This window comes from Macrobrachium rosenbergii, chromosome 28, assembly GCF_040412425.1.
Source record: "Macrobrachium rosenbergii isolate ZJJX-2024 chromosome 28, ASM4041242v1, whole genome shotgun sequence".
Taxonomy (NCBI): domain Eukaryota; kingdom Metazoa; phylum Arthropoda; class Malacostraca; order Decapoda; family Palaemonidae; genus Macrobrachium; species Macrobrachium rosenbergii.
In genome coordinates, this window is record NC_089768.1 from 32,100,348 (window position 1) to 32,388,705 (window position 288,358).

At 38.2% G+C, this 288,358-nt stretch overlaps 8 protein-coding genes across 20 annotated transcripts in view; 4 read left to right on the forward strand and 4 right to left on the reverse strand.

Annotated features, from left to right (window-relative positions):
• Nucleotides 1-885, forward strand: part of LOC136854213 (probable G-protein coupled receptor No18) — a 130,990-nt gene extending 130,105 nt beyond the window's left edge. For both annotated transcript variants that reach the window (XM_067130536.1, XM_067130537.1), the window contains one exon: nucleotides 1-885. This exon is cut by the window's left edge and continues 752 nt beyond it. In XM_067130536.1, coding sequence (XP_066986637.1) covers nucleotides 1-634 — 634 coding nt within the window. In that variant the 3' untranslated portion in view covers nucleotides 635-885.
• A 44,230-nt stretch (nucleotides 886-45,115) lies between these two features.
• LOC136854214 (GTP-binding protein 10 homolog) lies at nucleotides 45,116-65,666 on the forward strand. 3 transcript variants are annotated; one of them, XM_067130539.1, is made up of 8 exons: nucleotides 45,116-45,208; nucleotides 47,593-47,740; nucleotides 51,835-51,999; nucleotides 55,971-56,062; nucleotides 57,459-57,585; nucleotides 60,087-60,325; nucleotides 62,062-62,185; nucleotides 64,688-65,666. In XM_067130539.1, exons 2-8 carry the CDS (start codon nucleotides 47,611-47,613, stop codon nucleotides 64,918-64,920), a joined length of 1,110 nt encoding a protein of 369 aa, XP_066986640.1. In that variant the 5' UTR covers nucleotides 45,116-45,208; nucleotides 47,593-47,610; the 3' UTR covers nucleotides 64,921-65,666. The 3 variants fall into 3 exon arrangements, with proteins under 3 accessions (XP_066986640.1, XP_066986641.1, XP_066986642.1); XM_067130540.1 differs by lacking the exon at nucleotides 51,835-51,999; XM_067130541.1 differs by lacking the exons at nucleotides 55,971-56,062; nucleotides 57,459-57,585.
• Nucleotides 64,415-82,279, reverse strand: LOC136854215 (jmjC domain-containing protein 8-like). Its single transcript, XM_067130542.1, has 8 exons — nucleotides 82,118-82,279; nucleotides 81,298-81,390; nucleotides 80,088-80,136; nucleotides 74,206-74,371; nucleotides 73,847-73,966; nucleotides 73,662-73,716; nucleotides 69,991-70,138; nucleotides 64,415-66,926 (listed from the first exon to the last, which is right to left on the reverse strand). Exons 1-8 carry the CDS (start codon nucleotides 82,207-82,209, stop codon nucleotides 66,843-66,845), a joined length of 807 nt encoding a protein of 268 aa, XP_066986643.1. The 5' UTR covers nucleotides 82,210-82,279; the 3' UTR covers nucleotides 64,415-66,842.
• Nucleotides 82,280-86,547: 4,268 nt separating this feature from the next.
• Nucleotides 86,548-189,392, reverse strand: skd (mediator complex subunit skuld). 2 transcript variants are annotated; one of them, XM_067130543.1, is made up of 22 exons: nucleotides 189,164-189,384; nucleotides 146,379-146,865; nucleotides 119,728-119,818; nucleotides 119,347-119,433; nucleotides 118,042-118,187; nucleotides 117,366-117,548; nucleotides 116,479-116,902; nucleotides 114,379-114,612; nucleotides 111,353-111,564; nucleotides 110,668-110,816; nucleotides 110,032-110,327; nucleotides 109,610-109,739; nucleotides 108,656-108,940; nucleotides 105,676-107,475; nucleotides 103,109-103,273; nucleotides 101,470-101,691; nucleotides 100,254-100,469; nucleotides 95,033-95,227; nucleotides 94,614-94,864; nucleotides 90,964-91,384; nucleotides 90,224-90,789; nucleotides 86,548-89,652 (listed from the first exon to the last, which is right to left on the reverse strand). In XM_067130543.1, exons 1-22 carry the CDS (start codon nucleotides 189,230-189,232, stop codon nucleotides 89,520-89,522), a joined length of 6,762 nt encoding a protein of 2,253 aa, XP_066986644.1. In that variant the 5' UTR covers nucleotides 189,233-189,384; the 3' UTR covers nucleotides 86,548-89,519. The 2 variants fall into 2 exon arrangements, with proteins under 2 accessions (XP_066986644.1, XP_066986645.1); XM_067130544.1 differs by lacking the exon at nucleotides 114,379-114,612 and having other exon boundaries at nucleotides 189,164-189,392.
• Nucleotides 189,393-189,585: 193 nt separating this feature from the next.
• mRpL50 (mitochondrial ribosomal protein L50) lies at nucleotides 189,586-199,205 on the forward strand. Of its 2 annotated transcripts, none has more exons than XM_067130545.1 (5): nucleotides 189,586-189,744; nucleotides 191,364-191,467; nucleotides 191,911-192,104; nucleotides 192,446-192,565; nucleotides 198,785-199,205. In XM_067130545.1, the coding sequence occupies exons 1-5, from the start codon at nucleotides 189,655-189,657 to the stop codon at nucleotides 198,907-198,909; spliced, it is 633 nt and encodes a 210-aa protein (XP_066986646.1). In that variant the 5' UTR covers nucleotides 189,586-189,654; the 3' UTR covers nucleotides 198,910-199,205. The 2 variants fall into 2 exon arrangements, with proteins under 2 accessions (XP_066986646.1, XP_066986647.1); XM_067130546.1 differs by having other exon boundaries at nucleotides 189,604-189,754.
• A 5,778-nt stretch (nucleotides 199,206-204,983) lies between these two features.
• Archease (protein archease) lies at nucleotides 204,984-230,551 on the reverse strand. Of its 6 annotated transcripts, none has more exons than XM_067130547.1 (2): nucleotides 209,252-209,548; nucleotides 204,984-207,265 (listed from the first exon to the last, which is right to left on the reverse strand). In XM_067130547.1, exons 1-2 carry the CDS (start codon nucleotides 209,291-209,293, stop codon nucleotides 206,807-206,809), a joined length of 501 nt encoding a protein of 166 aa, XP_066986648.1. In that variant the 5' UTR covers nucleotides 209,294-209,548; the 3' UTR covers nucleotides 204,984-206,806. The 6 variants fall into 6 exon arrangements, with proteins under 6 accessions (XP_066986648.1, XP_066986654.1, XP_066986649.1 ...); XM_067130553.1 differs by lacking the exon at nucleotides 209,252-209,548 and adding an exon at nucleotides 230,527-230,551 and having other exon boundaries at nucleotides 206,668-207,265; XM_067130548.1 differs by having other exon boundaries at nucleotides 206,668-207,265; nucleotides 209,446-209,551.
• A 4,920-nt stretch (nucleotides 230,552-235,471) lies between these two features.
• Nucleotides 235,472-247,239, forward strand: LOC136853849 (SAP domain-containing ribonucleoprotein-like). The gene is given in 9 exon segments (XM_067129756.1): nucleotides 235,472-235,617; nucleotides 241,079-241,166; nucleotides 242,231-242,385; nucleotides 242,595-242,739; nucleotides 242,742-242,785; nucleotides 244,371-244,505; nucleotides 244,638-244,709; nucleotides 245,577-245,644; nucleotides 245,994-247,239. Coding segments are annotated over 9 exon segments (837 nt in total). The 5' UTR covers nucleotides 235,472-235,584; the 3' UTR covers nucleotides 246,091-247,239.
• The window catches only part of ENGase (Endo-beta-N-acetylglucosaminidase), a 91,129-nt gene continuing 49,815 nt past the window's right edge, over nucleotides 247,045-288,358 (reverse strand). Inside the window, exons 2-16 of one of the 3 annotated variants that reach the window (XM_067129753.1) lie at nucleotides 288,018-288,067; nucleotides 273,330-273,524; nucleotides 272,788-272,978; nucleotides 271,199-271,566; nucleotides 268,751-268,963; nucleotides 267,263-267,411; nucleotides 263,128-263,291; nucleotides 261,595-261,734; nucleotides 258,849-259,014; nucleotides 258,259-258,465; nucleotides 255,111-255,173; nucleotides 254,569-254,660; nucleotides 253,837-253,974; nucleotides 252,225-252,356; nucleotides 247,045-249,601 (exon numbers count right to left, since the gene is read on the reverse strand). In XM_067129753.1, coding sequence (XP_066985854.1) covers nucleotides 249,487-249,601; nucleotides 252,225-252,356; nucleotides 253,837-253,974; nucleotides 254,569-254,660; nucleotides 255,111-255,173; nucleotides 258,259-258,465; nucleotides 258,849-259,014; nucleotides 261,595-261,734; nucleotides 263,128-263,291; nucleotides 267,263-267,411; nucleotides 268,751-268,953 — 1,569 coding nt within the window. In that variant the 5' untranslated portion in view covers nucleotides 268,954-268,963; nucleotides 271,199-271,566; nucleotides 272,788-272,978; nucleotides 273,330-273,524; nucleotides 288,018-288,067 and the 3' untranslated portion in view covers nucleotides 247,045-249,486. Of the gene's footprint in view, nucleotides 249,602-252,224; nucleotides 252,357-253,836; nucleotides 253,975-254,568; nucleotides 254,661-255,110; nucleotides 255,174-258,258; nucleotides 258,466-258,848; nucleotides 259,015-261,594; nucleotides 261,735-263,127; nucleotides 263,292-267,262; nucleotides 267,412-268,750; nucleotides 268,964-271,198; nucleotides 271,567-272,787; nucleotides 272,979-273,324; nucleotides 273,525-277,148; nucleotides 277,309-288,017; nucleotides 288,068-288,358 lie in introns of those variants that run through there. The other 2 variants (XM_067129755.1, XM_067129754.1) reach the window with 2 other exon arrangements.

Sequence of the window (288,358 nt, forward strand, 5' to 3'; positions counted from 1 at the left end):
CGTCTTCGACTTGCATGGCGCCCAGGTCCCTCAGCTCCCGAGAGATGCCGGTCGAGGTCGAGGTCCCCAGCCGCCCCCTCGCCCTGCGGCTGCGATAAAACCAGCCAGGAACATTCACACTATCATCCGCGCCCATCGGCGGATGCGAGTGCGGGGTCCCCCGAACGCCGCCTCCATATTCACCTCGTACAGGGGTCATTCTGTTGAAACTCGCAGAAGGCTGGCGCGCCTTCTCATGATCTTGGGAATAGTGTTCGCCAGCTGCTGGTTGCCTTACATCTTTGCGTTAATGGTGTGGGCGTGGTGGGAGTGCCCGGCTACCCAGCACGCCATGCAGGTGACTCTGGTTCTCGGGCACGCCCACTCGGCTATCAACCCAGTGGTGTACTGGTTGATGAACCGCGCCTTCCTTACTTCCCTCCATCGCCTCGTGTCTACTCAGCTGCGCTTTCCCGAAGGATTTTCCTGCGGTGGATGCACACGCCCAGATTGCCTCACGCGCCCTCCCGCACCCCCATGGGCTGGGAACTCCTCCACCAACGAGGACAACCTCGGAGCCTTCCACCCGAAATACCTCAATCCGCATGCCCTCCGACCTCAGGCTTCGCGCTGCACCTCCCACTACTTCCACTGACGGTGCAGTGGCCGGGCTTCGCCTGCCGTAGGTGTCAGTTCCCTCGACGTCGAGCACCTGGAAGTTGTCCCGTTCACTCTGTTATCGGACGAGCTTTCAATCATCTGCAATCATTGTACCCATCGACTACTGCTTTCTGTTAGGAAGGTTTCATGAGTAGTTGCAATATCACCCTTTGGTAAGGTTTCCTTAAGCAAAACAGTTCTAAATTGCAGGAACCATTAGGCGTTAAGGAATATCAAGGTAGATGTAAAGGAAAATATATATATATATATATATATATATATATATATATATATATATATATATATATATATATATATATATATATATATATATATATATACACATATATATATATATATATATATATATATATATATATATATATATATATATATATATATACGTGTGAGCATGATCATATCGGAAGCTCAAAGTGGGCAAAATCAGTGTGACAGCGTTTATCAATATAGTTTATCAGATGACATTGAATATCACGATTAGTAATATAGTATATATATACATATATATATATATATATATATATATGTGTGTATACATATATATACATATACATATATGCTGTATTTTTAAGTCATGTAATACATAAAACTACACTTATAAAACTTACCTTTAAATTTATTTCTTGCACGTACTTTGTAATATGAAGCTTATAGAATATGCTGTAGTGAAAATCCTAACAAAAATGTATATTTTTGAAGAGAACTAACGTAATAGAAATTTGTTATTATATCTGATTGTTTATCAAATCAAGGGTTTATCTATGTATAAAAATCTATGAAAATGCAAATGGTCTGAAATCTGAAATATGTTCTAGGAGTAACTTCTAATAATGATTCGAGGTTTAGGCTTGAATTTTTTCGTGATTTTTCTTTCAAAGAATCAGTGTTTTCTTGGAAAAATGTTACTTTTGTTAAACAGACGTAAAAAAAAAAGCCTATTTTAATATGTACTAAAATGGGAACGTTTCATTTCAGTTCTGGGATTCACATTTGTAATCATTCTTTTCTGTTCCCTTGAGGTTTTGTTATGGCTCTGGTTAAAATATTTATACGCATCTCTATTAACGATATACTATTGTTAAGCAACTGAGAACCTGAGGGCTACATCATTAAGTTAAGGAATTCAAGAGTCAGGCAAGGGAATCTTGTAGTTGATTTGTATATAAAGGATGTCCTTGCAGTATGAACTTTACTTTTCAAATATCATCGTCATCACCATCAAGTGTTGAATACTGTCACCATCTCTGTCACCGTCATTGTCGACAGACATTATCACTGTCAACACTTTCATGAACATTATCAGTATCATTGTCAACAGGTACTAATTACATGCCTTTTCCCTTTAGAGTACAGTTACGCAGCGTTGACGAAAGGAGGACTTTCACAGGTACAATTTGCTGATCCAGCGACTGGACTCCAGCGAACCATTTAGGTGCTGGCGATGAAACAATTACTTGTAGGCCTCATCGCCCGGCCGGTGCGGCCGAAATGCCCTTTTTCCATGACTTGTAGTTTCGATAGCTTTCTCTCTTTGCTTATTCAACCCCTCGACACTTTTATCTCTCACGTCGTCTAGCCCAAAGCTCTCTTGTACCTGCAGTTATTAATTAGTATCTTAAAGCTTTTGAGCCGCTGGTTATGTTAAGCTTCTGCGTCGGTAATGGTATTCCAGGGTATATGTATATACTGTTTATATATATATATATATATATATATATATATATATATATATATATATATATATATATATATATATATATATATATATATACATATACATATATATACACACATTTACTATCATTATCCCTCCGTACGACTTTTGGCACGACTTGCCCTTTTTCACAAGGTAGCATTATTTCGAGAAATTTGGAAAACATCATCTTTAATGCTGTATCATCGTCAAAGACTTTCCTATTAAAAAGGGGGCGTTTCGATGTCACGTCGACCGGCTTTTTTTTTTTTTTTTTTTTTTTTTTTTTTTTTTTTTTTAGCAGTGAAAGGGAGAATGGCGACATCATTTTCACTTTCTTTGTTTTCTCTTTTTTATTATTTTTGTGGCCGCAGTCAAGCTCGTGTTCCCGTCGGTCAGTTCGAAAAGAATAGAGAAATCGGATATGTTCGCCCGACATTTCAAAGCGAAAGGAAATGCCACCTTCTCTGAGAACGTTTTTTTTTTTTCGCTCTCTCAGAAAGACGTTAACTCTGAAAAGCGTTTCACCTCTCTGAAAAATTTTTTGCCTCTGAAAAATTTTTTCGTTCTCTGGAAAATTTTTTCCTTCTCTGGAAAATATTTTTCTTCTCTGGAAAATGTTTTCCCTCTGAACATTTTTTTCCCTCTGAAAAATTTTTTCCTTGTCTGAAAAATTTTTCCCTCTGAATTTTTCCTGCTATGAAAAATTTTTCCCCCTCTGAAAATTTTTTCCCTCCAAAAAATTTTTCCCTCTGAAAATTTTTTTTCCTCTGAAGAATTTTCCCTCTGAATAATGTTTTCCCCTCTGAAAATCATTTTCCTTTCCAAAAAATTTTTTCCTTTGAAAAAGTTTTCCATCTGTAAAAATTTCCTCCAAAAAGACTTTTTCCCTCTGAAAACATTTTCCCCTGATAAAGTTTCCATTCCCCGAAAAAACGTTCTCCTCTCAGAAAAACATTTTACGTCTTAAAAACGTTTTTCCCCTGAAAAAAATTTCCCCCTCAGAAAAACGTTCCACCTCTAAAAAAAAAAGTTTTCCCTCTCAGAAAAACGTTTCACCTCTGAAAAAAAGTTTTCCCTCTCAGAAAAACGTTTCACCTCTGGGAAAAAGTTTTCCCTCTCAGAAAAACGTTTCACCTCTGAAAAAAAGTTTTCCTCAGAAAAACGTTTCACCTCTGGGAAAAAGTTTTCCCTCAGAAAAACGTTTCACCTCTGAAAAAAAGTTTTCCCTCAGAAAAACGTTTCACCTCTGAAAAAAAAGTTTTCTCTCTCAGAAAAACGTTTCACCTCTGAAAAAAAGTTTTCCCTCTCAGAAAAACGTTTCACCTCTGAAAAAAGTTTCCCCCTCAGAAAAACGTTTCACGTTTCCAGGGGAAGATGAACTTGAATAATCTTTAGCCTCGACGGAAGACGGGTATTGAATCTTTTTTTACCAGCGTTCGAACGGAAGATCTTTCCTCTGTTCTCTAGTCGCTTTGCAATTGTAATTAGGTGGCATTTCCTGGCCTAGAGGGAACCTGTTGTACTTTCTTTGTCGTGTATTCTTCAAGAATACGACTTCAGGACGCGTAGGTAAATATTCCTTTTCCTCTCCGGGTATTCGTAGATGAATAGATACGAGCGCGTAGAGAAAAAAAGATTCACACAAACTTAAATGATTGTATATGTAAATATAAGTACAAAAGCGTACATCCATACGTGCATTGAACTCATATATATTTGCATATGTACAGAAGTGTGTAAGATGTTCGCATCCATACTACAGGCATATAAATACTTGCATGCGTATATAACTTTGTAGGTATTCACATTCACTTTGCAAATAGTTGAGCATGAGTATTTGCAAATGAAAGTAGGTATTCCCATCCGTACCAAAAATACACACATATATATTATATTCTTATTTTTATGTATTCACACACATACGTTCATTCATACATATATGCACACGGGGTATGTATGTTTGTAGTGCATTATCATTTACATACGTTATATTTTAAAGGAACGTGTTCGAGGTTCACCATTCATATATTCACGCATACTGTACACACTCCGCATGCATGTGCATTCACGCGTGTTTTAAATGAATGCTTTTTGAGCTCACATACATACATGCATACTCGGGTCGTATATGTGCATTCACACACATGTTTTAAACGAATGTTTTTAAACGGATTATACATGCATTCATGCATATGTTTTAAATAAATACTTTTGAGGCTCGTCATACATACATATATACATGTTTTAAAAGAATACTTATGAGGTTCATCATACATCCATACATGCACAGGTCAAACATGTGCATTAACATATATGTTTCAAATGAATACTTTTGAGGCTCATCACACATACATACATACTTACATACATACATTCACACATAACATACGGCTCATACATGTGCTTTCACACTCGTATTCTTTCAAGTTATGCTATTCTCAAGTCCCATTAAGTCCTCCAGAGTAGGATTCGCGCCTCACCGAGTGAGGAAAACCCCGAGCTTTCCAGCTCCTCGGTCACCTCATTCCCTCAGATCATCCATTAGAGTTTGGGAACTTTCGAAACAGTTCTCTTCGTAATCCCTACCCTCCTCTCCCCATCCCCATCCTCCTTCCTTCAACCCCCACAAACTCCACCTCCCAAAACTTCCGTCATGAGAAATCATTATTCCCTCTAGGACAAATGTCATTGATTGATTGGCTGTGTGCAACTCACGCGAACGAAAACTTAGGACACTTGAAGGCCGAAATCTCCGCGAGTCGCATCTTTTTCTGCAAATGGTCATTTTTTTATTTTGTCATGGATAGCTCATACATTGTATTATTTTTACCTCGACTTGGACATCAGTCTTCTCTCTCTCTCTCTCTCTCTCTCTCTCTCTCTCTCTCTCTCTCTCTCTCTCTCTCTCTCTCTCTCTTTGCAAAAGTTTATAGAGCAATGACTTGCAAATACAACAGCTATGAGGCGGAACGCCATAGAATTCAGGAAAATGTTAAGGTAACCAACAAACGATAGAAGACCATTTATTGGATTAAAAGAAATAATCCAATAATAAAAAAGATAAAGGCAAATATAAGAGTAAAAAGATCGCAATCAAGAACAAATATCAACTAGACAACATCCTTCTGTATTTTGTCACGTGATATAACAGGACTAACTTCAGCGTAACGTAAGTCCTCGTTTGATAACCACAAACTGACTAATTTTTTTTTAATGATATAAAACATTATTGGTCGTATATTTGTACAAGCAACATATCTAATTAACTACTGATGCTACTAGTAATAGTACTACTAGTAATACTGTTTATGAACCTCAATATACCTGTTCATTTGAAAACCCGATTAATGGAATTGCTTACATGGTCGTTGAGATGGTAAGAATTGATAGACTTTTTCCCCCAATCAAAACATACTCCACAGATTTCCCTCTGTCTCGACGAGGCTACCTCATAAATTAACATATTCTCCAGTGCTAAAATTTCCGTGCGACAGAGATGAGACAGGACAGAAACACCCCTTTTTTTTTGGGGGGGAGCTGGGGTGGGTACTTCAGCGGATAAGTACTGAAGCTCAGTAGTAACTTTTAGACTCGGAAAATTGAATTGGAAGGGAGCCGGTAAGATACATTTCCTCTAATCCTTTCTCTCTCTCTCTCTCTCTCTCTCTCTCTCTCTCTCTCTCTCTCTCTCTCTCTCTCTCTCTCTACTCAGTTGTATGTCTGTCATGTTTGTGTCTCTCCATCCGTCTATTTGTTCTCTTTATTAATCTAGGAACCTACATTATATCTTATCTCTCTCTCTCTCTCTCTCTCTCTCTCTCTCTCTCTCTCTCTCTCTCTCTCTCTCTCTCTCTCTCTCTCTCTCTCTCTCTCCCCAGATTAAAATAAAAGAAAATACTAAAAATTATTTTAACGCGTGTAACTAATGGAAGAAATAAGTAAAAAACGGATTTTTATCGAGGATTTGATAATAGGCCTAATTTCATCTTGTTTTCACTGTGAATATGGGATCATTCTCCGAGTCTCTCTGCAAGATTAGAAAAAGCCCGAGAGAGTTTTACCTCCAAGACGAATCTCCACTTAGATTCCTTTTTGTGAGATGACGACAGGATTACACGGTAGGCTGTTTTGTCAATAGGCCTAGGAACCGAATGGGTAGAACAAAGAAAGGGAAAATAAAATGGAAGTCCGTTCCTCTCGCAGCACCGAAATCCGAGTTATCTTGACGTCAGGAGAAGCGTAATTCTGTGGGAGCGAGGTTCCCTGATTCTGCTCGAGAGGAGAGGCTGATTCCCGATGGAATAACGGGAAATGCTGACGGCGTCAGCTGCATTAAGTAGGAATTAGAGCCAAGCAGGATTAGTATGGAAAGTAGGGCTGATTGAAGACTATGGAGGAAGTCAAAAAACAACCAGATCAAAGAGGCAACTTGACCATTTTCTAATCGGTTTCGCTCGCGGACAAAATACGCCTTGATGAAGAGTTCACACGCCGGTTAGAGTAGGTCAGTCGGTAAACACGAGAGGTCTGATTCAGATAATTAGGGTCAATATACTTTTATGGAGGGGTGGAGCCCGCTTGTCTGAAAGATGGGAAAAAGATTGATTTCTGTAACGTGCGTCGTGACAGATTGGTTACCGAAAGATTGATTTCTGAATGAACGTTTGAGTGGCAGATTGGTTACCGATGTTGAAGAGGGATTGAGAGAGAGAGGGCATCTTCGGGACAAATTTTAATGCGTATAGAAAAGAATGAATTGAATTGTGAAGAAGAATAACTCTTAAACAAGTTGATTTTCTGTCATTGAAGAGACTGTACGTGTGTGTGTGTGTGTGTGTGTGTATGTATACAATACTGAGGAGATAATGCCAGAAACTGTGTCCCTTATGATAGGTGAAAACATTTGATCTATAACCAGTTCATTAACGACAGACTGACTTAGAAAGCACATTCAACTATTCACTATTGCTGTTTAATCTATGTAGAGCTTTTAACAGTTTTAAGCTTCTGGAAATGGGTTACACTGAGGCCTGAAAGCCAGGAAAGGCAAGGTCAAATCTACTCGTTAATATATCTTGGTAAAATAAAAAAAAAAATTCTGCGATGGGTTGCGTCTCAAAAAAAAACTTATTTTTGTCGTGGAATAGAAGGATGTTTTTTTAGATGATGTGGTCAGAGGCATCTTTTAAACTCGAATGGCCCCGAGATCTTTCAAATCTCGAATTCCTATTAAAACTTCCTTTTTTTTTCGCAAAGGAATTCGTAAAGTTTTCGTACAGAAACTAGGCATTTTGGTTTATTTACGAATGAGCTTGACATTCCAGTTAGATCGTGAATGAAACAGGAACTTTATTTTGTTTTTCTAGTGGATTTGAGACTTTCGTTAACCTTACATAATACTCTGATAGTCATACATTCAAATGTCCAGGAAAGATTTCGTGATTCATACCTGTGAAATATTATGCACAGTCTGAACATTGCATCAAATGTTTCATTCAGTTGCATTTCAAATCGTTCGCATAAATTAACGACCTAATTTCATTTTATTGACACATTTTAGTGCAACAAATTAAAAAAATTTTTCAAAAATCTCAATTTCAAGTGAAAAGTATATGAATTTTGACATACATTTAAAGGCTGTTTTTTGTCTTCATCTTTTCAATCTCACCCAGGTATAAGTGTATAAGTTTCCAGTGTCCGGTTAAATGTTGTTTGACAGTGAAATTATAATTTTGCTCTTTTAAAGGCAGATATTTATTAGCTTTCACTTTAATTTTACCTATTGGCAATAGTAAGCATTCTAGCCGACGTTTTATATTATTATTATTATTATTATTATTATTATTATTATATTTATATATATATATATATATAATATATATATATATATATATATATATGTATATATATATATATATATATATATATATATATGTATGTATGTATGTATGTATATATGCTATATATATAGTATATATATATATATATTTACATATAACATACATACAAACGCATATATATATATATATATATATATATATATATATATATTTATATATAACATATATATAAATTATATACACACAGTGTATATATATGTATATATTTATATATATATATATAAACATGCACACAAATGTACGCACACACACATATATATGTATATATATATATATACATATTATATATATACACATATACATGAAACTGAATTATTATCACTTTTCACCCATCAAGGTTCCAGAAGGCGGGACCCGACCGCCATTACCATATGATTCCATCAACCATTTTTGTGTCCAGAAAACGTCACATTATCGGCCACCATTGTCTAAACTCCCTTTGTTTCCCTCGACACTTTTGTCTCTTTAATTGCTCCGAATGTTTATGGAGGTGCGTCGAGTCCTGGTTCTGTTGGTATCGTTTTCATAATCAATCAGATCCGTTTGTTACAATGGACATGCTTATTCTGGATTGATGTATGTTTGCCTACACACATACATTCAAGCATATATGCTGTATATATGTATGTATATATGTATATATATATATATATATATATATATATATATATATATATATATATATATATTATATATAAATATTTTCATTTAAATATATACAAATTTAAATACAAAAATATATTTTGTATAATTATGTATATGTACATTTGTATATGTATATATGTAATATACTGTGTATACATATATATATGTATATTTTATATATACATGACCAGTAAAACCAACATTACTTCAATAAACCATGAATCATTCGTTGAACATTTTTAGATTTTTGTTAAAATAAGTCTTTCCAATACTTACGTCGTTTTTTGAAGCTCAGTTTGAGGTTATCTTTGTTCAACTTAGTTGTTAACTGTCAGTGGTAATAACGCAAAATAAACTTTAATTTAATGAGGTGTTTAATAATGCCAAAGATAAAGTGTCGTATACCTACTTACACATACATACGCATATATATATATATATATATATATATATATATATATATATATATATATATATATATATATATATATATATATATATATATATATATATATTTCATTCGTATTACAAAATGTTCATAACACACACATGCATTCATATACACATACGCTCACATCAGCTCAGCCTTCGAAACCTGCAGCCACCGCCCTGTGGATAAGCATAGAGCCAAACATAAACAACGCAACAACACTCGCGACGTCGTTTCACCAACTCTTAGAATCCTTACGAAGTACATGTTACGGTCAGCGGGGAGACAGACTTTAACATGTACTCTTTCCTCCAAGTAGAGTAATCTTTTCATTCTCCTTAGGTAGCGTAAGTAGTAACCTGCTTCTTTTTGAGTAGCGCCGAGTTTCTTCGCAAACGTAGTGTAGTGTGACATCTAGTAGCTCCTTTGGCTGCTAATTCTGGTGCCATTTACTTAAAGCTGCATCGTTTCTGGGCATCGCCTCCTACAGGAATTCGTATTTGGTTTGCAGGCGGAGGCCTCAAGCTCTCTGCCTCCAAAAAAGCAAATGCTTTATTTTTTTTTTTTTTTTTTATTTTTTTATTTTTTTTTTGTAAGCCTTAGGCATTTGCGGTTATAGAGTACTCATAGCCATGTATCCATTTAGTATATAAATAACGTAAAAACCGATATTATCCAGAGTACACACGTAATTTAGCCTGTTCATTCATTTTCTTATAAATGCAAATATCGTTAGTGTAATTATGTAAATGACTTGGACCAAATGTCGAGAGAAATTGCAGGTTTGTATTATATATTTATTGTTAAGAGATGATTACGTGGTATACTACTAAATATAGGTCACTTATAGAATTACAAAAATATGCATAAATATATATAAATATATATATGATATATAATTTTTGTACAAGATCCCATAAATAAAGTTCTAGTCACGTTCAAATTATGTTTGATTTCCCTGTTTGTTCAGAATTATATACAATATATATATATATATATATATATATATATATATATATATATATATATATATATATATATATATATATATATATATATATATATATATAAGGTGAATAGATGGATAGCCTTGATAGAAGCTAAACATGATAATGAAGGTAAGTAACTTTCATATCTAGGTTATTATTATTATTATTATATTGTTATTATTATTATTACTGAAGTTGACCCATATATTAATTCAGTTGTCCAGATCAATATATTATGAAAATTATTTTGTAATATTAATAGTGGCGTAATGACCTTGTAATTACTTTTCAATTACATTAAAATCATCAATGTTTTTATTGTAAACATTCTCGAATTTCCACATTACGAAAAGTTAACACAGTAAGAATTACTAAGGACTAAAAGGGACGTTAAAAAAAAAACTCATTTACCCAAAAAAACTCATTGTGGTATAGCAAGATTTTTGGAGTTCACAGTCCTCTTTTTTATTTAATGTTATTTTTAAGAGTGGAATAAGTTTTAAGTAGATTAAAAACACTAGTAATAGGGTTCTATATATATATATATATATATATATATATATATATATATATATATATATATATATATATATATATATATATATGCATATATATATATATATTTATATATATATATATATATATATATATATATATGTATATATATATATATATATATAATTATATATATATAATTTTATATAAGTATATATATATATTATATATATACTATATATATGTATATGTAATATAATTATATATAAATATATGAATTATTATTCGAACCACAAAAATGTGACTCAGATTTAAAAACCATCTCTTCAGGAGGTATGGTCTTTTACCCCAATAATCCGGTAATCTGACTCTTCAATGAATGCGTAATGGTTAGCCGGCCAAAAATCTTATTTCTTCTCCCAAAAATGGCAAAGACAAATCTCCACCCGCACCCCTTCCTCTCTCTCTCTCTCTCTCTCTCTCTCTCTCTCTCTCTCTCTCTCTCTCTCTCTCTCTCTCTCTCTCTCTCTCTCTTAAAATGGAAAGAGAAGGGAAAAAATGAAATGAACTGAATGATTTTCTCTCTCTCTCTCTCTCTCTCTCTCTCTCTCTCTCTCTCTCTCTCTCTCTCTCTCTCTCTCTCATATTAGAAAAATGGAATGAGATGAGAAAAAAATAAAATGAAGTAGTAATTGGCCGTGTTCTCTCTCTCTCTCTCTCTCTCTCTCTCTCTCTCTCTCTCTCTCTCTCTCTCTCTCTCTCTCTCTCTCTCTCTCTCTCACACACACACACACACACACATACGAGGTGAAATGAACCAAATAGTTTATTGTAATATGAAGAGTATATCATTAATGGCTCTCTATACATGTAAGATTTTTATCCAAGATAACATGCGGTATTCCAAGTCAAAGAAATGACCTATTTATCGTTACTGGTGTACCTGTTCTGTCAAGAATGACGGCAATGTTCATGTGATTTTGAAGGTGCGATGTACTTTACTCTATGTCGAGTAGTGCTTTGCATTGGTCCGTTTGATATTTTATGATTGGCAAACGTAAAATTCATTACCCGGGGACTATCTGTATCGCACACACGATCTTTTAAACAAATATTATTAACGTTCAAAAGGAACAAACTTCAAACGTAACATTTCTGAGATATAATGCCTGCCTGAAATAGTATTGTTTACCTGAGGTTGTGGCATAAGCACTTGAGATGAGCAAATTAACAAAAGAATCTGCATTTTGCTCCTAAAATGGGATTTGAAGTCTTCACGGGAATCAGATGCAAATATTCCTACCTATGACAAAGCGACTTCATGAGCGTTACATCTTCTAAACAACAAATTTAATACACATAAAAGTTAGATAAAAATAATTGGACGCAAAGCAACACAAACTCATAATGTATATGAAATGAACAAAACACTAACAAAAATTAAACATTTGAGAATAGAATGTGTATACATGCGAATGTAGGAAAACATGAAACATAAAGGCTAGCAGCAACGAACCTTTTATTTGCAAATTTCCCCCCAAACACATCAAAAAGCCTCGTTTCCAAAAAGATCCGAATTCATTGAATTAAAGCAGATTTAAAAAAAAAAAAAAAAAAAAAAATTCATCAGAGGCCGGATGCTGAATGGTCCTCAAACAATACGGGGGCATTGAAATAGAATTTTTGCTATATGATATTTGCATCGACAATTAACTCATATTTTTAATTACGGCCGCAAAAATTATTTGTCAGATTCAGGTCTTTTAGAGATAAATCTTCACAGGGATGAAAAATATTAATACATTTTTATATGGGAACTTGTCTCGTCTACCTGGTATATTTTCGTTCTGTTATGCCTCCTACACGCTGATCATTAGCCTTAATTAGGATAATTATTTCATCTAGATAGGTTTTGAAAATCATAACTTAGGAATGGGAATTGATTTTATACAGTGCACACACACACACACATATATATATATATATATATATATATATATATATATATATATATATATATATATATATATATATATATATATATATATATATATATGTGTGTGTGTGTGTGTATTTGTTTATATATTTATTTATTACACACACACATATGTGTATATATATATATATATATGTGTATATATATATATATATATATATATATATATATATATATATATATATATGTGTGTGTGTGTGTACATATGTATATCTACACATATATATTCTTCAAGTACCAATGAACACGTGGCTTCCAAAATCCACTGGAAAAAACTCAAATATCCCCATTGCTTTTTCGGTCTTCAGGAATGATAAATAAAACCGCTATAATGCTGCAAGGCGGGTTTAAGAGTCCTGGTCCACTCCCCAACCGTCCCGAGAGACTTACGAGAAAAGGAGGACGAATGTAAGGAGGTCCCCTGCAGGAGACTTCTGTCCGTTTGACAACCGCCATGCTAGATTCTGCCGAACTTCTGGACAGAGAGAAACCGGATGATGGAGGGGGTTGTCCGGGAAAGACCAGTGTCTTTTCAATTGCCACTGGAGAGAGCGTAGGTGAGACCTTCCGTTCAGAACAAGTTTCCTCAGGGAAGTGAGGTGACTCAACGCCGCTTGCCAAAGTCCAGCCGGGTGTTCGTTCTTCTCTTTGAAGCGTCTCGCTGCTTCCTTGAGGATGTCTGATCAATCTGTGAGGCGCATGGAAGACCTGAACTTCCTTGATGTCCAGAGTCATGCCCTGATCTTTGATCGTCTCTTTGGGCGCCAAATCGGATTTCCGCCAGTTGATGACGATTCCAAGACTCTGGCGGAGGGACAGAAGACGTTCTTTGTCCCGAGGTGACGCTGCCTCCTCGGAGGCCAGGATCAGCCAGTCGTCCGGGTAACCCTGAAGGCGGATTCCTTTGGAATGAGCCCAACTTGAGACTACAGCAAAGACCCTGGTGAACACTGGAAGACCTTACCTTGACTATCCATAGCCTTCTTCAAGCCTAATTGGGCTCACAATGGAATTACATTATATAGCAGAGTTCAGCCAAAAATTTTCTGGAAAACAAGAATCGAAAATTAATTTTACAGATTTCAAGATTTGCTAAAACTGCACTGCTCTGGAAAAAGATTCCCAAAGTTCTCAGGTCAATGCCTCTTTCATGAGTTCCCAGGCTTCAGAGAGCGCTCCAGTGGTCTCCACTGGAGACCAATCCCTGAGAAGTATAGGATAGCTGGAGACTCTCCAACCATCCTATACGTCTCAGGGATTCTGGGGCCAGATTACTCTACAGATGTAAATTCGGAAGAGGCGTGGAAGCCGTCCGAGTCCAGATGTGTGCAGACTTTTGGATCTCTCTCTCTGAAGCCTGGGTATTCATGGGTAGGCTTGAGAAATTTCTAAAACACTTTTCAGAAAGTTTTAGAAATTTCTAAAGTTTGTCGTAAATCTTCAAATTTTAACAATTTCATTTTCGATTCTTTTTTTATATTTTTTTTAGCTGAACTCTTCTATATATTAGTATCTAATTCCCCTGTGAATCTAGATTAGCCTTGAAGAAGACCATGCATGGTTGAAAGAGCTCCCGACCTAGGAATGCATAAATGTGGCAGCGTTGTAGCGGTTCTGTTCTTCCCTCCAGAAGAAAAACCACTGGAGATATTTGATATTTTAACAGAGGATTGTGGAAACCTGAAGACAGTGAAGAAAAGACTATGCTAGAAAATATATATACATTCAAAAATGAACACACGAATTTTCCTTCAATATCAAATTTACTATACCGTGATGATGACTAGCACCCAAATGGAATTATATATGATAGTTAGTTAGTTAGTTATTTTATTGACAAAAGTATACAATAATTAGTACAAATTTGTCCACAACTAATACAAAATGAAACAGTAATCTCTGTTCTTGCAAGTACATGGCCTAACTTACTTTGCTTTGCTTTTCACGGCTGGTACATGGAAGATATGGTTGATGGCTGCGTGCATTAAGTCACTCTCTCCCAAGTAGAACCCTAAAAACATTGGTTCGAATCCTGGTCAAGGTGTGTACACTTTTATATTTCCATTTGAGTGTAGTTTACTCCCAAGGGTATAAAGAATTTGATATTGACAGGGTATACGTAGGCTTAACATTTGTAAGAATAAAGATTTTATTTCTGAACCGTATGTGCGCAGATTTCCTGGGGGTAATATCAATATTAATTTCCCATACCTGCATTGTCATCTGTAAAATGAAATATCCTTAGAACGCTTCCAGCGGTCTTAGGAAAGTGACATTTGACATTAAAGAGTATGGGTTCCCAAAGTGAATCATAGTATCAGTCTATATTCCGAGAAGCGAAGTTTGCACTCTTAGAGCAAAAGTTTAAAAGGTTGTCAATCACATGACCATATTCTTTCTGTTGGAACTTTACGATATCCTGCGCTGTCATACTCAGAGATTTTCTTTTGTGTGAATAGGAAAATGCAAAGAAAAGACGAAAAGAAACTTTTTATATTCAGGGTACGAAAGTTCAAATAAAAATGGTTAACATAAGCAATTCTTATCAGGAAGTTACGCAACGAAATACAGAAGAGACTGTCTTGCACAGCAAACGTTTGACCTTGCAAGGTATGTTTAGAACAAAGCCAAGGAAACACAGAATTGGAGTTAAGGGTGGAAGTTAGATTTTCCTCTCATTTAAATATGAACTTCCTGTAAGTAAGGTATATATGCATATATATACATATGTGTGTGTATGTGTAGATATAGATATATGTATACATATATATAATATGTATATATAATGTATTTATATAGATAGACAGAGAAAGATACATCGGTTATTATACATTTCTGTAAATTCTTTGAGGGTAACTTTGTTACCCAAAGAACGAAGAAACGAGTCGCTGAAGACATTCAATTTTCCTATTACGAAATTTCGCCGACCTTGGAAGATCACATCATTTCACGGACGTCACGATTTGCATAATTCGCCCTGCTCAATCCGCACGAATCTCTCTGCTCATAAAGCAGCACTTGGAAACGTGTACATCATTTTATTAGACGGGGAAGAACATGATTTTTCTCGGGGGGGGGACAAATTCTGCAGTGAAGTTCATTTAAACACAGCGATGAGTATGTGCATTTACAATATTAATATTTGAAACGTGACATAACCATTATATTAAATTTGCTTGTCGTTGCTACCTGATGGAATCTTTTTTTTTTTTTATCGAGCATAAGTGATAAGAGAAAGAGATAGAGAAAATGGTGGCGATAGAGAAATATAGATCCGACGTTGTCTTGATCTAATTACACGGAAAAGGACTCGTAAGTTTAACTGATGTGATTCAGTTACGCTAACAACAATAGAGTAGAGAGAGAAAAGTAAGAGCTTCGGACGGTCAGTCCCTGAAACCATAAGTATGTTATTTGTTCTCGTGTGAACAGAATTTGTCCTTTCATAAGAGCATTTAAGCATAAAAATAGTCTCTTCAGGCGTGAGTGTTTGTGCATTGTTTGTGAACCGCCCAGAGATCAATATAGGAAACAAACAAATACACCCGACCCAGTCTCTTTTCCCCTTACTCGCTACGGCGGCTTCCGCGCCTCGCTGTGACTCGTTCGTGCTTGCATTTCGTCAAGCTATGTTTTCTTTTTATCTTTCCAGGGTCAACTTAAAAGGAAAGATTTTTTTCCCCAGCTTTGATGGTTCATGGTGCTTTCACTCAAAACTAAACACCATTTGCATGAGGTGAACTTTCACTTCTATCTTTCATGCAAGTACAAAAAAATTACAAATACTAAAATCCCACATTTTTTTATATATGTTAATATATGTGTATAATGAATACTATTTATATATATATATATATATCATATATATATATATATATATATATATATATATATATATATATATATATATATATATATATATATATATATATATATATATATATATATATATATATATATACTGATATATATTTATATATATAATGTATTTAGATATATGTGTATGTATGTATATATGCATATATATATATATATATATATATATATATATATATATATATGTGTGTGTGTGTGTGTGTGTGTGTGCATATGGGAGAGGGAAGCTGTGTAAATTTCTGGCTTCAGGAATTGGAGGAACTGCTGGAACGAAGGGGACTAGCCAACAAAGAAACGTGACGTGAGACTAAATGCAAGGAGGAGGTGAGTGGCACAATGTCTGTGGAGGTGGACGACGAAGTAAGTATTTGTTTCCTATATATAAACGAATATATATTGTCGAAGGTTTATAGCACAGTTTGTTCATCCCTGATTCAGAATTTGAGTACCTAAAGGATAAAGATGGCAGTGGCTTTCCCTTGTTTTTCGAGTAGAACCACCCTTTATGAAGAAGGCTCTCAGATAGATAAATAGATAAATATGTCTTCCCTAATTCCTCAATCCTTCCTCTTCTTTCTCCCTCCTCTCCGTTCACCACCACAGTAGTTGGAATGATCCGACGTCTTTCCCCGAAAATGAATGAAAATGGGCTCGACCCCCGTAATGCCTCTCCCATTAGAGCCGTCGGGGGAGAGCTTGGAAGAGCCCGCTACTGAGGGCATCGCCTTACACGGGAGGTGGGTGGCGTTTGGGGCGGGGTGGGGGAGTAGGTGGAGGCCCTCCCCCAAAACCTTCCCTTGCTGGAGGGGAGCTTTTATCGCTGACCTAACCATACCTTGTTAGGCACTTTGATCTTTTGCTATTTTCTTCTTCGTTTTTCGTTACTCTTTCCTCCTCGGAAGGCGTATAGGGCGTGACCCGCGGATCAAATAACGCTAAATCAGGTTCTACAGAATTGGTTGAAAGATTGCGTCAGACTCTGGAAATCTGGTTGAAGGATAAGATGGTTGTCTTCAAAGAACTTGCTAAAAAAAAGTTTGTAGACTACTTATAGGTAACATTTCCTTTCATCCTTTTTATTGTATAGCCTCTACTTACTCCTTGTAATATCAAACACCTTAAATAATACAAAATTAGATACCTCTCGTTTTCCTCTACGGCAGTTGCTTTGGCAAGAACAGACAAATGCTGAATTAAGGAAAGTTAATTTATCGGAAAAATTCAAGGACAACACACCTTAATCAATACCTGCCTTCTCTCATGATGGTGATAGGAAGAATATCTCGTATATATTACATAAAGTTTCCTTGGAGCATAAAAGCAGTGAGTAATTATCTTGAGAATAAAAGAGAACTTGGAACTCTAAGAATAGTTTATCTATACTTCTTTAATTTTGTCAGTCTCCTTAGTAACAGAACATTCTTAAATTCAAGTATATCCTGAATACCTACATTTTTTCGGTGAACAGTAAAGCATATCTCAGAGACTGATGTCAGGGGAAATGAACTGATACAAAAGGAAAAAGGACGGTGTAAAGAGAAAAGATAATGCAGTACAGAAAAAAGAGAAGAAAAAGGAAATGACAAGAAAAAAGAATAAATAAGGTAATGGAAAATGCGCCTGTGTGATGTTCAGGAAATTACGTCGACGATCTAGAGGCAATCCAGGGACCAAATTTTGTCCTTTCATTTTTATTCGCCCGTCTGTTGATTAGCATATTTTATCTCTTGAAGAAACCTGTTCATCTAAGTTAAACGTTAGTTTAACCAGACCACTGAGCTGATTAACAGCTCTCCTAGGGCTGGCCTGAAGGATTAGACTTATTTTACGTGGCTAAGAACCAATTGGTTACCTAGCAACGGGACCGACAGCTTATTGTGGAATCCGAACTACATTATAGCGAGAAATGAATTTCTATCACCAGAAATAAATTCCTCTAATTCTTCATTGGGCGGCCGGAGGAGATTCGAACGCGGGCTCAGCAGTGTGCTAGCCGAGAACTATATCAACCCGTCCAACGAGGAACTACCTGTTCATCTGTCTTTTTATTTATGTCACTGTATGTTTTCTGGTATTTCAATTCTCTATTTATCTGTCAGATTTTTTTTGTGGGGATATTTCTACTCCATCTCTCCCTTAAATAAGCAACTCCCTCAACTCTCTCTCTCTCTCTCTCTCTCTCTCTCTCTCTCTCTCTCTCTCTCTCTCTCTCTCTCTGCAGTAGCAAACTTATCTATTCAAAGGTAACAAAAAAATAAAAGACTTGATTCCAGGGCGCATGAGAGTGGCCATGTGACACCGCCTGATGCCCATTATTCTAACTTCGGGAGGAAAACTTCTAATGGTGAGAGGCTCAGATAAAATCCCTCGCAAGAAAAGAAAAAATAAAACAGGCAAACGGTATTTTTGGCTCTTGTTACTACCCGTTATAATAAAGGTGGTGTCATCCTGACGCGTATCACATGTTGTATGCTTGTGCGTGTATGTATGTATATATGTATGTAGTATATGTATATTATATATATATATAGATAGATGGATATATATATATATATATATATATATATATATATATATATATATATATATATATATATATATATTGATGTCGCAGTCAAGTGGTTAGGACACTGGCCTCTCCAACGAGTTGCCCCGGACTCAATTTCCAAGAGATGGTAGGATAGATTAGGCCATTGCGTTAAACCCCACTGTACCTCAGTTGAATTAAAGAGTTGATTACATGCTTGGTACTTGCCTAACTTTAGTGGATTGCAGACAGTATGGTGCAGGACTTCTAGGGGAAAGATGAATATATATATATATATATATATATATATATATATATATATATATATATATATATATATATATACATATATATATTATAAAAAACTTACTGTACGATGACAATGACAACGCAATGACGAAGTATTTTGTTTTTCCAAATCTGACGATCTAGACAATTTAACAAGAGCTCCGTGATGGTCTCGAAACTTTGCTCCATCAAAGTTCCCAAAGTTAAAGTAGTTGTTGATCGTTTGCTGATGCGTGACTGATGAGACATGTAATTTCTTTAGACTTTATTTTGCAGCGCATGTTCCATGTATCTTGTCTATGAAAACAAGTTTCGTATTCTGCGCAAAAATTCTGGATTCGTCTTTAGCAAATTACTGGCAGTCAGTCTATTTGCTCGCCATCTAATGATGTGTATATTTTGACTTTATTTACTAACCTCCAGGCGCGTGTTTTGACTTTAATCTCAAAACTTAAATGAAACCATCATTTAAAGTTGCATGATTTACCCCCATTTACCGTTCATTGGTCACGTTTATTTCACTGGTGTTTTCTGCTGCTTGGTAGAATCCAGAGGGCCAAGCCAGGCCTCTCACTGCCTTTCACGCTTGACCTGTACTGGTTTAAACCATGCTTAGGCTAGACCAACAAACAAGCCATCAAGCCATTTGTTTTTTACTAACTGACACGCTTCCAATTACGTCCTCATACTAGGAGGAAACAGGAGCCGTTGCAAAGGCAGACCCCTCTTACTACTACTAATACTACTACACCTCTACCGTCCACACCGACGATTACGAACCCTTTTGTGAGTGTTGTCATTACTTGGATGGCTGACCGCCAGTGAAATCCTATTACCAACGAAGTACAAGCTTCCGGGACCAACTGCGGTACAGATATATAGTGCAAACGACCTGATCGCAAAAGTCAGTGGTTAATTATCTGGCATCATAACTACCGAAGTCGCTGACGATGACCGGTGAAGTGAAAGAATGAGCAGCGTACTACATAGGATACCTATGACGTAAGTTAGGCTATACTTGCATAGTTACCTCACACTCCTTTATTTTTGCGTTTCTCTCAAAACAAAGGGATAATTTATGTTTCCCTCTGTTTAAAGGGCAAAATTTACTGTTGTCTGCAGATATTGAAGGCAGCTGTCATCTTCCAAACAACTCATTTTAGTTATCGGGTGAATTTCTACTTTGCTTTACTCAGGATATTCTCACTCCCCTTTGCCACTTTTGTTCTCATATCTAGAATTCTCACTAATTCTTGCTTCGATTATTCCACCTTCTTTCCCATGCCAGTCATCAACCGCTTTCACAACATACCAAGTATGTTGTCATTCTGCATACTCAGAGAGAGGCCAGTTGTGAGTTAGGCTGGCGTAGGTGGGACGACACAGGTACCGTATATAAGCGTAATTTTATAATGTCTTGCAATTGCACTCAATTGTTGTAACATTTCCTTCCTCCTTCAATGTTGTATCAAAATTTTGAAACCCCCTCTGCATTTCAGTGTCGTCAGATCACTTTTCCTTTAACAGAGATTTGTTATTTTCCCCTTACACATGATATGGAATAACCCTCTTTTGCCGAAGGGCATTCCCTAAGTCAATCTTTTTTAGTTCTCTGTACAAGAAAACTACTGAGATGGCTATTTGTCTGTCCGTCCGCACTTTTTCCGCCCGCCTTCAGATCTTAAAAAAACTACTGAGACTAGAGGGCTGCAAATTGGTATGTTGATCATCCACCCTCCAATCATCAAACATACCAAACTGCAGCCCTCTAGCCTCAGTAGTTTTGATTTCATTTAAGGTTAAAGTTAGCCTGGATCGTGCGTCTGGCACCGCTATAGGACAGGCCACCAACGGGCCGTGGCTGAGAGTTTCATGGGCCGATGCTCATACAGCATCATACGTTGTACAGAAAACTCAGTTGCGCAGCAGAAACTTCGGCGCGGTTTTTACTTTTTTTTTTTTTTAATTCCCCACAAATTCCCATTGGCATTCAATCCTTCCACATGAAGCCTAACAGCTACTCAATATTGTTCTCTCTGCGACCTATTTTGTATTCCAATCATTCAATACGGGCTCGCCTTCCCCCTAACCAAAACCAGCTGGGATAATATTATTACTCCAGAAGAAGAGATTCCTTTTACCCAAAGAATATTTTCCCTTCCTTTTGCACTGCTTATACTTTTTACCCTCGAACACTTGTAACTGCCAAATGCAATTTCTCTCGTCACAAAGACTAAAATATCGTTAGCTTCGTCTTATTTCGTTCTGTATTTTATCGCCATGTGAGACACTGCTCTCATCTCACTCAGGTAGATACACAAACATACATAAAAACACATACAAACGCACACACATACACACATTTCTAAATATATTTATATATGTGTATATATATATATATGTATGTATGTATGTATGTATGTATATATATAAGCATGTGTATATATATGTATGTATATATATATATATACATATATATATATACACATCTCGGCGTAAATAAATAGTGTGACAGACACCGGCATGATGTTTTGAAAAAGGTCTACCATCTATAAAATACCCACTTCTGTAAATTCCATTTTTCAAATAGTTATATATTTTAGGTTTCGTTGCTGTCAACAGGCTTGAAAAGAACGAAACAAGTGGAAGAACTGTTTCTGAAAAAGTGTGTGTGTGTGAGAGAGAGAGAGAGAGAGAGAGAGAGAGAGAGAGAGAGAGAGAGAGAGAGAATCTTTCAAGGTCTGGAGAAGCCAACCGGGCACATTGTTGCTACGAGACAGAAATGGCAAGTAAAGAAGAAGAATAATATATATATATATATATATATATATATATATATATATATATATATATATATATATATATATATATATATATAAACAATGTAATAACTACGAAATATTAATCTCGCAGTACAAATACTAATCACAAATTAAATTTAATGTTTTCCACGTTGATGACGCCTTTTGTGGTAATAAACTTCAGATAAACTTGAACTGCTGAAGAGTTATATAAGAATTTTTTTTCTTTTCGATTTAAAACTAGAAACAACATATGACATCACAGTATATCATTTACATATATGTAAATGCATGTGTATTTGTGTTTACAAGTATAGTTCTTATACATTATGTACAGATTGCTTCAGTATCTGAATACGTTTCTATGTAAGCCCACACAAGAAATTAGACTGTCACATTTATAAGCATCAAAAAGACTTGTGTCCAAAACATTATTGTTTATGACAATATTCTTCACGACATATTTTGTAAGTGTATAAACATCTTTTGTCCGCCTGTCCGGGAACATTTCTACACAAAAGTTCCTCAGAAGACCTTTTCCACGCTCCAGCGAACACCCATACGAGACCGAGGTTCGCTCTCCGCGAACCATTCCGAAACAGTTCCTAAAACATCCCTGAAATATCTCTCTGAATTTTCTGTCTCGCAGCATCTCCCGAGATCTCTTACTGAACCATCGCTTTCACTCTCTCTCTCTCTCTCTCTCTCTCTCTCTCTCTCTCTCTCTCTCTCTCTCTCTCTCTCTCTCTCTCTCTCTCTCTCTTTCTGCGAGATTCAGTTCCCCCGCGATATCTGTATTTATCACAGAGGTCTCTCGAGGTACGCTCCTGAATCTCACTTGGGTTCGTTTTTTAACTCAGAGGTCTCTCGCTTGTTCGGATGATTCGTTTCGTTCTGGCCTTCTGAACTACTTTTCCGTGCATATTAATTTGGGAATTTCAAGCCTGGAAATATTTTATAACGTAAACGAAGGCACATTTTGTTATTTTTGCTGTTTTATCTTTTTTATTTTTTTTTTATCTTTTACGCCTCGTTTTACATATTAAACTGTGAGAATTGAATGGTAGTTTTCTTCTATCAGAAACGTTAAATTTATAAGATATGCCGATGTTCCAGTCAGTGAAGGATATGGGGCGAAATAAGAGTTTTAAACATGTATGCATGTCTATATATATATATATATATATATATATATATATATATATATATATATATATATATATATATATATATATATATATATATATATATGGTCAGATCGGCAACATGACCTTTTTCTGATACTCTGGATGCGAGTTCGAAAAACTACCAGCCATCAGACTTACTTCAATATCTTGCATTGGGATCTAAGGCTTTGTGGTGTAATGAATTCGAGAGGTAAAAAGGGCACTGTTATTATAGTTACATAGGTATCTAGTAAAAAGAGACCAGCAGATTTTATAAATAAATATATATATATATATATATACACATATATATATAATATATTGTATGTATATATACTGGTGTGAGTGTGTGTACATGCGCGTGTACACTTATAAACCAGGACTCTGACGCAATGCATTTCAGCCAGAATAACGAGTTTAAAGGAAATGCCTGCAGCATGAAAGCTGATATTTGAAATCAATGAAGCACTTTACGGAATACGCAATGAGGTGAAAGGTGAGCACCGGATCTAGCCTAAGCAGGAAACGAAAAGGCAGCCACTGAACAGCAGTGGAACGCGCATGATCTGAATTGCCTAGTAAGTTCTGTTGAGGGTACGGGCGTCGAAAGCAGCTAATTATGAATGAGGGAGTGAGATGCTTTTAGACTCATCGATCAAATCAAAAGCAAAAAAACTAGGAATGGTTTCCCTTCGCTCTCTAAAGTTATGAAACCTTCGGAAACCTTGGATAACAAATGAATTTTGAGTCGTAGCAGTTACAAAGCTAAAATGCTACAGATATTTCGTATGTCCCTCTCAGCAACACCAAAAAGAGAAAACAGCTCTCATGGGGTTAACCGGATGACTAAATATTTTTTCTTTACTCATTTTCACTGCTCAGCATTTTCAATCTCTTTGCTGCCTTGAACTGAATCGAACTCTGGCGAGCACAGCCATGCAATTCAAAGCACCAACAACTTCCCGCCTTGCTTTACAGAGCTTGGTGCCTTTGAAAACAGTTTCCCAATTGCAAAACATTCGACACATGGGGTTGTGGTACTGCTGTGATGGACTAGACGCAATGTTCGCCCTGTATGTAAATATTTATTTGTTTGTTAAGTTACATTTTTTTGTTTGGTGTTCTCTCTCTTCTCTCTCTCTCTCTCTCTCTCTCTCTCTCTCTCTCTCTCTCTTCTCTCTCTTATGTAAATGTTTATTTGTTTGTTAAGTTACATTTTTTTTTTGTTTTGTTTGGTGCTCTCTCTCTCTCTCTCTCTCTCTCTCTCTCTCTCTTCACTTGCGGCGGGAATCCTGCTCCGCGAAATTCGCTTTGCAAGTCAGTGAACTTTGAATATTGCTCCATATGAATGCTGTTCGATTCATTCTGTATATTTCGAATATTTTTCCCTTAAAGAATGATTACTGAAATCTGGTGATTGCCAGCCATCAGGTTATTTTTCCCCTTGCCTCTGAGCCAGCCAATAACTGCTCGCTGGAAAGCTTTCTCTTTTTCGTTCCCGCTTATGTCCATACCTACCACAGGCATTCCCCTGTTCGTTTGTTTAAGGATTCGATGATTTGCAAACCTCTATTAAAACTTTTTCTTTGTTGTATCTTGATATGCATTGTCGTTAAGACGTCAAAACTAACTCTCTTGGGCAGAGGAGCGAATGATGTCACCTACATATAGCATAATGACCGTACAGCACTATCTCTCTCTTTTGTTATGAGGACAAAAACCAACATTCAGTCACACGACGCGAAAGACTGAAATCCAGAGTCATGACAAAAGCAGTATGATGTGCTAGTGTGTACACACTGGAAAAAAAATAATCATTGTAATGTATTTCTTTCCCTTTGTTCTATTGTTTGTCTGGCGGTCCTCCTGGTACAGTTCTCTGCGCAAGAGTGCGCAAGATGTATTCCCGTTTTCCTTCCTGAATCAGCTTTATCTTGAATAGCGTCTCTCTCTCTCTCTCTCTCTCTCTCTCGTGGTTTCCGTTACGCCTTTCCAGTATTTGTTCTCGTTGTGGTATTATTTGAGCAATACGTTTCTTCTCCATTTTCCTCTTGGGCAGATTATACGTGCCTCAACAAAATGGTAGTAGTTTATAGTGACGAAAAATGTTCGGTGTAATATGATAATATAATCTAAAAGGTTTCGGAGGCTGGTTGACAGGGTCATTATGCTATATGTAGGTGATATCATTCGCTCCTCTGCCCTGGAGACTTAGTTTTGACGTGTTAAAGAAGTTTTAACAGAGGTTTATAAATCATCGAATCCACAAATAAACGAACAGGGGAATGCCATGTGGCAGGCGTGGATATGAGCGGGAACGAAAAAGAGAAAGCTTTCCAGCGAGCAGTTATTGGCTGGGTCGGAGGCAAGGGGAAAAATAACCTGCTGGCTGGCAATCACCAGATTACAGTAATTATTCTGTAAAGGATATATATATATATATATATATATATATATATATATATATATATATATATATATATATATATATATATATATATATATATATATATATATATATATATATCTTCAAGATGGCGCTCGCTACGCTGCGCTGGGCAGGAGGGTAGTTTTTGAAGCAGTCTTCCGCTCCTGAAGCATTCCTGGAGAGACGCCCATTGGATTATAACGTCTTCTAAAATTCTTAAAGACTCCAGGATCCTGTGAAGCCGTCTTCAGCTCCAGTCGGATCCGTTTCCCCCGAAGAAATCCTCGAAGCCTTTCGTCTCCAGAAAGGACCAAATCATCATTAATAATAACCTGTATCAGATTCCTAACGCAGGGTAAGGAAAAATGAAAAATAAAAAAAAAACATTAAAGTATCAAAATAAATCATCAGCTCAGGGTATAAAACGCGAACAAAATCCCATTTCTTCATAAAAAAAAAAAAGGCATCAGAGCTTGGAGATCGTCTTGAAGCCTTCGGAAGCCCCCAAAGGCCTCCTGAATTCATTTCCAAGAACGTGGGCTTATTCGTCTTCAAGAACGTAGGCTTCCCCCAAAGAAATCTTCGAAGCCTTTCATCTCCATAAAACTCTGCTCTTTAGTATTGGCTTGGCCGAGAAATCCAAAGGTTACAGAGCCTGTAGATTGTCTTGAAACCTTCGGAAGCCCAATAGCCTCCGGAATTCCCTGGTTCCCTACTGTCACCCAGGGGAGGACAAGATCCACTTGGAGGTTGTTGTTATTATTATTATTATTATTATTATTATTATTATTATTATTATTATTATCATTATTATTATTGTTATTGTTGCTGTTGTTTTTTTGTTGTACTAAACAATGTGCATTCATATATACTGTGTATATATATATATATATATATATATATATATATATATATATATATATATATATATGTGTGTGTGTGTGTGTGTATGTGTGTGTGTGCGTTCGCACGTCAGTTAATAGTACTTCCATCATTCATGCACTCAAAGCCAAGATCATTTTTTACCATTTTCAATGTGAAAATTAAGATGTTCCCATAAAAAAAACACGACCTCTGCTCACGTAAAAGTGACCATACTTTTTATAGCTTTCATAGACACTGTTGAAAAGGCTATATAATTTCACAAGACAGAACTTAAGCAGGACCTTTCCTACCTGTAATTCTTGGCACACTAAGTTTAAATTGCATCCCGATGGCAAGTGACATTGCTTATGCTTTCAAATAGCGTTTATCGAGTCATTTCAACCATTCTTCAATGAATTATAAACTGTTTTGAAAAGGACATGTTCAGTTTGACTTGAATACACCATCAACTATGTTTTTCCAAAATTTCTCAAATTAGATGCTTTCGAAAGCATAATTTATTTTATCATTCCAACGCCTTCTTATCATCATCTCGTGTATTCTTAAAGTTAAGGTTACACAAAATATATCACAATGTTCTGAAATATTCCTGTCACGAAAAACAAAAGCAATTATTTCCCTGACGCAAAACTTGCAATAAATGAAAAGGAACGCAAGACTATGAGATATTATTAATTTCCATAATATTATGAAGGATTACATCACCAAAAGCGAAGCTACTCAGCTAATCTGATTCACTGATAATTAATGTTTGGCTCATGATGTTATTTTGTTAATAATGAGTTGTTGCCTGCAGGCATACAGAAAACATCCATCACCCTTTTTCCGAAAAAATATTTGTACGTCATTAAAGACTATATTTTCTGGCAGAGACTTTATTAATAATAATAATAATAATAATAATAATAATAATAATTATTATTATTATTATTATTATTATTATTATTATTATTATTATTGTTATTATTATTATTATTGTTTCATCGCTGAGGCTACCTCTGCCTCTTTTACTTATGGTGTGAAAATACAACATTAATGTTACAAATATATTATTAATTTTTTTAGGAAACTGACTCGAAATACCACTACGAGGTTGAAAAGTAAATTGTGAAAAGACAGTCAACTTTATTATTATACAACATTATATCATTAGCAGATTTTGTCGATTTTGAAGTATTTAATACAAAAACTGATGCCAAAGATATGTATGCCAATATACACAAAATAGAGAGAGAGAGAGAGAGAGAACACTCACATACCCCACACGAACCATCGCACCAATACATTCCGAAAACCAGCCCGACTTCCATTCCGGATCCTAAACTAGCTTACGGCTTATCATGAATTCTTTTCTCTCGAGCTCAGGAAGAATTACTTTGAGTGTGAGCAGTTCAGTTTTATGGCGGAGACCCCTATTTCTCATTACCGTGATGGCGGGGCCATTTCTTTTTCTTATTCTTCCATTCCTTTCATTCCCAAATTTCTCCCGCGCGTTTTATTCCTTCCCGTTTATTGCATTCGTTCGCGAGGTGATTCGTCTTCCCCCCGATTGTTTGCAATTCTCGCTCATTAGGGAAAATTAGATTCGTCAGTGGTTATTGCCGTTGTAATTAAGTGCTTACGCGGATGTAATTATTCTCCTTCCGTTATCATTAATAATGATAATTAATTCCTGTTGTAATTAAGTACTTAGTAATCTGTTATGATTTTCCTTCTGTTATCACTGATAGTATTATTATTATTATTATTATTATTATTATTATTATTATTATTATTATTATTATTATTATTGAGAAACAAATCCACAGTTATGTAAATGTACATATATTTTATTATTATTATTATTATTATTATTATTATTATTATTATTATTATTATTATTATTATTATTATTGCAGTTGCTAGTACTGAAGGGAATCGGTTGTCTAACTTATCACTAACAATTATCATTAATTAGTAGTAATAGCAGTAGCAATAACGATAACAGTGGTAGTGTTAGTAGTAGTAGAAGTAGTAGCCGTAGTAATCCCTCACCCTCTCGATCACCTGAGAGTGAAAATTCGACCGAGCAGGTTCGGCGGAAGCGTCAACCGGTAATAATCGGCATCTCTTTGCGACCGAGAGTTGCCCTGACTGCCGGGAACACGTCTGAGAGCCCTTCTGTCAAAATTCGTTTGCATAATGTAAACGATTTTGACGGGTTGCTAATGGTTGGGTGGAGTTGGGGGCGGGTGCTGGAGTCGTCGTGAGAGTCCCATCAGTGTATGGGAACAATAATACTTATCTTCTTCTTCTTTATTAAGTCGGTGTTACGGGAGGGCGTCTTCACTACTATTTTGTTGTCAACTGTTTGCGTCAGCTAGGTCATGTAACGTCTATGACACCAGTGTGAAGAAGAATGAAATGGAAAGTGATGGTTAATGTTGCAAATTTCGTCGGCATGACATTAGAAGTTGACAGGGAATAGGTTCAAATGATACTGATCAAATCGTAAAATCTGACGGAAAACAAATTCGTGCTAAGATAACTTAATAACAGAAAATTGCAGAATCGCTTTCACATGCACAAATATTGGTGGCACGTGTAATTCATGGTAATTCATCTTGCATACACATCTTGGAACATCAGCTGTCATAGGTTATTCTTCATGAATGTGATAAAAAGATAAATCACGTAAAATGAGTATGCCTGTATTTTCATACATAACAACTACTATTCCGCCGATTTTCTGAAACTCCAACTTTCAAAATAGAGCGTTAACCAAAATTGCATTTGTCACTTGAATTAACGAAGCAGATTAAACTTACGTTGAGATGAAGTCAATGAACTTTGCGACACATCTTACCCATTTACGCCGTGGTTCAACGACATTCGTAACTGTTCATCCGAGTATTATGATCTAAGCTGATCAACAATCACTACTTTCATTCGTTCCCTTGCAATTTGCTCTTACAATCTGGACCGAGATTTCAAAACCTCGTCCATTAGTCTCCTGATTCGAAAAATGGTGGGATTAAAATGCGCCTCGTAAATGATATTGTATTCCTGAGTTCGCCTAGACTCATATCAGTAGCGTAAGCCGATTCAAAAAGCGTTTGGTTTTTATGATTTTCTCCCAATTCCCTTAATGGAAGACATCGGAAAAAAAAAAACTTTTGCAATATGACTGCTCTAGTGTAAAAAAGGTAAAACTTCAAAACTAATTTTGATTGTGTATGACGGTATAGTAACGCAATATATAAAAAATGACGTTTACGTTCTCATCCAGTAACTCCAATAAAATTGTTTTTGCCACACGTGCTTGTGGTAAACTATTTACAATCTTATCCAGTGGCTCTAAAAACAAACAAAATAAGGTTTTCTGTGACACTTACAAGCAGCAAATCAAACTGTTTTACTTGCTGTACCATTACCCAGTGTCCCATTTGTGCCATTCTCAATAATTCCGTTTAATACTCTACATATCAATGTCACCATATTGTTATATGTGTCCAATTTTCCAAATTTGCGGCCGTCCAATAAAATCAAAGACAATTCCGCACTCAGGGTCACCATCGGAACGCGTTGTTTGGCTTTGATTCATCTCCTCTCGCACACTGCAAGAACCACAGGTAAAGAGAAGGGATAATTACCTGTCAGGTGTTCAGTCGGGACTGACTAGGACTCGTCAGGTACAGGAGAGTATTGGATTACGGTGTCCATCATTTCTGAGAGCACAAGATCAGGATCTCGAGCGTGATATGGAAATCAATAAATCCGAAAGTGGGAAGTGTCTGCGTTTATCAGAAGAGGGAGGGTGCGGGGAGGGGAGAGAGAGAGAGAGAGAGAGAGGGAACAGGGACAGGGAGAGATCCAATCACATCCATTCGTTGACAAGGAAACATGAAGTGAAGATTGTCATGTCTTGGCTCGTAGTAACCGAATAATCACAAAGAAATACTTGCATTTACGAAAATTATCATTGTAGCCAAACACTCATTACTTCTTTTAAGAAACTGAAAATTTAAACCTCAAAGAAACATCCAAAATTAACGAAAAATCAAACCAACCCGAGTTATGCAAAGGGAAACAGACCAACGGAATTAGCAAACACTCAAACAGCGTACATGACTCGTGACGTCGAATTCCACCGTCTCGGAAAACAACAATAATTTCTGGCGTATTTTAAACAGGAAGGCGAAATGGGCTTTCCGCGTCTGAGTTCGGGAAGAGAGTAAAACATTACGATGTCCTAATATTATCGGAAATCAAACTTTAGTATCGTAAATCAAAGTTTATGACGTCCTCTTGACATTAGTAATTTCCACCATAAACCGGAGATCGAATCTTTCCACCATAAACCGGAGATTGAATCTTTCCCTTGACGGATTAAAACCCCCACGAGATTTCTTTTGGAGAAAGCATCATTATTATTAATATTATTATTATTATTATTATTATTATTATTATTATTATCATTATTATTATTATTGTTGTTGTTGTACTAAACACTATGCATTCATGTGGAACAAGACGAAAAAGGACAGATTTGCCAAGAAAACGTCTGCACGACAGAATGCCTAAATAATAATAATAATAATAATAATAATAATAATAATAATAATAATAATAATGATAATAATAATAATAATAATAATAAAGTACAAGTCTTAAAAAGGTGGGAACAATCTACACTCATATAACTTCACACACACACACACTTATATATATACACACACACACACACACATATATATATATATATATATATATATATATATATATATATATATATATATATATATATATATATATATATATATATATATATTTCTGCAAAGGCTCACGCTTTAAAGACAAATATATTTGTGCAGTTACATAGCAGTGGATTGGCTTGTCGGTACCAATAAAAATAATAATAATAACAATAATAATAATAATAATAATAAATATAATAATAATAATAATAATAATACTGCAGTAAGTGAACAAAGCAATAAGATTAAATCTCTTAGATTTATCCTTTGTGTTTGTTCGTCGTTTGTTCTCCCTTCCCATTCATTATCAGCTGTTTTTTTTTTTTTCGCTGTAAACATTTGTCTTCGGTCGTCCATCTTCCTATTCCCCCTTATCTATCATTCCCCAGTTTTCTATTCATCATTTCTCTCAGTTGATTATCCTCTTTCTCCCTTCCCATTTATGAAAATTCTCTTAATAGTCCCGTTGCGCATTTGTCACGTAATAAATCGTATCTGTAATTCCTGTTGAGTATTTTACACACATACATAAATACATATATACATTTGCATATATATATATATATATATATATATATATATATATATATATATATATATATATATATATATATATATATGTGTGTGTGTGTGTGTGTGTGTGTGTGTGTGTGTGTGTACATATATATACAAATGTATATATGTATTTATACAAATATATGTATATATATGTATACAGTTATATATATATATATATATATATATATATATACATATACATGTATATTTATATATATATGTGTGTGTGTGTGCGCGCGTTTGTTAGCCCTCATTCTTTCGGATCACTTACAGATTTTGTTTTACCTACAGCGGCTTTCTCTCAGAAACATATTTTATTCATTTATAATTGAAAAACTCAGATAAAGTCATTTTTGCGTAAATGAAAAATCTGTTCCCACAGCCATTTGCCGAGAGCTCTAGGCTGTTTGTTTTGCGAATATTTGGTTACTTTCATTTTTTTATTTGTCTTAGTATAATCTGTTCCTAAAAATGGACTTTTGATACCATTCAGCCATTTTGCTAAAGAAGAAAACATTGTTCGTGTTTCCAAATAATTTACGATATAAAAGATACCGAAACGTTTTAAAAGATTCCAATAAACGTTAACTACTTCTCCGCCTTTTAAAGTATTTTCAAACATTTTTGAGAAGGAAATTAAATTGGAGGATCAAAGGTCGCAAGGCTTTTGATAGCCTTTTTATTAACAAATACATTCTCTCTCTCTCTCTCTCTCTCTCTCTCTCTCTCTCTCTCTCTCTCTCTCTCTCTCTCTCTCTCCCTTTGATGTGTACACGTACGTACAGTACGTGCGTAGGCGATAATCGGGTTCCTCATTTCAGGTCGACAGAGAAATTATTTGCGATATAGTTGCCTAAAATGATTTACAAAATGCGTCAGATTACCCCTTGGTAGTTCACTTAGGTTGAATGTGATATATCTTATGGAAAAAATATGAATCTAAGTTCCGATTAAAATCTCACTTTGCGATTGTCTCTTGTTTTAGTGTTTACTATAAACAAAAGAAAAACAGACCGAGAACAGACCTTAAAGTGAAGGGGCCTTCATGAAGGCGGGAGATGTCGAGAGGTTGTACGGAACACCTGATATAATCTTCCCATAAACTTCCTTCCCCGTTCCTTCCCCTCCCCCTCCCCTACTGATAAAATGCATTACAATCCCTTCTCCTATATAAAATATATATATATATATATATATATATATATATATATATATATATATATATATATATATATATATATATATATATATGAAAATAGGCTTCAGGTTACTCCCCTTCTGCAGATGTAACCTACAACAGATGCGAGTTCTGCAGCAGACGTAACCAGGGAGAAGAAGCGTAAACTCCTTCTTCTTCTTCTTCTTCTTCTTCTTCTTCTTCTTCTTCTTCTTCTTCTTCTTCTTCTTCTTCTTCTTCTTTCTTTCCAAGAGAGTAAGTCAGTGGAGCGCAACTCAATGAGAAAATGACGTCAAGCAAGCCTGCAAATGATATCTGTGCAACAGACGGAATTTCACAAAGCGTGAACGGTCTCTTGCGCAGGATCGATTTTCTGCCGACTAGATTCGGGAGGAATTGTCGCGTGCGCAACGAAAGGAAGGCGACAATTTCTCCTCGCTAAAAGGTTCGGGAATTAAACTTAAGTCTTCGAAGGAAGAGGCGACAAAAGGTCAGTAAGAGTCCTAAAGGAGAAGGTTCCTGTGAAAGCGATCAGTTTTGTAGAAAGAAGATTTTAGAAAGTGCCTTTGTGACGTGTTAGAATATAGGCCTAGCAGATATGATTTTTTTGTAGAATAGAAAAATCTCAAGTTCTTAAGATACCCTTTATATCAAAACAATTATTATTATTTGTACGTTTGGCCTACGCTCGGTAGAATTTCGATTGTTCTCTTCGCCGACACACAGCAAGACCAACTCCTGAAGAAAATCACCATCTTTCAGCTCAACAAAGCTATCAACAACCCTGAACCAACATTACCCTGAATCTCGCGGGTGTTCACTGAATACTATTACTCAAAACGAGCAATCGTTCCAGTGATAACAGCCTAATTGACTTGCAAAACAGTTTTGCGCAGAATAATATTATCATAAGCGAACGGCAATCATCATTATTCTCTATAAACATTTTAAGATTTTTCTGAGGACTTGAATAAAACACAAGCGATGGATGTTGAATTTTCGAGGGAAGGTCGTCACAGACCTTATTTGATAAAGGTACGTGTTTTTGGATGCTAAACTAGATAGTTGAAACCGAAGACAAAGTTTTTCAACAAACTTATAAACTCAAACTGACAAAGGAGGGCCACCGAAATGAAGACGGTAATGACGTCATCCCAAGAGGCGCCTACGGCGCTGGTCACCCTTTTGATGTAAATCTTAAAAGGATTTCAGTGCATATATTAAAAATGGTTCCGTGATATTCGAGATGAAGCTCAGTTTAATAAGCATTTTAGGATGATGTAAATAAAAAAAAATGTTGGTTCACTGTACGTAAAATCAAAAGATAATTACGGAAAGAAAGGCACCTACGCAGATTAATTAATTAATTAATTAACGATCTTATGACGATTTTTGAACACCGCGACAGCCTGATACATCTCTATATCAATTAACCTCAGAAGAAACAAAATAGGAAGAAAACGTTAGGAGGGAAACGTGAGAAGTTTACTGAAGACCGCAGCAAAGCTCTTTCGAAAACGAGACAGCGCTTCATAAAGAAAACGTCGACCTCCAACTTTATTCCTCGTCTTCTTCTTCTCTGAGTTTTTGTCTAGAAACCTGGGCTTCCCTTTTCCCCTCGACCAAACGACAGAATCTCATTCCGTCGCCCCCGTTGTCACTGACTTTTTTCCTCGGAATGAATGAGATGCGAACTGATGACAGACTTATTCATTTCGTTTTATGAAAGCACGAGAGAGAGAGAGAGAGAGAGAGAGAGAGAGAGAGAGAGGCATTTGGTTAGGACTGTTTCTCGTCATTTTCTTAATTGTAAAAGATGATCACAACTTTATAAGGATGTTGATCATAAAAAACACAGAATGAGATTATAAACAAATTTCCCGCACTCTCTCTCTCTCTCTCTCTCTCTCTCTCTCTCTCTCTCTCTCTCTCTCTGGTGTCCTCTCGAGTTTTTGAAGAAACTTCACAAATATCCTTTTGGGTTCGGAGAAAGCAATGATCTTTTGCAAATTCACCTCATAGATCTTTGTAAGTTATTGGATTTTCTGAACAATAATGACTAAACTTCAATTCTGTTATAACGATAATCGATGGTAATGTCCTTTCACCATTGAAAATATATAAGACGGCGGAAGATATGCAAAAAGTGACTAATTAGGGAAGTTTCATTGCTCCTAATGAGTCCTTCAAGAGATTGTCAAATCCTGAGTGATAATAAAAAAAAAAATACTGCTACAGCACATAAGTGGCACATGGCAGGTGGAAAAGCTTATTTTAGTGTTCTGCAAAAGAAAACTATTGTGACGGCTTTGTCTGTCCGTCCGCACTTTTTCTGTCCGCCCTCAGATCTTAAAAACTACTGAGGCTAGAGTGCTGCAAATTGGTCTGTTGATCATCCACCCTCCAATCATCAAACTTACCAAATTGCAGTCCTCTAGCCTCAATAGTTTTTATTCTATTTAAGGTTAAAGTTAGCCATAATCATGCGTCTGGCAACGCTATAGGCCATGCCACCACCGGGCCGTGGTAAAAGTTTCATGGGCCGCGGCTTATACAGCATTATACCGAGACCACCGAAAGATAGATCTATTTTCGGTGGCTTTGATTATACGATGTACAAAAAACTCGATTGCGCCGAAGATACTTCGGCGCATTTTTTACTTGTTTTTATTATAATTCCTTTTACTAATTTTAAGAAGGTGGTCCTCTAAACTGACGCTCTACTATTCTGTCCCTCAGTGGTTCAATAAGATTCTTTTTTATTTTCGTTACACTAAAATAATTAAGTGAAATTTATACTATGTCGTCATGGCCGGCATTCTGCTGATGAAGTCTCTCTCTCTCTCTCTCTCTCTCTCTCTCTCTCTCTCTCTCTCTCTCTCTCTCTCTCTCGTGGAAATTCATCCTTTTTTTCAGCATTACTGTCAGAATAGCGTCGACTCCTCCTCTGTCGAGTCCGTGCCCTAAATTTCGGGACCTTCAAGAACGAGGCTGACTCGAGGGTGATAAGGACGCGTCTCCCCAAGGTTGAAAAGGAGCTCATTGTGACCTCGAGGCTTACTCCTTAAGAGGCCAATAGGTAGGATAGACTCGAGATGGGAAGGGGCCTATTGCCTCTCGGATGTAGAGGGTTACTCAAAAGGAAGTAGGGCGCGAGATCTCAAGAAGCACTGTAGAACGAAAAGAACGTGGAAGTCTCAAGAGGCCCACAAGGGTGAGGATGTCTTGAGGCGGGGAAAGGAACTTAGCTCCTCAGTTCGACTGAGTGGGAAAGTCTTATGGCTCTGAAGCTTATTCAGTGCAGGAAAGTTGAGGAAGGGGTTTTTTTTGAGCTGGAGGTACCTGCAAAGTCACTTAACCACTAGGCTGACCTAAGTCAAAAGACTAATTAGCCTTAAGAATTACTCAGCGAGTGTTCGAAGAGGTAATCGACGTGAGGGTAAGATGGCCAAGTGACGTGGTCCCATGAGATCTGTATGGGAGAAATTTACTCCCTCGACGGGGAAGGGAAATCTCGTCTCTTGGAGGAATCTGTTTGTCTTTAGTGTTGTTCCTCTTCTCCCATTCTGTTTTCATCACTCATCGTTCTTTCTCTTGTTTTAAAGTCAGTAAGGTTTCTTCAGATACTCCCGTTCGTCTTCTGTTTGTTCTCTCTCTCTCTCTCTCTCTCTCTCTCTCTCTCTCTCTCTCTCTCTCTCTCTCTCTCTCTCCTACAGCTACTTTTTTCAAAAGGTTTCTTCGTTATCACTTCCCCTTCTTAATCCGTCCCTCTTCCTCCATTTATTATCCCCGCCAAATCCCTCCTTTAGTTGCTTTTCTCCATAATTCTTTGCTCTTGTAGATTGTTTTACTTCAACGTTCCATGTCAAAATTCCCTTCCCTTCCCTCCCCTGACATTCATCTCTTCAGATTCCTTTCGTCCACGAATGAGTATATTATTTGAAAGGTTCTTCGGTTGATTTGTTGTGGTTTTCGTTACTTAACGATCGTGGGAAACAGCAGTCTGCATCATGGCATGTTTTCTGCTCCTTTATCTCTCCTGAACAAAGAAAAACTTAAAGGATATTTGAATGCCAAAGTTTTCCCATGGACTCGACGCCCGAGCAGTAGTCCTCCTCCCCTCCTACCCCTCCTCCTCCTCCTCCTCCAAGACTTAACCCTCGGTGATAGTGCGAAAAGGCAAGGAGAGCGAAAAGACTTCTTCATTTTTCCTTCCCTCCTCCTCCTCCTCCTCCTCCTCCTCCTCCTCCTCCTCCTCCCTCCGTCAGAGTCTTTATCTCGCGACCGCTTTCCATTTCTTTTGGCCTCGTTCATCTCTTTCATGTTTGGCTGCCACTCTTAAGATGTCGTCCTTTGCCGTTCGTAAGGTTTTTATGACTTTTACGGCAATATAACTCCATCCGTTGCCAGCCACCTCCCCCCCTCCCCATCCCAACCCCCTCCTCTCTCTCTCTCTCTCTCTCTCTCTCTCTCTCTCTCTCTCTCTCTCTCTCTCTCTCTCTCTCTCTCGTGTGTTTGTGTTCGTGCGTGTATGTGTTATGTTGTTTTCAGAACAGTTGCATGCAGTTTTAAACGCATTACGATCAGAACAGCATAAAAGGGCTGGCAAATTGCTGATGATAACACAATGTTTTATCGGGGCGTATATAGGTCATATTGATAAAATCAAGGATTCATTATTGCCTCGGCATTCAGGGTCGAAAGCGGGCATGCGCAGTCCCCGAACAGTTTCGGGAACGAATGCTACTATTCCCCGCCAAGAGCTGCTGCAAACTTTCGTCGCGGATTATACCATTGTGTGATCATGGTACATTCCACGTCGTAAAACTCATTTAACTTCAGAATGAAAGCTACATATGAAACTAGAGCGGGTTATTGCATGGAATGATAATTCTGTTGAAAATTGTCAAATAAATGTTTCAGCTGGAAGGAAGTTTTCAGACAAAACTACAAATGTAAAGCAGAAAATATTCCTTTAATGAGATGTCACAGACAGACTGAAACAACATTATCTAGATAACATTGTAATGTAATTACAGTTTCATTGTACAAAACTTTGCAATAACATTTGAATCAAATTCTCGTTGCAAAGTTGCCCGAGCATAATGGGATTTAAAAGAACGACTGAGCAGTACAATAAACATTTGCATAGTCGATAAGCGACGTGCCTTTAGGAGAGAGAGAGAGAGAGAGAGAGAGAGAGAGAGAGAGAGGAGGTTGATTTTCCCTTGTCAGTAAGTAGATGTCATGGAACTTGCACTCAGAAGGCGATAAAAATAAAAAAACTTGCATAAAGGAGAGATAAAATTAATGATACGAGAAACAAACAATGGCCACTGGAAGTAAAGTTGGGTAAATGAGGACGCGTAATGATAACATAAACAACAAATTCACTATCATTAAATTTTAAAAAATCCTTTTAATTCCAATAAAGGGTTTTCAGTCGGTAGAAAGTCAAAATATCTATTTTTTGATTGATCCAAAGACTTTAATTACTGGTGCATAAAGCCAGTAACACTGAGAGTTCTTAATGGGAGTTGCTGGAACGATCTAAAGACCTCCACCGGCAAGAGTGACGAAAACCTTTCCCTCCCTTATCCACTTGCGCAGCAATTAAATGGATGTAAAGACCTGACGTTTGCGTCTAGGTTCATGAGTGCAAGCATGCGATTGGAATGGTTTGATTTTGGCACTTTTGTCGCGGTGTTTTCGCGGGTATGAAAGAGCAGAAGGGTACTGGGGAGAGGAGAAGTTGTTGGAGAAAGCGAGGTCTAAAACTGTAAGACTTAGGACCGACGAAATTACGATTATGATGGAATAAAATGAACAAAATGCCTCAAATAGTTGTCCCATGGTTTTACTGAAGGCTGATAGTACTCGAGTCCCAATGTGACGAAAAATAAATAGATAAATAAATAACTAAACAGAAATCCTACTACCCGGTACCTGAGAGTCTTAGAGTTGAGTGGTTCAGAATTGAATCAGGTATACCTCGTACGCCTCATCAACATCACATCTACATTCCTGACATGTACTGCATCAGTAATTCCTACTTTACTTGTACTCGTTCTTTAATGCTTTCCAATCTCCTTCTCCTCTTCCATGACCAGACCACCTCGACATTCACAGATCCATCTCTTCTTGTCAGCTATTTCCTTATCTCATTTATAATTATTAGTTATTATTAATCGTTACTCGTGTTTTTCTCGATTTTTTCCCGTCATGGATTAGATAATGACAAGGAGTTGCATTAGCCCTTTATTAATAACAATGGATCAGAGACTGTAAACCTCCGCCAAGGCTAAACAATCAAAAATACCCACCCCTGAAGAAAAGGTCCCTTCTCCCCCCTCCCCCACAACAAGATACATTCCCATCTTTCCCAAAATCTAGTCACTGGTTACCTGTCCAGAGGCCCACCTTTGATCTAATTTTCGTTAAATTCCACGCATAACGTCCTGAGTAATCATTGACAAACAGACGCGCCAACAAATAATCCGAACCAGTGTTAACATGATTGATATCGATGACGATGGTGGATAAAAATTGCGCGGCAGGAGAAAATTTCAGTGATGATGGCGAGAACGGAAACAAAATTCAAAGGGCATTAATCTTGTCCGGGACGGTGCATGAATAAAAAAAACTAATTTAGAATTGCAGTTTCGTGGCTTCAGCTCTTATTTTAGCCGGCAGATATTCTGCTAATTAAAGGTCTAACCAATACCCCACACATTTTTCTTTTTTATGTGACTGCTGCTGTTTTGTACAGAAAATGGAATATTAAACTCAGGTCCCAGAGCAAGAGAGAGTTGAAGAGGGAATAGAACAGGTGGTCTGTCTCGCTAGCTGATGAGGTTCCGTGCTTTTTATTCATTCATTTACTTATTTATTTTTCTATCTATTTATTTATTTGTTTATTGTGTTTGTCATATAGGATACTGGACAGACCTGCAAATAATTGACATGCATCTTGCCTTAAATATCTATAGCTTACGAAAAACATGCATAAATACACATAGATATTCATTATATTTATGGATGTTTTTCAAAATTCACCCTCTTTCCATAGTAATGGGTGGTTCCCGAGGAAAGACAAGGCAACAGTCACTGCCAAATTCATGATTTAACTAACAGCTGAATCATATGAAAACCTCCATGAATGGGTTACACCAGAAGGCTCATCAGTAGGCAGTCAAGCTCCTTACGCATACTGCATCATGCACCTCACTCTCACGTGCAATCTCTCACTCCCTGGATATTGATGCCATATATATATATATATATATATATATATATATATATATATATATATATATATATATATATATATATATATATATATATATATATATATACATCGATACGGACATTCCTGAATTGGAATGGTCGTAATAAGCTCTGTGCATATAAAATAATGCAAGTTTTATAAGAAATTCAAGTAGGACCACACAGGTCGACGACAACAGGAGACGCTCTTAACCATTAGCGATTCCCTACGGCGCCAATAAAGCTTGGTTCTCTCCACCTCTCACCTCTCTCCAACTCTAACGACCCCTCCATTGTATTCCTCACTGGCAAAACTTTTGTGTGCTGCTGTACGCTCCCTTTTCCAGGCACAAAGCGAAAAACATGGACGTTGGGCATCACCAGACGAACAACAGGATTCGCCCAGGACTGACCCAAGCCAGCCAGCTGGAGACAAAGCGGGAACCGCGGGCATATAAGGAGGTCAGACCAGAGGCCCGACCCAGTTCGTGACACACCAGCTACACAGACAGACTTCTTGTCGGTTGGCACTCCGCCAACCCCCTCCCACCCCCTTCCCATATACAGTCACTTTTGTTGTGTTGAACGGTTCCGATCCCGCCATAAGATCCCTTATTCGAAGACAAGCCTGGCTTAATCCCAAGACGTCTCGTCCAAGGACTGAGGTAAAGTGTGGATTTGGAAGTTGTTCAGCACACATTCTTTTACTGTATTTCAATTGCTCTCTATTATTCATTCCCTTGCAACTTCCTTCGGAGCAAAAGCGAAGTGGTGTAATCTTTTCTTGTGTAACGTAAAACATAAGTGTTTTCTCCAGTTTGCATACCAGTTTTGATTTGAATGATCCTCCCTCTCAGCCTTCAGCATTCTCAGAGTGAACGTTTTTATTTGCTGTAGCGATCAAAGCAATAGCGCGGTTCTGTATTGCAGAATAGGTGGTCATGTTGCTGCGGACTTGCCAGCTCCCACAGTGCCTCTTCTCCTCAGCTACCAACTTTGAGAAGAGTCCTTCAAGATTTGAAATCTGGAGATTAATTTATTTTACGTACGCTGCAAGATCCTGATTACTTTTAATTTAATCTGAGAGGTTTTCTCAGAGGATATCTGATTTGCTAGTGGCGCCATTTGGCTGTGTTGTCTAACGTAACTGCTGTGCCACGGGGCTGGTGATTTAAGCCTGTCTATGTTTCTTCGGATTTGCGTAATTGTAAGTTATTAAGTGAAACATTGATTTTGCCTTAAGATATATATATATATATATATATATATATATATATATATATATATATATATATATATATATGTGTGTGTGTGTGTGTGTGTGTGTGTGTGTGTATACATATATATATATATATATATATATATATATATATATATATATATATATATGTGTGTGTGTGTGTGTATATGTATACATATATATATGCATATGTATACAAAGAGAGACAAACTGTCAGATACGAATGCTTTCTAAGCAACGCTGAAGACATCCCACAAAAACCCCAGTTCAACGAGATTAAGTTCGAAGCAAAAGAAGGAACTCTCTTTTCTTTCTTCTCCTCTTTCCTACCCCATGATCATCTTGATCTGGAGGACTCCTCCTTGAGAGACGTAGGACCCCAAGGGATTAGAGCAAAGTTTCGTGGAGACACGTGGAAGACCTTCCACTTCCTCTTTTCGAACTTTCCCAGATTCAACCCCAGTGACATAGAATTGGAATTGCGTTGCAATAATCAGATATTAGTTGAAGAAGAAGGTTAAGTAATTTCTTATGAATGTTATACGTTCAAAATATGTAAAATTCGTCCCAGAAAAATGAAATAAGCAAAGAACCAGTTTCTTCAGCAATTACATGAATAGGAGGCCTTAAAGGCATTTTCTGTTTATAGATTCTTACTTCTTTTCAAAGGATAATGCGAAATTTGGCAATTAGCAGTTGTGAGCATGTCATTAAATGTCTGCATTCAAATCAGTTTTGCAGAAAAAGGCAATTAGTGAAATAAACTACCAGAAAAAGTTACGTGCTTAAAAATTTCGAGCTAAAGGACCGCGTCATCTCGTCCAGTGAATTGTGGAAAAGAAAACTCTGCGGTATTGGGAACCACAATTTCATCTTGCGTTCTCGTTGAAGCTCAAGCAACAGTTTTAAAACCTTAGTAATGGTAATCACACTCAAGATGGAATTATGCCTCATAATTGTGCTACGTCCATGAGATACAAGCTAAAATTCAATGGAATTTTGTGTTACCCACTACCTCTTGTAGCCTCCTTAGCATATCGAAACGCGGAAGAACAGGGGCACAGAAACAAGTGCCCGAAATATATGGTTTCAACGTTTAAATAGTGTTTTATGGGCCTTCTTATTTTCAAATTATTGTAAGTTGAAGTGCCAGCAACAAATGGTACGTTTCAAGATTGATATGGGTGGAATATTAATAAAACTTAACTTAGTTTCCCATTTTTCTCTTTTACTCTTAGCAAAAGTTTATGAGGGTCTGCACAATCATCTGTGCTTCACCTTGGGTAAGTAACTACTCTGCACATAATTAATAACGACAGGGACGATAAACTGTTACCTAGTGAAAGTTTATTGTTGTGTAAGCATGACCATTTACGTATGCATGTATTTTATGTCCGTATTTATGTATGTACCCGTGAAACAAAATCTGTTTAATCCTCCATCGTTAAAAAAACTCAAGCCAGAAATTATATCAGAATTGACTTATCTTATTCAAATACTTCGATTTGAGAGAGTTTTGGGGAAGACGGAAGGGGAAGGACAGACGATCCAAACCGCTCGGGTTGGAGTGAAGTACCACACAGACGCATCACCATCACGGGGTAACGTCAGACACTTTCCTTGGGAAGTTATGATTGCCTCGCCTCAAAAAGAGTGACACGCGAGACATATTTCATGCGTGAGGGAAACTTCAGAATTTCTCCCCGTGTCATTCAGAGTCGACAGACTGGCTGCGAGTAAGCAAGGAAATGTATATTATTAAAGATTATGTCAAGGGTAACTGACGTCGGGGGAGAATTCTCTTCGCGAAATGTGCAAACTTGGAGGTGAAAGAAAGGGTGGAAGTGAGAATTCCTTTGGAAATTAAATTTACAGGACGGATTCGCTGTCGCCTTCAAATAGAAATTCAGTAGCATCCGTTTTATTACAGTGTCCAAGATTAACTTAAAACGCCATTCTTACCCAGGAAAAGTCCAAACATAGTTCCATAGAGGTTACCAATTTAACAGAAAGCAGACGGTCCGTAACTGTTGATTGCTGTTAATTAGTTCTTGCCTCTCTTCTAGTCTAGATGGACCTGGAACGAGATTAAATCAAACCGGTTCGCCAGCTGAATAGGACCCCAGTCCAGAGGAAAGATTTGATTCGATTTGATTTCATGACGTTTAAGATGTCAGCCCAAGCACTGAGGCGCTTCAGCCATTCAGCTCCCAACGGGAGTTAGAGTGGTTGGACAGCAAGATAAAGAGAACTAGAAAATAAGAGCGATGGAGTACAAGGATCTAAAGGTGGAACTGGAAGAAAACCCCACGACTGCACTTTGAGACTGGACAGCAAGACTGAAGAAAAGAAGCAAGAATGGAGGTACAATACAAGGATGAAAAAAGAGGCTGCAGCTAGCGACCGAAGGGAAGCTGCAAAAACCTTTCAGTAGTGCCTACAGTGTACCACTTGAAGTACTCTGACGATATTACCCCACTACGAGGTCCAAAGGGAAGAGAAATAGAAACAAAGAAACCAGAATTCAGCGAAAGAGATAAAAGTGGAGCAGGACCATTTCGTATTTCTTATCTCTTTAGGTGGGTGGGTCCTTGTTCTCTCACAAGGCAGATTTTTCCTGGTACTCACATTACTTTGTTGTTGGTTCGTTTCTAGCATGGGCAACTTAAACATGTTGCGTTGCTATGCTTTTTCCACTTTACGAAACAATTATTGGATCATTTGTCTTTGTCAGGTTGCTATGAAGTCTTGCTAGGTCAAGTTAGGAAGGTAAGGTCTATTTAGGTGAGGACTTTTCATTCTAGGAAAGGTTAGCTTTGTTTTCTTCTTTGGAGTATTGAAAATTAGTGTTTATTTATAAGAATAAAGAAATGAGTGTAAGTCACCGTGGCACATACTCCCCTATAACATCTGTGAGAGAGAGAGAGAGAGAATTTAGTTTGATACACAAAGAAAATGGATAATCTATATATGAAGGTAAAGATCGAGAGATTAAAATACACGAAAATGAGGATAGCTTCATCAGAGATGTCTGTGCTACTGGATACACAAAAATTGTTAAATATTTGAAAAGTTGTACCACTAATTGATAGTCTGAAATTTCGAAGCATTTCGTGAATGGGAGACATTTTTGTCGCCCAGTTACAATGTTAAAAGATGCACTGCTAACTCTTATTGAACAACTTTGGCAGAATCAGAAGTGCGTAGTTTACAATGGTTTTCTCTGTATTAAAATATGTTAATTTATGAAAAGGAGCTGAAAATGTAGCATAAACAAATACTTGTAGAGGTGATGCTTGAAGGGTGGATCACAATAAGCTCAGTAAGGCGTAGAGGTGCCGTTGTATAAAGACCTTATGTCATTCAACTACTACTACATGGCGACGACCAGATGAATCTCGCACGCCGACGTCTTTTATTACTTAAACATATATCAGCTTACGTTTCAGGTTAGTTATTGCAGTATATGAATCAAGAATTTATTTAATAACCTAAATCATTAGCCTGTAGTGTAAACCGACGCTTGTATTATTCAAGGCAGGCTGTGACTTCCCCAGACTGAATGTCCAGGTTGAGGGTAGGGTCAGGCGTAGTTTAACCGTATCCGAACGTTGTTCTTCCACTATATATTAGACAAATAGCCATTTTTCATTTGTTATTGGAAATGTCATCAGACGAAGAGGACATCGTGTGAAAACCAATTGATTTTCAGAAACTGGCCCAGGCTACTAGCCAATGCCTTTGTGACGGAAACGTCATGGCCTACTAGGTTAGGTTAGTATGGTTCCTTTTATAACAGATTTCCTTAGGCAATCCCTTCTTGAACATGTGGCTCCCTAACGTCTCTCGTATCCATGGAACCGTTCCATACAGTCCGTGCGGAGCTAATACTTGGAAATACCGGAAGAAACTTGGGTCGTTCTACAGAAGAGCTCCGCACGATGGTCTGTTCACTAAAAAGTTTGGTATTCTAACTGAGAGCTCCACACGGACTGGCCTTTTACCTTGGAGATCGGTTTTGGTAAAGCTACAGGGTAACTGTACGGACTGCCATGTTGTTGTTTTGGAATGGTTCTGTTTAGGTGCAAGTCATTAGGGAGCCATACGGTTGTTAAGGGATTGACTAAGGAAACCTATTATAAAATGAATTACAGTATACTAACCTAACCTACCCTAACTTAACCCCGGTGGAGGAAACCACTTTTTACCAAACCCTCCCCTATAATACTGTGCATGCGCGATAGCATTCCAGGATGGCCAGCATACAAAAACATGTCAGTTCTGATGTTAATTACAGGTTAATCAGTCGACCACCAAAAAAACAGTAAATTGTTAATAAGGAACCAAAATACTACAGGAAAAGTCAATTTCCAAGGTAATATTCGATGCGGAGCAACCCCATAGTCCTGCCTCAACTTTTCCTAGACTTTTAGTGTTGCTGACGAAGGAGATGTTGTTGTTTATTGTCAGCCAATTATTATTAACCTCATATCTACCCAACATGGTTGGGCACCCTTTGGGAACGTGGGGTTTTGGAAACGAAAGAAATACTGGACCGCCATGTTGTTGTTATGGAATGGTTCCTTGTATGTGCGGGTCATCAGGGAGCCATATGTTTAAGAAGGGATTGGCTAAAGAAACATGTTTTAAAAGGAACTATACTAACCTAACATACCCTAACCTAACCTAGCAGGACGTGTTACTAAGTCGGGGGTGGAGACCCCCCAACCCCCCCATGAAGGAAACCACTTTTTACCAAATCCTCCCCTATAATACTGCACATGCACGATAGCATTCCAGGATGGCCGGCACACAACTTTTGAGGTTAATTACAGTTGACCGACAAAAAATAACGGTAAATTTTTAATAAACAGCCAAAATGCTGTAGGAAAAATCAGTTTCCAAAGCAATATACCCAGTGCTTGCTTAGTTCTGAATGCTAGCCTTTAGAAAAGGACGTAGCCTAATGCAGTACAGGTGAGAGAGCCTAATATGAAAAATTTATCGTGTTTTGCTCATGTTTTTACGTTCATTCCTGAGGGACTGATACTAAGCACGGGGCCTGGAGGAGCATTTCTGTAGAGTTAGTTATATTTATTGCAGTTAGCTAGACAGAAAAAAAATGTATACAAAAGTTGTAAGAAGGTACGTCAGGTTATATCATATTCCTGGAATGCCTACTACGGAAATGCAGGAGTACCTTCCAGCAGCAGCTCCCTTATCAGGTAAGGAAACAACAGGCATTTTTTAATGCTAGCAATCCTTTCTATTCTCAAATTCATTACCATTATTAATGTTTTGGGATAGATTTGTTCATGCATCCCACCTCCTGTTAATGTGGGAATAAGCAATGTAATTACTTGGTAAGTTACTTATATAAAAATGACATTTTTATTGTAAAATAAAATTTTATATATACTTAGCAAGTAATTACACGATTGGAGTCCTCTCTCCTCCCCACACATGAACATTATGGCACAAACAAATTGAATACTTTTACTAGTTGTTCCTCTCTTACCCTGAAAGTGGGTGGGGTTAGTCACCTAGCTAAACAAAATAGCGCAACTCGTGAATTTCAAAATTTTTAGCTGCCGGTTAATAGAAACTATAGCAATGTAATTACTTGGTAAGCATATATAAAACTTTATTTTATCATAAAAATGTCATGTTTCATAAAACATGAAAATTATCTGAAATATTCCATCTTAAAGTGTATAGTGAGTTTTTCTCAAAGGAAATTAAATTGCTAAACTTAGTTTTTCTAATGTATTAAATTACAGTACTGAATCACTTCAGTACAATAAACTATAATTTTTTTCTTGTTCTTTTTCAGAGTTGGTTTTCTGCCAAAATGAGGAAGCTTGGAAAATTCATAGATTCCTTACGCCTTCATGTTAAAGGAGGAAGTGGTGGCATGGGGTATCCAAAGTTTGGTGGTGTAGGTGGAAAAGGAGGAGATGTTTATGTGGAAGCAGTTGCAGGTATAAATCATTTTCTCTAACTTAATGTTGGTATATTTTATTTGATAAGGATTTATGGAAACATTTTAAATTCTTAGTACTTTTGTCTGTTTCCCTATTTTTATGTTGAAACTTGTGTGATATGTGTGTACTTGTAAAAGCAAAACTCATTTGTTCCTACATGACATACAAACCATCGGTCCTCTACATTAGGAATTACTTACAGCAAAGCTGGACACGACCATTAAACTCTTGAACAAGGTGGTTAGGCAGTAACTACCGTCAGGTGGGTGGGAGTACCCGACTGTCCGGATGTAAATATTCCAGTTTGTTTTCGGCCGTCATGCATTGCAGATGTGTTTTCGGGTCTCTTTGCTTGACTGTCATTAAGCTCTTTATTTATCCAGTGGGATCTTTCTGTATTTTGTGTATATATTATGTGTTTGATATTTATTGATATACAAACCCACGATTTGTGATAGCCTTGCATAGGCCGTTGTTCCCCTGCATCTGGGTCTTAGATTTGACAGCCAAGGACGTATTTAGAGGGGCGTAACCTAATGGTAATGCTTCTCTTCCAGTAGCCCTTTATTTAGATATTGAAGGCGTTCCCCTGTACATTCAGATATTATATTGGGACGTAATAACTCTGTTCCCCTTCATTGATCGGGACGTAACAAGTTTGCTTCGCTTCTTGGACTCACGCCCTCCGTGTACAAGGGCATGACTACTTCCTTTCTACTTGCGCTGAGTGTTGCTTTGCTGCCTGCACTATGGAGAGCTGTGGGGGGAGAGGTTGCGGGCATCGTCGGTAAGTTTCGCTTCCTTGGCGCCCCTGGTGGCCTCCCCTCCCTCCTTCTCTCTCTCTCTCTCTCTCTCTGTAGGTTCTTCTCCTATCTCTCCTTCACCCTCTTTGCTTGCTCATCGGGTGAAGACCACTTATCTTTGATTTCGTCTTCTGCTGCCTCTTCCCTTCCTCCCCCGAGGTTCGAGGGAGTACCGGAAAGCTGGAAAGACCTCCGTCAGCTGAAGGAGAGGAAGGCTGCTTCCTCCCCTATGAAGTCCTTTGGGTGTCTAAGGACTGCTTCCTTCCGTGGAGGCAGTGGGTCTCTCGTTGTCTCTTCCCAACCTTCTAGTTCGTGAACCGATTCGCATACCCCTGGGTTTTGTGTTTTGGGAGCCGCAGGCGCACAGACCTCAGTTTGCACTTCCATTCCCAGCCCTAGAGGTTCCGCCTCGTAGGACAGGTGCTGCTTCAGGCACATGTTCGCGAGCCGCTCCGAGTGTTCGAGATTCTGTGGAATATCGAGTATTCGATCTGGTCTGGAGAGTACTCTCCCCGGCCAGTTCAGGAGCAGCGCAAGGGAAAGGACAGGTTTCTCAGTTTTTCCTGCCAGCACTACTAGTGTTCCCCAAATGCTTACCAGTGCTCGGTCGGGTTCCCAGCCTGGTGTCTTGGTCCTGTCAGTTCGAACCCCAGAAGAAGCAGGGAAGAGGTTCCCTTCGGGAGTCCTGCGGGACTTCTAAGGGACTGACTCTCTTCTGGGAGACAATTTCTCTCATTGGTTCTAAGGGCGGGATCCAATTCGCATTCTCCTCTGGGGTCTCGCGTTCCAGGGGCCACAAGAGCGCAGCCTCGAGAGACCTCACCCTCGTTGCCAGTCTTAGAAGTCTCCGTCTAAGACTGGTTCTGTGAAGGGGATCAATACCTCGACTCCTTCTCGGATGTCCTAAGTGGACTCCAAATCCATTGGCATCTGTTGTTAGGTTCGAGTCCTTCTTGTTCCCCTACTCCTTGGACTTTGTATCGATGATCCAGATCAGTCGTTACTGTACCCTATTAGGGAGCTACGGTACTTTCTGAAAAGGCTCGACATTCCTAACCCGGATATCATCGACATTTTCGCTAGTACTATCTCTCCCGAGGAAGAAGTGTCTAAGGACATATCTTTCTCCTGGCCTCGTGAAGTGATTGAAGGCAGTATTCAGCAGCTGGTGACGATGATACCGGTACTTTCCACCTAAGAGCCCATGAGATCAGTGGCTTGGTCCATCCCACCCATTCCGGAAGTTTGTATCAGTCTGGAAGCAAGATGTGGTCTCATAGACCACACTCTTGTCTTCTACCTTCAGTCTTACCCACAGGCCCTTGGAACATTTTTTTCCTTGGTCCTGTGGTGGCTGCTCAACATGTTGTGTTTTCTTACCCGGCTCCTTCAATAGGACAGGTAGCATCTCGCCTAAGGTGTTGGTTCTGGAAGTGAGAAGGATCCCGAGAGTGACTGGCCTCTCCTCCTCCTCATTCCTCGTCCTTCTGCTTCTCCTCCTTCGGGATTAGAATAGGAATCGAACCAATACTTGCTGGATCTGGCATCTGATCTAGTAGGACTACACATTGAGCACCCATTCTATTTTTCTTCTAAAATCATAGAAGCAATTCCGCTCCTTCCTCTTGCAAGGGGAGGAAGGAGACTCTGGCAATAAGGAATACACTATCACCAGTTTTCCTTACTGCCTCCGACTCTTAGACTCTTCCCAGCCTATTTCGTATGAGTTACATTTTCTCACTCATGCGAAAAGGTTCAGTATCTAACATTTGATCTTGCAATTCCTACACTCTGATCAATATGTCAGAGCCACGGTACTCCTCCTCACTCTTTCGACCAGGAGGAGTACCCTAGGTGTGCAGAACTCCAGTCAGTTCAAGAGACTCACTTAGATTCCTCCCTCCAACCAGTGAGTCTTCCTCATGTCGGAACAAATCACAATTTTTAAAAGTAAATTGTATTTTTCCTAACTACTGTATACAAACCTGAGGTCCTTTACATTACATTTTTATGCCTGCCTCATGCCACCCCTCAATCTGAACCTGGGCCGAAAGGCAAACTGGAATGTTTACATCTGGGCAGGCGGGTATTCCCGCCTACCTGACAGTAGTTACTGCCTAACCACCTTGTTCAAGAGTTTAACGGCCGTGTCCAGCTTCGCCATAAGAAATTCCTAATTTAAAGGACCCCAGGTTTGTATAGTTAGGAAAAATACAATTAACTTTTAAAAATTGTGACTTTCTCAGGCCATAATGGTCAGTGTACATGGTAACTAATTAAATACAATAGTGAGACCTTTCCCCACCAGGGTGAATCGTGAACCTCATCCGACAGCATTCATTCACTTACTGCTTTTTTTGTTGTGTGTGTGTGTGTGTGTGTGTCATAAGGCTGTGTCAGTGTTTTCATATCATATTCTATTTCTATTGCTCCCCAGTTGGTACGAGACTCAAGCAACACATTTTCATTACTAATTTTATTGTGTTGTCGTGGGCACCAGAAGAGTTGGTAGAGCCTGACCTGCTTGGATGAGAACTATGAGATGGGAGGCTGAAGACGAATGGAGATTTGTAGTGAAAGAGCAAAAGTGGTAGATTTTGCAGAGACACTTTGCATCACATAATATTAAAGGTTACTGTGATTATGAATGGTATTGAGAATAACTTGATTGAATGAGTTGACTCCATAACCATGATATGATGGTCATTGTTAACAGTAAACTCAGATGTTGGTCAACTATGAAAATTAGCTAGATATTCCTGGTTAAAGATGAAGTCTAATTGAGTTACAGATACTAAATGTAAACTTTTTTCAAGGTCTGCTATAAGATTAATATGGCTAAAGAGCGTAGGAGCAATCATCTTTATTCTAAATAGATTCTTGACAGATAAAAGAAATAAGTAATTGTGTGGAACAACACAAGTCTTAAATAACTGCATTGACTACATAGCCATTAATCTTTTTGTGATACTGTACTATACTGGGAATGCTATTCTCAGAGCCCATCTGAGGATTTCATCCACAAATGGAGCCCAAAACCAAAGTGTGATCCAGGTGTAGTGAAAGGCTTCTCCCTGGTGAAGAGCTCTCCCAAGTGTTGATCGTGGTTTCACTGGGATGAGAATTTAAGTGACAGTTTCTTGATTTATTGCCCATGGAGCATTAAATCATATGTGGTTTATATTTAATGATTATAAAATCAATTTTAATTTAATGTTTTCAGCATGCATAATTTAATGATGATATAGGAAAGACGGAAAATTCATGAAATAAAATTTTGACCAACAGAGCAAACATTGTCAAAAACTTTACGAGCAGAGCCAGAGAAGCGTTGGCAAGGTGGTGTCGGTGGTAACAGTCGAAAAGTACGGATTCTTGGAGAAGCTGGTGAAGATAAAATTATCCCGGTTCCCTTAGGCACAGCAGTCAGGCTGGACAAATTCAGTACGCTGGGTATGTTGTCAGTTTATATTGAATTGAATTTTGTGTAAATAATTAGTGCAATACAGTGAAGAGGAGCCTTTTCAGACATTTTTCCATTGATAGTGCTTAGCCTTTTTAGTCTATAGAAGTTATGAGAAGTATTATTTTTATTGAAGTATCTTACCCAGTAATTACAATGCTGTAGTTTTCTACTCAACAGCAGCTTGAATTTTCGAAATTTGTGGCAATACTCTACTTCTTCAGTCTGAGCCAGTGGCTAGGATGCACCCACTCTTCGGGAAGGAGAGGAACAACCCTTGAAAGATGGTTCAATTTGTTTTCTGCCATCCTAGAGCTCACACAATTGTAGGAAGGCAGCTTGGTTTTTTTGGAATTTCATCTTGTTAGCTTCCCTTTTTGGTGAAGTATTCTTACTAATTGCCTCCAGCACTAGTTTTTGTTGTTTATCAACTGATTTTGACTTTTGATAACTGGTTTTTTCTTCTGTCTGATTTGATTACTGTTTGTAATTTTTGTGTCGACTGGCTTTTTTCTCTAAGTGAGATTTGCCGATCAGCTTTTGAATACAGTAGTTCGGTAGTTGCTTATGAAGATCACTGTTAGGCTAGGTGTCCTCCGGGAATGTTTTCTCAGTGAGTATTAACTTTTTGTCTAGTTTTTTATGTCAGACTCCAGCTCATCCAGTTTTCGGTACTGCAGCAAGGGCTGCAATACCAGGTTAACAAAAGCTTCATATGATGCTCATACCATTTGTTCTTCTTGCAGAGGTCAGGTCTGTTCGATCAATTTAACTTGTAACAAGTGTGTAGGTTGGGATGAGAAGACGTGGAAAAACTTAGCTTCTCATCTTTCTAAGCTAGAAAGAGGAAAGCAGCCGCTGTCACCTCTCCTATTTCTAATGTGTCTTTTACTCCGAGCCCTCCCGCTCCTCCCTCATCTGGCTCCCTTGCTCCCAAACCAGATCGCTTCGCCATTCTTGAGAGCAAGTTTGACCAGAAGTTTGGTTTGATGGTAAGTACAGTGGGACAACTCAGTGAATCGGTGCGCTTCTTGATGAATAGCTTTAGTGATAAAAGTGCCAGTGAAGTGATTGTGGAAGAGGTGGCTACCCGTCCTACCGACTCTCCTAGGCAAAGGTCACTGCCAGACTCCCCTAAACCTGGGAGGAGGTATACTGTAGCACCCAAGCATCATTTAGCTCCTAAACTTCTGTTATCCCACGAGCGTCCAGTAACGCCCATCGGCTGGGTGCCCAGTTCCTACTGTCCACTTGACACCAACTTCAACTACGCATGTGGCACCGATTCTTTCTCATCAAGTTTCTTCTGTGACACAAGAGGAGTTAGACCCTTCTCTTGAACCAATTCAGCACCAGCTGAATAGTATTTTAGTCCTTTTGAAGAAACCTTCCATCAAAGACTTCCACGAACCCTTCGACTTTGCAGATATCATCGGAAGAAGAGGAGACAGTTCAAGATTCTTCTCCGTCGGCACATGTTGCCCTCCTGAAGTTTTTCCTTGTGGCATTCCCGGATTACTTCTCATTCGAGGCTCCTACGGCGCCACAGTCAACCTTTTTAATGAATAACCCGTCTGAATTTTCCCGACACCTGAGGGTTGTTTTATCTTCGTCCGCCAGGAAGGTTCTGGAAGATGTGGACCTTTGGCTTTCGTAAAAGAGGATTCAGGGGAAATCCTCTTTCTGCATTCCCCCTTCGCACCTATCTAAGAGACATTACCAGTCTTATTCTGCTGGAGAAGCTCCCTCTCTGGCAATGGCTGCCTCCTCTCAGGGGGACTTCTCTTCGCTGATAGATTCCGCATGAAGGTCCACTTTCGCTGCTGCTAAAGTGATGTTTTCCATGACAGAAGTTGATCATTTATTGAAGAATTTTCCTTGACTGGTCAGTTGGAGCATTAGCCAAGAAGATTCAGGATTTTTCTCCACTCTCTGAAGATTGTTCATCAGATTGGCTCAGCATGATCTGCAACGGACAGAGCTGTTAGAGATGCTTCCCAGGAATTGGTCTCCTTTTTCGTTATGGGAATTTTAAAGAAAAGAGAGCTCTGGTGTTCTTTCACCTCCAAGAGTGTTACTGCCTCTCAGAGGTCAGCCCTTTTCTCCCCCCTTGATTGCCATCACCATTTCCCACAAGCAGTGGTAAAGGAAGTTTCTCTTGAACTACAGAAGAAATCTACCCATGACCTTTTGGCCCAGTCCACTAAGTGCCCTAAGGATTGGTCCACTTTTTCTTCTAGATCGTCCTCACCCCTTCAGAGACAGCCCTGTCGAGGAGGAAGACAACGCTCTCTGTCTAGACCTCGGGCTGGAGTCTGTTTCTCCTCCCGAGCCATTAAGAAATCATCTTCTAAACCTGCATCGAAGAAGTGAAGATGCAGTCCTCCATGCACCCGTGGGTGCCAGGCTCCAAATGTTTTGGGAGAGTTGGAGTGCCAAAGGCGCAGAACCGTTGATTATAAAAGTACTGAGGGAAGGGTACTCAATTCCTTTCAAGAAAAAGTCACCCCTAGTCAACATGCCGATTGTCTTGACTGCGTACTCCACAGGTTCAAAGAAGTTTTTAGCCCTGTCGGAGGAGGTCTCAGCTCTAATAAAAAAAGAGGTGATAGAAGTAGTAGAGGACATCACATCGAGGGGGTTGTACAATCGGCTGTTTCTGGTCCCCAAATCAACGGAAGGATGGAGACCAGTCCTCAATGTGAGTGCCCTGAATGTTTTCATCAAGAAAACAAGATTCAAGATGGAAACAGACCAGTCATTTCTTGCATCCATCCTTCGGGGGAATTGGATGATCTCTCTTGGTATGCAAGACGCGTATTTTCACATCCCGGTTCATATGGCGTCAAGAAACTTTTTGAGGTTTTTGTACCAGAACAAGGTGTTTCAATTCAGAGCACTGTGTTTCAGCCTGTCGACAGCACCACAGGTCTTTACATGAGTTCTTGCTCCCCTGGCAAAGTGGTTGCACTTAATAGGCATCAACATCCTTTTATACCTGGACGATTGGCTGATTCATTCACCCACGGGGCTACAATGTATGGAGGACCATCAGAAAACCCTACTTTTAACCCAAGACTTAGGACTGCTAATAAATCTTCAGAAATCTCAACTGACCCCATCTCAGAAGATTCTCTATTTGGGGATTCAGATAGACTCTCAGATTTTTTGGGCTTTTCCGTCCCTCAAAAGGATAGAGTCGTGCCTGAAAGCAGTGAATCATTTCCTTGCTCTAAAGAATTGCTCAGGCAACGAGTGGACGAGTCTACTGGGCACGTTGTCTTCAATAGAGCAATTATTCAGGCTAGGAAGACTAAACTTACGACCTCTAAAATTCTTCCTGAAGAGAAATTGGGACAGGAAGACTCAGCCAGACTCATTTGTCTTTCTGATCTCAGCAGAGATCAGAGAAGACCTACGGTGGTGGCAGTACACGGGCACATATGCCGAAGGGGTCTCTGCTTCCTCTGAACCCATTCATTAAACTACTATAGAAGTGGGAAGGTGATTATGTGGAATTAGATATAAAATAATATAATATGATTTGTAGTCAGTACTATACAAACAGTTGCTGAACAAATGTTTCCCAGATCTTGTCTAGTCAGTCTGAGTTCTAAAGTCCAAATTACCATATTGATAGTAATTAATTAGTGTCAGTTACACTTTTCTTTCTTCATTGTGGTTTTTCTTTTCACTTGAAATCATCTTTTGTATTTATGTTACAGTACTTCATTCCTTACTTCAAGATGATGGTATTTTGTATTTTATTTGTGTACAAAAGGGTTGATTCATTCAAGGAGAAAAAATTGATTTGGTAAGATTTGTATTTTATGAAATAAAAATGGTCTTGAAGAAGTTAGATACTGCTTTCTGAGGAATTAGTTACAGTGTTACTGTTTTATAGGGTTGTTTCTAAAATACAGTACAGTATATGGTAAAATAATCATAGAATTTCTTTAAGGTGAAGTCAACAAAATTGGGGATAAAATTCTAGTGGCCAAAGGAGGAGCTGGGGGTTCACCATTGAATCAGTTTAATGGTCAGCATGGACAGGTTTGTACCCTAGTTATTTACTGTACACATTTTTATTTAAATATAGCATAAGTATAATCGTTCATGCATGCTGCCTTGGGACCCATCAGTAGGTACTAACTACCATATTTTAGGTGCACTCGATGTAAAATGGCAAGGTACCAGGGAATGATAGGTGAGCACTCCATATATGATTGAATGGTTTAGATGAAAAAATTATTTTTGATTAAGCAATTGCAATTTGGGATAGAGGCTGAGAATCCCAGATTGTTTGCTAATGCTCAATGACCCAGGAGAGCACTTTGAGACTGTATGAGTAAGAAGCCATTACTCGTATATTTTTGTGGGTTGCTTTTAAGTAGCTAAGCACCAGAGTAACAGAAGAGGTCACTGCTAAGGAGGACCTACTCTTGAGAGCCTAGGATTGGGAGTTCACTTGATAATGCATCAACAAAGGATTCAAGCCTCCAGAATCGCAGTAGCTTTCCAGCTGACATAGGTATTCCATAAGGTTTTTACAGTAATTTTAATGGACAAGACTGGCTAAGGAATGAGTGACTTTACATGAAAATCAGGGCCCGCCTGACTTACATGCACTGAGGAGGAACTAGGTTATGGCCTTCATTAATGCAGGTACAGAGTTGTCATTCAACCTTTACCACTTTCTGCCTTTAGATACTACATCTTCAACTCTCAAGAGATGTAGATTTCTGGGATCTGGGCAGGTATCCCAGCTAAATAGTTAATTGAGCAGTTCACTTACATTATCAGACAAAACATCTACTGTACTTTGGGTGTTCAACTACGCAGTACTCCATGGTAATATTTGGACTTTTGGTTTCTGACTTTCTATATCCCATATGTTCTGGTAGATCCATCTGGCTTCTGTAAAAGTTGGAACTGAACTGTTTAGCTCCCCTCCCCACCTAAATTGCAGTTCAGGTTCAATATCATTGCTGAGTTTGCTATGAATAAGTTTTTATAAGGCATTTTTCTTATAAACCTATAATCATATATGGAAGTGCCTGCCTCCCTTCCCTTAGTTCTTGCTTTACTAGATCTAATCTGCATTAGAATAAGCTTTGTACCAACTGATGATTCAAAAGTTTGAATGCACTGACAGTTACTCAGCTCTCCTACTTTTTTCATCTTGAAGACTTCAGAATGGACATGTCTGAGAACTGCAGTTTGGGGTCAATTGATGGGATTGTCTGGAAGTATGTTTTGTTATAAAGAATTAATTTTTACTTATTGAATGTTAATTTTCGTAAGTCAAGATGGAATAGTTATGTCAGTGATTGGAAGGTGTGGTACCAGAAAACTAAATAACTGATATAGGCATATGCTATATTTTTCTCTCATACTTTTGGGTAGACTACCTAATAATAATAATGATAATAATTTCCTTGTCTAACAGGCTCTCAATCTCACATTGGAACTGAAACTTATAGCTGACATAGGCCTAGTAGGATTCCCAAATGCTGGAAAGTCAACATTGTTGAAAGCCATATCCAGAGCCAAACCAAAAATTGCCAGCTACCCTTGTAAGTATTACATTTGAAACTTTGTAATTGGAGTAAAAATCATACCAGTATTTAAGGCAAATGTTTTGATGCACAGGGCAATCTAACCTAGTAGTACATTCCATCTGAGAAGGATAATGATAAACATTAAAACTGCTTGGCTTTATGTATTTCTGTAACCTAATGATTGAGGATTTTCTTATCTATGCAGTAAGCAGATCTACCAATGGTACTTTATATTAGGAATTACTTTCAGTGAAGCTGGAAACTGCCATTGAACTTTCGAACAAGGTGGTTGGGCAGTTAACTACTGCCTGGGAGGCAGGAGTCCCGCCTTCCCAGATGCAAACATTCCAATTTGCTTTCAGCCGTCATTGGGTGTAGATGCATTTTCTTTGCTCTCTGCCCAGACTTCCATTGAGCTGCCTTTTCCTAGTGGGATCCTTTTCTTATTGTTATGTACTTTCATGATGAAAGCCCTTGATAAACTCTGTAATCCCGCCTTCCCCAGCGTGTGTGTCTTGGGGTTGGCGGTAAGAAGTGTAATAGCATTCACTCTAGCATTGACTTGGACCCACACACCCTTTGCTCTTCTTGCAAGGGGCGTATATTCACATACTTCACCTTGTACTGAGTGTTGTTCCTGGTCTGCCAAGCAAAGGGTGAAGTTTGAGGGGAGGAGACAGTACCGAAGGAAGCCTGCCAAGGCGTCATCCGAGGGTTACACGCCCCCTCTGACTCACTTGGTGGCTGACCCATCGGGATCATTTCTCCCTCCCAGCAAGCTTCCCCTTCTTGCTGCCTCTCCTTCGGGTGAGGACTCCCTTTCGTCTTCATTCACTTTGTCTGGTGTTGAAGGCTGCAGGGGAGCGGATGATCAGGGCATCCTCTCGGGGACCTCTCCTCGCTCCAGGGGGGATCTTTTCCCCCAGAGCGAGTGGAGTCTCCCTTTATTGACCCAACTTTGTCTTCAGATATGGTAGTAGAGATTTCTCTCGGGGGGCAGGCTCCGGACCTCGCTTCTACCTGGCTCTACCTAGGTCTGCCTGGCGTTCCGTCTCTGGAGGGTCTGCTGTTTCACCTGTCTGGTCCCTCCAGCATGGTGACTTCAGCCGTGCCCTATCTCACGGTTCTTGTTCCTGCTGTTGCCGACTTCCGCTCGTTCCCCACTCCGGTCCTGGCTCCTGTCTTACCTGGCTCTTGGTCCGGCCTGGCTCCTGCACCTGCCCCGCCCGTGTTGCACTGACTGCCCCGGTTGCCTCTGGCTCTCTTGTTGACGTCTCTGCTGCCTGGGTTGCTCTTGCTACCCTTGTCCCCCCTGGCTGCTCCTGCATCTTCTGCTGCTCCCTCCTGGATGGGGAACCTGACTGCCATCCTGAAGAAGATAACGAAGAAGAAGTCAAAGAAGAAGTCTCATAAGGTGTCGTCTTCATTGTCGTCATTCTGCTACCTCTTCCCCTTCTTCTAAGGCTCACTCCTTCCTCTAGCAAGGGGAGGAAGGAGACCATGACAATGTCATCCTAGCCTACTTTGCTTGAACTGATGTTTTCCTCATTCATGCAAAGGGACCCAGAAATTCTGACAGTTGGTCTCACATTTCTTACAACCCGATCATTTTGTCAGAGGCAGTTTTCCCTTGCCCAGTCCATTGACCAGGAAGGGAACACAAGGTGTAGCGAACTCCAGTCAGTTCATAGAGGCTCAGTCAGATTCCTCCCTCCAACCAGTTAGTCTTCCTAATGTAAAGGACTGACGGTTCGTATATTGTGTCAGAAAAAAATCACATTTTTTTAAAGTAAATTGTATTTTTACTAACTGTACAAACCTGAGGTCCTTTACATTACATTTTCATGCCCACCTCATGCCACCCCTCAATCTGACACCTGGACCAAAAGGCAAATTGGAATGTTTACATCCAGGCAGGCAGGACTCCCGCTTTGCAGACAGTAGTTAGCTGCCTGACCACCTTGTTGGAAAGTTCAACGGCCATTTCCAGTTTTGCTGAAATTAATTCCTGATGTAAAGGACATCAGGTTTGCATAGTTAGGAAAAATACAATTTACTTTAAAAAATTGTGATGTTTCAGTTCATTATTGACAGAGGTAAAGGGTTAGCCTGAAGGGGACGTACTTCAACTCTCTTGTTCAACCACAGAATTTACCCAAAATACTTGCTTTCTGAATAGGAGGGTCATATAAAATATGTATTACATTATATAGAGCAGGCATCAAATGCTCTTGATTTTCCAAACAATCCTTCACAGAACAAAGTCCTTGCATAAGATAAAAACCATTATTGAATTGTAATTTTTTATGTCTTGAAGTGTGGTTAAGTCATCTGTTAAACTAATGTTAGTCAAGTCTGAAACATTAACATTGTTAAAAAAAAATTTAACTTTTTTTCCCTGTTCCTTTTAATTTTTCCTCTCTTAGTAAAGTAAATTTCACCAAGTTTTTAGCATAACTTTTATTGTTTACTTCTCGCTTACTTCCTTTTAAACAAAAAGGTTTTTGTCTTTCTAGTTACAACAGTACAGCCGAATATTGGGATTGTCGAGTATCCTGACAAAAGACAAATAAGCATGGCTGATCTTCCTGGCTTAGTTGAAGGTTCTTGGGCTAACATGGGAATGGGCCACAAATTTTTAAGGCATGTTGAAAGGACAAACCTCCTGCTGTACATCGTAGACATCAATGGTTTTAAAATGGGACCTCAATATCCTCATCGAACAGCAATAGAAAATGTAATTCTTTTGAATAAGGTAAGGAAAGAATTGATTACATCATTCTTGTAACCAGAGATATAATGTAACTACCTATTGTCACTTAAGAATGAATGCAGTAGTTTTGACAGCCTTAAACATCCTCAGGCTACAGTCTTCTAACCAACTGGTCGTTAAGACATCATTTATGAGACAAGTATGTCAAAAACTAATTTTTTTGCAACAGTTTATTTAATCCATGAGGTGTTGTGTCGCTAATATTGACGATTTATATGTTGCACAAGGATGATGTCAATATTAGTAGTAATGCTTTATTTTTAAATACCTTGGTCAATTTAGTCCCGCCCTGTAGCTTTGCTTGAGTGACGTTAAAAGTTTCACCAACCATTCAGCTCTCGGTTGAAAGAATAAGATGCTAGATTTCTCTTGATTTTAGTTATATAAATAGGAGAATTGTAAGCCTTCCTTCAGCAAAGGTAGGTAGGGCTTTTGTTTCCTTTAGTTCATGAGCATTAAGTACTACTGTGGTAAAAGTTTTAAATTTTTTTGCTTTTTTGAGATAATGGCGTCTCATATGATGATTCATTTCCATCAAATAGTGATTTTTAAATTGATAGTGATAATGACAGTATTGCAGATACAAGTGATAGTGCCAACAACAGTGTTGCAAATGTAAGTGACAGTGATAAAGTGCAGCTAGAAAACCTGTTTTGGAATGAAATTTAGCTTTTGCAAAGACACATAGGGCCAATCATTTCTAATAAAAAGTCACATCCTATAGAGTATACGTTGTTATTTTTGAATTTTGATATTATTGACAAATTAGACAGTAGCATATATATATATGATGGTTAAAATAGTCATACACAACCATTCAACCTATGAGTAACTATTGTATATTTTTTATAGTTTTTCATGGGTATGTCTAATAGATCAGGTCTCATTTTGAATTTTCTAAAAATGAAAAAAAGTTAAGCAGTCCAAAAATAGTTTTGAAAAAATGGTTTTCTTTAAAAAAAAAAATTTTATACTGTATATTCAGTTTTAAAACTATGGTAAAAATAAGCAAGAAAATAATGGTCCATAATTCAAATTGCAAATGCATAATATTGCCTTCACCCTTACGTTACCATCAGTAATTAGACTTTGTATTCAAATGGATAGTAGTGGCCTAAGTGAATCTTTGCACTTGAAATCCCGTACTGATTCAGCAATTAAAAAGCTCTCATATATCTCGGTTGATACTTACTGTATGCATTGGGAGGATTTTGGCACCTGTTGACAGAATTATTGACTCATAGTATAAGGAAGATAAGTGTTCCCACCAGTGGTCCTGAGGGCATGCTCTTCTGTTATTGGAGACAAAAAACTGTTGTGGAGTATTCAAGGTTGTGGGTTTCATATGATCGATGGGGTTGTAACAAAACAACCAAAACATTGCATGATAGCTGATGTTTAAAGGTACTATTCTTTCTTATGGCATAGATACCTGAAGTGATATTAGAACTGAAAAAGTCATTTCAGAGTCACTTTTCTTATTATGTATATCTCTTTTATATTAAAATAGAATGTGGTACATTGAAATGCCAGGATTGTTATGGTTAGTGCCTGCTGGTGGGCAGTGAAAACCATTTCTTCTGAAGCTGAAGGGTTAACAAATCAAAAGAATAATTTCTGTATTCAAGACTTTTTTTTTACTCGAAGAAAAATTTTACCAGCAAAACTACTTTTCAGATTTCTTCTGTGATCAGTGATGTATAAATTTTTCTTTACAGGAGTTGGAATTATACTCAGAAAATTTATTAGATAAACCTTGTGTATTACTGGTAAACAAGATGGATGATGATAAAACAGAAGAAAAATTGAAACGCTTTCTTCAAGAATACTCTGACTTAGCAGGTATGTGCAACAGTTAATGCTAACTTTATTTCTGATGTTTTAAATTTTAATGGCTTTATATAAAATTATTAAGTTTTAAGAGATAAATCTTTCCTTTCAACATTAAAGAAACAATGTACAGTATTGTGTATCTTAAACAAGGAAATATAATCAAATACTCATAGGTTTGCCTATGATTGCTCAACCTCTTCCCCTTTTACATATTTTGCAACTGTGAGAAAATGTGCAAATTTTGATTTGTTAATTGAAGGTTTTGGTATGAAAATATAAAATAAGTAGATTTCTTGGAAAAGTCTTTATTTTGGGAAATAATAAATAGAATAATTACTTCTAATTACATATTTGAGTCAGCTTAGGATGTTGAAAAATACCAAATTCAAAGTAATTTGTATTTATCCTAGGATACGAATCTACACTTTCATAGATGGAGTACTCAGTGCCATGATGTGCTGCAGCTGTGTGCTAACAAAAGCCCATCATGCATATTAACCTTTGACCGAGATATGGTAGCCTGTCCATTTTGGGAATCGGCCCATTATTGGTCCCGCTTATCTCCATGATGGGGAGAGATCAGAAATACGAGGGGCAGTAGAAGAGGGTAAAGCTTAGCCTATCTTGAGTGGCAGGTGGACACACCATCAGCATTATAAACCTGAATCATTTGGGTGTCTTTAAATGACAAACTTGTTATTGAGTTTTTCACCCATTCTGCCCTTTTTGAAATAATTTATAAACCTGGAATACAGTAAATAATTTGAATGAGTATATTTGAAGAGCGTTGTAAACCGAGCCCATCGTAACCCAGGGACTGCCTGTACTTGGTAAGCAACATATATGAAAATAGTCAGTCAGACACATTCCAGGGTGAGGGATGTATGTCAGACAAGTTCCACCACTGGAGTCTATACCCATCCATGGGTACAGGAGTTCCACTTCTTTGGCAGTGTGAAGTGATTGAGCTTGCCTACTTTCCCTTATCAGTTTCTTCTGCCAGATTGATTTTCATACCAATAACATATATACAAGAAGAAATTTTATGTCCGTGGAATTTTGAACAGTGGTTTTTAGCTACGCTAAACCACTTTGATTTCCAGTAACTTTCAGTAAAGCTGGAAAGTCCAGCCATTAAACTTTTGCAAGCCGGTTATGGTAAGTTACGTATGGTAGGGGCGGAGGTACCGCCCACCCAACCGGTATGGATTCAATCTTCAGTTTACCTTTTGGCTAAGGTAAAAAAATGAGGGGTGGTAAGAGGTGGGTCTTTAATGTAAAGACCTCAGGTTTGTATGTTAGGAAAAATACAAATTAATTAAAAATTTGTCATTTGTGCCTACACAGATACAAACCGTTAGTCTTTACATATGGAGACTTACTATTGGAGGGAGGATTCCAAGCAATTCTCTTAACTGACTGGTAGTTCAGCTCACCTGGTATGCTCTTCCTGGTCATGAAAGAGCAAAGGAAGTTATACCATAACTCTGATGTTTAACTTGTGGGATGTTCAACTGCCAGATTTCTGGGCACTTTGAACCAAAGGAAAGTATGAAAACCCTTGATTCAAAAGGTGTGGATGAACCCACAGTGTTGAAGACTGTGTAGCTAAAAATGACCAACTGGTTTGCCCATTGTCAGTCCTCTCTCCTTGCTAGAGAGAAGGTAGGAAATGCATCTATTAATCCAAACAAAAATGGATTTTTGTTTGGATATTAAGTCATGCAGATCACCTGCATGCACGCCAGTCCATCTTGTGACAGCTTGTTCACTCTTTCTCTGTCCACTGGAAGAGGATGGAAAACAAGACGAAGGTCCGATGCTTTGACAAAAGGGTGTTGCCGAAAAACCTGGTTTTATCGGCTCTGAATCCCTTAGTAGCAGATTATTTTTTTATTCCTCCAACACTCCAGGCTGAACCTCTATCAGGTAGTATAAGCACTGCATCTCCACCTTCTGGTTCTCAAGTTCTCTTCCTTTTAAAGGAACATCCCTAGGTTGCAATTCATCTCATGATGAAATAATTGTAATGATCAAGCAGTCTTTTTACTATAAAATAGCAAGCATTTTTCAGTCTTTACCCTCTTCTCTTCCCCATACTCCTTCAGTCCCTCATTTGGGAATGAATGTAGATGCAGAGTAAAGGAGGAGGTCTAGCCAGAGGAAGTGGATGCGTTCTTTTAGTATTTAATCAGGCACAACTAGGATGAATTCTACATAAAGAAAACTAAAACTACATTTCCAGTCCTTTGTTTTACTATAATTTTAATTAATTTTACATTTTGAATTCTTGAACTGCATTTTCAGTCTTCAATTTACCTCATTTTATTTTTATATCCCTATCTTCAAGGTGATACAACATTACAAAAATTTATAAAAATTAGAAGGCATAATTGTTAAGACAAGTGTTGTTAGCTTGATTTATGCCAAATTATGTACTGATTACACTCATGTTAAGCATAATATTAATGACATAACTCAACAAAATCTTTTTTTCTCTTTAATTTTCAGATCTGTGTCATGAGCTCCCAGAGGAGATGCAACCTCAAAGACTAGTCAAGTTTGATGAGGTAATACCCTGTTCTGCAAAATTTAACAGAGACTCAGTGGAGTACATCAAAAAGCGTTTGAGAAAGTGGTTGGACATCTATGAAGATGAAATAAATTGTCACTTAACCACAACTTCAGCCATAAAAGCAGAAGTAGATAATAAACTTAGGGAGAAGAGTAAAAAATTTGTGTAATAAGTAAGAGGAGTTGTGGTCATTTTTAGTTTAATTTGGCCATATGCTGGCACATACGTCCTGGTGTGGATCTCTTGACTTTATCCACCAACCATGAGGGGTTGTTGCTCTTGGGATGTCAGGTGTTTATTTCTGTTGAAGAAGCTGTTAATAGATTGCTGATAGTAAACAGTGAGCTATATTTTCAGTTTTTAAGTTACAAGAATTTTTTTGTGATAAAAGTCATAGGTGGAATGAAAATTGGAATGTTTTCTTATGAGGTTAAGTCTACAAGAATTTTTTTGATGAAAGTCTCGGTGGAATCCAAATTTTTTTAAGTATGGGTTAAGTCAGTGACGAGTCTCCGGCCCACTTAAGTACAGTCAACTAAAACCTTGGAAAATACTCTCCACCAATGGAACATGTCAGAAGTTGGGGAAACATGAAGCATAGTAAAAGTAATAATTATGATTGTATGAGTACATATATATTCATTTGTATAATTGATTTAATATAATTTATAAATGACTTTTGAACAAAAAATCATGTAAATTCAGTGCAGAAGGAATTTAAACCGACAAAAAGTGATCCTGAATCCAAGCAATAAAGTCAAACAGTGATTAAAATTGAGACTATTGTATATATCTTAACTGTCATTGTATATATTGTATAGCTATAAACAAATAATGTACCTGTTTACAATTCCCAAGTTTTTAGCATAATTTAATGATGTACCTTAAGATGTATAATGAATTTTACAAAAACTATCTTCCTTGTTACCTTTTTTTACTAAAGCTGTTACAAAGTTAAATAATGTACATAAAGCAAATATTTTTAATATTTTTCAAATTGCTGCTGTGCTAGCAGGAAGAATACTCTAGAATTATGGATAATTTGCAATGTATAAAGCTGACACAACTATTGGGTTTGTGTGGCATGGTGCAGGTGAGTTCATTGAAGGCTTTACATCACTTCTTAGTGACACATTCAAGTCCAATTTTAGAAACAGATGCTAATTGATAGTTTAATTACAAGCCCACTATTTTAACCGATCTGAGAAGTTTAATTTCTAAATTCTCACAAAATACTGTGTAAAAGATGAAGAGATAAGAAGAAACTAACCCAAATTAGGTTTCTTTTGATGCAGATACTCAATATTATATCCAATTTTATTCAGCCTAAAAAGAAGGTAGGAAACCAAAGGGAATTTGAAGTCTGAAGAGGCTAGGAAAGTCCTTGTAAAGATCAAGAAATATAAACCCCTAATAAAATCAGGAATAAAAAATGATTACCCAAAGTAGCTGGAGAACCAGCAGGGGAAAAGCTGACAAATTTATGAAAGCCTGAAATGGGATAGGACTTCAGTGCAGGGGGAAAACAGTATTATAACAATAATTTACCAAAGGAATAAAATAAAAAAGCATTACAATACAAAAGGTACAGAGATTTAGCGTCCAGAGACAACATAAACAGGGATGAATTAGACAAGTGATTGCAGTTATTCAGTTGTGGATTTAGAAAAGGCAAAACAGAGGGTTTAGAAAATCAAGAAAATAGGCACAAGTGAAGACCTGAATGACAAGGAACTGCAGGCAGAAAGTGCACAAGACAGAACAGTGGAAAGAACTTGTGTGTGTCAGCCCACAGAGGGGAAATCTGACTTGAAAATGTTCAGAGATGATGACTTTTAGAAAAATGTTCTTTGATGTTATGATGGAGAATATTATTATATGTATTTAACCAGACCACAGAGCCAATTTAAGGGCTGGCCAATGATAGAGAATAAGTACTCTGTAAAAATATATACAATATATACCGTACATTATTAAAAATAATTACCTCTACCACAATGAAAACTCATGGCATCACATTAAATTAGTTCCAAACCACCCAATCACTTGCACACCAAAATATGTACTTTTATCGCATATTTTCTAAGAGTACTATGGGCTTAAAAATGTTGAGATGAAGACACTACTATCAATGTTCAAGGTTGCATGCCACCACTTGTCAGGAAAATAGATGACCTGAAAAAACAAAATTTATATTGAAGAACACCTTAAATGTAAAAAACTTGTGATCAATTTAGAATACTGAATTTACAGTACAGTACTAGTAATAGGCTGTGAATTTCAAATAATTTACAACTTTTAATATATGCACAAGAATTTTTTTTTATATCCAACTAGTTTTTCATACAAATCCATTATACATACAGCCAACAATCACTGTCAATAAACACTGCAAACTTTATTGTAATGATAGAAGTTGAACCTACTGCACAAGTGCCAGCTTGGAACCCTCAGTCATCATAACTCACCACCATAACAAGACACACAAGATTGAAGGGAACAATGTACACAAGTGATGGGCTCGCATGACACAAAATTTTATATTTCCAAATTTTCTTTTACCTATTAAGCTGCTGACTGCCCTGTAGTGATGAGTGAGTAAAAAACCAAAAAGTCAAGAGAGGCCTTGGTGACAAAAGTCTAGAACCAAGTCCCACCTTTCTTGGCATTCAATATTGGTATCAAGGACTTTGATAAATTTCTTACATTTTCAATAAAATCTGGTTTGGACCTGGAGGGATGTACAGTTTCCACCAACTCTAAATAAACAACTCTTCACAATTCCGACTTCGACTCCATTAGGATATACTGTTTCATCAGAATGATTTCCCGGTTTACAACGCACACTGTAGGTTACGTACTTGTTCTTTGCAGCAGCTTCCCTTCAGCCCTAAAATGGCACAATAATAAAATTTTGTCTTTTTCACCTGTGTCTCAATCAAAACAAAACAGGACAAGTTTTCAATTTACAAAAGACTTTTGTTGGATTTCCTGATTTGTCCAGATTTTTGTCTCATATTTTACATTGAACTTTGAGAAAGAAATGTACCCCATCTTCAAACAGACTGTCATAAACAACTCTTCACACACACACACACACACACATATACACACACACACACACACACACACACACACACAAAGTTCTTTGCAGCAGCTTCCCTTCAGCTCTCTCTCTGCTCTCTTATAAAATGTTGCATTTGTAGGCAGTTTTTTGAAGAATAGTTATGTGAGATTAGCAAAATGATAATTTTTATGATAAAATTAATTACTTGGATACTTACCAACCGTTAAAATCAGCTTTATCTTCGAGCTGTTTGGTGCAATCGACATTTTTAAAAAATCAAAATATGCTTGGCTAACTCGTTAGGACTGTCTTTGTATTCATCTGTTCCCATCAGATGGTGCTGGAATGTTTACATTCTGTCATATTTCTTCATGACCACTAAGATGTGGGGAGGCTGGGTGGGTTTCAACTTTAACAGTAGGTAAATACCCAAATAGTTAATTTTATCATGAAAATTATCATTATTTGGAATGAATCTTGCCTACTGTTAAGTTAGCTAACTACCACATTGAATGAGGTTGGTGGGTTAGTGCAGCTAGAGAAACAGAGTTCAGCCAAGCGAACTAAATGCTTTTTAATGGAGAGAAAAATCTTCTTGACATTCCTGCCTGATGTGTGATCCTTACTGGCAAGTACTGTCGCAGTCATTGGAACCATAACAGGGTGTAAGGTCCTCGTAGCGAGACTTGTCAGAGGATCCTTACAGGGGAAAAACAACTATCTCATATAGTACTGGTGACTCCTATGCCTTAGTCGAAAGCCCAAAACCAACAGTCCAAAACTAAAGCTAATTACTGTACTATCTTCATACATGAAGGTGCACTCCTATACACCCATGTGTACCTTCATGCTCCCAAGATTCAATACAAGGCTTCCTAACAGCTAATGATAAGATGGAAAGCCAAGATTATAACTCCCTTGAGCTACAAGACAACCTTCTATAGAAGAAGGTTTTAAAGGAAATGAAGATATGTTTATGGTATGGAAGCAATGATGATTATCTCCAAAAATGTAAAATATTCAGGAAAAATACTCAACTCTGTGTACATAGACTTTGGACATCTTGGACACAGGAGTGTTTGGCCTTCTAACACCACAGAAAAATTCTTAACTCCTCCCTTACAAGTTTATATCTGTCCAGATAAACCCTCAAGAGTTCTAACTGGACATAAGACAGCCAATATTCCATTGCCACCTTATCAGGTAAGAAGCTTGTAGCTATGTAATTACTTGGTAAGTCCCTTATATAAAAGAGATGAATACAAAGACAGTCCCAGCAAATTAGCAAAACATATTTTGATTTTTTTAAATGCCGATTGCACCAAACGGCACGAAGATAAAGCTAACTTTAACAGTAGGTAAGATTCATTCCAAATAATATTTCATACTACTGTATAATGATTCAGCATCCACTCCCCAAGTTTTTTATTTCTGCCTGACTGTATAAAAAAAAGTGCCCGAAATCTTTGTAAATGGAATTTTCCACTGGTGGAATTCACTGAGAGAAATCTTCATGGATGAGATTTTTAATTTTCTATAGGAAGAACTTCCTACAAGTGGAATTTATATAGTGGTATCTTCATGGGTGGAATTTACTGAATGGGAAATTCATCTTCTGTACATCTTTAAAACAAGTTTTCTATGATTCTGCTGATTCATGACAAAATAAATTATGAATTAGTTTAAGGACAAAGTCATTCCTAGACTCCATTTTTATGTAACCAAACATGTGTTTCCTGCATCATGACCTTCCTTTTAATTACTAAAGTAAAGAGTACCTCATTGTATTTAAAACTTTGATATTTTGGATGAAACTATTATGATTATAGAGTACTCAAACTTCTGAAAAGAACAAAATAATTAGAGCAGAATGTAAGTAAATCAAAACTTTGCCAATGAAATTTCAAACTGACAGAAATCAAGCAGTAAAACACTAAATAATAATACAAAAGTTTGAAATGTGTCAATCTCTCTAATCCCAGCAAAACTGTGCACCATTACTTATCACTCTTAAGTATTTCACATATATCACTACATCATTTCGACTTTTCAAACAGCTGATAAAATCCATTATTAAACTTGAGCACCTTATACAGTATACAATAACTTTGAACACCTACACATACCCAAAATTCACATAGTTATTTCATAAAACATTCAGATGATCCCTACCTCACCAGGTGACAGGGTACATTCAAAAAGGTTAATGTCCTCTTTTCTATTGGGATATTCCTCAATAAACCACTGCAGAGTTGTACGATTAGGATGAAAATTGGGGTTTACGTGTGGAGGATACATGAACCATCTTTTTCGACCCCATCTGAAATATTAAAATGAGGGAAAGAGTGAGTAAATCAATATAAACAAATTTACATAATACCTGAATTAAGCACATTTCCATATTACTTTCATGACGTGGTTAGAGACCACAAATCAATAAAAAAAATTAAAGTTCAATCATGAGTTGATCTAAAGATGATCCCTGTTGCGAAAGGGTGGGATTACAAAATGTTTAATTTCTGAGAGTTTATATGAGGTTGAACACTAATGAAAACCAACAGTGCACTGTCTTCCTACCAAACAGAAATCCATCCACCTAGTGTGTCATTTGACTAAGACTCTAGAAAAATGTGGCTTTGATTCTTCAAAGCACAATAATTATCCAGGCATATGAATGCAGAATTTCAAAGGTAATCAAGACGGAATGAACTATCCAATGGTTGCAGAAGACTATCTGTACTCTTGAAACACATGAAGTACCATATGAGCTGGATCATTTAGAAAAAACTGTTGAGGTTAAAAGGGATCTTAAAAGAAAGTATTCAAAAAGAAATTGTCTAGTATTGTTATTGTTCAATGTATTTGAGGCTTGTCTTCTCAAACAGGTAACTATTTTTGGCACTTTTTGAAGCGGATTTAAGGTGGCCACAAGCAAATATGAGGCTTCTTATAACAATCAGCACAAAAGAAGGAAACACTGATTATACTGATGTGGGTGATTGACAAATGGAAGCCAACTGTAGATACTGAGATGGCCATTTCATTTTATACTGAAGATATATGGAAAGCTAAAGAATCTGGAGTCAAGAACTGGGTTGATAAAGTATTTGAGGAAATCAATGGTGAAGGATAAGAACTTATTCCTGTACACTAGGTAATTACTGGATATTCAAGGATGAGTAGATCTTCAAATTAATTTTATTTCTCATGATGTGTATTTAAGGCCACCACTTGAATGTTTCAATGGTGTTCATTCAAAAGAAGTAATAAAAGATGATGGGAAATTCAGAAAGAGATCAGTTATTAGAAAAACAGATAAATTAACAAATTAATAAATAAATAAAAATGTAAGCAAAACATTAAATACAAGTTGAACTGTGCTTGAACTTCAGAAGTTCCAATTGCATGACATCCTGAGGGAGGCTGGTCCACAGTCCAACGGTTTGAGGAATAAAGGACCTCTGGAACTGAGAAGTCTGACAACGAGACACATTTACTGCATATTGGTGCTGCTGCTGAGCGAATCTGGTTGCTCTCGGCAGGAAAAGGGAATCAGGGATCAATTGTGAATATGAAAGATTTCTGTTAAAATACATTTATTAAAAGTGACAAACAAGAGACCATCCATCTAAGATCCAAGTCATAACTGCTAATATTGGGAAACAGAAACCTACCAGCATGAACCACTCTGTCCAAAAGAGATAAATCTCTGGCAGAAGCAGACATCCACACTGGAAAAGAACATTATTCTGGTAAAGGAAGGTCAAATGACCTAAAACAGGTTGCACTGATTTTATCACTGTTAAAAATATATATGAGGCCTTACAAACAATACCTAACTTTCATGCGGCATTTGCTGAAACTTTCATCAGATGTCTCACAAAAGTAAGATGTGAGTCAAAAGTTACACCCAGGACAGTTAAAGCTTCAGACTCATTCAGCAAAGTCCCATCCACCTGAAGGGAAGGATGGGGTGGAAAATCTGTTCACTGTCAGTCCCTCTCTCCCCTTGCTAGAGAGAGGGTAGGACTTGCATCCATTAATCCAAAAGCGCTAGATTATAGACAGGACACACAGTCATCTAGAACACCTGCGTGCATGCTTGTCCAGCACGTGCCAGTTTGCTAACTGTCCCTTAGAAGGGTACAAAAGAGAAGGTAGGAGGCCAGTCCCACACACACCCGCTCTTTTGCAGCTGTACTTAGGTGAGATGCCACCTGTCTTCAAGAGCTGGGTGATCTACATGACTGTTGAGCTGCCACCACAGAAACTAAGGAAAAAGAGTCGGAGGATCTATGGCCAATGTCCCAAAGGTAAAAATGAGACAAATGTGGTCTGTTGTGACCACATTCCCGTCCTTAGTACCTGTCTGACAGGTTCTTCCTGAATGTTAGGGGCAGACCAATGCCCCTGACCCTATGAAATCTCACCCAGATCGTATTGTTGTCCACTATGTCAGCTGTGGAGTAAGTCCGTTTGATCATACATAAAGTCAAAAGAAACTGAGCTCCTACACACCACTTCTTGGCCGAGCCAGAACCAAAAACAAGTTGTCAGCACTTAGTTTGGAGGTGAAATCCTAAGTGGTAATGCAAAAGACCTTTGGGCCCTTGGTAGCCTTTACGATCCTTAGAAACAGATGTTCATACACTGTTGGTCACCTGAAGAATCAGGCAGAGCGACAGGAAATTGTAAGCCCAAGACTTGAATCACGTATGTCAAAGTCATCTCCTACACGCCAACAGCATCTGGAGTTCCTAGGACCTGATACTGTGCAAACACATTTTATCTGAATGCTTCATACAAAAAGGCTACAGTGGGTGATGTTTAGGAGCTGAACAAAACAACTAGTAGAGTAACAAGAGACAATATATGATTGTTGATTGTTCAGTCAAGATGCATTAACTGTTTTTCTGGAGATTTGTTTGCTATTTTTCCTAGAGGAGGCTCTCAGAGAGAACGATTGTATTAATAAGAGATCAGAATGGCTTGACAAGGCCAACATATATTATCAGCAATCAAGCAAATTATACCCAATGCCAAATCAGCATTGTCAGCATAAACATTGGTGATGATTAAAAGAGGTGAAACCTGATCTTAATTAGCCAGTATTACCAGGAAATAGTTCAGCCTGCACATTTAATTGAAAACTAATTGAGCCAGGGAAAAAAAATAACCTGGCTGATGACTAGCAACTAAGAGAAGACATATCAATTTCACAGGATATACCAGATAGATAAGAAACTCACAAAGTCAGTTGGATCTGCACATCTGAACAATCAGTAAGCTACTTAACACAGAGATGCATCAAAAAAGGCATCTCTAAAACAAACAACAAATTTATGAAAATTGTATACTGGGTAATTGGCAATTTTTGGTATATTTAGAGAGTATGCAAAAAACTGATTGAAGATGGTTTTACATAATCTTACATAGATTGCAGTTTAGGTAACTGTACTTATAAAACTAAAATAAATGAGAAGTGCCGAAGTTATATCATAATGTGAATGGATGAATGTGTTGTAGGGGTAAAGCCATGTGTTGATGGAATGAAATATGTGCAGAGCTTGTGACAAGTGTGCTTCCTTTGATAGTTGTGGATGCAGCAGTTGGCAGTACACTAAGATTGGTAGCTTGATGTGGCCCTCTTTACAGAAGCAGCAGAACCTCTTATTCTTCCTCCTCCAAGTTTGAGGTGTCAGGGAGTCTGCTCACACACACATAAAGTGATGGGTTCATATACAATTCAAATTTTTATAACTGAATTGCTATAATGCAAATGTTAGATACAACTCAGCTTGCTATTCTCTGTGTCAAAGAAATTCTAACTAGCATCAACTTACAGTGTCTCTGCAAACCCTGGACCGTGAAAATGAAAAGGAACTCCTGTACCAGGTCCTGGAAAATTCAAGATCTGTTAGTAAGAGTGCGAATAATGTATTACTGAACAGTATTACTAAGGAAGTTGTATACTGCAACAATATATCAAAGATTTAACAATTTTTTAAAAACAATTATGCATGACAACCTGCTAAGCCAAAACTAAGAGCAGCAGTGTGATGTAGTAGTCTAAATGGTGGCTGCTTATAATTCTCTAGAAGATTCTCCCACTCTTCATGATTATTGTCACCAAAAAAGTAAAATGTTTCTGGAAGAAAATGAAGATATTGAAATAAAAGTGTTTTTGAATGGAAGAAAATGAATATAATGTATTGAAATAAAAATACTTTTGAATGAATAAGATAATTCCAATATTTCAAGTAATTTATTTGTAATTAGAGTAACTTTTTATGAACAATAATGTTCAGTTCCTTTTAATTACATTACAGCATTTATGTGAAAAGCTAAAAGCTTAAAAACAAAAAATTGTTAGAACAATGTTTGTACCATTGCCTAATGTAGACAGTTTTTGTGGATGCACATAATCTGAGCAATAGTCTTCAAAAGATATGTCTCTTTTAGCATAACTGTAACTATTAGCAGAACTAAGTCGCACAGTTGTATGTCCATATCCATCCAAAAGAGCTCTGCGTTTAGTTAAGGAACGAAAGACCTGAAATAAAAAGCTTTAGCAGTCAAAGAAACAATTACATTTACCAATGAGCATACTAAAATCATAACAGAAAATTTATACAAAGATTCGTAAATCATTCCAGCACAAACATATCAATCATGTAGTTCTCATTCACAGTTTGAATGTCCCTAAACACAAACATTCTTAAGCCTTGTATACAGAGGTAGCAGAACAGCTAAAAGCAACCATCCAGAAATGCAAGCCTTCAGTCCATTGATGGGTAGTTACTATCAAACTCATCTTTCATTGTCTTGAAACTCAATATTAACAACACAACTACAATAAGCTTCCAAGTTTTTGCATTAATTCCTTACTTCACCTTTTTTTAAAAAGTAAAATATATCAATTTAAAAAAATATTTTTAAAACCTACATTACTGCTCTACCTTTATTTTAGTACAGGCAGTTCCCTGTTTACAGCAGGGGTTTTGTCCCTGGCAGCGCGCCGTAAGCCAAAAACTGCATTTCAGTACTAAGTGGCATTCAAACACAACATGGAACTGACTTCTATCCTGAGGGAAGGGAGGTGGAGATGCTAGCCACCTTCTTCTAGTTTTACCTCTAGGACATAGCTTATAGACACTGAAATCTTTCATTGGGGGGCCACAGTGGCTTTGGGACAGATTGTAAAGGGTAAAGCACTGAGAACAATCCTTCCTCAACCTTCATTCTGTTTCTTCTGGCAACTTCAAGTTGTTGCCTTGACCTCATACAGTGGTATCAAATCAGTGGATACTATGGTTTAGAGACTTATCTCCAACTTATTACAATACTGTAGCGCACCGAGACAACGGACCTTGGTATACTGTACTTCCGGATATATCGGTGCAAAATAGAAATGTCAATTTGAGGGTTTTCGTCTCCAGATCAAGCGCCAAACTGTTTTTTTAAATCAGGCAGCAAAAGGAATGCTGGGAGTTTGAGTGAAGGAGAAAGTGCATCACCCACACATGAATACATATTTATTCTTATAGTACACTGTAATTTCACTTTACAATACTGTACAGTATACTGTCCTTAATGAGAGACATCGCCGCTCTCATATCACATTTTTTCTAGCTCGCAGAGCAGTCATTTGGTCTATACTAATTTTTGTGCTTTTTTGTGTTTTTTTTACACTGATATTGATTTTTGTATAAAGATATTAAGGTAATAAATAATATAGAATAAGAAAAGATGAAAGAATTTATTTTGCATTTTTATATCCTAAAGATTGTAAGCATGAAACATAAAAGGGAAAAAAATTATTCTTTCGGATGCCATTCCCTGAAACATAAAGCCAGCTGATTAAGGAATGGTTTCATTTCATTTTCATTGGTTTCATACCATTTTAGTCCACTTGATATTGTAGAGCAAACTTACTATATATTCACCTAGAAACTGGATGGAAAATCTGTTCGTTACTGCTACAATGTGCTCTATGACTTTGTCATCAAAAAACTTCTAAAAAAAAAACTCCACAGGGTTTCCCTTCTCCTGAACACTAAATTTTCACAGCTTTGGATGAACGAAAAGTAAAGGGAACTCCAAGGGGTTTCTCTTATCCTGAACAAAATGTTCATGGAATCTGCAGCAGAGAGAGAGAGAGAGAGAGAGAGAGAGAGAGAGAGAGAGAGAGAGAGAGAGAGAGAGAGAGAGAGAGAGAGAGAGAGAGAGAGACTCCTCTTCAGCCAGGTGCTAACCCTTTTTTTTTATGATGACTGTTAACCTTAATCCCTGCACCTAAGTCGGACACACAAAAAGAGCAGGGATTGAACTGAAATCTTACTAATTCACTATATTTTCTTAAATGAATTGGTACTTTTCTGTGTTTACATTAATATTAATATTTGAAAATTAGTAAATCATTTATCATACAAAACAAACAAACATAGATATTACATATGCATAAAAACTCCATCTCAGTAAGAGAGAGAGAGAGAGAGAGAGAGAGAGAATTATTTTTTTATTATTTAATCTTATTAAACTTAATACAGTATTAATATTTGAAAATTAGTACTATAAATCATTATCTTATCATAAAATATATATAGGCAGTCCCCAGTTATCGGTGAGGATTCCGTTCAGACGGCGTGACGAGGATTCCGTTTGGACGGCGTGACGATAAGTGAAAATTGCCAATAACTGAAAGTTGCCAATTTTCGGTTATCAGCGTATCTGTTAGGTATGTATCAGCGTCAATACGCGATTATTGGCGCTGATAACCAGAAATAGGTGCATATTGACACCGCCAATTTTCATCACTAGACAAGCGGCGAAAAACCAGATCGCCAATAAACGGGGACTGCCTGCACGTACACGCAGTACAATATTTAGTCATGAAAATATGAACATACAGAATATTGCTCTATGAAAAAATCTGCAAATGAGCAATTTTCCCACAAATAATTTATAGATAGGTTCCACAGAAAATTCTGCGAATCGCTGAGTCCGCGAATTGTGATAACACGAATCCGAGGGGTTTGCTGTACCCTCATATAAGCAAATTAATCTTATTGTTAATTAGATACTTGAAAGGGAAACTGAGAAGCAATCTGCAAAAAAAAAATCAAATAAACAATAACAGTCATAAATTTGCAGTGACTACAAGGACTCACAGTTGTCCAAACAATTAGAAACAACATACAAAACAATAACTGTTATAAGTAGGATTCCCGAAGTTTGCCGAGGTTTTAACAAAGCAAGCCATAAATTTGTCAAAAAGGTCTTAAAAAAGCAGAAAAAGGAGACAGTATAAGGTTAAAGGCATTCTCAATAGGAATGAAACAGGTCACAGTATTTAATGAAATAAAGTCTAATGAGTCTGAGGCCAAGTTAAGACGTACATAAGAAACATTATTACTGACAAAATTTTTTTACAGTGATGATAAACAATACTGATTAAAATACCAAAGATGTTATACCATGGTTGATTGCAGACAACACTAAAACAAGCAAGAGTTGCATGTTGTTAAAAGTCTGAAAAATGTACACAAGAGACAAGGAAACTCCACAACAAGCATTAAACAAAACATACTGTATGCAGAGAAAAATACAAGGAAGTAACAAAATAAAAAATAAACAAAATATCAAGAAGCCATGCTCAAAAAAAATGCAAACGTTTAGAAAATTAGTTAAAAATTAGTTATCATGGGCGATTCATCACTGAATGCACAGACTTACTAGGTCATGTAAAGATATGTGTACCTTTACTCACAGTGTGTGTCAGTCTTTTGAAGCATAACATCCTCTACTGCTTTATAAAACAGATACAAGACAAAGTAGAACAATGCAATCTTGTGTGGTTTCCACATAACTGCAAAACATAACAAAACTGGAAGCATATAAAGAAGGTACATTAAACAGCTAAAATAAAACTGTAAGGAAACAGGATAATATGGTAGACTACTTGTATAGAATCTAAAAGCAATGAGAATGAGTAATAAAGAAACAGAAAGATGTATAAGTACATGGCATTAGCTAAAAGGAAGAAAAGAGAACATAATAAACATGACATTTTTATAATAAAATAAAGTTTTACATATACTTACCAAGTAATTACATAGCTATAGTTTCTATTAACCGGCAGCTACAATTTTTGAAATTTGCGGTAGCGCTACTTTGTTTTGGTTAGGCAACTAACCCCGCCCACTTTCAGGGTAAGAGAGGAACTAGTCCAGCAAAAAGAGCTCAATATGTTTATGCCTTCCTAACCATGCAAGGGGGAGGGGAGGGCTCTGATCATGTAATTACTTGTTAAGTATATATAAAACTTTATTATAAAAATGTCATTTTTATATAAGCAACTTCCCAAGTAATTACATAGCTGAATCTCACATTGAAGGAGGTCAGATGCATGACTATCTATTGAAACACATTAAAAATTGTAATGAAATGAGAATAGAAAAACTGCTAACATTGGTCAAATGTTTGATAGTTCCTTACCTGGCAAGAGAGCTGCTACAGGAGAGTATTGCCTCTGGTTGGCGTCCGCCTCAATCAGTAGCGGCGTGGCACTATAGCCAGGAAGCGCCTGCTATTTAGTGGGATTATTTACTGTGAAGGATTTTTCCGTTAGCAGATAAAGAATTAAAAAGTTGCCCCTGCCCTGGACTCAGTACAGTACACACAAAAACATCCAGAGTAATCAATGTAGTCGCCTAAACCATGAATTAAAAACCACTACCTAACAGAAAAAACAAACTGGAGGGCACTCCACGTACACGGTACCCCCAGGCTCCCCTACAACTCAATGCCCTTTATTTCAAGGAGAAAAAAAAATAGCCTCCCTCCCCCATCACCATGCCAGCAACCAAAAACGGACCCAAGTTACAGCCTCATATAGTTTCGACTTTGCTCAGTGCAAGAAAAACATTGAAAAATAATTGAGGAAAGCGGCAAATTATGTTTAAAAGTAATCAAGTACTGTAGGAGAAAGATGCTTTGCCCTGCTCCCTAAAAACCATCTCCTTGAAGGACTTCTAAAAAGGAAAATCTTAGGAGTCTTGTCTATCTGGTTGGTTTCTAAAAACATCAAACAAACTGGGGCTGCTGGGGGAAAAAATGAGGGAAAATTCCTAATAAGTACCAGAATATGCCAAAGGAGAAGCAGGTTCTTAGTCGATCTCTTCTTCTGAGGGCACCAGAGCTAACTGCCACTTAATAGGAGCCAGAGTAGGCTCATCAGGGTCCACATGCAACTCAACTGCCCCTGAGCAGACAAAAGAGGCGATTAGGAGCTTTCAGATGTTTTGAAAAAAAAAACTATGGGTATACGTTGAAGGGATAAAGACAGAAGTGGATGCTGATGGACAGGGGCAAATTCAAAAAGATGGCTTGGGACTACTAAGAGACTGCTTGTACTGACAGGTGTGGAAACTAATTTTCAAAAGGAAGAGTTATGACAAAATGGATATCTGCTACAATACCCCACCGGCCTGAGAACCAGAACAAAGCAATTTGCACTTTTTCAGATAACACTTTTCCATAATCACTTTATGCCAAATCTGCATGAAAATAACAACTGGAATATTAAAAAAGGGAGCTGCTGCAAAATGGGAGCCAATGGTTTACACACTAGAGATCCGTTTACCAGCTCTAGCTGCTTTCCTCAAATTTTGTCTAAATGAGTATGACTCCCAGGTTGTTTTTCCATGTTCCCATAGATAGTGGGCCTTTGGGCTGAATCACCTAGATAAAAGAGAACAGACAAAGCAATTGTACTTTGCAATACTGCTAAATTTTTACACCAGAAAACAAACTGTTGTTGTTTTCCACTGTCACCTAGATAAAAGCAGACGCAGCACTACTGCTAAATTTGAAACAGTTGCCACATGAGTTAGAAACGTTATCTATGTAATTACTTGGTAAGTTACTTATATGAAAAATCTGTTTCACCTTTATTCTCCATGTCATGAGAGAAAACCAGCACATCTTATTTACAGCATGTGCAAAGTACCTGTACTGTGGTGAAAGTCCTTTACTACATGACTGACCTGCACTCATACATCTAAAACAATAACTACTCCCTCTTTGATTATCTATACAGAAAGGGCAATTACAATGTATTACAATAAATTATAACCCATTCACTGGGTTTTGGGAAAGTGTGATAAAAAACCATCCAGTCCACAAACATTGCAGTTTGAAAGAACCATCTGTACTGGACAAAAACTGTTTTTAAAAACTTTTCCAGCAAGGCAAATATCATACAGTACCTTATTGTCTGTAGCACCTCGGATTACCACAGGCTGTGAGTAGGCGTACCTAATAATAAAAAAATAAAAGACATTTTTATAATAAAAGTTTTATATACTTACCCAGTAGTTACATAGCTATAGTTTCCTCTTGCATGGCTGCTTGAATTAAAAAATTCACAGGTAATGCTTCACAGTTTAGTGCAGGTGACTGATCCCACCCACTAACGGGAATACCAAGAACTACTTAGCAAACAACCTTTACTATCTTCCCAATCCTGACACTCTGGACAAGTAAGCTCTCTGCAGTAAACCCCCGGTATTCGCAGGGGATGCGTACCACACCTCCAGCGAATAGCTATAATCTGCGAATACTTAAAACCCCTCTAAAAACACTTAGAACTGCCTATTTTGATAGTTCAAAAAAAAACACAAAAAAAACCTAAAAATGCTTATACCAGAGTATTTTAATAGTTTTATTAAAAAAAAGTGCATTTAGGCATTAAAATATGAAAATACAGTAATTAGTGAATATTTCTCAATGAAAAATATCGCAAATGGGCAAATTTTCCATGAATAAAGTGTATATATGTTCAGTAGAAAAATCCGCGAATCATGAGAACACAAATATGGGGGGTTTACTGTACTACATTCCTGGCCCCTACACTTGCTACACTTAGTGTGTGAATTATAAGCCACTTTGACAAGACTAATTTTACACCCCTCAATGCAATAACAAATGTTTGAAGAGCTGGAGTCTGACATATTTGTCTATCCTAGAAATAAAGTCAACTAACGATATTACTAAGATAGGAAAAGCCACTATAAAAAAATGAGAGAGAATACTTCACCAAAAATACAGGACAAAAAATCCACAAACATGAAGCAGCGACTGCACAAGACTACCGATGTTAACTGGGAGCCAGCAGAAAACGAATTGAAGCGCTATGCTGAGTTGTACCTATCAGTCCTGAAAGTGAGCGGGACACTGTCACCTCCACTAGTGATGGCAGCGGCCCTGCGAATATTTGATTTTCTTTAGACTGCCATGTAGAAAGCTAGTAGCTATGTAATTACTTGGTAAGTCACTTGTATAAAAATATACAGTACAGAGAAGTCTGAACAACTCCAAACAACTAAAATATTGAGATTATCCAAATAAGTACTTGTTTGTAATGTAGTGCTGTATTGTATGAAAAACTTATGCCCATAAATAAAGAAATACTCTTACCGTTTCAGAAACTGTTCTTGTGTTAAATTTCCATCTTCTATCATAATGTTGCACAGACCAGGTTGTGCTATCCTATCCTCTGGCTTTGTTACCCTGTTCAGTAAAATATAAAAGGTAATTCAAAATTAAAATTAGTTAAAGGAATGTTTAATGGTAAAGTGTACATTATTTTTGAAAAGAATGTAATTATTACATTTACCTAAGTCAAACAATAATGAGCCAAAGTGGAGAAACTATATAGGCTATATTAATTTTAAGGTTAGGCTAAGTTTAAGGGAAGAACAAATAACCTAGCTTAAGTATGTTGACAAGCTCATGTTATTTATAATTTTGGCACCATAGGTCAGGTTAGGTTGGTGTTCTAGGTGAGACAAAGTACCTGGTCAGGTAGGGCCTAGCACTTACCGTTTAGATAGGCTAACACTAAGGTAAATTTAGTTAGATAACATTAAGGTAAGTTAATTTAGGATGCATCACTATATTTCACACTGATTTATAGTGTTCTAGGTCTGGCCTGCCAAGCCCACATTGCCCCACCCATGGTCATGGAGGGTAAGGGGCCCTTCGGATTCGGTCAGCTAAGATGCATCCTGAAGGCTAGGTAATTTCCTAGTTTTTGTAGTCCCCAATCCAAAATCCCGGTTTCCAATGGGGGTCCACTAGGTTTTTGGGGCAACTCACGGGTCGTTTTGTTTCCAACCATTCCACCAATGGGAATTTGCCAACGCGTAACCAACAAGCACCGGGTTACGGGAACATGCACATCTCTCATTAAGCCGGAAGTACCATCAAAACAATGAAAAAGTTGACTCGTCCTTACCATCCACCATCTCCTTCCGGTGTGGGATCATCCTCCACAGCGACAACCGTGACAATGAAGACATTCACAACTAAACTTCGAAACGGGATCATTTGAAATGACAGGTGAGTCGGCGAGTGAGGTGAACTTCTGAAGCTCAGAATCAAACGTCAGAGTAGTAGTAGCGCGCCATGCCCCTTAAAACGGCTCCCCTCCATTTTCGATTTTGCCTTTGTGCGCGTTCAAGTATAATTTCCGTAATTTCTTTCCTGTTTTCAGTTTTTTCTCTGCACAAATCTGTGAATGGGAAGTTGTCAACTATTAGTTCCTCTTTATCTTCCTGATATGGCTGCCGTTCATCCCATTTTTAGTTAAATTTGTTCTTTTTGGCATTTTCCTAATAGTCATAAATTGTCTACAGTAGCAATAAAACTGTAAGTTCCAAAACATGTGTACTTTTTCTCATTTCACAAAAGAATTTGGCAATTTTTTTTAGAATAAACCTCGATAACTTGAAAAATATATGGAATATATGGACAATTTAGTATTCAACTTTATTTTATTAATGGAAGAAATGTGGTTGCATATATATATATATATATATATATATATATATATATATATATATATATATATATATATATATATATATATATATATATATATATATATATATATATATATATATATGTGTGTGTGTGTGTGTGTGTGTGTATGTAAGATTTCATACCATTCATTGGTACAATTTAAATAGGTTCTTTGATTTAGTTTTCTAATATCTAAAGCCTGTAATTCCTGATTTCTTTTGTAACTGTAAATATGAATATTTATTTTTTTATAAATGCCTTGACTACCATAACATTACTGTACATATTATAAAGGCACATTATTTATCCTGATACCTAAATGCTGGATTAGAACCTTTAGAGGCCCTACCTAAGCAATGAAAAGATTACGGCAACCCTTCCCCGCCCTTATATGTAATTCTAAATAAAAAATATTAAACCGTAAAATAAGGGTTTCTTTCAGAATGAAACAAAACGTACAAAAAGATTTACTTACGATAAAACATAGTATTATCAATCCAGTAATATACTAATATTAATGGTAATATTTTACTGCTATCAATAATCTTGTAATGAGTATTATTTTTCATCTATTGTGAACCCTGATTCAGCTGCAACATATACTCTCTGACCATCGTACATCTGGCACTGGAATAAAACTCTGTGGGGCGGGGCCTCTTCCCTTGAGACCCTAAGCACTTGCTTATTTAGCTTAATCATTAATTCAAAGCCCTGATACCTACAATACAGTAGTGATAAGATATATGATTTGTAAAAGTTTGGTCTAAGGATCTGGTACTGGCAACAGCTTTATATAGCTTATATATATATATATATATATATATATATATATATATATATATATATATATATATATATATATATATATATATATATATATATATATATATATATTAACTTATCTGTTTTTGCACTGTTTTTTCCCTTCTAAGTAATATATAGTATAGTATATATATACATATATATATATATATATATATATATATATATATATATATATATATATATATATATATATAAAATGCTGCCAGTACCAGATCCTTACACCAAACGTTTATACATCATATCTTTTAATGATTAAGCTAAGTAAGCAAGTGCTTAGGGCCGTGAGCCAAGCGATGTAAAGTTGGAATGCCGTAAACCAGGACCAGCGCAACCTGCAGACTGCCTGTATACATGTATATACAGTATACATACCGTATATAGGCAGTCCCCGGGTTGCGCCGGTCTTGGTTTACTGCATCCCGACTTTACAGCGCTTGGCTCATGGCGCCGTAAGTGGTTTTACAGCACTGTAAGCACCATTTATTACCAGTATATATATATAATTTATATATATTACAGATAATATACATAATTATGAATGGCCCAATGACCACCAACAACCATCGCCCCACTTTTACCTAAGCAAATGCTTGTATTACCCATTTATAGAAAAGTAAACTGGTAGCAATAGGACAGGAACAATCCAAGGACTTACCAATGTGAGCTAAACACTGTACCATTCAGTTTCCTGCACTGGGCCTTTATCTGTACTTCGGAGGTTAAGGAATAAATGTGGCAGTTACACAGAATGAGCCCCCAGGACTAACTGGTTCTTTGGACGTGCCTTTAAAAAAATGGAAAACCAATAAATCACAACAGTGCATGTGGAGAGAGAGAGAGAGAGAGAGAGAGGTAAGTGGACCTGAGGGTGTTAGAGTGAGTGGACAGCATGATATAGAGATCCAGAAAATAAGCAAGGGGAGTTCTGAGGACCTAAAGGTGAAACTGGGTGAAAACCCCACAGCTGCATTAAAAAAGTAAGAGGGGTTAGACAGCAAGAAGGAAGAAGAGATGAGGGAAAGGATGTAGGGTAAAAAGTTAAAATTTCTTGCAGCTGTGGGCCGAAGGGAAGCTGCTAGCACCTTTTAGTAATACCTAGAGTGCATCATGTAACTCAAAGGTCTGGCTAAACTATCCAATAATCATGATTCAAAAAAAGTCTTTTACACTGCATGACCATAGACCATCCTTCAAAACTTCAGAAAGGGAGTCAAGTATGAAACTGGAGTACATCCACAACTTACTGATACTGTATATTGAAGAGACTATGCTTTAGCTCGATATGCTCATTACTGCTTAGCATTTGACTTCAGATGAACTAAGAACATGGTTCAAAAATTAGCAGCAAGTGCAGCGACGTGCCTCGCATAAACTAGGGCCTGAAAATATTTTTCAAGTGCCAACCCTTGGTAAGAATTGATGCAACATTGGGCTACCTCCATTCGTGACTTCTTTTCTTTGTCCCAATGATAATAATTATGATTCAGACCACGGCAGAAAGAAATCCTGCTCTGCAACCTTCCACAATTTCTTCTGCAAGAGTGTTTTCTATTAAATTTTAGTACAAACGCCTCATGAAATTGCGAATGTCAACTTCCTTTCAGTGTTTCTGCATCCAGTCTCTAGTGGTTCATGGTCACTCCATTCATTACCATTAGTCTCTTATTTCTGTGAAACAGCAGAATGACTTTCCTGTCAGCAAAACTGATGTTGATGTTTGCAAGTTTTTGCAAACATTTTTGGTTATATTTTCATATCTTCCATTTCAATTTTCACAAAAGAAATCTTGCAAAAGGCTCGTCAAGTCCTTGTTACCAGCTAGTTCGGCAAAAATATAATCGATTTACACACATTATCATCCAATAAATAACATCAGCCCATTAACTATCCCCCCTCACAATTGTATCCAGTAAACTAACACACATGCAGAACACCCCGGACTCAGAAAGGTATTTTGTTGACCTTTTCTCATCAACATCCTTCGGTCTCTTCCTACCTATCAGGATCAGTGTCTTTTTTTTCCAGTTTTCACTCCTAAATTAATTGCTCCTCCTTAGAAACCCTCAATCTAGAAATGCATCTCAGTGTGCTATAGCTAATACTCTGCTCGATTTCCTCCTTCCCTTTATTTAATGTCAAAACCATCTGGATTTTTGAGACCTTGGTCTTTTATCAGTTCAGTAAACACCACAATTTTCTCAAAGCTCACTCTCATATCTTGCCAACACACACTACCCATAAATGTTTAGCATTCCGTATTTACCCTTCAAACTTTTTTTTTTAGTAATATCTATACATATATGTTCTCTGCTGCAAAGCAGCAATGACATTTGTTCAGACCCCAGGGAATTTTTTAATTTCCTGGTTAAACTTCTTGGTAAAGTACTACAGTAGTAGTCTAGCAATCTCTTTCCACTGTATCCAAGATTATGTTACTCTTTCTACCTTCTCTATATACTTGATTCACAGTCCAATTCTTCCACCTGGTGCTTTTCTTCCCTCTTCTTCCCAGCTTGCTCTTATCAACTTTGGATATTGTAATCATGAACTTTTCTGGTGAGACTATGTTACATTTCATACATTGCACAGAGTCGTATGCCCACCCTCTCTACTGTACTTTCTCATTTGCTTCATAACTTTTTAATTTTAAAATGTCTTGCAGACAAGGTTGCATGAAAAATTTTACTTCTGGCTTACTCCAATGGTTGCAAATAACTGCTCTAATACCTGTACCACACTAATACTACAGCTCTATGGCAACACAGTGTTAGAAAAGAAATTAAACGAGGCAAAATCTACCCAACCGAAGACTGACATTTAGATGGTCAAGTCTGACAATAAAGCTACTCAAGAATGAACAGAAAAGCAGCAAGTTACATCTATGATTATGTGTTTATAAAGTAAAAGAATTGTTACTAGTGTGTCTATGTTGCAGCTGATAAAAGGCTTGGAATTACAGAGCCCATCATGAAATTCAACAAACTAAACTATAAAATTGGTTTCAGAATGCACTGGTAACATGGGTTAATAACACTTTGGTTTACACATAAAATTTTATTTTATACCAATAATTAATAATGACAGTGGGGTAAGCTGGAGCTCACTCCCCCATCAATCACCCACACAGGCATTCGCTTGCACACCAATCCTTACGCTACCAACCACACACGCACACACACACACACTGCAGTAGCAGCAATCACACAAAGAGCCAGTAGGCTAATGGAGCTACCCAAAACATAAGAACGAAGAATCAATTGGGAAAATGCACAAGACAAAAATTATCACGTACAATTTAATTACAGTCCTTAAGGAACAGGCAATATTGTTTTGCCCTCATGTATAACATGGGACATGATATGGCAGGTTCTAATGAAGAGTAAATAATTCAGTCTATAAATAGTGTCATGTCATTAAACATTGAAATATGTTCATACCTCACATATGGTCCCAGGCTTATGAGAAGCAAAAACTGGGCAGTTAAGTATAAAAAATAATTTGAGACCACTAACATTTCTCATCACAAAATTTACAAATTATCAAAAATTTTTGATAAAAGTGTGCACTTAACATTGTGGAAATAAATAACAAAACCTAATATGGGACAACAGTTGAGCAAGGAGAGAAGGGAGCTGCCAATAGACCCACGGCAGATCAAGACCTGTAAACTGTCTACTCTACACAAAAGCTAATCTGTTAATTCTTTGTGATTGCATCTATCTTTTATTGCATTGTCAATTCATAAATAGAAAGGAGGATATATTTAAAATACCAATTTAAACAACATCATCTGCAATATTAAGATATACTAATCCTCACCATCCAAGGGTTCATTTCATTTGTAACTTCGATACAAAATCAAATACATCTACAAATACTGCATAGTTCAGTTGTTTACATAAATAAAATTCATGTATTACTATAAAATGTAAAATTCTATTAAAAATTTTCCCTTAAAAGTTTAACAAAATTAAATTGCCACACATTCCACTTGGTAGACAAGTAAGCAGGTCAGAATTAACAAGTCGCACATAAATATTGCTCCACACACACCCTGGCTGGCGTAAGGCTGTCCCAACCTTAGATGATGAATGCATAAAAGTGCATTATTTGTCTTCACATACTCGTGCGTCCCCTCAGCCATATCATGACAGCTACAGGCAAAATAAATCTCTTCTAATATCTTTGGCTGCAAAGTACTGGTGCAAATGAAAATTCATATCACGTTGTTTCTTCCTCTTTTAAGGCATTAGACCAATATGATATCTGCAATTTCAACCGGGTAACCCATGCACCATTACTCAAGTGCAGTTGTAAAGTACTAAGGTAGGAAGAGATCACTTGAAGCCTATAAACCATTTTCATTTAGGGCTTGGGACGAGTGAAGCCAATACTAGCCATGGAAGGTTACTGTCATCTTCCACTTGCTTACCATTTTTAAAATACACTCCTTGTACAAATGTTTCCTTTGTAAAATACTTTTCTTTAAACTATCTAACCTTAAAGACTACATGGTTTTTATATTTTTATAGTTAGTCTCAAAATAAACAATAGAATTTACTGACAAATATTTTACATCACAACCCCTCCATTTGCATCAAGATAAAAAGAGGTGGCTGCATCGGGGGAGGAATACTTAACTTGTATAAACAGTTGGGAGGTGTAAAACTTGTGTCTCCTGTACACATAACCGTTCTGTACATGAGAGCAGCAGTGGGGAAGGGAGGGGGAGAGGTTCTAGGGAGGGCAGGGATGGTGGAAGGCCACGCATGCCACTGGCATGCTAATGCCTCGTCACTCAGCTCAGACTCGCACACCTGCCACAACATTATTTTTATTTACAATTTGGCTACAGGTGTAGGAGGCATCTTGTACACATGCTTGTACAATTATATTTACTGTACATAACTGATAGCCTCAGGGCAATAGCATATCAGGGCAAATGTAACTTAACCAACCTAGCTTGTACAATACCACTGCTTATTTACATTATTTGAAGTGATCAGCACCATTCTGTGCTGAAAAAGTGTTAATAATAAAAAGGCATACAGTATATATATATCTATATGTATATATATATCCAATTATGAAGTACATTTAAATCTGTAACTCGTTTTATCACAGACAATCCTGCTTGGATACTAGTCACTAACAATACACTGGTTTACTATGCCCACCCAACAATACCAGTGTTCCATTCACTAAGCATTATTTTCACAGTCCTTTACTCCATTACTTCATTTGCTCTGGTTGGTAACTCACACTCCAGATGATAACAAAATATGAGCACTGTAATAAAAAATAAAATAAAATAAAATAAAAAAAAAAAAGGACAACATTCCCAATGTTGTGCAACTTTCCACCCCAAAAAATTTTGTCCACTATCATAAGGCAGGACACTTTTGATTGAAATGTGGTGGACCTTTTTTTTTTTTAAACAACCCATGTACGTTTATCTTTGAGATAATGTACGCTGTGTGAGGTAAAACCTTCCTTTGAGCATTACACATTATGCTTTGCTATCAAAGCCTGCCAACAAGCTCATTTTGAGCCCATTCAAGCAACTTCTCGTTCAAAAAGTATCTACCAACTCATTCTTTTATTATTTTTTGTTTTTTTTTAACATTTTTTTTGTATTTTTTTTAAATCTTTACAAGTTTTTTATCCAAGTCACTCGGCAATACCATGGAATTTCATTCTAGTTGTCCACCCAGGCACTAACTTATTTGCTACATAATGTTGTCGCTTGAATATGTTTTGGCTATTTACAGTTTTTCACTTGTCTTTTTTTAAAAGAAAAAAAAAAATTATTCATATAAAACACTAAGAAAAATCAAATTTAAAAAATAAAAAGAGAGAGATTCTCTTGATTTTGGTCAAACAACTTTTGCATAATCAGTACTACTGTATAAAAATTCCTATCAAATGTACAACTTTCTTTTTTTACAGCCATTATGTTGCAGCAGAGCAAGTACATCAGAGAATTTTTACAGTACAGCAAGGGTGTGTGTTCACACAAGGGCTGCCATTACATTGTACAAGTGTGACAAAACTTGCATGTGCAGTGGTAGGCACGATCTTCTGTCTTGTTTTGCAGGATCCAATACCAGCCATGACAAGCCATTGTACCCCTCAAGGACGTATCTGGGATAAGAACAGAGAGAAATATATATCAATGTATATATTACCTACGGCAATTTTTCTACACTAATTCTGACAAAACTTGAATTATTTTGAAATTTTTTAAAATACTCACTTATCTTTTACATGTAAAAAAATTTTCATTAATCTTTCAAGAAAGTTCTGCAGTTTCAATTCCTGTATACACATTATATGCTTGGTATCATAAACATTCAACTAGATATAAATTCAGCTTTCCTTCCAGTCCCACAATTAGGTGTATACAAGCAACTGCAATCATCACACCATTGGAAATTTATCCCCCCTAAAACCCTTTAACGGGTGGAATTACCTTTTTCATTAACATGCTGCATGATCCATGTTAATGCAAATTATGCTAGCTTGAAATAATTGCCACTCCAATTTCATATATCTAACAGTATCAGTGCATGCTTTTGTGCATTCTGCCTGCACACACAGAAAGACTAATCTACTTTAAAATGTCTGTGTTAATGGAATTCAGATCAACTTTTCAAAACACCCCAATGTTGCCATGATTATTTAAAAATTTATGAATAATATTTAAAATCCTTACCTTAGAACATCAGTAGTAAATGACGAATCCAGTGGGTGGACTTTGTTGTGTGTATGAAGAATTTCTTCTGGCTGAGTGACTCCAGGAGAATGAAGATGCAGAGCTGACTTTAGAAATACCGGGCAAGACGATTCCAAATGGGGACAAGATGACCAAAACCACCTCGGAAGCCTTCCTGTTGATGCTGTGGACACATAATATCCCAGCGCAAGAGGCTGCTGTAACACAGAACCACCAGAATCTTCCTGGGGATCAACAAGAACTACACCATTACTGCGTGCTTGTCCAGAGAACTGAGAAGGACTTGTTCGACCTGTCCCACTATTTGTTGGGCTTCCAGGCTGAGAGAGAGAATCTCGTTGTCCATTACCATCTTCTAATTGATCATCTTGATTTGGTCCATCTATACCTAGTATATCATTAATATTAAGGCCCATACCAATACTGATCTCCCCAATACCCCCATCAATATCATCATCTAAACCTTCATCACCCAACAACAGATCTCCACAGTGAGGAAAGCCTTGTTCATCATCTTGTTCATCTTGGAATCTCTGTTGGGCACACTGTAAATGATAAAAATATGATCATTAGGATAATTATCTTCAATCTCATAGTGTATTGTGAATACATGGAGAATCTGTGAATGCAACTTAAAGTAGTAACTGACAGTTCTAACAAGCAACAATATAAAAATGAATTTATAAAAAAAGAAGAAATATACAAGTCTATATACAAACCTGAGCTGTAGCAGAAGTTGGGAAGACCAAAATATGAGTACAGGTTAGATCTTGAGGGGTAGATAGGGAACAATTTTGGCTATTCTGCCCAAACCTTTCATCTGGAGTGAACATATCTGGCATCATACGGAACGATGAATCTGGTTCCATGGATACCAAACAGGCTGACAGGATGCATGGAGCATCCTCAGGGAAAAGGTATGCACACTGCTTACACATTTCCTTCAAGTTTTTAGAAGCCTGAATTAACGACTTTTTGGACAACAATGACGACCAGCCTTTCAGCTCTCCATGACCCATTCTGCCCAGTCTACCCACAACTAACCGCCATGGGTGAACACCTATAGACATTACACTAAGTATCCAGTCCATTAATTTTTTCAGTGCATACCGACGAGCAGAAGCCTTCTTTCTTCTAGTTCTGTAAAAAATTAACAAATATCACTCATCAACTATTTAACTCATGAATCATGACTCTTCAATTTGCACAACCATTGACTTATCTTTTCCAAAAGTTTGTGTGATTTCCAAATCCTGACTTAAAAAAAAATATATCTTTGCAAAGAACACTGACAGGGGAATACGTGTTCCCCATGGTCAAATCATATTTTCCAATTAGCTATGTTTTTACATGTAAAGAACTCTCCTTATGCAGCAACATATACTAAAGCATTCTGGAAATCATAATAAACTACATTTTGTTAAAAGCCACTGAACAATGAGAAGAGAAAATTGAAAACCTAACTCTGACTCTTCAAGAATTCTATCTGTTCTTGTCACTTGATACTTGGTCCTGAGACATGAGACTTTCACATTACATATTCTCCAAAATATGTACAAAATAACCAACTAACATGGTACAGTTACATACAGAATAAGTTTATAATATCTAAGGGGAAATGCAGTAGTCACACAAAACTGAAAAACAGTAAGAAACAAAATTTCTAAAATACATGAAATCACTGAACATTTTATTACTTGAATAGGCAAAGTATTTCTAGAATGATGAAAATGCAATTACATACCAAAAATTAGAATGAAAAAATGTAACCAATACGAATAATGCTAGTGACAGTGCAAAGAAGGTGCTGTCATATTAACAGTAGCATATCATTTACTTAAACAAGGATGGTACAAGTAAGGAAAATATAACAGCAGGGACAACTACAAACTGTTACTTCTGGCCATCATAGGCCTTGGTCCAACTGTTTTAACTAAACTGTAGTGTATACGAGACACGAACTCATTGAGGCCTTAGGTACAACCTGGTCTCAAGGTCAGTATGTGTTTGTGACATTTTTGCAGTTCACCTTCACAACCTGTTTGTACCATACCTGTATCTTATGCTTTTGTATAATAAAAGGCACTTTCGTTTTAGTAATTTTGTTTTCTTTTGTTCTTCTGCAGTCAATTTATATATTTTGTAATAAAGTTGAAAGGAAACTTAAATAAGATTTCCAGATTAATAAAAGCATACTGATCCATGAGGGGAATATTGGGTCAATCCTAAAACATATAGAGTAAGTGTGAAAAGCAAAGGAAACCTAGTAGGCAACTTAGAAATTTCATCAATCCTAGATGAGGAAATTAAAAAGTTAAAACGGAGCAACTACTGAAGAGTAAAAATTATCTTGACAATGACAATAAAATAGTAAAAGGGGACTTGCTATCTCTTTTCTTCTTATTAATGACCAAATAACTAACTTACAAGAATCTGTGCACACTACACCACAGGAATAATAGAATTATTATACAAGCAAAAACTATTAACCTATGCCTATGAACAACTTCAACACAAGGGGACACCTTTGTAACATTTCACTTGTACCACTGTTTCAAAGAAAATATTGAAACAGCTTTCATCGAACACTGGAGGGGTAACAAAACTTGAAATTACAAAAGGACTAAGCATACCAATTCCAGCTGATTTAATGACATTAAAAAGCTAACAATGACAACTTTCTAATATGAATACTTACAATTATATACAGAACTATAAAGCAAAAACTTAATACTATATAACAATATAGCAATGATAATTAAATCATTTTTAGCTTTATAGCAATAATAATTCCATTTTTAGCTATACAGCAATAATAATTCAATCATTTTTAGCCAAGTTTAAAAATCACACGTCTGGACAGGATTTCCTGAGGTACCTGAAGAAAGCCACAGCAAATGTTTACAATAAGGAAACAGTATTCTAAGTACCTTCATCATGTATTTTACACTGTGCCCCGATACAAGTACTTGGCACTCTGGTGTTTCCTTTCAAATATTCATTGTAAATGTTGGACTAATTTTGACTGACCAGAATCATTACCCAATTGCCCCGTCCTTGCCAACTACAATATAGCTGTACAGGTGAAAGTAGTGCCACTTCAATAAAAAATTTAGTTCTCAATAGGACTTCCAAAGGCAAAAGACAGTGAACAATTTCATCTTTAAAAAACTTCAGCATTAACACTGATAATGCTCCTTCACCACACAAAGTGAGTGAAGAGAGCATCTCTCAAAGGATCAAAAAAGCAAGATCTTTTGTTAAGGAAAGTTGTATTTGGTGAGAATTAGATTGTATGTCCGTAGTAACATGGCTATATGAAATGAACATGCTTAGTCCAATCAAATATTATGATGCAAAAGGAAGGAATATTGAGGAAACAATTATCAACCAATATGGTTAAAGACATTAGAATTCTAAAAGAGGGCTTCTTTGACTTCACTATGAAATTACAAAAGACATTAGAATTCTAAAAGAGGGCTTCTTTAACTTCACTATGAAATTACAAAAGACATTAGAATTCTAAAAGGGGTTTCTTTGATTTCACTATGAAACTACAAAAGACATTACAATTCTAAAAGGGCTTCTTTGATTTAACTAAGAAACTACATGGTTTCATGCTTGATTTTGATATGCATATAGCATTGTGACATTAATGAGTGGCTGCACACTGTCATTCAATACTGTATGAAAATCTTTCCCCATGTGGCCCCTCTAGGTTCTCTAAAAAAAAAAAGTAAATAAAATTTAAAAAATTTCAAATCACTATTCCTATTATACAAATAGTGTTACATAAATAAAATTATATGGTACAAGGTCCTTGTTAAATAAAAAATAACCAGAAACTTGTGAAAATCACTGGTTTGCAATATATAATTTTCAAGATTTCAGTTGTCCTTAACCCTCCAACAAATGGAAAAAAAAATCTACAATTCGCCACTCCCTCAACTCCAGGCATACTGTGTGGATTTTTATTGAAGTTGGTTAAGCATATAAAAGAACATGTAAAAGTGAAGTATGTACAAGTGAAGTTTTTATTTTCAGCTAACAGCCGAAATGTCACAATAATTTGACGAAGTATGAGGTTAGAACAGCTTCCTGCATTCTTGCTTTCAAGAGGCTGGGGGTATCATTAGTGATTTTTGATGGTCCACTATGCATTTGCCATGACACAAGATTCATTACATGGTCACTACAAAGCTACAATATATTGGGATGAAATAGTCCACATATTAGGATTGTTTCAATGCTATACACAGCTATGGAAAATATTTTACAACACTATTTTCTACCATAATATACAAAATGAAAAATCTTCTACTTACCAGCACCCTTCTCAGTTAAACTCAACATAATGAAATTTCCTTACCTATTGGGAATTTCAATACTGATGGTAACAGTTTCCAAGATTTCCCCTAATTCATCAGTAGCAGCAGCTAACAACCATCTCTGATCTTCAGACAAGCAGTAAGTACAATTAAGAATTGTTGACTTTTCTCGAGGCTCACCCAATGCTTCCTGTGCCTCTTTACAAGTACCACGGCTCTCTTTGATAGGAGCCAAGATGTAAGCAGGAGAGAAGATATGGTAAGGTGCTAAACGTTTCTCTTCCGATGCAGACTGTAAAAAATTGTAATGAAGATTTAGTTGGAGGTCTTACACATCACCTTTTCATTACATAATGAAGGCATTCAATCTTGATATTTGGCAGCTTTATTATGGCAAATTAATATAAGGATCAATTTAAGCACATTTGAATATACTTATCAACAGGTACTTTCCACTTACATCTTTGGGCTTCAAAAATTCATCATACACAGATGCTGGTCCAAAACCCGTTAAGGATTTAACAACAGGATTGTGTGTGAGCAATCTTCTACACTGCATGAATACAGAGAATGCCAAAGACTTCAACTGGTCAATATGCCGTGAACGGTCGTGAGAGTCACTAGCAAGTTCTAAAATACTTTCTAAAGATAAAATCTGGAAAACATAAATGAGAAAATTTATAATAAATACCACAAAAAAATTTAAAAAACTAATCAGTTTCTGTACATTTAAAAAAAAATGATACAACATTTCTATAATTAACAGTCAGCCATACACATGAAAAACAGAAAATGAAAGAATATTTGCACTTAACAAACATGTCCTTGTAATTCTCAAACCAATAATAGAAGATCTGTTCCACAGCTGTACTGTGTACAACCATGTCCAGCACTTCTCTTTATGAAATCTATGTACTTTCACAACTAAAATATAGATTACATATAGATCCGGAGTGATTTGTAATGTGAATCTATGATTTTAGATTTACCTGAATGGTAAAAAATGAATTATTTTGCACACATTCACAAAGTTTTCTAGTTACTTAGTGGTGCCTATCTGGTTTCCCCTAACCTTAAAAATGACATTTTTATTTAATAAAATAAAGCTTTATCCTTATCAAATAATTACATAGCTAACGTTTCTAGTATTGGCTGCTAAAAATTTGAAACTTGCGGTAGCGATTCTTGTGTTTTTGGTGTAGGTGTCTAGCCTCGCCCACTTTCAGGGAAGAAGAGGAACAACTGAGCAACATGTCCATGTAAGGGGAGGAGGGTGGGCTCCCATTCTGTAATTACTTAGTAAGTTTGTATAAAATTTGGAGGTGGGATACATGGACTTCTCTATCCCCAACCCATTGAATACAGTAATGAATTTAAAGCAGAAAATTTGCTAGCATTGAGACAATGCTTGTTGTTTCCTTACCTGGTGAGAGAGCTGCTGCAGGAAGATACTGCCTGGTTGATGCTCATCTCACTCAGTAGAGGGGAGGGGTATGGCCTTGGGTCACCTACTACATCAGTGGGAGACATACAGCTAAGAACACCACCAAGCGCTAGTAAGTAACAGAAAATTGTCCCTGCCCAGGGCGCAGTACTAACACAAGACAACCAGATAACAATGCTGTTACCTACACCAAAATATTAAAAACACCATTCCCAAACCATTAAAAAACTGGAGGGTATCCCAGTACGTAAGTACCCTCAGACTCCCTTGGAACTCAACATCAAAGTTTAAGGCGAAGAGAAAGAATGGAAGTAGGCTTCCTACTTTCCCTCCCCCATCACCGTGCCAGCCACTGATAAAGGACCCAAAGTACTGCATTCATTAAAAACTACTTCCAAATCCCTTAAATAGTGACATGCAAATACTGATCTACATCTCCAAAAAGTTGTTTGGAGAACATCTGAAAGACACATATTATGTTTAAAAACTAAGGACATAGCCAAGCACTGCCCTTATTTCATGTGCCTTAACCTTCAGAGAAGGTAAAAGCTCTTCTCCCACATGAGAGTTAGGCATCCTTAATGAGTTCTCTTAACCCTTAAGGGATGGGTTAATTATATATCATGCAACCCCAAGACTAGGCAAACTTTAAGGTTGGCCAATTTAAGAAAAAACATATCATTGGAAAGTGGAAAATATGCAAATGCACATGGTGTAAGAAAAAAATTCTAAAAAATTTTCCCTACCTTCCAAGGGAAGGGTCCCTGTGTGGGACCTCTTTCACAAAACACCCATAAATTTTACCAAATTATGCATGGTTTTTCTAATAATTTATTTTATTTTATCTTGTAAAATTATAATTACAGCTCACACAATATCATAACAGATATTAAATAAAATCAATAATAAGTTCTGAGCATATTTGTTGTAAAATATTTATGTAAATTTACTGAGATCAGGAAATGCAGTAACTTTTTTGGATTTATACATGTTTTTTCTAATATTTCTTTGCAAAATTACAATTATAACTAACATCACATCATAAAAGATAAGAACTAAAACCAATAGCAATCCCTGGGTATATTTATGAGAAGATAAATAAAAAGACGTCATGGGAAAGAAAGGAGCAAGACATTCCCCCTTCAAGGCAAAACAACACTAAATTCCATGAGCTGCACTGAGCTGAATTCTTTAATTGCCACAATTCATTTATGGGCCATTGAAGTATTGGAAACTCTTTCCTGCTCGATACAGCCAAATCATATGGCGTGTTATAAATATCAATACTCCTCAGAGGGGATCTGCCCACCACCCAAAACCTGTTTTAGATCTTCTATTGAGGGGATCCATCCATTATGGGTTAAGAAAAAAGATATCACATTTTTTGTAAGAGGACGTGAAGGATCCTTAACTGAAGTCCACAAATTACTTGAGGGGCCTCTTAACTTCTCTGTTCTCTTCAGGTAATACTTTAATGCCTTTACAGGACAAAGAACTCTTTCTTCCTCCTCAGGTCCTAGAATCTCATTCTTTGCAAGAAATCCTAACATATAAGAGTAAATCATGTCTCCTCCAGAGAAACTTATCCTTTTATCAATTGCATGTAGCTCAGTAGCCTCTTCTGATCTTGAGACCACTTCCCAGACACTTTCCTGTCCTCCAGGAGAGTGACTCAGCCCACATCCAAGGCATCTGCAAAGAAACTTAGGTCTGGGTTCTCTGGGGAAAGTGACTTTCCTTGTAATAACCTGTTTTTGGATCTCCACCAAAATAGGTGTTCCTTGATGCTCTGTGTCATTGGAAGCATGAAAGAGTCTCTATGTCTCTTTCTGTCCCAACTGGCTTTGAGGAAAATGCCTTGAACAAGTTTTTATGCAAGCGGTCTAGTTTGGCTGCGGAGAACATAATCTTGGAAGCAGAAAATGCTGATCTATGGGAAGAGTCAATGTGACAGGAGAAGTCTCCCTGGGAGGAGGCAGGAACCCCCGGAGAAGGAGCTTCTCTGGTAGCATAACACTGATACCTCCTATTCAGTATTCTTGTAGGAGGATAACTGCAGCACGCTTGCCCTTTCTCCCCTCTTGTCTGAGACCCAGATCTCAACCTCGCTTAGAGCCTTCTTAGCAGAAGTGGGGAGAACCATCTTTGGCAACTTAGCTGGCTCATTAGAGCGGCCACTCATCTGGAAAGTTGATTTGGGCACAGGAGGAGCAGCTGGAACAAAGGCCAGAAAACTGTGCAGAAGAAACTGCAACAGTGCACCATGAGCCAAATGAGTGGAATCATCATCTGGTTCCACATCTAATCCTTCTTCCGTCGATGAGACCGGAGACAACGACGACAACTTGGAAAATAAGAAAAACACTTTTTCTTGTTTTTCATACCTTGAAGATGACTGAACAAAATTCAATGAAACTTTCACAGCATGCAGTATAACTATGTCTTTGGTCTCACATAAGGAAAACTATTTTTGAAAGCAACTTTTTTATGTATGTTATGAAAAATGAAGTTTTATTTTCAACTGTAAATTTATAAACTTAGAGGTTGAATTTTTTATTTCCTTAAGCAAGTATTTTCAGTATTAGTTGTTTAACAAATGGTAAAAATGTAAGGCAAATCACTTCAGTCATAAGGTAGCAATGCTCACCTACTTTATAATGGGGCCTTATGGCAGCAGCACGCCCCTTAACCAAAATGAAACCGTACTCCTAGCACCTACTTCCTTTGCTATCCAATATACAGAAACAGTCAAAAACTGAAAGAGGGAACATCTAAACTCTGCAGTTCCAGTATCTGTAAAGGAGCAGTCTTATCCTTTCATTGCTAAGTAGTTTTTTTTTTTTTTTTTTTTTGTCACAGGAAAAGAAAGTTAAATGATCTCTGGGATAGCTAAGCCACCCAGATTAAGAACATTCACTGCACTAATCACTCAACTGACTCTACTCAGACTGGTATACTCTTTTGTTCAAAGAACTGGTTGGCCCTCCAGCCACAGATTTCCTATGGCTGTGGCTAGCAGCAAGTCAAACAGTCAAGTTGCTGAGTCCACTCAAATCTGCAATTAATAGTTAATCATTCAGATGCTAAGGATTAAGAGTATCAAAATTCAGTCCAACAATTCCAAAAGAATGGAATAGATCATCATCAATTCTCTGCCTCAAGTCTTTGGCTAGATGAACATGATATGAGCAAAAGTACATTCACTTACTGCAGATGCAGTAGAGGATCGTGTCTTGGGAGGCTTGAAGGCCCTAGGAAAAAATTAATCAGAATGGACAACAGTCTTGTGTCTAGGGACAAAGGAACACAAGATCTTGGCACAAATCTTGCAAGTTGAAGATGGAACATATCTAGAAGAAGCAGAGAGACATAAGTCTGGCAGATGACCTTCCTTATAAATGATAATCTTCTCATATAAGGAGGTTGGTAGAATCTCTACACAGTGTCAAGGAGGGGGGGGGGGTTGAGGAACAGCATACATGGAGGAGTTCAATTTACAATTCTCTTTGAGCAGCTGGACCCATGGTCACAATCACAGTAACTGAGTGCCTGATAAGCAGTCTCTAATCAGAGGGGTCAGAATGGTACCTACTATGACAATCACAGTCCTTGTTTGGCAATTACTTGAAAATACTTTTCCTATGCTGTGCATTCACAGCTTAGGGAATGCACCTTTGCTTGGCCCACCACTGCAGTAGGACCCTGAGTGAAGCCAATCTTTGGCAACTGGTGATGAGAAACATAACATCCTCCCACAAAAGGAGATCCCAGGCTCATCCACATAAGATATAAAAAAAGACAAAGCATCTGGTGGCTCAGCAACAGCATGCAAAATGATCATGTTGAGGGCATCACTGACAAAACAACAACAACAGGCGACAGCAGATACTTGATTAGCCTTCTTTCCTTTCCAGACCAGTGGAAAGTGAGATGGACAAGGGAGTGGGCATTTTATCCTTGCAAGATTTTCAAGCTAGAATGTTTCACAAAGCGTTAAGGCAATTTTAAAATCAATGGGTTTACATGAGCAATAACTACATTCAAGGGATATGTGAAGAATCAAGTTTTTTCATCTTGTATTATTCAGTCTTTCTGAACACTTGAAAGTAACAAGCTCAAGAAATGCTTTGTATTTTGTGTGAACACTTTCAAGTTCCTTTACAAATATTCAACCAAATGTTTCAGAGTTTACATAAGATGAGAAATGTCAGCATAATAAAAAAAAAAAAAAACTTACTTGAAGGTAGACATTCTGCTGCATACTCTCTGAGAGTCCTTCCAGCATGTGTTCATAGCAACGTAGTAACCCAAGGGTTACAAGCCGATGCATATCAGGATGCTCTTGGCCTACACTAAATGGATCCACCAAGTAAATGAGCAGAGCTGGTGGTGGAGAATCATCGTCTTCAACTTCATTAAGGCTTGCACCAGCACCCATAGGAGCACCACTTTGCTGTAATGCAAAAAGAATATGAAAACCATCTTTCTCCAGCAAGAAACACAATTTAAAGTAAATCTGACTTTTCCACTATAAAAAAAAATCAACAACTCTGCAAAGTTGTGTCAAATGAAGGGAAACTTCTTTTAGGTATACAATAAATCTTCAAATTGGTTTACATATGACCAACCCAATAACCACCACTTTTAATGCATTTCAAACATAGTGGCAACAATCAACTTCTCAGTTTTAGTCTACCCAGCGTATTTCAAACATAGTGGCTCACAATCAACTGCTGACACACCACAGTTTTTGTCTGCCCATGCAAGAAAAAACAGAGAGAAACTGGTCAACTCTAGAGAGAGAGAGAGAGAGTGAGTTTTTTACATGACATTTCTGCAGTCATGCAAGAAAAAACCAGAGAAATGAAAGAACAACTCTACTAATTAAAAGACAAACAAGGCCTAATAATTTACTTAATGCAAAAACCAAGCAGTCCAAAATTATCAACAGACACTTAAAGGAAGAAGAGTTACTTGGTGATAGTCAATATTTAAATTTCATTTATGATCACATATCTTCATTTATGATATCATTGCTCAAAGAAGTTAGTGCTAAACTCAGTTGTTTACAAGAGAAACAAAACCATGAAATACTAAAGAGGATTATAACAGGTCAAGGTCTTAGGAAGGAAAGGGTATCCATAACCAACGAATAACTAAGAAATGGAGATACAGTAGTCAACGCTGTACAGCAACTGGGGGGACCCCTTTTGACCAAGTACACTAGGGAGACTATAACTTCAGTAACAAACTGACTTATTTAAAAGATGAAATATTCTCAGGCATTAAAACTTTTCATATTAAGACATTACAGTGTTATCATAACATGCTAACAGCCTAAGAAGGGACTGCTGATACTATACTTTGAAAAAAATCTACTGAAACATGGAAGGCTTAAAGAGTTGCAGTCATTTATTTTGATAAGAACAGGCTTATAGTTAACAAATACTTACAGAATTACTGGGACCTGTTGACGAAGTTGTACAAGTCTCAGGTTCTGAACCATTGTGTGTTGGTGTTGTAGAAGGGTTTGTAGAGGTCATATTTTCTGACGATGGAGGTGGCATGGGGGAGGGAGCTTGTCTTTCAGTGCCTCTATTAGTTGCATGTGCTTCAAACAAACTCTTGTCCATACTTAAAGTTGCTAAATGAGGAGCTAACCAATGTCTACAAACCTGGGAGATGAAAATCGAGAAATTAACATCTTTTCAGGCTAGTATCCTCATTACGCCATGTCAAAACTTAACAGATGGAACTAGATATCCATTACAACTAGTAACCATGTTGCCTGCAAGGGAGGTCTCTTGTGAACCTGTCATCTTTTTAATTTTGTATGTTCACATATGGCACCTCCATGACCTAGACTTCTATAGTTGCCCGAAGCTACACAATCAGTGTTTGTCGACTATATTCTTTTTCTTTTCATGTGATTTTCTTCACACACACACACACACATCCCTACATTTAATTGCTAGCTATCAGTCAAAGCCTGTTTCTTTCCCATCATACCAAAACACACTCATGGATCCTACATTCCTCAAACATTATGCATCATCCAAATCCAAGGAGGTGGAAGTTCTACTGTGTGAGGGTTGGTTACATTTAGACAATCTTTTAATGGTTCAAATGGCTCTAAAAAGATATAATGGTGAATATTTTTTTACATGCCCTTCCAATCAAATAATTTTCAAATATTCAACTCATTTGCTAGTATTTTTTAGCACTCCGAACAGTCACAAGATCATGGGCAAGGTTAAGACTGGCCCACCATTTAAATTTAACGATTTGCTTGGAGGGTTGAAAGTTCTAGTATTTATTCCAAGCCCTTAATTATGATTTGAAGATGGATTTTATAAAAGGCTTACTGTATTTTGTTGCAATTTTCATATTTCTGACTTCCATACTCTATAACAGGTGCCTTACATAATATTCAGGGTCATGTCAAATGGGAAGCAGTTTTATTCCTGGCTTTTATATATGCAATATGAGCTTTGCAATTCAGATATTTATCAAACAGTGCATACAAATGAAAATTGTTAACAGATATGAGCAGCTACGAGAATGTGTTTGCTAAAAACCAAAATAATACCAGGACATACACGGGAGGAGGTGGCTGGTATCCTCTGCTTACTCTGGATACAGTCACTTGAACTACTTGTCAGAATATTTTTTAAAAACATTTTTTTATGTAAGGATGAGCACTCATAAAAATGCTTTAAACCAACTACCTGGTCTAGGCCAAGGTTTACATGCATTCATGGCTCACCAACTTCACAAACACACTTCTGTATCTCATATGTGATTTGTGAAGTGTTCTTCAATAAGTAAATATCTCTTAATTTCCTTTTTCTATTGCTGTTTACACTTCCCAGCACTTTTCTAAATTAGTTTTTATGTAGCAAGGTCTGTTCTCAAACATTACATAACACAAGTCTATCTAGACATTTCAGAGTTAGTGTGTGCATGGTTGCACATTTTCCAACATACATTCATAACTGACATACAATACGTATCGACTACAATAGGTTCCCTAACAAGACAATGCCTAAACAAATTTCTAATTTTTACACAGAAAACTATTACAACTCTTACTTGGGCATAAACTTTGAGCTTTGTGGACATGTGAGTATCTCCAAGGAGAGAGAACCAATCCTCCAGGGGCTCATTGGCAACCTTCGAAGCTGCTGTCTTGCTTATCCGCATAATACCATTTCTTAACACTCTCTGAATAGGAGCATGTCGGCCCAGTTTACACAACTGTGGGGAAATAAACAAAGCCTTATCAATATATTTAGACATGAAAGGATAGTCTCCATTAAACAATTTTTTTTGGTACATTTAAAATGCAACTTTAGGAAAAAGTGTAGCAAATTTTAGCAACTAAGTAAAGCAATGGAATATCATTAAAGCCTAAGAGAGCAGACACTTAAGACCCAACTACTTTGGGATGTACTATGAAACAATGAATGACTCAGTCTGGCTGGTTTAAACAGTATGTAAAAATATTTGCAGAACTAAAGGGGGGTGCTGACACCATAAGGCCCCATTATAAAGTAAGTGCCTGTTGCTACCTTATGACTGAAGGGATTTGCTTAAAAATTTTACCACTTATTATACATCTAAAATACTAGATAAACAAAAGTGGAGAAATAAAGAAATTTGACCTCTAAGTTCATAAATTTTGCAGTTGAAAAAGCATAATGTCATTTTTCATAAATATGCAAAAAAAATAAAAAATTTTTCCAGAAAAGAAACAAAATAATTTTGGGTCTTTCATGAATCCTGAGACAATCAGGACATCTTGAGTGAGTTATCCCTACATCACTACATCCTGTTTTCTCTACATCACTACAGCCTGTTTTCTCTGATGTGTCACATAGAGAGAGTGGGTTATTTCAGTGCATGACTAGCATTTTTGTACAAGTGTTTTCTGCCATTTTTTTTTTTTTTTTTTTTTACAAGTTGTCATTCACAGTGCCAAACAAGCGATGACCAAAACTGTCAATAAAAAAATAAGACATTTTTTTTAACAATACTGCTTCAGGATATGTTTATTTACACATAATAAAACAGTCCAAACCTGTTAAGAACTCGTATTCAATAATTTCTCGAAATTTGGCAGTTGGCACGGCCCTTAAGCTTTCCTATCCTTCAAACCTGTTTAATAAGACTTCATTCTGCTGAACTTTTTACATACTATACTCATTTTTCTACTAATTTCTCAATCAATCACTATGATGTACTTATCAAATTACTGCTACTTTACACAGCATTGTAACCTTTTGCAATATTAATAAAGTTATAAAAAGACACCTTATAAAGAGATAAATTTATGAAAAACTTATGAAATACTGTATTTTTCAAATTTACCCTAGCTAAAATTGAACTACAAAACCAGCATCTTGTGTAAACATGGTATAATTTCAAAATATGAATATATACTAATTAAAACTTATCAACACATTAATAATTTAAAACTTCCAAAGGTGGAAAAAATTATGCCACCTTTGATTTAATCACTATAGTTGGTTTTCAGTGGAAAAGGAACCTTGACTAAATATTTAAAAGAAAAAATTAAAATAATCTAGTTTAAAATTACAAATGGGTTAAATTTACAATGCACACAAAATAGTAACCACATTTGCCAACATATGACACAAACATGTTTATTTCATCTATTTTTTTTTGGGGGGGAGGGGGGTTGTTCTGTAAAGTATGAAAACAGTTCATTCACTATATCAGTAAAACTTGTACACTATTTTGACATGTTAGGGGTTTGCACCTCGCAAATTTTCCATTTTCAGAATAATACTAAATGTCTTTGCCTTACTCTCAACTGACTCTCTCACTCTCTCTTCCCCCCCTTACACTCTAATAATTCTAATACTGTATATAATTTCATACCTCAAAAATATCTTACCTTACAGCAACACGATTGTTATTTGGCAAGATTTAAAAGTCAAAACATACTGTCCATAACATATTAGGCTACTTGAACTTTCAGCGGATTGAAATCATCAAGCTATGGTTACAACAACTATGTCAACCAAGTGGTGTCATTTCTATAATTTTCTAAAGTGGTGATTCAGTTTGTGATTTGGCTGGTAATTTTGCAAGGGATTAATCAAGCGTATAAATGTGTTATCATACTTTTCATGTCAGGTTACTAGATTTTCTGGCTTGTTGGTTTAATCATGTCATAAATATCTTGATCTGAATACATTATGCAATGTTAGCATTAGTACTGAACTCACTCACTATCTCTGGGGCATATGTTGGCTTGATAATATTGTAGTTGCTAACAATTTCTGTGCCAATCAATGGTTTCTAATATGTTACGTACCAATCACTAAACAAAATTAATCTGAGAACCAGAGTTATAGGGAAGGTCTTTGGAGTTTACCTACACCGCATCTACAAAACAAGTTGCTCACAGCCTGCAAGCTAGCCCTAAAACTAGCCTTCACCATACGTGACACAAGTACTTTTAAGACAACTACCTTGGATGTCAAAAACATCTAAATTTCAGACACATAGCATACAACTATCTGACAAAATGAAAAGTTGAAATTCTAACCAATCTATATGATGATCAATGTAACATAAGAGTACAACAGAAAAAATAAATACTGGTGATAAGCATAATACTTTTTGCTTACCTCATATATGGATGACAATTCTTTGAAGAATGTGCGAACATGGGTTAGAATGAACTCATTATCTGGAGCTACAACAACATAAGCCACATTCCGCTGCTGAGAATAAGGTTCTAGTAGTAGTTTTTCCCAGTGTCTGATTGACTGGGGTGCTATGGTCAGCCAGTCCCTATCATGACCCGTTAACAACATGGGAATAGGAAGAGGCTCTGCCATGTCCTCTGTGCCACGGACAGCCATTCGATGGAACTGTCTCCAGGTGAGAGGACCATCCACACTAAACACAGGCTCCCAATTAACTCTCCTTCCCTTCTTTTGTATTGCCTCCTGCAAATGAGGTTGAAGAGCCTTCATACACCGGACTATGTCTTTAGAACACGTTGGACCATCAAACTGGTAATAGCACCACTTGTGCATATATTGCTGTCTCATTGTAGGAGCAGCACTTTCACTATCACTAATGCTTGTCCCCCTTGACTGTTCCACAGCAATACATGCAATTTCATTTCCATCCTTATAATCTACCAAATTTAAGTGAATATCTCGTCTGGTATTTTGGTACAGTGTTGTTGATCTATAAATAACACTACTAGGAGTACTTAACGTTACTAAGCACTGACTTTGCAATAACTGAAACATCGATTGAGGTACATCTAGAATACTGGTTTCACGTTCAGGATTGTCTGTATTTTTACTATCCATCAGCAAGAGTAGGGAGTGTTTCTTCCTTTCTGTTGCTAGAGCCTCATGGAGGCCAGTAAGATCCACTTCATCTTCATAAAATAGTCCAGCCTGAAAGGCCAGCCTTCTATTTACCACTGCAGAAAAACCACAATTACACTTGATACTTTCCTCTTCTACACTTAAATGTGTAGGTGGTAGATAGAGGGTACCATCATTGCCACGGATGTTGCCTACATTTTTCGCACTATTATTACACACACACATCGTGCACGAGTCAAAATTGTGGTCTCTAAATAAGTTAACACTAGAATCTTGTAATGCAATATTAACAATGAGGGAATTTGCTTCAGGTACTTGAGTGAGCCCTAAACTAGGAGGCTCCACTGACGGCAGTGTCTTACTGAGGTATGATGACTGATTAGATGCCGGTGAGGTTAAGTCATAGTTCATTGGTGGACCAGCTGAGGCTGGGCCCCCAACACTACCAGGACCACGCTGAGACCCTGGCCCACCTTCAGACACAGGTCCTCCTATACTTGAGGCCATGGGTGATATTGGGGACATCCCAACCCTCTGACTATGACCTGCTGTGGTTGGGCCCATATGAATATTGCCCATATGGTTCATGGCTGGAACAGATGCATGAGTCTTGTCAGCAACAGAGTACTGCCAAGATGGCTTGTATGCCCAGTCTGATGGAAGAGTAACTATAGTTTTACACTCTTGGCTTGGAAGGTTCGTAAGTGGAGCATATTTTGATGATCCAACAAACATACACACCGAAGGAGGACGATACACTGCTAGAGTTTCTTTAGGCTCTTCTTTTATCATTATACCTGCTGGTTCAACTGTATGCAAAGGGCGTAAATCTTCTATTCGCTCCTGCTTAATACTGATTATCTGAGGCGCACTTTCCTCTAGGGCAGTATCATGATCAGGATTGTGTTCATGTGAGGGAGGTGTTGGAAACATTTTACTTAATTCTACCAATCCATTATTTGCACTGGACTTGTTATTACCACCACTACAGTTCTTATTATTACTCATTACACTTGCAGTATCTTCTGGGCCACCAATAGGCTTATTTGAACCTGGCGGCGTGTGATCAGGGAATGTAGGCTGAAATAAATGAGAATATATTAACAAAATGACTTAAAAATGTAAAAGAGAACTAACAAGGGTGTATGTTCTATTTCCAAATATATCTTTTTTAATCAAAACAGCTTTGTTTAATGAGATAATAAAAAGAAGAAAAGTCAACCATATAGATATGTTGGGATTGACCTAATTTTAAACAGAGAATAAACAATCCTTTACACAAAACTTGAGGTCCCAATAAAACAAAGAAAAATTTCAACAATAAAAATTTTAAGGGGATGAATCATTTTTGGTTTATCAAAAGCTGTGAAATGACCACTTTCAAAGTAGTATGTAAATTTACAAGCCAAGAATCAAGGCTTTAATGAACTGCATCAAATATCAATGTTCTTACTTAAGAGTTAAATAATCCTTGTTCAGAGCCAACTTTTATGCGAAATAATATGCAATTACTGCTATCTTACTGTAACTTCCATAAATATTTAAGGATAAGCCATATACTTTTACCAAGGAATATTTGCTAATGAATTTAGTTGTTTTAAGACTATAACAAAATCTTTCCAAGATATCATCATCAATGAGCAGTTTAACAAGATCATTCTCTCACATTCTAGACTATCATAGGTTTTTTTAAAGGATTTGTTCTCTTGAGGATCTGAAAATCAGAGCATGGAAGGACAATATCAAAAGGAATAAATTGAAGGTAAAATGGAAGGAATGCAGCAGACCACCTTCAGTAACATCATTGTTTCACTGCACAAGGCTAACTGTTGACAGTATCCCCAACATAATTCAAATTCCATAACATTTTAACATTTCCTCAACAATTTAAATTTGAGGGCTTAAAATCCATGCCATTCCACAGGTAAATTACAAAACCTAACCTAGTGCAAAGTGTTTTAACACTGGAAATGCATATGGATAAAACCTACAACACTTCTAAGGATTGTTTTGGCAAGCTTCTTATGCATATATGACCAAAGGAAACTGATTTTGACCCTGACTGACTCTGAGTGCCACGAACTTTTTTTTTTTTTTTAAACAACTTGGCCTTTTTATTACAGTACACACACAAATCTTAAATTAAACAAAGATTTCAAGAAATGGTTGTTCACAATACAGCATTCAATTGAAAAACTAAAGGCACCTGATCATGCAAGAAAATGAAAGGTCAAAACAGATAAATGACAAATATGCCTACGTCATCAGGGGAATCAGAGTCAAAGATGTTGTCTGGTACTCCATCAAATGGCTGAACACCATCACTAGTGTACATATAACCAGTCTTCTTTGGTTGCGAAAGGGAATGAGGATCATGAGAGGATCGCACACTTCCAGGAGTCTTGGCTTCCTCTTTTTCTATGCCTTCCTTCCGTTTGTAAGTCTCCAGGGTTGCCCCAGACACATCGTCTTCAAAGTCGTAAGGATCAGCTTGTCTCTTTATGCCACCTACACGCTTAGGAGGTAAGCCATTCATTTCAGGAATCTGTAAGAAATTAGGATATTAAGAAACTTTAAAAAATCCAGACGGCAACTAAGCTAGTTGCATGTGGAATTAGCTTGCAAGACAATGTTTACATAGGGGGCTTCATTTTTTAGGGGTGTATTCTGTATTCCTGGATTTTTTGTGGTCCGGCCCCGTGGTTCCCCGATTTAAAAGGTTGGACTATACTCAGAATTTACCAATTTTAATTCTTATGATACTGTGTGAGCTGTAATAATAATTTTACAAAATAAAATAAACAAAATTAATAGAAAAAACATTCATAACTTGGTAAAATTAGCATATTTTTATGAATATCTTTTTGGAAACAAGGCCTCGCACAGGGTTGGAAATATTCACTTTCAACTTCTCCTGGAAGATACAAAATTTTTTAGACCTCTTTTTCTTAAGCTATGTGCATATGCATATCTTCCTCTTTCCATTTATGTATTTTTTTTTTTTAATTGGCCATTCTTAAAGTTAGCCTGGTCTAGGGGTGTGCTTAATATATATTTAAGCCCAAACTGTGAAGATTACGAAATCTTTTGAAAAAGACAAGGAAATATACAACACATATCATTAATCAAAACAAAAATTTTCAATTCAGCATTAAAACTTACAAGTTTCTACATTTAACTAGTCTACCAAATGAATTTTCCATAAATAACTTGCCTCATGACTGACTTCAGTCCTGTGAAGCTCCTTCATGTGCTCTTGAATGTGGGCAGGTCGATATGGAGGCCATAGTGGCTCCTCTTTCTTTGGTTCTGCTGGCTTGAACTTCTTAACTGGGTGGTGTAACCTACAAAAAAAAAAAAAATAATAAATAAATAAATAAATAATTTTATATTTTTCAGCAAACTGATTACCATCGTTTCTATGAATTTCTGATGTTTTATGCCATCTTCTAGTATACTGTACAGAAACTTCTCAGCATATTGTCAAGAAACAAATTTAAGTCTCCATTAGCAAGTTTATCTTCAAACAAGTAGCAAAAATAAAACTACACAGTAAAAAAATCATAAAATACAATGGGTTTCTTTACACAGAGCACCAGCTTTTTTTTTACACGTATCCAATTCCCATGTACTAACCATGCATTTAATTTTGTATAGTCATACAGGACGGAACTGGTGTTCTCAAACTCCAAGAAAGAGTGGTAATCTTCACTGGGCAGAGATGGTCTCTTCAAACCTCTCGTAAGAATCCCACTGCTTTCGTCATTGCTACCAGAGCCACCGCCCCCACTGCCGCCGCTGCCCACCCCACCACCACCACCGCCGCCACTGCTGCTGCTGCTGCTGCCGCTGCCATTTCCTCCAAGACTACAACTGTTTTCACTTGACTCGGCATCATTGCCTCTTTCCCCACCAGGAAATGGAGACATGCCCTTGAAATACAGATATCATAGGTGAGTGAGAATAACAATGAGGGTCACTAGAACGGATATTTTACAAGAAAGAATGGTCAGTACAGGAATGCAGACAACTGACCTCATTACTGTCCACTTTTGATAACTGGCTTGTAATACTTTTCATTCAACTGAAAACTATTACGTACAGGCTAAATGACATACTTGTAAATTAAAAAAATATATATATATTTCTTCCAAGGCATCTATTTACAAAAGTTGAAAGTCCACAAATAAAAAATGTAAAATTTTCCCTAAATTTAAAAGTCCAAAAATAAAAAAAAGTAAAAATTTTTCAAAGGAAAAAGCACTAACTTACCTGGTTTATAGAAGACTCAGATTTGGGACCCATTAGATCAGATATGTTAGGTTTTACATCCATAGAATCTAATGCAGCTGGAGTTGAAGGGTCACCAATTGACGTATTGGAAGGTGGTGGATGGGGGCTTAGTGTTGGCATGGTAGGATCTGGAAAAATGATTCCACTTTAAATTTTTAACAATAATGCAGCAGAAAAAATACAAGGCATTAACAGGCTGAATAAAAAATATTCAAGAGCAAGCTAACAAAAGCTCTTAAATCTAATCAAACTCAACAGTAACCTTTATTAAATTCCTCCAATGAACATTCCTTACATTTAAAACCACGGCCAATAACCTCCCTAACATAGCTCATATGTATATAGCAACTTTAAACTAATCAGAATTCTTATCTACATTATCATGGATTTTATTAGGCTAACTTTTATGCGTGATACATTATATACTCTTTCAAGTCTTAGAAGTTTTAACTTGGATAAGCACAAAGTACAGTTTGCTTTAGGATAAGAGTTCTACAGAACTGCTGTTACCTTTGTAATATCTTGAATAGTCAAGTGTAGCTATACTATAGGGTCTTTGTTAACTTTGCAGAAGGCCAGACCACCCCAAGAAATCTTTAAGTTAAAGAGGTACACTTGAATTGTCCTATGATAACGGGATAAGAAAATCAGTGTTTTCATTTACCATGATGAGGCACAGAAGAGGGCTGTGAATGAGGGGTAGGAAGAGGAGACGGTGTGACCGAGGCAGGAGATTCAACAGAAGGGGGTGGGCCATCTGTCACTCCTGTGCATCTTAAACTTGGTACACTACCTGGAGTGGCCACTCCACCACTTTTGTAACCAGCAAAGCCACCTGTTCCACTACCACCACCAGGTGTTCCCACACCACCTAGCCTGCAAAAGAAAAACAAATATTTTAATTTAAAAACAAGTGTGCATACATGCACTCAAGCACCGAAAGACAATCATGTTATCTCATTTATGACCCATGGTCAAATACTTTTCATATTAAATGCAGTTCAGTGTTGAAAAGACATGAGGATGCAAGACTAATTTATTACATGGCTACCTCTACTTTAACAAAAATGGTTGCAAGCTACAAAATGCTTAAATGAAGATGACAAAACTGATGAACACTATGCAGCAAACTGCAAAAGAAGCTAAAGAAGCAACCAACGACAGAATAACAATAACAACAGTCATACTTTGTATCCATCTATGTGTAACAGTCATGCAGTAATTGCATCTGAATAAGTAAAATACATAATTATAAAAATAAACTGACCATTACAGATCTGAAACATGATACATGCAAAATGAACCAAGATCTGACCATAAGAATCTTCCAAGGCCTCAAACTAAATTCTATTATTAATGAACATAGGAAATCGACTGAAGATAAAAAAATGATTGAATAACCCACTGTAAGACTGCTCTGGGAAACTTTCCATCCATACGTTAAGGAAGAGTTAAAAACTCTTAAGGGAACTTTAAAGTTTTCTTTTCATGCTAATTACTTCTAGGTTACTTTTTTAAAGTTTATGCCCAATTACTTCTAAAAATTAATGAAGAACCAAATTTATCAGTTTTAATCTTCCGAGGGGTGTTTTAAATAAATAACCCCATAGATTTGGTTTCCAAAATTTCCTACGTAAAGACAAGTATAACACCTATTAGAAATATTGTACTGTATACACCTATTAGAAATATTGTACTGTATACACCTATTAGAAATATTGTACTGTATATGATGAAATATTCTTGAAAATGCCTAACAAAGTTATAAAAATAATCAAATTGTTAAGTGAAGATCAGTAACATTCTTCCATTCATAATCAACAGCTGAGTACAGAAGTAATGATGAAGAGGAATGATGTGATGGTCACAAGAAGGGGAAAATGGTAACAAAAATGTCCCGAGAATCCTTAAGAATTCGGTAAAATATGTGACATACTGAGTGCTAATATCTTTCTTTGGTTTATAAATTAAATATGTAAAAAGTTAAAATATTTATAAAAAGGAGTATGATGTTTTTCATAAACAGATTTACTTAACATGTGTCTGTCTACAAAGCATCTTTGAAATTAGAGTATGATGCTAATTCAAACTTTAAAAACAATATGGGGGGGGATCCCCAAAGTGCTCCCTTAGTAAAACTAAAGTCGAGTGGAAATCAATTAAAATGTTTATCTTTCCAGCAAATACAAAAGTAATGTATGGTTCATGACAAAACCAGAAAGAGAAATGCACAGCTGCAACAATGTATATTAATTCTATGCTAATTCCAATGTTCAAAATATTCAAATCCACCATAAATATCTTGATATTCAAATACTGAAAGTAGCAGAATTGGCAAATTTAAAGGTTATCTTTAAATATCAACACACAACAGACTACACAAAAGGATTTTTTAGCATCTTTAAGTTTCCCTCTAATCAAATAAGCAAGAAACTTCAATAAATGTATTTGCTCCAGCACATACAAATTTAAAGTCAGTCTGTAGCCAATGCAAAATGTTGCCCATTTTGCAAATGTCTGAAGTTCTGCAAGTGCAGAGGCATGTTCAAAATCCACATAGTATTTTATTACAATCTCCTGGTATAACAAGATAACCCACTATTCGTTTTAAACATTGATTCCCACTTACTATCAGAGAACAATCAAACACATGGGTCAACCTTCTTACATTCAGAAAGGCAAAATGTCTTACACTATGGAAAAAATACTTTTTAAATATACGCCAGTTTAGTTTACACGTATGTACCATGTCAATTCCTCCACATGAATATCACAAATAAATAAAGTAATGCCTCCAAGCAGTCTTCTTATACCCAGTGAAATTACTTGTCTACCAAACGGACCAACTGTCTAAAATAAGGCTTCTTTTCAAATAAAAGCATTTAGATAACAACACTAGGATGTAAGGCTACATTATGCTATAAATTAAGTATGGTACATAACTGCCTCCACTTAATAATTTTCCCATTCCATATGTTCAGTTAACTAGCAATTTTGAATAGACTGTAATATGAGAGAGAGAGAGAGAGAGAGAGAGAGAGAGAGAGAGAGAGAGAGAGAGAGAGAGAGAGAGAGAGAGAGAGAGAGAGAGAGAGAGAGAGAGAGAGTTTTCCCATTCCATATGTTTAGTTAACTGGCAATTTTGAATAGACTAATATATGATTTTTTCCCATTCCATATGTTTAGTTAACTGGCAATTTTGAATAGACTAATATATATGAGAGAGAGAGAGAGAGAGAGAGAGAGAGAGAGAGAGAGAGAGAGAGAGAGAGAGAGAGAGAGAGAGAGAGAGAGAGAGAGAGAGAGATTATTCTCAACCAATGGACAATGAAGAGAACTATAGTTTCTTTACCAATGAATACATTTTCTGTACTGTGTATTTATATTTACGGAGGGAAACTAAAAATACCACTGAAACTACACCATAAAACAAAAAAATTTTTTGACAAATGAGGGTATATCTTGTGCACTACCTTGCCAATTATAGATACAATACACTGATTGAAGGTCTATAATAACCATCTGTCTTCTGCCATTATGCAACCTTTTAGCACGTTATCTCCATACTTTCCAAAGGGAATGAATTATCAATAAAAAACTTGTCTGTTGGCAAATCTTTGTGAACAATGTGTTAAGGTATGTATGCTATGTGTGTTAAGTCATGTTTGTGGGCAGAATTATCAGTGGTACCTGGCAGAGGCCTGGATTAGTTCCGAATCGTCGATGGCTGCCACACCACAGTGCTCCAAGACTGCCTCATCAGGGTCACTGGTGGGCAGAGGGGCTGGGGGGGACCGCTTGTGGAAGGGTGTACATCCAGTCCCGGAGCTGGCCCCCCGCTGTCGCCCGCCTCCCCCACCACTTCTCTCTCCCCGGCACTTACTGCTGCTACACCCTTTACTACTGACCCGACCCCTTCTGCACCTGCAAGGGTCAGTTTTACATACACTCAAAACTGACACTAACCAAGGAATTCCTTGGCTAAAACAAACTGCTCTTCCAAATGAATATGTGAAAAGTGTGTATGCTTGTGTCAATGTCAATGGAAGTTCAGTTCCTCAAATGCTTTTGGCTGAGGTCTACAAAATGCATGTCAAATTTCACTTTCTGTATTCTGTTTTTGCATGTGTAATAAAAGATGGCAGTATAATTTTACTAAAGCAAGTTTTCCGAGCATTGCAGTGGATAGTCTTAAACTGTTCCTTCTAAGAGGAGATAAAAGCTTTCGAAGTTGATTTTTTAAAAGCATCTTTGTGAATTTCCGAGTAAAAGAAAATAAAATCATTCATGTCTATATTCCTCAAACACAGAGTAAATGTGAAGAGACTTGTCAGTAGTGCTTTTGAGTCCAGTAATTCCTTTAAAAGGGTTACAAATCTTTATTAAAAAGCAGGCACACATTAATCTTTCCCAGATGCTTACATTTTAACTGCTGAATTGTATATTAAAAAGCTTTACAAAATAAAAACTAAAACAGTTTAACAGAATATTCTCTATTACAATTCTCAGGTCCAAGAACAAACAAAACCACAAAACCATATTTAAGGATGAATTTTCCAGGGTATTAAAAAAATTAAGTAAAAACTGAACTTGCAACTATCCAGAAAAAAAAAAAAAAAGTGTCAAAAGTCATCAGTGTGTCTTACGAAAGACACCTTTCTACTGAAAAATAATCTAATCTGCTCACAAAATTGTAAAGAAATATGCCATCATATATTCCCTGACAGAAACAACTCAAAACTTCATTTGAACACTTCATAACATTCTCAACAAATACCTAAAATTCCTGAATACTGTTGGAACTAAATTACAGAAAAGAAAAATTAGTGACATGAATTGTGTCAAACCTACACTACGAAACTGTTACCGAATTACTTGTTCCAACCATATTGTCCTTTAAATTGAAATATTTGGCTAAACTTTACTATAACTGCCAGATGCTTTTAAATAATTTTACAGAGGAGCAAATTAAAAATGTACAATTTTTCCGGATATCCAACGAACTACTGTATGGAAATTGGGAAAAAATAAGATTAATTTTATTCCTACTTCAAAAAAATTGATCTTACACTAACAAAGTTCAATTAAAAAATGTGTTCACAAAGTATTAGAACTTCAGAGGTAAAGAAAGGTACAACGTCTGGACGGTGAAGGCACTCTTTGTCGGGAGGGGGAATAGTAAAGAACATGAAAACAGAAAGTGAAAGACTGGGACTGAGCCGTCTTGCTTCCTTCACAAAAGGCAGAGCCTTTATTTTGTTTGTATCATCTTAAATGTAACTGTTCCTTGGTATGTAGGCTTCGTTTTGTGTGTTCTCGATAGTGGCATTGCTGTGACTTGATTTCTTAAATGAAAACTTGACTAATAGTAAAATTACAACATAAGCAAAAACATCAAGAATGGTATAACAAAACATGTTTTTACTATATGTGCATGCATCATGCAAGTACAGTACCAGTATAAAAGAAAAAAAAAAAAAAAAAAGTCATCAATAGTGATAATAATTATAACACCTATGACCAGACTCTGAAACTAGTTCATGCAAGAATAAGTAAACTACATAACAAACCTTTCAATCTTTAAATATGGCTAAATATTTTATTAAAACATTCAAAAGGAAGTACGACAATAATTACTGTCCAATGATTTACCATACTAAGTATGAAAAACAGTGTGTATCACACAAGTGCTAGTGCTGAGAAACGGGCAAATTTGAAAATTACATTCATAACAATGCACTGAGGCTAATATATATTTTCTAAAACATTACAAATATTAAACAAACATACTTGGAACAGGAGCAGCTAATTTTAGTCGCTGGATCTGAGAAGTCCCATTGTCCTGCTATTTCTGCTGGAGTTGCTGTTGCATCTGGTGTAAGTCCATCTTGCTGACCTGGGCACTGGACAATATCCTGCCACACGCGTTCACACATTCCACGAGACCAGCCTAGTCCCCGCCCGCCAGAACTCAAATATCCAGGGTCTAGTAAATTATGGGTAGAGGCAGTGAAGGGCGAATTATTGGTGGGAACTGGAGTTCCATCAACCTCCCCAACACTTTCATTGGTCAAACCTCCTTTTAAACCCCCAGGGGAAGTAGGGCTAGGCTGATTTACTACTAGGGCCCCTGCATTGCCTCGACTGGTCAGTAAATAGTCATCCATATCAGTGACCAGAACATAGCTTGTGGGATACCGCATTTTGTGACCACCTGCAAAGAAGGACGCACAAATTCAGTCCCCAAAAATTCATGTTTTTACATAAAATAAGGTTTTACACAAGAGCATCAATTGCAACCAGCCTCAATCTTTGTGAAATGGGAGCAGCACACGACTTGAAGAACTGAAAGAAGGAAAGTTCCACCAGGTATGCACAGCTCACAGTACACTGTCAGCCAGCTACCAAGTTTCACTCTTCAGTGTGGCTCCCATAAAGTTCATTCCAAGTTAGTGTACCATTTAATTTTCTTTTTCTTTTGCCTTTCACGCCTCTTGCTTTCAGTTGGCATATTTTTAATTATGTATCCTAACTATGTTGCCTCTTTTGGGGCTTGAGGAACTGTTCATGAAACAAGTATTATCTTCTGTAATTCTTGGTTAGTCTGTCCATACAGGTAAAACCAAAATTTCAAGCAACATGACTATATGCACAACATATAAAAAAAAAAAACTCACCTACAATAACCTCAACTGCAGCAGGAAGTGCAGACTCGCCTGATGGAGAGTCTGTGAGAAGGGCTTTGGTTTCAACAGGAAAGAACATTTTCCACTCATCTAAGAGTTTCTGGGTAGACGGTTCAGAGACGCGGTAGCTCACACCAGTTAAAGTGCCACTTAACCCATATGGACCTAATATCACTGTAGAAAGAAAGAACACGGCCACATCACTTGTGAGAAACTAACGTTCCATTAAACCTACACAGAAATGCAGAACCATCAGAAAAAATAACTTTCTGCATACACCCAAGTATACAACAGCCTTTGCAGCTACACTCTGTACTAATTAAGTGTAAAAAGGCTATACATCCATAATTATATAGTACTATACATACAGCTGTAATAAACTCTAATCATCATTACCCATTACTTCTAAACAGTGTACCTACCATCCAAAATAGCTAAATTTACCATACAAATAAAAGTTACAATACAACCCAAAAGGATAATGATGACACTTTGGGTTATGATGGTTTGATAAGAAATTTGCTAAAACAACATTTCTATATCATCTATATCATATATTTCAAGAAAACTGTCTTAATCTCTATTTTTCTACAAATTACAAAATACTGAATTTAAAAAGGAAAGACAACAACCTATGTTCAAACATCAACATTTCACCAGTTCATACCTGGTATGCCATGGTTTGTTTGTTGGGCAAGTAATAGGTGCTTTCGAGAGAGCTTTCGTACTGCAGGATGCTGACGAACATCAACACTGGCACAAACTCGGCTTTCCCCATGCACGAAAAATGACAGGCTGAACGACAAGTGGGTACTGAAAAAAAAAAAGTGAAGTGATACTTATTCTTGGGTCACACTCCCAACACAAAATGCGCACTAAAATATTAATACTAACAACATAAATCATCCTTTCTACTGTGTGGTCTTAAGTTCCTAGGTTATGATCTATCTCATTTCTGACACAACAATTATTTTAAATAATATCCAAGTGTTGTCATACTAACCAACGTTCTGATAAGCACGTTCTCTTCAGTGTACAGAATCAAAACATCCCTACTACCTTGGAACAATATGCAAGTTTTCTTAAAACATGTATGGATAATTTACATCACAAGTCCCATTTAGAGAGTACTGGTATTATACAAGTACATACCAATATTCTAATAAAATAAAGCCATGCAAACCCTTTTATGTTATAATTTTTTTCATCTAGTTACCTATTCAATACATCATACTAAACTGAACAGTGGCTCTTATAACTAAATCACAGGCATATTTATAAATCTCCAACTTGACCCTTGTGCAACTGATAAAATGCCATATATTTTTCCTAAATTTTTACCAACTGCTGTACTCTCATTAACTTTTAATCTAGTTTGCTAACTGCTAATAGTCAACTGTACTGTACAAATAGGACCTCTCTATTCCCTCCTGTTCTTCATGTCCAGGTACAATTCTTAAGTCTTTCAAAATACACATTCGGGATGCTTAAAAAATACTTATTTAATTTTAAGTAAGCCTGCTCCTGCAACTTATTGATAGAACTACAATTAACTTTTCTACATATTTCACACACACTAAAACTTGCAAAACTGATGCCGTATAGATTCTATGCAGACGAATCCAGTAATTCCATTCAGCTGCATATACTGTATTGTACTCAGAAAATTCAAATAACCTAAAATCTTCCATTTCATCCAAGATACTGTGATGAAGATTTTCATTTCTCTCAACAGTTTTCACTGAAATCAAGTTCCTTTTTTTTTTCCATGTACCATTGACATTTAACCGATTTCATTCCTGGCAATACTTGGTCATTCCTGTTTGAATAATAAATCCATGCATTAAACAACTAGAGAAATTTCATCAATGCATAAAAAATCCTAAATGCCCTTAGTGGTAGAGCAACTTGGTGCAGAAGTTCATTTTAAAAGGTAGTGTGAGAGAACAGGGTATCTCCAACTTAGTCTTACCTCCCACTGCCTGGAACACCTTCAGGACCTTCATATGGTTGCACAAACCATCGGCCGAGCCTTACAAAATCTCTAGTAAGGAGACATCTGAAAAGCAGAGCAAGGTAAATGTTAACCTACAGAGAAATAGGGACAGCTAGCACAAGATATAACCACTCAATAGTTGAAGACAATCCACTACACGAAAAAGTACCAAGAAAGATAAAAAAATTTTTAATGATGTTCCATAAGAATAATTATTTAAAACAAGACAACAAGATAAGTGGGCAATTTTCCCTTTCGTCCTTCCTCATTCTACACATTCTACGTTTGCTTCTTCAGGTCTTCTGATGTGATCCTAGCAATCATGAACATACATTGAACAAACAAATTCCTTTTTACCTTTCAATGAGATTATGCAGAGCCTTGAAGAGAAGGGTTCGACATTCGTAAGACAACCCAGTTTCCCAGTCCCAGGAACCTCTGATTTCCTCTGAAAAAAAAAAAAAGGGGAAAATGAAAGGATCATTTTAAATCAAAAGTCATCCTACAATATAAGCACAACACTTTCACATCATTCACATTTTTAACCACAAAAACTTGAGTCCCAAACCACTAACAATATGGTAACTGAGGAAGTAAATTTTCACAAGACAAATTTTGTCTCATCTGTAGTTTGAGAAAGCCCAACAACCTTTATTATGGTGCCTTGTGTTGAAACTAATGGTATTCCACCCCAGCTGCATTGCTTTCTGCGTATTACTCTTATGTATAGCTTCCCTGTTCCTATTTCAGTTCTCATAAAAGAACAAACCCTTTGGGAAATGCGAGTAAATCTTGGACTGTGACTCTTCGACTATTTCATTAATTTACCATAAAAAAGCACCTTTCTATTTGCATCTTTCATTCTGATACCCACTTGCTCATTCAATTTTTCTTTTCCCTTTTTCTTCCTAATTTACTGTCCTAATTCACCCTTTTCTGCCACTAAATACACAACCATTATCATTTCCAATTCAGTACACCCTGCCACTCCACTTTGTGTGTGCCTTACCTACCAGGATTTTCCTTAAAAATCAACTACTGTTTATTTTAGGCTATTCTGGACAAAAACCCTACATATAAAAAATCACCAAAACTAACTTCTTGTGTTTGTTCAACTCCAAAACATGGCGAGAAACCAAAATCCTCTTATCCTAAGCCATTTGGTGACAATGATTTACAATTAGCACAGCAGAGAATGGTACTTTTTTTTTTTTTTTATTAAAATCTCATGTGTACCAGAAATGACTGCCTTTAGCCCCATGAGGTGTCCCATACGCCGGTCAGACAGCAATTCCAAAGGGTCCTAAAGCCTCAATGAGGAGCTCCTCTGCCTTAAAGCTTTGTTATCACAAGCCATTAACAAATTCAAAGGCATAATGAATCACGGTAGTCAAGTTGACAAACCTGCGCACTTTTCAAAACAAATTTGTTTCCCCTAACAAGGGGAGGCTCCAGAAAAAAAACAACACATCAGTCACTGCCACATTCAAAATTTAACTGCAGAATGGCAAATGAACCCTTGGTGGCAACAATTTCCACAACAAAATGGTTAAGAAATCACCAAAGGGTCTTCACTCACACGTAAATCCCTAGGTCATTCACCCCTATGTCTTGCAAGCAATCCTATCTGTCTATAATATATATGTGTTATTAAACACATGGTAGTGATTGGTGCTGAACTTTTGTTGTCATTTTCCTGTGGTATTCACTTATATGTATACTGAAATCACATCTACTGTGATTTTTTAATATATGTATAAATGTGGGTATATATATATATATATATATATATATATATATATATATATATATATATATATATATATAATTTTTTTCTCTCTCACACCATTGGACTGAGGACGTCATGCAACCAGAACTTCAGAAGTTAAAGCAAAGATGCGATGCATTGCTGCCCTAATACAATTCTCCTTGTATTTTAATAATTGGCTTACATTTTTAATTATTCCTTTATTAATCTGTTTATCTGTTTTCCTAATAACTGGTCTTCTCTTTCTGTATGGCCCATTACTTTCTGTTACTTCTTTTGAATGAACACCATATTCTTTGGAAGCTTGAATTTCAAGTCAACGGCCCCTTTGGGATTGTTCCATATGAATAGCATTCATCTTCTGACTAAAACAAAAGATATGTATGTATACTGTATATATGTATGTATGTATACTGTATATATACACATATATGTTACACAAGTACCCCACAAATAAAGGAGTTATCCCTTTTGGTGGAAAACTTCATTAATTCACCGAATACATTAGTATACCTCCCCATCTCAATGACACCACAATTTTAGTAATACTGCATTTACATAAGTACAATATCTTTGGAAAATTTATTTCATAGGTAACAGTGCCCTTTTATTTTGCAGATTACATAATATATACATATATATATATATACTCTATATATACATACATACACATACACACAATAATAACATAGACAGATAGATATGGATATAAACAAAGGAAGATGAGTATGTAACCGGCGAATACCAACGAAGACATAGCCTAAGATGCCACTGCCTGGTATATTCTGATACGCAAAACACATGACGTGCAGCGACTGACACTTGTTAAGTTCATCCATTCTGTTCCTTACCCCCCAAAACCAATATCCGCTGACGGATCCAATAAACATTTTTAAACGCTTCTCATCTGGCAGCTCATTTTTGCAGCTGCGCCAAGCACCGCTGCCTTCCGGACAATACCGACGGTAACCTTCGGATGCACGCGTCCCCGCCCCTTCGTAAATATTAACGTATATGAAAGTGCCCAGCAAATATAAAAAGCGGCCAGAACGATCGTATAAGACAAGGGTGAGTTAGGTCTTCAAAATGGATGAGTAAGCGAAGAATGCGCGTAAGTGAGCAGTCATGGAGTACGACAATACCTCGACAACAATGCCTCCGCCGCCCTCCCTCCCTCCCTCTGCCCCAAGACCTGCTTGCCTTCCTACGTACAAAATGCTGCAGTTATCGTTGTCAAATCGATAAGATCATTATGGGGGTATTTGGTGAAGTGTTACTACATTTTATCATCTTGCTCCTTTCCTTCCCCGTTTTTCCCCGCTGTAGCGTTTGTGCAGCTCTTCAACAATGGGTCTTTTGCCAATAGGCATCTTAACGGGGTCGAGATGTGGGGATGCCGAACGGGCTCCGTAATTTAATCTCGGCTACAACGACTACCTTCATGACCGACCAAAACTCCCGAACAGAGTTCCCGCGATAAAGATGTCTCCCTTGCTTGCAATCGACCCTCTGCATCCCTTCGTCTGTGACTCTTCCCTGCAAAACCTTCTCCTTCATCTCACGGGTGCTCCACTCATTATAACGGGGTTGGGGGTGATTGCGGCGTGGCCACCGCTCAGCCCCGTTATAACGGCTACCGACAACGGCGATCCCGTTATTAAACCTGCCTCGTCCACTGGCATTACACAGTGCCTTCTGTCAATCGCCCACCGCCATCTTCAATTTCCCCTCAAACACTCTCGGCTCGTTTTAAAATGTTTAATTAGTCAACTACACGAGGCTCATTGTCTATTGATCTTGCGTTCCCACCATACCTTGGGCTCCTCCCACCCCTACCCAGTCCCCCAGAGCTCTCCCACTCTCTCTCCCACAGCTGCACTGAAGCTCCTCACTCTCTCACCAACTACCTTCCAACCTACTAACACCTCCCTTCTACCACCAGCCAGGCCAATAGGGAGGTAGAGAAGGGGCGAGGAGGAGGAGGAGGATTCTCCCGTGCCTCTAGCGAGCAAGAGAAGTGGCAAGTTTCCCCTGCCATCATCTCATGCACTTCGCCTCTCCCTCTCACTTTCGAAAGATCCATTTGCCCAAAAAAGCATCCAATCCAATTGCACTGTGTGATACACTACCCACCAAATAATGGCCCTCAACCCGATATACGTTTAAGCTCTGCCTATCCTCTGCCGGGCATGACGAGAGGAACAAGGACGGTAGGTTTGGTTACCTGCTACTACCGGTCTATAGGACTTCTTCTATAACCTACTGACCAACTAGTTCCTACCCATCGATCGTCGCCCCACACGCTTACGTAGTCTAGCCGAAACGTCATTTTATAACTAACTTCCATCACATGTGAGGACGGATGGTTGAAAGGGAGGGAGAGGGTTAGTGCTCGGCCTATGGCACAAATACACTGCGACAAGCAATTCAATCAATAAAATTAGAGGGTGAATGTTAACAGAAGGATTAGACTGTGGAAACGCTACACATTAAACCCCCTTTCAATAAGGATCAATAGTGAATTCACACAACCCCTTACATAGGTTAAACACGCCATATGCCTCTTGCCTGCAAATATGCATGCATGCGCAGTTTGCCCTAATTATACCAAGGCTACGTCGAACATTCCTGCAATCACGCCACTGCATTTAATCCCCGGCAAAAAAGATACTCTACTTCAATTGCCGAGTTCCAACCTTGACAAGCCACGTGCTTGTAAAAGATTACGGAATACTCTCCGGAGCGTGGCATTTTCATACTTTATGCGGGATATTCTCAAAGCAGGTTCGAACCGCCTTCCTAACATCATCCCACTCGATTTCAAGTGTACATACCAAACACACCTGTAGTAATATTCATTCATAATTTCACATAACAACTGAGACGACATTTTATACTTAGCTGAGCTACGAACCACTCACACTACGATTCGTGTTAAAATGTAGTTAATACGGACACAAAAGATGGTTGAATTCAAACAGGTTGGCTCAGAGAGAGAGAGATTTACATACATCTTAATGAAGTGAAATCAAGGAAAAAAATAGTTCGGGTAAAATGTGCATGATACTCGATAGTATGCCAAAACACGCGAGATAATGTTGTGTGCATATATATATATATATATATATATATATATATATATATATATATGTGTGTGTGTGTGTGTGTGTGTGTGTGTGTGTGTGTGTGATAGGAAGTTAGCCTCCCACCCAGTTCGCCGTGCCGATCACCTGTTCCACCTGTAATTCGCCCAGCCTGGGTCGTCCCATTCTTTCCCAAGTCACCAACTCCATTGTGGCGACTCGCTGTCCGATAAGAGGGAGCAATATCCTTTCATCATGCACTCCGTGAGCGTGTTTTTCCCCCCTTTTTTTTCGACTTCACTCATTTTGACTTTAACGACACATTATCGAATCTGGCTTATTTACGCCTAAGCATTTCACGGACACAGGTCTCCTATTAAACAATAATGATAACTTCTACCTCCGCTTTCTACCCATTTTGAAAACAGTGGTTTATGACTCCTGACATTTAACTGTTTCTTGCCGATTCTTCAGTAGAGAATAATTCTAGTTGTTCATTCTTTCCTTAAAGCTTAGTAAAGCGTTTCCCTCTCCTATTAACTTACAACCCTACTTCCCTTCGACTCTGATAAAAAATTTAAAGGTGAATCATTTGCATTACAACTTCTGTAACAAATTCAAACTGAAAATGAGAGAGAATAGATAGTGGAATATTCTTGCAAATACATTTTAACCTTCATGGTTTCCTCTGTCGTGAACAGAAGCTGAAGCTGATATCCTTGGCTACGTTCCTTCCTCTGTGGATATTCTAAGATTTCATCACGAGGAAGAGAGATGTGCCTTATTTCTGGTCATAGATGGTAGTTAGTTTTTATGCTTCAAAAGAGTGTGTGTGTGTGTGTGTGTGAGAGAGAGAGAGAGAGAGAGAGAGAGAATGCCGTTTTTTCTAATCACATAGGGAGTTTATTTACATGCTTCAAAAGTTAGAGAGAGAGAGAGAGAGAGAGAGAGAGAGAGAGAGAGAGAGAGAGAGAGAGAGAGAGAGAGAGAGAGAGAGAGAGAGAGAGAGAGAGAATGCCGCTTTTTTCTGATCACACATGAGAGTTTATTATTTATATATATGCTTCAAAAGTTTGTTTGTGTGTGTGAGAGAGAGAGAGAGAGAGAGAGAGAGAGAGAGAGAGAGAGAGAGAGAGAGAGAGAGAGAGAGAGAGAGAGAAATGCCGTTTTTTCTAATCACAGATGTGAGTTCATTTATATGCTTCAAAATTGTGTGTGTGTGTGTGTGTGTGTGTGAGAGAGAGAGAGAGAGAGAGAGAGAGAGAGAGAGAGAGAGAGAGAGAGATATCCTGTTTTTTTTTCTAATCAAGATGGGAGTTCATTTATACGCTTCAAAACAGAGAGAGAGAGAGAGAGAGAGAGTCATTTTTTCTAATCACAGATGGGAGTTCATTTATATGCTTCAAATTTGTGTATGAGAGAGAGAGAGAGAGAGAGAGAGAGAGAGAGAGAGAGAGAGAGAGAGAGAGAGATGAGAGAGAATCACAGATGTGAGTTTTTTATAATCACAGATGTGAGTTCATTTAGAGAGAGAGAGAGAGAGAAAAGAGAGAGAGAGAGAGAGAGAGAGAGAGAGCCCAGTATCAATCCATGCAAAGTTGAAGAACAAGAACAATTCCAAGAACCACGACCGGAAAATAAAAGTGGCTTTATCAGCGGAAACAGACCACTGCTTCCCAACACCAGAGGCCCTCGGGAGAGAGTACACAACTAAGCGCGTGAACAAGGCGAGAGGTTCAGCCGAGATTTGTTATGGTGTACCGAGACCTCCCACTAGGCCTAGTCTTCAGGCTATAAAATTACGTATTCTGAGTACCGTTACTACTGTTGAAGAGGTAGTAATAACCAGGATTAATAGAGTACTCTGTTAATCCTGGTAATAAAAGGGGATGGTAAACTAAATGTTGCAAAATTCGCATCAACGTGCACTCACTGTATTGCTCAGCAGTTGTAAACCGTTAGAACTTTCAACTTGATCAAAATTAATGAGGGCGAGCACAAGCGGCCAATGACACCTGATGTCGTTTAATATGGACTGAAAGACACACTGTTGTTCAAGATATAAATTATCTTTTACGTGGTAATTTAACCACGCCACCAAGTTGCAATTCTAAACTTTCCAACTAACTAAGTTGGAAAGGTTTGTTTTCACACGTTTTTATTTAACTTGACTTTGTCTGTCTATCTATTTGGGTCAAAGCTTGCAACCGATTTCTGACCCACTTCTACCAAACCGATTTCGCCCAGATTTGGTGTACATGTTCAAAGTCGGTGACAATGCAATATTACAGAAAGAATTTTAAAAATTAAATAAACTAATGCAATTTTAGCATTGAACCGTAGATTCGTACACTTTCGTGAGGACAGTGCAAACTAGCAAGGATGGGACTTCGCAATCGGTTTAGTCACTCGGTGATGCAAGGAGTACTTATTCAACAGTCAAACATTATAAAATCACATATAAAAGCAACTTTTTAAAAATTAAAACTCGCTTTTTTTCAAAATGCACTAAAGTATAAATTAAAACTTTCTGTGATCCACAATATTAATGGTTAGTTACCCTTAAACATAAGCGTGGGGGGCCTATTAGCCTAATCTTGCAACTTTTCCTTCTCTCTGGTACGCACGACGACGTTTGTGCTTACTTCTGCCTGAACGTAAAATCGTGGGCCGCTCCCTAACTTGCATACAATTCTAAACATACACGTATCGTATTGTAGTGTATTGAAAACGTACTTCATCGACGCAATGTGTCTAATACAGACATAGGTAAAGAGAGGTTTATGGATGCAAAATTTCACGTCAGTGATGCGAATTGTAAAGCAATTTCTAAGAATGATGTGTACAGCCTATAGTACTCTGAGTGGTTCTTGAGGAGCCTTACCAGGTAAGGAACCAAATTACACGCACAAGTCTTTGATAACAATCATTACTGCCTTCATTACTTTCCCAGACCTCTTCAGGTCTTAACCAACTGACATCATCAGTAGGTACACTGCGAGATTTAATCCCACATATCTGTGCTGCGAAATTTTGCTTTCCGTAACTTCTCAATTTAAATGTCTGTACAGAATTTCTCAATTTAAATTTGTCTGTACAGAACTCCTCCATTTAAATTTGTCTGTACATTATTTCTCAATTTAAATTTGTCTGTACAGAATTTCTCAATTTAAATTTGTCTGTACAGTATCTCAATTTAAATGTCTGTACAGAATTTCTCAATTTAAATTTGTCTATACAGAATCCTATGGAAGTTGGCAAAGTAGGGAAAGTAGGGAAAGTAGGCGGCCCACACTTTCATGTAAGTACCTATCAATATTGCGGATCACATAAGTTTCATTTTATACTTTTTTGATGCATCTGGAAACATAAGCGTGGTTTTAAATTTTTAAAAATTAGTTTTATCAATAGTCCGTACATTATATTTCATAAATTATAGTTGCCTGAAAACTTTAACGCACTTAAATCGAAAACGAAGCTTCTACAAAAACTGATTTCCTTTGTTTCTAAGACATATATTGGCTTTTCGTTGAAATTTAAATATTAGCAAAAATTTTTTTTTTTACTGAATACTGGACTGGGTTACGGGACTTGATAGAAAATATACGCTGGTCCAATGAACGCAACCCATCTGAAGACAAAATGAAATTAATTCATTACGACAATTTTTTCGGCATGGAGCCACGACGGGTCCTGACATGCTTCAACACTCATCTATTTCAATTTGGAAACACCGGTCCACCGTTCAGATATTATATATATCTAAAATGTGTTACATTACCAAAACCTTTTACAAAATGGTAAGGCGTTGCAATCAACCTGTCATGTCAAATGGTTTCTAATCAAAAACTTAATATTTACACCTCTAGACCTAGCACAAATTTAACAAAACCGAACACTCGACATGGGAAGAGAGGTATTAAGTTGACCAATTGTTATAAAAATGGAAAAAATAAAACAACAGACGCCTACAAATTCCTTCGGCACTGGGTAAACCGTGCTGACCATTCCTTCCTTCCCACTGGGTCCACTCACGAGCACAAAGGGGGGGGGGGAGAAAACGGGCAACAGGCGCCATAAAGTCGTCCACACTTAGTAATCTCGCCCACTTAACTTTTCTCCTCTATAAATGAAAGGCCTTAATGCTACTTTTGACATCATGTGGTTGTCAAAGTTATGGTAACAAAGCGAAATCATTAAATAAATCGTTCAAATCACTGTGGAAGAATTCCGGGTCAAAATTGAATTATAGGCTTGGCTCACCTTTCACGAAAAATGCTAGGTAGCTCAGTATAATCCCCAAGATGTATTCTATCTAAACGCCATGTGACACATGACTCGATCAAATTATTCATAGTAAAAATTTACAAAAGCCCATTGCTAAGTAACAGCTATGGTAGTGAAACACGGTGAACTGAATCCGTGGAGTTTAGCAAAACCTTGGTGTCCTGCCTAGTCTGAATACCACGTTGAATTGATGAGTAACCTTCAAGAGCAGCAACCCTTGTAATTACCACACCCCTCATAGAGAGAGATCACTTTAATGAGCACTGTAATGCGAACACAGTCTAAAACAAGTAAATAATGCGTTGAAATTTCTTCGGCGCATTCGAGTTTTCTGTACATCATATAATCAAGGCCACCGATAATAGATCCATCTTTCGGTGGTCTCGGTATAACGCTGTATGAGCCGCGGTCCATGAAACTTTAACCACGGCCCGGTGGTGCCCTGTCCTATATCGCTGCCAGACGCACGATTATGGTTAAGTTTAACCTTAAATAAAATGATAACTAATGAGGCTAGAAGGCTGCAATTTGGTATGTTTCACGATTGGAGGGCGGATGATCAACACCCAATTTGCAGCCCTCTAGCCTCAGTAGTTTTTAAGAACTGAGGAAGGACAGAAAAAGTGCATATAGACAATGCCGGCACAACAGATTTCCTTTACACAACACTAAACCTAAGCGCATCAAAGAATGAAACACCAATGAAGAAACATAGGGAGGCAAACATATAAAATCGATAAAAATACAAGAAAGCGACCCCACAAACAAACAAACTCCCGACCCCCAATTGTCTGACCACTGCGCTCAGACGCGCAAGGTCATTCAAAAGCGTTTAACGGACAATGAACTCGCGAGAAGTCTTACGCCGGGCGCGCGACCAATCACACCGAGGCCAGTTTATCAGCAAAACCTTTGCAATGCTCACGCGACCCACTTTCCCTCTGCCGATGACAATGCTGCTGCAGAGGAAACGAATCGAAAGTTTCCGAAGTTTCCGCGTAAAGTTCAATGGCAAAAGAGTCTAGAAATCATAGGCCTAAATGAGGAAACATTGACTAAATCAATAACATGGACCTTATTAAATTTTGCTTCAGAGTATCTTACGCTTTTCTGGAACGTTGTTTGTATTTAATGTTGAGCCGATTTAGGCTAAGATTTTATAAGTTTACCTGTGAATAAATATTCGTGAAATGACGGAAATGCGAGAGAGATTGACTACAAGTGAATTTTATGAGGAAGTCACGCAATGTTTTGTTGAGAGAGAGAGAGAGAGAGAGAGAGAGAGAGAGAGAGAGAGAGAGAGAGAGAGAGAGAGTTTAAAAAATTACATAAAAGAACGTACTGAAAAAAACTACAGCCTAAAATGAGACACCAGAGGAGAGCTTAGTACTACTGATGGTGCACGTGAATCAGAGCGGAGCAGAGAGCCTGAACTGACAGGTTCACCATTGCGCCGCTACGCTCACGTATTCACCAACAAGGCTTGTAGTTCATCTTAACAACCTGTCCATAACATCTATTTTAATTTACCATAAAATACGTCATTTCTACGACCCTACCACAGAGAACCATTCAATTATCTTGGCAGTATCCAAGTCAGCACAGAGAAGAGCCTCGGTGAGGTATACCCCTTCCCCCCCAACTCCTCGGAGACAGTGTGGAACCGATCATCTGGTAATTCATTCTCTCTCTCTCTCTCTCTCTCTCTCTCTCTCTCTCTCTCTCAACACGAGGGAAAGCCACCAACACGTAACAAACTTGACACTGGCGTTGTTGACTCACTTCTTATGAGTAGGGAGCCAAATTCTTGTGAGCAATTATTTAATTTTCCATAAATAGAGTAGCAAATACATTATTTTCCATAAATAGAGTAGCAAATACATTATTTTCCATAAATAGAGTAGCAAATACATTATTTTCCATAGAGTACCAACTACATTATTTTCCATAGAGTATCATCTACATTATTTCCTTTAAACAGAGTAGCAACTACATTATTTTCCCTAAATAGAGAATCAACTACATTATTTTCTTTAAATAGAGTAGCAACTATATATTTTCCCTAGAGTAGCAACTGCATTTTTCTCTTTAAATAGAGTAGCAACTACATTATTTTCCCTAAATCGAGTAGCAACATTATTTTCCATAAATTGAGTAGCAACTACATTATTTTCTTTAAATAGAGCAGTAACTACGTATTTTCCCTAAATAGAATAGCAACTATTATTTTCTTTAAATACATTAGCAACTACATTATTTTCCCTTAACATAGTACCAACTACATTATTTTCTTTAAACAGAGCAGCAACTACATTATTTCCCCTAAATAGGGCAGCAACAACATTATTTTCCCTAAATAAAGCAGCAATTACCTTTATTTTTTGTTCTAAAAGTATTCAAAACTTTACTTACCTAGACAGAGGGACAACTAGGCCTACTTTACTTTGCCTAGTGTATACTTTATTTTCCCTAAATAGAGTAGCAACTACTTTATTATCCCTAAATAGTAAATATATTTTCCCTAAATAGAATAGAAACTTTACTTTGCCTGGAGTAGCAACTACTTAATTTTGCCTAGAATAGCAATTATATTTTCAGAAAAGAGTAGCAACTACATTTTACCTAAACAGTAAAATTACTTTTATTTTGCCTAAGGTAGCAACTACAGCTTCTCTCAATAGAGTAGCAACTAGGCTATATCCCCCCAAAAAAAGTTGCAACTATATTTTCCCCAAAATTAAGTAGCAACTATATATCGTCACAAGGAGTAGCATCTGTATTTTCCCACAAATAAAGGAGCACCTATATTTCATCCTTAAAAGAGTAGCAACTATATTTTCCCTAAAAACAGCAACTAAAATTACAAGAACGGAAAATAAAATAAAAAAAAGACACACTACTATAAACATACCGCCGCCACTGGCAAAGCCGTTCCCTTACAACAGATAGCAAACCTGGCAATAATCAAAACCACCTCTAATATCACTACTACTACTACTACTACCTACACCTGTCCAACGATTAATTACGACCCGTGCCTATTTTGTGGAACCAAACGCGGTCCCAAAAACACCTGTGAAGGTGGACTATCTGATTGCCAGTCATCAAGACCACCCGCGCCCAAGGAGAAATCACGGGCAACAACACTTATGTCTTCCAGTGGAGTCTGCGAGCTTACATTCACAGAAAACGTTTGCTTATTTACATAAAAAAAAAAAGAATTACAATATTCAAACTCAGTGGTCTACGAAATTTTTTCAATTTGCAGAGAAAATTCCATGGAGGTCCTGTTTGCGTTTGCTTATGGCATACTTTCATTGTTTTTTTTAAGGTTTGTCGTTTACCTCTCTCTCTCTCTCTCTCTCTCTCTCTCTCTCTCTCTCTCTCTCTCTCTCTCACACACACACACACACACACACACACACTGTATATATAAATATATATTGTGGAGAATTGGGGTTATGGGGTCGTTCTTTAACGACTGGATGCCGACTCTTAACAAAAACTACTTAAAACAATTTAATATCCACCAGTGTGGCTCATAAAATTCCTTGAATTCCATCTCTATGAAACTTACATTAAACTACATTATCATACAAAAATTGCAAAGGTTTTGGACAATGTGTATACAACGGAATTCTCGATCGTTTACAATAAACAAACATAAAAACACTTCCCTGGGAAGGATGAAATATCAAGTTTTCACTCAAACAAGTCATACACACATACACCAAAGCTGTTTACATAACACTGTTATATGTAAACAGCTATTAAATATAAGATCATTCTTGTAGTACCCAGGATAACTCATCCAGCTGCCACAGTTACAACGGCTTTGAAACAATGGAGGTCAATAGATTCTTCCGTAATACACCGAAAATTAAAATGGCAATATCATGAACCCTAGACGTCGATTAAAGCGACAACAGTAAAACCAGAAAGACGACAACGCATCCGATTAAACGCCACAGCCGTGGGAGAAGTACAGCAGTTACATTAAAAACAAACAATAAAAAGAGGCGTGGATACTGATGTTTAACTCAGTCGGGCTGAGTATGCCACGATATGAGAACATGGGGGGAGGGGAGGAATGTAGATCTGGGGGAGGCGGGGAGAGCGAGGAGGAGGAGGAGGAGGAGGTACTTCGAGCAGCCCGCTGCCTGACGTACGACCAACAATTTAAGAGAGGAGAAACTAGAGAGGGTCGCAGCCAGGCAGAAAGGTTGGGAGGTGAGAGAAAATGAGGGAGTGAGTGAGGGAGAGAGAGAGAGAGAGACGAAACGCCGGGGAAGAGGTAACTGGTAGCCAGCCATGCTTGCCTGCCTTGGGTTTTTATGGAGAGGTACAAAGAGAAACCATATGCCGTCCTTTTAATAAATGCCGGCGAAGTACTCCGCGGAAGGAAGGGTATATTTCCCAAGTGAGTATTTACGTATGTATGTATGCTGTGCACGTAATTAAGCGTGTGCGCGCTAACCGTTGTCCAGGACAAGCCAGCGAACGGCCGGCGTCTGTCCATAAGTAAGTGCAGTAATCGTTTCCTTCGGCCGTATTTTGGATATCATGGTATGGGATTTTCCCATACAACACTCCACAATTCCCGCTAGAACGACGACATAACCGACCCGTCCAGGATCCCCTACCGGGGAGGGGGGTAGGGCTGTAACAGCCACTCGGTGGCAGTCAATACCACCAACCATACATTTGTGACTAAGGTTTACGACATCACAAAATGTTAACCATAAATTTAGTCGGGGTACTCGTGATAATATAAGCACTCGATAAATCAATACACACACAAACACATATATATATATATATATATATATATATATATATATATATATATATATATATATATATATATTGTGTATCAACATACTGTAATACAACCAGCAGGTGTTGTGATTTTATGACGTTGAATTAACACACACACATGGATATCACATGGATAGGCAAGTGGTCAGTGACGTCGCTCATATCACGCAACACGAACAGACCTCAACACGAGAAAGCTTACGGTTTCCCGTCGAAAGAAGAGCGATTTTTTTTACCAGGGATTTATAGGGTAGGAAAATTCAATTGATCTCAAAATACGTTGGCAATTTGTGCGTGTAATAAATATGTGAAGAGCCTGTAATAGATCGTAACAATTTCACGGGACGTACAATTTACGCGCATAAGGAATGGTATCTAATTGTTTGTCATTCGTCTTTTGTCATTTCTCTACGTTTTTCTTCTTTGCAGCCTAATTTTTTCCTGTTGTGGGAATGCTTGTATTTTTTGCTAATATAATATAAATTAAAATAATGATACTGTGGTTTTCCGTCGTATGAAGAGATGCTTGAAGATGGAAAATTTGAAAAAGGGCAACCAACCTCAAAATGACAGTCGTTGGGAGTCACTAAACGAATTTGTCAAAAGACCATATTTGACCTGAAAAACAACGTGAGGCACTTGAGAGAGAGAGAGAGAGAGAGAGAGAGAGAGAGAGAGAGAGAGAGAGAGAGAGAGAGAGAGAGAGAGAGAGAGAGAGAGAGAGTAATATTTGCCTCTGAAAATTACCCAACCGAGAGTGTGTTGAACAACAGTAATATCTGCAAATAAAATTCTTCATTCTTCTCAAGTGAATGAAGGGTGAAGCGACGCGAGTTATGAGACACGATCAAGTGACAAGGAAAAAAACCACTTGGGTTAACCAGATAAGAAGTAATATTTAAATTCATAGGAAAAAAAGCACATGGGTTAACCAGATACGTAGTAATATTTAAATTCTTCATATCTTCTAAACGTGACCTGTATTCACCATGCATACCACATTTACAATAATTTTTCAATTCACATATGAAACACACACATCCATTTTTTTTAGTTAGGTTCAGTAATCAGTATACTTCAAAATTATCAATATCAGTTGCCTTGGTTGTAAATCTTGGAAAAACTCAAGCAAACAGGAGGTACACGTCATCGATGCTTCGGCATAATTCGGATTCACTAATCGTAACCACATGGTTCGAACCGTTTAAGGCCATGTTACCTATTTTGTGAATGGGGAGGGCCACACGAATCTGTGAATGGGGAGAAAAACTGCAGGAACTGGCGACTACCGAAGAACGTCTGCAACGCAGAGATACTGCATCTTGTACTACAATTTGAAGAGGTATCTGTATTGTACAGTCTCGTGGCAATGGCCGCTTTGCACATCTCAAGAGGTTGGATACTAGTACAACTCTTGGACAATGAATTAAAAAGAAAGATTTTTTTTTACTAATAAAACGTATTTGTTTGAAGAATGAGCAAACACAACCTTCCTTCCTTCCTAGGCGACTGATATATATAATGAAGTCGCATTTAAAGTTGCAACGACTGTGGTAACTGGTACAATGAATGGAGCTCCAGTATATCTAAGAGCAAGATTGGCAGCTTCCTCCACCTCAGCTTTCTGGAAATCAATTTTTATCTCCCCTCACGTCTGACATCATCCTCTCTCTCTCTCTCTCTCTCTCTCTCTCTCTCTTCTCTCTAAATACTGCCCTGAAGTTCTCTCTGCACGCTATCCTTTGATGTTCCATTGGTTGCGTTAAATTGACAACTTCTTTCGCCTCCAGGTTGCGATCAACTGGAAATTTCTCTCACCAAGAGGTTGCGTTCAACTGAAAAATTCTCTCGCCTATAGGCTGCGTTCAATTGGAAACTTCTCTCGCCCCTTGGTTGCGTTCGATTGGAAATTTCCCTCACCTCGAGGTCGCGTTCAATTGGAAACTTCCCTCGCCTCATCATAAAAGATTACACCTTTACGCCCGACGGACACTTTCCGAACGGCTGCCGCAGCTCAGAACGGTATTAGAGGACACCGTGAATCAAAAGCGCCTGGCCTATATCCATAAACCTGTTATTCAAATTCCCAACGAGGGTCGGGCCATCTCTCGCTCAAGCACTTGGCAATATATATATGTAAACTAAAAGCTCTTTTTCGGAAATGTGACAGTAAATACGTCCATCATATAAATCTGTTTGTGAAAAGAAAAGATGGAGTGTAACACGGAGAAAAGATGGAGTGTAACACGAAATTGTAAGCTCTAATGTGTAAAGAAAATCTAAACTAAAGCAAATAACATGGTTGACATTCTGGGAGTCGTGTAACAACTTCTCTCTCTCTCTCTCTCTCTCTCTCTCTCTCTCTCTCTCTCTCTCTCTCTCCCACAATGCGTCATGCAAGAGGGAAAATGAATCACTGTATCCTGTAAGAGAGAAAATGAATCACTGTATCCCGTAAGAGAGAAAATGAATCACTGTATCCCGTAAGAGAGAAAAATGAATAACTGTATCCCGTCAGAGAAAATGAATCACTGTATCCTATAAGAGAGAAAATGAGTCACTGTATCCTATAAGAGAGAAAATGAGTCACTGTATCCTATAAGAGAGAAAATGAATCACTGTATCCTATAAGAGAGAAAATGAATCACTGTATCCTATAAGAGAGAAAATGAATCACTGTATCCTGTAAGAGAGAAAATGAATCACCGTATCCTTGTAAGATGGAAAATGAATCATATTCGTGCAAGAAAAAAAATAAATATTCTGTAAAATCAATGTATCCTGTAAGAGGGAGAATGAATCACTGTATCCTGTAAGAAGGAAAATGAATCGCTGTATCCTGTATGAGGGAAAATGAATCGCTGCATCCTGTATGAGGGAAAACGAATCGATGTATCCTGTGTGAGGGAAAATGAATCGCTGAATACTTGTATGAGGGAAATGAATAACTGTATCCTATAAGAGGGGAAAATGAATTCCTGTATCCTTGCAATAGAGAACATGAACCACCGTACCATGAATGGTTTATCAGAATATCATAGAATACATCCACAAACTTGTATTAAATTAAAAATCAATAATGTCCAAAGCCACCCTCAGAAGCTTTCATTATTCCCATTACAAATCCTAGCTCCACTTCGCAGTTTAACAAAGCGAGATGATAGCTTTCCTTGCCAACTATTGAGAGAGAGAGAGAGAGAGAGAGAGAGAGAGAGAGAGAGATGCAACGTTTGTTCTGCACAAAGACTTCCGAGCCGCTCTGCTAGCCTACAACCCCCCCCCCTCCTTTCTTCCCATCCCTCCAGAGCTAGGCCAACCCTCCTACTCTCCTCCGGTCACCATAATAGGTTTAAAACCCAGGAGACGTAAATACCCGTCAAACAACAGGACACTACCTCAAGAAAGCGTAGACTACGGCCAAGACAAGTGACCAGCTTTATAACAAAGTCTTCAGACCTTGCCTATGACTATGCAGAGGAAATATCTATTCGGTAGATAGCCTTCATTCCCCAAGAGAGGACTGGGATATTATTGTTGCATTTGCTGCAAGGCTTGATGTCAGAATCGCGCCCGGGCGCGTTGCACTCACTCGGGTTCATCCGGTAGCATATCCTGGAGTGTGTCCCATTTTTTAATGCGCAATGGTTCAATTATGACAGCTGGAGACATACCCTGCAGCTATCGCCTAGTGCATCGAAGAGACAATTATTATTACTTCTAATCAACGTCATCCTTAAAGAGTGTTCGGCATATTGACATCTCCCACTGAAAATGTTCCCAGTGTCCTTGCAGACTGCTCACGAAAGTCTGCTGCGATCAATCAATATGAGGAGACATGTTGGGTCACCGTAGATCATGATGATGGACCCCCCCCCCTGATGTTCTGCCTTTATGGTATCCTCGTCTAGATCAAGATATTGATGGAAATCTGTAATTCCTACCTAATTGTACGAGTTCAAATTTGTCACTACTATACTCAAGGCTGCCTCCATTTTTTTTTCTCTCTCTCTCTAAGCTCTGGGTAAACTATACATATTTGTTCATTTTCAAAGAGTTTACGATCTTCTCGTAAGTCCGATATACGTCGGTAAATAAAGAAATAAAAAGAAATAAACCATGATAAAACAACCGAGAACTTTCCCTTGGCGGCACCCACTACGACTTGGGTTGGTTTCTCGAATTTACAGGAAATTGTGTGGCCAAGCCCCTACAAGAAAGAACGACCAATCAAGTTTTCTTGATACTACACAGCATTGAAGGGTCAACCCTGTGGAAGGCACAGAGAGAGAGAGAGAGAGAGAGAGAGAGAGAGAGAGAGAGAGAGAGAGAGAGAGAGAGAGAGAGAGAGAGGCTTTTAGCCACCTTTTACCAAGACGAACCGTACCATGCTTGGGGGAAACGGTTAGGCAGCTTCAACGGGAAGACATCTCTCTCTCTCTCTCTCTCTCTCTCTCATAAAATGAAGTGGTTAGCTGCTGCTTTAGGGAAGCTGTGAAGCACCACCACCACCACCACCGTCATCATCACCAGCAACAAGCGTGGGTGGCTTATAAAGTGGTGACAATAAAAAGCTGTAGCTAACAGAAACGGGGTTGGAAGAGAGAGAGTTGAGAGAGAGAGAGAGAGAGAGAGAGAGAGAGAGAGCCGCCATCAGCGCACGTGAGAGGCACCATGGCAATAGCAGCAGGAGCTCTAACAGGCATAGGAAGGGGAAAAGATGATGTAGGCAAAGAGGAGGGGAAGAGCTTGAGAGAGAGAGAGAGAGAGAGAGAGAGAGAGAGAGAGAGAGAGAGAGAGACTCTCCCTCTGGGTCTCTAACACACACACTCTCAGGCCGTGTCCCGTGCCCACAGCGGCAGCCCCAGCAATGCCAGGTGGCCCACAACGGCACATGGCACACCCATTAACCAACAAACGCACTGTCGTCCCAACCCCCCCGCTCAACTGGAGCACTAACATGGCCGGCTCCCTCCCTCCCCCTCCCCCTCTCCCCATAGTTTCTCTCTATCTCTCTCTCTTTTCTCAATAACGGGGACGTCAGAAAACGGGAACGATTTTATCTCGTATCTAAGGTAACAAGATATCACACGCTGACAAAGGATTTAAAGCGAATGGATTCTCTCTCAGTCCTTATTTTTTTTTTTTTTTTTGGTATTAATTAAAAAGTAATTGATAGGACAAGGTCAACGAGTCCGGGCAAGGGATACATATTGACCAGGGGCACTGGCAGACTCCATTACACCTCAAAGAAAAAAGAAAAAAGACTATGACAATCGGTTAAATACAGTATCGTTATTCAACATCTATTTGATTTTTCCATTTACTCATGTTTTTTCAAGTTTAAATAAACAACAACAGGGGAAAAAAGGACACGTTTAAAACTATAATGCTTCAACAACCTTTTTCCTCACGCTTTAAGGAAACTCGCGACGATAATGGGTCTGGTAATACAGACATGAAATATAGATATGGTTGCAATGGAGTCGGCAGCAAACCGACGGCCCAGTGAGAGAGAGAGAGAGAGAGAGAGAGAGAGAGAGAGAGGGTGCAGGGGATCAATACAAGGGACACACCACCGACACCCACACCTTAACACTCAACACAACACAGATACGGTTTATACACACCAAAGCCACAACAAAAGATCACTCAAAACAAAATAATGCAAACAAAAGAGATTCTCTGAACTTTGAGAGGAAAAAAGAAAAGGAGGAGACACGAGAGAGAGAGAGAGAGAGAGAGAGAGAGAGAGAGAGAGAGAGAGAGAGAGAGAGAGAGAGAGAGAGAGAGAAACATCATTTTCGCAGCCTCAGCGTCGAGTCGGGGTTGCTCCCCACTTCATTTCTCGATGTTGCAAAGTGACGCTCGCCAAACATATAATGCTTAACGGGAAGGGAAAACACAATGCCTGACAACAATTACCGCCACAGAGCCCCGCGCATAACCAAGGTCTTTCCACGCCAGGAGAAGGAGGAGGGACAGGAGGAAGAAGGAGAGAGAAGAAAGAGAGATGTGAGGGGAAAAGGATAGAAGGGGGAAATCGCGAGACAGAAAATGACAGATGGAAGGGAAGTCATGAGGGAAGAGAAAAGATAGAAGAAGGGGAAATTGTGAGAGAAAAAGACACGATTAAGAGAGGATTTACAAAGGAGAAAAGGAGAGAAAGGAGAAACTATATGACAGAAAATTAGACAAGACAAAGAGAAAGTTAAAGGAGAAATTATATAAAAGTCGTTACATATAAAATGTGTATGTGTAAATGATGAGAGAGAGAGAGAGAGAGAGAGAGAGAGAGAGAGAGAGAGAGAGAGAGAGAGAGAGAGAGAAATGCAAAAAATAAAACCACCTCGGAACCTGACATACCCTTTCTTTTATCTAATTTCCCAAACGTCACCATAACCGCACTCCCTCGCAACAGATTCTTTTGCCTTTTCTTACATACTTGCGGATGGTGGCAGAAAAATTTATAAGAGGGGAACCATTCTGACATTATTACATGCTAGTTTCACTTGGAAATAAATAGGAACAGCTTAACTTCATAAATATAATATTCTCTGACTCACTCACTCTCACTCGACACATTTAAATTACTTCTCTCACTCTGCCACTTTCTTTCTCCGACCCAGACAAAACTACATGATTTTCTCTCTCTCTCTCTCTCTCTCTCTCTCTCTCTCTCTCTCTCTCTCTCTCTCTCTCTCTGGCGAATGGCATGGGAGTAGGTTGATCTTTGTCATAACCTACCCCAATATGCCTCTAGTCACAAAAGGAATTACAGTACGAGGAAAAGTTTAAATATTCTATCAAGAAAGAAGGAGAGGGGTAGGGGGTGGGAATAAGGGTAGGGGTGGGGGGGATGGATTAACGATGCCATACAAGTGACTTGCACTTGTGCCAAAAAGGAATATATACCGTACATGAACCCCTACATTCCTTCTAATAATTAAGCGAGCATAAGAGAACCATGCTAAATCAATACATGCTTCCAAAGCGCCCACACCCGCTCTCTCTCTCTCTCTCTCTCTCTCTACACAATGAAAGAGGCGAGCCAGAATGATCTGCAAGAGGAATATTTAAACCCAGCCTTCACAGTACAGACGGACACTCTCTGTCTGAACGATAGCAAAACCTAGAGAGTAACAAAAATGAGAATATTATGTAGTGGCACGAAGTTCAAATATAGTGGAACAGAGTTTAAAATATAACAAAATCTAAACAGAGGCAGGAAAAGCAAACTGTGGGTTGATATTTACATTAAAGATGAATGCATCAGAACTAAAAAACAAAGGAGATAAGTTTGACAGCATAATCGTTTAATCCTCCAGTCCCGTTTTCTGGAAATGTACAATACCTTTTTATTTGTTGCTATTGCAAGTGTATATGAAACATGAAACGTACACTAATCAACACAGGCAAGCCAAAGTGTATTCATGAGCCAAATTGTATGACAACTGATGATCGGCAAACACCAGTTCCTTAACATTACTACCAGACAAAATATTCCACAAAATAAAATAGTAAACGCGTGGGGGGAGAGAGAGAGAGGAGAGAGAGAGAGAGAGAGAGAGAGAGAGAGAGAGAGAGAGAGAGAGAGAGTTGGATTTGAAGGTAGAGAAAATTACACACGTATCAGTACCATAAATTCAACGAAAATTCCCCGTACGAAATGTCAATCCAGTGGGTGACTTATGCAATGTCTCACGAGTTACGAAACATCAACAGCGCACTTTTAAGAGATCCGTCCGTGGAACGTTGAAACGAACTCCTATGGCGTCACGGGGCTTTGTTCCCACACTCTTGACGCAACACGCGACTGACACTAAAGCAATTTCCAAAATTGACGGCCATCGGGAGTGGGCAAGGAATTCCGTTTCACGCCGTCCTCAACGTGACACCCTGGTCTACAAAACACAAGTCTTCCTTCGTTCGCCTACATGCCATATGCAAAATGAGGAGAGATTAAAATCCTGAAAAGTACGTTAGTGTGGAGTCATTACGGCTTCAAGCTCATAAATAGATGATGGGCGTTCTGCACAGTCAAAGCTTCCTCCCTCCCTCACTCACGTGAGCGAGAAGGCAATCTGGTCCAAATGTCAACATTTCATTGCAACGACAACCAGTAACGAGGTGTAACGCCACCTTGCTATGCCTGCACTGTAACCACCCCTCCCAACCCCCACCCAACACCCCAAACTCCAGGTATGCTGGCTAAAGAGTGCTTCCTTTCCAAGTGCATAACCGGAACCTTCCTTCTGATAAATCCTCAAAAACAGACCTGTTCTGTCGGGGAGAAGACGAGACTCTTCACCAGGACATCTACGGATCACAAAAACAAACTTTACACTTTGCAGCAATATAATATGCAAAAGGATAACTGCCCTTGTAATGGGGAGATATATATTTATATATGTAATACGTATCAAGTTAAATTTATCGTCTCAACAAGGGGCGAACTGCAAGTGACTCACTTTTGCTTACGGAGCCAATGGAACTGCGGATATTAATAGTTCTCATTCTGTACAATAAACTGATGTCCTACAAGTACAGAGATATTTCTGGTCATCCTCACCCACAATGTTTGCAAACTGCACAATAAGACAATGAACTAATATGTATGTATGTATGTACAGTATGTATGTATATATATATATATATATATATATATATATATATATATATATATATATATATATATATATATGTATATATATATATATATATATATATATACAATATATACAATGTATATATATAATATGTATGTATGTATATATATATATATATATATATATATATATATATATATATATATATATATATATATATATATACACACACACACACACATAAGACAATGAACTAATATGTATGTATGTATGTATAGTATGTATGTATATGTATATATATATATATATATATATATATATATATATATATATATATATATACACACACACACAACAGCAGCGTTAATAATAGCTACCCAGTCAGGATGACGTCTGCTACCACTTCGAGGGAACAATGTCAACAAGTAAATCAGTGGTCACTGAATCATTATCCCTAAGTACTGATCGTGTGCGCGAGTGGGGTCCATTGGCAAATAATCAAAACTGACTGGTTCCGTCACAGTCCCCGGCCCCCCCAAAAACCACTCTCTCTCTCTCTCTCTCTCTCTCTCTCTCTCAATTAGAATGATCGGCGCATCTCAAAGGACCCAAATATTGCAAACTCCATTAAATTATACAGCAACTTTTTTTTTTTTTTTTTTTAGGCTGCGTCAACTCTCCATCTGGGTCATATTCTTTTTCCGTTGCGCCTTACTCACTGGCACATATCGTGTCGTAGTGCCAAAATGCACAGGCCATCAACAGACCAACGGCGAGGAGGGGTTAAGGGGAGGGGGAAAATTGGACTGGCATCAAATTTACAGTTTCAATGAGTTGCGCCAAACCAATCCTTCGGTTTTGTCGTTTGACTGTAATATCTTTTTTGAGTGGCTAAGTCTCTCTCTCTCTCTCTCTCTCTCTCTCTCTCTCTCTGAATAAGTCAGCTCAGTGGCCTGGTTAAACTAAGGTATACTTCTTTGGCCTGACAAGGGACATGTTGTACGGATTCAAAGGGGACTGTTGGAGGAAAGCTTATTTGCTATTTCTATCCTTCGCAAGAACTCCTGTCAAAATCTTGCATATAAAAGGGAAAAATTTTAAGAGGGAAAAATTTTATAAGAGGGAAAAATTACCCAAGACAAAAAGTACTACACTCTACGCCAACCGATTTTGCTCAAGCAGCACAACGAGGCAAGTCTTTTTGTCCACCTACTCTACTGATTTCAAGGAGTACCGTGATACCTCTCGAGATCGAGACATCGAATTGCAATTAGGAAAACAATCAAGTGCGAAAGATATATATGAGAGAGAGAGAGAGAGAGAGAGAGAGAGAGAGAGAGAGAGAGAGAGAGAGAGAGAGAGAGAGAGAGAGAGAGAGAGAGAGAATGCATTTCAACAATCGCCTAAACCACTCCCACTCAATCTAAACACAACAACGGTCATCTCCCAGCCAGAAACAGTCACGGTCATCTCCCAGCCAGAAACAATCACGGCCATCTCCCAGCCAGAAACAATCAAGCAACAACATTCACTCAGAAGCAACGACGCGCACAAGCACTACAGCAAACAAGTTAAAAAGGGAAAACGCCAAGGTTAGGGAATCCGTAGGTGTCACCATGACTAGGCAATTGTACCTTTGCAAGAAAGGCAGAGAGAAAAACCAGAGGAATTTTTTATATAGAGAGAAAATGCAGGCATTCCGCAGAGAAATATTTCACAACGTCTGCAGGAACTGAAACAAATAACACAAATAAGCTAAGAAGATACCAGCAATTAATAATGCCTTTCATACAAAATACGTAACTCGAATGTTATGATGAATCTAATAAAAACATTTCTCCTCCATTTTTCAAATATTTGCTTTCATCAAAAATAAAAAGACTGGTGGCCAGTGGCCTGCAGTGGTAATATAAATAAATATATGCCAAATGTCACTCTTCTGAAGCATTAATCCTCGCAGAGATAATATCATAAAGAATCTTTTCACACACCTTTAATAAATCCTAGGATCCTTATTTCGTGCCCTATACGAAGCAACACTGGCAGGGAACCAATATAGAAGATTAAGCTAAAGTGACAGCGCATGCGCCTTCTAGATGGTTACCTCTAGATTTCAGAAACATCAAAGGAAAAAGCAGATTAAACCCTCATAAAAGCATGTCAGATGGAAATCTAACCATTTTCATATAATTATCATTCTCAACGTTTTGGTGGGACTTTCCTACCTTCACGAGAGAGAGAGAGAGAGAGAGAGAGAGAGAGAGAGAGAGAGAGAGAGAGAGAGAGAGAGAGAAAAGCACTTCTGCGGGCAGGTTAGTCCCATCAAAACTAGTGAATGAGATCCCTGCAGGCAGGTCAGTCCCGTCAAAACAAATGAACGAGATCCTTGAGGCTGTAACTGGATACCAATTTTAATAAGCTGTTTGCACTGGGCCACGCATTGTCGCTGAGGCCGCCCAAACTCCCCGCGTTTTACACCTGCCCACGACGCCTTCCCACGGATGGACGTGTAGGCTAATTAAAGAGAAATCTCCTATTGTGTCCCCCATCACCTGTGCATCGATAGTCCCACTTGCTGAACAAATAAATGAATGTCAGGTGAGCACAGTCGAGTGCAGTATTTCATTACAGGCTAATACGCACTACACAGAAATTGAATGAATCAGAAATTCCAGGTAAAATACAATCAATATACTAGCAAAACATTCACATTACAACCTCCGAACGTTAGGCGTGTCCTCAGAAATAACCTACAATGTTGAAATATCCAACGCCTACACTTGCCATTTGGTCAAAATAGTCAACAGATAGACCATTACGAAGACAATCTCTCTCTCTCTCTCTCTCTCTCTCTCTCTCACGATAGGATCCTCATTCTTTGACACCCTTGAAGGGTGGTCAGTGATCACGTGATCACCAACGCCGTACAAACATAAAATTTTACTTCTGTAATACATGAATCGTTTATTTTTCAAATCATGATGATACTAATACTCTAATGGATTTATTCAAACCTAAGTTCCCAACTGAAAGCTGTAAGTTACTGGCCGAACATATTTCTAAAAAGAAAACAATTTACAGAGATGGCACGAAGGCGTAATCCTTCTCATATTCTACAGCAAAGCTTTGGAACTCCCTCCCACCCTCCGAGTTCCCTCACAAGCAGCATCGAGTTATGTTCCCACCCATGAGCTAGATCAAGGCACAAAGAGAGAGAGAGAGAGAGAGAGAGAGAGAGAGAGAGATTCTCCTTTGTTGACCCTCAGTCACTCTCAGTCGCCTACCCAGGGGCACCAAGACTTTGATGGCAACACAATCCAGGGGCACTAAGACTTTAATGGCAATACAAGCCAGGGGCACTAAGACTTTGATGGCAATACAACCCAGGGGCAACAAGACTTTGATGGCAATACAACCCAGGGGCACCAAGACTTTGATGGCAATACAACCCAGGGGCACCAAGACTTTGATGGCAATACAACCCAGGGGCACCAAGACTTTGATGGCAATACAACCCAGGGGCACCAAGACTTTAATGGCAATACAACCCAGGGGCACCAAGACTTTAATGGCAATACAACCCAGGGGCAACAAAATTTTAAAGGCAATACAACCCAGGGGCAACAAAATTTTAAAGGCAATACAACCCAGGGGCAACAAAATTTTAAAGGCAATACAACCCAGGGGCACCAAGACTTTGATGGCAATACAACCCAGGGGCACCAAGACTTTAATGGCAATACAACCCAGGGGCACCAAGACTTTAATGGCAATACAACCCAGGGGCACCAAGACTTTGATGGCAATACAACCCAGGGGCACCAAGACTTTAATGGCAATACAACCCAGGGGCACCAAGACTTTAATGGCAATACAACCCAGGGGCAACAAAATTTTAATGGCAATACAACCCAGGGGCACCAAGACTTTGATGGCAATACAACCCAGGGGCACCAAGACTTTAATGGCAATACAACCCAGGGGCACCAAGACTTTAATGGCAATACAACCCAGGGGCACCAAGACTTTGATGGCAATACAACCCAGGGGCACCAAGACTTTAATGGCAATACAACCCAGGGGCACCAAGACTTTAATGGCAATACAACCCAGGGGCAACAAAATTTTAAAGGCAATACAACCCAGGGGCACCAAGACTTTGATGGCAATACAATCCAGGGGCACCAAGACTTTAATGGCAATACAACCCAGGGGCACCAAGACTTTGATGGAAATATAACAAAGGGGCACCAAGACTTTAATGACAATACAACCCAGGGGCACCAAGACTTTAATTGCAATGCAACCCAGGGGCACCAAGACTTTAATGACAATACAACCCAGGGGCTTCAAGACTTTAATGGCAATGCAACCCAGGGGCACCAAGACGTCGAGAGCTGACAATGCCCAGAGGCAGCAGCTTCTTCTTCTTCTTCGGGTACTCACCACTTTTGAGGAGCTCCGGCGCCAGCAGGTTGGAGAGGTCGGGGTCGTCGCCGTACCAGAAGACCCAGAGTTCCTTCGGCGAGTGCTTGAGTGAGTGTCGGTGATTGTGTTGAAAATGCGGGGGCGGCGGAGGCGGCGGCGGCGGGGGCTGCTGATGGTGATGGGGATGGTGAGGGTGGTGGGGATGGTGGTGATGGCCGCCGTACGGCTGCTGGTGATGGGGATGGTGACCGTGATGGTGAGGATGGTGATGTGGGTTGTGATGGTGGGGATGGTTGGCGCCGGAGGAAGTCGGGTCGTGGGAGGGACCGCGCCACGTGCGACGCCACACGCACAGCACGTCAGCGGCCATCATCCGGGCGTACGACACCAGGACGGGGTCCTCCAACGGGTCACCTGGTCCTCCTACGTCGCCGCCTGCCCCGACGCCGCTTCCGCCAGGGTTGTCCCACACGTAGACTCGCCATTTGATTCCGCACAAGTCAGTCTGGGGAGAGGTGTGAAAAGAAAAAAACATTCCATCAAAATGGGCTTCTGTAGCAAACGATAAAACGTAGAGAAAATTGCCTAAATGGGGGAAAGCCCCATATTTATCATATGGTTTTTTAATAAACTGGTTTTTTATCATTTAATTCTAAATACATAAATCTTTTCGAATTAACACTAATCAACATCCAGACGATACGAATGTAAACACAACTACATGCATAAAAAATACATACACACATTTCTCCATAAAATATTTCCATTTTTAATTACCATTTCTCCATAAAATATTTACTTTGGTAATTAACGTCTGCTAAATTTTCTAACCACAAAAATCAAGCACATTAAAGCCTAAGGTTACGGGATATGAACTTCATAAGAAAAATCCGGATGAATACAAAATCACTGATGAATTCCACGACTTGAATAAAAATCTAAAATACAATTAACTACATTATTCCAACTGCAGGATTATAACCGTAAAAGAAATGTTAACGAGAACCACAAGAAAATCACAAATCTCCTTTCCCCGAAAGTACAAATCAGGAAGAAAGCCAGAAAGCGTCAAAAATGCACCTCGGTATCAATGAGACTAGTACCTAAAGGTGATATAACTAATGACAAAACGGAGAGAACACTCAACAGGTTAAGACAGAGAAAGCACTTCAACGGTTGAAAAGACGCCTCGGAATTAGGCTTAAAAATCTCGGGAGAGAGAGAGAGAGAGAGAGAGAGAGAGAGAGAGAGAGAGAGAGAGAGAGAGAGAGAGAGACGGAAGCTCTTGCTACTTATTTACAAGGTGGTGTGCTAGTCAATCAAGAATAATAATAATCTGGCAACAGCGGTAGGAGAACGAAGGAGGATGTCGAACGTCAAAAGGCGGAAATAGAGGAGTAAAGAAGGAATTTCAGCCTCAAGGCAGTGATGATGTATAACCCTGAATGAATGAAGGTCCCTCCACAATAACAGTCCGATAATCCACAGAGAGAGAGAGAGAACCATCATGTACTCGTAACTGGTCGAATGAGTCTGAGGAAAACTGAGGGGTAAAAACAAACGTAGACTTGGACAAGAAAGAGATTACACAGGTAAAACCTCCAATACATCTCGCTGTGGGGATTTAAAGAGCTAGAGACGCTTCGATCTCATACAAGCGATTACCGAGAACTGGATATAGGAACGACAGTCGTAGCCATGTACCGAGAAAGTCTGTCAAGGCCACTTCAGTTTTCTCAAGTTGAATCGTGGCAGAGGTTGTTAAAATACAAGGATTAGGAAAAAGATTCCTTGCATCAAATGGGTCAGAGAAAATGCCCTAAGGGGCGATGATCTGGAGAGAACTGGTCGCTAATGACAATCTTGGTTTGATAAAAAAGAACAAGTTGTCCATCTACATTAACCACCACAGAGTTATCAGCTGAAACATCTACAATGGATAATGCGGCAGTGGAATTCAAAAGATTGCAGGCTATGGTATACTGCAAAATAATGCTTAAAGCTTTCAATGACGCTAAATTAACAGCGTTGAAATGTAAGATCTCTATGATATACAGAAGGCAAGAAAATTTTCCAGAAATTAGATAAAACAACTCTGAAAATTAACTAATATTACATAATAGGAAGATACGGTTCAAGCAAAATTACTACGAACAATCAGCCTTGACATGCCATCCTATTAAAAGCTCAATTTTCAAGTCAAGAACTTCCATAGGAAGTTCACGTTCAATGTGTGCTCGATTCAGGGATTATACTGAAAAGGTCACAATATTCGAGGTGGACAAAAGAATGTAATACAGAAAGCACTTTCAAAGCAACTGTAAACAGTGATGTATGTTGCGTCTGAAATTTATACAACAACGAAACAGTGTATATGACTGTGATGACTCAACCGATTTCATTTTCTTACGGAAACGAACTTTTCCATATCTTCTAGTTTCCGCTCCGTAATAACCGACATTACGAAAAAGGAATATGTCGGTGGCGAAGGAGAGGTTGGTCAGAGCAAAAACAAATACAGTGACCTTGAAATTCAAAGTTTCAAGATAAAACTCCCAACATGAGAGCTTTCCAATAAACTTCATACCAATACAAGAAACTTAAACAAATACAGTGACCTTGAAATTCAAAGTTTCAAGATAAAACTCCCAACATGAGAGCTTTCCAATAAACTTCATACCAATACAAGAAACTTAAACAAATACAGTGACCTTGAAATTCAAAGTTTCAAGATAAAACTCCCAACATGAGAGATTTCCAATAAACTTCATACCAATACAAGAAACTTAAAACAAATATAATGACCTTGAAATTCAAAGTTTCAAGATAAAACTCCCAACATGAAAGCTTTCCAATAAACTTCATACCAACACAAGAAACTTAAAACAAATATAATGACCTTGAAATTCAAAGTTTCAAGATAAAACTCCCAACATGAGAGCTTTCCAATAAACTTCATACCAATACAAGAAACTTAAACAAATATAATGACCTTGAAATTCAAAGTTTCAAGATAAAACTCCCAACATGAAAGCTTTCCAATAAACTTCATACCAATACAAGAAACTTAAACAAATATAGTGACCTTGAAATTCAAAGTTTCAAGATAAAACTCCCAACATGAAAGCTTTCCAATAAACTTCATACCAATACAAGAAACTTAAACAAATATAGTGACCTTGAAATTCAAAGTTTCAAGATAAAACTCCCAACATGAAAGCTTTCCAATAAACTTCATACCAATACAAGAAACTTAAACAAATACAGTGACCTTGAAATTCAAAGTTTCAAGATAAAACTCCCAACATGAAAGCTTTCCAATAAACTTCATACCAATACAAGAAACTTAAACAAATACAGTGACCTTGAAATCCAAAGTTTCAAGATGAAACTCCCAACATGAAAGCTTTCCAATAAACTTCACACCAATACGAGAAACTTCATACCGATACAAGAGAAATTCGCCAGTTTCAACTTCAATATACATTTGACCTACATTAAAAACCTACACAGTCATTCATCACAGAATACGCATGCCTTGGCTGCTCCTTTGACAAAGCCTGCCTCACAGCCTTCAGCCGCTTTGGTGACTCACTACAATAATGCTTTACATCTAGTGCAAGGGTAATACAAATTATGAGCTACAATGTCTGTATATGCACTTATACATATGTGTATATATATATAACTGAATCACGGAAATATGGAACGTGATGAATATATAAATAAAGATAAACTGAATCACGAAAATATGGAAGTGATGAATATATAAATAAAGATAAAATTCCGTTTCTTTCATGACTGGAGTGCTGCGAGGCCTTTCGACACTACGTCCTTTGCTTAGCAGTCTGCTAAGTAAAGGACGTAGTGTCGAAAGGCCTCGCAGCACTACAGTGTTTCCATTTCCTTCGTGGATTTTATCTTTATGTATATACATATATATATATATATATATATATATATATATATATATATATACCCACATATATATATAGATAGATATATAGATATAGAAAGCAAACCACACTATAAAATCAAGTATATAAGAATTAAAACTCCAAAAACTACGAGGCAGGCAAATCGCTAACACCAAGCCCCTTCAATCGGAATGGTACAGAGCACGAGGCACCTCTCTAATCCTCAGGTAAATTAGGGTTATCCCCATAAAGGAGGACCCGTGAACATCCCCCTCATCTGGAGTCAATGCTTAACAAGTAACACCAACGATTGTCACGGCGTAATACCGAAAGGAATTGTGGGGGGGTGGGGAAGGGAATCGGGAGAGTGTGACCTTGAATAGCTGTGTTGACGAAGGGAGATGCGAGGGGGGAGGGGGAGAACTAGAGAGGAAACGCGCGGAAGGTGAAGAGGTTGGGTAGGAGAAGGAGGGGGGGGGGGGGGGGAGAGGGCGGGGCGTTGACGTGGGTAGAGGAAGAGGAAGGTTGGTTACCATGGCATCTAACCAGAACACCCGCCTCTTCAACTCCTCCTCCTCCTCCTCCTCCACCTCCTCCTTTCTACTGTTAAACCCCTCCTCCCTACCCCCAACCTCCAACAAACACCACCACCCCCTTACATCCTGACGTCACTTGCTACACACGTTGAGAGAGAGAGAGAGAGAGAGGGAGAGACTTCAATTACGACTGCTGACGTCACGTGCAATATAACTGCATCCCACTTTAAAAGACAACATCGCACATCGTCTCCTTTGGGGGATTGTGAGTGGGAAGCGAGGGATTAAAAAAAAAAACACTGATTTGTTACTGAAAATGACCACTCAAGTACCCCTCACGGGAACTTATTCACCCGCCTCAGACGACCCACACCCACAAAAATTCATCCATTCTGATTTAATTTACCTCGTCCGTCCTTTCTCCCGCCCTCTGCAAACCTGGAACATCACAGAGGCTCAACCATGATGAATCAATTACTCAGCTATGGTAAATTCATTCTGACCCGCTCGACGTTTTTTTTTTTTTTTTGCCCGGGGCTGACTGGAGAGGTGACTTGCAATTCCACGGTCCAGAAAAGCGGGCCCTGCAAAACCTTCCAAATAAATGGACCTGGAATTGCCCCTAAATATGACTGCAAGTAAATGATGAATACAATGTAACAAAGCAACAATAAACATTTCCTTACGCTGCTCGTGAGCACATTTCACACAAATCCCTTGTCTAATAAGACAACAGACAGCGAAGGTGACAGCTATTAAAAACAACAGCACAATAAACTAAACGTTATCTCTCCGAAGAGCCGAATGATGGAAAACATCAAGATTAGGACAGATTTTTAAAACATTCTTAAATACGGTTTAACTACTACATACAAGTATTGTTTTTTTTTTTTTGGAATATGCTTATGCACGACTAAAATAAGTTAAAATGTTCAGAGGAAACTATTCAATAATTCACATGTGCTACTTATGGCAACCTTCCACTTTCAGAGAACTTTACCTTACACTTAAGTTCAACAGCGGCATTCCACATCAGTTTACGTGTTCTCAATCTGGCTTTTGCCACTTCAGGTTTGTATTTCTTCTATAAAAATCACACTAATTAAAACCTTTTCAAACACCCCCTCTCTCTCTCTCTCTCAAGCATAAAATGACGCAATCCACGCCGTAGAAGCCTAATCACTATATGTCACTCACGTTATCAACTTGAAAGCCGTGGACTCCAGTTCTTCTTTAACATCAATCATCATCATCATCAACAAACGTAACCTACGAACGTAGTTCTTTTCAAACGTCCTCTGCGACTCTCTCTCTCTCACTCTCTCTCTCTCTGGGAAGGCTACTTTAAATATTCAACAACAGACAATTCACACATTCCAATACACCTTTAAGCTTTGTAGACACATGATTAACTCCGAACGACGCTGAGAGAGAGAGAGAGAGAGAGAGAGAGAGAGAGAGAGAGAGAGAGAGAGAGAGAGAGATTTTTAAAGTGCAAGGGCAGTCGCAATCCCGACACCCTTGAACATATAAGAGAAGAAATAACCTTTCATATTCTCTCAAGAACACATGACGAATAATGTCAAAAGAAATATAACAAAGGTAAAACTCTGTTGATACACAACACTACTATCACGTCCATTTTTAAATACTTGGAGCCAATCTAAATTCCAGCGACGTTTGATGTGAAGACTTTATCTTTAGGATAAAGGCCACGAATGACCCGTACATGAAACACTTTCAATGCATAAGACAATCACCAGAGTACAGTCTGACCTCCCTGAATGTGGGAGACGTCCCCTGACGCAGCAATCTTGCAATGCCCAAGCCTGATTTAGGTGTGCTAGTATGTTCGTGCATGTCCGTCACCTCACCACGGAAAAACGAAAAACAAGGCTTTCGCAATGCTAATATAAGCGGACTCGACAGGAAAATCCAAGTTGTGGCATTTGTTAAAGTCTACCGCATCCTCGTGTGAGTCTATAAACTTATTCTGGGGGATGTGACATCTCTGTTCCCGATACAGGTGGAAATCCCAGGACCATGGGAACAACACACAGACTGCGGGAATTCTGTAGCCTCAGGTTAACAGTGAATGGAGTCCTAAGGGAAATTACCACTGAGAAGAAGAAGAATACGGGCCTCACAGGGGAAGCTACCTTGCATTAAAGATAGCTTTAATGTCAGACCCAAGACCGCTGTGTAAATTTCAATGGCCAGTTTACATTTGCAGATGAAGACGTGATCGAAGCGAGTAGTAGGAGGTCAGGGAAAAGGCATACTTTAAAATCTGCGCTACGTCAGCGACTAAAATTAATGATTTGAAATCCGACATGATGATGTCAGTGAAGCGGTTTCCTGTTGAATGTCTGTGGCATTTATTTGGCAGGAATGGCAGCTACGCAGTCCACGCTCGTCACTAGTTAGGGAAACAGCCCAGGCTTCAAAATGCAGTGAGGACATGACGAACGGACTGGTATGAGTAATAAATAACGAGTGTCTTAACGGAGAAACTGGTCCCTGGCTGGTGAATCAGCATTAGTAGCCTGAGGAAAATGTTGCAAAAACAATCTAATATTTGTGCAAATTTGTTCCAGGATTATAGGTTAGAAAAAAATAAAGAACGACTGATGACTGAAAAGTAACCAAATACTGGAATAAAGAAAGGGAGGGGAGAGTGGGAAAGATAAGCATCATTTACAAGGTGACCTGACAACAACAGTCAACAGCTGACTTCTCCATCCACTGACTTCTCCATCCACAGGAAACTGATAAATGACAAGCTGATAAGACCTTGAACATCCTGTGCATGAAAACTAAACTGTTAAGCTGTGAGTTGTACGATAACGACTGTTAAAAGTAAAGTATCTGTCATGAAAATTTACTTATACATCTAAAATTAGTGCAGGTCACCGATACTTCTTTGGGTTAAAGAAAAGAAAAAAAAAGGGGGGGGGAGGTTGAATACAACACAACGTCCTTGTACCGAAAATAACCCGACAATCGTTCAGCCAGTGGCTGAAATCTATCAAGTCGAGGGAAGCTTTTACTGACGTAAAATATGTAAAGCTGCCTGCAGGCTATATATCGAGAGAGAGACAGAGAAAGAACGCAAATACACCAGACAGATGTTGACGCAAATGGCAGCAAGAGGTTAACAGGTGAAGCAGCTGTGTGTGTGGACGGACTACAGGCAAACAGACTGACAGAAGACACACACACACTCGCTCTCACTTCTGGTATCCACCCACAAGGCAGGAGGGCTCTCTCCGGGAATGACGTCACACTGACGCATGGATGGAGGGAGGTGAGGAGGGTGAGGAAGGAGGCTGGATTACAAAGGAGACAACCCCTTCCCTCCCCCACCCCTCCACTCTCCCGAACACCCCCCCCCCCGACAAAAGGAAACGTAAAGGTGATGAGAGCGACGACAGGCAAGATCAGACCTTAGGACCACCTCTCGAACTTTAATGAGCCTTCCCCCATCGTATACTTTGATACCGCTTGAAAGTTGTTCACTATCTTAATTTTTTTCTTTTACCTTCCGTTCAGCGAGTGAGACCTCTCATTGACTGGAAATGAATGTAGATTAGACGGCTAGACTGCTAGACGAAACATGTTGTACTTGAAAAATCTAATTTTCCAAACATTCTACGTCGCAATACCAAACATTTCCCTTTTCAACCATAAAGAAGCACTTTACTACTCCTTAAGAGAGACCAATAATTAACATAATTCACGGTTTAGAAAGGAAGACCTTATCGATCGGGTAATTACAGGGTCATCTGCGAATAATGGGGAGGAGAGAGAGTGAGGAAGAGATTGTAACTTTCTGCCGAAAGCTGATAGCAGCGGCCGCCACTTCCGTGTAGCCCAACCAACCATCATAAGCGGCTCTCTCTTGCTACAATCGCCTCGGTTCCTTAACTACGTCACTGTGCAAATACTTTCCAGCTTGAGTAGAATGCTGCGCTACACGAGTTACAGCTAAATATATATATATATATATATATATATATATATATATATATATATATATATATATATATATATATATATATATATATATATACGCTTTAATAGGCACAGTATTCAATATCCTCAGAGAGAGAGAGAGAGAGAGAGAGAGAGAGAGAGAGAGAGAGAGAGAGAGAGAGAGAGAGAGATAACGTCTGTTAAAGGACTGAAATCCAAGGCGGGTGGATCGCAATGTTTAAATCTATACATGACGTCACACACATGACAAAATTATCCGGACAAGTGAAGATAAGTTCACACACAATATCAATTATAACGCCATAGTATTATATTTAGATATATATAAAAATGTGACTCTTTCACACACACGTGCCAATGCATGCGCGCACGCACAAAACAACAGGCAAACGACGAGAAAATCGCGTCCTATTCGACACGCTCAAACGCGAGCAAACAGACTCGGCTGAAGGACCAAAGGAGCGTATCACCAAACGTCCCAAGAAAAACGGAACCAGGCGAGATGCCCAAAATCTCGATGGCATGCGGCCAAGAAGTGAAGGGGAAGGAAAAGAGAGTGAGTGAAGGTCGCTGCTGGAGCAGAGGAAGAGGAGGAGGAGGTGGAGTAAAGAGATACGCCAGACCTAATAGGGGTGTTTATTCGCCATATAATCATCCCGGTAGCAATTACACCCTTTTACCTCACTACTTGCTGGATGGCAGTCGCGAGAAATCCGTCGGGGAAGCCGCCACATGCATCCCTAGGAAGCCCCGCCATGTAGGCTACACACAAGATTTACCTAAGCTACGCGAAATGTCAAAACCGCCTGCCATGACAAAATCATCTTAGCTACTGAAGGCGGGACATGAAACGTCGAGCGTGAAGCCGATGAAGTGAGTGGTCAGGAAAAACCAAAACAACAAAGTATATACGACCAATTTCACCTTTCCCCCCTTCCATCAAAAATCGAAATTACCAGTTCCCCGGCGTTCCGGAGTACTGACACTCCGTCACACAAGACCTGGCCCCTTGTCACGCGAGAGTATATACACAGCCAGCGGTATCTCTTCTACCGCCTCAGTCTCTCAGTCATCGTCATGTTAAGGCACTGAATAAATGGTTCTGGAACCGCTTACTACAGCGGCTGGAAGGAAAGGGGGCGTGGCCTCCGGACCCCTCATCCAGGAGGTGATTGAACTGTGAGAGAGAGAGAGAGAGAGAGAGAGAGAGAGAGAGAGAGAGAGAGAGAGAGAACGACAAAATGCTCGGCTGGGGGAAAAGGACTGGAGACTACAGGGCTAAAATGATACATAAATGAGTGGTTGCTTATTAGGCAACATCATGATAATCTGTACGATGCAACTACCATATGTCATTCCTAAATACTTTAGGCAAATGTAGTCAGGGGTGTAGTGAGGCCAAGAGCGTGTTCACACCTTTAATATTTACACAGATACTGAGGCCTAGCCTGAGAAGATTGGTGAAGTCTGGGTCACTGAACCTACGCATCACGGAATGATTACGAAACTTTCCCAAAGAAGTATTCAATGACCTTTGCCATTATATATACACAGACACATTTATAATTTGCTTATGTCACCAACTTTACAATCTCTTTCACAAACTCGGGATGACACATCAGCATAATGTGGAACATGTAACACCTGAATTGTGCACTTATTCACATTACTTCCACATGATGGTTTAGGTATAAGACGCATCAGAAAGCCACGTGCGTGAATATTAATTATACACACACCCTATATGTGTGTGTAATTAATATTCATATCTGTGTGTGAGAGAGAGAGAGAGAGAGAGAGAGAGAGAGAGATTCTGACCACAGATGGGAGACATTACCATCACGTTTGCTCAAGCCGCGAATGCCACACCGATAAAATTTGACTAAAAACATTAAAAATATCCATTGTTAAATTACTTTTCAAGATTATCAAGCGTAAAAGACATCCACAAAGCCTCCTAACCAAGAATTGCAATAAGAAATCAATAGTAAAATTTAGTGCGAATACTTCCAAGAGCAACCACAAAAGTGGAGTTCGCAATACTACCGTCCTATAAAAGAAAAAAAAATACACTTCCGCCCACCAAAACTGACTCGCGCCTATGAATTACCTCGGGCTGACATATGTCACAGGGGGGAAATTCGCGTCTAGCGCATATTACCATCGACAAGAGGATTTGTTCCATTTTATAGTCCGGTTGATAGGCTGTCTGATTCGCATAAAAACAGGTAGCATTACAGCGTACTCGATGAAGTCATGTTCAGTGTAAACAAAACGCGTTCGTACAGTCATGATGTATTGTTTTCTAAGAAGAGGACGTCACAATTCAATAAAAATGTTTCCTAGGAGAACGTAATGATTCAATAAAAAAATAAGACTGTACGATCTTGAATGGCCGAGAAATACGACGCACAAGTGTAGGAATTGTGAAAACCATGCCACTCTCAGGGTGGAGTAAGCTGAGTAAATGGATGAGTGCAACAAGGGGAGGAGGGAGGGAGGGTGGTGAGGGGGAGGCGAAGGTATGAGAGACAGGTGGTTAAACCCGTTATGTTCCACCCGAAACACCCAGCTACCAACACACCCAACCTCACACCAGCTGTTCGCTCAGAAAAAAAAATACGATGTGCAGACTAGTCTTGAATACCTGCGCAGGCAACAACCACGCGCTTTGCAGAAGATTACCGTGAGATGAAATACAAATGTCAAAGGCGTTTGACATCAAAAGTTCAAATATTCATTATCCGAATGGAAACAAACTTGGGAACCTGACAACTGTTTGACACGATTATTTGTTCAATACCACAGCTTAATATTGGGGACAGCCACAAAAGATGATACCCAAACAGTCCTGTCAAAGAACTGTCTTAATATACAGTACATGCATAATCCTTGGAGTGAGAGTGTTTAGCAAGCTTGTCTGACATGACAGTGGATTCCAGACCTATTATGCCAAACCGTGTAGAGTCTGTCACAGTAAGTTGGTGTAACAAACCCACTACAAGATCTCAACATGCTGAAACCTTCACACAGGAAAGGAACAAAAGCAAAATATACAACCAATTAAGTCATATATAGATTCGTTATGGATTTTGTTTTGTGTATTAGCAACAGTTCTTGAGATCCCAATTCACAACTAATTCCTCAGTGCGACAATCAAGGGAAAAGAAAGAGTCAACAACTGATGAAAGTTTACAAAGCGATTATCCTCTAACGTTACCTGACGGCACCAACATTGAATTCTGCAACAGCATTATCCTGAACACTTGCATGTACATCACACTGTGCACGCCACTGCTCAATGAGGTTATACTTTACCATGAAATAAAGAGGGGAGAAAAGTAGTTTTGTTTTCCTATCATGGCCAGATTTTTTTTTAATGAAGTTGCAGAAGGAAGTGTAATTGTTTAAATAACGAAAAGTATATATACTAGTTAGCATATATAATTATTACCTATGCGCGTATTCACACGTCAAGCCTTCACCGTTATGAAATTTGCATAACTGGCCAAATATTTAACAATAACTCGTGGGACCAGAACAAAATACCGACTTGTCTAATCGCCTGATCAATTGACACAATCTTTACGGCTGAGCACCTGGTGTCGTTATTACATGAAACAAGGACGAAGAAGTAATGGTAAAAACCTTCCCGCAAAGTTTTAATGTCAATCCGATACAAAAACTACCGATACACGCCGAAGAAATGAAGTGTTTCGTCAGGTAGCACTGTGCCCAAAGATCTTTCCATTCATCTTAGGACATGCAATATAATAGGAGGGAAAAGAGGAAAGCTATAACGGATTCCTCTTTCCACATCGCGTTCCCCGTTCGTCACGGCCTCATCGTGTCGTGCTCACCACCGAGTGCTGACAGTTGCAAAGAAGCAGGCGATGATAGACTCTCTAACATTCGTGAATCTGTAACCTGCTGCGAAGTCAAGAGGGCACGCAGGTTACCATTCGCGTTCCGAAATAACTCTTCCACGAGAGAGAGAGAGAGAGAGAGAGAGAGAGAGAGAGAGAGAGAGAGAGAGAGAGAGAGAGACTCAACCAAAACGGGAGTTACCGGGAAAAGGACGCGAAGAGGGGGGAGGAGAGGAGACGGCGATGCCTGGGAGAGGGAGTTGGTGGCGGCGGAGGGTGGAGGAAGGGAGGGAGGGAGGGAGGAACACACAAAGTGGAACTTTCCCCCTCCCCCTCCCCCTCCCGCGAACTCTCTCAACCCTCCTTGCCCGTGGCCACCAGATCACATACGCAGTCAGTCAAAACTAACAATGCATAACTGCACTCACACGGCACGCAAGAGAAAACCTTCCAGCAAACTGATCTTTATCATGCGACGTTAAGAATGACACATGGTGTTCTTTCTTGAATTGATGATTAAATTCAAGATACAACCTTCCCTTCATACGAAAAAAAAATGCTGAATGAGAATCTCTGACATATGAGAATGCACGATGCGTCCCCACCAAAAAACGAAGGAAATGGGCGTTACAATTCCAACCCCGCCCCCCAACATTGGATGAGAGAAAATGCGGACGTGCCTTCGTGTGGTGGATGTGCTGACGTTTATTACGGCAAAGGCGAAAGTTGTTTAAGGCCAGAGCAGGCATGATTCGAGGAGGGGCAGCAGCAGAAGAGAGGGCGCAGCGGGCAGATCGTGACCTTGGTATGAGGGATACGGCCAAGAGCTTTAAATAGTCGCTCACAGAATCCCAGTAGCCACATAAACAAAACACAACTCGAGGCGCACGTGCAAAACCTGGTCATTTGCACACCTCTCGCATTTGCAAATGACCGGTGACGATAAATCTTGCCGGGTTCATCGGGGGCATCCTGGGAGGAAGGGGGCTTGACAGTGAGAGATACCAATGCCAAGAGCAATGATAAAAAATAACCGAAACTAGCAAATGGGCCTCATTCTTACTTGGTAACTAGGGCTGACCAAGTTCCCAGTGCACAGTGACGTTGCTGAGCGCAATATGTACTGATAATATTACGAAAACCTAGTATATTATTGAGGTGCCTTGGTCACTACAACCATCTAAACAATGTGACTTCGTGATACATTCTAAGAATAATCCTCTTCAGAGAGCTCCCCTCTTACAGTTAGTTTACCGTGCCGTCATGAAACTGAGGCATCCTTAGTGCACGTACATTTACAGTATTTGTCTAAACAAGAAAGAGATTAATGCAGCATCGTGCTACACTGGATCATTAATACGTAGGCATTCACGAAGACCTACGAGAAACACAGCGGTCACTGTCCAAGCACTGACTTTCACTGACAACAAGAATAGGCTGAAAAGCCTCAAGTATCGAAAACAGCAACGGTTTACGCGTTCATGCTCCTAAGCTTCTTCAGTTCCATGACTCTATTCATCTTCTTCAGTTTTCAGAATCTTGCAGAGCTACTTTTTGACATCGTGTTCCTCGCGAGTATTAAACTTGCAATTAATAACTCGCGAGACTTTTCAGATGAACCGTTCCTACTGGTATACTGTACGATGAGACTCGGAATGGAATGGAATTTAGAGTTTAGGCCAAAGGCCAAGAACTGGGACCTATGAGGTCATTCAGCGCTGGAAAAGGATGCTGAAAGTAGGTAGATCTGAAAGTTTTAACAGGAGGAAAACCTCAAAGCAGTTGCACAATGAAATAACTGTTTAGGAGAGGGTGGATACCAAGGCGGAAGAAAGATAATATGAATGGAGGTGCAGTAAAAGGAGCGAAAGGGGTTGCAGCTAGGGGCCGACGGGACGCTGCAAAGGACCTTTAGTAGTGCCTACAGTGCAACCCGTGAGGTGCACTGATGACGGCACTACACCCCGATGGGAAGATGAGACTCGGCTCCTAGGAAAACGAAAAGCATCTCACTGAAAACTACCAATTTTGCAAAGCAAATAAATGAAGGCAAACCGCCCAAAAGGGGTCTTTGGAAAACAGTATGCTGGCAACACATTACAAATGTGTAGTGAATTAAGCGTCACTGGTCCAATTCGTCCTCCATACGTTGATATTCGTTGCAGGATTTACAAAAACGGATCTTTGGCATTCGTTCAATCTTCAGCAATCATTGCAATGGCACTATGTTGCCTTGCAAGACTGCAACTAGGGATACTATGATACGAGCAATATGCTATGTCAAGTTTCTCTCCAGTACTTGCTGTACCATCGACACATTTTTCAAATTGCGAGTTGCGATGAAAACCACCAAGACGTCTTAAAACGAGACATTAATGACAGAGAAAGTGTTCTCATAATTATACCATCAGGTTCTTTTTAAACGGTAAGATTACATTCTTCTTTGGAACTTGGCACATCATGAAATTTGTAATTAGCTATACAAATACGCTGCATTTTATCAAGCTCGCATATTTACTTGTCACTGAGGGCAGTCGACGAATGCAATAAAAATGCATTTGTTTGCAATAAACATAACATTTTCTATAGTTAATTGCGGCTTTATAAGTACACATTTTTCTTACAACTAAATATTTAAAAAAAAAACGCTTGTTCTCAATATATTAAAAATTTAACAAATTACAAATGATCGTTGCCTGTTAATATAAAACTGATAACTGACAATTATCATTCAAACTGACGAGAGAGAGAGAGAGAGAGAGAGAGAGAGAGAGAGAGAGAGAGAGAGAGAGAGAGAGAGAGACTCAGTAGCACTGCATCTCAGCACGAAATAAAATCAGCAACAGGTGCCTCGCCTACCTCAGTGGCCCCCTTTAAAGCCAACTGGCATTAGAGCCCCGCGCCCCCCACCCCACAAAGCACACACGCCTGCATTCCGCGGCGCTTTTATAAAAGCCCATTAGGTGACATACGAGTGTCAACTATTTCAACAGGCAAACCTCGTGCTCCACTACGCAGTCGGTGTGTCAGGGAAGACAGAAGCAGCAACAGGAATACGCGGCCGAAATAGACAGAAACGTATTCTGTCTCTTTTCTCTCTCTAAATGCATTTTCGAGGGACAATTACTTGCCACTCGCGAAACACTGCCCTGCCCCCCTGTCTGTGAAGTATTATGAAACACTGCCCCCTTGTCTGTGAAGTTTCATGAAACACTGCCCCCTTGTCTGTGAAGTTTTATGAAACACTGCCCCTTGTCTGTGAAGTTTCATGAAACACTGCCCCCTTGTCTGTGAAGTTTTATGAAACACTGCCCCTTGTCTGTGAAGTTTCATGAAACACTGCCCCATTGTCTGTGAAGTTTTATGAAACACTGCCCCCTTGTCTGTGAAGTTTTATGAAACACTGCCCCCGTGTCTGTGAAGTTTTATGAAACACTGCCCCATTGTCTGTGAAGTTTTATGAAACACTGCCCCATTGTCTGTGAAGTTTTATGAAACACTGCCCCCTTGTCTGTGAAGTTTTATGAACCACTGCCCCCTTGTCTGTGAAGTTTTATGAAACACTGCCCCATTGTCTGTGAAGTTTTATGAACCACTGCCCCCTTGTCTGTGAAGTTTCATGAAACACTGCCCCATTGTCTGTGAAGTTTTATGAAACACTGCCCCCTTGTCGGTGAAGTTTTATGAAACACTGCCCCTTGTCTGTGAAGTTTTATGAAACACTGCCCCCTTGTCTGTGAAGTTTTATGAAACACTGCCCCCTTGTCTGTGAAGTTTTATGAAACACTGCCCCCTTGTCTGTGAAGTTTTATGGAGTAACGCTTGTTAAACCTAACACGTAAAATTTTCTGGAAAAAAAAAAAAGACCAACAATAATTACGGTAATCATATTAATTCACATTGTGCCAACCAATTCCCACAGAACTTAAACTTGTCTAATAATCCAATAAAAATTTACGAAGCAGCAGTCTGAGTTATTCCTCACAGCTTCAATTCGACTTTGGTGCCAGCGGCTTTTGAAACTGTGACGTCAGCAAAATCCCAATAATTCATTCATTCATTTCGACTTAAAATCCTACCATTCCATCTTTAGTCACGATTCGATTTGTACACTGCTTTAGCAACTTCACTCTGAATACTGTCTTCACAAAAGGGAAGTAAAGTATTATGGTACCTGCCATATCGTCGTAGCAGTCGGCACTTCCTCATATCGACCCGGTGGGCTGTCAATCGAGTGCGATTAATTTTTTTTTTTCTGAGGTTGCGACTGGCTTATACGACGATTACCAAACGGTCCACTGCCCAGAAAATGTGTTTATACGTATACACAGAAAATCGCGATGCATATTCAAAATTTGACCTAAATGTGGGTAACTGGAATTGAGCGACCTCGAATTCCGCCAAAAATGCTAAAAAATAAAAAAAAAATTACAGACCATAATTACAAGAACGATTACTAAAGAAAAAAATCCAAAGTGCACCTGACAACACAACACTCGACAACTCTCGGAGTTATACAAGGGATGGTATGGCAGCCATTCATTCATTCACTCATTCATTCACAAATATTTGCCACAGAATGACGAGCGGGAGAGAAGTGCCCTCCAGCGGCCACTACCAGTTCCTGAACAATTATTCCCGTTCAGTGCCGCCTCAACAACGCCCTCCAGAGGTGTGATGATGAGAAGATTCCTGGACCTTTCTTGCCCAGGCGCTAAACGCCGCCTCGCCTCTGAGAGAGAGAGAGAGAGAGAGAGAGAGAGAGAGAGAGAGAGAGATTTTCGCCGGTACGTCGTTTTCTATTAATATGATAGTTTCAAAGAGAAAAAATTACAGTTATTCATCCCATAATCGTTGAAACATGGGCTAAGTATATCTTAGTTTGACCAGACCACTGAGCTGATTAACAGCTCTCCTAGGGCTGGCCCGTGGCTAAGAACCAATTGGTTACCTAGCAACGGGACCTACAGCTTATTGTGGAATCAGAACCACATTATAGCGAGAAACGAATTTCTATCACCAGAAACAAATTCCTCTTATTCTTCATTGGCCGGTCGGAGATTCGAACTCGCGGCCGGCAGAGTGCTAGCTGAGAACGGAACCCACTCCCCCAACGAGGAACTTGAAATATGGGTGAACGTGTACAAAATACATCTGGCAGATATGCCTAAATCTGACTGACAGACAGAATATATATATATATATATATATATATATATATATATATATATATATATATATATATATATATATATATATATATATATATATATATATATATATATATATATATATATATATATATATATATATATATCCTGTACACATATACACGACATTTTTTACAGGACCTCCACGACGGGCCATTTAACTTTCCCTTTTGGGAGTCATTCAGGATCAGAGGCTGAGGGGAAGCGTGACAATTGCCAAACACATACACACACACACACACACACACACCACTAGAGCAAGTAACGTAATTCTACTATGAGCAGTTGAGGCCAGCCAGGGTACATGAGGCTTTTAGTAACATAATAATAAGGTGGAACTTATCATGGGAAAGGCAAACAGTAATTGACATCAAATTTAATCAGCAGAATACTAGTCGCCCTATAAATACAAAAACTGTACGACATTTCAGTTGTCACTTAGTCCTTTTAGAATTCAAGTCAAACTGGTAGGCTGGTGACACGCCGGAATCCGATACAAAATGCATTTCTCCAAACCTATACCAGAATCTAAGATAAAAAATTGACTGACACCAGGCATGTGAAAGAAAAACTCTACGACATAATATGTCGTAGTTTTTTTTTTTTTTTTTTCGCTTAAGGAAAAATACACAATAGAACACGCAGTGCTATAAATCCGTCAAGGGTGTACTGACCAAATAAGTAAAAAATACGCCGTGGTTTCTTCGGCGCAATGGAATTTTCTGTACACCGTATAATCAAGGCCACCGGAAACAGATCTATCTTTCGGTGGGCTCGATATAACCACGTCCCGGTGGTGGCATGTCCTATATCTTTTCCAGAAGCACTGCAAAGGCTAACTTCAACCTTAAATAAATTTAAAAAAACTACTGAGGCTAGAGGGCTGCAACTGGTACGTTTGATGATTGAAGGGTGGATGATCAACATACCAATCTGCAGCCCTCTAGCCTCAGTAGAAAAAGTGCGGACGGACAGACAAAACCAGCACAATAGTTTTCTTTTACAGAAAACTAATAAAAGCTATTACTGCTACCGTGCACTCAACTTGCGCATTTCACGGACTTGAACGAACCTTTAATTTGACCACTTGCACAACCCAGACAAAGTTATGAATCATCAGGTACACAATCCTAGTTTCGTATATAACGACAATCTATTATGTGTAATATAGTGTTGAGTTACAAAATGGTTTTCTATATTACAAAAACATTTTGTAAAATATGTTATTTGTAAGCTAAAAACGCGCCTGCTTTTAAAAGTGTACACAATCCTAGTTTCGTATATAACGACACTATTACGTGTAATATAGTGGTTGAGTTACAAAATGGTTTTCTATAACAAAAACATTTTGTAAAATATGTTATTTGTAAGCTAATAATGCGCCTGCTTTTAAAAATGTACACAATCCTAGTTTGGTATATAACAGCGCTATATTACGTGTAAAATATAGTAGCCGAGTGACAAAATGGTTTTCTATAACAAAAACATTTTGTAAAATACGTTACTTGTAAGCTAATAATGCGCCAGCTTCTAAGTGTACATACATACACATACATACATACATACTATCACACACACACATACACACACACAATAATAGGTCAGAGAGAACGACTAATGTGTCAAAACTCCCGATCCTCCTCCAAAACCGCTTATAAGCTTATCCCGACCAACGATAACAGACTCGAGAATACCAGTCGTTCCACAAGGCCAACTCCAAAGACACGCCATTACCCAGAGCGGGTGAAAATGAGGTGAGGAGGCTCAAGAAGTTGTGTGAGCGTGTTGGGGGGAGGTTACAAAATTCCCACCATCCGAGGAGGAGGAGGAGGAGGAGGAGGAAAACGACTGAGGGGAGAAGCAGCTAGGGGTAAACGGGGAGGGGGGGGACTGAGGAAAGTTGTGAGCGAGGAGGAAAGATGGGAACCACGCTGTTAACTCAAGACGCTAGGCTAATAGCACTAACTTGAACGGCCAGGTCAGTGGAATTTCATTCATCAGGCCGAAGAGGTTAAGTGACAAACGAATCCTACCGGTCCCAGCCAGGGGGGCTGCTTCTCGAGGTCGTTACTCCTCGTCTAATCACATGTTGCCTTTCAAAACAATCGGATGTCGAACGCAATTAACGTAACCGATCGGCGCTGCTGAACAAATCCAAGTTCATACGTATTGATCGATTCCATGTTTAACAACTGGGCGGCACAAACGGTCGGGGAGGGCTTCGCCGAAAATTATATAATTCATGAGACTGCGTGGAATTTACCTGGCGTCACATTATGAAACTGCTTGGGGTTGTCATGCTATGCATTCTCTATTAACGGTGTGGGATGAAAATCATGGCAAGCCATCTCGCCACCATGTAAAGTTAAATAAAACAAAGCAGCTTTAAAATCATATTACCACAGGTTTAAGAAAAATTTTGCTGACAGAGAGAGAGAGAGAGAGAGAGAGAGAGAGAGAGAGAGAGAGCTACACAACTACCAAACCACCTTTCTTCTCTCGCTTCCTCACCCGGACCCCCTCCCCCAAAAACCCCTCCTCCGTCCTACCACCAGAATCCAACCCCTCCCTCCAAACACCAATCAGTTTCGCCGTTCAAAAGGGGATCTTTAATACCACTCTCTCTTAAAGAGACGAAAAAACAATAGCTGGACGGTGTTTACAAACGAATAAATGAGCAATGAGACAAAGAAGCGATAAGCGAAAAAGGGGAGAGAGAGAGAGGGAGAGAGAGAGAGAGAGAAACGCCTGGGAAAAGAAACCATGGCAACTTCGTGCAGGGGCAACGTTCGGAGATCTTCCCTCACTCCCTCCATCTCCCTCCCTCCCTCCCCCCCCCCTTTTTCAAGACACCCTCCCTCGGCCTCATCCCACCCCAGCCACAGCAGCCCCGTCCTCTAAAGAGGCGTTTCAACATAGGCTGGCCAATTAAACACCTGTCACAGCTAAACCTTCGTAAGTATGCTAAATGAGAATGTTGCACACGCTCCCATGAGTGCCACTCGGCTATAAAAGGGGGGGAAAATCAATATGTCACAATCAGAAGGGAAGAGAAGAGAGAAAGAGAGAGGGGAGAATGAGGGAGTGTGCACAGCCAGTGTCCAACCACAAAAGCGGGAGACGCAGATAACTTGGTGTGTGTCAAGACTTCAGGAAGCGAAGGGCAACGTTCTCAGGTTGAAGTCCTGGGGAGCAGCTCTTGAGTGTCGGGACCTACTGAGCCTGGCCAGCTGTGTGGCACATTGCTGTTTACCGGAATACGCCCAGCACTAAGCGCTGCTTCAACGATTTTGCCTCGACTGCTGTTAACGAGGCAATGTGAGTGGCTGCAGTTCGCCCTCGCCATGATACTAGAAGTGTTCATACACTCGGCTGAGGATGGAGTCAACAGGAGACCGCATCCATATGTTACCAACTCTTGTGTAGCAATAACGGACGCAAGATACGGCGGTAGTTAGGTGTACCGCACAGCAGCAGCAGCAGCCGCCGCCAGCAGAATCACAGCCACGGCAATAACGGAGAGAGAGAGAGAGAGAGAGAGAGAGAGAGAGAGAGAGAGAGAGAGAGCAATGCTCGTTCAACGTCCTCCGCTGGACCCAGCCTGCTTTAACCAGCACGCTTTTCGAATAGATTCCGCCATCATGATCCCAGTCACAATGCGTTGCTCAACCAAGTCCTTGACGGGAGCTTACCGAAATAGCAAATTGAAAATTCAACTGAAAATAAAACCGATTTCCGTCTGGCCCTCGGCATGCGCTCAAATTTCGATCCAGAGAGGTCCGAGGACTGGTTTCAACTGGCTACGAAGACCATGACTGATAAAAGGGATGTGGCTATCGCTTGAAATCACTGGCGAAGAGTTGATAAAAAAAAAAAACTTCAGTTCAAGTTGTTCTGCCTCAAAACGTTCCCGTCAATGATCCCTGAAACGCGACCTTGAGACTTAAGTACACCCAATTACCTGGCAATGGAGCAAAACGTGCCCCCTTAAAAAGAAATGCTTTTCAGCTGAGAGTAAAAACAAAACGGCCTTTTTAAAAAACCTTCCCTAAAAGGAACGTCGAGAAAGGAAGTCATTTTATATATGTTTGTATACTGATACAGCGTAGCTTTGAGACAGGAAATGTCATCGGCTAATCACTATGACTTGATGTTTCAAGAATGCATTGCACTGCAGGGCATAGGTCAGTAACAAACCCACAATTCAGGCGGTACGTACCGTTTCAACTCGCTTCAAAATACTTTTAGTTCAATTGACAGCATTTCTCCTTTTAGCACCTTCCCAACTTTTGTGCCAATTATCATCAACGTGATTCAAGATTCGTAACGCGTTAACTCTACATTAAATCCACCAGGGAGGGGAGAGAGAGAGAGAGAGAGAGAGAGAGAGAGAGAGAGAGAGAGAGAGAGAGAGAGAGAGAGAGAGAGAGAGAGAGAGAGATACCTTACGGTCCCACCAGAAGGAAATTACTTCAAAGCCACTCCACAGGGAAACTGTCGGGAACACAATGTTGCTTTATATCAACAACCAATTTATATCAAGACAACCAAATTACAATAAACAAATTGTGAACACAGTCCCATTTCTGCCATAGCTTACGTAATGGAGGCTATACTTGAAGACCTACGGGCTGTTGTTCCGTACATTAAAATACAGAACAGAGAGAGAGAGAGAGAGAGAGAGAGAGAGAGAGAGAGAGAGATTCCGCGCATGCATCCCAGTTGGTAAAGTGAGAGAAGTTCAAGTACAAGTGGCGTTCGTCGACGGGACACCCGCCCACCTTCAATACCCTCCTCCCCCTCCCCACCCCGCTACCACCTGGAGGCTTTCACACAAGACCCCTGTCAAGACTTGCAACAATCAGCCCCTCTTCTCACTCTGCCAAGACCACCACCTTCGAATGAATACGTCCGAGGGAAATGCATCCTTCTGAGGAAACGGCGGAAACGATCTAGAAGTTCTTCGAAGGCTCTGAGTGGGTAGGTCCGGCGCGTTAACGGGACAAACGGCATTTAATGGTTTGGTTACCTGCGTGCACTCTGGCTCTGATCGCATGCCACACGGGTTCCCGTACTCCTCCGCCATCACCTGTCTAAAGGAGGGCGGCTGGAGGAGAAGGGGTGTTGTTCTCTTGTTGCTAGGCTAACGCGTTATTCGAGCCTTTGCTGCGGCGGACAACTTCATACAATGCTGCTCTGGACAAACGTTACGTCCACTTCTCACATGTGACACACCAGATCGAAATGGACCTTCGTCGGTTTTTGGGAGCTAACATGTGTAACATCAAATCCATGAAGCACGGTGAGGTTGGATAGCCCGAACATTTAGAAGATGATAACGGTGAAGCACACGTTAAAAACATATGTGTACATAACAGACAAGTGTGAGGGAGGTTATACATAACCTATTATACATAACCTACATGATAAAGATATTAAATACATAACCTACATGATAAAGATACTATACATACCCTACATCATAAAGATATTAATGTTCGGAAATGTTGAGGCTGCATGTTTTAAAATATCATGGGTATGTTAAGCAGTACGACAATTTTCTATTTTTAAAATTCCTAAGTGTAATGAGTGAAAAAGACTGACAAATTTTCCAAATACAATATGCACACCAACAATACCAGAACTGTATTTGAGCAAGATCTTCCGTGACAACGCAAGCTGCAACCCCTCCGGATGTGTCAAACAACCCACCCACACACACACACACACACACTTCCTGTAGCTTACGGAAGAGCACCGTTTTATTTTCAATCTAGATCTGGTAAAACATATTACTCGCACTTTAATTACCTGACGTTGTAAACAAGTCTCTGTCTCCTTCCAGGAAAAAACAAGGACTTAAAAACCCCACAAGGAAAACTACAAGACAATCCTCGGGTACTACAAAATCTACGAAGAGCGCACGAAAATGGGTTTGAAAAATGGTATAACTCGGAATTCCATTTCAAGAACAAATGGAACACAACTGGGAAATTTTACGATGTTTTAATTATCACTTTAGGATAACGTACACATTCTTGCTCATATCAGTCGAGACCACGCCGGTGAGCGCTAAAGACGAATCAAACCGTACCCATTACACTGGGCGCTACTCTAAAAGAAATAGTTCATGTTTGGTACACATGACTGCTCAATAGTGTACCAATACTTTACAAGGGCTACCACATCTTTTTCTCTCCGGTATAATCAGGGCTAATTCTTGCACTAAACGTAATCTTTCAAAGGCTTTTAAATAAGAAAAAAAACTGAACATTGAAAATAGCAACGCAGCCAGCCCACTGGCATGCAAAACTATAAAGTAAAAATAAATTTCCCTTGTCAGTGTGCTGCCACAGCTTTTTATCAGTATGAGGTTAGGCACCTAGGAACTTGCAGGAAACGTCCCAAAATTCTATTGGTTTGTAAACTATACAAATCTATTGGTTTGTAAACTATGCAAACTCACGAATGAATAGTTCAATTCAAACGAGACATCACAATTAAAATACCTATATTTCCAGTCGAGGAACAGAATACTGCTGTCCACTTACTACCGACCGCTTTCTTCCCAACCATGGCATTTACACCTCTGAGACTTTTTTTGCAATGGCATGGAAAACCGCAAAGGTTCATGTTGGGGGGGGGGGGCTCCATCCGATAATTTTACTAATTCCTGTGTATTATAAAGTAGCATAACGCTAAAACCTGGGAGAACTGAAAGACGTGTCACCTACTCATTTCTTGCTCGCAACTACTGTCCAACACACAATGACAATCAAATTCGATCTCTGTCACCTGAGTAATGATAGTGTGCTTGACCTTCAATAGATTGCTTCCTTCAAATTAAGAAACGATTTTAAAACTAGAAACTCGACAGGACCAAGAGGAAGGATCGAATGTTCGAAACGGGCAGGTACGCCATGACATCCAATGGCCCCTGGCCAGATCCACTCCACCCCCAAAAAACCGTAAGATAATTAATCAACTCTGAGCAAATGGATGCCGCAAATAGTTGTGTGACTACCCCTAACAAGATATCATAATAATAAAAAAAAAGGATCAGAGCTGTTTTTATCATCATCTAACATCAGTATAAAAAGAAAAAGAACCAAGTCTTGAATATTAACTTGTTGATGAAGTTTCCGGCGGAACGGAATACCCACAAAGCTATACATTTCCGACGGAACGGAATACCCACAAAGCTATACAAAGTACGAAAACCAAACAATTGCATCGCACAAAGGAGAAGGCCATATTTCCGGTCTTAATACGCAATCCCCTCAAGCAATGCGCCTACACCCATAAAATGGTGCCACAGTCAGAACTCAGAAATTGAGCCGCATACACTTAACCACCACACGTGCATTAGGGTGCGTCTACGCTACAACAACACAAGTCCAACATGTCGGCAACTTATCGGATGTCGGATACGAGTCCACGCCATGTTGGTAGTTCTACCCAGTGCTTCCTACGCTCATCCAGCACTAGTCGGACTCTTTCTCAAAATTAAGAAAGTCGCTGACTTTTTTTCACTTATTTGTGACATGCAAGCGGTAAGTTGCCAACGTGGGTTTATGACAATGGTTTACGATACTAGGATGCACCTTTAGGGAGATAGGGGGGACCTCCGACATACCGACACTTCCCGTCATTCACGGCACGGTTCCTGACGAAATTATTCTGCACACTCGAAAATCTCATAATCAATCAAACCACCCCTGAAGCCATTCAAACGTTATCAGAACCAAAGCCTACTGTATGTTTTGAGCAAAGGTCTTAATGCACAGAATTGATGGACCAATAGAAACCTTTATCATTAAAACAGTGGCATAAGGACACCACAACCAATTATGCTAGGAAACTTGAAACTTGAAAAGCAGGTTTTACGCGGTCCAACTCCAACAGCTTGCATACAAGGCACAAGCAAAACCGACAGGCAAACCAAATGTTTAAAACCAGAAAAATAGCCTAAAACCACAATATGCTTCATTTTAATTAAGTTCTTCCTTGGCTCTCACAGCATCACAATTCCGGCAATTTCCACTTCCAGAGAGAGAGAGAGAGAGAGAGAGAGAGAGAGAGAGCACCAAACTCAGCAACTGCATCATCATCTCAGGCACCACGAAGTATCTGTTTCAAGCAAAGTTATAAGAATCAGTAACTTATATGACTCAACATCCGACATCACCTATGCAATGACTAGATTCCGGGGGAGGGGGGGGGTAAACGATGCACGTGCTTGAGAGGCACGTGTAGGCGTACGAGGTGGAACTGGCAACCGTGACGTCGTCCTGATGGTACCTGGTCCTATTCGGCAGGGTACCCGAATCGTCCGAGTCGGCCCCCAACCCCAAGAGAAACGTCCCACAGCAAACTGTAGTTACGCTGAGTGAACTAATATTAAATTTATCTATTGGAGTACTTGTGAATAAGCCTTTGTATTTCGCTACAATATTTGTAATAATCAATGCATACTAAAGATGTGCTTCCTTTTTTTTTATCAACAAAAGTCAGAGGATACGACGCTAATGCGATAAATATACTTACATAACGAACTGGTGATTCACAAGCTTTGCATTTTACATGAACCTTGTACTGGTAAATAATTGGGATGAAACTCGCGTTCGTCAGACTCCAAGCTGCAGCCACCTTTATTCATTTATGACGCCATTTGTAGATATCATACATTCTCAGCGAGGATTTTTTCATGAGCGCTTATGCAACATGTGTATATGCTCTCTTTCTCAGTGGCCTTGAATGATGTATTACCAGTAAACTAGTTATTATCAAAATAACATGCGGTGGTTCTTTTCGACTGAGCTGGCCTTGTGCCGGCAAGGGCTCTTGCTCCTGGGGTAGCCCGTATAAAACATATGGCTACTGTGGGTGTGTCAAAGAAAAACCATTTTCCTTGAACTCCTAAGTTTAAACCTGGAGCTATTTTAGTTTTTGAAGGCAGAAAAAAATACCCTGTTCTAAGTAAGATTACAAGATGGAACAACTCAAGAAAATGAATGTCAGGTGTCGTCACAGGGGCGAGGGCTGTCTCCAGAATTACCGGCATTTCGGACGACACTTCCCGAAAACATTTCACCACTGAGTCACCCAGAAACCTTACTGTACAACACTCGACTTGCAGATTAAACACCACACACGATTATCTCTCTCTCTCTCTCTCTCTCTCTCTCTCTCTCTCTCTCTCTCTCTCTCTCTCTCTCTCTCAGGACTGTTGGCACTGCTCACGGTCCAAGTAAACTCGCAAAATGTGACGTGACATGTGGCCGCTTCCACGAATTCTTTTCTAAGAGTTCGCTACATAAACGAAAATATTATCGAGTGAATTATCAATTCGGTAACACTACGAAACAAAGACAACTATTTGGGCAAATCATCATTAAAAACACAGGTGAAAAAGAAACTACATAACGGCTTGAAAAAAATTTTTTTAAATGCCAACACCTGGGCATCACGTGCTAGTGAATGAGCACGCGTTCTGCTCTACAAACTACGAAGAAATAAGATTTTTTTTTTTTTTGTAATGTAGGGGACGTTGCAGGAACTGAGGAGTTGCTTAACAAGCGACAAATGAAACAGAACTTTCCGCCTTGCAAAGGAAGGCGAAAACGAGCCCCGTGGTTGTTCAAGACGAATCTTTCGCCCCCTCGGAAATGTTCATTCAGCCCTCGTCCCAGGAAGAACGACACCAAAACAAAACTGGGGGAGGGGAGGAAGGGGGGGGCGTGAGTACTTCATTATCATGAAGAGACGCACTCTTGTGGGGGAAGGGAAAGTAGGTTGGTTGGTGAAAGGTGTGGGAAGACACTGTGACACTGGGGGAGAGAAAGAGAGGGGAGAGCGTGAGTTGACGCAGAGAAAGGAAGGGTTCCTGGTGCAAAGTTAGTTACGGCGCCGTTAGAAGGAGGTTCTAGAATCAAGAGGAAGTGACACAACACCCGAGAGAGAGAGAGAGAGAGAGAGACGTCACGCCCTGACTGTTCTTTCTCGCCGTCATAATCATTCTGATCCTGGTATGGCAACACGGCAGAAACAGACAACAGTAACGAAAACGCAACTGAGCGGGAGACATGAAACGATTTACGACGGACATGCTTGGCAACACAACTTGAAACAAAACGAGGCCAACCCAACAAGAGACCCACGAGAGAGAGAGAGAGAGATAGATTTGAAACTATCAGGGTTACATACCCAGCACCTCCTATGAGGTACAGGGGGAAAAACGCCTTTCAAATATTTTCATTCATAACCCTTACTCATCAAGTACGGAATATGTGGAAGAAATATAGTAAAAGAAAAACTGGTTTCCCCAAGTTGTGGGAAGAGAGAGAAGAGGAGAGCGAGGAAGAGAGAGAGAGAGAGAGAAATTGGGCACTAATAAAGGACATGCCACTACTGAGAGCGTCACGTACCATAGGGCGTATGCCCTCCACTGGCATGTAAGAGAGGCGTATGCTGGTAAACATGCGAGTGAAAAATACAGATCAGGAGATCGCTGGGGAGAGGAGGGGGGGGGGTGGCGGGCTAGCATTTTACGACCAGACTTAACCAGCAGGTGAACATTGCGCACACATACTGATACTATTGAGAGAGAGAGAGAGAGAGAGAGAGAGAGAGAGAGAGAGAGAGAGAAATTTTATCTTGAGAATATCTCATGAATGGTTTCATCCCCGTGAGGAGTGAGTTTACCTCGTCGAGGTCCTCCCGTTTTTATAGTCTACATTCTAACACATCAATGACAGCTCCCCCCCCCTCTCTCTCTCTCTCCCCCGCCACCCGTTCTTGCTGCGACCCACAACGGCCATCTAAACATCAGGTACCAAATGAACAGAATGGGTCAACAGAAGCACACGGAATTTTTAGGAACCCCTCCCGCCGCCATGCCCCTCGTTATCCTGTTCGTGAATCGAGGACAAATCGTCCCATTTGTCAGCTAAAACGAGAGAGAGAGAGAGAGAGAGAGAGAGACGCAACCAACAGAACAGCAGCAAGACATCTGTCGACCACAACGTATGACCCGTAGCCTTCTAAAAGGCCCTTCTCCTCTGAACGGTATGCTCGCTGCATGTGTATGCTCGCTGCACATGCATGCTCACTGCATGTGTATGCTCACTGCACATGTATGCTCACTGCATGTGTATACTCACTGCACGTGTACGCTCGCTGCATGTGTATGGTCACTGCACATATATGCTCACTGCACATGTATGCTCACTGCATGTGTATGCTCGCTGCATGTGTATGCTCACTGCACGTGTATGCTCGCTGCATGTGTATGCTCGCTGCACGTGTATGCTCACTGCACGTGTATGCTCGCTGCACATGTATGCTCACTGCACATGTATGCTCACTGCACATGTATGCTCACTGCATGTGTATGCTCGCTGCACATGTATGCTAACTGCATGCTCGCTGCACATGTATGCTCACTGCATGTGTACGCTCACTGCACATGCATGCTCGCTGCACGTGTATGCTCACTGCACATGCATGCTCGCTGCATGTGTATGCTCACTGCACATGCATGCTCGTTGCACGTGTATGCTCGCTGCACATGCATGCTCACTGCACGTGTATGCTCACTGCACGTGTATACTCGTTGCATGTGTATGCTCGTTGCACATGTATGCTCGCTGCACATGTATGCTCACTGCACATGCATGCTCGCTGCACATGTATGCTCACTGCACATGCATGCTCGCTGCACATGCACATGTATGCTCACTGCACGTGTATACTCACCGCACGTGTATGCTCACCACACGTGTATGCTCGCTGCACATGTATGCTCGCTGCATGTGTATGCTCACTGCACATGCATGCTCGCTGCACATGCATGCTCGCTGCATGTGTATGCTCACTGCACATGTATGCTCGCTGCATGTGTATGCTCGCTGCATGTGTATGCTCACTGCACATGTATGCTCGCTGCATGTGTATGCTTGCTGAACATGTATGCTCGCTGGCTCACTGCACATGTATGCTCGCTGCATGTGTATGCTTGCTGAACATGTATGCTCGCTGGCTCACTGCACATGCACTCACTGCATGTATACTCGCTGCATGTGTGCTCACTGCACGTATGCTCGCTGCATGTGTATGCTCGCTGCATGTGTATGCTCGCTGCACGTGTATGCTCACTGCACGTGTATGCTCGCTGCATGTGTATGCTCGCTGCATGTGTATGCTCGCTGCATGTGTATGCTCACTGCACATGTATGCTTGCTGCATGTGTATGCTCGCTGCACATGTATGCTTGCTGCATGTGTATGCTCACTGCACATGTATGCTTGCTGCATGTGTATGCTCACTGCACATGTATGCTTGCTGCATGTGTATGCTCGCTGCACATGTATGCTCACTGCACATGTATGCTCACTGCACATGCATGCTCACTGCACATGCATGCTTGCTGCACAGCACATGGATCTCATTAACTCTTGCAATCACACAGGCAACCTCGGTAACTTCTATACATTCGACGTAAGTAGCATATTTTCAAATGTCTCAAAAGCACCCTGTTCTGTTCCCATCCATTAACACACACAAACGGAATGAGATCTATTAAAAAGGATCAGATTCGTAAAATGAAAAAATGCTTTTCAAGGATTACCCTCAAAGTTGACTCTCTCCAGCCATTACATCAGCATATTAAAAAAAATAAACAAATAAATTTTACCCAAACAGACAAACTTAGTGATGCTCAGGACTACTATGATCTCAGGCCTAGCAAGAAATCTTTTAAAGGTAAAAATAACTTTACGGGAACAATAAAGAAAAAAAAAAGTTTCTTTAAAGATTCCCCTCTCTCACCAACAATGATCTGATTCTTCTCTGACGACTGTTAAAAAGATAGGAGAGAAACTTTGCTGACCACCGTCACTGGTCAAAGGTCAGTGAAAAGTTCAAACGGCTCAAGGATCTTGCGAGGTCTATGGCCTGAGAAAAATCAAATTAACACAATTAAGTCAATTTCTTGGGTTATGACAAAATTTTCAGGTAATACTGAAAAAGTAAAAACGCTAAATAACTCGAGTATACCTATTCAAAATATAAATGGATGCAAAATTTTCAGGTAATACTGAAAAAGTAAAAACGCTAAATAACTCAAGTATACCTATTCAAAATATAAATTGCTGTAAATTACCAGAAACTAGCACAATACATCCAACGCTGATGGAATATCTAAGGAAAAACCGGAGGCTAAAGAGGTATTCCTACTATTTCCGAACTCAATTGTCAAAACATCGAGCAACAAAAACCCCAAAATAAGACACAGCTGAGCAAGAGTTATGTCGGTAACAGTATCAACAACACCAGATATCAGTTATAGTCTCCTCCTCTCCACTAAACACCCCCCCCCCCTCCCTCCTCTCAAGAATGAGAAGCCCTTTCATTTCCGCTAGTACAGTAACAGTGAATGAAGTCTTATAATGGCTAGTGTGTCTGTGGATTTTTTTCACAATTATCTTATTAGTTGCTAGGTACAGGTATTAAATAAGATTGGTGATTGTCAAATGTATCACGACAACTTGTATGGATCACTGTCACGAAAACGTGTACGAATCACTGGCATCATCTTCATTAAAAGTGTTATTCGAACTGTCACTACAGCTACTCAAATTGACCAGTAGCTGAACCTGGCTGCAGAGGCGCACAAACAGAGAGAGAGAGAGAGAGAGAGAGAGAGAGAGAGAGAGAGAGAGAGAGAGAGCTGGAAACAACCGTCACATCTATTCAACTCCCCAAACCATCATGGAACTTGCCGAAACAGACTTCTGAAGAATTCAGGACTCAGTAAATAACCCACGTCAGTGAAGAGCGAATGATCTCCCAAAGATTTAACCATCCCGACAGCAGGAGAGAGAGAGAGAGAGAGAGAGAGAGAGAGAGAGAGAGAGAGAGCTCCCAACCCCCTGGTCATCACTACACCCCGTCCCAAACCCTCAAGAGCACACACCTCCACCAGCAAGAGCTCCGACGGGAGAGACTGCAGGGGGACGAGAGACATGTGACGCCCATCAAGCAGCAGCGACGTTCATCGACCTCATTTATATATGCTTCAAAATCCTGGAAACTCAAAACGCTCGACTGGAATCCGTCCTTCGTTCCAGTAATCCCTAACAAAAGGTTCCTCGGTATTAGCTAAAGGGATACTTATCAAAGACGAAGCTGAGACGCACACACACGAGAGAGAGAGAGAGAGAGAGAGATGTGGGGGGGGGGTTGTGCAAGCAGCATATATCCCGTGCATGCAGCGTCATCAATAAGTGCAGCGGCAGTGTATCTCTCCCTAAGAGTGTCAGAAGGGGATAATACCAACAGGTAGTACAAATAACTTCCTTGCGCGCATATTGATCGCCAACAATACGACGACGGACAAAGATCCACCACCAACCAACCACTACCTCTTATCATCATTGCCCTCGGACAGCACATATAGAGTCAGTCAGTCTCTCTCTCTCTCTCTCTCTCTCTCTCTCTCTCTCTCTCTCTCTCGGAAAAATTCCCCAAGACAGCCAGCTGTGCTTACACAAAAGTTGCCTTATCCAAAATGCAGCACTACTCGGAAGCCTCTTAAACACCTAACGTACATTAATGGGGAAAGGGCGGAGGGAGGGAGGAAGGGAGGGAGGGAGAAGGGAAAATGGGAGAAGGAAAAGGAGGAGGGACGGAGAGAAGGACAGGACATAATTCCATATTCCTGCAAGAAAAGAGCGACGGTGCTGCTACTTTGTGACTGATCAAGACCAAACATAAAATGCAGAGCACAGTTCTAAAAGGCACATGTGAGGATGAGACTGACCCGGATTTTGTCGAAAATCAATAGGGTGGCAGGTTAGCACGGTTCAGGGGATAATACAGGGAATGGGTATAGAGGAAGGGGGATGGCCGGGAGAGAGAGAGAGAGAGAGAGAGAGAGAGAGAGAGAGAGAGAGAGAGAGAGAGAGAGAGAGAGAGAGGTAAGGGGGGAAATCGCGTGGATGCTCGGCATCCCTTACTCCATGGTCTAGCCGGTTCGCTCTGCTTGCTAAAAAGCCAGAAGCCACTGCCCCCCACCCCCAAAGTTGACGCAGTTACGCAAAAGAGAACGGCGCTTCGTAAAACAAGTTACACAGAAATGGGAGGGGAAAGATTAAGAGGAAGGAACGCCCCCTCCCCTTCGCTTGTTACGCAAGAGAATCAGTCAATTCGCCCTGCACTCCAAATCACAAACGTTTAAGTATGACGTCGGCGGGTCACGTGACCCTTTCTTTCTGTTTGCCGGCCATGTTGAATGCTTGGCAGATCATTCGGCACAGTTTGCCCCCAAAAATGCGAGCGCACCCGCCCCTAACCTCCGAATTTTATTAACGGGGGCGGGACGGGAGGAGAGGTGGGGGGAAAGGGCCCATTGAGTGAGGATTTCGGTGACGTTCTATTCGTGCTTTATTCCCCCAATAGAACAAGCCCTTGGAGCTTGTGGATGCGATTTTTAACTCTCTCTTTCCCCTCCCCTCCTAATCTGACAACCCTGCCAAGTATCAGAATATAACAGATAAACAAACCCTAAACGTTAAGCAATGTAAGACCCTGCCAAGTATGGAAATACAACAATTACAACCTGAACGCTAAGGAATCATCAACCCAATTGTACTTATTATCATCATCATCACCATTCAGAAGATGAATCCTACTCATGAAGAAGCCGACAGGGCTACTGACTTGAAAAGTAAAATGGGTGCACATCACACACACAACTTAGCTGCTTTCTGAACGAATGGACGGGACGGTTACGAAAAGCTGCATGTTGACTCACCTGAAATAAGACAAATTCTTTTAGGTACAATAATAAGAATAATAATAATAACAATAATAGTAATAATAATATGAATAATACACAGTACACAATAAAATCATACCGATCTGTTATCAGCATACCGTTCACGTAAGTGTTTCCGAAAAACGGTCGTCTAGATACAGGTTTCAGTCGATAAACAATGAACTACACGCGTATGGGTGAATGGTTTTGAACTTCTGATGTCACAAGCAAATCGCTGAACACCGGTTCCTCCATTTTGGTGAAATGCCATTAGACAGGTTGTTCTTACTGCGGAACCCTTTCTGCTACCATTTAAAATGAACCTTGAGAAAAAAATACATAAAACTGTCCCCACAGTAGTGAAAACAGATTTTAATGGAGAAGGGGACCTGTAGAAAATTCTTTTTCACGAATGAACAAAACGGGGACACGGTAAACCCAGTGACTGCGTAATCTCTTCGCCGATTTTTGCTAACTTTGAGCTAAGTACAGAGGGGACAGAAAGTATAATAAGAGTCTTGAAAAAAGTTATTGCACACAAGTCATGGAAATGTACAATCAAATGGTTTTGCCGGGACGGAAAAAATTACATGTAAAAAAAAGGGGGCTTTCCTTACTGCTGATGTTTCACCATAACATAATCAACTCCTTCCGGCCATTTTTCATCTTAATCACAAGGACCGATCCGTATACCCCCGTTTCCAGGCTAAGGGATTAGTGGGAATGTGTTCTCTGTGTAAGGAAATCTTTAATATCTCCAGGCCAAATTATCCAATGACCTGTGTAAGGGCATACACGGCATGATCATCTTGTCAAACTAAACCAAAGACGCCCTCAAGACGCTACTTTGCTTTACGAGAACAGTTCCTATATAAAGCTTTACGAGAACAATTTCTATAAAAAGCTTTACGAGAACAATTCCTAGAAAAAGCTTTACGGGAACAATTTCTATAAAAAGCTTTACGAGAACAATTCCTAGAAAAAGCTTTACGGGAACAATTTCTATAAAAAGCTTTACGAGAACAATTCCTGTAAAAAGCTTTACGAGAACAATTCCTTTAAAAAGCTTTACAAGAACAATTCCTGTAAAAAGCTTTACGAGAACAATTCCTAAAAAAACTTTACGAGAACAATTCCTAGAAAAGGCTTTACGAGAACAATTCCTATAAAAAGCTTTACGAGAACAATTCATAGAAAAGACTTTACGAGAACAATTCCTAGAAAAAGCTTTGCGAGAACAATTCCTAGAAAAAGCTTTATGAGAACAACTACAAAAAGCTTTACGAGAACAATTCCTAGAAAAAGCTTTGAGAAGAATTCCTACAAAAAGCTTTACGAGAAGAATTCCTACAAAAAGCTTTACGAGAAGAATTCCTACAAAAAGCTTTACGAGAAGAATTCCTATAAAAAGCGAGATTAAATTTAAACTCCCACATGATCATCGTATAACGTACATACAGATCTCCCTAAAAAAAATTACAGTATACATTTCCGTAATGAGAACACTAGGTACAGGGGGAGGAACAAAGACGAGTTAACAGTACCGGGAAGACCCAATGAGCGAAGTGGATCTCGCAGAGGCATTAGCAAGTCTCGTAAAAGCAATCAGATGGGTATTGTTGAAGCAGATGGCACAAGGAACCGTTTTCATAAGCGAGGGAACGAAGTAACAAAATTCTGAACGCAGTGACAAGTACCTCAGATGGATCAGGGGGAATGGAACGGAATGTAAAATTCAGGCCAAAGGCCAAGCGCTGGGACCTGTGGGGTCATTCAGCACTAAAAGGGAAATTGAGAGCAAGAAGGGCTTTCAAGATGTAACAGGAGGAAAACCTCGCAGTTGCACAATGAAACAACTGTTAGAAGAGGGTGCAAAGTAAGATAGATGAAAGAGAATTTGAATGGCTGTGCAGTTAAAAGGATTGAAAGGGGTTGCACCTAGGGGACGAAGGGATGCTGCAGAGATCCTTTTATGTCTACAGTGTACCGCGTTAGGTGCACTGACGGCACTAACCCCCCTACGGGGATACATCAAGAGATACGTGTTGGTGAACGTCGAGGATCAATCAATGATTCCTCAGATGTTGCCACAGTAAAGGAGGAAGCTACAAAGATCCTTAGAGGACCTGTTTCATGAAGAAGCAGTCCTGCCACTGATGTCAAAATCAGGCGGTGTTACAGCAATGTTGAAAAGATGGAAAAATCGAACGAAAGCATTTTATATCCAGCAAACTTCACGAAATTAAAATTTAAAGAGCTAAAATCCGCCTGCACGTTCAGTTCAGTCAGTCACCTATGCACTTGGGGTATCTGAACTTCCGGTGGGAGGGCTCAGGTTGTTTCCACCGCTGCTACTGTTGATCTTCAACCCAGCAACCATAAGCATGGCCAAGTTGGTCCCTCACTTAACACGTAGGCTAGAAACACAATCCCTTTCTGGTGATATCTTGAAGATGAATATCAGGCTCTTACTATTAGGGAAACTAGTTTAGTTCATAGATAATTAAGAAATGCAATCTTGCCAGCCAGCCAACATGAACAAGTACACATACCTGAAAATTACTGAATAATGGATAGTCGTGGGAAAACATGACCGTCAAAGCACACATAATCAAGAAATTAAATTCAAATTTAAAAAACTGCTTTCTGTCAACGTTACCGTACCAAACCATGTCAAGGGTCTTTTTCGTTCCGTATCCAGATTTGTATGAACAAGTAAAATACTGTACTAGGACGGTAAATGAAAACAATATGGATACATAAAAAACCTTAATTAAGATTCAGACGGGTTTGACAATTGCAACGCCAAATACTATTACCTGAAGTTAAACAGTACAACTTTTGAAATACACTAGATGGAATTCCTTGAAGGAAATTCTTTTAAAAGGAACACCTATGAAAAAAAAAAACAAGTAAATAAGAAGCAAATCATCTAAAAACTGAGATTCTCTTGGCAAATACTAAAAATTTCCTAAGAATACTACTGTCCTGACTAATTCTTAAACGAAAAGATTTTTCGGGGATTGCAATACAATTAACAGTTCAATATGAGTATACTAGATCCAGATCAGTTATAATTTATAATAATTCCTCTCGACTCTCTAAGACCAACTCAAAGAATTATTCATCAAATTAAGGATGAACACTGGACCAAGAACTGTGTATCAGTTCGGCAGTGACGTGGGAAGACAAAACACAAGAGAAAAAAAATAACAACAGACTACTTTGGAGAAGCTTTAGAAAAGCTCTGTTTGGGCTTCCAAACATTCTTCTCTCGAGGTTTAACAAATATTACGGTTGCCGGGCGATAAGGCAAATGTAGCCTCCACAAAAGAAGTGTAAACAAACATTTGACACAAAACGCACATGCCTGGGATGGAAAGTAACGCGGTGAATGAATAACTACAAAAATGACATTACCGGTAACTCTCACGTACTTGGCGGGAGGCTATAAACGTCCGAGCACCAATGATTATAACTTATACAAGAATCTGTCGTTTAATGCCTCACTAAAATGATGCTATACAACTGTACCTGGTCTGACTCAAGGAATCTTTGATCTGATCACATTACATAGCAAAATTAATCTGAAATTTGGGAGGGTTGGACTCAAATGTGCGCTCGCGTAACTTGTCAAATCCTTTAAAACCTATTTAATGAAAAAAGCTTCCAACCATGTACAGAATACAAAGGGGGCAATAAAAACAGATCAAACAACCACAAAATGTTATTTCACTGCAGCACGTTTCCAGAAAATAAAGTCTGAAATATTTTGTCTTTTGCATCTTACGGGGCTTGTCACAGTTATTTACTACAAATACTGAAAAAAAATGAACATGATATATTTATGACAAACCTCTAAAAATAATCTAAGTGCGATTTTCAGGCCATTCTCCAATTTAACAGCCTATTCAACTTGAAACAGTAGTGCTATCACAAGGGATTCGATTTAAAAAACATAAAAGGAATCAGGTTACCATTTCGAAATTTGAAAAAAAAAAAAAAAAAAAAAAAAAAAAATATGTTTACTGCCGACTAATTTTTTTTTTGCCATGGGGTAAGCCAATACACCACCAGCTCCCTATTTCCAGTGTCTCCTACGGGGGTTGATGATAATGCAAAAACCTGCCTCCTGTATTATTAAGGTTGGGATTCCTGTTCCAGCTGTATAATACAAACATGTAAGTGGTTGGTGAAGGTGATAAACTGCTCGTGGCAGTGATGTCACCAACTCAGACCTCTGACCTAACCACCTAATCAAAATCAATCAATCAACTTGTTAGGAAGGTTGGGCGACTCTTTTCCTTTAGTCAATTACAAAGGCATCATTTTTTTTTCACATGAACTTCCAGCGGTACAACTACACCTAGAAGGGTGGATGCTGATAATAAAATTACTGACAAGGGTAAAATCATTTATTTAGTCACTAAGTTTGATCAGCAATGCAACGTTTTGTTGACAACTAATCTTCCTCTTCCCAAAAGCCAAGGCAGGTGTGTACAACATATCTTGTTACTTTTGAACCACAGCATTTTTTTCCCATTCAAACAGTTTAAAATTGTTAACAGTTTAAAATTGTGAGGCTGTACACTTTTCACCACAGCCTCAACCAGATGAAACAGACTTCAGTACATCATGCCCCTGTGACCAATGAACAATACCCTAGTTTTATTAAAGATTTAGACTGGTCAGAAGAATATAGATCATTCAATTATTTAAAGCCATTAAATAAATGACCTGTAGTCTTTTGACCAGCCTAAATCCAATAAAAACTGAACAAATTTCTTGCAGGGTTGACAACACTCATCAGAAACCTTTCGGTAATCAGTCTATCAGTAACACAATAATTCTGAGGGTGTTCAAGGTCCTCGTCAAGGTCACCAACTGAACTGGGGTGTTATCCCTCTTTAAAGCTCAAAACTTCTCTCCCCCCCGCCCCACCAACCCCAGCCCATTTTAAAATACACTTGCAAACAAGGTCAATGAACGGCCATCCAAACCCAATAATAGATAAGAGTCTGGGAAACCATATATAGACAAGATTCTAAGAAAGTCAACAGACCAGGGACTACCAGGTGACATAGGCAACATCCACTCCCAGACAACAATTATTCATTTGTTGCACAGCTACCAGCAATAAACTAGCCAATGGCTGAAGTAGTCAGGCATCTAAAAAGCTCAGTACTGAGGGGCCCCTCTACAATTTTCACTATGACGCTCTTGAAAAAGACCTTGCTTTCTCTGAACATTAAAAGTGTAAATGGGCAAGACCAAATGTTGAAGGAAAAGACCAGTACATAATCCAAATAACCTCCTAATTAACAACACTGCCACTCAATCAATGAGGAAGCAAAAGAACTTGATCCATGCATTGTTAAATTCTTCCTATTTCTTCTGCAGTCTAGCAAACCTCTTTGCTCTGGGCCAAACTAAATCTGAGGGCGCGAAATGGGGCAATCGTTTTCAAGCTCATCAGCTTACTGCATTGCCCAAAACCCTCCAAATTTTAGTACCTCCCTTTCTATTTCCACAGATTTTCAGGTACTCAAAAAATCCATGCAAATTCTTTTCTAAAATGATTTCTATCCATTCCACCATCGAAAATTATTCCTGGCTTCTATCAGCTGCCACTAAAACTTTAATAACCTAAATCCTTAATACTATGAAACCCATCAAGCTCAAATATTACAGGTTCTTATAAGCTCCTTTTAAATGAGAACCAGGTGGCATCACAATATTGGTTAAAAAAAAAAAAAGCATCAACACAATAGCCGTACCATGAGTTATAATTGTACAATGTATTACAATGTCTCTTATTGCAGTAGATAAGAAATACCATAACATAATTTACACTGAAACCTTAAAATACAACTCAATTTGTGCACAGCAATGCACAAAACAGATGATTAATGGATTAATGAACAAATGAAACTAAAATAAACAATGAACAGCCTCCACTTAAATTAATTCTATAAATGCTACTTATATTTCAATTAACATAATATGAATTTGTTAAAACCTCGTGTAAAAAAATTGTAAACAATCTGGAGCGATGTAAATTTTTTTATTTTCCTGACCAGACAAGCTGAGTTAATACCTTCTAAGAGATGAAAGAAACATTTTTAATCATCTGAATTGTTAGTTGATTCTCCAAGCCATAAACTCAAGATTATAGCCCAACATAAAATATATAAATCAGAATGCGGACTTCAGTGCACGTCACACAATGCTTAATGCTTAGGTACAGGGTGTATCCCTAGATGGAAAATTATCCCTAGAGGGATGAAGATATAGGCTAAATATGATTATCAGCAAACACAGAAATTGTTAACGATGCACACTGAAGTACACTATCCAATGTACATTTCCTTTAACACTGCATCAACATTTGAGTTAAAGTGTTTAGGTGCTACGAATACATTACTCAGATGGCACAGAACAATACTTTCCCTTATTACACTAAGTCCACTACATAAGTACAAGTATACTACATAAAATTCTAAATGCTCACTAACGTATCATATGAGCTGACAGTCGAATAAAACTGGACACACACCATTAGGCTTGTACAGATATTGTGACAATTTTGACATTTTTGCAATATAACATTCAATTATGCCTACTGAAAATAAAGCAAACTGGCACTGTGCTAGGACCTAATCAGGAATTGTCCAGCGAGATAGGGTACTGCTGATATGGGCCACTAAACTACAGTATCCATAAAAATCAAAAGTAAGGGGGAAAAAAATAAAAATAAATAGCCGAGGCCTTTGCTGTGGTCCATAACATATTAACTTGGGAAGTAATTACACTTGAGGGTAGAGTTGGGAGATAAAACTATCTTCTTATGATAAGATAAGTTAATACAAGGCATTTAACCAGAGGCTCTCAAATTTCAAAACAGTAATACAAAGAATGAAAAGTGAATTAATCTTAACAATGACTGACCCAGATCAAGTACCTCTACCTCCAATCCTTTCAACCTAGGCTACTCGTTAATACAATAAGGCAGACCACCCCGCTGCAATGATGGCATCTAGTCCAGCAGATAAACTTTCACAATACAGTATACAGTACATCTTAAAACTGATAAGAATATGGACTTCCTGATAAGTGTGTGGTGAGCCAGTTTTAAAATATAAACATCAGTACTGTCGAGGGACACACAAGTCAACACTTAAATACATTGCCATAACAGAAATCATTTTCAACTTTCAAGGAGCTGACGCACATTCATATTTTGTTAAAATCCATATATGTCACACATATGAAAAAGATTCTATCAGCGAAAGAAAAAAAGTTTACTGACAACAGAATTCCATTCAACCTCACAACTATAAAATCATAAACCAAATTCTACTACTAAATACAAAGTGGATTTTTCCAAAAGGATAATGCCTCATTTACAATAAGCAAAATAATAAAACTATGCACTCAACTACTAAAATTACACATCCACTTTGATCATTAAGACACATACAACCAATTACTGAGTAAACCCTGTTATACAGCAAAACTGACTATTCCTAATTCATAAAGTAGGAAGACGACACACCACAACATTAGCACTGTTTACCTGGGCTCACAGTTTAAACAGAAAACAAAATATGCCAAGCGACCACAATACAGCACAATATGACAATCGCATACACGCAACTTGCCCAAGCCGCAACGCCTACATTACAAGTTATATAATTATCACAAAAACGGATCTAGACCCCATCATCTACAGCCTACATAGCCTAGCAACTCTCCAAAAATTAACAGACCCAAACCACAGGAAACATTTTGCCTAAAATACTGCAGGTTACAGAACTTCCTATGAATTTCTCACAAAACGATAAAACAGCTTACATTATAAACACCAACTACAATATCAATGACTACCTTGGTCACTGTACCCAGAGCTCGACCAGTCGAGTAGGTTAGTTTTTATATAATAAGTCTTATTTCCCAGATTATGGATTAAACCTTAAAAACATAAACTAGGCTGGCCTAAGGAACTTCCAAATATATGAATAATGCATGGTTTACACATCTCACGTCATGCTAATGTCCAACGGCTCAAGTTCTAGACTACGGCTGCCGGGGCGTATTTTTTGACATAAACCTCCAAGAACGACCAAAATGTCAAGATTCACATTCTTGGCCAATAAACTAGTACTGCATTCTTCTGGAAGACCTTGGATCGACGGGATAACACAGTCGAAAGTCTCATTTTGACAGGCTAGTGCACAAGTACATGACTGATCAGTCTAGCCTACATTATCACGAGAATTCGGAGGCCAGTGGGGTAAATCTGAAGATTACCACCGCGGCCTGCTTCCCCCAAGTCGGCGACCGTAACATTTACAGCCTTTTACTTATGTTTTTGTTCATGTTCATGCCTTTTGTTGGTGTTTTTGATATTTACAGTCTTCTGTTTATGTTTTTACGTTCACCCCCAGGGGGGCTGGTACGGAACACGCCGCCCATTTTGATGGTAAAAATGATCGTTACCGAACCGGAGGGGCTCGGTAACAGACTGAGGTCTTACTAAAAGCTCTAGCTGAAAATAAGCTGCAAATCAGCCCCGTAACATCGGCTAGCCTGACAAACAGCACCTAGCCTGGGAAACATCCCTAGAAACAAAAGAGCGAGAGAGAGTGAGTACTCGTAAAAGTTCTAGCTGAAAATAAGCTACAAATCAGCCCCATGACATCGGCTAGCCTGACAAATAGCACCTAGCCTGGGAAACATCCCTAGAAACAAAAGGGGGAGAGAGAGAGAGAGAGAGACCACTCCATCGCATTATAAAACAGCCTTAACGACACGAGCTAACATTCCCGGATTAGCCTCAGCTAAAATACGGCGGAGGGAAGGGGGGGAGGGGGTGGAAAAAGTGAAAACTCAGAATTCGAGGTAAGAGATTTCACCAAGAGCCCCGTCCCCGCACCCGAACCCGGACCCAGGGAGGAGGAGGAGGAGGAGGACCCCCTCCCCCCAAAAACACATCACCACCAACCAACCCAACTCCTCGCTCCTCCTCGGCGGGTTCGGTGCAAACGAATCTCGTCCTTATCGACCCTGACAACTCCTCCATAACAAGGAGAAATTTCTCCCGGGTCGAGGCCGATTTCGCAGACAACGCGACTTTCGGATCGACTCGCCGGGATTAAAGGCCGAGATGACGACAACAATAATACCCGGCGGGGGAAACAACTGGGAAATATGGGCGATAATACAATGTAGGGCAAACGACTGACTAGGGCGATTGTTCCGTAACACAAAGGGTAACGAGCAATATCTAACTAAGAAATATCTCAGAAAATAGATCGTTTTATCCTTCCACACCTTAGCGACCGCGAGATACACGAACTGCGGAGCCTATAGCTATGCGGGACGACTCAGAAACGACGGAATACCCCAAATATCTACAGAAATAGCAGTTGTTACACACTTTCATTCAAACATCTACTTACCAGGGCAAAGAAATTGGTGTGGCAATCCTCTAAGCTTGCCCCGTTCGTCTGCGAATGCGTGGACATCATATATCCATTTTTGATAACACTCCTGGATTGATATCAATCCAACGCGATGGATTTAAAACACTTTAAAACCACCAGATCAACCACTATCACTCCATAGGATCTCTTTCACACAATAATGGCGGCTAAGGAAACGACGATAGACGACAAGTTCCAATAATGTGGCTCGTACCGCTGTCAAAAGCCGTCCCGCGGAATGACTTCTTGTACCTAAAACACTCGCATAAAACTCACTCTAAATTGTCTAAAAGTATTATACGTATATTGGCGCTGCGTATATTGTCGGATACGGCGTCTAAGGGGAATTTTGTAGGACTATTAGTCACTCTTCCGGAGAGTTTGCTCTTCTCCAGAAGTTCAGGGAAGTAGCTGTTGACAGTCGGCAGCTGATTGGCTGATGTGAGTCACGTGACTCCCAGACGATCATGGCTGCCATAACAAAGTTTCGTCTGCTTCACATTTTGCGAAATGACCCTCGTAGACTTCTCGGTGACCCTCTTCGAGGTCTTTCCGAGGTCGGTAGTGGTGAGGTTATATTAAGACTTTCTCTGATTACTGTTATCATTAGTCTTCTTCAATGCGCCAGAGTAATATAATCCTGTAAAGTATCGCGAGTCCTACTCCCTAAGATGTATAGCCTGTTTACGTGCCGGGCCTTGCGAAACGAGATATGCAACGTTGTTGTTACCCTATTCATAAAATTATAATTTAACGAGTATTCTGTTTATTTGATTTAAGACCCGAAAGCTGTTGGAATCATTTGGTGATGACTTACCCGTCACCTAGCCTAATGTTTATGTACGTCCCTCCAGCCTTCAGTCTCGAACACCAAGCAATTAGTACTGCATAGGCTAACTGCTAAAGTACATTTATATTAATTACCGTTCATTTTCTGGTATTAATGAAAAGATCCAGGCCACCCGTATCCTGCTAATACTAATGTTCCAACTAAAGTCTATAGTTACGTTAGGTGTTCATTTTATATACTCAGACTTTGTCATTGCATAGGCGTTGCTTAGTCAAGTAAAGTATTAGGGTAATGGGTTATATGAATGGTCATTTTATTTTTTTTTTTTCAAATGTAACTTGCAGTCATGAAACATAATCTGTCTCAGAAATGGCAGAGCAAAAGTACTAAAAATATCAAAGGACTACCTACTCTCCCCCCCCCCAGCTAATTTGCCACAGTGCCCTAGGTAAGGTTAGGTTAGGATGTATTGGTTTTATTTTGGCAAATATTAGCAAAATATATACATATTCCCCTCAGTCTTCAGTGGCTCCAGATGGTTTACCCAAAATCGCTGCATTACTTTACGGTAAATGTCGGCCAGTTTCATTGCAATTTATTGCCACTGGTTGTCTTCTGTGCACTCTTGAGATTTCATAACCTTAAACTTCCATGTGCAAGAAAATATTGGGAATTGGTAGGCAAATCACCATCATGGAGATGTGATGTCACTCTAATACCATGTGACCTATATTAGGCAATCATGAAACAAGGTTTTGATCACATGCCTCGCATTGGATTCAGTTTAATTTCAGGTTTTTACACAATTTTCAGGGGAACAGTAATGCTGCTTTGGTATTGTTTTTCATGGTCGACAGCAAAGCAAAGTATGAGTTGTGAGTTGTCACCTTTTGAAAGAACAACATATTTGACAGTGATAGAAAGGTTTCCATATCTTTAAGAAAAAGAAGCATTTATAATTTGTGGTGCTCTGGATTGTTTTAGGTTGTTTGGGGGGGGGGGCTGATTGGGTCAGGACTGTGACCCCAATTAGGTTAGGATTTATACTTGTTGAAATTCTAACAATTAACAACATATTTGCGCTATAAAAGTACATGTGCTCTTATTTTTAGGGAACTTAACAAGTTCACAGAGTCAAAATTCTTGATGTTCATTGGTTGACCCAGGGGCTTGTTCTTGATAATATTATTTAGGTTTTATTAAAAAATTGCACTTCTTTGAAAATTTATGAGTTAAACTGGAAAGGATTGTGTATTTTAAAACTTACATTATGTATGGTATTCCACTTGGTATTACTTTGATATTACAGTTCTTCAAAGATACAGTTCTTAAAAATATTTCATTTGTAAATAGGTCCTCTGACTTATTATGTGGGTGTTCTTACAGCGTGTGAGATGCGCTTCATCTGTAATGTCTGCTGACAACGAAGATAACTCTCTAGCAAAAGATCGTAGACTGGATTTTGATGCAGAATCATTGGCTGCCAGAGGGTAAGAATTGTTAGCATTATTTATGTATGTCAAAGAAAGACACAATCTTTGGCAGTAACACACAGATCCAAGTTAGTTGTTTAATAAATATTTTAGATACCTACCAATTTTTATGTTTGCTTTGCTTCCATTTCATGATCAGTAAGGTGCATGGTGTCTTAGTCTTTGCCCAAAGACCCCAACGTCAATGGGTAATTTTGATGGTTAACAATGTGAACTTGTATAGGAGGAAGCTGTAGAGACTAAAAACCCTGTGTCTGAGTTTTTATGAAACCTTATTTACATATCTTAAGTTCAGTTTGTCCTGGACACCAATTTTCAGTTTTGGGTTTTGTTTGAGTTGGTTAGGAAATCTTGTAAAATTCATGTTACCCAATTTTTTCTTTCTTATTATTGGTATTGACTTTGGATAACATTCTCTTTCATTTTACTCTTTCTTTTAGGTATCTCAGAAACCAGAAGCCTTACAGTCCCTCACATGATGTAGAAATTAGAGTTCTTCAGTATTGTGAAAAGTATATGGGAAAGTCAACAACTTTTCCTGACATTGAAACAAAATTTAAAATTCTTAGGCAATGTTCTCAGAGTCTTAAGCATACAGTACCAAATTCTCTTATTCACAAGATAACAAATATTGGTAAGTGCACTTATCTATTTGTTTAATTGTTATAATATTTGGTAAATCACTGTAATTTTAGGAACTGACTTGAGCCACATGAGTAAACAAAAGAAAATAGAATTTGCTGGCACCGACAATATTAGAGTATGATATGATTTTGATTTGATCCTAAATTTTCCATATTTCAGTTATTGTGATTTTTACTGAAGAATATTCATACTTTGGTAATAGTGCATGTTGAGATAATTCCTGGATACTTTAGAAACCTTTATACCACTACTTCCATGTAAAATACAACTATCTGATATGCTTCCAAGCCGTATTCATCCTGTTATTAATATTAATAATGTAATTTTCAGATGAGCTTTTGACTTTTTACAAGACACCAGTTAACACCACAATTCCCTTGGACATGATGAAGGATATGGACTTGCCCAAAAATTTACACATAATTTATAAGTATCACCGGTTCCACCCAGGTAAGTTTTGTTGCTTACAGTTTTACTGTAGATGAGCAGTCCTCAAATATCCATATAACCAAAAAAATGTTTCATATAAGTAACTTACCAAATAATTACATAGCTATACTGTCCACTCATGCAGCAGCTTAAATTTTAAAATTCACAGTAGCCCACCCACTAACAGAAATACTAGGGACGACTTAGCAGACAATCTTATTCTCTTTCTGCCGTCCTCAGTGTAAACATCGGGTGTTTGCAGCAGCTTTGTTTATTATTCATTGGTCAGATAACCGGATTTCTGTGAAATATCGCTCATTTCTAGTAGCCCTCAAGCCTACAGCTTTCAGGATTGGTATTTTAGTGTTTTATCAAGATCTGATTCAAGTTTATCATATTTCGCTACATTGATTTTGCAATCAATTGATTAACTCTCCTTTACCCGAGCAGTGTATTATAACAAAAATATCGTGTTCGCTACTGAACTGATGTTTTTGGTGGCCAGTACATATTGGCAAGTCTCAAACAATGTTTGATAAGGAATTGAGATATGTTTTGTGTGATGGTACTTTGTATACTCAAAACAGTTGTCGGCAAAGAATTGATTTAAAACATTTTCTTACTACACTTTCCTCTGTAGGGAACTGAAAAAGAGTAAGGGCAAAACGTAGTAAGGAGAGAAATTTCTTATTTTGGCAGCGATGGGCCTTTGGATAAATAGGCCTTTCTTGACAGCTGAGAATTGGTGCCAAGCGCCCTCTAGCTTCAGCGCAGAGCACCTAGGAGTGATCACTAGCTTCCGGAGCTACTAGCTCGCTTGGCGCCTAGCTATACAGGCCGCCATTCACATCCTGGGTTCACCCAGCGACCAGTGCCAGCTCCCAATCATCTGGCACCAACTCTTCCCACATTAATTTTTGTCTCCTGCTACTAGCCCTCATTTTTTTCTCTCTCTCTCTCTCTCTCCACACCTGGCTCCCTTGTTTCGTTCCTGGGCCTTTGCCAGTCTTGTATCTGGGTTAACAGAAGTGCAGTGGAGGAGGTGTTTATCCGGGCCGTCAGTTCTCCTAGACCTAAGTCACTGTCACACTCCCCTGAACTTGGGAGAAGTCATACTGAAAGTCCAATGGAGGCTGATGGGAAGTTCCCCAGGTGATTGCCCCCTCAGTTGAACCTGCTGTATGGTCCCAAGTGGCGACAGAACCTGTCACTCATAGTTTGTGTGGTGGAAGACCCTCAGACTGCCGTTGGAAGGGCGTCTTTTAGTGCCCACCAGTTGTCATCAGACTCAAAATTAGCCTTGACAAGAGGCGTTCTAGGTGTTTTTCACGGCACATCCCAACCCTTGAAGAGATGTAGTGACAACGAGACATCTCCTATTACGTTCCAACGGACTAGAGATTCTTCTCTCAGCGACATGCAACATTCACAATCTCCGAGCGCTCAGTGCCTGCTCCTGAGCGCCCGCTGTCTACCTCTGCACTTTTGGCACTGGTTGCCAAAAGTTCGGCGCCAAATCTTGAGCACCTGGCATCAATTCATGAACGCTCAGCGCCGATTCAAGAACGTTCGGCGCCTACTACAGAGCGTCAGTATCTATCCAGTACTTGACTCCTGCCCATGAACATTTAGCACCCGCTCACAGACAGTTTTTTAGAACACACTGTTGTTCTTACTTGAACACCAGTTCCCGATTGAGCGCCTGGCTCTTTTTTTTTTCAGTTGACCGGTGCCATTTCCCTAGAACCTGGCACCAATTTCAGTATCAGTCTCCCACATCTGAGCACCATTTGGAGAGCATTAGTCTGTGTATAGAGGTCCCCTTTTCGGAGGACATTTATGTCGAATATTTTAAGCTTCGTGAAGAAAGCTCCCTCCTCTTAGACAGCAGGAGCTCTGGTTAAGAAGTTAGAGGATTTCCAGTTTTAGTTAAGAGACATTACCTCAGTTTGTCTCTGAGTCCTGTCCTGTGTGGGTAAGGACAATTGAGATGTCTTTAAGAGATCTCTGCTCTTTACTTTGAAACCTCACGAGGAGAAAACTTGGGTGCTCTTTTACTGCTGAGGGAGCCACACAATCGCATTCAGCCTTGTTATTTTCACCTCCGGGCCTACATTTCCTCTTCCCTCAGGATACAGTCAAGAGAACTGTGTATGTTCTGCAGAAGGTGTTGGCTCAGCTTGTCAAACCCACAGTTATGCCTGTGCTAGGTTTCCATGTTTTCCGCATATGTCTTCGGCCTGTGTGTAGTGTTATCGAGTCTATTATAATCGAGTCCACTCAAATGTCTAAGTGTCCACCAACTGTCAAAGAGTCCGCAGGGTCGGCAGCTAGTCCGCATGGTGGTCTGCGGGTCAGGACGAGGATCTGCAAGTTCCCTCAGTTGTCCGTGAGACCTCATAGTAGTCAGCGAATCTGCACAACCCGCAACACCCTTTTTCTCTTAGAATAGAAGATGAAATTCGGGATAGAGATGAAGCAGACAATCCTCTCATCCACTCTCCAAGGGCGTTTTGACGAAGACCTGAGTTATGCAAGAAGTATCCTTCCATGTCCCTTCCGGACTCTGGGAGTATCTCGCACCCGTCTGGTAGGACAGAGTCCTCTAGTGTAAGGATCTGTGTTCCAGCCTTTCTATGGCAAGCCTACTCTCGAGTCCTCACTCATCTAACGTTTAACTTCATGTTCAGGAAAGTCATTTTGTACGTGGACAGCTGACTTCTTTGATTACCTTCGAAGGAAAGTGCAAGGAGGTTTTCTAACATTTGGGGCAGGGTAACACAGTTGGACACTTTTGTTTTTCCCCTTGGCCCAAATTAGGTCAGACCTACAGTAGTGGCTTTGGAAAGGAAGTACCTTTGTACTCCAAACCAAGACCGAGTTTTCCATTCAAACTCCTAGGATCTCTGATGGGTAAATGGATGGCTTGGTGTCATCATACTACTGCATTAAAGATCTGAAGTGTTGAGAACATCATCCCTTAACCTTACTGATATCTTCATGAGTATGAGAGGCAATTACAGACCTAATTTATGTTTGCTGGTATGCTCCCAAGGAGTGCAGAAAATTTGGACTGATTATTCACATACAAAATTGTTGATGGCATTTTGCCTGTATTTGTGATCCTTCCAACTTATTAGGTTGTAAAAGACAAAACTCCATGACACATGCCCAAATCACCAAGGCTGTGGAAGCTTTCAAGTCTGTATCTACTCTAGTTATTTTCCTTTCTGTTAGTTCTGTGAGAAGACTAACTTCAACTTGTCCTCTGATATTGTCTGTTTGCGTGCTATGACAGAAAATTAGGGTCAGTTTGGGCAATGGAGGAAGAGTGAAAGTACTCTGAGGTCGTGGACTGAGTCTGCAAGTTCTTAAACCTGTAAAAGCCACAGTGCCCAAACAGAGAAATTTAAGCCGCTGAATTGAGGCCAAAGGAGTTCTTGGCATCTGGGCTCCATTCTGGCAGAGGAGTCCAAGTCACAGTAGTTTTTAGAAAGGCCAAAATGGCGAGGCATGAGTCCTGCATATAAGGATGGTGGTGTACTTCCTGGCTAACTTCTGTGAGAAAAAATGGGATACAGCTGCCAGAGATCCTTCCAGTTTGCCATCTTCTATGGACATTAAAAGACCTGTGGGTCTCTGGCTTACCTGAACTGTTCCTGTTTCTATAGAAGTTGATTAGAGGTCTCTTGGAGAAGCTGTCAACTATGGCACCTAAGGTGGCAGGACTAACCTTGGTGCCTAATCTAAAGGTAACAAACAACTACAGGCTGATGGGCTCATTCTACAGCTTTCTCCTGGCAGAGGACACCAGGAGTTCCTTCTAGAAGTTCATGTCCTTAAACTATACCTGACAGACCCCATCAAAAAGGGATTGGTTGCCCATTTTGCAGGAGTTTGGGGTACCGGCATTGGCCATTTCAAATTTCTGGCTTAAGAAGGAAGATGAAGTTGTCATCTGAGAGCAGACACTTTTGCAGCTAGTGGGGCTATCTCCAAAAATTTTGGAAATCTGGACAGGAGACAGGGCAAAGAAATAATTAGTGGGTGTCATCAGAGATTACTATTGGATGTATGGTAGCAACCTTGGGAGAGTCAAAACCTTGGACAATGTTGTGAGGTGGATGAAATGAGAAGCAGGTAATTGAGGAAGGCATGAGTTGGTTGCCTACAGTGCAAAATCGTCAGTTTTTTTTTTTTTTTATCTCATTGGGTGAGTATATTAAGCAAACCTCTTTTGTAGAATGGAGACTGGAGTAGGTGCAGCAATCCATCAGGGAGGAGACCAGGTATCCTTGAACCTCCAGGGTGAGCACTGTCACATCCCAATATATTCATAATTGACAGATATCTTCACTTTGTTTGAAAGAGGAAAGTATTTCAGTTTAGTTAACTGTATTCAGGCCTGTCAAGAGCTTTGTAAACTTACCCAGACTTCGGCACCAGCTGCACTCTAGGTGGATTGGACTGACAAGGTTTTGGATGTACCCAAACTGCTGGCTAATAATGGTGGAGACAGCAGCAGGCAATTGGATTGTCTTTGCATTAGGTATGTAACTAGATCTGTGCATCACCTAGGATAAATCCAAGCTGTTTGCATTGACAAAAGCTACTTTGTTAGGGATAAAGATGGCATTTCAAGTGTGTAGTTTGTCCTTTGGCAGATAGATTCAGGAGACTACTTTCAGTTATGAAGCATTGTCAGCCCAACTAAGTCCTCCAGTCAAGGCAGTGGGAGTTGTTAACAGGAGAATTTTCTTTACTGGAAAAGCTAAAGCTCTACTACTGCTTCTTTAGAAGGTTCTTGCAGATACATCTTTCAAAGTATTGTCACCAGTATATCTCCAAGCTGATCATCTAGTACATTATTAGCTTCAGAGGTGTTTCTCTGGCCCCAGAAGTTCTGTTTACAGATGCACTGAATCATGGTTGGTGACACATTTCCCCATTTACTACTGACTTCTTCTTATATCCATGACAATAATGAGCTGTTGGTCTCCACAGTCTAGCTACAGAATGGCCTTATCACAAGTTCTGGAAGTTCAAGGCACTGAAGTAAATTAGTAAATTCTGTAAGATATGAAGAGGCTCTTCCCTCAATTTGATGAGTTACCTTGTAGAATGATTCAGCTGTGTGAAGTAGAACCTTTCATTATTTCCCTACAGTTTTGCTAGAGCACCTTATACTGTATATTGCTTCAGTGTCATCCTGTCAACATAGTGGAGACTATTTTCCTCTTAACCTTATCATTGAGATTTGTGAGCTACATCCCTTGGAGTTGTCAGAAGACCTGTTCAGGTAGAACAGGTGTTTTGCAAGATCTGAACTTCCTTAACTTTTTAAGCCTTTAAAAGGCATATTGAGATTTCATCCACTGAGTAGTTTGTGATGAAATAATTTCTTATTTTTATAACATAAAAATCTGTTTTTCATACAGATCCCTATCAGCTTTCACTAATTGAAAAATGTCAGTAGTTTCTGTTTATTGCATAAATAGATTCATTTAGGTCTTTTTCTTTTGTCTGCAAGACATGGAAAGTACATATCTGGGACATTCCAAAATGTGGTTGGGAATTCTAGGATTGATGGGTTTTATTAAAAAAAATATGCTGTGTAATATAAAAGTAATATTTTTTGGTGTACAAATTGATCTTTCTGCGCTATGTATGTACCTGCATGGTTGGAGAAATTGCTCTTGGAAAGCAAGCATATACATTCATATTAAGGATATGTAATTATGCCCTTATATTTTTGGAGAATTTCTCATTTTCCAGTTTTCCTTTGACCAGGGAAAATATATTATCTCCCAACACTTTCTGTTGCTGTTGGGAATTTAATGCTTGGTATAAATAGGTATTATTTTGCTAGTTTTTTTTTTACATTCTTTTACATGGTGTAATTTTTGTTAGGAAATTACTCTTTATATATTTACGCATGATATAAACAAAAAATACAAAACATTACCTTGCTAATCAAGCTTCCACAGAATAAAATGCCATATATGGAAAAAAACAGTGTTAAGAGAATAGCATTTTGACATAGTAATAGTAAGTTAAAATAAATGTTTTTCAGAGCTAAGGATTAGAGAAACTTTAGCAAAGAAATAATTGTACGACGGCAAAAGCAATTTTATTTTTCTTCTCTTGGGCTGTATATTATTTATATCTAGAAAATCTCTGAAACTGATTTTTATTTTGTTGCTGTTTTATTGTGAAGACATTTCTTCTCTAAATTTTCAGAAACTGACACCTTCTTTGGAGGAAAGACAGCATTTACCAAAGACTCAACTATTGTTTCAAGCATCAAGTACAAGAAGAAATACCCTGGTTTTGTTACTGATTCTAGTGTGTGGCCAGAAAAGTAATGTTATATGTAATTAAGCAAAAGTTCAGTTTTGCTTGTACTGTAGTTGTTATCAGTCAAATTCATCTTATTTGATACAGAGGAAAAAGTCAGTTCATCTTGTTATTGCATTTGATGGTTGAGCAAGGGATTTGCATTTTGGCTCTGAGGTCTGAAATTGATATTCTGTTCAATTTTCAGCTTAGTTAACTGACTGCAAAACCTTTGATTTGAATTCAACCAGTATATACATCATAGACTCTGTAATGACGTTTTGTAAAGTTATTTGTACAAAAATATAAAATGTTGATCTTATAATTGCCATTCACATTCAACCATAATTTTGTAAAAAAAAAAAAAAATACTGTGCACGATTCCATAAATCAGTTGCTTTCTTCCTTTTGCAACTTTTAATTCCTAATGGGGATCAGGTGCTTCAGTCTTCCCATTTCTACAAAGGACATTATATTGAGGCCTGTGGTTAAATTCAGGTTGCACCTACAGAAGCTATCTTTCCACTTATTGTATCAGACCTGCAAAAGCTCTTTCAGCATGCTTGGGAAGGAATTTAACCTGCTTACACATATGCAGAACCCTGAGTAGGCTTATTCCTTCGGAATCTGTGTAACTTTATATTTTTAATGTTAAGCACTAGTTACATAATAGGGAGCATTCTTAGTGAGACCTCTGTTAGAGTTAACTATTCACAAACTCATGACTACTTTGGCAGGTATCGTTAAAATTAGGTGGTTTTACTTGCATACAAATAATATTCTAATATAATTTACATCCACATACAAATAATATTCTAATTATTTAAATTATTTAAAGGTTTGTATAAACTTATCTGCATATTTTACATGAAATACAATAATTCAGAAAAGACTCATGTTCAGCAGGCTTCACATTGCTGCAAGGAACTCTAATTTGTATAAATCAAAAATGTTACATTCAGAAGGGGGGTAATAGTTAAAAAAACAATCTCCAGCTTAAATATAAATGACAACTGCTGTCCAAGAACAGTTGATTCTCCAGGGTAGGGAGAATGCTATGACAAGATAATCTCTGTACATCTCCAACACTGAAAATCGCTCAAATACTTCCTTAGGAGCCAGAACTTTAAAATTTGTAGGTATTGTCATTGCTGACTGTAGTTTGGAGAGTTTAAGTTCAAGAAATCTCAATTACAAATGACTTCATGGCACCAGTTTCTCCAAGGATACTAGGTGGCTCACCAAGGGCCGTAAAAGTCCTGGCCAACAGGTGGGGGCTTGTGCGTAACTGCCGGACCATGGTCAACAATCTCTTGACCATGTCATTTGTAGGACAGATCATCTCCCTCTCCATGTCCATAACCATGTGGAGGTATGTTACCCTTGTCACTGGCATACAATTTAATTTTGCCAAGTTCACCTGAGGTGCAATGATAAACATAGCTGGAACAAGATGCCCATGTATCTTCAAGCAGAATACCAAGGACACCAAAATCAGCCAGTTGTCATAATCTCTTCAAAAGTGAATTCTGAATTGGTGTGTCCAGGCAGTTCGTGGAATAGTTTGAGTGAAAACCTGCTGAACAGTCAACAGGCCAAAACAGAACCCAAAACCAGAAGCCCCTCAAGGTTGGATGGATGGGAATGTGAAAAAAAATGTCCTGAAGTGTGGGGAGTGGGGATATGAAATTCCTCTTTCTGATGGACCTCCATACCAATGACTCCATTTCCATCCTGAAGGGTACTTGCAGCAAAACTTGTTGCCTGGGCTGAGATCGATGGTTGGTATATAACCCCGTCTTACCTTTGGCACCACAAAGGGGCACCTATAAAAACTGAAAACTGAAGATTTGTCCCAAACTTTCATGATAGAACAGAATATAGAATTTAGGCCAAACGTTGGGACCTATGAGGTCATTCAGCACTGAGATGGAAACTTACACTAAAACGGTTTGAAAGGTGTAACAGGAGGAAAACCTCACATTTACTCTATGAATCAATTGTTACAAAAGGGGGGAAAGTAAGATGGAAGAAAATATGAAAAGTACAGTAAAAGGATTGAAAGGGGTTGCAACTACGGCCCAAAGGGATGCTGCAAAGAACCTGAAGTAATGCTTAGAGATCACCGCATGAGGTGCACCTACAACACTAACCCCCTACCAGGCAAACTTCCATGAAGATCTGTTTCTGGATCTTCATCATTAAGGACTGGAACTTGTTAGGCTACTGGCATGTGACTCCAAGTAGTTCATTGGTTGAGATGCAAGTAGGTACTTTACTTCAAAATGGAAAGAAGACAGCCATGTTTAAGGACTTATAGCCACAGCTCATCTTCAGTGTTAAATCAAGATCTCCAGAATTTCTGGAAAAAACACTCCCATTTTAGAATATACTGTCAGTATGGGGATCACATTTTCACCCCATTCCAACCACCCCCTGGCAGGGGACTTTGCTATGAATTGTTCTCCTCTATCAGCCCAGAAGAGGGATCTGCTGGACTCCTTGCTTGATTTATCCTGTTGGGGTATTTAGATCCTGGCATCTAGGAGTCTTAATAAGGAATTCTTGACTATCTAGGTTTATGAGGTGTGTTGGGCCTCACACAGAAGCTTTCACACTGACTTGGACTACAGTTGCGAAGACAAAGAAAAGGCACTACCCACATTCAAGACAGTAGCTTAAGAAATTGGCTTCTTACCAAGCTTCTTCAAAGACAACTTGAGAACAAAACAGGATACAGTAAGTTGGCAACATGACAGGATACAGTAAGCGGGCAACATGCCAACTTACTGTACCCTGTCAGGAAGGGAGCAGCAGAATGGGCATGTCTTGAGTTAAGTGCAGTATGTTGTTCCCCCTGGCTAACTTGAGGAGAATAACTATCACAATAGTCTGGAAAAAGGAGGGGCCCTGTCCAACAAGTCACTTTTACAGAAACCACAGTGTAAGGTGCCTCCTGGGCACCTGGAAACGGAAGAATCCAAAAGTTGCAAAGGTAGACACATCAGCAGACATCTACAGAGTACAAGGTTTTCAAGTCCTCTTCTGGCTGTAGCAATGTTACTGCTTTTTCAACCAATTAGGGCACATCTTACTGGTGAGCCAAGTGGTGCACGACTGCCTACAGCATGAGCTGTATACCTGGTGAAAGTCCCTGATATGCAAAGACATGAAAGAGCAGCAAGCTCAATCTGGAAGGCCCTGGCATGATTGCTGAATAACAATCAGTACACAGCAAAATACAAAATGCATTGCTGTAACACAACGTGGCAACAAAAAAGAAAAATGCACTGAATATTAGACAAGAGCAGACTGAACTCATCACAGACAAGAAAAAATGACAAAATGGTGTACCCAAATAAACATAAGCTAACTAAGCTAATTAACATTACAACCCAATTTCAAAAATACTGAACATCAAAATTAAAGGTTACAAGTTAAACATCAGATCAACATAAATACATAATGCAAAACTATCTCTCAATCTCACAAAAAGAAAAACAATGAATGAATTAATTACAGAATCTGCCAATGACAGAACTATGCCAAGGCTGGCAAACAAAGGGCACTCAAGCAGTACTACTGTACAACTTAAATTATCATTTGCAAATGGAAGGGAAAAGAAAGGGAGACCAACTGAATGATTATGACACGAATGCATTAAACAATTATGACCCAAAAAATAAAATACTGGTAAAATCACCATCAAAGATATTAAGTTAAGCATTAAAAGGTTCACAAAAAAAGAGTGAGCTAGGACTATTACCTGCATGGTGGAAATTTCTCTTTAATCTAAAAACTCAAATCTAGTGAACTAGGCATTTTGGTACATGAAAACAGGACATGTATGATTCATCGGATTGTAATTTAAGAAGCAAAGGACATGTGAGTGGAATGAGCTTATTTCAACCAGCCTGAAAAGACAACAATAATGGTGGGGATGTTCTGCTTACACAGTTAAGTGGTAAGAATCAATAAATTTTGTAATAGAAGGGTTTGTATCTTTCAGAATTTAAATACTGTGCACAGAATCATAGAGATCAAGTACAGCACCCATGTCAATTTGTTCAGTTATTAGGCACATTAAGGATTATGATGAATTCTGAAATCTGCTGATGTTGCCCCAGCCAGGAGGGCCGTCATGCCCATGGTGTAAGGTAATATACCTGTGAAATGCCAAACCCTTTCACTGTCACTTTCAACTTTAGGTTAAAGAAGAACAGCAACCTTTTCAATTTGGGCTGTGTTCAAGTTTGCTCACCTTGACAAAAAAAAAAAAAAACTACAGATTTATAACTGCAAGGTGTCACTGCTGTCAGGTTAGTGTTTCCATTTCAGGGTGTGAGAGTTTCTCTTCCAACTAACCATCTAATCTACTGTAAATACAGCTAGCAGTCTTGGCAGAGCAACTATGAGGGCAGGAGTGGTTGCATCTACAGTCTATTGTTATTTAATGGTGTGTGGAATTTTCTACCTCTTTCACATAAATTAGGTAAGTTATATGGTGCAGAAGACTGAAGTTGTAACATCATCTTATATCACAGTGGAATGACAATCTTGCAAAGCATTTTACGCAAGCCAAAAAGTCTAGTTATACGTCACCAAATTCACAAAATGATACAATTCACTGTAGTGCCCAGTATATTCAGGAGAAGATAATTAAGGAAGTGAAAAAATCAAAATATTTTGCTGTATCCTCGGATACAACACCTGACTCGAGCAATGAGGATCAGTTGTCTATTACCATCCGAAACGATTATCTCTAAAGTTGGTATCTGACAAGTTTCAGTTGAAAATGACGAATATTCACGGACAGGGTTACGATGGGTGTTCCACTATGTCTGGATGCTATTCAGGAGTTCAAGCTCGAGTGAGGGAGATCTGTGATTCAGCATATTTTGTGCACTGTTATGCACATCGACTGCATCTTGTCATTGTTGACACATGTTAAAAAATCACAAAAATTCAAAACTTTTTTGGCTTGGTGCAAAGTCTTCATCCTTTTATTGAGGACTCTACAAAACATGCAGTCTTCAAAGTAATACATGACCAGATCATTTCAGAAGCTGAGAAGAAGGAATAATCAAACTATGTTGGAACAGGCACCAAAACTTTGCATTCGCTGTCCACAACACGGTGGTCAACTCGGTTTGACAATTGCAGAGCTCTAGCAGATAATGTTATTGCAGTTGTGAAAACCTTGAATGCAATCATGCAGGATTCAAGTTAAGACTGTCAGACAGGAGGTGAAGTAGTAACTCTCCTAAGAGCAATTGATTTTGAATTTTGCTTGACTTTGACAGAATTGACTGATCTTTTGAAGCTGTCTCACATTGTATCAAAGAATCTGCAAAGTAAAACTTAACATTGCTGCAGCATCTATTCAAGTACAGGCACTGATTTCAGAGATCAGCAAGAAAAGATCTGATGAACAGTTCAAAGAGTACTGGAATCTGGCTACCACAATGGCTAATTCAGTGGTTGAATTCACTGAAAAACGCCCCAGGAAAACATCAGTAATTTGGTGTTGGAGCTTTATTCAAATGTTGCAAGAGCATATCAGTTGGTGCTAACCTTACCAGTGCCATTGTGCGTGCTCATGTTTGTCAAGACCTCTTTGGGGAGCACAATGAGTCAGACTCGCCTGAGTGACATAGTCTTAGCAGTTCAAGCTGAAAATCTAGTCGAAGATCTTCAGAAGGTAGTGGACAGATTCTGAAACAATGCTTCTAGACGTTAAGAGATGATTTATAATTTCTCATCTGAAATTCAGCAATAATATTTACAATTTATTGTGTATCAGCAGCAGGTTCAGTGTGCAACTGTAATTTGTGGATGTGCCCAGAAAACTTCAACAACATTGTAATTATGTTCATGTCATAACTGGGAAACTAGAACTAATCTGTAATTATACTTTGTATGACATTTCTCTATATGGTATGAAAATACATGTAATTACTCCACAATCTCTAATACCTTCCCTGTCCACAGGCCTGGGGGCCCCAAAAATTTTGCCATGGCACGATGCCCCTGCCTGCTAGTTGATATACTGTATTTGAATTTCAGCAGTAATGGTCCAAGTGTGTTTCAAATGACTAAAACATTATTCAACTGTGATTTATTATCAAATAATCCACAAGAAAACATGTTAACAAGGGACAACCAGATAAATATGTAACAAAATGACTATTAAATGAGTATGAGAAACTATAATAATCATAACAATAATTACATTGGTAATACTTTTGTAATACCATTTCCACTGTATCTTTGTCAAGTAGTGAAGAAGCGTAAAGATGGAGATGTTGATGAAAATGTACTTAGTTAGTCACAACATCAGCATCAAGACAAAGTCTGGACGTGTGGCATTTTTCTGTTAAGGTAGTGAAAGGTAATCATCTTTTGGTTAAAGACCTTTGGGTAGACCACATCACCTTTGCTCCCATAGTTACTTACTTTAAGAGTGTTACATGGTCTGTCCTCATGACAAGAAAAGGATATGAGAACATATGTGTAAAATGACACTGCCACATACTATTTATTATCCAGAAAAATATTCAAATGTTTAGAATACAATTACTATTTGATCATGTTCCAACGACCTCTGTATCATCTTTAGTATGAACAATCCAATGACCTCTGTATCATCTTTAGTCCGGACAACATTGTTAAATTGATCTTTAGTGATAGTTTGGAAAACTCGAATGGGTTACCCTATGTGCGTGGAGTTTGTGTGAAATAGTGTGAGTGAGAGAGAGGCGAGAGGATTCGCGGGGAGCCACTATCAAATCTCAACGAGCACCCCGTTGCTATATTTTTCGTAATAAACAAGAAAATGGGAAACTGAGCCTCACTGAAAAACCACCACCCACAACAAATAAACCTATCACTAATAAGAAAGGTTTTGACATAGGAAAACCCTATTTTTGGTAGCCACTGTGAGTCCTCTTGATCTCCCCAGGGCTCCATAAGACTGACCAACCAGTTACAAAGAATTCTCTCATAGTTGGTCTTGGCCAGAATATTGCTTGTTGGCACAGTGATAGAATATAAAGGACTCAGGATAGGAGGCTATATCTCCTGTCCTACAGCAACTGCCTCGACTCTCTACATCACACTCGCACAGATGTTGGTCATCTTCCTCATTACATGCCAGGTCTGTGCAAGATAAATGTTCACCCCAGTCCCATGCCCTTTTCATCAAGGAAAGTGGGTGGCAACCCAGATCAATTTTTGGTCTGAAGTATAGTCACAGGTCATTAACCATTTTCTTTATTCCAGTTACCCATTGGATTTGGCACTAAAGAACAGGAAATAGCACACAAACCAATATATGTACTGTACTATTCTTTATGGTTCAAAGGTGAATTACCTAATTATGTCATGTCTGAATGCAGGATTATTGTGCCTTACCCTTGGGATTTATTTATTAGAAGCTAAGCCATTTCATCACCTGTCAATTTCTTTTGTAAGCTCCTTTAAGGACGAACAGCAGCTAAGCTACCAAAAAACAGGTTTTGATGTAAGAAAAACCTATTTTTGGTAGCCACTGAGAATCTTCAAACTCATCCACCTTCCTTGACGAAAAGGTATGGGACTGGGGTGAACATTTATCTTGCACAGACCTAGCACGTAATGGGGAAAATGGCCAACATCCATGCTGTTGTCACATCAATGTGAATGGGACATAGAGAGCCAAAGCAGTTGCTGAAGGACAAGAGATAAGGGGCCCTCCTGTCCTGAATCTTTCATACTCTATCACTGTGCCAACAAGCACTATTCTGGCCAAGACCACCTATAAGAGAGTTCTTTGTACTGTACTGTCTTATGGAGCCCTGGGGGTACCATGAGAGTATAACTCCTTTGAGGACGAACAGTGGCTGCATTATAAAAAAAAAATAAATAAATAAAATGACAATAAGTTAATCAAATGTCCACGATGACAAATAACTCATGCTGATCATCCTTATCATATATTTGCATACTAGCATAAGTAATAGCTTTTACTTCTGTACCCTGCGGGTGCTTGCCCAACTCAAACTCTTCACCATATAAAGTGGCTTTGATGCAAAAGTTTTCTTTATCAAATTCACTTATTACCACCTTACGCGCTATGAGAAATGGCTCGGCTGAGAATATAAACAGGCACTCGTCCAGAAAGTGAAATAGAAGACTTTCCATGTCATCTCCATTAGCTTCGATTTCCTGCTTGTCCAGAATTTCCACTTTGTCTATTTCGGTCATGTAGCCAAACATACCAACAGCAGCTTGTTCAAAGGCCTCTGTAAGGTCATCCCCCCAGCTATGAATCTGCACATCAGCAGGATGGTCTAGGTATTCATACTTGCATGCAGGTATTTCTAACTCCGCCGGAGAGAATTCCATCTGCAAGCATGTTTTTGAATTACATAAAGTTTTTCACAACAAGTTATTCATCATTTCTCTGTAAGATAAGAATCAGCAATAAAAGCAAAGGTAATATTCAGTAACTTTTACACTTAAAAATATATAATGAGCTAGACCATGTTAAATTTAAGTCATGAAAATCTAGTCTTTTGTGAACAATTTCACAACAAGTTATTCATCATTTCTCTGTAAGATAAGATTCAGCAATAAAAGCAATGGTAATATTCAGTAACTATTACACTTAAAAATATATAATGAGCTAGACAATGTCAAATTTAAGTCATGAAAATCTAGTCTTTTGTGAACAATTATATTTCTTAAAATAATACAAATCACTGCCCTACTAAACATTGTTAATTTAGCACCTGAGGGCACACAAAAAGTTTTTGGCAAAATAAAACTTGGTTTCCTCAAAAATCCATTCATCATAAAGAGTTAACATTCAAATTAGGATCTCCTACATGAGAAGTACTTAAGTAACCCAGAGATGAATAACAATCTAGATTTCAAGGGGATGAACATAAAAACATGAGCAAAAGACAGAAAATATCATAAACATAAACTCAAAGAGGAAAATATTCTGGTTGGTGGCTGGCAGGCACCAGGCTGCAGTAGTGGGCCTGGTCTTCAATTTTACCCAAGTAAAGCCAGGGATCAGCCTGGTGGGGTCAGGCACCTTAGGTTAGGTTGGGTTAGAGGTTAGACTAATATTTATGAGGGTAGTTTGCAGGACGATGGGAGCAGGTCCTGATACTACCTCCGAGCGGAAGCTTAGTATGTTTCCAATATTTAGGCGTGTTACTTGGGGGTTCCATGGGAGGCAAAGCTCCATGGCCAGGTCAGAGAACAGTGCCCTAAGTCAGGTTAGGAAGGTAGGATCTGGTTAGGTCAAGACACTGCATTCTTAGGAGAGTTAGGTTCATTTTCGTTGGCAGAACCTTTGGCCGTTGTTCTGAACTGGCCCGATATGATAGTTTAGCTCACAGCCTAGTCATTTTCCACTGTTTTGCAGTGCTATAGTAACTATACATCCATCACTACTGATAGACACATTGGTTGGCACTTGCTAGGGATATTAGGGCATTTTCGAGAGGGTAAAACTTTACAATAGTTGCACAGCCTAATTCCCACCAGTCTTCAACCGGGACAGGTTCCTCAAACGTAAATAGACAAACTTTCCTATAATGTCAGGTCCTGACCTAACCAGATCTTACCTACCTAACCTAACTTAGAATCCCCCAAAGAGACGGTAACCTGTCCCAGTCAGCGACTGGCGGGAACCAGGCCACACAACTATTGTAAAGTTTTACCAAAAAAAGAAAAAATAGCTAGGCTGGAGGAAAACACGACTAAGTCCCACTCGCAACATTACCTCACCTTTCAGTCTATACCACTTGTAACATTACCTCACCTTTCAGTCTATCCCACTCATAACATTACCTCACCTTTCAGTCTATCCCACTCGTAACATTACCTCACCTTTCAGTCTATCCCACTCCTTTCAGTCTATCCCACTCGTAACATTACCTCACCTTTCTCTATCCCACTCGTAACATTACCTCACCATTCAGTCTACCCCACTCGTAACATTACCTCACCTTTCTCTATCCCACTCATAACATTACCTCACCTTTCAGTCTATACCACTCAAACATTACCTCACCTTTCAGTCTATCCCACTCATAACATTACCCAACCTTTCAGTCTATCCCACTCGTAACATTACCTCACCTTTCAGTCTATCCCACTACTCTCAGTCTATCCCACTCGTAACATTACCTCACCTTTCAGTCTATCCCACTCCTTTCAGTCTATCCCACTCGTAACATTACCTCACCTTTCTCTATCCCACGTAACATTACCTCACCATTCAGTCTATCCCACTCGTAACATTACCTCACCTTTGTCTACGGACCTCTTTGCGTCAATATGTACACAATTCTCCAACTTTAAAATCAGACTGACCTGAAACTGTATACTGGGATCAGATGTTGGATATTTCATCATATTGGTTATTTCATCATCCTGAGTAAGTCACATGGGCAATCAGGTTAACCTGGCCCTAACCTGTTTTAACCAGAGTATCCCCAGTAACCTATTGCAAATGCTTCAGTCTGGCATGCACACATGGCTAAGAAAATGTTGCAATTTATCATTACCTTCAAACTCCAAAACAAAACTAGCAAGACTATGGAAAAATTCGAAAGTATTTGTGAATTTTAAAACAAAATGGAATTCAGACGACTTATTGCAAGACCTTTCGGTGTTCAAAACAAATGAGAAACAGTAATGCTTCTCGCGTGAGTTAACAATTTTCTACAATATAAATTTTGCTGCAATGATATGCAATTGAAAAATAAATTAACACTACAAATTCTATTGTCACAAAGTTTGCTTAACAATTTAGTGCAAAAGAAATGACTGAGTTCTGTTTTTAAAGACCAAAGTTCAAAGCACAGCACCAACGTTTCTTCTACAGCTGAATGACTGACAGTATTTCTGATACACAGGTATGTATATATATATATATATATATATATATATATATATATATATATATAGTTAAATAAATAATATGCATGTGAAATTAAAAATGTAACAACACACCAAGAAATAGTTTATTACAGGCACAAGAAAAGCTCTCAAACAACTACATTATTAAGGGAAATATGACGGGAGGCGGTAATAGGACCCAATGGAGTTGAATTGACAGCTGAATAAAATCCAAAATATAGTGGTAAATAAAGTTGTATACCAAAGTAAACGAGAGACGGAAGAGTAACAGAAGATGGGGAGATTAAAAGCGAATTTCAAGAATTTAATAAACTATCAATTGAACTGAAGATATATATATATATATATATATATATATATATATATATATATATATATATATATATATATATATATATATATATATATATATATATATATAATATATATATAACGATTTTACCTGGGAAAAAAGCTTATCATGAGCCAGTTATAGGCTCTAAATGAATGATTTCGTTACTTACCCCAGCATTTGTATCATATCTGACTGCTGTTGATTGAGGAAATCGTAAAAATCAGAGAAAATGGGGAATATAACTGAGCTGAGGCCCTACTCACAAGGCAACTGTAAGCAAACATTGTAAATACATTTAGACACCAATCATTTACCTACTCCGAAAAATAAAATAATGTCAAAGTCTGTCACGACCGAAGTCATAGTTATATGTCAGAAATTCCCATAACATGTGGCCACTAACAAATCCATCTGAAACAAAAGGTCACCTTTAAAATAAAGCACAAAGATATAAATGCACAAATGGGAGAATCCCCATGTTACCAAAATCACCCACCACATCCCAAAGGTTATACATGGTAAATGGGCAAGGTGAAGTGGGGAAAAATATTCATTAATAAAATGTCAATAAAACCAACAGAGTACACAATTAACTCAATGTCCAATGGGGCATTTTAAAATGAAAAGATCACCTCTCACCTTTACTGACAAAAGTCTAGCGCCATTACCAGGCAGAACGCTCGCCAATTCGAGTTACTGCCCGAATCACTCTTCTGTACCCGAGATTCAAATATATTACCCCTTAATGACCCCCATTCAAGCGGACTTACGCACATACTCATAATTCCAGAACATTCTCCCGCCACTCCCTCGTGACATCGAGATCCCGTGACACGATGCAGGTCAACAGGGTCAACACTCGCGACTACGCGAGCCACCTAGATTTCCAAGACCCAAATTCCTTTCGCTCATCGCTAGAACTACAGTTTACAGACAGCCTGGTATATACGCTGACACAAGTGTTCATCTTGCCCCAAGATTTCTTGAACATGCTAACACTGTCGCACATTCCATCAAAGACCATATGACATACATTTCAATGCTCCATAACTATATATATATATATATATATATATATATATATATATATATATATATATATATATATATATATATATATATATATATATATAATATATCACTTTTTTGTGCTTCATTTTGTCACGGATTTTTCTATGGGCAGTATATCTCTAAAATTATCATTACATGTAATTTGGGAAATAAAAATACCAAACTATACTGAAATATACTGTATTTAATTAAATTTGTACATATTTTCCTAACCTGCAGTACACAAAGTAAACTGAAATTTGTACATACGGTCCTAACATACATTTTCGTTCATCTAATGTGTGTATGTATGTATGCAGCGCATACACACACACACACACACACACACACACACACATATATATATATATATATATATATATATATATATATATATATATATACTGTATATATATACATATATACATACATTAGACACTGTAATGAAAATGACAACACTTAGACTAAGATGCAACCTGTTGAGATGCCCTGTTGAGGAAACTATAAAAAAAAAGAATGTAAGACAGTAAGACAAGAGACAATACGTAGAACACAACTACGATGAACATCAACATACAAAGTGAACACTGAAATCACACACACACACACAAAATGTAACATTCACAAATGTAGAAATAAAGTTCATGTTATCTGTGGTTGAACTCAAATAACCAAGAAATTTACCTTTAATAAGAAGTCAGTGAATCTTTGATATTTTCGCAGAGTGTATTGTAGTGGTTAGTCTTTTACAATTTTGTGAAGCAGTCAAAAAAGATAAAAATATAAACGTTCTCAATTTGATGACTTGTGGTTTCATCATAAAAGGTGAACCTCTTTTATTTTTTTTCCGACAGCTCACACCTAAACTGATTAAATGGTTTTAGATCAAAGGTAAGAATATTTTTTAGTTGTTTACATATATATATATATATATATATATATATATATATATATATATATATATATATATATATATATATATATATATATATATATATATATAATATATATATATATATATATATATTATATATACAAGGAGAGGAACAAACATGGCGAAGTGTTACAATTTATTCCGACGCGTTTCGCATTCCTCAGGGTTCTGGCCAATAAACAATGACCAATATAAATTATATGAATTTGCAAGTTGTCTAAATATCATTTATACATTAATTAAAATGAAAACCAAAACGTCACACATACATAAAAATACACTAAAGACTGACAATATTACACAAGAAATTAAAAGCACATATGTTGATTAAAAGTACAAAAAAAAAAAAAAAATTGCAAAGTTAAGAAATATTTGAGGAGCAACTGGGGGTCGACCTACCATGGAAAGAGATAAGCAAAAACTAAAAAATTTACACAAAAACAAGAGGTTAAGAAATGTACAAGGGCGTGGAGGTAGACCGGATGTTCAACTGTGGAACAAGTTTAATGAAGAGGTTCTCGAGGATCAATAATTCATTTGGGCTGGAGTTTTAACCGACGATAATGAAACCGTCATATTTAATGGGAGCTTTCGCTGGACTGTTCAGGATTTGATAGTGAACATCCAGTACGGAAACTAACTCCCTTGTGGCAGGCTATGCGAACCCACATCATCCTCTGATAAGAACCCACGTAAGTTCCCAGACTACATCTGGGATATATATATATATATATATATATATATATATATATATATATATATATATATATATATATATATATATATATATATATATATATATATATATATATATATATATATATATATATATTATACAGTTCCAACCCTTTCTTACTTTAAGCCACTCTAACTTTTGCTATTCTATGAAAGCTTTCTGTTCACGAACGCCCATCGAGAACCAAACAATCGGGTATGTTTCTGACAACAGCAACACGTTTACAAATTTAATTTCCGATTCTAAACTGTTACATTTCACGAAAAAAAAAAAAACTTTATCCCAAGAGCAATTTCGGCCTGTCATAAACACTCATACCGCAAGACGAAACGGCAGACTTGTTACGACACCACGCGCGTAGGCGGCCAAGGGTCTGTCATATATGACCACCGTGACACATGTCACGTGGTATATAAACATCCATAGAAGGCGCCGTCGGTCCAGACGTCGCTATACCGCCGGAGGTAAAGGAAGCCGAAGGCTCCCGCTGACACCCACAGAAAACGTGAGCGTCCGATCGAGCAGGATAAAGAAAACGATTCCCTCAGCGGAAGGAAGGGTTGAGGTTTTTAAGTAAAATAGTCTCAGTAGACATCGTGTTCTGTCTGTCGGTTGGCAGAGTTAAATATTTTGAGAAGCGAGCGCTAGGAGGAAACATGAAAAGTACTTTAACTTTGATTTGGATGACGCTGGGTCTGACTATGGCATATACAAGAATTATTCAGGAGGTAAGCCTACCACTGTTCTCAGTTTTCTGTCCGCGAATATTTAAAGAAATTACAAAAACGTTTGAAAGGATCTTTCCACGGCAATTTTCCCTAGTAAAATTTTAATTTTTTCTTAAACATTTTACAGAAAGCTCTCTCTCTCTCTCTCTCTCAATATGAGTCTAATATCCGCGTAAACTTTCATGTACGACGAACTGCCAAGGAATTTTTCTTTTGCTGGTACAAATCAATATTTCCACGCTACAGTTAAAAATTGGCACATTTAATGGCATATATATATATGTATGATGTATGTATGTATGTATGTATGTATGTATGTATGTATGTATGTATGTATATATATATATATATATATATATATATATATATATATATATATATATTTCAATAATTTCTATTAACCTAATTATTTTCGTTTACTGTGGCTATTTCAATGTGTTTCAGTTTCTCGAGGAACCCAAATAAGGCTTTATATTCATCAGAGTCCGTGGTTTTTCTGCAAACACCTGTAATTCAATCTATTACCAATTTTACCGAAGTTCAAGCTTGCCCAAATTCCAATTATGCCCATATTTTATGATTATTTTATCATTAGCATGAATATCGAGGTTTAGTAGAAATTAAGAGAACTTGGTACGTCAAGTTGGAATATAAAGGCCAAGGGTGGAGTGAGACTACTCTAAAAACTTACTGCAATATATATTTACTCCTTACATCAAGATACTCAGTAATTTTCCTAGATTTGGAAACAATCCCCCAGTTTTAGAAATCTTTTGATATCCAAAGCGCATGTCAGCCTATCTTGGAATTAAGGGTCGAATCAGGGGCATATGTCAAAGTCTACCCCTCCAAATCTGTGTGAGGTAATCCTGCTGTCTCAAGAGGCTTTCCGAACAATTTTTTATCGTAAGAGTTGAAACACACCTTCCCGTCTAACAAACGGCGTAGGAGACTTTGTAACGCCAGAAAATCGTAATCAATATAACAATAAAGCCATCCTACGAAAGACTAAACTCTTACTTCCTACGAAAGACTAAACTCTTAATTCCAACTCGGAATCACGTCCATATTACTGCCAAGTCTCCGCCGTCTGCCTGCTGAAGAGACTAGGTATAGGCCACCGCTCTCGGGAATTTCTAGACTGCATGACCCTTCCTCTCTCTCTCTCGTCCTCGTCGCGCATGTCAGGCTTCACCATCCCACAGATATTGTATGGAAGCCGCGAAAAAGTACAGACAGGGAAATCTCTTCTTCCCCGTATGTCTGAAAAATATAAACTTCATCTTTCCTCGGGGCATGTTGTCAAGCTTTAGAAAGAAACCCATTATCACACGTTCTCTCAGGAAAGAGCTGGTTTGGAAACGATCATGTCCGCTCGGTGTTCCCAGTTTAAAAAGGTTGGGTCTCCTGCTTAAATGTTCGTCTGTAAATCAAAATAAACTTCCACCCTGACGGTTGCCTGCGTGAGACTGCCTAACTAGGACTCCTGTTGGCCTACCTCGACCTTTCTTATGTATTGATGAAAATTCAGTATGTGATAGCTTGCTGGGTTAGTTCATAATAATAATAATAATAATAATAATAATAATAATAATAATAATAATAATAATAATAATAATAATAATAATAATAATTGCATCTAGTCGTCCTTCTCTACTCTGTCTGTGAACATTCGTGCTAATAACGCTAAACTTTGACATTCTCGTAACGCTAAATGGCTTCACCATGAAGGCTTAATGAACCTTATTTAATAACTTATCATAGGAACATTCCACAAGGAACGAATTTTATATATTCTAAAAACTTACGACTAAGAACAGCCCACAAGGAATAGTTTTATACGTTCAGTCAGTATTGGCTAAACACAACACGTTCGTTTGCTTTAAGAACATGCGTCTAGAATTCTTCGAGTATTCAAGTAATGACTGAGTGTTATTCATAAAGATTCTCCTGTATTTTCAAGCGACGGGCTGAAGCCTAAATTTTTCTTCATGGATCCAGTATATTGACAACCAAGTAAGATATCTAGGGAACAAACTATTTTTAATGCCTTCCAATGGCGGTGTGGTTGATGACAACAGTTGTGTTTTCCCGTGAAATAAAAATGAGAAAAGTCTAAAAGTGATCAGGAATAGTCTATGGAAATATATGATTTTGTCTGTTGATAGTGCTTGTATGGACCTTTAAATTTTCACAGAAAGAACACTAGAATAAACACAATATATATATATATATATATATATATATATATATATATATATATATATATGTGTGTGTGTGTGTGTGTGTGTGTGTGTGTGTATACGATTATGATCGTTTGAACACGTGATTTGTTTATCATCCATCACCACAGGTGACAAAGTCCTTCGTCAATGGCTTGGAAACAAAGCTGAAACTGGTCAGGACCTACACCCAGTCTCTCATTTTGTCACATGTGGTGATGTGATTATATATATATATATATATATATATATATATATATATATATATATATATATATATATATATATATATATATATATATATATATATATCAGAAAAAGGACAGCACGTCTATTAAAACAACATTTTGCTTTTCCGACGGCGTTTCGCAATATCTCATCGCATTTTCAAGGCTGTAATTTACAAAATCACTTAAAATCTTATATAAAAAGTGTAAAAAATAAAAAGTAAAATAACAATCTAAAAATCACTACAAACACGAACATAGCCTACCTCCTAGTAACCCGAGTTGAAAAAGAAACTAAAACATCTAAAAGTTGAAGTGCTGACCAAAATATAAACAGAAGATGCTATGCTGTGTGGACGCTGTCTAGGTGTTTAACGAGGGGATGGTAGTTTTTATTATGATGGACTCTGAAGTAATTAATTCCCCCTCTTCTTGCGGGGAAGATATGATTTTAAAAGGTGCATAACTGAAGCTGGTTTTGCAGTGCAACGCGTGATTACGTACGTTGAAGGCTTCGGGTCTGGACAGTCTGCAGGCAGTCCTCAAACTGACTCTCTGGCGACAGCGGATGCTTCCATCCCATACATCACACAGCGGAATGAGAGAGAGAGAGAGAGAGAGAGAGAGAGAGAGAGAGAGAGAGAGAGAGAGAGAGAGAGAGAGAGAGATGTTAGTTAAATGCGGATTTTGGTAACCAAATAAACGGAGTACACATTCCTTCTTCCATATGTTATGCTCGGGAAATTACTGCTCGTCCGTTCCTGTATTCCTTCGTGAATATTGGAGGTAATTTCCTTCTTTCGACTTACAAATAACCTGGGTAAACATACCAATTTATTGGTTTAAGTAGACGGGCTCTCTCAGATGCTGAAAAAGGGTCTTCTTCTCCAATGCAATCCACCTCAGATTTCCGGTACGTCCACATTCTCCTTGGCAACCTCTCTTACGGAAAACATGTCCTATATTGAGGACACATTTACATTGTCAGTTGGGGATGGAAATATTTCCTTTATAGGTCCTATATTGAGGACACATTTACATTGTCAGTTGGGGGATGGACAAAAGTTTCCCTTTATAAAAATATAAACCGAGTAAATCTACATAAAAACGGAGCATTTTAACCCTCTTTGTCTCCAAAAACATCTGCTCCCGCCTCATACCACTTCTTCTTCTATCAGATTTATACTGCGAGGCAACACCGTGACCTCGTTTCATCCACCTCTCTATATTCCTCAAGATGCAATATGACTGAAAAGAGGAGGCGAACTATGACGTTATTAGCGCGTTCACCAGGCACGAATTTCCGTCGTCACACGGCCGAGAGGCGTTGCATTTGAAGAGCAATCTCAGCCCACTCGACAATGGACGTCGTAGTCTGAAAAGGTGGCCTGCAAAAGCCTTAACAATTCCTGCGCCGCGAGGAAGCTCTCGTTTATAAATCTTTCATTCGCGGGAGGCGAACGCATTTCAATGAAGTCTCTCGACCGCATTTGATAAATAGAGATGCAAAACATACGATATTTGTATCCTTCAGCTTGTAAAGGTTGACTGAACTCGACTGGAATATATAATTTACCCCAGTGGCCAAGCGCCGGGAACTATGTGGTCATTCACCGCCGAAAGGGAAATTGAGAACAAAACGGTTTTGAATATGTAACGGGAGGAAAACCTCGTAGCTGCACAATAAAACAACTGTTAGGAGAGGGTGGAAAGTGAGATGGAAGAAAGAGAATATGAACAGAGGTACAGTAAAAGGAATGAAAAGGGTTGGAGTCAGGGGCCGAAGGGATGCTGCGAAGAACCTTATACGTAATGCCTACAGTGCACCGCTTGAGGTGACTATAGGTTATTCAATTAGGGGTCAAGTTTCTCTCTGAACCTGCCTTCTCTTTTGCGTCCTCCACTTCAAGTTCCAAATCAATGAGAGACCCCTTTTCATATTAAATAATTAGCCGCAGTATTCAGCTCGTTTCTTGCGCTTTAACTAACCCCCTATAAAACTCAAACCTATTCATAGCTCAAAGCTACCTCAGAACTTTTCTAAAAAAAAAAAAAAACTTCATGTCTTACTCTGCTGCTCTAAAGGCTCACCTACTTACTATACTCAGAAAAAAATGATCTGGGGTTTCCTTGGCTAAATCTAACTGGCCTACAGGTACCTTTTTTTTTCTACCTGGCCACTGTAGTATTTTAGTTTTGTTTCCTTTTACTCAGTGTGCGTACTGATTATGACATACACACAAGTACGTATTACTCAGACTAATGAAAAAGGTTTATGTGTGTGTGTAGGTATATATATACATATGTATGTATGTACACACACACATATATATATATGACGTGTGTGGTGGGCTCAGTGGACGTAAAAGAATGTAAAATACTAATAAACTATTTGTTTTTACCTACAGAAAATACCACGAGAAACACATAAATATCCAATTAACCACCTGTAAAACACGACAAAAAATCTTCTCATTATAAAATCTATCGGAAAATTTGACAAACACAAAAATTAGCAAAGGAAAAATCGTCACACATCTTTCGTGCGATGATTCCTGTTCAACCTAAATCTGGACATAGTCTCACATCACTCTATTCAAATGAAAGTCTTATATATCTCTTGTAACTCGTCCCCACTGCCCTCAAAGTCATTGTGCCAGACGGTATTCATAACTGTTGTCATTATTATTCAGAAGATGAACCCTATTCATATGAAACAAGCCCACAAAAGGGGCCACTGACGTGAATTTCAAGCTTCCAAAGAATATGGTGTTCATTAAGAATAAGAGGTAAAGGGAAATATGGAAAGAGGAGATCTCAATTATCAAAAAAGAAAAATTAAATGAGTAATTCCTCAATGTTATGAACAGGTGATCGGATGAGGAGAGAGAGAGAGAGAGAGAGAGAGAGAGAGAGAGAGAGAGAGAGAGAGAGAGAGAGAGAGAGAGAGAGAGAGAGAGAGTCAAGGTTTACAGGTAATGAAATTAAAACTGTTGGCAGTTTGAAAATGCTGCGATAAATGTGGGATTTCTCATGAATATATTTCTCCAGAGAGAGAGAGAGAGAGAGAGAGAGAGAGAGAGAGAGAGAGAGAGAACTTCATCAGATACCACTCTGACATCTACTAGCACCTTAGTAGCAAAAGTTGCAAACAGGTAGTTATAAATCGCGTGTATTAGAGCTTATTCACCTTCAGTTAAGCAATGCTATTAAACAAACTCGGTCACTAAGGTATTAAACAAGGTGCATGTAAACTTGTACAGTAAACCTACATAAAGCTATTTCAGCAATAAACAATTTCAGTAATGATTCTCAACAAAATGCCAGTGAAATTATACAGTAAAACCTACATGAAGCAATTTCTAATAATGATTCTCAACAAAATGCCGGTGAAATTACACAGTAAAACCTACATGAAGCAATTTCAATAATGATTCTCAACAAAATGCCAGTGAAATTATACAGTAAAACCTACATGAAGCAATTCTAATAATGATTCTCAACAAAATGCCAGTGAAATTACACAGTAAAACCTACATGAAGCAATCTTAATAATGATTCTCAACAAAATGATTCTCATCTGAGGTCTTGTGTGTGTCTCTCTCTCCACTTCTTTCCAGCGTGCTATAAGTGACGAGGGCCCAGTTTCAAACACAGTGTCTGAGCTGTGCGACGCCCAGACTCCATGCGGATGGGAGATATACGGCGGGCTGAGGAATCACGTCTATTACTTGAAAAACGAGTAAGTCATCATTTTCTGTTGTCGATTCACCGTGGATATTTAGGTGGTAAGTGGATTCTGTTGCCGGGAACGAGTGGTAAGTAGATTCCTGTCGTCTGTTACTTGGAAAATGAGTGTATTTTGCACAGCATTCCTTAATGGATTGTTTAACTGGTACTAAAACAAACAAACAAACACACACACACACACACACACACACACACACACATATATATACATATATATGTAATAGCCACAACGACCTCTAAACTTCCCGTTTTCTTCTCACTTTATTTTAGATAAGATTATCACCACAAAGCCAAAGATCCAGATGAAGAAACGAATGAAGAAATTCTGACGTTCGTGGCAGGATTCGAACCCACACCCGATGCGTCAGAATGAGGTTAACGCTTAGCCATCTGACCACGCAGGGAGGAAAAAATTAAAGCTGGAGCTATAACTTTTGTCTAGATGACCTCAGATCAATATGTGTCAGTGGAAAACAAACCAGGCTTTACGTTCAGATTTCGCTCTCTTGTAATTAACATGCATTCAGATTTTGCAATTTTGTAATTAACATGCGTTCAGGTTTCACTCTCCTATAATTAACATGCAGTCGTATTTTGCTCTCCTATAATTAACATGCATTCGGATTTTGCTCTTCTCTAATTAACATGCATTCGGATTTCACTCTTCTGTAATTAACATGCGTTCAGATTTTGCTCTTTTGTAATTAACATGCATTCAGATTTCGTTCTCCTATAATTAACATACATTCGGATTTTGCTCTTCTGTAATTAACATGCATTCAGATTTCGCTCTCCTATAATTAACATGCATTCAGATTTTGCTCTCAAGTAATTAACATGCATTCAGATTTTGCTCTCCAGTAATTAACGTGTTCAGATTTTGCTCTCCAGTAATTAACATACATTCACACTTTGCTCTCCAGTAATTAACATGCATTCAGATTTTCTCTCCAGTAATTAACATGTATTCAGATTTCGCTCTCCTATAATTAACAGGAACTCAGGTTTTGCTCTCCAGTAATTAACATGCATTCAGATTTCGCTCTCCTATAATTAACAAGAAGTCAGATTTCGCTCTCCTATAATTAACAGGAATTCAGGTTTTGCTCTCAAGTAATTAACATGTGTTCATATTTTGCTCTCCAGTAATTAACATGCGCTCAGATTTCGCTCTCCAGTAATTAACATGCGTTCAGATTTTGCTCTCCAGTAATTAGCAGTTTCAACGACATTTCTTTGGACCTTTGTTACCTCATTAATACGGTTTGACTTAAACTCACACATAGGGGGCCACCTTCACGAATAAGCAGTATACGGTAATGAATGACCGTATAGTATCGTTTTCTCCCATAGCCACCCTTGGTTACACACACACACACATTATATGTGTTGTAACACACAGCACACACACACAAACCGCTATGACACACATATACATATATATATATATATATATATATATATATATATATATATTATATATTATATATATATATATATGAAACCTGTTCACTGACTGTGTGTGTGTGTGTGTGTGTGTGTGCATTTTCGTGAACTGTGAGTGAGTCGTTATGTAACTATGAATGTATTTTCTAGCACTAACACCAAGACGCAAACCGCTATAAGCCCACTTTTCCTAAAAAAGAATTTTGACGTCTGACGAAAATTACAGGAGCACGCACGCGCTCTTTGATTTCAAGAGGCGAACGCTCATCCATGGATGAATTCAACTTCTGTTACAGATCATCATTATTATTATTATTATTATTATTATTATTATTATTATTATTATTATTATTATTATTATTACATGAAACCTGTTCACTGACTGGAAATTCAAGCTTCCAAAAAATATGGTGTTCATTAGGAAGAGGTAAGAGTAAAGGGAAATACAGAAAAATGTAAGAAAAATAGTATTAGGGTGGTAACGCATTGCATTTTCGCCTGAACTTCTGAAGTTCCAATTGCACAACATTCTCTGGGAGGCCGGTCCACAGTCCAGCGGTGTGAGGGATAAAGGACCTCTGGAACTGAGAAGTCCGACGGCGAGGCACATCTGCTGCGTATTGGTGGTGCTGGTGTTCAACGAATCTAGTTACTCTCAGTGTCAGTGCTTAGAATAGTAGAGCAGGTTATAGAATTTAGGCCAAGCGCTGGAACCTATGAGGTCATTCAGCCCTGGAACGGATATTGACAGCAGCAAGGTCTTAAAGGTGTAAAGGGAGAAAAATTTCAGTTTTACTATGAATCAATTGTTAGGAGAGGGTGGACAGTAAGATGCAAGAAAGAGAATATGAACGGAGTTACAGTAAAAGGAATGAAAGAGGTTGCAGCTAGGGGCCGAAGGGACGCTGCAAAGAGCCTTAAGTAATGCCCACAGTGCACCGCATGAGGTGCACTGACGACACTACCAACACCTCCCCCCCTCTTACGGGGGTGCTTAGAGTAGTGTTGTCATAGCAGAGTGATCCAATTTTTTTCAACTATTTCAAAAAACTTGGTTCAATGAGTGTGGCAACTCTTTCCTCTTCCACTGGTGCACTGTAGCTATTACTCAAGGTCCTTTGCAGCGTCCCTTCGGTCCTTAGCTGCCACCTCTTTCATTCCTTTTACTGCACCTCCATTCATAGCCTCTTTCTGTGAAGCTTTCCTCCTGTTACACCTTTGAAACCCTTTTACTCTCAATATCCCTTTCAGCACTGAGTGACCTCATATAGGTCCCAGCGCTTGACCTTTGGCTAAAATTTTATATTCCATTCTATCAGAGATTTTAAAACTTTAAGTCGGTCTCTTCGACCACTGCAGTTTTTCGCCTACTTAAAAAAAATGAAATTTTACATCATGAAACGCCTTCCCTGAAACTCTATAATCTCAGCCTTAAATTTCTTGGAACTTAACTAATAACACGAACGGTAAAACTGAGCTACGCTGTAAACAGATTTTTTGGACGGTCGCTTGATTACTAAAAATATTGCGTGATTGAATGACTTTCATCTTATAGCCCTTAATCTTGCGCAGCTCCTCAACTGCTGTGACATGTCGTTAATGGGGTCTCTAGCAGTCCGTCGGGATATCATTAACAAAATTCTCATTAATAACAAGGCAGAAAGTAATTAGATATGACTTTAAAAATCTAGTCAATAAGAAACAAATATACCTCTTAAGTGAGCAATCTAATAACTTTTCAGTTAAGGTAGAAATATGTATCAGTAACAGTAATGAAATGCCACTGAAAACAAAGATATTTATGAAAGGACTGCAATACGCTGCCGTATTGATTACTGATTAAGTACAGAATACAACATTATAATGTACTTGCGATACTAATTTTTATCGTAGAATCTAACTAATTCAAGGTTAGAACCGTTACAATTATTGATGCCACATAAACACTACCATTTACAAAGTGTACGTGTGTGTGTAATATATATATATATATATATATATATATATATATATATATATATATATATATATATATATATATATAAAAAATATATATCACTTCCACCATTAGCTACAACTAACAAGATTCAATGGCTTTTTTTATATTGTTCTTTCTTTTAAAACGGCGACATTAATATGATGTCAGTGCAATGAATATTGCTAGCAAAGAAATTGAATGTTTTTATTTGAAAATAAAAATAAAAAATAAATAAAGTTCAAACGTAAATAAATAAAAATAAAAAACTTTTACAACTTTCAGGTTGATTTCTTCATCTCTCTGGGTAGACAGGTACGCGCATCTCGTGTGTGCGTTTTTTTTTTTTTTATTATTACTGACTACACATAAAAACGACATGAATTACAGCCCGTGAAAATGAACCGAGCCTGAAGTCATCTCACGGAGGTGACAAGGGACGACTTAAGCCAAGGTCTAAAGAATAATTCCGTAGACCTTAACTTAAACGGTCTTATATATAATGACTGATAAGTCTTGTGGTCGAAACCACTTCTCTGGCACCCGAAAGACCAGCCGCGGAAAAGTGTTGTGTTTAAGAGTTTTTAAGAGTGTGCTCCAGCTCCAAGCCCTACTCCACCCAGGAGTAAGGGCTGGAGTGACGAGTGAAGGGTCATCCGAATTCTTTCGTCTTTTAATTGAAATGCCAGCGAGTCGCAACGTGATCTAGGCGTTGGTCCGCTCCGCTCCTGAAGTGTATCCGGTTTCAAATTCAATTAAGATCAGGCGTTCTCCATCGTTTTATAAATAGCACCCGGCGGCCTCCTACAAATCGTCGGCAGAAGAAGATGTAATTGGTGGTATAACAAAAATGCCGGTTCTTCAAGTACGTCAAGAATATCCTTGATTTTAAGCTCACACGCACACACGTTTATATATATATATATATATATATATATATATATATATATATATATATATATATATATATATATATATATATATATATATATATATATATATATATATATAAACTGTTATATATATATATAGACTAAACTGTTGCCATACGTGCAGTGCGTATCGGCAAACTTTCAGTGATATGGTCATACAATATATTCTAAAACCCATTCTAGTATAGACTGGCATCTTCATGTTCGTACAAGCTTTTTATCATCAATTTTTTTCAGAACTTGAAAATAAATAGCCAAATACGCTAAAAATGAAATACCTCTTTAAGCTGTGTGGTACGGCTAATTATTTTTTTTTTTTTGTCTCAACAAGAAGAGCAAATTACATTCCATATCAGAAACACGAATCTACATAGGCCTAAATGTGTACAAGTCATCCTGCCTCTGAGCAGATGTCTGATTTTTCTCACGCTGCTCAATTCACTGTTCGTTTATCCGTCTGTCACGCTACACAAAAGTGCTCTCTCTCTCTCTCTCTCAAATAAAGAACAACACACCGCAAGAAAACACTTGTCTGTATCCGCAAAAATCCGAGAGCTGTTTTTGACTTCGGGAGAATAAACTGTATCTCATCTCTTCCTCCCTACAGATGCCAGTGCCCCCAGAATACCCGCTGCGTGAGGGTCGACGAAGACATCCTACAGGAGGCGTATATCTACCAGTGTCGGAAAGTTGCTTTCAACAACTTCTGAAGTCCTGCGACCTTCGAGTTCAGCTGGTGACGAGAAGGACACCACTTCGAAATTTTTTTAAAGATTCCCATTTTTCTTTCTTTTATCCCCCTTCTTTTGAGAATGAAAATAAATCCAGTGCTAGCAGACAGGGGTTTGTTGGAATTTTGTGAGGAACCAGTACATCGTTGTTGTGAGATGCTCTTGTTGCTCTGGCCTTGGGAAAACCGTTCATCTGCCACCATCCCTTATCGAATGATGCAATTTTTCGGAGATGAAATTAAAAGGCAATTTTCAATCATGGAGGAAAACTCAAAACACCCAGCTACACAGGCCCACCAACCAAAAATATATAAGTAAATAAATAAATAAATAAAAATATAACTAACTAATATCCACGTATAGCTGTTGGACGTGACAATGGAAAACATGATTAGGATCAATATCAAGCAAGGACATTGCTGACATGTACAACGGCAACAGATAAAAACTAACAACAAATAGCCTATGCACGCTCTTACGAATATACCCGAGTTGGGAAATATCCGACAATATTACATGTTGACTTGTATACCGTACTGCAATATTTCAGAATGGCTCAGTATTGAATGGAGGTGACTGCTATCATTCCCCGTTACCATTCTTTAAGGTTTTCGTTTTTTCACCAACCTTCCCCTACAATACTGTCTTTGTTGTTACTTTCCCGGGATATTTCCGTTAATACAACCTACTGCCGTCCTTAGTCAATATCTTGGTAAATAAAGTTGAGTTCTCCTGGAAAACAGTGTTATATATTTTCTAATAAATTACCAAGCACCTCCATATAGGCCACACTGGATAGGATCAATGTTGACATTAATGAACAAGAGGGCTGGTGTCAGATGAAGTGTCCAGGCAACAGTAAATAAATGGCATTGTCATACTAAACATAATTTTGATACCAAAGCTGAACTAACATCAAACTGCAACGTGTTTGTCCGAAAGCTTATTTTAAAAACCATGCGCTTTAGCGAGTCATTTCACTAACTGGGTTTTCTCATTGGAGCTGTGAAAATGCTTTTTAATACAATATATTTTCTTCTTACGGTTTTAACCAAATTTCAAAAGGATATGTAAAATTCCCGGATACTTAATTTAAGTTACTCAATCATTGAAAATCAATTACTCCAAAGAATAACAAAACATGAGACTATAACAAATATTTAAGTATGTACTGGGACATGTAGGTTCATAAATAAAGAACCAAATATACTCATCTTTTTTTTTTTTTAGTCCTTAAATTGTTTTCGAGCACTGCATGAAAATTCTACTTTGCAAGTTACTTGTCTTTAATACAAAGAGGAAGGCCAAGTAAAAGTTTTCAGCATATTGAAAGACGAAAAGACGCCTACTGAAGTCAGATGTTTACAAGACAAACGATAAAATTCCCGTCACTCGCGCGACGCGAAATTCACCCATACGGATTGAGAGAGGTGATTTCCCACAAAACGCCAAATGTTACCAAAAATATAACCAAAAGGTGCCATAAGTAGTTCGGTATTACTGTACTTAGTGAGTTCCCTCGTACGAAAGACAGCCATATGCCTAATGTCAAAATTATCAGCATTAAGTATGTACAGAAAACGAGGCTACACGTTAAGTGCCTAAACGCTAACATTAAACCATACGAAAATGCATGTTAACGACTCTTGCCAACCTATGAAACAAGTGCAGATGCTGTTGACAGTCCGAGTTTTATACAAAACTTTGAAATCTATGAGCACAAAGAGGAAGTCACCAGCAGTTACAGTTCGTTTGTTTTTTATTTGCTATTTGCAGTTTCCAAACAGCCGCCAAACAACCAAAGGAACAGTTCAACTCCCACACTCCCCAACCACAAAGGTCTCATGTTTAACCTGAAGAATGATCTATTAGTGTTGCCATGCAATCGCAAACCAGACTGACAAAAGCCTTTAGATGCGTCCTTGCGTATGTGCATGTCTATCTATCTACCTATCTGTATATCATCTATATATATATATATATATATATATATATATATATATATATATATATATATATATATATTATATATATATATATATATATATAAGACAGATAGATAGATAATAGGACTTCGTTTAAACTGGATGGCATCCTATTATTAATTGCATTAATGAATAGAACAATTGCGTAAGTGATGAAGTTCGTATACACACACACACACACACACACATATATATATATATATATATATATATATATATATATATATATATATATATATATATATATACATATACATACATAAACAGACAGGTTAACAGTCGATATGCTTATACGTAAGGATACATCTAAAGGCTTTTGTCAGTCTAGCCTGCGATTGCATGACAACACTAAAAGATCATTCTTCGGGTTAAACATGAGACGACCTTTGTGGTTGGGAAGTGATTCTCTCTCTCTCTATATCTCATATATATATATATATATATATATATATATATATATATATATATATATATATATATAATTTATTATGAGAGAGAGAGAAATCAAATGGAAATCTGATGATGCATATTGATAAGAAGACAGAACAATAAAAATGTGAGGTCGGCTATGTAACTTGGATGAGGAATACCTCAGCAACCTAAAACAAAAATTTAAATAAATTTCACGCCTTTGCATGGAAAATACTGCACCATCCGAAACTATATGCTTTATAAACATACCTTGTGTATAGTGGTTTATATGTAAATTATAATGTTAATTTTCAGCTGAAATTACTACATTGTAATCGAAAAATATACGATGAAAATTAAACACAGCACAAGGACTATGAACGACAAGATATTTACTTTGACATAAAAAAAATTACTGCTTTTGGGATAGAAAAGTCCTACCTGAATTTGATCAATTTAGTGAGGTATGGGTAAATAACATAAAAAATCATGCTGAAGTTAAAAGACTGAATTACCACAAGTAGAGGTAATATGAAAAGAGACATTAGTTAAAATAAGTGTACTGAAAGGTATATCTTAGTCGAGGACTCACACCCAATCTTGAAAATGTCACAAACTGCAGAAAGATCTAGTATTCTGTACCCGCATAATATTAGCCTATCTACTCTTATAAGGGCCAAATCCTCGTATACGGACTTCTTTTACTGTTTTTCCCTGAACTGAATACACTGAAAATTACAAAAGCTTTCGTCTCTCTTATACCTGGGTTCATGGTTCATGTAATTAATGGCAGGTGGTATCATATCATGATGCTTTTTAATTTTTTTTCCTTTGTCCAATGAGGAAATGCAAGTCTCAATCTTTAACTGCTAAAACTGGCTTCTATTTATCCACAAATATTCCCCACTCAATGGAATCCTGACATGCAAGTTAGTAGTACTGACAGCCTTTCCGGTAAAACATTTATCTCCTACTGACTGACTGGTTTATATCACACTGGCGGAACATAATCAACGGAAACCGTATTTATCGACCAGCTCATATCAGGATTTCATATATTGTTTCCTGTAATATTTATTTTGGTTTAGTTTCATGTTACAGTTTTCCTCCTTTTCAAATCTGTGTTACTGCATCTTTCAACATTTTTACGACTTTTTCATATTCTGTTACACTTCCTTTTTCCTTGCTGTTTTTTCTATTTTTTTTTTCTCCTAAATATTACCTTTTCCAGTTCAACGTTATTCTTTTTTTCCTTCTTCCAATATTCTCTTTTAGTTTATCTTCTCATATTCCCTCTATTCATTTTTTTTTTAGTACAAATTTCTCTTCCATTTCACTTTCTCCAAGTTGGTTTTGTCCATATTCTAAAGTTCACTATTACCTAGTTTCTATTTCTCAAATCTTTTTCCCATGTGCACTTTCAATTTCATTTCTCAATGTGCCTCTTTCACCGCGTCTGCATTGCCTGATGTTCGTCCTTGGCTTTTTCCAGCAATTTTGAGGAATGTTCTCCATCCAAAATCACACTCTCTACACTCAGAATGATGATCTTGAACAATTTCTGGGATGTTTTTGGAAAAATTTTTCTTTATGTTTTGCAGAATACCCTTTATTGTTACAAAACAGGAGTGCTCTTCAATCAGATAGATGATTCAAAATAGGATCTCCCACTTGGGAGTCCCTTTCACCAACAGATACATGACAACAATCAAAGAGGGGTTTTCGTCCCTAAAAATCCAAAATCCGCTATTTTTTTTTCTCTAAGAGGTATACTCAATTGTACGAGCTAGTAAAGACGACACATCATTTCGATAATATGCCTGTACTACATGATAACTACTGTTCTGCTCAGTATTCATTCAAGTGCTTATGCAATTTACACTACCTGGAAATACGTCAACCAGGAACATCCACTCCAACAATGGATATCAGATGACAGAAAGCTGCATCTAGTCAAAATGGTGAGGGAGGAATTCAGTACCCATAATTCTATCAGGAACGCAGATGAACAGAAAAACATATTTACCACATCAAAAAAAAAGCAACGCAACTTTAAAATACAGGAAAAAGGACAGACACAAGTCATTTCCTAAAAAAAAAAAACTTAACCACAATCTTCTGACATCTTATATTATTACCACCTCTGCAGAGCAATCCAACCCATTTACAAAAGTCAGAGAAAACCTTTCTAATACCTTAGACACCAAGGAGTCATCTTTGACCAGCCATAAGACTGAAGTAAACAGCAGAAGACCTGATGTGAAATTTTTTACATAAAAAATTGTTAACTCTTCACATTAAAAACAGATGTGACAATCTTGTGTCAACTGACACTCAGTTTCCACCCAAACAGCACTTCTCAATGTAAAAAAATCCTAAATCCCTTAAGTATAGTATAAACTGCGTTTTACGTGTACCGTTCAAATTAACCTAACCTAACTTTGCCAGTATTATTTTATAAGTTGTCAATACACGACATGAAATTGTAACCTACATTTTTAAAATGACCTCTTCATCAAATTACGACTTATAAGGTAAGACAATACCTGTCCCCCAACACCCTCCATAGCTAATATGGCAAAATTGTAACCAATAAACACCCCTAGGTTACGGGGTATTATTTTATATTGGCAACTTATAAAATTTTACCACTTTGACTGGCTGGATCTCTAGATACTAGTCGTTTACAACCAATGTCAAGAGTACATACCATTTCCAACACTACTTCATTATAAATCATTATAATTACTATATAGTTATTAAGTGTATTACAAATTGGAACGTAAAATGAACACGTTATATGGATTAAAGGAATCGCGATATGACAGAAATTTTTGGGAAAAATGACAACCAAGTTATTTAGCGTGTTGACGCAACACTAAATTGATATGAAACCTTGGATAATATTTAAGAAGAAACTAAAGGCATTTCTAATTAAAATGGTTAGAAGACGTCCTTCCGACGAAGAAGGAATTAATATTGCGATACTTGGTAGCCTAATAATCCTTTCTACAAACGTTAACGTTGCAGTTAATGTTAAAGCTGAAATCTAGGATTCGGATCCGACATACTATATGTATAAGGTAAAACTAGACTATAGGAATAAATATATAACTCGAAAATAGGTTAATTTATAGCCAGTGTTGGGCTATGATAATAGAACGCCTAGCGTAGCCTATACCTAAGCTCATATGAACATTACTTGCTATACTGAAAATATAATTAGGTAATCACAGGCAAAACTACTCAAGAATATGTAACTCACCCGGCAAAGCCCCGCAGATAATAGTTGGGCTTAATTATTTGTCTCATAATCCCGAGTTAACACAGTTGGACCTTCACTCATTCACTTTACAAATTACCAAGGTAGCAGGTTCTCGAACTATCAAACTGCAAAAACCTCAACACTTCAAAAATTTATTCAATCGCGAATTGCCCGCATGAGACAAAAATTCAGACAATACGAAAATTCATATATATGATTGTGAGAAAAAATTTATATATATATAAATGCCTCAAACAGTAGTAATGTTTATATTACGAGAAATTCAATCGAACGCAAGGCAGCAAGAATATACTAGACTTAGGATCCATTTTTGTGTGATTGGACTCCAGCACAATGGACGAATTTAATCTCAGTGATACTTCCCGTCGGTGAAAATTCCACCATTATCACATTATCACACTAAAATGGCAGTACGGCGAGACATGTGATGCAAAAAATGCTAATTATAGTCTAAAAAGTTACCTCTCTCTGGTTGAAGTTATCATTACTTTAGCTGAAGGCTTGCCGAATTTTTTTAACTTTTGAAAAGATATTTTTCCAGATAGGTTGGTCAACATTAATTTTTTTTCCAAATTAGATATATGTAACGCTACGAATGTACTTTTTTGTATATAAAACCATATATATAGTAAAACAGAACGCGTGAGAGGTCATAAATAGGTCTGATATGGAAACAGGCGTGTTCTTCGTTTATGCACCGTATCAATCTGTACGCTTGGTCAGGAGCCCATGTTAAGTTTCTCCATTACTGTCGTGAGGGAAGGGCAGTTCATTCATGACAAATAAAATTATTTATGTTCATATAAACGATCAACGTGATTAAAATTAAGTTTCTGTAACAAAATCTCATTCTCCGAAATGAACTGTCATTGGTCAAAGCAGAGGAATAGTAAACACAATATTTGAAGTCTTTGGATGATCGTTTTCCGCGCAATTCCACCTTGATAATTGCAACACTAGACTCACAACTCTAAGTTTCAGACAATCAAAGGGAAATTTCCAACGAAAATAAGTTCGATGGTACGAGAATGGAAAAGATACCGATTGAATAGGAATTGTTTTTATCAAGACACTGTCATACCTGACAGAAATTCAAGTTCTCGGGGCAGAAAACACGAGGATATAAGGATAATCTCATAACAAATTATCTTGGTTCATAAGTTATGTTTCTCATTAATGTAGCTTCCTGAAATTCCTATGATTAGGGTAAGGCGGCTAATGAGAACAGGAGGAAAGGCCACTCGTTTTCTTATTAAGGTTGTCAGAGGCATTCCAACCTCTCTCTCTTTGGAATTCGACTGCCATCATCTTTTCCATGATGACCTATCCAAGTGAGCCTTCTTTTTTTTCTCTAATAGTGTACTATTGAGCCAGAATTTGCCTTCTTCTGGACTTGCAATAACTTTGATGATGTAGTTTCCTTGAATCTCTATAAAACTCGTAGGAAATTATTAGATTTTTCTTAGAGTATGGTAGAGAGGGTTTTGGTGAGAGTAGCCTAAGGATTGAAATTTGACAAACTAACTACATTTGTGACGCCAGTTTTAATAGCCATAAATTAATCAATTTATCGACACCCTGCATGAACTGAAACCCTTCATTTTAGTTTACCTTCAAGGTACCGATAGTCAGTTGTTTTTCTTGAAATAGAAACGCCTCTTCATCCGCCTGAAGAGGCCAGAAAACTTTGGGCGCTTGAGATTTACAGGCTGCGATACTCTACATGTGAGGAACGTAAAAGAGGATAGAGTTTCTCCGGCAGTGTGTTCGATGTCTTAAAACAAACTGACAGGATTCCTCCATCTCACAAGTTGAGGAAAAAAAAAGGGGGGGAAGACATTTTGTTAAGGCAAAACCTGAGAGGAGGCGCGATGAAATTACACGCTCTATCATCCTCTCACACAGAGTCGCTTCTGGGAACTAAAACTACCTAAAAATGGATTTGCTTCTTCTTCTTTTTTTTCTTCTTCTTCATTTAATTTCTAACGGTTGGTGTCATTCACTTCAGATGACACTCTTTGAACTGAAGCATGCAGAAACAGTGAGAAATATATCATACTGTACGGCTTTTCCAGGTTTTAGTTTGTGGTTATTGATTTCTGTAAACAGGACATTGTCTTATTTCAGCAAAAAAAAAAAAAAAAAAAATACTAATGCAATGATAAATGTGGTGTTTGATTGACTTTTGATCTATTTTCGGTCTAGCTTTAGAATTTTAAACTTCCTCTCATCTAAATATAGTAAACGAATTTATTTGTGGCCAAAATGCTTCAAATAATGAGATTTAGGTTCCCTTTATCTTGAATTCAAGTTGAACAGTCCTGCAAACTGACGTTGTAGATTTCAAGTGTTCTAACGAAGAGTAGAGACAAATAAAAAAACTACCACTTTCTCTACTTCTTACACTGGAGGAGAAAAGAGTCCACCTTTCTTGCACGTAAGATAGATAAGCATTGTGGTGAACGTGACTCATGGAACTACGAAGGTCTTATATATAAATATCATAACCGAGTTGTGTCTCAATATATGAGATGAACGAGATTTTTAATATATCAGGTTTTAAAGCGTAAATATCGTATGTGTATGGTATTTGGTAAATTTTGTATATATATATATATATATATATATATATATATATATATATATATATATATATATGTGTGTGTGTGTGTGTGTGTGTGTGTGTGTGTGTGTGTGTTTAGTTTGTGTACTCATGGTTTCAGTCAAACCCTCTAACACGAATTTGTAAAGTTCGTGTCGTGTATACCTCACTGTTGTACAGCAGTTTATTCGGCAAAAATCAATGCACGAGGAGAACAGATTCAATATAAAATGACATGCAAAGGTATCACGTTTCCCCCTACTGCATAAACTATTAACAGTTTTATTAAATTCATTAGCCTACTGTCACGGGATAGTTGGTTGCTACTGCAGTAGCGTTTGGCAGGAACCCAGGGTGCTGCTGGAATACTGAATAAAGTAACAACTGCTTAGACTCTCTCTCTCTCTCACTTTCAGTGGGAAAATCACGCCTTTTCATTAGGTTACATATGTGCAAGTAAAACAAACACGTGACTAAGTAGACCTTGCACGTGACAGAATCACAGAACAGGTTTGCGAAAGAACTTGGCGGGACAACAAGTATCCTGCATCTGAGAAAGTGGCAATCTAAACCAGTTTTGAAAAGTGCACTTGGTTACCAAAACTCAAGTTCATGCAGACCTGTTTCGAATTTATCATTTACGTCCATAAGAAAAAATAACAATTTTTGAGGGATACATGGCAACTTCAAATTTACTATACCTTGGGAAAAACAAACCGAAGGGGAATTATAAGTGCATCTGCCCCAGCGCTAGGATTCGAACCTGGGTCTCTGGTGTAGATACGTTAATAGGTAGTTGACTTAATTCGGTTATCAAGGGTTTAAGTTATTCCCAAGACACAGTGAATTCGATATCAAGTGATATTTGGGCTTAATAATTGAGTATGTAAAGGTCACGTGTGTTTAAGTGATACAACCTCACACACACACACACACACACACACACACACACACACACACACACACACACACACACACACACACACACACACATATATATATATATATATATATATATATATATATATATATATATATATATATATATATATATATAACAGTTACAATTCCCCTTGGGTGTACATTATTCGAAGCTGCCGTATGTCAAAGAAAACTGGATTTCATTTCGACTTTACAGATTCTTTGTATTGGTTTCATCTATTTCCTCTAGTTCTGTTTGGAATTTTGTATTGATCTGTGCGTTTCGTAATTTCATTGGCCAAATTACTTCTTCAGACACACTTTCTCTGCAACGTTTCTTCGCTCTCTCACTTTCACACACTTTTATTTCCGGCGTAGTTTAAAAGGACTGGAGAAAAATAAAAAAGTGACTTCCTACTCTTGCAAGCGGCCACGTCACTCTCTGGGCCAACCCTAGAAGGTCAGCGAACTTCGTATTGATAAATTGGCGACCAAATTTCCCTTTTCTTTTTAGCAACAAACGGATTCTAAAACATTTAACAGTTCTAAGTTCTCACGCAGATTAGGCTAGGCACAGTCGTCTTACCACTTATTTATGTGAAGCGAGGGGTAGATATTACAGAAACTGTTACCAGCCTGCTGCGTCTCTATACATAAAACACCAATCAATTAAGGTGATTTTGCGTTACACTGTACTGCTTTCGTTTGGCAGAACCAAGTAGGCACAACAACAACAACGATGATGATGATGATGATAATAATAATAATAATAATAATAATAATAATAATAATAATAATAATAATAATAATAATTACTATATGTAGGCAGTATCAATAGCTCTAAATGTTTTACTGGGTTACTCGGGGCGACATAAAAAGTTTGTAGTTTGTTAGTTCGTTCGCCCAATGCATGTTGCTTTAATTCCGAGAAAACTTTATACCCTCGGGTGAACCACAGCACTTCGGGTTTTATATAACTGTACTAGTTTTTATTTGGTAAATAATTTAATATTAGATATTCTTTTTTTCATTCTTTTATAAACTTTAATAAAACTTTAATAACTTTTACCAAGTATCGTCACAAAGAAATCTTCTGGAACAGTCTTTTACCTTTTACAGTTGCGTATTAAGAATACGCATATCATCTGTCATGACAAACCACGCTATTCTCAGAGACCGCAGGCCCAACAAAATTTTAATAGAGCGTTATAAAATAAAACAAAACGTCTTTTGAAGTAAGAAAAATAAATAAAAATATAAAATAACATTATTTAAAGATACGGAGAAAGTTTTAATATTTCGAAATCAATTTTCAAACTGCGCTGCTCAACTTACTTAAATCTTCATGACAAAAACCGAGCTAAAATATCGTAATAATAGATGTTGAATTTGATAATATTGCATTAATTTGATTAAAATATGATAGAAAGGTGCCAGTGGGAAATGTTTCATCATCGTTACTAGTTTCTTCTGTAGAGAAATTTTTGCACTCGTGGTCTCTCAACGCAAGCAAGATGGAGGACGCTGCTCACTACACTAAAATGAAGGTAAATTTACATTAAAATTTAATACCTTTGGCGTAATAATATCTCCATGGCCATTTTGAAACTTAGGTTAACGACGTGGCTTTCAATTTTTGTGGGAAAGGGGGTTACGAGAGACGAAATGTATGCGGGAAAGGAGATCGGCTTCGGCTTGTTGAAGAGTTTGGCGTGGTTCAATGCTCTTGGAATTGACGTCATGGCTTCTTGCCAAAAAGTTTTTAGAATTAATATTGACCATGTTGCTGGCCCTCCAAGCGTCGGCCCCGGGTGAAATTCGCACGTCCTCGACCTTTTCGCGTAATTTGGAGGAGGTTTCTGGGTGTGGGGAGTTAACGGCCGGTGGAAAACAGGCGGTACATTTAGGCTTGTGGCGGGAAGGTTCCGGTACGGTAGGCCTAAAGTGAACTCGGGCCCGACTTTTGCCGGAGGGTCTTTGGCTTCGGTGTCGATTACGACCCCGAAATGTATTTTTCCCCGTATTTAATATATTTATAACGATAACCCAATGCAACGAAGGTCAGGTTAGGCTCGTTTCAGCGCTAACCTCCCGGTGGTGGGCTTAGGCCCATTGTCCGGTCGTAGGTCAATTTCATTTTTATTTTGCCAAAAAATAAAAGATTCAGATTATTCTTTGAGGGTTATTATGGATGCCAACCTAAACACCATGCGTTATGTAAGTGACGGAATAGGGGTGGCTATTGTTCTGTAAAATATGTTGCAGGCTTGTAACCGGGATGATGTACTGTAGGCCTATTGTTGTAGCCTGTTTTTTTCCTGTTCGGTATTTTCTAAGCATTAATAATTCCGCGCCTGTTTTTTCCCTGGAAATTGGTTTTCCTGTACTTTTAGGGCTGCTGATGAAGGAGAGAGATTTGTTTGTCGCTGGCCAAGTGTTATTTGCCTCCTATCTCTACCCAACAGTAATGGGGGCTGCGGGAATACGGGGTTTTGGGTGGGGGAGAACACCCGCAAACGAAGCGGACGTGTTTATGTGGAATAGCACTCTGGACATGTAAAACGCCAGCAGGGAGTCATTCGTTGCGGGGAAGGAATGGGTAAGGGAGGGGGAGGGAGGGAAGGCAGGGAGAGACCTCCTCACGTCCCCCCCAATTGAGGGGGGAAGGTGAGGAGTGGCGGGGGGTTAGGCAGAAGGTTCATACTGGCACCGAGGAAACAACAGAGGAAGGGGTGCAGGGGCTAGGTAGGGACGCATCAGGAAGGCAGGAAACCCTACCAAGCGACAAGCAGAGGCTAAGAGAATAACAGGACAGCAAAAGATAAAACGTCATCTCCGTTACCAACAGCCCTAGAAGTATAGGGAAAACCAATTTCCTTGGCACCAATCAGTCCGCAGCATTTCCAAATGCATAAATTAACCTAACAAAAAAGAACATTTGATATACTAAGAAAACGTAAAGCCCCAACAGACTTACCTTAGTGACTCTGAGCCTGTTTCTGAGGGAGTAGAGTGCGTTGTGTCGCACCCGAGTCCTGCTTTTTTTTTTTTTTTCTGAAAATCCAGTCTGCACTTGCTACTGCACCGTGGGATAAAGTTCTTTTTATTTTAAAGGCCGTGATCTTGACGCAGCTGAAGTAACGTCTCGTAATTGCCGTAATAATATACGTTGAATTCCCAGTAATTGGCATAATAAATTTAGTTCTTGCAGGTAACGGGCAGAGTGGCGAGTTATAGCCTCAGAGGAGCGATGAGTTTATGGCAAGGCCTCAGCCGGTGTACTGAAATGAAATACACAGTAATTCAGATTATTGAAACGCAGGCCTGTGTCGGAGTAAGGCTAGTGTTGGGTTGAGAGAAGAGGGGTTGGGGGATAAATGACATCAACGTGAAATGGAGTGAAGTGTTTGTATAGGAATCTGCGAAGGAAAGTAGGAAACTTTCTTTTAGCAATAATGCATGAAAGAGTCAGAAAGTTGTAACACACTAAACGTTACATCAACCAAAAAGAAAAAGCTAACAATTGAACTAACCAAACCTAGCCTAACCTAGTAGGCTGCGTTACCTGGCCGGGGGGCTTTGCCTCTCCTGGACCCCCTCTGTTTAAAATATAAATTATAGGTTTTTACAATAACTAAACCAACCTAACCTAACCCAGTAGGCTGCGTTACCTGGCCCTCCCAGACTCCCCCTTAAGTAAACCTAAATTAATTAAACAAATAAAGTTAAAGTAGGATAACAGAAACTTATATTTGAGGAAAGGGTTGTGAACCGTTCCAACGCAAACAGACAGTTGCAACAGTTGGAAAGACGAAGGTCTAACCTGTGAGGATCTCGTATGAATACCCCCACACCCCCTCCAATAACGAGAGAAACTTCTCAATTCCTCCTGAAACCCCCTATTTCTTCACTTCTTCTGGGGTGCAGCCCCAGTCTTCGAGGCCTATCCTCAGTTGTAACGCCTGTAAGGTAAACGACACCTGGAGGGAATGCATTAATGTATAGGAGCAATAATAATTGTGAATAAGGAACTCGAAATAAAGGCAGGCAGAAAGAAAAGCCGGTTATAAAAAACGAAAAGGTAATTCTAAGCCTGGTGTCTGCGGTAAGCTAGACTGGCAATTGGCGTTTTTCTATGTTATTTTACTTGTTGTATGAATCCAAACGTCGTTTCACCCATCCCTAACCATCCAGTTGGGCTGTAGTGCGAAGAGTTAGGAGGGTTTTCCTCAATGTAGAGTTAACTGTGTAACGTGATTGGTTGGATAAATAGCCTATTTATAGGCTTCGGACCCCCAGCCCCCCCTTTTTCCTCAGTAAGAAGTCGGGCTGTGTACCAAAAGCTCCCCTATAAGAGTCCGCATGCGTGGCAGTATTCAAAATAGTAGTAGTAGTGAAAGTACTTGTCTTTGTGTAACAGCTACCGTGGTTGTCTTGTTCCTCCTGTGTTTGCGTTGGGTTTTTTCATCTCTGTAATGCAGTATACAGTAAAATTTGATTGCCTTCTCACCCCCCATGGTCTACCCCACCCATAATCCTGCTTTCCCTGGCAGTCCCCTAAATTGTAGGATAGTAACAAGTGGGGGAGCAAATCATCTTGTCCCGGAAGTATACCCCACCCATAACCCCGCCTTCCCATCGAGTCCCTGTGCTTGTTGGATGAAGTTTTGTGGTTAACTACAGATTGATTACAGTCGTGCACCAAAAATTGAAGGTAAAACCTTGATTAGCAACCAAAATACTGTAGAAAAGTTTAATTTACAAGGAAATCCCCGCTGCGGAGTGACTACTTTGTTCTACACAATTTTTTTGTGACCGAAAAATTACAACAGAAAGAGGCCTAAGCATCAGATCCTATGACTATTTCGATGTTGAAAGTTAGGTTGGGGACTTTGCAAAGATGGTTGGCATCCTATGGTGAGAAAAATTAGACCAAGCCTAATTCTTTAATTGACATATTGATAGATACATATTAACCAAACTTAGATGAGTACAATGCCTTGTGCAACATGCTTGTCTTTCCTTATTGTTTTTGGGGGTTTCTTCCTAAAGACCTTTTCTCCTCCCCTTCCTAATTATTATTAAAAAAGAAAAAAAAATAATTGGATAAATAGATAAAAATGTACTAAAATGCAAGAAGACTATTAAGGTAGTAATGCATTGGATTTTTGCTTGAACTCCTGAAGTTCCAACTGCACAGCATCCTCTGGGAGGCTGTTCCACAGTCCGACGGTGTTATGAGTAAAGGACCTCTGGAAAGAAGTTCAACAGCGAGGCATATTTATTGCATATTGCTGCTGCTGTTCAGCGAATCTGGTTGCTCTCGGCAGATAAAGGGAGTCCGAGATCAGTTGTGAATGTGAAAGATCTTTGTTGAAATACAACTTATGAAAAAGTGACAAACGAGATTGATGGTCCAAGTCATAACTACTCCTAATAGGAAACGGAAACCTACCACAACAAACCACTTTATCTAAAAGAGATAAATCTCTGGCAGAAGCAGATAAACACACCGGAGATGAGTATTCCTGTAAAGAAAGTACAAACGACCTAAAACAGGTTGCGTTGATTTTATCAGTTATAAGTATATGAACAATACCTAACTTTGTTGCAGCATTTGCTGAAACTTTCATTAGGTGTGAGTCAGAAGTTACACCTAGAATAGTTAAACCTTCAGACTCAGTCGGCAAAGTTCCATCCACCTGAAGGGGAGGATAGGGTGGGAAATCTGTACAAGATCTGCTAATCAACAGTGTTTTCGTTTAACTGGAGCTCAGCCCCACACCCCACCGACTACACCATTCCCTGGTCCGGTCCATGTCCCCAATTGAGGTTGAGGGCAGCTTCATGCCTCATAAGTGGAGATGACTACACCCACAAGCGTTGCATCATTGGCATTCCGAACAATCTTGTTTTCCAGGCCAACAACTGTATCACTTGTGTACAATAAAGATAACAGTGGACCAAGAACATTTCCTTGTGGAACTCCAGACACAATAGGTCTAATCCTAAAATATGTCCACCCACTCCAAGGTTCTGAAGTTTATAAATAATTGCCTTGTGATTTTCACTAAATCAAAAGCAGCATTAAAATTTATTTGAATTACTCTGCACTCAAAACCCTTATCAAGGGTCCCCTTGTAAATAGCTTGTCTAGTCTAAAAGACAATCGCAGGTACCTAACTGCTTCCTGTATGATTGACTGTCAGCTAACAATCCTTTAGATTCCACATACTTATATAGTGGCTGAAAAATAAGTTTTTCAGCAACTTTGGAAAGCACAGGGAGAAGAGAGTTTGGCTTGTAGTTACTGCAGTCTGCAGATAAGCCCCTTTGAAACAGGCACTGTATTACCAAGCTTACGCTCATCCACAAAGATACTACGTCGACATAAAAATCAATAAAATGTTGTAAATGGGAGACTACACAAACTTTTTTAAAGATGGGAAGAAAGCATCAGGATCATCTTCACCCCAGCTATCAAGATTATCCAGAATTTTCTTAACATTCCTGGAGCAAAATGCAAATTTTGTAAGACTAAGTTCAGGATAAAAAGTATCAGGGAGAGGGACATCCTCAGCTGATTGCTTAGCTTCAAAAGTAGTTCAGCCTTTTCCCCAGCGCCAGTAACCAATCTACCATCATCTGTTAGTAGATGATGGTAGTTTGGTTACTGGCCCTAGGGAAAAGTTTACTTAACCTACATTTTCCTTAAAAAAAAAAAGAGAGAGAGAGAGAATCCCCAAAATAGGAACAGTTCAACCTTTTTCCCCCTTTACAGTAGTCACATCCTCCCACATAATATTTGGTGTTGAAAAAATCTCTTATTTCATATTCAAAATATGATGTCCTTTTGTACCTGAAGGTAGCCAGCCATTTCATGTTTTAGCTTCATCCTTTTAGGTTAGATTTTTTTTTTCTTTATTTTTAAAATTATTTTAATCGATAATTGTGCAAGTTTTCATCTTATGGTTTGAATTTTAAATTATAACCACTTTTTCCTAACAGGTTGCTGACCTCAAGAAGGAGTTGAAGGCCAGGGGTTTAGCTGTCACAGGGAACAAAAATGAGTTAGTGGAAAGATTATTAGCAGCAGGTAAGGTATTTTCTGGAATGCATTTGTTACAGGTTATAGCACATACACCTAACATTTTTTATCCCAGACACCACTTGAAGCAAGTTTTTTTGAGTATTACCACAGTAAAAGTGAGATTTGGAATAGATTGAACTAATTTTTTTTTTTCCTTGAACTTTTATCTGTTTAGTTATCAGGAGAATACCCATTACTTGACAGTGTATTCAGTTAGGCTACCCAGGAAATTAAATTTTTAAGTATTTATTCTGGTGTACTAGACTCATTATGTTTGCTATTCTGTCGTTCCTCAACCTTTAATCCAACCTCATCTGTTTGAGAAATATGTATTCTGTTGTATCACACATGTTCATGAATTGGTTTTCATAATTTTTTTTCTTTATGCATAACTGTAACTACATTGACTCTGTAAGTTGATTAGTTTGTGTAATTAGTTTTTCACACAACCCATCAAATTGGTGCATGTAACGCATTTGCTTGGTTCATCAAACTTCACATGCAAGTGCATCATATTTTTGATTACCAACTTCAGCTTTCCTTGGTTTCATTCCTATATATTAAGTATTTTCATGAAGTACATTTTGGGTTGGTGTGAATCAGGTGGTCTTTTTATGTTTCCCATTTTTTCTAATTTATTTTGTAAGGCCGTGAATTGTAAGGCTTCTTTTGGTGTTCAGATGCAGATATTTATTTGTTTTGAACCAATGATGAACTTTCATTTTTATTATACAACTTCCCAAACAGATTTTAATGTTCGGATTACTGTATTTTGATGGTTTTGTCTAATACTGTTTTCATTTAAAATACTATACTCAAGTTTCAAGTGCACCATTTACTATATTGAGAAGCATAATGAGAAAAATAAACTCCATAATTTTGTTATCCAATCACACATTTGGTAGCAAAAGCATGCTTAATCTTTGAAAATTGTGCCATATACTGTATTGTTCATATACTGTACAGAACAAATGTTGCACCAGGAAAATATTTTGTATGGTAAACATTTTGTGGGTATTATTGACACAAAATTAGAAAGATTTTAATAGCTCCATCTTTCAATATTTCAGAAGGCCATGCACCACTTGGATCAGTTGAAGGAGATGAGGAAGAATTTGATGAAGAGGAAATTTTAGGTGGTGGTGATATGGATCCCAATGAAATCAAGATCTCCCCTCAGGAGGAGGAAGCTGCTCTTGCAGGAGGAAACATCAAAGTAAAAAAGGTTAGTTTTTTCTGTTCTCATCGAAGAATTAAATTTTAAACCCTTTATGAGACAATAGATACGTAAGTTGAACTGAACGATCAGTGTTCAAGTTAAATGTAAACCAACTTTTTGTAAGATTTTCTTTTGTGTTGTTTCACACTCATATTTTATAGAACCTACGGCTTTTTCTACTGATCATGATGAGATTTCATATTTTTTCTCTGAAGACATCTGCCTTAGTACAAAAAACACCTGCAAAGAAAGAGGCTCCCAAGGCAGTTCCCAAAAAGGCCAGTCCCGCTGTTCAGCAGCCAGTTAAATCACCCACCAAGAAGCCAATCACAGCTGTATCTGCTTCCAAAGAACAAGAAAACATAGAGCCCCAAAGAAGGTTGCAAAAGTAGATGAAGAGAAGTCGGTAAGTTAATTTGGCATGAAATTGTTTTGTTGGTTGTATACTGCATGTAACTCAAGTCTAGAAAGTTTCTGTTGAAAATTATAAAGTTGTTGGATTATGGTGTTCTTCATTAAAAATAGTGCACCACATTGAAGTAATATCTTGACACCAAATTGGTTGCATTCATATGACCCATTAGCATTTGATAAATAATCCACACAATCCCATCAATGAATATAGATCCTTACATCACACATATCTTTAGTAATTGTTCAACCAGCAATGTATGCAAAATATTGAAAACAAGTGATAGGAATTTTTTCAATCATTTTCAGTTTATCCAATTAAGTTTTTAAGGAGTCACAGTATATTTAGTAAGATCTAATATATTTCAAAAAGAACAAACCCTTCAGGCGAGCTGTATGGGAAGTAGTATTGTTAATATACTGTTTGTTTTTTATGCATATAGTATACTTACTTTGGTTCTGCTAAATTTCAGGATGACTGATATAATATTGTACAACTACATTGTATAAGTAAACATTTGTAATTTAAATCTTCATTAATTGTATTCAACCAGTTTATTTTTCACATGCTTATTAGTTCCTCAGCATCACCTTCTGATCAACCTTGCCTTCACATTTAATTCGAAACTGCGCTTCATCCCTGAAGTTTGGTTAAGTTTGGTCTTTAGAGCCTTAAGTTTTAAACCTTTGAAGTTCAAGTTTGGTGCCTTCATGAAAGTTAATAATAATATTGTGTCAGCCTTATGAGAATAGTTGAGGTTTCGGCTTAGTGACTACATTGATGTTCTGTTAGATGAAGCTGAATGTAACATAAAAATTAGGCCAAAGGCGGCCAAGTGCTGGGGCCCTAAGGTCATTCAGTGCTGAAAGGAAGTTGATAGTAAAAAGGTTTGAAAGGTGTAACAGGAGGACACCTCACAGTTGCACTATGAAGAAAGTGTTAGGAGAGGGTGGAAAGTAAGAAGGAAGAAAGAGAATGTGAACAGAGGTATGAAAAAAGAATGAAAGGGGCAACAGCAAGGGACATAGGGGATGCTGTGAAGAACCATATGTAATGGCCATAGTACAGTGCATGAGGTGCACTGACATCACAACCCCCCTATTGCATTTTCTGTTAGATGAAAATGATAAATCAGCCACAATACTGTCAGTGTATGACCTTAAAACTGCTGTAGGAGATAATGTATGGTTTTGAAAGAATGACCTAAAAAAATTTTTTTTTTTTTTTTATTCTAGTTGGTAAGTTGTCAAGTAGGTGTCTATTTCAAGGATTTTTTTCATTTTGCCATTTCTCAAGTGTGGCAGCTTGACTTGTCATAAAGTTGTTGGATAAAGGGCTAGGTCTCCTGAGTTGTTATTGTGGATCTTAAGTTTGAATCTCTGGGATGGTCTTTTAATTAGGACATTGTGTATATTGCATAAAATTCTTCATGATTCCAGCAATTCTTACATAATAAATATACATTTAATGCTGACATGCTTTATTTTTTCCTGAGATTTAATACCACACAGCTTTCTTGATAGGTATTCTCACGGGGTGATTCATAAATTTAAATATATTACCCCTAATTTACTTGTAGGCACTTGAAAAGAGAGCCGAGAGGTTTGGATTACCCTTGACTGAATCGGCGAAAAAGGAAGCTAGAGCTGCTCGCTTTGGTGAATTGACGAATGGAACTGTAAAAGGCTCTGCGAAACTGTCCACTGTTACTGGGGTAAGTATCTCAGGTGTGCACTTTTTCTTGTGACAAAGGTTAAATATCTGTGTTTGGATAATTGAAAATTTTGCACATTTTTGTCAGGGCAAGACTTGTGTAAAGTAAACGATTTTTATCTTCTATTTTAAGGGCATAGACATGGATAAACTGAAAGCCAGGGCTGAGCGATTTGGAGAAGTCACTTCAAAATCTCTCTCAAAGGTAAGAATTAGAAAGTTGGCCAGCTGAGGTGTACATGTCTGTGATGTAACATAAATTGATAAGTTTTACAAAAAGCAAATATTTAGCGTTGAAAAATATCAAGATCTAGACAGTGCAGCATGTACATGGGTAATAAAATATTGTAGCTATGACTTGTAAATAAATATTACTAGTCATCATGAAGCTGTGAGCTGTAAACATGTTACTAGTTGAGAATTACAGAGAAAAATCATGAGTTGAAAATTGACAATTTCATATGAAGAAACCAGGTAAATGAGAGGAAAGCTGTTGGTCAACTCACTTTTCGTAGGTGGGTGGGTCATTGATATTAAGTCAAAAACATTTTTGCTGTGTTGAAGTCATGAGTAAGATACTATTGGGGAAGGAATAGGATTGTTATTCAGACAGCTTTAGGTTTACCAATGTGCACAAGTAACTACGAGCCAATTTTTAAGTTTTCCTGTAAGTTTTTTTTTGTAAAAGAAAACTGTTGAGATGGCTTTGTCTGTTCATCCACACTTTTTCTTCCCACCCACAAATCTTGAAAACTACCGAGGCTAGAGGGCTGCAAATTGGCATGTTGATCATCCATCCTCCAATCATCAAACATACTAGCCTCAGTAGTTTTTGTTTTATTTGAGGTTAAAGTTAGCCATGATTGTGCGTCTGGCAACGCTATAGGATAGGATGCCACTGGGCCATGGCTGAAAGTATCATGGGTGCAGCTCATACAGCATTATATGCTGTACAGGAAACTCGATTGCGCCGAAAAAACTTTGGCGCATATTTTTTTTTTTTTTTTTTTTTATGATGTATTTGAAAAAGATTTATTTAAAGTAACTTGTCATAATTTTCTTCCTGTTACAGGCAGAGGAATTAGAAAAGAGGAAGAGTAGGTTGGAGAGATTTGGCTCTGCTCCTGATAAGGCTGAAGAGTGAGTATTACAGTGGGTTGTTAGCCACAACATTTTGATATTTTATGAATGGTCAAAGTTTTATTTGAAAATATGCAGTGCTCTGTAATTATAAATTGGCTGCTCCTGCACATAATTGTTTTTTACTACCTTGTAATTGCCTTTATTTGTGCCTGTTCCCAAAGAGCAGTATATGTTGCCTCTACTGTTAGTGGAGTAAATACCAGGGTATTGCTTCAAGACAACCGTTTGTATAAAAAAAAAAAATGCTGCAATGCAGGTTAAATTTAAATTGCAGTTCTTTGGTTTGGTGGGTTTAAATAGTATGCCATTAGATACCAGGAGCTGACTAATTTTGTTTTGTTTTCAGTGCTACTATAGATTCTGCAAAAGCTGCTAGAGCTGCAAGATTTGCCACTGATGCAAAACCAGATGGAAAAGAAGAGACCGAAAAAGTTGCGGAATAGGTACATTTTAATTTTTAAGTCGATTTTGCAGGCTATCTATATTTACATTGTGCGCAAGCATAAGCATTGTATATTTGATAATGGTTTCAGATTCCAGTATGAATAAGCCAAAGAAGGTAGTGCTTTCTGTTTTAAATGATCTTTATAATAACAATTGGCATTTTTATATTACTTTATTTGGTAAGTAGTGACAATAAGCTGGGATATTCAATGTCATTGTAGCTTAAAGGAAACCAATGCCACTGCCTCATTTTTCAAGACCATGGGGGGAAAAAGGAGTGACTCAGAATCTGAGGTTGCTGTGTAGTACAAAGTCTTTTTAGGGCCATGAATAGCATTAGAAATCAGTTTTCTACTAAGGAATTTAGGATCAAATTTTTTTTTTTTTTTGTTCTTCATGCCCCATAGATTTCAACCTCTGGGCTGAAATGCTTGATTTCCCTACAAGAGGTTGCTGCTCCTGCACTACCGTTCACAAGGTTATACGTACACTGGTAAGAAATTAGGTTTAGGTAATCTTACTGTAGTATCAAGTTTGGAACTCTTGGCATTACAGGAATAATTGACAAGATTTATTTTTGTTAATACCATTAATACAATAGACAAAATGAGGATTTTGTGCTTATGTATGTATGGTTTTTTCCCTATGAATGGATTTTGAATCTACATCAAAGGATTTCATGTATAAGTACAATATTTCTTGTAAACATTGCATTGAATGTCTTGGACAACAATTTTTTTTGTTCTTTGGCAGTGTTCTTTCTATCAATGGGTGTAAGTCTTGGTATACAAGTGTGGTACAGCTCCATATCAGTCCTGTGCATTATTTTTATCTAATGAAAATGTTGATTGTTTATGTATTGGCAAATGTTCTATGCTTTATAAAATTGGGGAAATGTGGACTAACAATAAAACTTGAAAAACCTGCAGTATATCTTTGGATTTTTTATTGTAAAAAAAAATTTCTGTCAATACATAATGAAAATGTTTGACAACTTGGGTTGACAAGTGTTCTTGAAATGTATTACATACAGTAGTTTTATTTATTTACCACTAGATTTAAGGATACAGATGGTATAGAGCTTTGCCCACATCAAATTTTAATAGCCATTTTAGTCATCCTGATAGTTGAAATAAAAAAAAATTAAACTACTATTGTTTCCTTTTCATATTTGTTAATTTATTATTTTTTAGTAAGTTTTAATAAGTGGAATCTCTTCTTTCTCTTTCCCTTTACCTCCTCTTACTTCTTCCTAATGAACACCATATTCTTTGGAAGCTTGAATTTCAAGTCAGTGGTCCCTTTGGGCTTGTTCCATATGAATATGGTTCTTCTTCTGAATAATAATATTGTCAGATGCCAGAATGTTCTTTATCATTGTGTTATCTATCTTGTTTACATTATATTGTAATTACCACATTGGAATGTACGTATCTTACTAAATAAAGGCCGATCTCCCAAATTAAGCTATAACTTAAAAAAGTAATATGTTACTGGAAATCAAATTTCTCACCTAGGCGAACAAATGTTGCAACAAAGAGGATCAGTTTATACTGTCGATCTTCCCCAATTGCAGTGGCTTTGATGGGTGGTCTTACAAGTTGAGAATCACTGTATAGTAATATTTACTACTTCTGTTGTGGTTGCTTTTGGAACACTGAACGAATATTAAGGGCATTTAATGACTGCATGGAACTATCTTGGTTAATATTCAAATGCAAGGTTTTTATTGTAACTCACATTAGCTACCTTTAACCCCTTAAAGGACCTATTTTTTAACGTGTCAAAAAAAGATTCCAATTGCCTTATTCAGTTGAAAATGTAAGTTGTTTAGACACTATACTTCTTAATTTCAACATTTTATGTAAAATAGTGATTTTTAGAAACTCAATTTGAAACCTTTGTATGGTCAATAATGAGTTATCTCGTACAAATTATACTTATTTTGGTCTATCATGAGATATCTTGTATGCTTAGTTTTAGTAATTTAAAACATTTCAAGATGAGTAAGTGATTCTTCAGTATCACTGTCGTCATGGTAACTTGCCATAACTGGGCTAAAATAATAAAAAGTCAAAGAGACTAACAAATTACACATCGTAATAAATCAATACATATAAACAGTCTAAAGTGACAAATAAAACAACCAAACTTGCCTAAAAACGGTCAAAAAGAAGAAACAAAACAGATTCTCAAAGTCACCACTGGAGAGCTAGTAATAGTGTGTACTTGGCATAAAAGAAAAAAAATTGTACTTGACGTATCACCAAATGGTCAAGAGACTAACAAAAGATACATCAACGCAATAAATCAATATTAAAACATGTAAAGTATCTAAGATGTAAAATAACCAAACTTTCCTAAAATTAGGTGAATAGAAGCAAAAAACAAACAAATGACCAGGATGGCCAATGAAGTGCTACTAATGACATGCAGTGCGAAAAAACAAGTCATTCTCGATAGCTCACTACTTCCATTAGCAAGTACCACTACCAAACGTATGATACAGCACGAGAATCTTGAGGAAGCCTTAAAACAACACTGGATCACGAGACATCTCGTATTAGTCCTATATTAGCATTTAACTTTTTTACGAGATATCTCTTGGTAAGTCAAAATTTCTAGAACACTGATCACTAGATATCTCGGATTAGTCTGGTAAGGGGTTAGTTATTCTTTTCCCATACAGTCTAACAAATGAAACTGCCTCACTAGATCTGGTGGGTCTGTGCTAATTACTTTTATTGCATTACCTTACAACTGGCCTTTTACATAATTACATCCACCCTTTTGTGAACCCCAGGAGCAAACAAATCTTGGAAACTTGTCCATTCAGTATAAATAACACTGATACACACATCTTTTCAATTTAGTAACATCACTTATTTTCTTTGGACCCATCTTCATTATCTTGTTAGAACGAGTATAAAAAAATCACAAAGAACCAGCACATCTGAAGCTAGCAAGATCTGTTGTAAAACCAATTTGGCTCTCAGGAGACAGTTTTTTCATCTTGTTTGCAGCACGTAAATGTTCTAGCTTGAAATTTTTGTTTCATGAACCTATTTGTTTGTTGTGCATTTATGAACCAAGGCTTGACTGTATATTAATCCAAATTTCTTTGGGGCAAGTTCAACTAACCATGGGATTACGCTAACTTGTTTAAATTCTTTCTTAAGGCCATTAGCTTGTCCATCCTGTTAGCATTCCAACTATAAAAATGTGGAAGTTGTTGTTACATACATTAACTCACTATTCCTAGACATTCCTGCTATCATTTTTGGTGGGATTCTTTTTCTTCCCCTCTATTCTATGTCACAACCACCTATAAATGAACAGTGTAATATAGTAAGGCACAAAGATTAGAACTAACAAGCTGAGGTACTAAGAAGAGATTAGCGTTGGCCTCTGTCACAAATGTCTATCATCCCAAGAAGTAGTGAGGAGGTTCCATCTATTTTCATATCAATTCCTTGTAATATAATGCCTTCACCTGCAATTCTGTAGGTTCTGAAAAGAAATGTATAATGATAATGTTAACACCCAAACAACAGATAATGAAAATAAGTAAAGGTTAGTGTTGCCATGTTAGAAACTGCTGCTAATTTAGATAGAGGTATGTATTTATATTTTATAGAGAAACTTTTGGTATATTAAGTATAGTTGGCCAAGTACTGAGAACACTTATAATCCAAGACATATACATGTATTTTATAAAGTTAAATTTTAACATAGCCCATCTGCAACTGTCTACTGTACCTCTACAGTGAGTTCTTTCCCAGAAAATTTAGGAGTAATAAAGATGAAAACTGAACGAATTAAGTTTTTAAGGTGAGAAGAATTAAGTTCACATAGTGCCACATCATTGAGGAATACTTTGTTTTAGAGAACTATAAATCAACTAAGAAGTATTCTATTCTAAATGATACAGGGAAATAGAAGGTAAGCTCCCCACAGAGGGTAATGCTGCCAGTGCACCTCATGCATTGCACCATGGCAATTACATAAGGTTCTTTACAGCATCCCCTCTGCACCTTGCTGTTGCCCCTTTCATTCCTTTTACTGCACTTCCATTCATATTCTCACTTCGTCTTGCCATCCACCCTCTCCTATCAGTTGTTTCATAGTGCAACCTGCGAGCTTTTCCTCCTGGTACACCTTTCAAACCTTTCTCTTCTCAATTTCCGTTTCGGAGCTGAATGACCTCATAGGTCCCAGTGCTTGGCCTTTGACCTAAATTCTATTTTCCTAGAAGGTAAGCACTTTATACAACCCCTTAATCATAAACAACCTTGAGAAAAAATCCTGTTGTGTATTCCCAGCCAACCCCATTGTGCATGAAGAGATGCCCGTATCATTTTTCTGACAGTTCCCATCAGGAGAGAAGGGATGGTAGGAGGGCACTACAAATAATTAATACAGTAATAGCTTTGTATCAAAATTAGCTTTATTGCAAAGAACTTGGTTTATTATTACATATCCATTAACTGCAAACAGCCTGAATCAATTTTAGTGGGGAATAGAGACAAATGGGCTCAAGAACAAGTTAAACTGTTTGAAGTCCAGTCTAAATAAAAGGCTAGGAGTTGACAAAGAAATAAATATCTAGATAAGCATAGTTTAACGAATTTATGTTGGAAGATTTTTCCAAATATTGGAGCTTCCATAAGTAAATAGGTCAGCAATGGAAAATGAACCCAAAGATTTGATGGCCATTAAATTTCCAGTGTGCCAGATAAATGAATGATGAATCATGAAGATGAGAGATTAAAATCCTTCCCCATGAAAAGTACAAAGCCTGAAGGAACAGTGTCTTATGAGAGAGACCTCTATTTGTACTTATAAGGAAAGATATGGCATAAACCCCTTGAGCCCTAATTCTAAGTGTTGCATGTTCCTTTGTGAATGTGACAGAATATGCACAACAAAAAATATGAGTTTAGACATTGCCAAATTCTGATGATTTGTTTGTAGGTCAGCAAGTGAATAAACCAAGCTACCAATATTTTCTCTTCCTACATCATCTTTCAGTTGCAAGCAAAGTGTGTCCTCCATCTGTGGTAGAAAAATGGGTTTTGGCTATGAACTGTGGACCAAATGAGATTAAAAAAGGACCAGTGGCTAGAATGTAAGGGTTCCACTGAAAAGCTCACTGACATGATAATAGAGGCCAAGTGATCACAAACACATTCTTGTGAGTCAGTTCTACAAGACACCAAATAGGCTCGTAAGGTGGCTTAATACAACTGAGCAGCCCCAAATTTAATTCCCAACTTGAAGAATTCACAGATAGCTGAGGAACTGATTAATTGATGTGAAAAGGTCGGAAATGCTCTTGTCATTCCCAAGTCCAAGCCATGCTTTCCCTTTTGAGGTCCCGTGAGTGTGTAGCATTTTGCTTTTCCAAACAATACAAGACTTGCAAAAATCCATGACAAGTTTCAGAAGTCTTGGAAACCATTTCTGCTGAGGCCAAGAGAGAGCAGTGAAGGTCTTCATGGAATCCATTGATGCCTGTAACTTTCTCAGCACTTGTTTCAGAACACAGAACAGAGGAAACGTAAACATCGAGGCCTGTCCCGAGTCTACAGCATGGCATTCACTGCACATGCCACTGGGTCTGGCTGCAGAAAACAACCGAGTAAAAGTATAGTGCTCAGTGACACAGCTAAGTTCCAACAAGGGAGTCTGGCCACAACTGTGACAGGGCCTTGCAGAGGTTTTTAAGAGGACTTACCATGTCATTTTGGTATTTCCAGTACATGGGATATTCTGATGCATAGTATCAAGATATGAATTAACTACTAAATGTAAACAAGAAATGTTCATTCAATAATAAAAAATGGATAAGCTGACATATTCAATAAACACACACAGTACAAAATACCATATGAAAGACAATCAAACCATTATGTATTATTTACATAAAACCTTCCACACCAGAGACAATGGGATGAAAGAATAAGAAAATGCAATATCACAAAAACTATTTTGCAAGCATGTTTTGGTAGAGGAGAAAAATACTTCACTTTTATGAGTACGCCAGTACTCAACAACGTATTTTACCACATACAATATTTATAACGAGCAAATATATAGCTATAGGTTTATATTTGTGTACAAACACACTTACCTAGAAGCCCAGCATTCTATCTCATCATTGATTACGTTTTCAATGTTACATTGAAATTCCTTAGGTATGACTGCACCTGGTTTTGACTCTACTTCCACTGCATCCCTTCCTTCTAATGGTAACAGCAATGTTCTAGAAGACAAGTACATGGTAATAGAAAAGTTTTATCCAGTATAAAAAAATACAATGATCTCATTTTCATAGTAACCGACTACTGTATTATTATCAATGCCCACACATAGAACTAGTAATAATGGCTATTAATTTACTAATGTCTGTGTAAAAACAAGAAAATTGAGCTTTAACTGTCCTAGAGCAAGAGCCTGTGCCAGCACAAGGCTGGCTTAATCTAAACAAATGAGCATTACAACCCTTCTTGAACTACAAAATTATTAGACTCAACACTAATGGTGGCAGATAGACTCTTCCACTAATTTCTGGGAAATGGAATGAAACCTTTGGAGTTGGTCAGTGACTTCATGGTACTTCAGTACAATATGGATGGTGGTGCTCTGCAAATCAAGATGATATAATAACCCAAGAAGCATGGATTTAATGGTAATAATGGTCTAAACCTTAATCTTAATAAACATATATATAATTGAAAGAAAGGAAACCACAACTTCAAGCTATTTTTTTTAAGATCAGGGCTCAGTATGCTACTGACATTCCAAATATACTATTCTAATATTGGTTAAACAAAAGATGTGAAGCTTGTAGCTTTACCTGTATGTATAGACAGCACAGAAAATATTTAACTCATTCTGAATTTGTTATTCATAAATAGCCTGTTTAAGTGCAAACAGCTCTCCATTTCCATTAATAAGTTAGGTCCTATAAGGCAAGACCCAACTCCAAATGTCCAGACTGCCTTCCAGCATCATCTGAGGCATAATTCTTCTCTGCAATTTTGTTGTGATCAGATGTATTTAAGTTTCTCTTATTTTGCATTCTGTGTATTGTGTAGCTCATCATATTTGTTCATTCATTGACCTTATATTTATTTTCCATGCTGTTGCTGGTTAATCATGATCTGAGAATTTTTAAGAGTTTGTAATTTATTGCCTTTTGAGCTGGTGGTGTCATTTGCTACTGAGTACTACTATAAGTCATTTCAATTATTCCTTTGCATTCTGGGATTGCTTAACTTTCCATTTCAGGCATTTTTTTTTGCCACTTCAGGTAATGGGGCACCTTCAGTAACAATTCTCTGAAAATTTAAACTGATATTTTGCAAGTTTGTTTTTTTGCATGTTTCACATTAACAAGTTGCATTTAGTGCTCATGTTTTGGTTATTAGGGCAAATGCTATTTACTGCACTAATCGATTTTACCTCTATTTTCATGATAAAATTAAGGTTTTTGGATCTTTTCATTATGGCTTAGTGCATATTCATGAAATTTATCATTTACTGCAGTGTGATCTGCATTAATTCGCCATTTTTCATGCTTGTGTTTGTGATTTTCAATGGGGCCATATTTATTATGACTTATGAATTCTTATGAAATACTTCTAAAAGATAAAGATTTTGACAATACTGTATATATCAATATATAGTTGACCTAGACTCATTTGATTTGGTTTTACTGTATTAAATCATGAAAATATTACCTTTGATCATTTAAATTCTTCTCTTCAGAGTTTCTCCTTAAATGAAGAACTAAACTCAGAGGCACAGCTGTTTTGCGCCACTTGTACACTACAGCTATATGCAGCGCTTTCTTCCATTCAATTTCACACACAAACAATCTGAAACAAAACAGATTAATTAAAATGTCAAGAAAGATACAAAAACAGGATTCAACTAGATCTTGCCTAGCAGAAGTAATATGGGTAATCTAGAAGACAGTTGGATTCAAAAGTATGACAAAGTAAAAATTGATAAGATTTTAATTAAAAAAATAATAAAATTCAAAAGCATATGATGTTTGTACGAAGTCTTAAAGCTAAAGACATGAAAGTCAATAAAGATGGAAAAAAGAGGAACTTGAATGCAGTTGAAGCATTCTTTCAGGCATCTCTCACAGAACCAAGTCACTGAATTACTTGTGTCAAAATGTTGGAATGCACCCACTGCTAGCAACCACTTCGACAGTAATATACTGTATAAATAAAATACTAAACAATAAGCTACACTTGAGAGTGAAAAACATAAAATAAGGCTAATATGAGTAAAAATGCTATTCTTATTATCACCTCTTTGAGAAAAAGATTAATAAGGAATTTATGAATCATGGCATTTTTGCACTCCATGTTACTCACCACAAAGATAAAGAATGAACAGGAGACTGCGTCACAGAAAAATCTGGTACCACCAGGTTGAAATTTATTTAATGGACCTACCTTGTAGTAGATGGAACTGATGTGCTTATTTCCAGGCATCCTCCTCCATTAAAGGCTTCATCTGTTATGTGTTTCATTATAGCTCCTCCTTCCTATAGGAACAATTGAAATAAAAATTTTTCCTCACTAAAAGTATAGCTAATGACAACAAAAATACAAGGTAAACTGAACATAAAACAATCTCAAAATTCCTTAAGATGTCACATTATTCTATTCAGTAATTACAGAACCGTATCACATAAACAGAAACAGGAGAGAAAAAGCTATTTTCCCTGTGTCAAAAGTGGATGGGCACAACATGTGCAACAAGGTAAAAAAATTCATAACTAAAATGTTAAAATTCACAGTCATAATGTTGATAATTACCATGACAAAAATACCAGCCACTGAAAACCAAATACTTTCTGGCACAAAAATATTAAGAAATACTGAACAAACAATAATTTACATAAAGTACTGAATTACAGTAAACAATATTGAAATTATTTTTCAATGAGTAAAAATAGATTAAAATCATGAAACTCTACCAAAATGCAACTTACATGTGGCCAAATAGGTTGATACTCCTGACCAGACAAGTTATACCAGCTGCTCTTTTCTTGACACTGAAAGGAAATGAAGAGAAAACATAATCATAGTACTTAAAAAAAATGAACTATCTAAAAAAATTTAATGTTAATACCCCAGTTCCCACAAAAAGTACTAACTTTATTCCTCATTTGTAAAACTTGAGTCTTCATAAATAACACCATAGGAGTTTGATATCAAAAGGTACGCTTTATACTTTCACCTCTTACTTATAACCATTAAGATATCCATAGGAGTGAAGGAAGGTCTATTGCTTGCTGCCATGAGAGGTTATGTCAAAAATAAGCTCTGTGTAACAGGGAAACTAAATGGGAAAAAAAAAAAAAAAGTGAAAATAATAAGAGGAAATACAGCGAAAATAACGAGGCTTTTTCAAATTGTTGGTGTACCATTACCGGCATTGTCAGCTTCGTAAACCTGGAACATGCATTGTAACTCAGGCAATAACCTTTTGATGAATATTTTTGAAGAGCGTCGTAAACTCAGAATGTCGTAAGCTGAGCCTGTCGTAACCCAGAGACTGTCTGTAAGCAGTCCCCGGTTAATGACAGGGGTTCCATTCCTGACCAAGCGCTGCTAAGCAAAAATCGGTGATAATAGCACTAATAACATGCCTGACATTTCTGACCAAGGGTACAAGATCAATTTCTCCCTTCCTTCTTTCCTTTCTCTCTCTCTCTCTCTCTCTTGCAAAAGGCAGAATGAGAAATGGATAGATATATATATTATACATATATACCTAGTTCAGTCCTTCACTCTCTCAGGAAAAGTTACTGCTAATTTGAGTCTCTTTACCTATGCACACTGTTTGTGTGTGTGTGTTCATAGTGTTTTAAAAATGCATAATAAAAGTAGTAGTGTATCTCTGGAGGACAAAGAAAAAAAAAATTTTTGTTGTTGTTGTCAGTTATAGTAAAGAGAAATGGATTAACATTCCTCGAGAGATTAAAGAGATAAACCTCTTTCTCTCTCTTTTCCCCATGCCAGCACAAGAATGGCTGAATGGAAGTTGTAGTGGTAATTCTCTCTCTCTCTCTCTCTCCTCTTTCTCTCTCTCTCCTCTTTCTCTCTCTCTCTCTCTCTCTCTCTCTGGCTCCAAAACAGCAGAATGGTAAAATTTTGAAAGAGGTAAAATTTTGGAGGTTTTTTTTATGAGACTCAATAAAAATGCAGGTTAGTCATTTCCAAGATACCCAAAGGATACTCAAAGGATTAAATGTGTATACCAAGGAGCTACTGTAAAACTGGATTGCCATTAACCAATGCCACCGGTAAATGGGGACTGCCTGTAAGTATTGGAGAGCACAGAACCCCATCGCCCCGAGAACTGACCCAGTTCCATGGTAGCTGACTCTTTCACAAAGTCCCACTATCACAAGGCAGTCCAAGACTTGGGCTATGAACAGCCGAGGGCACCAAGACCTTACTTCTAACAGGGGAATGTGAAACAACCGCACACTATGGGGGATTCAGAATGGTTCTCTGTCACAAACTCAGTTAAACATGTAATAGAACTTAAAATAAGGTTAACATCCTGTTCTAACTTCTTGATACGCTTTTCTTGAACCAAAAAGGGGAGCAGAAGGCGGAGCTACGAAGGAAGTCTCAATACTAGCATTATCAAAATGCCTAGCCTGAGTAGGGAGCTACAGATGAAGGAACACTACGTAGGGAAGAACTGACAGGTTTAAGTCCCGACCTTAACTAATTGCTTTCACAATCTATCAGCTTCCTTTCTTTTCCTATATCTGACATATTTAAGCATAAAGTCCTCAGACAATCCCTATATTCCTTACATCTAGTGTCGAGATCACACACTGTTCCCCTGAAGCCGGTACAAACCGAAAGTTGATCTACTTCAAATTTCAACATCCTGCTTACACAAAAATCATCCCTACATAGCCAGATGTTATTGGTTTTGCCTCTGGTGGAAGACATCCTATGAAAATGAAATTACAATACCATAAATAGGTGCAAAACAGCCAAACTTCACAGAATACTAACAATCGCCTATGCGCAATGGCAGCAAGGAGAATTCTGACAAAAGCTAAAACATTCGAAAAACACCTGGTGGAGAACAGGTGAACTATACAGTCATTCAGGCAGCCATTCGATCTTTTGTTTGAATGCCAACTCGCCTACGGCATGGAGATAAAAGCTAACTTTAACAGTAGGTAAGGTTCATCCCAAATAATATTTTTTCACCAAACCCAACAATTAAACTGACCCTAATCTGCAGTCACAACATCCCCTGCACACTTATTATAAGGTCTTCAAAACAAAAGAGGTAAAAGAGTTATGGATAACCATCTACACATGAACACCTTGCTAGCATGGGAACAATTCATTTGGGTCCTTAAGAAAGGCAGTGATATGTGCAGAGAGGAGACTTCATCAGAAGACTAATATTCCTTAATAGAATTGAGAGGATGGGCAATCCTGATGTACACCTGGATACTGGAAAATCATTAAAAGTTTAAGTATACATACTGGATGTCATCTTTAAGGCACAAGGCAACTTATATCAAATATGTTCTACTATGAACTTAGCCACACTGTCATGGCATGTCTCACAGATGAAAGGACTATGACTGCCTTTGGCGTGAGTGGAACAAGAGATAAGGGTCACTCTACACTGAACACTTGAAGATGCAACATACACATCCTGAATACCACGGTAAGTTTACCGAGTACACAGTAAAATCACAAACACAAATCAGAAATAAATACAATGTACAAAACACTTTGGCTAGCAAAGAGACAAGACAGAGTGCAGTAACTATAATATGTACTAAAATAAAATATTAAAATTATCTTGTAAAACAATGAACATAAAATAAGAAGTAAGAAATTACATGGTAAAATAAAATTAAAATCACTAACTCACTAACTACTGTAGTGAGCATTCAGCATCTAATGAAGGAAGTAAAAACATAACACCAAGCCACAAACAATGTAAGACGGAAGTGAATAAAGGTAAAAAGGTCCATGTAATACAGTAATGTGAAAAAGCTATGAAAGGCTGTAACCAGAGAGATTTAAAATTATAGTACTTAAAAATCTGAGCAAAAAGTAAAAAATTAATTCATCTTAATATTTTACCTTGCCTGAGACGAATTTCTTTTTTCCTATTCCTTGACAGAATGAAGTTTGAAAAGGAAGAAACTTTGGCCCATGGTGAAAGAGAAAAGGTGATAGTGATTGCCACAACTTATCTTCGGCTTCTTCAAAGTTTTCTTGAGTTTCGTGAGTCCATCCTTGAGCAAATATGGCAGCTGACAAATTATTTTTTCTTGCCAATTCTAAAGCCTGAAATGAAAAGACTAAAATAAATTCTAATTTCATGATATACAATATGAAGGCACCAGGAAACAAAATACAATACAATATAATCCCTGTCAACCACGTTGACATGGAAACTGTATTGCATTCATCTTCATTTAAACAAATGGTTATTGGTTCAATACGACTATTCTTTTTGTAAGAAGACGTATAATAATACTGGCAATATACAAAGTTCTGTACTGTATACTATTTTCTCATATCTAAATTCATTTGTTCCCACTACCCTGAAAGTATCTACACATAAAATAATGTAATTTACAATTATTACAAACCATATCATACATTATTACTAGAAAGTACCAGGTTTCTTCTTTGTATGGGTAAACAATGAAAATCAGTTATCTTACTTTGTGTGTGTTAAATTTTCCTCCTTCATAGAAATTGCGTCCAAACACGTCCAATCCTACAAAGACATCACTGTTTCTATTTGCAGCAGCCTCGTATGATCGGTGTAAGTGATCGTTAGTCCATGTGTAGTTAAGGAAAATTCCATCACATGCATCAAAAAAGAGCCTGGCAATGATTAAGAAACTGAGATATATGTATTCAGTTATATCTAATACGTTTAAGGAAGTTCATTTCCAATGCATTTCATAAAATGTACTGGGATAAATATATTATTACAAGACCGTTCAGAAAACTTTACTATTATCCTAATCGTAAATAATTCAATCATCAAAATACTACACATGGGCTTAGTAAACATTTGTCAAATTCGTCCAGGTCTTCACACTAAAACGAAAAAATATATAAATACCTAAAGATTTATTTTTTAAATACCTCTCCATTGTATAGCTTTTACTTCCACGCCAGTGGTAGTTCGACATGTTTTAACATAAAAAAATCAAAAACACTCAGTTTTCTATGAAGATCTGTCTTCTATCCATCTACTCCCCCCCCCCCTCCCCCTGCAGCCCCCCAAGGGGACCAATAGGTACAAACACTCACAGCCAATCAGTCTACTTCTGTCCAGTTTGAATGTGGGGAGGTAGGGAGGGCAATTTATATAATGGAGATAACTGGGCGACAATCCAACTGGATGACAGTCAACTGGGCAACAGCCAACTGGTAGACAGGACAACTGGGCGACAGTCAATTGGTCGATAGAATAACAGGGTGACAGCCAACTGGTCGACAGGACAACTGAGCGACAGTCAACTGTTTGACAGGACTGGGCGAGATGTTTCACTATGTAAATAGTAGATCATTATAATAATAATAATAATAATAATAATAATAATGGCAGAAAAGAGGCTAAGAAGCAAGAAAACAAGAGAGGAACTGAATGAGAAATACAAAGTACTGGAGAAGGGACTAAACAACACAACAGAAGATATAAAACAGAGGCTTAAAGCCAAAGCACATAAGATCCAATGGTATATGAACAGGAATAAAGGATACCAACAAAACAAACTCTTTGCAACCAACCAGAAATGACTATACAGCCAACTAAGAGGGAAAGACAATCACCAGGAAATTCCTGAAGCCGAACCAAGTAAGAGACTCTGGGAAAACATATGGAGCAATCCGGTATCACACAACTAACATGCAACATGGCTCCAGGAAATCAAGGCAGAGGAAATGGGGAGAATAAAACAAAGATTCACTGAGATCATGACAGACACAGTCAGACACCAACTAAAGAAAATGTCCAACTGGAAAGCCTGAGGTCGCAATGAAGTCCATGGATACTAGCTCAAAAACAAGTGTCTAAATGATACTTATACTAGCCTTAAATCACGAACGATCCTTAGCTACAGGGGACTGAAGCAAAACCGATCAAAGCAAAAGGTAACTTTCCTCAACGAGGGAAACAACCAGGGCTTACTGATAGCACAGAAAAGAATACACTAACAATAATAACAATCATAATATCCCACGAAACTTATGCCATGTGAACCTTATAAATTACTCCATCCTATCAAATCTAATGCCCTGAATCGATGGGAAGCTCATTTGGAGTGACACATTGAAGAGAAGCAGTAGACAACCTAACTGATTACTAAATGGGGAAGCAGACAAGACATGCATCCCTTTAACTCAAATCTTACTAGTATTATCTTCTGTAGTTGTTTCTACAGTCTAACAAGCTCTCTCTGTTTGCGATCAATTACAGCATTTTGTTCAACTACGATTCATATAGTTATCCAATCATAACCTCTCCCTCAGCAAGAACATCATGAGGGTCAATAAAACTGGAATAATGCCTATTACGGCAACCCTTACCTTACAGGTTCTTACCGAAAAAATATTAAAAAATAAATAAACAAACCAATAGAAAACTGAATGAAATCTATCAAACTCCTACTGAAACCTACTAAAAACAGCTACAGAAGTAGGCTGATCAGCTATGAGTGTTTGTAACTTTTGGTACCCTGGTGGGGGGTGGGGGAAGTAGATGCACAGAAGACGGATATTCATAGAAAAGCGAGTGTTCTTGTTTTTTTGTTAAAATCTGTCAAACTACTGCTGGCATGGAAGTAAAAGCTGTATGATGGATGGGTAAGGTTCATTTAAAAAATATTCCTGAAAGTGAAATAAAACCAAGCTGATGTGTTTGTTTTAACTTATTGTCAGGCTCATGGTATGATTTTCCTGATAAGATTAACCTACAAATTCTAAAAAGCATATACAGCAATTTAATTCTGATATGCCTCCAGACACTGATCTTGTAAGTATCATGTAGATGGTATCAAACGTTCTTTGCAGCAACCCTTCCGCCAAACTGAGTCGTTTTCAGTCTCACTTTTTATCCATTCTATTTAGTCTCTTCCCACCCAGCTCTTCAAGCTCTTCACCTTCATCTTTCTAACAAAATCTAGCTAATAAATCCTATCCACAGATCCCATGTGCTCATATTCCCTTGCACAATCTGAGCAAAAACTGCAGGATACAACCATATATTATCATGGAGAGGAAACAAAGCCTTAAAAGCATCTTAAGATACTGGTACTGTTAGCATTATTGCATCATCTTGATAACATTATTACTCGATAACTACAATATTTTCTCTCCAAATAGCCAGTCGAATAGCTTGACACAAAAACATTCACTAAAAGAAAATCTTTTCAGCATAAAAATTTATCACCTTACCTATTCTCGTCATTTAACTCATTTTGCCATTTCAGCTTTCCTTCTTTGGTGACACTGTCATACCATAAGACAACAGACTCAGGGGACACTTCCTTCATTGACAATGTAAGTTCTTTTACAAAAAGAACCAGGCTGTCCACCTATAATAATGGAAAACATGCTCAGCTACTAAGCAATGTAGAATTGCCCTAAAGTTTAAAGCCAAAAAATAAATAGTGAATATTAAAAAGCAATACAAACAATACAAAATTTATGTTTCATGGATACAGGCTTATCAGAGTACAAATATCTTTTACCTTTGTTTAAGTATAGGAACTGAATACCTTAACAATGGTTAAAGCAAAACAAAATGGGGAGATATCCTGGATATGGCTGGGGAAATTCTCACATTTTTCCTCTCAACACCAGAGAAGTGAAAATTGGAGGGTTAATTAACTGCTATACATCCATGACAGCTACAAATGCTTTAATGATTTTTTCTCCACCTGAAGGAAAGAAAATAAACAATTTCTAACAATGTCTTAAAAGCTTTAGATTTTAATAATAAATTCCAAATGTTGATCAACTGGACATTAAAACACAATTTACTTGTTCTTGCGCTCAAAAAATCGTGCTGCATTCGTCAAAAATCATAAGAAAACCTTACTTTTAAAGCTCTGATTGAAAACACAAACTGCATTATTATTGAGTTTTACATCAAGAAAACCTTCAAATTATGATTATTCTGCCGTTTTGGGGCAAATTTCTTCCGTCGGATCGGCGTCACGACGCAACCCGAACATGCGTCGTAAGCAAATAATTTCTGATGAATATACTTGAATGTAACTGTAACCGTCGTAAACCGATTTTTTGTACTTGTTCAAACTGCATTAAATAGCAACCACTAGATGAAGAAACAAGCAGCAAGCATATCTCTATCATGATTTTTCAAACTTTATAACCTAAATGAAAATATCTCTATCATCAATCAATATACATTAAATGGGGTGGATTATACTAATTTTAGACTAAACGGTGAATGAAAAAGCTGAAAACTGGAGAGAAATGGGAATAAAGAAGCACTAATTGTCATGCATTGTTCAGGACACCAAGTTTACTAATGACATTCAATGATGAATAAGTAGGAGGGTTTCACCTGGTGGCAGGAAATGCAACAGGGAGAAAAAAAGACTTCGTCATTTCATAAGAATGCCATTTTACGCAGAGTAATCAACATATGTAAAGTAAGAGGTTTGATCCTTGAGTGAACACAATTCCCCCTCCTAGTTGCAAAGTAAGCATAATCTTGACCTGAAAGGTCAGAAGGACATACAAACTTGAAGAGGGTACCAATTAAAGGTACAGTTGAAAAACATTATCCACCACGGAGGGAAAAATTCCACCCGCAAAAAGTTACCACAAATTTATATAAGAAAAATATCACAAAAAGTAAGAATACATAGTGACCCATTAATCCTTTATGTGGCACACTGTAAGATGCCTATAAAATTGATGGGTTTGTGATGAGACAACCTAAAAAAAATCTTAATTTACCTTTTCTGGCTCAATTTCATTTTCAATATTGATCAGCCAGCCTTCAAATTTGTGATATCTTGCAATTTCTATGAGTTGCGATACGACTCTTTTCACAGAATTCTCACTAGCAAGGAATTCATGGCAGATCTCTTTTCCTTCTTTCCATTCAGTGATGAAAGTACCTGACAAAAAATATATTTAATTCAGAACTGAGTGCATATTTCATTCATATCTAAGCAAAACCTATTGATCCATCAGTGCACTTAGATGGATTTATTCATCAAAACCAGGTGCAGTAATTAAAGGATGTAAATGAAAAGCAGGCTTAAATGCATACAGTTGGAAGGAAAAAATAATGAAGAAATGTAATTTACAGATATGAGATGTAGAAGACGATTAATCAAACTTGAGAAATACTTTATCTAATATGACATCAATAATTCAAAGCCATGTGAAAATCTTGAAAATAAAAATTAAAAAATAATTTAAAATTTAACAAAATACAAACCAAAATTTTAAATAATTCTCTCTCATGCTAGTTGACAATACAAAATGAGATGGCTCCTAAATAACAACAACTGAAACATAACTAGGTTGGTTGGCTGGGTAACTTTCAATAATACTTAACATGAACAAGCAGGAAGTTTGTTAACAAACTCTGAAAATCCTTTGATAATTCACTGTAACTGCAAGTAGTAATTTAAATCCTTTGGGATTACGACAGACACTACTTCCTTTCTTTTCCATACAACTCTTCTTTCTTTAAACATTACTATGACCTCTTATTCTGACAATGCTGTAAACTCCATTTCTTCTGCATATTCTTCTATACTATATTCATGCAACAGGCAATACAGAAAACTATTATATATAAATACAAGCTTACAAAAATGACATTTTTATAATAAAATAAAGTTTTATATATACTTACCCTGTAATTACATTGCTGTAGTTTCTACTCAACGGCAGATTGAATTTTGACATTCACGGTTAAACTCTTCTTCTTCTGTTTGAGTTGGTGACTAGGCCCTGCCCACTTTCTGGGAAGGAAAGGAACAACTCAAGAAAAGAGCCTCAATTTGTTTTTGCTGAAATGTCCATGTGAGGGAGGAGGGTGGGCTCTTTTCATAATTACTGGGTAAGTATATATAAAACTTTATTATAAAAATGTCATTTTTATGTAAGTAACTTACCCAGTAATTACACTGTTGAATCCCACACTGATAGGTGGTGGGGATACTGCCTCTAGCTGGTGCTCATCTCAACCTGTGGTGGTGTGGGGGATAACTGTAACACACCTCTACTGACATGGGACTTTCCAGCGAAGGAGTATTGGGCTGGCAGAGAAAGTATCAAAATGAACTATGTGGCGAAGGATACTTCCGATGGCCTACAAAGCTTCAGTGTTTGCCCCTGCCCAGGGGCAGAACCAGAAATCAGAATGCCTAATCACCTTACACCATAAAATTAAAAACTCCATCACCAAACATTTAAAAAGCTGGTAGATACTCTAGGTATACAGTGCCTTCCAGTCTCCCCTAGGACACAGCTTTACAAATTAAAGTGATGATACATTCAGGGGGGAAAAGGGTGCTCCCTAGGCTTCCTCCCCCACCACTATGCCCGCTACAGACAAGGGTCCCAAAGTACTGCAGTTATCATACGTGGTTTCAATATCTCGCCAATAATGCAAGGCAAATACTGACTTACTCCTCCAGTAAGTCATCTGAAGGATTGAGGACAGGGACAAGTTATGCTTAAAAACTAACGAGGTAGCTAAGCTCTAGTCTTGTGAGCCTTCACCTTCAAGGAGGGTCAAGGTGGCTGAAGAAGTGCGGGCAGTGAGGAAGTGGTCGACTGTCTTCAAGCAAGACTCTATTCTCCTTGGGTCCTTGGGAAAGGCAAAGACTGAAAACTTAGAGTCTATCTGAATCCCCAAATACAGAATCTCCTGAGGGGGGTTCAACTGGGATTTTTGAAGATTTATCAAAAGTCCTGAGTCTTGAGTCAAAAGAAATGTTTTCTGAAGGTCCTCCATGCATATTAACTTTGTGGGCAATCGAAGGAGCCAATTGTCCAGGTACAATAGGATGTTGATGTCCATCAGATGTAGCCACTTTGCCAGGGGGGAGAGAACACCTGTGGGGTTGTTGGCAGGCTGAAGCACAGGGCTCTGACCTGATAAACCTGGTTCTGGTATACGAACCTCAGATGTTTCCCCTGAATTTGGATGAATCGGTATGTGGAAATATGCATCTAGCATGTCCAGGGAGACCATCCAGTCTACCTGACAGATGGACGCAAGAACAGATTGCTCCGTTCTCATCTTGAAACTTGTCCTCTCAATGAAAAGATTCAGGGCACTTATATTGAGGATGGGCCTCCATCCCCCTGATGATTGGGGACTACAAATAACTAATTGTAGAACCCCACTGACCAGTCATCCTCGACTACTTCTACTGCTCCTTTCTTGAGCAGTGAAGAAACCCCCTCTGAGAGGTCCAAAAACTTCTCTGACCCTGGAGAGTAAGCCTTTAATTCAATTGGCGTGCTGACTAGCGATGGCCTCTCTCTGAATGGTATTGAGTACCTCTCTTTCAATACTTCCACAATCCAAGGTTCCACCCCTTTGCCACTCCATTTCTCAAAAAAGAAATGGAGTCTGGAGCCCACAGGTGCATGGAGGACTGCATTCTCACTTCTTGGATGCAGGTTTTAAGGAGGACTTTTTAACTGCTTAAGAGCCGAAACAGACATTAGCCCAAGGTCTGGACTGGAACCTCTGTCTCCCTCCTTGAAAGGGCAGTCTCTGTAGAGGTGAAATAGATCTCGCAGAGAAGGTGGTCCATTCCCTAGGGCATCTTGTGGAATGGGCCAGAAGGTCCTGCGTTGATTTCTCATGAAGTTCTAGGGTAACCTCACCCACCACTTCTTGTGGGAAAAGGTGGTGATGGTTGAGGGAAGAGAAAAGGAGTGCTGACCTCTGGGAAGCCATGACATTCTTAAAGCTGAATAAACACCAGAGGTCCCTTTTCTTCAGGATACCCATAGCGAAACAGGGAGGCTAACTCTTGTAAAGCATCTCTGATAGCTCTGTCAGCACAGTATGTGAATCACACAAAGCTTTAGTAAGCTTGGTATTGCAACCTTTGCTGCAATACTGGAAACTAGTTGTGCTAGAGCCTTACGTAATTAAGGGTAAAGTCACAAAAAATACAAATCTCTAAATCGTGAAATTCTCCAAGGAGAATACTGACTGATAAAGTGTAAGGTGATTCCTATTAGAGAACAACCGAACAATGCAGGAATGACGATTGGTAATTCCCGCTAAGAGAAAAGCCGGTTCGCACATCCATCGAACTTTAAATTCAGACAGAAAAGTCAAAATAAGGGGGAAAAAATCCACAAGATTATGGGTAATATCCATGCCCAAAGGCAAAATAAACAAAATACTTCACCAAATCGTGAAGGTACAAGATGAATCCAAAAAACAAGCTGCTCTCCTACAACCGTGTGAGCTCTTGGACAGCAGAAACAAACTCAGGCACTTTTCATGAGTTGTTCCTCTCCTTCCCAGAAAGTGGGCAGAGCCTAGTCACCAACTCAGACGGAAGATGAAGCGTTTAATGCGAATTTCAAAATTCAAGTTGCCATCAAGTAGAAACTACAGCAATATAATTACTGGGTACATTACTTATAGAAAATCTTAGGTTTTACCAATCAGAATACATGAACAGTGATGTTCACTACTTAATATAAAAACATTCTATAGTAACTGGAAGCACAGGAGATGTTATAAAGAAATACATAAATTGTAATAAAATTCTCTGATCACCTACATTTGCAGAGAGCATAGGAACTGAATCTCTTCAGATGTTTACGGTTCAATTTACTAACATACAGATGTAAAGGTAAAGATGAGCACATGAAAGCGTAAAAAAAAAAACACTGGGCAACCATATTATTTTTCTAACAGCCTAATCCACTTCCCCATTAATTAACAGCATAAGTGAAACAAGAACTGATTTACAGTATTTAGACTGTACAAACAATTTATGGAAAAAGCACAATTTTTAAAACATCTCAAAGTTTATGTTAGATATCAAGATAATTGGCATTACAAAACTTTATACACAAGAAGACAGAAAAATACCTAAGACCTTAACTCCATGAAGATGAGCTGCTGTGACCCAACAGGCAGGAGGGATTGTGACTAAGTTATGGCTAAAGTACACAAACATGTCCACACCCGACCAATGGTAAAATCGATAAGAGTCATCATTGCAAGTACCACTATAAAACCTGATGCAAAAATAATGAGCAAAGTATTAAAAATAAAAGATAATGTAAAATTGACAAAATTTTAAACCACTTTGTGTTCATAAAAATTAAATTCATATTCACTTTTACTCCTGCCTTATCACCCAGAAAAACTGAATGGTGAAAAGCTTCTTATGATAGCAAAGCAATGGTTAGTGACAAACGAGACTATCCCACATCATGGGGAAGTTCCAAGTCTCACCTATTTCTTCTAGTTATGCTGTGAAGATTTCTCACCATTGCCATCAAATTAGTATGAAATGAACATTAATGTATTGGTGATGTTCACTGTGTGAGAGTTATGATGTAACCAGTTATTCTCATTCAACTTTATATGATCACACTTTGTCATATTTAATGCAGATTTTAAAAGGCATTTAGAGTATCATTTTTCAAAGCTGGGCAGTTCCCCAAAATTGGAATCATTTATCAAGACTGTACAGGCACTGTGTAATATTAAGAATTACTCTGGTCTGTGACTTCAATCATTAAGATCTCACTGAAGCACATTTACTAGTCTTTCTACTCCACCTTCAATTTAAGATCTCCATGTCCAACACAGTGAACCTCTAGGTAAATGCAATCCACCTAAAGGTATACTGTGAGAGTTTCTCAGGAATCCCAAATCATCCCAAGGATGCTGCCCTTCCAAGCTGTCTGATTTGATGCCACAAGGAGGCACTAAGACGAAAGTGTCTACAGACAAAAAACATGCTTATACATAAAGGAATTAAAACCAAATCAATTATTTTCTTTCCACAACTATAAACGTGACACAAAACAAAGCTCTATTAGGCAGTAACATTATACTTTAGCAAAGCATACTGCAACTGCTCACACTTATAATGTACGTTTTGTTATTTCTGTTCCATGATAATGGCCCCATAATCAACCAGTTCCTGCAACAAATATGTTTGTAAAACTAGTTTGTGTTTATGTAAAAAAAATAATACAAATAGTACATGTACTCATGAATACTGGTATGACAAGAATACCCAAAGGCAAGCTTTAACTAAAACAATCACTGAATTAATTGGAATATGTACATTCAAGGTCAATAAGAAGAAAACCATTATCACACAATAAAAAAATGAAAATGTGTTTCAATATCAGCTTGGTGGACAAATATGATAATTCCTATATGAGTGATAAGTATCTTTTCAATTAAGATGGTTTAAAATGGTATCCATTAGAGAAAGGCTAAAAATGTTATGTATGAAAAGCTAGAAAATCTTATATCTGAACTATTTACCTTTAATTTCAACATATGACTAAAACTAAAACATTATAACAGCATGAAAATGATAAACTAGATACTCACCTATCATCCAAGTACCCTCCTTTCATATCGTGACAAATAAGGGTTTTGAGTTGCTCAGGTGAACATGGTGGGTAGCGGGGACGAAGTGCTTTTCCATTAACTATTTCATCTATGTGATCAGTTGATGGCTTCCATTCAAATAGTTCCTCCAGTGTTTTTAACGGCTTCAGTTCTTTAGCATTTTGTTGATCTACCGGTGCCATATTCCAAGTCCTGTAATTAAACACATGTAAACAAAATTCTTGAAAATGAAAATATGGAAATGCTGAATTTTTAAAGCTCACAAAAGTTAATTGAAAAGCAGACTCTCAGAATTCTGCAACATTTTTAAATCAATATGCAACAACACAAGTGTTCTACCTCTCCTAAGGGTTATCCCTCATCCAAAACACAGTCCCCTCCTCCCCCTCTTCTTATGTAAACTAAAGTTTTAGCAGCTCCAAGAGACCTTGCTTTCCAAAATTCTTTGTAGTGTACTTCATTATTGTGAATACAATTGAGGACTCAAGAGCTGATCCCCGAGGGATACCAACATCTGACTAAAATTCTTCTAATATCTTATCGTCAATCTACAACTAGTGTAGGGGTATAGCAACATCAGTGGTCTAAGAGATTTTCCTGAGCCATGTTTTTACAATTTCAATTTAATTGTTATAAAAAATTAGTCCAACAAAATCCCTAGTTCAGTTGGTCAAACACTTCTTCCATTAGTAACATGAAGGTGGTACAAACAATGAACTATGTTGGATTTCTGTTCGCAAAGGCACTGATGAAAATGGTGGTGCTGCTAAAGCAGCAGAGTCTACAACAAAAATTAGATCACTGAGCTCCATTATAATAGATGAATTGCAAGATTTATACTTAGTCAATGGACCCTCTAACCTAACCTGCCCTAGGGGGCTGGGGCCTTACCTAGCTAGGGTGTTCTTCACCGTCCCACCTAATCTAACCTAGAGCACCAGGTCCTTAAGACCCCAACCTAACCTACCCTAGGGATGGCAAATGACTAATAATAAGGTTGCAACCTCACCAACCACACATAACCCAACTTAATCTTGGGCCCCAGGTCCTTACCCTTGTGCATGATATTGTGAAAATAAAGACAAAATGCAGAGTGAGGTTGTCATGACTTACTGGGGTGGGGTGTCCAGGTTAGGAAACGGCATCCTAAGTCAGGTTAGGTTTGTCCAAATTTTGAACACAGCACCAATTTGGCCATCTCCAATCTCTAAGCGAGATTGTTGGAGACTTATTAAGTTGAATTTCTTAACATATAATTTATGTACCACTTAATTGATTTTGATAAGTAGTTTGGTTATGTTAAGTAATTCCCAATTTATTTCATGTCCTTTGGATATTTTTATTGCATCAAAACTAAATAACTTTCAGGTTGGCACCAAAATCATTTAAGGTGGCACCAAAATCATGCATGTTGGCGCTAAAATCATGCGTGTTTATGGCAGTTTCAAGCACTACTTGTCTGCCAAACTACGATTAATTCATGCTCACCAACTGATCCTAGCTTCTAACTTTGCATATGTGTACTTGTAAGAGAGCCCCATCCTTTGCCCTTCAATCATGTAGAGTCACAAGTTAATCCTCACTTGGTATTTTCTATTTCCATGTTGCAACTATCATACCCTCAGGGTATAAAAACTGGTGGAATAGACTATAGCAATTGACGTTTTCCTATGTTATTTTACTTGCTTTACAAGAACTTAAAGTAATATTTTGTCGGACGGCTGTAACTAAACTGTAATTGACCTTTGAAGACTACACTACTGACAGTGTAGATCTAAGCCAGCATTCTGCGGCGAGGCCCCCACCCACCTCCATAGCTAATATGGCAAAATTGTAACCAGCAAACATCCCTAAAAATACCAACCTAACGTACCTAGGGGTGTTTACTGGTTACACTTTTGCCGTATTAGCTATGGAGGAGGGTGGTGAGCTTGGCGTTAGGTAATTCAAGTCGTGTAGTCTTCAAAGGTCAATGACAGCTTAGTTACAGCCGGCCGACAAAATATTACTTTAAATTCTTGTAAAGCAAGTAAAATAACATAGGAAAACGCCAATTGCCATAGTCTAGCTCACCGCGGACAGCCGGCTTACAATTACCAACTGGTTAACTAAGGAGCCTTACAGAAGTTCGAGAAATCTCCACAAGATAATGTTAACAGGGGCTACTACTTAGTTCTACCTCTAAAAGTACTCACTGATTAACAAAATGAATGTACGGAAACGTTCAAGAACAGAATAAAACGGAGGAAAGTTATATTTTCAACTAAAAATGCTATAATGTTTCGATTAATATATTTAATTACCCGATTCTAACCCCTTCTGGCTATGAGGGTAAACGTCACTGACCCAGGCCAAAGGAAGAGGCTGTAATTGTTTAGGATAATTTCTTGAATTACTAGTGTCAATAAATTGATACACTACACTAACCTAGTTTTGATATCCTGGAAGAAGTTTCAGTTTTCTGCAGTATACAGAGTACTGTCCAATGACAGTTTACTGGTGGTTTAGGACAAATTTTTCCTTTATCTCATTCAAGTATCCGATTTTCTTGTTTACGTAGCAGTAGTAGTAGTAGTAGTAGGCGGGATATGCCTTTGAAACGGCTCCCTTGCGCGTTTTATTCCTCCTTCGTGTTTGTTTAAGTTTTTTGTCTGTTAAGCCAGTTCACCTATTTCAGCGTCAAAAACACATGTAGCTTATGTAATGGCTCACCCTCAGTGGATATTCAGATGTAGTTTCTTAGATCGATATTTTCTTTCTTTTCAGACTTGAAGGCTTCATGTTTTCCTTTAAATCTGTCACATGAAAAAGAAAACCTACAATAATTTTTTTATATCATTTATACATCGTTGTAGTGTTCTGAGTGTAGTTTTTACAATAATGAGGTAAAACATTCCACACTTTTTTGTGTTCTTCGGGAGGTATAAAAAAATTACAAGAAAGGAAAGGAAATGAGGGAATTCACATAGGCCTATATTGCCGGAATAGCCACAAATCCATGTACACACACATACACACACACACACACACACACACACACACACATATATATATATATATATATATATATATATATATATATATATATATATATATATATACATACATACATACATATTAGCTGTCCAACCCAGTGCTGCCGGGAAAACTCTAAAGAACTCAGAAAAATTTTGATCCACCTCTTTGTACTTACTGTCTCTTTTATCCAGATATTACTGTGCTGACTGTCCCTTTCATCCAAATATTACAGTTCTGACTGTCCCACTTGTCCAGATATTACTTTGCTGACTGTCCCATTTATCCATATATTACAGTGGAGATAGTCCCATTTATCAGGTATTAGTGTGGTGACTGTCCCTTTTTATCCAGGTATGACTATGGTGACTGTCCCATTTATCCAGGTATTACTGTACTGACTGTCCCTCATATCCAGGTAAAACTGTACTGACCGTCCATTTTATCCAGGTATTACTGTACTGACTGTCCCTTATATATATATATATATATATATATATATATATATATATATATATATATATATATATATATATATATATATATATATATATATATATATATATGTGTGTGTGTGTGTGTGTGTGTGTATGTGTATTCGGCTACTTTCTTAAACTATCTCATACCAAAAAGGATATAATTGGAAATCTGAAGACTTCTCGCAGTCTGGGTTAGTAGGCCAGAGTCCATAGGTCCGAATCAGGCCTTCCATACCCTTTAGATTCTAGAACCTTACAAAGCTTAAGGGATGTGTCAGGTCTAAGGCCAGTCACGGCGAAAGGCCGGGTTAATGTAAACCATCAACCCAGGGATGAATATAAGTCACGGAGGTGTAATCCACTGTGTTATAAATCTAAGATTTACAGAATAGAATGATCCCCTGTTCTTACTTACAGATTCTTATTAAATCTAAGTTTTTCACATGCAGAGTTCTTCGATAACTTAAACAACATAATAGATAAATATATACTTACAAACATCTGTCGTAAAATAAATCAAACCTTTGTCTAACAAGTAGGAGCACAAAGATTCCATGACCTTTTCCTCTCTCATAATTCTATTCTTGGTTTACCCTGACTGATTCAAGCTCAATATGAGACCTGTTGATATTATGTACATGTAATTCTTCACTTCATATAGGTTGCACTCGCTAGATACGTAAAGTCCTCTACAAAAACGGTGAATGATAGCACTGAAAAGGAGAGAAGTCTCGTTATTCATAATAATTCATTATTCACTTGCTTTTCCATGATACAAGGCAAGAAGCCAAAAATTTGCATGGCCATGAAACAAATTAGGTTATTTAAGACGTCCTCAGCTTAAGCCTAAATCAAAGACTGCAATATTCCTAAATGAAAACTTAAAATAAAAAAAACTTTTATAAAGCAAACTCCATGTTACTCTCTTTGCTGTAAAACTTTTATAAATTATGTGTTTTAAATTCTAACTGTGACAGAATATCTAAATTGATTCTACCTTTATGGATTCTACACTGGTTCTCCGGAAGGGAAAAGGACAACTTTCCAATTTCCATTTACCAAACCTGTCTAGCAAGAGTTCTTCTTCCAAGGAGGTGCTCAGAACAAAATAAAAGGCTAATGGAGGTAAGCTGCAGGTCATGGGAGATCTTCATTCGGTCTCACAGCTGGAAATATCATCTGTAGTCATCCTCGAGATGATGGATAGATGCTTTCGTTTCGACTCTGGCTGCATGAATCTTAGGCATGGAACTCAAGTTCTGGGAAAAAGAAAAGATTGGTTTTATAAGCTACCAAGTTCAGGGCGAATAACAGAATAAGTGCAGATGTGGGACATTTCAGGAATATCAAGAATATATAATAGAAAGGTGAATGATGAATGATTTTGTGAAAGAGATATTTGCATGTGTATGCAGTGCCTGTGTTGGTGTACAAAGAGGTTTGAAACAGTTGAAATGTTTTGGATATGTTTTACCCATGTAACAACAACAAGGACGTGGGTTAAGATTTGTTTATCTATATCGTTAATCACTCCTTTTATAGGAAATGGCTCTTTGTTAATAATCATGCTTTATCTAATCGGAAACTATATAGAAAATGTCTGCTGCCTATGACCACAGAACACTCGTAATCTAGGCTTAGTCATGTAGCTAATGAGAGAGAGAGAGAGAATGATGGTCTCCTCCCTCTGAGATACCCATGAATATTTGATGGTCTGAATCTTTCAAAGGAAACAAATGACTGCAGTGATGCCCAGGAACATCATCTGATAGAGATCTTTCCTCCACGTAATGACATAAAATCTATCGACGGTCATAGACAATCGGCGCTCGGTGATGGTTTTCATCAAGAGACGCCCCAGAAAAGGCCGGATTTAAAAGCTCTCACTAACCATACTTCGCATTGCCTAAGTTTCTACGTCCGTCCTCTAAAGGTTCGCGTAATTCAGAGGGAGGAAATGAAACACATCGTCTGGCGTCAGCAAACGTGTAGCACACCATTCGTATGCTTATAGAGCTTTCGCCGATTGAATCAAATGAGCATCCAGCCATCCACAAGGGTAACGCGCCAAGAAATCAAATTAGCATCCAAAGTGAAACATCCCTACCCTTTCCCCTTTTTTCATTCCCATGAAGAGAGATTTATGAAATTTAGGCTGTCAAGCCAAGCACTGGGCCACTTTCGGCCATTCAGCGCTTAAGGCAGAGTAAAGAGGGAGTAAAGTAAAAGGCGAAAAAGGAGGTGCAGGTAGGGGACGAAGAGACGCTGCAGACACCCTTTAGTAATGTCTACAGTGCACCACATGAGGTGCACTGATGGTCCTACCCCCAACGGAGCCAGGCGATTAAGGCCAAAGGCATTTTGATAATAAGACTGAATTGAATTTTTGGATTGCATAGTGCCAAGGTCATGACAATCCCATTGGAAATGAAGGCAGGGCTCGCTTTCGTGTCTGTGTGTGTGTGTTTTTATAGCCTACCAAGGAAAAAAAAATCTTCAGCTAGGCGGGTTTAGATCTGGTTTTACTGACCCCACTTTCATATTATTCAAAGAGGCTTTCTCGGGGGTTTTATGTCGAGACTTATAATACCTTTGCTTGGTACTTAAGGACGAATCTGGATTCAGCTCCTATAGCGTTTATTTGCCAGGTATAAACTTTATGGACCACTCCCAGACCTGTTAATGGTTTATGCAAACGTCTCGGAGCCGCTATGTAAATGAATGTGTGCGATAGTTTTGTGATGCATGGCATCCATACTCTTTGGGTGCTGTGTTCCTTTTTTAAAAATTTCCTTCGTTTCTTTCTTTTTTCTTTGTTTAAATCTCCAGATTTAAAGAAAGTCAATAGACTTGAAGATTTAAAGCAAGTGAATAGACTATAAACCCAAAAGGGCTCCAAAGGAAAATCAGCCTGCACAGAGAGAGAGAGAGAGAGAGAGAGAGAGAGAGAGAGAGAGAGAGAGAGAGAGAGAGAGAGAGAGAGAGAGAGAGAGAGAGAGCAAATACAGTCAAAGGTGATTAATAAAATGCAAGGGAATAGAAAATAAATCCGACACGCCTGAATTCAGGAGACATCAGCAGAAAGCAGGAATGAATCTAATCCTGGCTTAAACATTTAGTCAGTTTTCTTTGTTTACGTCCATCGTGATTCCAAGAACGTCATGGAAACTGGAAGAGGATTACTAATTTGCATAAAGCAGAGCCTTTTATCAGACGTAGAGCTTTACAGTAGTATTCTTACTAAAGCAGGCACCATTCATTGTTGTTTGTTCAGCTATATTAGTTGCTTGTTTATGTTTGTTCACTGATATTTTATTTGTAATTTTCCATATCAACACTCGTTTTATTGACCTCTTCACGCACATATAAGTTACGGAATATTTCTTGAAAATAAGAACAATAATTCTTTTTAGCTTCTCACTATCTGGCTCCTAAATTTCTTTCGACAAAGAAAAGAACGAAAATAATCAGTCTATTTTTTTTTCTAAATGGCGCACGTTCCTTTTCCTTCAGCAGTGAAAACAATGACTGGACTGAAGACCTTTTCACGTTCACGTATGATAATTTCTGCCAGCATTCTGTGATTGTGTATTTAATACATACGTAGATGGCCTGCCAGGACGTTTGTCCCTAACAGAGTAAATCCACTGAAGAGTACACCCACAGAAAATCCCCAGTCCCTCTTCTCCCACCAAAACTCCCTTTTTTAAATCCTTCTCGATTTATGTTGAATGAAATCAGATGGCTTTCTTTCAACTAGCGGACTTCAGGTTTACTAACGACGTTTAGGATAAGATAAAAAAAAAAAAAGTTAACAGAATGGGTGATTGAATTTCGATCGTGTTATTCTCTGGTCAGGATGTTTACCAATGAGCAAGGCTTACGAGAGCAAGTGGCTAAAAGTGAAATTGACCGCAAAAACACAGGTGTGGTCATATGCTAAGGCTGCATAGGAGAGAGAGAGAGAGAGAGAGAGAGAGAGAGAGAGAGAGAGAGAGAGAGAGAGAGAGAGAGAGAGAGAGAGCTACTGTAAATATATATAAAAATGGGATCCCATAAAAGTTGTCAGAGTGATACCTTCAGAATGACCTTCTCTGAACGCATGATATAACCTCTTTCACTCTGAGTCGGATCAAACGACGAGAGAAACGCAGAGTTGTCACCATAAATCAATCTCTTCTCTCTTCACCGGCGCTCAGATAAACAACAGTTTTGCTTTACTGGGCCCTCGGAGACACCGGGTCTTTAGATTTACGTACGATGCAAAAATGTTCTTACGTAATGGTGTCTTTGTCCGCCTAGTCCTTTTAAATTTCCAGGTGATTCCAGAAAAAAATTGAAATACTGGAATGTGAGGGTATATTCCATTTCCTAAGTCACTTATTTCGTTAATTAAAACAAAATAAAATACTATAGACTCAGAGTGCAGGGGATATGGCTAAACGTAACTGGTCTATTCAAACGAAAAATATGCATGTACATATGCACGGAGATATACAATGACTGTGCAAGTGAATGTATTATTATGTGAGTGTGTGCTTATATAATTGAATGTAGTAGTCAAGTATGCTCACATATTTAATTACAAATGCTAATAAATAAATAGATAACTACGTAAATAAATGGAATAATAAAGAAAATGGAGGCTCATCATTTAGCAGCCTAAGTCGTCGTTAAATATACCCATTACGAAAAAAAAAAGGGTGTCATGATCGAATTATTAATCTGAGAGTACAGTATTAAAGGAGCTAACAAACAAATGCATGGTTTTTTTACTGATTTACCTACATGACTTCTAAACAATGAATATGGAAGGGCTAGGTGACCTCCCCTGCTGTATTCAACGAAACACCTCCCTGGCGGGGACTCTATAAATCTCTTACCTTCTTCTTCTTCTTTTTTGCGGAGGATCCCGGAGCGTCCAATTGCTTACCATTTGCACCGAGCGATGAATGATGAGCTTAACGCCTTTGGTGGAAAATCTCTTTTTTCTCGCCCAGTGAAAAGACGACCTTGGCGCTCATATTAGCACCTAATAACTCCATGCTTCTTCTCCTGGGAAGTATATATATGTAAGGAGAGTTAGGAAAAATCTTGATAAAAGATGCAGGTGCGCACGCCCCCTGTCCTCGAACGATGCGCGATTAATGCGCGGAGATTTACTTAGATGACGCCCAGAAGAATGATGATGGCATGAAGGGAATACCTTGGGTTCATGAAGTGCTTTGTTTTTCTTACACGGAAACTTTTCATGCTTTGAAAGCAATTCGTTTTGATTTACAAAGTATGTCTCCTTTGATATGTGGATATGGTCATGGTCTTATTTCAAATATACCGTCTAGTTAGTTTTATATTGTATATATATCAGTTTGTATATATTTGTATTATATTTACGTCTTGTATAACATGGGCTGTGGACCCCTTCGAGGAGGAAATAATATCTGAAAGATCAACTGCTGTCATTTTATTCTCCCGTGGAATGCTGTTAATCACCACGGTAGTATCCAAGTCTTATTGCGTCGTTAAGACACTGAAACTGGATACAGTAATGACCCTTTCCTGTCCTGTACGATCATAAGAGGGTTGATTTGCGTGAAAACTCGATTCCACAGTAAAAAAAAAAATAAAATAGAATAAAATTATTGTAAGCGTCACTTGAAACTAGTAAAATAATAGTCCAGGTCCTACTCACATTTTTCATGTTGCAAAATTTGCAGGATTTACAATAATACTGGGACCTTTCTTTTCAGTATTTCCTTTTCATTCATCAACGAGCTTCAACGCAAACCCGAGAAAGTCTGAAATTGCGTTTGAGTGCGCGCGTGTGTATTCCTTGGTGATGGAAATAAACTGGAGAATATTTGATGTTATCATGGATTATTCCCTTAACAAATTACCAATGAATGCAATTTTTCTTTCAGATTAAAGGAATTTAGTGGACTAGCAATTTTATGGCCACAAATCTTTGAAACTTTAAAAATACGTTCTTTATTGTACTGTATTTGTTACATCTTACATATTTTCTATCGAAAGGCGATTTGTTTTACCAAGTCGAGAGTGTGCTGTTTAAAGCCACAAGGTAACGATCACAAAAATCACAAACTTCTGTAGGTAAATACTGACTTCAGCGCGTTTGCCTATAACATTCAATTTTCAAGAAAATAATAATAATAATAATAATAATAATAATAATAATAATAATAATAATAATAATAATAATAATCATTGCGTCTGCAAACAGATAAGACAGGAAGATAGAGACTGAGAAACATTTTCAGAGACCCCCTCTCTCTATCAGCTTGTTTCAAACGAGCCTCCTTCACGATCCATCTGCTCAACATGGAAAGCGTACAAACTTTCCCATTAATTCCTGAACTAATGATGACCGTAGAAGGTCAAAACGGTCTGCGAGAGACAGACATATATGTACGAATGCCATCATCCAGCAAGAGGTGTGGTTCCTGTATTCATGCATGCTGAACCAGCCACCCATTCACGACGCCCACACGATTTATGTAAATGCTTTGACTAGACCAATTGTTTGCATGTTTCTTCAGTGTAGACAAATCTCACGGAGAGAGCCAGTGACGAATGCCTAAGACACTCGGTTGGTTTTAGACATCTGTCTAGGCAGGCTCTTCATTGGAGAGAAACATCTCTGACGAATGGGAATGATACGTATCTTTGTAAGCGACTGCACTGAACTTCTTCTTCTTCTTCTAAAAGATGGCGGGAGTCCTAGTACAACCCTAGACATTAGCCACCCACTTGATATTATGTCCTGCGCAGTTACGCCCACACGAAGACCGATACCTAAACTCACAACAATGAGACTTCCTTATAGACGCGGCCTTTGCAATATCGAATGGAGCTAATGAGACCTGCCACATAACGTTTGACAGAGGAGCTCTTAAAACGAGCGACAAAAATAGCGGGCGCCATGAACTCGCGGTTGCTGTCTCTCTGTCGCCTGCAGTTGAGAGAGCTCGCGCGAATGACCATACCACTTACTTGCAAACATGCAAATGGCCAGTTAGCGTGATTTCACGGCACTGCTTCGACTCGATGTGTGGTCATTCTTATGCAAAGCACAGACGCACCGTACATGGAAGGGTGGCGCGCAAAAGCACCGGATGGACATCCTCCCTAATCTTTGTTTACACTGCCGTGGGAGGACCGCGTGTCAAGCCGCTGTCAAGGACGGTATATACAATATCTTCACCTTGGAGCGTTTCCTTATTTCCTTATTCAATTTGATCGACACAGCAACAGAAGAGCTGTGAGCTAACCTCTCTCTCTCTCTCTTTAAGTAGGAAGTCGCTTCTCTTTTGTTTGATAATGACGAATAAATTTGCACGTTTAGACGACTCGGGTTGTCTTGAATTTTTATAAAGGGGTCTATATGAATAACCTTCACCATAAATATGAATATAAAAGAAAGACTTGGTCTCACCTGGGGGCCTAAGCCGTTTCTGCCGTGGGTGGGTTTAGCAGATCGAAACGTGACGAATTCTTGGCTAATTCTCATTTTTACTTTGGGGAACTTACGTCTCGTTTACTTGCAAAGGTACTGAAAGGCATAAGGTTACAGAGGCCTTTCTTTTCGAATAAATAACTAAATAAATAAATAAATAAATAAATAAATAAATAAATAAATAAATAAATAAATAAATAAATAAATAAATAAATAAATAAATAAATAAAATAAATAAATAAATAAATAAATAAATAAATATAAATAAAATAATAATGGCATAAAAAACTGCAATGTGCATCAGTGACTTTGGTTGACTTTTGTTTACATTTTTCAAAAATCTACTTTAATTGCCCGACTCTAGTTCCATTGGCTCGCCCCAGGCGCTCAAAATTTTTGCGCAACTGCGCCAGGTATCTGAACGTCCATGGTGCATGCTGAAAGCTTTTGCGAAATACCGATGTGACAGATTACTGACCCGTAAAACGTTGCGTCAAAAAGTTGATCGCCTGGCACCGCCCTCGCCACGAAAACATATTGGAATTTCTAATGACTAATAACTGATAACTAATTCATGATATTCTGCTCTGAATGCTTAGCTGTTTCTGTTGCTTTTAACATACGTTTTGCAAATCGACACATTTTCCTTGAACGTGAGATGTGGGTAGTCTTCATTTTCGACTGTTATTCCACCTCTTTTCTACATTAATGCTGACCCGAAATCATTGCAGCGCTTCAAAACATTCACGAAGATTCATAATCTCACTACAAAGTGGATATGCGCAGCAGCGCGATGGCTAATGCCGAACCGAAAAACTCACAAGGAAAGAGGAAAAACTCGCGAATAGAAAAACGAAAACGCCCACGAAAAAAAAGAGTAAGAGCGAAAGCCATCGAAGTCAAGAAATGAAAAACTTTCTCTGAGAAAATAAAAAAAAAACTCTCACAGAGAAATCAGTGGGAACAAGACGAACGAAAACTTACATATGAAGTTAAAAAAAAACTAGAGAAAGTGAATTCCAAAAAAGTATAAACCCTGAAAAAGAGAGTGAAAAATTAGACTCTCACAAAGAAACAGGTATGAATGTCCCTCCAAAAAAAAGCACGTAATGAAAAACTCAGAGAGAAAGCAGAGTATGAAAGCTTACAGAGATCTCAATAAACTGAAAACTCACTCAGAAAGTAAAACGCAGAAATAAAAGCACCGCAACGGAAGTACAAAGCAAAAACTCAGCCTGTTTGTAAAAATCACTGGATACTTCTGAAAGGTTAACCGCACTGTGAAAGGTGACTACAAATCGCCACGACTTTGATGGGTAGTAGCAGTCTTTACCTTAGCAACACGAGCGACCATCCTACACAATCGCAGATTAATAAGCACAAGCACGTACACGCACAAATGCACAAATGCACACACACTTTCGTCTATTAGAACAGGCTTTAGAATCTTATAGATTTGGAGTGGACAATGCAAACTTAGGGTTTAGCCAGTTTGCCCATTTGTTTTTATTTTTTATTATCAACTTTCAGAAAGTGGATTTCTATGACATTTTAAGAGAGAGAGAGAGAGAGAGAGAGAGAGAGAGAGAGAGAGAGAGAGAGAGAGAGAGAGAGAGAGTGGGGGTGGAAAGGAAGTGCGAGAGAGAGAGAGGGCAGAGAGGATGTCAGGGAGGAGAAAGAGGGAAAGAGTGAGGGAGACTTGGAGAGAGAGAGGGAGAGTTTATTGGTCGTCATTTAGAGTTCTCCCGGGCAGCGCTGGGTTGGTCAGCTAGTATATATATATATATATATATATATATATATATATATATATATATATATATATATATATATATATATATATATATATATATACATGCACACATCGTTCTGGATAGTAATGCTACTCCCATGCCAATTGTAATCCTGGGTGCTTCCAACAAATGGATTTTGAGGACGCAAGCACAAATCGCTATCTCCCAGCCTAGTGTGTGTGTGTGTGTGTGTCTGCATACGAATGCCGAAACTCCCTCGAGTAATCAGGCAAGCGCTAAGAAAGACCTAAAACGAATATCTGAAAAGACAGATAAAAAAGACGTTACTCAGCACATACGAAGGCGGACAGACAATATTAATCATCCCGATGACTGACGCTCTCCTCGTTTTCGCTGGAGGATAAATAGGTTCGGTTGAAACGCAGATGATGTCAAAAGGAGGCTCCATCTATTAACCTAGCCGTGAGAACATCACTTCCTTCTCCTTGTATGTCAGAGTGGATGGACCATCCTTTTGTCGACGGGATGGTTCGTTGTCCTGTCAGAAGTGACTTCCATTGCAAACCAATCTGGATTAGATGGAATCCAATGGAATACAATATAAAATGTAGGCAAAGGACCAAGAGCTGGGACCTCTGAGGTCATTCAGCGCTGAGAGGGAAATTGAGAGGAGACAGGGTTCGAAAGGTGCAACGGGAGGGAAAAACCTCTCAGTTGCACTATGGAACCATTATCAGGAGAAGGTGGGGAGTACGGATGAAAGAGAATGAGAACGGAGGGACAGTAAAAAGAATGAAAGGGGTTGCAGCTAGGAGCAGAAGGGAAGCTGCAAAGAACCCTCAGTAATGATTGGAAAGACCTAAAAATCTTCGTTATTTTTTATGCCCTTGTCTCTTCCTCGTCTTCGCTTGGATGCGCATCCTTCGGAGAATGGAAAACACAAGAGTTAACTTTAGGAAAGAAAGCGCAGCGCGGCGCGCAGGCGCTTTTTTCCAGACACAATGTGATGCGAAGGACAAGGACAGGCTCAGGAGGGGCCGGACAAGACTTTTAAACCCCAGCAAGGAAATTACCTAACACTCACTCCTACATCGGATCCATTTCCATTTTTGTGTTTCTCAAGGTCTTTTCTTTCTTTCACCTCCTTCTTCTTCTTCTTCTTCTTCTTCTTCTTCTTACTTTAGGACATTCAGGAGATCATGAAAACATAAGAGAAAATATCAAAAATGATTCAGGCACGCTGGTGGCTTATGCAAACTTAATATTTCGTTCGGATTTAATTGGATGAATATTCTTTGTCATAACACTAGTGTCACAATACCAGTATTGAAATCATTCACTCAGTCTTATATTAATTCATTTGGAGACAGTTGTAGTAATAAATCCACAATGAGAGTTATTTTAAGTTTCGTAATTTAGTGAACAGCACAAAATTGACTTTGCAATTGCAATTCCTCTCGTCATTTATCGTCGGGACGACAGCGTACTTTTGTATATGTATTAGTATATGTATTAGTATAAGTATTAGTATAAATATTAGTATTAGTATTAGTAGTCATACGAGTGGGCTACTGAAATCGTTATAGCAATTTCCCTTCGAATCGACAAAACATTCCATTTTCTTTAACTTATTTCATCTTTTACGTCTAAACTTACACAATTACAGTGAAGATTATCGCAACGGCAGACAGGAAAAGAGAGACAAAGCGAGAGATGGATAGACAGATAGATAGATAGATAGATAGACAGATAGATGGATGGATAGATTTAATTAGATTTCCTTTAGGTGTCTCCATGTAGGTTCCTTAGGTCCTGATGGTTAATTATTCTTTTTTAGTAAGTGATCTCTTCTTTCTGTATTTCCCATTACCTTCTGTTACTTCCTTCTAATGAAACCATATTCTTTGGAAGCTTGCATTTCATGTCAATGGCCCCCGTGGGCTTGTTCCATTTAAGGTTCGTCTGAATAATAATAATAATAATAATAATAATAATAATAATAATAATAATAATAATAATAATAATAATAATAATAATAATAATAATAACGTTAGCTTGTTCCATTTAACTCTTTTAGGTATATTTGAATAATAATAATAATAATAATAATAATTGTTCCAATAATAATAATAATAATAATAATAATAATAAATAATAATAATAATAATAAATAATAATAACTTTTGTTCCATTTAAGAAAGGTTCATCTGAAAATAATAATAATAATAACGCAGTGCAATTTTACATTATACTCGTTACTAACCGAAAAATCTACTTTACTACTATATACCAAGTGTGACGGACAATCCAGTTTGAAATAAAAAAGAAGAACCAAAGACAAATATCAAAGAAAAACAAGTGCCTAATAAAGGCAAAAAAAAAAAGTCGTCGAAGCAGATTCTACTCGTTTTTAAAATGAAGTAATTGAAAACTATCAGTTATAGAATATCAGTTATATTGTAGAACGAATGACGGAATGGAATGGAAGTGAATATAAAACTTAGGCCAAAGGCCATTTGCGCTGGAAGGGGGAACAGAGTGAAAAGGCTATAAGGGCGTAACACAATGAAAACCTAATGAAACAACTGACAGGAAAGGGTGGAAAGTAAGATGGAAGAAAGGCCATATGAACGGAGGCACAGCAAAAGAAATGAAAGGGGCTGCAGCTAGGAGCCGAAGGGAGGCTGCAAAGTAATGCCTACAGTGCACCAAGGGAGGTGACTTGAAGGCGCTACCCCGCTACGGGGCGAATGATGAAAGTAAACATAAAGAGCATGTATTTGAAATGTGACTATTATCACAAGCACAAACACACGCACTCGCAAGCATACAGTATCACTGGAAATAGCGGAAAAGCGCCCAACGTCTATACCTTGATTATTGTAAAAGTTCTTTCCGTTTTCAGCTGATAACAGGCGCTTGATTTCGATGGATTGGAGTGAGTAACGAAAGTAAAGGGAGGAAACAATATCTTTCTGATTTAATAGTCAAGAAACTCATTTTGAAATATTCTTGTAAAACATTTGTAATTGTAAAAAAGAAAACAAGGGTATTGTTAAGTTTACACAAAAAAATAGGGAAATATGGAGGAATACTCTTAGAACTGTGATAACGTTTTGACAAGTAACTTCTGTGTCTAAATGCTATTATGTAACATACATAGCTAAAAATAAATAAATAAAAATGAGAAACAATTTGGAAATACATCGGAATCCCCAACAGCCTACTACGCATGAAAAAGATGGAAAAGATTCAAGGTTGTTTATAATAACTTTACGTATAAGAGATTGTTATAGGCACAGCTTAAATGTCTAGCAAATCTTGAGAAACAACACCAGCCAACGATGAAATTACTCCTGCAAAATTAACGAACGACAATGAAGTTAAATAGTATGTGCAATGTCCGTAGAGTTAAATATCTAACAGCTGCATATATCCAGCAGTACCGTTGTTAAGATCATAATAAACTATGATCTTCATAAAACGCAGACAATGAAACACAATGTTGTGTATGTTTACAACTTCACAAATAATCAATTTTATTTTACAGAGGGTGGCTGCAGACAAGCGGAATAAAAATTACAATCCTCTTTATACAGCAGGATTTTGTGCAGAAATGTTTTTGGGGCAGCGCTCGGCTCACGTTTGAGTACAAAAGAAATTTCACCGTGTATGTGACAAAAATTAATTCTTTTAAATATTTTTATATTCATAAATATACGTATATATATACATATCACAAATTCAATACATTCAAACGTCCTTATATCGTTATACACACAACAGTAACTAAAGTTCATTTGTTCACACACACACAAACACATTCTCAAACTCTCTCTCTTTTTCTCTTTCTTTATATTTTATATATATATATATATATATATATATATATATATATATATATATATATATATATATATATATATATATATATATATAATTACAAATTGAGCATATTGAAACATCCTTTTATCCTTATACACCATCAGTAACTAAAGTGTTTTGTTCCCAATTTCTCTCTCTCTCTCTCTCTCTCTCTCTCTCTCAAGGCAATCGAAATCGACCCCACGCGAGACACCAGCGAATTCATTAATATATTTCCATCATTAGCAAACGCCACTTTCACCCAACGCTTTCACGAAGTCGAGCGAGTTTCGAAGACTGGACGGAGGTGACTTCAGGAAAGAGTCTCCCTTTGAAAGAGTCTCCCTCAAAAAAGTCTCCTTGAAAAGAGTCTCCCTTACGGATGATCAGGGGCCGAATGTTTCCATTTGTTGTCTGACCGAAAAAGGAGAAGGAGAAAGTCTCTGGGAACGATTTCATATCAAACGTTTGATCCCAGAAGACCTTCGGTTGGTCGCTGGTGACTAATAATGTTCCACTGCTAGCCGTGAGGTGATTGATGGTGCGTTCTAAGCTTAAAACTGATGGTGGAAAAAATTCTGAGTGTTTTCTAAGCTTAAGGCGGATGATGGAAGCCTGTAGAGAGAGAGAGAGAGAGAGAGAGAGAGAGAGAGAGAGAGAGAGAGAGAGAGAGAGAGAGAGAGAGAGAGAGAGAGAGAGTGTTCATATCAAGCACTAACTTTTTAATCTTTGTTCTTCTTGAGACAACATTTGTTAAAACCTTTCGTAATTAATTAACATTATTCTATGTAACATTAAAGCTCAAGTAACAAGAAATATATTCATATGCAGTATACGGGTATGTGTATATATATACATAATATATATATATATGTATATATATAAATACATATATATAATATATATATATATATATATATATATATATATATATATATATATATATATATATATATATATATATATATATATACATACTGTATATGCATCTTGTCATAGCAAACTCTAAAGTTTGAATCTACACTGTTCTCACAAAATCAGGCGAAAAAATCACCTTTCATGAACGACCAAGAAAGCGCATTGCAACATCAAATTAAAACGAGGCGAGAGAATGTTTTTCACGACACACGTCTCGTCTGAGGCGCAGAAGAGGCGAATCGCCTCCAAAAAAGGCCTATTTTGATGCTTTTCGAGAATCAGGTGGGCGCTCGCGTTGCATAAGGGTGATGGCGGCAGTGCATGCGAGTTTGTGCAACGATCGGTGCATTGTTTACGTGGGACCTACCTTTCCTCGCAACCAGTCTCCCCTCCCCAGCGCTCGCTCAAGGCCGACCCCTCCCTTCTGACTCTTAAAAAATGGCAGATTTAATTCCCCTCCTCCTCCTCCTCCCCCCCTCCTCCTCTCTGATTCACCATGCTCATTGAGTTCGCATTAGGATAATTAACCTGTTCCACGGTACTCGTATACGTTGCGGTGGGGTCTTCCTTTCACCTCCCCCACCCACCTCCTTTATCCCCTCTTGTATCCCATGCCCTCTCCCATCATTGCAATCCTACTTTGGTCTCCCCCTCCCACCCCCCGCCCCCGAGGCCTCAGCCCCATGCCCCGTGCCAAGCTAAATCTTCAGAGCTTACGTGAAATACCATAAGGCCAAGGCTAACTCCCACCTCTCTCTCTTTCTCTTCATTTCTCTCTCTCTCTCTCTCTCTCTTTCCAGTCCTCCTCTCTGACTCATCTCAAGCCAAGTAACTCAATAGCCTCCCTTACTCCCTTAACGACCCAGCACCCCGCCCCCTAAATTCAACCACACATGCCCAAATACCCACCATGCAGGCCGGTGTCTCCCCAATACTACAACACACCCGGTTACGCCCTGGGCAACACCGAGTCAACTCCGCCGGCTCACGCGGGCCATTCAGACACAGCCCCGTAAATCTCAAGTGCATAACAGAGTCGCCCGAACTTCCCCAACTAAGGGCGCGGGAGAAGAGCACCGTGGTCTCGTTCTGATGGAAGGAAGGCAGGTTCGATTCCTACTGCGGAGGTCGGAATTTCTTCGTATGATTCTTCGTTCGATGAATAAATTCAAGACGTCTTCCACGGACGGGTTTGCACTGCCCTTAAATGCTGTCTCACACCTTTGAGGAAACTGCCTACCTAAACTTCTCATGTTTGTTGAACTTCCTGATATACCGTTAATTTAAGAAAATATTTTCGAGGTATTTATAGAATTAAGATTATCGGCTCAGGTACATTCTTTCATGAATGAGAACACCTTTTATGAAAGTTCTGGCATTAAATCTCAACAATTCTTTATAAAAGTGTACATGTCTTTCTTTAAACATTTTAATGTACAATACCCACACATATATATATATATATAATATATATACAGTATGTGTGTGTGTATAATATATATACATATTTACACATATATGTGTGCGTGTATGTTGTGTGTGTGTGCATGTATACAGTATAATATAATATATATACACACATATAATATATATATATGTATATATATATATATATATATATATATATATATATATATATATATATATATATATATATATATATATATATATATATATCTAATACAAAGAGGAATGAAATTAAAAAAAAAGTAATATGAATAATAAAGATGATATTTCCTTACCTGAAAAGTCATCAACAAGGGAGCACTGGCTTTGGGACTTCACAAGCAACCTGAAGGTAAACAAACTTTCAGTAGACTCAGATCATTCCTTTAAAGAAAAAAAAAATAAATATAAATTTAAAAGAAAAATGGGTGACAGAAGAGGTGATAAGAAGCGCCATTTATCACTATAGTTCTGTTGGGCTGACAGCTTCCCAATCATTGAGTGTCTGATATCTCAAATAATATTTGTTTCTTGCCATATTAGCGATGTTTGATCAAAATGCCCATCCTGTTATGTAATAAGTAACTTGGTAAACTCGGTATTTCTCTGTTTCCATTTATTAGCACTCTGCTCTCGA

Coding starts and splice junctions, on each gene's coding strand:
- mRpL50 (XM_067130545.1), top strand. CDS start 189,655: ATGGCTGCCATAACAAAGTTTCGTCTGCTTCACATTTTGCGAAATGAC. Junction 189,745..191,363: donor CTCTTCGAGGTCTTTCCGAG/GTCGGTAGTGGT, acceptor GTGTTCTTACAG/CGTGTGAGATGCGCTTCATC. Junction 191,468..191,910: donor GAATCATTGGCTGCCAGAGG/GTAAGAATTGTT, acceptor TCTTTCTTTTAG/GTATCTCAGAAACCAGAAGC.
- LOC136854215 (XM_067130542.1), bottom strand. CDS start 82,209: ATGATCCCGTTTCGAAGTTTAGTTGTGAATGTCTTCATTGTCACGGTT. Junction 73,717..73,846: donor TCTTAGTTTTGGCTTAGCAG/GTTGTCATGCAT, acceptor TGAATTTTCCAG/GACCTGGTACAGGAGTTCCT. Junction 66,927..69,990: donor GTACCCTGTCACCTGGTGAG/GTAGGGATCATC, acceptor TTGTTTTTTCAG/GTCATCTATTTTCCTGACAA.
- LOC136854214 (XM_067130539.1), top strand. CDS start 47,611: ATGAGGAAGCTTGGAAAATTCATAGATTCCTTACGCCTTCATGTTAAA. Junction 47,741..51,834: donor TTATGTGGAAGCAGTTGCAG/GTATAAATCATT, acceptor TTTGACCAACAG/AGCAAACATTGTCAAAAACT. Junction 52,000..55,970: donor GGACAAATTCAGTACGCTGG/GTATGTTGTCAG, acceptor AATTTCTTTAAG/GTGAAGTCAACAAAATTGGG.
- skd (XM_067130543.1), bottom strand. CDS start 189,232: ATGATGTCCACGCATTCGCAGACGAACGGGGCAAGCTTAGAGGATTGC. Junction 119,434..119,727: donor CTGCATAATCTCATTGAAAG/GTAAAAAGGAAT, acceptor TCTGCTTTTCAG/ATGTCTCCTTACTAGAGATT. Junction 90,790..90,963: donor CAACTTCTGCTACAGCTCAG/GTTTGTATATAG, acceptor TATCATTTACAG/TGTGCCCAACAGAGATTCCA.
- Archease (XM_067130547.1), bottom strand. CDS start 209,293: ATGATGAAATATCCAACATCTGATCCCAGTATACAGTTTCAG. Junction 207,266..209,251: donor ATCCCAGTATACAGTTTCAG/GTCAGTCTGATT, acceptor ACATGCTTGCAG/ATGGAATTCTCTCCGGCGGA.